Source organism: Salvelinus alpinus, chromosome 30, assembly GCF_045679555.1.
Source record: "Salvelinus alpinus chromosome 30, SLU_Salpinus.1, whole genome shotgun sequence".
Classification (NCBI taxonomy): Eukaryota; Metazoa; Chordata; class Actinopteri; order Salmoniformes; family Salmonidae; genus Salvelinus; species Salvelinus alpinus.
The window spans coordinates 32,973,313-33,261,670 of NC_092115.1; the positions used below are offsets into that span (position 1 = coordinate 32,973,313).

Here is a 288,358-nt window from a genome sequence, read left to right on the forward strand (position 1 = left end):
CTAACTTCCGCAACGCATACAAAGTACTCCCTCGCCCTTCTTTTGGCAAATCTGACCACGACTCCATTTTGTTGCTCCCAGCCTGTAGACAGAAACTAAAATAGTAAATGCCCAATGCTCAGGTCTGTTTAACGCTGGTCTGACCAATCTGATTCCACGCTTCAAGATTGCTTTGATCACGTGGACTGGGATATGTTCCGGATAGCCTCAAACAACAACATTGATGTATACGTTGATTTGGTGAGCGAGTTTATTAGCAAGTGCTTTGGTGATGTTGTACCCACGGTGACTATTAAAACATTCCCCAACTAGAAACCGTGGATTGATGGCAGCATTCGCACAAAACTGAAAGCGCGAACCACTGCTTTTAATCATGGCAAGGTGACCAGAAACATGACCGAATACAAACAGTGTAGCTATTCCCTCCGCAAGGCAATCAATCAAGCTAAGCGTCAGTATAGAGACAAGGTAGAGTTGCAATTCAACGGCTTGGACAAGAGACGTATGTGACAGAGTCTACAGTCAGTCACGGATTACAAAAAGAAAACCAGCCCCGTTGCGGACACAGACGTCTTGCTCCCAGATAAACTAAGCAACTTCTTTGCTCGCTTTGAGGACAATACAGTGCCACTGACACGGCCCGCTACCAAAAACTGCGGGCTCTGCCTCTCCTTCACAGCAGCCAATGTGAGAAAAACATTTAAACGTGTTAACCCTCACAAGGCATCCCTAGCCGCTTCCTCAGAGCATGCGCAGACCAGCTGGCTGGTGTGTTTACGGACATATTCAATCAATCCCTATCCCAGTCTGCTGTTCCCACATGCTTAAAGAGGGCCACCATTGTTCCTGTTCCCAAGAAAGCTAAGGTAACTGAGCTAAACGACTATCGCCCCGTAGCACTCACTTCTGTCATCATGAAGTGCTTTGAGAGACTAGTCAAGGATCATATCACCTCCACCCTACCTGATACTCAAGACCCACTACAATTTGCTTACCGCCCCAATAGGTCCACAGACGACGCAATCGCAATCACACTGCCCTAACCCATCTGGACAAGAGGAATACCTATGTAAGAATGCTGTTCATCGATTACAGCTCAGCATTTAACACCATAGTACCCTCCAAACTCGTCATTAAGCTCGAGACCCTGGGTCTCGACCCAGCCCTGTGCAACTGGGTCCTGGACTTTCTGATGGGCCGCCCCCAGGTGGTGAGGGTAGGAAACAACATCTCCACCCCGCTGATCCTCAACACTGGGGCCCCACAAGGGTGCGTTCTGTACTCTCTGTTCACCCATGACTGCGTGGCCCTGCACGCCTCCAACTCAATCATCAAGTTTGCAGACAACACTACAGTGGTAGGTTTGATTACCAACAACAACGAGACGGCCTACAGGGAGGAGGTGAGGGCCCTCGGAGTGTGGTGTCAGGAAAATAGAGGGGCAACTCCGGACTGAAAGGCAGCTCCGGACAGAGAGACAGCTCTGGACTGAGGGGCAGTTCTGGGTAAATAGCCGCTCTGGGCTAAGGGACAGCTCATGACTGGCTGACGACTCTGGACGCTCATGGCTGGCTGACGGCTCTGGACGCTCATGGCTGGCTGACGGCTCTGGACGCTCATGGCTGGCTGACGGCTCTGGACGCTCATGGCTGGCTGACGGCTCTGGACGCTCATGGCTCACTAACGGCTCTGGACGCTCATGGCTCACTGACGGCTCTGGACGCTCATGGCTGGCTGACGGCTCTGGACGCTCATGGCTGGCTGACGGCTCTGGACACTCATGGCTGGCTGACGGCTCTGGACGCTCATGGCTGGCTGACGGCTCTGGACGCTCATGTCTGGCGGAAGGCTCTGGCTGATCCGGTCTGGCGGAAGGCTCTGGCTGATCCGGTCTGGCGGAAGGCTCTGGCTGATCCGGTCTGGCGGAAGGCTCTGGCTGATCCGGTCTGGCGGAAGGCTCTGGCTGATCCGGTCTGGCGGAAGGCTCTGGCTGATCCGGTCTGGCGGAAGGCTCTGGCTGATCCGGTCTGGCGGAAGGCTCTGGCTGATCCGGTCTGGCGGAAGGCTCTGGCTGATCCGGTCTGGCGGAAGGTTCTGGCTGATCCGGTCTGGCGGAAGGCTCTAGCGGCTCCTGTCTGGCGGACGGCTCTAGCGGCTCATGGCAGACGGGCGGCTCTGTAGGCTCATGGCAGACGGGCGGCTTTGCAGGCTCATGGCAGACGGGCGGCTTTGCAGGCTCATGGCAGACGGACAGTTCAGACGGCGTATGGCAGACGGGCAGTTCAGGCGCTGCTGGGCAGACGGGCAGTTCAGGCGCCGCTGGGCAGACGGGCAGTTCAGGCGCCGCTGGGTAGACGGGCAGTTCAGGCGCCGCTGGGCAGACGGGCAGTTCAGGCGCCGCTGGGCAGACGGGCAGTTCAGGCGCCGCTGGGCAGACGGCAGACTCTGGCCGGCTGAGACGCACTATAGGCCTGGTGCGTGGTACCGGAACAGGAGGTACCGGGCTAAGGACACGCACCTTCAGGCTAGTGCGGGGAGCAGGGACAGGGCACACTGGACTCTCAAAGCATGCTATATTCCTGGTGCGTGGTACCGGCACTGGTGGCACCGGGCTGAGTGCACGCACATCAGGACGAGTACGGGGAGAAGGAACAGTGTGTACAGGGCTCTGGAGACGCACAGAAGGCTTAGTGCGTGTTGTCGGAACTGGAGGCACCGAACTGGATACACGCACCATAGGAAAAGTGCGTGGAGGAGGAACAGGGCTCTGGAAACGCACTGGAAGCCTGGTGCGTGGTGTAGGCACTGGTGGTACTGGGCTGGGGCGGGGAGGTAGCGCCGGAAATACCGGACCGTGCAGGCGTACTGGCTCTCTTGAGCATTGAGCCTGCCCAACCTTACCTGGTTGAATGCTCCCGGTCGCCCGACCAGTGCGGGGAGGTGGAATAACCCGCACCGGGCTATGTAGGCGAACCGGGGAAACCATGCGTAAGGCAGGTGCCATGTATGCCGGCCCGAGGAGACGCACTGGAGACCAGACGCGTTGAGCCGGCCTCATGACACCTGGCTCAATGCCCAATCTAGCCCTACCAGTGCGGGGAGGTGGAATAACCCGCACCGGGCTATGCACACGTACAGGAGACACCGTGCGCTCTACTGCGTAACACGGTGTCTGCCCGTACTCCCGCTCTCCACGGTTAGCCTGGGAAGTGGGCGCAGGTCTCCTACCTGCCCTTGGCCCACTACCTCTTAGCCTCCCCCCAAGAAATTTTTGGGTGTTACTCACGGGCTTTTCGGGCTTCCGTGCTAGACGCGTCCCCTCATAACTCCGGTTCTTCACTCCGGTAGCCTCTGCTCTCCTCAGTGCCTCCAGCTGTTCCCATGGGAGGCGATCCCTTCCAGCCAGGATCTCCTCCCATGTGTAGCAACCTTTACTGTCCAATACATCGTCCCAAGTCCATTCCTCCTTCTTGCGATGTCCCTTACTCCGTTTACACCGCTGCTTGATTCTGGATTGGTGGGTGGTTCTGTAAAGGTGGTCCTCCTCCTCTTCAATCGAAAAGGAGGAGTAGTGATGGAACCAAGGCGCAGCGGGTTGTGAACACATAATTTATTAAAGAAAACACGAAAACACGAACTTGACTAAAACTAACAAAACAACAAACGGTGTAGACAGACCTGGACGACGAACTCACATAAACACGAAGAACGCACGAACAGGGAAAATAGCCTACACATAAATGACGATGAACAAACAAACCGAACAGTCCCGTATGGTGCGACAAAACACTGACACGGAAGACAACCACCCACAACGAACACTGTGAAACAACCTACCTAAATATGACTCTCAATTAGAGGAACGCCAAACACCTGCCTCTAATTGAGAGCCATACCAGGCAACCCTTAAACCAACATAGAAACAGACAACATAGAATGCCCACCCAAACTCACGTCCTGACCAACTAACACATACAACAAACTAACAGAAATAGGTCAGGAACGTGACAGTTCACTTGGTAACATACATTTTTGTCTTCTTCTAATGCCTCTTAAAGGGAAAATAATCGAAAAGTAACTGAATGAAATTAGATTACGTTACTGAGTTTGGGTAATCCAAAAGTTACGTTACTGATTACAGTTTTGGACAGGTAACTCGTAACTGTAACAGATTACATTTAGAAAGTAACCTACCCAACCCTGACTGTCATCTATATCTTAGCTTCCCCATTTTTTCCTGTGTGTGCATTACTTCCTTAGCACTTTGTCATCAATTTCCCTTTTTTGTAGTCAGGTGCAAAGTGTAATCTCTGCCATATAGCCCACTGATACACTGTTTACTTTTGGAGGATGTTGTTATTTACTATAAATATTCTGGAGATTTCTTTGCTCTTCGTAATTGATAGAACATTTCATTTCTATCTCAGAATCTGCCAATATGACATGTCAGGTGTAGGTAGGATGGATTTATCTTGCAAACATTTAGCTTTGACATTGAGAACATTCGCATCATAGCAACCTGCCAATACAATCTAGGTTACAATCTGGATATCCTGTCTTCCTGTCCAGTATGCCAGTTGATGGTGGGCCTAGCCCTTAGCCTAGGCTCTGTGTGTCTGTCCAGTATGCCAGTTTGTGATGGGCAGAGCCCTTAGCCAAGCCAGTGTTTGTCGCTTTGCTAGAATCAGGCCAGTTGGACCGTGAAAGGGTTGAAAGGGAGGTGGCGGTAGAGGTGGTGGTGGGGTGCTTTACTGCTGCTCTGTGGACGGAGCAAAGGTATGGAGGATAGACCCTCAGTGTTTGTGGAGGGACGCCGGCCAGCCAGCTCTGCTTTGGGGAGGTGAGGCTGGGGGCTCTACGGGGCTCGGTAAGGGAGGGAGTTAGGGGAGGGAGGGGAGGGAGGGGAGAGGGCTATAGCCCAGAGACTGTAACTCATTGTAGCCTGACTCCGCTGGCTTGTGTGGCAAAGATCGTGAAGTCCTGGACATTCATCAATGAGGGCCGCCTGACTGGAGCCAGGGCCTGTTTTCTTCCCCCCTTCCTCTCCTTTCCTCCCTCTCGCTCCCGCTCTCTCTTCCCCCTTCCTCCCCTCTCTCGCTCCCTCCTTCCCTTTCCCTCACTCTGTGTCAATGTGATCCAATGCAACTGTGCCGGCCGAGGCTAGCCGCCTGGCCCTGAGGAGACAGACCTGGGTCAGTGCAAAAAATCAGGTCTCTGACGCCTTGGCTCGTTACTGGCAGGGAGAGGGTGGAGGGGGATACCCAGCGGGCTGCAGAGCATAGGGGATCCCACAGGAAACGCAGGACAGGGCTCTCCCAGTGGTAGCCTGTCAGCCAGGGGACGAGAAGGTTAAGATGTGGCTGGGCCGACTGGCCATCCACGCTAGGAAAAACAAGCACACATCAGAAGAACTCCAGAGCAGGAATCCTCCCTAACCCTAAACTATCATTACAGTAAGGATGTAGCTAAAATGTACATTTACAGCTTACCCACATCTAGAGGTGACTTATGTGATAGTTTACTTTATAATACATCTAAGAAGATTTTATCAGCCATTTTTTCATGGCTGATCTCTGATATAAAAAAAAAATCCTTGATTGAAAAATCCAACGAAAAGATCAAAGCTTGTAGACTAGTACTGAGTAAAGCTGGCTCTAACGTCAGTTTTGGCTTCACACTGTAAGTCATCAGTGGCTTGTTTCCTATGACATGGTCTCAGTTATAGCCTAACCGTGCTGAGTCAGGCCCTTTGCAGTAAGCATGGGAAAATCCGTAGGCTTGGAATGTGTGGGGGAAAGTCTGTCTGAACTGAAGACACTCCAGAGTCTGCTCAGAATCCTTTTATAAATCAGAGCTCATCTCTCTTTTTGTATGACTTTTAGTTTTTAAGGGCTTTCACAATAATGTTTCAAGGGATGTCGCATCATCATCACCGCTCTTTAGATTAGTTGATATTAGCACCAATTATCAGTCGGTATTAATTGCAGTGGATAATAAGGTCAACTATGCATTTGATAAGTTGAGTTTTATTTCATATGAGTTGAGTTTTACTTCAGTATACATGGCAGCTAAAAGCTGAATTTGTCACACCCTGATCAGTTTCACCTGTTCTCATCATTGTCTCCACCCCCTCCAGGTGTTGCTTGTTTTCCCCAGTGTATTTATCCCTGTGTTTCCTGTTTCTCTGTGCCATTTCATCTTGTATGTTAGTCAAGCCGACCAGCGTGTTTTTCCGTACTCCTTTTGCTATTCTCTTTTTGCCAGTCCTCCCGGTTTTGACCCCTGCCTGACTCTGAACTTCTTTCCCGCCTGTCTGATCATCCTGCCTGGCCTGACCTTGATTCTGCCTGCCCTTCGGTACCTTTTGGACTCTGAACTGGTTTTGACCTTTTTGCCTGTCCACGACCATTCTCTTGCCTTCCCCTATTGGATTCATAAATATTGTAGGACTCCAACCATCTGCCTCCTGTGTCTGCATCTTGGTCTCGCCTTGTGTCATGATAGAATTACATATACAGGAAATTCAAGATAGTAAATTGGGCTATTTCAACTGCAAAAAATATTGTTTTTGTTTCAATTGTATTTACTGCTTGTCAGATCATTGTGGCAGTGAGCCAACATACTCATATAATGTTATTTGGCTTTCTTGGGAGGGAGGCCAATGAGATTGAGTATCATGTTATGTGTTTTATTGTGTTTGAAAGCTGAATTGATTTAAAGCATGTTACAAATGGTCCAACAAAGCTCCACTTCCGCAGCTTCACTTTACAGTTCAATAATGAATCAATTTGCCTGTGAAATCCGTCACTGTATTGGCTTCTCCTTCGTCGGCCTAATTTTTCTACTATTTTAACACTGTGAGAGCGAGCCAATGGATATCATCTCACCCCCCTTGTAAAATAATTTCCTGACATTTTGTAGCAGCAACTATTGTAGAATGTTCACAATCCCATGTCCCTCGGTGATCATCAGGTTCTTCTCAGATTGGATTTCTTCTCACATCCCTCCCTCCCTCCCCTCCCCCGACACACCTCCCCCGACACACCTCCCCCAAGCCTCATGGGACCTCGGCAGTACAAATTTCCATTTATGCCAGTGGCTGGGGCTGACGACACCGCAGCGCTCTATCCCACAGATTGACGAGGCCTCAGATGCCGATTTACTGTACATGGCAGCCACTCTGGAGCCGCCGCACATCTGGAGTGGAGTACGCTTACCGAAAAACAGGGGCCAGCCTTGGCTCGAGCAAGTGTAGCAGAGCACAACCGATGAAAGCCCCCCCCCCCCTCCTACCGGCTCCTAACTCACCAAGCTCTCTCTCCTCACTCTAGTCTCAAGCCATTACAAAGACACTGGGAGGACTTAGTTCTGTAAGCAAAAATTTGAGAGCTAAACATTTTAGAAAGCAGGCTGCAAGCTAATGATGTGATTGTGCTGCTGGGAATGTCTTCAGAGGGCTTGCTGCTGCTACAGTCTTAACTGTAAACTTGTGTATGTGTGTGTGTCATGGTAAATGCTATCCAGGATTGCAACAGCAGACTCACATCTATGAAAAAAAACTTCTCAGCAGCAAATATTTTAACTTGACAACTTGAAATATTAATAGAGGTCGAATGTAGTCCACTGAATATATTCTAATCATGTATTTAAAAAATCTGACTACATATCCTCTGCATTAAAATCGTATAATAACTCTAAAACATGGATAAGTAAATATGTTTAGAGATTTGATTGAGAAAGCTGATGTCCAAGAAGATGTCCAATAATTTTATCAGAAGAATAGCAAAGTAGTGTTGAAACGTAGATTAGGTTCCCAAAAACTCTAGGTGTTTCTGTATCTGGCTTTCTGATATGAAAGATACAATTATATTTAGTTGATAACTTAATATCTGGCTTTCTGATATGAAAGATACAATTATATTTAGTTGATAACTTAAATGATAAAGTTAATTAAAATGTGATTAGTTTAACTCAGTTGGGCTTCTCATTTGGTCCTTATGCATGATTCAATTATTGAAGTATTTTAAAATCACGAGTTAAAGGTATAATCCATTGGTTGATAGTCAGTTGGTTGCAACTTCATCATGGAAATACACATTGACACACTCTAATATATACTGCATTTAGAGTGAAAGGTCTTCAATCAGAATTAGCTAAATTGGTTTTAGAAGGATATGCATTAAATGTCTGATCTATGCTTTCATGTTTTAAAAGCCGTCTGGACAAAATCTCCTCTGAGCTGCTCTTCATTCCTCAATTTAAAGTTCACTGTAAATCCTACCAGTGTTAGTGTTAGTTCTGGTTGTCGATGAGAAGAAGGAAAAAAAGAGGGAGAGAAGGCGTCAGTGTTCATTAAGTGTGTCAAATGTGTGTGTTGGTTGGAGAGAGAGAGTGTGAATAAGTACGCTTGCTTAGTGTGTGTATGTGTGTGCATGAGGAGGTAAACAGTGTCAAGGAATTCATTGACTGTCCTCCACCTGTTATTATTCTGGTCCCAATCAACCTGCTAGCCAGTCTGGAGCCAGTGGCCATCTGGAAACACTGCTCTGTTTATAAACTTGGCAAGGATCAGCACTCCGGGACCCTGACCTCCCACACAAATCTGGAAACAATTAGAGCAAGACAGTCTGGCTGATTACTGCAAACGGGCCCAGTGTGGATCTCACTGACGGCTATGGGGACCACAGGATCTTGTTAGAGAAAACGCTAACTCAGTTTTTGTTACATACACAGATTACACACATACACATATTATTCACACACACACACACACACACACTAGAAGTTAGAGCGTTGGGTCAGTAACCGAAAGGTCACTGGTTCGAATACATCTGCCGTTGTGCCCTTTGCTCTAGGGGCACCGTATTACTATGGCTGACCCTGTAAAACAACAGTTCACCATCATCTACCACCCTCTGACCAGCTCCATCCGTTCAAGCCATGAACTGACCCTCTCTCTGCTGCAGTTTTCTATTTCCATTTAATATACATTTTATTAGTCTCTAACCAACCAATCATTATTCATGGGAGATTTTTATTTTATTTTTATAATGTCAAAAATGCTCATGTTGACTATTTAAAGAAGCAGACCCTTATAACCTCTATCCACACGATGAATCACACTAGACTCATTGCCTAGTGCCTACATGCCACACATCCTACAGTCTACATTTAGGAACTTAGGAAAATTCTTGAATTTTTTCCATAAATTAGTTGGAATAATCCTTTCCATGTATTGAATCGGTATACAATACATACACAGTAATATGACTTACTCTGAACAGAGCTTTTGAACATATTTCAGTTACGTCACACATCACACCTCCGTGGCCTTGTCACCATCTGTTTAATAGCAATATTTTGGATCCAGTACTTGGGAGAGTTTCAGAAGAGAACACATACAGTGGGGAGAACAAGTATTTGATACACTGCCGATTTTGCAGGTTTTCCTACTTACAAAGCATGTAGAGGTCTGTAATTTTTATCATAGGTACACTTCAACTGTGAGAGACGGAATCTAAAACAAAAATCCAGAAAATCACATTGTATGATTTTTAAATAATTAATTTGCATTTTATTGCATGACATAAGTATTTGATCACCTACCAACCAGTAAGAATTCCAGCTCTCACAGACCTGTTAGTTTTTGTTTAAGAAGCCCTCCTGTTCTCCACTCATTACCTGTATTAACTGCACCTGTTTGAACTCGTTACCTGTATAAAATACACCTGTCCACACACTCAATCAAACAGATTCCAACCTCTCCACAATGGCCAAGACCAGAGAGCTGTGTAAGGACATCAGGGATAAAATTGTAGACCTGCACAAGGCTGGGATGGGCTACAGGACAATAGGCAAGCAGCTTGGTGAGAAGGAAACAACTGTTGGCGCAATTATTAGAAAATGGAAGAAGTTCAAGATGACGGTCAATCACCCTCGGTCTGGGGCTCCATGCAAGATTTCACCTCGTGGGGCATCAATGATCATGAGGAAGGTGAGGGATCAGCCCAGAACTACACGGCAGGACCTGGTCAATGACCTGAAGAGAGCTGGGACCACAGTCTCAAAGAAAACCATTAGTAACACACTACGCCGTCATGGATTAAAATCCTGCAGCGCACGCAAGGTCCCCCTGCTTAAGCCAGTGCATGTCCAGGCCTGTCTGAAGTTTGCCAATGACCATCTGGATGATCCAGAGGAGGAATGGGAGAAGGTCATGTGGTCTGATGAGACAAAAATAGAGCTTTTTGGTCTAACTCCACTCGCCGTGTTTGGAGGAAGAAGAAGTATGAGTACAACCCCAAGAACACCATCCCAACCGTGAAGCATGGAGGTGGAAACATCATTCTTTGGGGATGCTTTTCTGCAAAGGGGACAGGACGACTGCACCGTATTGAGGGGAGGATGGATGGGGCCATGTATCGCGAGATCTTGGCCAACAACCTCCTTCCCTCAGTAAGAGCATTGAAGATGGGTCGTGGCTGGGTCTTCCAGCATGACAACGACACGAAGCACACAGCCATGGCAACTAAGGAGTGGCTCCGTAAGAAGCATCTCAAGGTCCTGGAGTGGCCTAGCCAGTCTCCAGACCTGAACCCAATAGAAAATCTTTGGAGGGAGCTGAAACTCCGTATTGCCCAGCGACAGCCCCGAAACCTGAAGGATCTGGAGAAGATCTGTAGGGAGGAGTGGGCCAAAATCCCTGCTGCAGTGTGTGCAAACCTAGTCAAGAACTACAGGAAACGTATGATCTCTGTAATTGCAAACAAAGGTTTCTGTACCAAATATTAAGTTCTGCTTTTCTGATGTATCAAATACTTATGTCATGCAATAAAATGCAAATTAATTACTTAAAAATCATACAATGTGATTTTCTGGATTTTTGTTTTAGATTCCGTCTCTCATAGTTGAAGTGTACCTATGATAAAAATTACAGACCTCTACATGCTTTGTAAGTAGGAAAACCTGCAAAATCGGCAGTGTATCAAATACTTGTTCTCCCCACTGTAGGTGAACACTTCCATGGAGCAGAGTTAAAGGGATCTTTGAGAAGGGTTTTCCCCTCATGACTGAGCAGCCAGAGAGGTGTATGAAGGGAATTTAGCTTCCCAATCAGTAATTACAGTAATCCCGTTATCTAACTGGCCTGCCTGGCTGCCTGCTCTCTGGATTTTGAGAAGTTCCTACTGAGATTATGTGATTAATACTTGGCCAAAAGTCATCAGGAGTTCAATCAACCATTTGATTAATTTGTGATTTACACGGGTTTCATTTAATGTGTTTAATTTTCAGTGTAATTTGTGGGTCTTAATTATAAAATAATTCAACGTTTATGGCTAACAGAAATAACACAAACTATTGAAAACATTTTTCTCAAAGCCAAATTATTCCCAAACACTGCTATAATGAATGGGTCTGACTGTGCTCTGATCCATTTACTAAATCAATGCCCATATCCCGAGGAATGAATACACTAGGCATCTCTGGTGGCGCTTGTTTCTCATGGAGCAATGAGACTGATCCTAACCCATCAGAAAACCCATTTCATCAACCTGGATTGAGTAACAATATGATTGTTATGATTAATAATATACCCATATAATACTGCCGAATATGGACATATGCAGTGTCTTCTGTGCCACACCCCTCGACTTTTTCCACATTTTGTTGTTTTTCAGCCTGCATTTGAAATGGATTAAATTGACATTTTCTGTCACTAGCCTACACACAATACCCCATAATGTCAAAGTGTTTACAGAAATGTTTACAAATAATACAAAATTAAAAGCTGAAATGTCGTGAGACTAAGTGTTCAAACCCTTTGTTATGGCAAGCCTAAAAAACTTCAAGAATAAAGATTTGCTTAACAAGTCACAAATTGCATTGACTCACTCTGTGTGCAATGGTGTTTAACATGATTTTTTGAACGACTACTTAATCTCTGTACCCTACACATACAAACACAGATTCTACCACAAAGACCAAGGAGGTTTTTTGCAGAGGTAGATGGGTAAAAAAAAAAAAGCAGACATTGAATATCCCTTTGAGCATGGTGAAGTTATTAATTACACTTTGGATAAATCACTACAAAGATACAGGTGTCCTTCCTAACTCAGTTGCCGGAGAGGAAGGAAACCGCTCAGTCATTTCACCATGAGGCCAATGGTGACTTTAAAACAGTTACAGAGTTTAATGGCCATGATAGGAGAAAACTGATGATGGATCAACAATATTGTAGTTACTCTACAGTACTAACCTAATTGACAGAGGGAAAAGGAGATCTGAACAGAATAAAAATATTCCAAAACATTCATCCTGTTTGCAACAAGCCACTAAAGTAATACTGCAAAAAATATGGCAAAGCAATTAACTTTTTGTCCTGAATACAAAGTGTTATGTTTGGTGCAAATCCAATACAACACATGACTGAGTACCACTCTCCATATTTGCAAGCATAGTGGTGGCTGTATCATGTTATGGGTATGCTTGTTAAGGACTGGGGAGTTTTTTTAGGATAAAAAAGAAACCGAATGGAGCTAAGCACAGGCAAATTCCTGGTGGGAAACCTGGTTCAGTCTACTTTCCACTAGACACTAGGAAATGAATTCACCTGTCAGCAGGACAATAACCTAAAACAAAGGCCAAATCTACATTGGAGTTTCTTACCAAGAAGACAGTGAATGTTCCTGAGTGGCCGAGTTACAGTTGATTTAAATCTGCTAGAAAATCTATGGCAAGACATGAAAATGATCAACAACCAATTTGACAGAGCTTGAAGAATTTTGAATAGAATAATGAGCAAACATTGCACATTCCAGGTGTGGGAAGCTCTTAAGCCTTGTTCCTACTGCAGACCTTAATGTTCAAATAATTTTTGTTTTTCAAATCTGTTTTGAAATACTGACTGTCTAAACAGCAAGTTACAAATGACAAAATCAAAATTGTGTTGTTGCGTTTACGCACTGAAGGTAGGTGAGGAGTCAAACGCAGGAGAGCAGAGATGTCAGTGTAGCGTATATTTTAATAAGTGCAAGTCCAAAAACACGGTACAGTACAATACCCCAAAACAACGCCCAAGACAATGGGAACTAACAGTACTCCCGTAAGGCGCAAAAACACAACGCACCTTACTATAATAACATTTACATTTACATTTAAGTCATTTAGCAGACGCTCTTATCCAGAGCGACTTACAAATTGGTGCATTCACCTTATGATATCCAGTGGAACAACCACTTTACAATAGTGCATCTAACTCTTTTAAGGGGGGGGGGGGGGTTAGAAGGATTACTTTATCCTATCCTAGGTATTCCTTAAAGAGGTGGGGTTTCAGGTGTCTCCGGAAGGTGGTGATTGACTCCGCTGACCTGGCGTCGTGAGGGAGTTTGTTCCACCATTGGGGTGCCAGAGCAGCGAACAGTTTTGACTGGGCTGAGCGGGAACTGTACTTCCTCAGAGGTAGGGAGGCGAGCAGGCCAGAGGTGGATGAACGCAGTGCCCTTGTTTGGGTGTAGGGCCTGATCAGAGCCTGAAGGTACGGAGGTGCCGTTCCCCTCACAGCTCCGTAGGCAAGCACCATGGTCTTGTAGCGGATGCGAGCTTCAACTGGAAGCCAGTGGAGAGAGCGGAGGAGCGGGGTGACGTGAGAGAACTTGGGAAAGTTGAACACCAGACGGGCTGCGGCGTTCTGGATGAGTTGTAGGGGTTTAATGGCACAGGCAGGGAGCCCAGCCAACAGCGAGTTGCAGTAATCCAGACGGGAGATGACAAGTGCCTGGATTAGGACCTGCGCCGCTTCCTGCGTGAGGCAGGGTCGTACTCTGCGAATGTTGTAGAGCATGAACCTACAGGAACGGGTCACCGCCTTGATGTTAGTTGAGAACGACAGGGTGTTGTCCAGGATCACGCCAAGGTTCTTAGCACTCTGGGAGGAGGACACAATGGAGTTGTCAACCGTGATGGCGAGATCATGGAACGGGCAGTCCTTCCCCGGGAGGAAGAGCAGCTCCGTCTTGCCGAGGTTCAGCTTGAGGTGGTGATCCGTCATCCACACTGATATGTCTGCCAGACATGCAGAGATGCGATTCACCACCTGGTTATCAGAGGGGGGAAAGGAGAAGATTAATTGTGTGTCGTCTGCATAGCAATGATAGGAGAGACCATGTGAGGATATGACAGAGCCAAGTGACTTGGTGTATAGCGAGAATAGGAGAGGGCCTAGAACAGAGCCCTGGGGGACACCAGTGGTGAGAGCACGTGGTGCGGAGACAGATTCTCGCCACGCCACCTGGTAGGAGCGACCTGTCAGGTAGGACGCAATCCAAGCGTGGGCCGCGCCGGAGATGCCCAGCTCGGAGAGGGTGGAGAGGAGGATCTGATGGTTCACAGTATCAAAGGCAGCCGATAGGTCTAGAAGGATGAGAGCAGAGGAGAGAGAGTTAGCTTTAGCAGTGCGGAGCGCCTCCGTGACACAGAGAAGAGCAGTCTCAGTTGAATGACTAGTCTTGAAACCTGACTGATTTGGATCAAGAAGGTCATTCTGAGAGAGATAGCAGGAGAGCTGGCCAAGGACGGCACGTTCAAGAGTTTTGGAGAGAAAAGAAAGAAGGGATACTGGTCTGTAGTTGTTGACATCGGAGGGATCGAGTGTAGGTTTTTTCAGAAGGGGTGCAATAACCACACACGAAATACACTGAGGAAAGCCTCCACAAGCAACAAGAAAAATAATCCCGCACAAACCTAAGCGGGGAAACGGGTAAATATACACACAGAAATTAAAGCAAATGAAAACCAGGTGTGAATGAACCAAAGACAAAACAAACAGAAAAGGAAACATGGATCGGTGATGGCTAGTAGGCCGGCGACGCCGACTGCCGAGCACCGCCCGAACAGGGAGAGGAACCACCTTCGGTGGAAGTCGTGACGTGTGTATTCAGACAACAGTCATTCGCTAACATGGCTACGCTATGTTAGCCATGTTGGGCTTGTGCACGGTGGTGTAGGCTGATTGGTGGTGGTGCTCGTGGTTCCTATCACTCAGAAGTTATGTAGCAAGCTAAGGTGACAAAAATGACTGCCTTGGACATTTTCCAGTTGCTTTGAATGTTCAAAATCATAGTGGAAAAACACTTTTAAAGGCTCAAAGGATAAGATGATCCCACTTTCAAAATGAGTCCTTTTTGGCTAGCCACAGCAGTCAACTAGCTAGCTAGGTAGCTGTTTATCTTTCTAGTACATTCACTAATGTGTTTGTAAACAATTGACAAGCCAGTTAGCTACCACATGTTCTTGTCAAACTGTCAACAGAGTAGCTAGCAAGCAACAATATATGCCAAATAACAGTCAAAAACCACTTCAGGGCAGGTAAATCAGATTTGACTGTTCAGACACACGTCACATGGCCAGGAATCAGATTTGTATCTGACTTCAAAGCACCTATAAAGGTTGTGAAATGTGGCTTGAAATATCCGATTCCATGTGCTGTTCAGACTGCAGGAAAAATACCAGATTCTAATCAGATAACGAAAAAAATTGGATTTGAGTAATTTCAAACTGTCAATGCGAACAAGGCTTTAGAGACTTACCAAGAAAGACTCACAGCTGTAATCGCTGCCAAAGGTGATTCTAACATGTATTGGCTCAGGGGCTTGAATACTTACAGTATCTAATGAAGATACAACAATAACATGTGTAAAAAGTCAAGGGGTGTGAATACTTTTTGAAGGCACTATCAATGAAATATTTTTGTATTTCATTTTCAATAAATTTGCAAACATTTCTAAAAACATGTTCTCACTGTCATTATGGAGTATTGTGTGTAGATGGGTGAGAGAAAACATATATTTAATACATTTTGAATGCAGGCTGTAACACAACAACATGTGGAATAAGTCAATGGGTGTGTATAATTTCTGAAGGCACTGTATCTTGTCGATTGCAATATTATACACCCAACCTGTAAATGGAAAGTACAGTACAGTAACATGGTAAACAACATGATGGTTTGTGAATATCCAATTCCTTGGCTGTGTATCCTGTAAGCCTACAACTACTACATTAAATATTTATATTATGATTATTACATACATCATTACAACTTGGCTACTGCTGAACAACCACTGCTACCTTACTGCTACTTTTTACAACACATACAGTGCCTTCAGAAAGTATTCAGACCCCTTGACTTTTTACACATTTTGTTAAGTTACAGCCTTATTCTAAAAATTATTAAATCGTTTTTTCCCCTCATCAATCTACACACAATACCCCATAATGACAAAGCAAAAACAGGTTTTCAGAAAATAAATGAAATATCACATGTACATAAGTATTCAGACCCTTTACTCAGTACTTTGTTGAACCACCTTTGGCAGTGATTACAGCCCCGAGTCTATGACGCTACAAGCTTGGCACACCTGTATTTGGGGAGTTTCTCCCATTCTTCTCTGCAAATCCTCTCAAGCTCTGTCAGGTTGGATGGGGAGTGTTGCTGCACAGCTATTTTCAGGTCTCTCCAGAGATGTTCGATCGGGTTCAAGTCCGGGCTCTGGCTGGGCCACTCAAGGCCATTCAGACACTTTTCTCGAAGCCACTCCTGCGTTGTCTTGGCTGTGTGCTTAGGGTCGTTGTCCTATTGGAAGGTGTGCTCTGGAGCAGGTTTTCATCAAGGATCTCTCTTTACTTTGTTTCGTTCATATTTGCCTCGATTCTGACTAGTCTCCCAGTCCCTGCCACTGAAAAACATCCTCACAGCATGATTCTGCCACCACCATGCTTCACCGTAGGGATGGTGCCAGGTTTCCTCCAGACGTGACACTTGGCATTCAGGCCAAAGTGTTCAATCTTGGTTTCATCACCCAAGAGAGTCTTTAAGTGCCTTTTGGCAAACTCCAAGTGGGCTGTCATGTGCCTTTTACTGAGGAGTGGCTTCCGTCTGGTCACTCTACCGTAAAATATCACGTTTCAGGAGAAAACCCAGATGCAGACAGTGTCGAAGTAACAAAAGTTTATTACTAGAACAGGGGCAGGCAAAACAACAGGTCAAGGGCAGACAGAGGTCAGTAATCCAGATCAGAGTCCATAAGGTACAGAGCGGCAGGCAGTCTGGGGGTCAGGGCAGGCAGAGGTCAATAATCCATGGTGGGATAACAAGGTACAGAACGGCAGGCAGGCTCAGGGTCAGGGCAGGCAGAAATGGTCAAAACTTGAAAATTAGAAAACAGGAACTAGAAAAAGACAGGAGCAAGGGGAAAAACGTTGGTAGGCTTGACGAACAAAACGAACTGGCAACAGACAGAGAACGCAGGTATAAATACACTGGGGATAATGGGCGACACCTGGAGGGGGGTGGAGACAAGCATAAAGACAGGTGAAACAGATCAGGGTGTGACAATAAAGGCCTGATTGGTGGAGTACTGCAGAGATGGTTTTCCTTCTGGAAGGTTCCACAGAGGCACTCTAGAGCTCTGTCAGAGTGACCATCGGGTTCTTGGTCACCTCCCTGACCAAGACCCTTCTCCCCCGATTGCTCAGTTTGGCTGGGCAGTCAGCTGTAGGAAAAGTCTTGGTGGTTCCAAACTTCACTGTGTTCTTGGGGACCTTCAATAATGCAGAAATGTTTTGGTACCCTTCCCCAGATCTGTGCCTTTCATAGCAAAGGGTCTGAATACTTATGTAAATAAGGTATTTCTGTTTTTTTCTTTGTAAAAAATTTGCAAAAATGTAAAAAGAAAAAAGTGTTTTCGCTTTGTCGCATTATCGGCTATTGTGTGTAGATTGCGAAGGATTTGTTTTATTTAATCCATTTTAGAATAAGGCCGTAACGTAAGAAAATGTGGAAAAAGTAAAGGGGTCTGAATACTTTCTGAAGGCAATGTACTTATCCCAATGCTTCTAATGCTAAACTACTATCATTAGAAAATGTTAAGATTGCATCAGGACCATAATAAGGATGATTTCTTTTGTTTGTACCAACTATTATAGTCTCCCTTATATAAGGCCTTGTGGTGCGTTGTGCAATGCATGTGAATGACTGAGGATGGGCTGTTTTTAATAAGCAAAGATTGTAGGAAATGGAACCAAAGCCCAATAGAACATTTCCAGCTGGAAGTCCGTCCGCCCAGCTCAAAGTAGAGCAGAAAACCAGCTCATAGGGCTCAGCCCAAGAGAGAGTGTTACTGCATTCACTCAAGATATACTGTATCATACTGGGGACTTTCCCCCAATGCTACATTGCAGCCTGGCCATATAGACCAGACGTAACATATTAAACATACATTTATGCCCCTCAAATTAGTATGATATGTTACATTTTGTATGGTTACATAGGACAGTAGGTTACTTAAGCCAAAAACGAAAGTAGGGAGGTTGGTCGCGGAGGATCGGTGGGCGTATAACATGGGGAGAATGGGTGGCGTATAACACGAGGAGGATACGTGGGTGTATAACACTACCATATAGCAACCCAAAGGTTGCGTGTTTGAATCACATCACTGACAATTTTTACAACTTTGCAACTACCTACTACTTTTTAACTACTTTTTAACTACTTACCATGTTAGCTAACCCTTCCTAAGTTCAGGTTGTGCATTTCTACAGAAACATAAAGTGGTGCATAACATATAAATTCTTATTGCTATCTGAGAGTGCACAGATTATTCTGCTTTTTCATAAAATGGTGTATCAAATCAAACCAAATGTTATTAGTCACATGTGTCGAATACAACAGGTGTAGACCTTACAGTGAAATATGCGTACTTATGAGCCCCTAACCAACAATTCAGTTTGAAAAATAAGAATAAGAGATAAAAGTAACAAGTAATTAAAGAGCAACAGTAAAAAATAACAATATATACAGGGGGGTGCCGGTACAGAGTCAATGTGTGGGGCACCGGTTAGTTGAGGTAATATGTACATGTAGGTAGAGTTATTAAAGAGACTACGCATAGATGACAACAGAGTGGCAGTGGTGTGGAGAGGGGAGGGGTGGCAATGCAAATAGTCTGGGTAGCCATTTGACTACATGTTCAAGAGTCTTATGGCTTGGGGGTAGAAGCTGTTTAGAAGCCTCATGGACCTAGACTTGGCGTGCCGGCACCACTTGCCATGCGGTAGCAGAGAGAACAGTCTATGACTAGGGTGGCTGGAGTCTTTGACAAGTTTTAGGGCCTTCCTCTGACAATGCCTGGTATAGAGGTCCTGGATGGCAAAAAGCTTGGCCCCCATGATGTACTGGGCCATTCACACTACCCTCTGTAGTGCCTTGCGGTTGGAGGCCGAGCAGTTGCCATACCAGGCAGTGATGCAAGTAGGCAGGATGCTCTCGATGGTGCAGCTGTAGAACCTTTTGCGGATCTGAGGACCTATGCCAAATCTTTTCAGTCTCCTGAGGGGGAATAGGTTTTGTCGTGCCCACTTCACGACTGTCTTGGTGTGCTTGGACCATGTTAGTTTGTTGGTGATGTGGACACCAAGGAACTTGAAGCTCTCTCCACTGCAGCCCCATCGATGAGAACGGGGGCGTGCTCGGTCCTCTTTTTCCTGTAGTCCAAAATCATCTCCTTTGTCTTGATCACGTTGAGGGAGAGGTTGTTGTCCTGGCACCTCCCTATAGGCTGTCTCCTTGTTGTCGGTGATCAGGCCTACCACTGTTGTGTCATCGGCAAATTTAATGATGGTGTTGGAGTCGTGCCTGGCCGTGCAGTTATGAGTGAACAAGGAGTACAGGAGGGGGCTGAGCACGCATCCCTGAGGGGCCCCTGTGTTCAGGATCAGCGTGGCGGATGTGTTGTTACCTCCCCTTACCACCTGGGGGCGGCCATCAGGAAGTACAGGATCCAGTTGCAGAGGGAGGTGTTTAGTCCCAGGGTTCTTAGCTTATTGATGAGCTTTGAGGGATCTATGGTGTTGAACGCTGAGCTGTAGTCAATGAATAGCATTCTCACATAGGTGTTCCTTTTGTCCAGGTGTGAAAGGGCAGTGTGGAGTGCAATAGAGATTTTATCATCTGTGGATCTGTTTGGGCGGTATGCAAATTGGAGTGGGTCTAGGGTTTCTGGGATGATGGCGTTGATGTGAGCCATGACCAGCCTTTGAAAGCACTTCATGGCTACAGGCGTGAGTGCTACGGGTCGGTAGTCATTTAGGCTGGTTACCTTAATGTTCTTGGGCACAGTCACTATGGTGGTCTGCTTGAAACATGTTGGTATTACAGACTCGGACAGGGAAAGGTTGAAAATATCAGTGAAGACACTTGCTAGTCGGTCAGCGCATGCTTGCAGTACACGTCCTGGTAATCCGTCTGGCCCTGCGGCCTTGTGAACGTTGACCTGTCTAAAGGTCTTTCTCACATTGGCTGCGGAGAGCATGATCACACATTCTTCCGGTGCAGCTGGTGCTCTCAAGGATGTTTCAGTGTTATTTGCCTCGAGGCGAGCATACAAGTAGTTTAACTCTCTGGTAGGTTTGTGTCACTGGGCAACTCTCGGCTGTGCTTCCCTTTGTAGTCTGTAATGGTTTGCAAGCCCTGCCACATCCGACGAGCGTCAGAGCCGGTGTAGTACGACTCGATCTTTGTCCTGTATTGATGCTTTGCCTGTTTGATGGTTCGTCGGAGGGCATAGCGGGATTTCTTATAAGCTTCCGGGTTAGAGTCCCGCTCCTTGAATGCGGGAGCTCTAGTCTTTAGCTTAGTGCGGATTCTGCCTGTAATCCATGGCTTCTGGTTGGGGTATGTACATACGGTCACTGTGGAGACCATGTCATCGATGCATTCATTGATGAAGCCAATGACAGATGTGGTGTACTACTCAATGCCATTGGTGGAATCCCGGAACATATTCCTGTCTGTGCTAGCAAAACAGTCCTGCAGCTTAGCATCTGCTTCATCTGATCACTTTTTTTATTGATCTACTCACTGGTGCTTCCTGCTTTAATTTTTGCTTTGTAGCAGGAATCAGGAGGATTGAATTATGGTCAGATTTTCCAAATGGAGGGCGAGGGAGAGCTTTGTATGTGTCTCTGTGTGTGGAGTACAGGTGGTCCAGAGTTCTTTTCCCTCTGGTTGCACATTTAACATGCTGGGAGAAATTTTGTCAAACTGATTTAAGTTTCCCTTCACTAAAGTCCCCGGCTACTAGGAGCGCCGCCTCTGGGTGAGCGTTTTCTTGTTTGCTTATGGAGGAATACAACTCACTCAATGCTATCTTAGTGCCAACCTCTGACTGAGGTGGTACAGTTGAAGTCGGAAGTTTACATACACTTAGGTTGGAGTCATCAAAACTTGTTTTTCAAACACTCCACAAATTTCTTGTTAACAAACTATAGTTTTGGCAAGTCGGTTAGGACATTTACTTTGTGCATGACACAGTAATTTTTCCAACAATTGTTTACAGACAGATTATTTCACTTACAATTCACTGTATCACAATTCCAGTGGGTCAGAAGTTTGCATACGCTAAATTGACTGTGCCGTTAAACAGCTTGGATAATTTAATAAAATGATGTCATGGCTTTAGAAGCTTCTGATAGGCTAATTGACATCATTTGAGTCAATTGGAGGTGTACCTGTGGATGTGTTTCAAGGCCTACCTTCAAACTCAGTGCCTCTTTGCTTGACATCATGGGAAAATCAAAAGAAATCAGCCAAGACCTCAGAAAAATAATTGTAGACCTCCACAAGTCTGGTTCATCCTTGGGAGCAATTTCCAAACGCCTGAAGGTACCACTTTCATCTGTACAAACAATAGTACGCAAGTATAAACACCATGGGACCACGCAGCCGTCATACCGCTCAGGAAGGAGACGCGTTCTGTCTCCTAGAGATGAACGTACTTTGGTGCGAAAAGTGCAAATCAACCCCAGAACAACAGCAAAGGACCGTGTGAAGATGCTGGAGGAAACAGGTACAAAAGTATCTATATCCAGAGTAAAACGAGTCCTATTTCCTAGATCATACTTTTTGGAGAAATGTCCTCTGGTCTGATGAAACAAAAATATAACTGTTTGGCCATAATGACCATCATTATGTTTGGAGGAAAAAGGGGAGGCTTGCAAGCCGAAGAATACCATCCCAACCGTGAAGCACGGGGGTGGCAGCATCATGCTGTGGGGGTGCTTTGCTGCAGGAGGGACTGGTGCACTTCACAAAATAGATGGCATCATCAGAAGGAAAATTATGTGGATTTATTGAAGCAACATCTCAAGACATCAGTCAGGAAGTTAAAGCTTGGTCGCAAATGGGTCTTCCAAATGTACAATGAACCCAAGCATACTTCCAAAGTTGTGGCAAAATGGCTTAAGGACAACAAAGTCAAGGTATTGGAGTGGCCATCACAAAGCCCTGACCTCAATCCCATAGGAAATTTGTGGGCAGAACTGAAAAAGTGTGTGCGAGCAAGTCGGCCTACAAACCTGACTCAGTTACACAGCTCGTTCAGAAGGAATGGGCCAAAATTCACCCAACTTTGTGTGGGACGCTTGTGGAAGGTTACCCGAAACGATTGACCCAAGTCAAACAATTTAAAGGCAATGCTACCAAATACTAATTGAGTGTATGTAAACTTCTGACCCACTGGGAATGTGATGAAAGAAATGAAAGCTGAAATAATAATTCTCTCTACTATTAATCTGACATTTCACATTCTTAAAGTAAAGTGGTGATCCTAACTGACCTAAGACAGGGAATTTTTACTAGGATTAAATGTCAGGAATTGTGTAAAACTGAGTTTAACGTATTTGGCTAAGGTGTATGTAAACTTCCGACTTCAACTGTATGTAAACAGCTTTGAAGAATACAGATGAGAACTCTCTCGGTAGGTAGTGTGGTCTACAGCTTATCATGGTATACTCAACCTCAGGTGAGCAATAGCTCGAGACTTCCTTAGACATAATGCACCAGCTTTTATTTACAAAAATACGTAGACTGCCGCCCCTTGTCATACCAGACGCCGCTGTTCTATCCTGCCGGTACATCGTATATCCAGCCAGCTGTATGTTGATATTGTCGTCGTTCAGCCACGACTCCGTGAAGCATAAGATGTTACAGTTTTAGTGTCCCGTTGGTAGTTTAATCTTCCCCGTAACTCGTCGATTTTATTGTCCAAAGATTGCACGTTTGCTAGCAGAATTGAGGGAAGTGGGGGTTTATTCGTTCGCCTTCGAATTCTCAGAAGGCAGCCCGCTCTCCGGCCTCTCTTTCTCCGCCTCCTCTTCACTCAGATCACAGGGGTCGGGTACTGTTCCCAAGGGAGCTGTATATCCTCCGCCTCGGGCTCTTCAGAGTCGTGAAAGAAGAAAAAGGATTCTGCTAGTGAGTAATTGCAGTCCTGATGTCTAGAAGTTATTTTTGGTCATAAGAGACGGTAGCGGCAACATTATGTACAAAATGAGTAAAAAAATAAGTTACAAACAACGCAGATAAACAAACAAAATAACACTATCGGTTGGGGGCACGTAAATCTTCTGCCTTCTGCTCCGGCGCCATCTTGGTAGACCTGTGTTCAAATAGTATTTGTTGTCTCTCATTACTTTCAGTGTTTGAGCCTGCCTGAAGTCCAAGATGAACGGGGCTGGCACTTTTCGGACTATTCTATTTGTCTAATCAATGGGTACTCGCTCCAAAACTGTATTTCTATACCACACAGTTATTACAGGTACTATATTACCTTGAGTTATCCCTAAAGGCCTTGCAGTGGTCTCACAAGATGCCCTTGCCTGAGTTATGACGAGATAGCTATCACTGATTCCAATTACACTGGAAAGACGTCGCGAAAGGTACTGATCGTTGAGTCAAGTGACTTGATGACACGTGACTTTGATGCAGCATGCGTACATACTGCAGCTATTGAAGTTTAATGTTACTGGTAGGAGATGAAACCTGGGTTGATAAACTGTGAACAACATGATTATTACTTTACACTCAGAAAATAACAATAAAATCTCATGTTGTTGCTAACTATGAAAACATAACAAGAAACATGTTACACAAACAACTGAAACCATGTCATTGGTTATAGACATTATCGTGTAGTAGTCATATTTGTAATGAAATACTTCAATCCATTCCATAATGTTCCACACCAGTCTTTCAGAGTTGCGCAAACCAACCTACATGGAACAGCCAGTGACAGAGAGTGAAAACAGGATCTTGTTCAGAACAGAGTACTTTTTAAAAAGCTGCTGCCTGGTGTGCAAGGCAAGGCTGATGTATTTTTGAAGTGGCAGCAGAGGAAGAGCATAGGGCAGTGTCTTTCCTGGTTCCTGGCTTGCTTCCTGTTGGGTCGTGTGAGTCCCTGATGTGGAATTTTATTCAAACAAAGGCACTTGTTACGATTCATGCTCCTGCCTCATGTATTCAATGCCTTCTATGCCATTGTTTCAACTGCTCATTGATCTTTATCTTCGTCTGACTTGACAACCCAACCCTGTTGACTAACTTAGGGGCTTAGTCCTCCCTAGAGATGTGTTACTAACAACCAAGTGAATCACTGGCATCTACTGTAGCATGCCCCCCAGCCTCCCCACTCCGCACCCCCTCTGTGTAACACCCCCCTCAGAGTTACACCTGCTTGACTCCCAGTAACATAGGAAACACTCCTCAGTCAATCCATTACACATAGCATGAGTAGGCTAGGCTGCCATGACCAATATCCTGTAGGCCTGAGTAAAAGGAAAACCCAGACAATAAGTCAATGTTCTCTGAAGGATTTTGACACAGGCACATATGTTAGAGTCCGCTATTTTGAACTTTTAGTGTGTACTTTGTGAGACAGCGTTTTCCAGTGTACTGTTAGTAATAAGTAATACATATAGGGTGACCTCTGAGAGATATCCCACACAACCATCTAATAGAGTGTAAACAACAAAGGTCCCTAAAATAAGAACCATGATGGAGTTCTCTTTTCTCATTCAGAAAGTCCTTCAACACATATTCTCCTCAGGTGAAAAGTGTACTACAGCACAGCTCCAGGTGGTGGCAATAAGACCTTATCTATCCAGGTACATCCCACACCCCCCACCTAATCCCTGGGGAGCTCTCTTGTTGGTCGTCTTAGTTTACTGACTAGTTGTTGTTTTGACCGGGTTTGAGCACTGTTTGGTGGAGTTAATAACATGCTAAATATATTTTCTTAACTTCCCCATACGGAAAACGCAAGTATTATAATATTAGGAACAACTGGTCTTTCCATGACATTCTGTAGAATGACCAGGTGAATCCAGGTGAAAGCTATGATTGCTTATTGATATCACCTGTTAAATTGACTTTAATCAACGTAGATGAAGGGGAGGGGACAGGTTAAGGAAGTATTTTTAAGCCTTGAGACAATTGAGACATGGATTGTGTATGTGTACCATTCAGACGGTGAATGGGCAAGACAAACCTTTGTGTCAAGAACTGCAACGCTGCTGGGTTTTTCAAGCTCAACAGCTTCCCGTATGTATCAAGAATGGTCCACGACCCAAAGGACATCCAGCCAACTTCACACAATTGTGGGAAGCATTGGAGTCAACATGGGCCAGCATCCCTGTGGAACGCTTTCGACACCTTGTAGAGTCCATGCCCCGACGAATTGAGGCTGTTCTGAGGGAAAAAGGTGGGCGCAACTCAATATTAGGAAAGTGTTCCAAATGTTTTGTTCACTCAGTGTATGTACATGTATGCGGGTGTAAGGGTCCTGTGTATAGCTGGTGTAGAGAGTCAGGCGCAGGACGGCAAATATGAGTAATCAAGGTGCTTTTACTCAAAATGACAAATGTACAAAGTAACATCACAAGCCCACAATGCCGGACTGAAAATATAATAAACAATCACTCACAAATACAACATGGGGAACAGAGGGTTCCCTGTTTTCAAACTAGAAAACAGGGAACTAGAGCGAAAACAAGAGTACGGGAAAACCGCTGGTAGGCTTGACAAGACAAACTGGCAACCAGCGGTTTTCCCGTACTCTTGTTTTCGCTCTAGTTCCCTGTTTTCTAGTTTTCCAGGTTTTGAGCATTCTGCATGCCCTGACCCTGAGCCTGCCTGCCGTTCTGTACCTTGTGCCACTGCCCTGGATTACTGATCTCTGCCTGCCCTGACCCTGAGCATGCCTGCCGTTCTGTACCTTTCAGACTCTGCTCTGGATTACTGACCTCTGCCTGCCCTTGAACTGTCGTTTGCCTGCCCCTTGTTTTTGTAATAAACTTTTGTTACTTCGAACTGTCTTTATCTGGGTCTTATTCTGAGGTCTGATAGTACAAACTGGCCATGACTGACCCAGCAGACTTGGACAAGCTCTGCAACAACATCTCCTCCCAAGTAGCCACCATTGGGAGACATGAGGAGTTACTTCAAGGTCTTCTGGATGGATTCCAGACCTTGCCAGAACGCTATGACTGTGCCTTGAATACATTGCTGGAGCAATTCCACGGATTATCTGTGAGGCAGCTGCCCACGACAGTCACATCCCAGCCCCCCAGTAACACCGCTGTCAGCAGTGCATCTCTCCAGGCCACCCCGGCTTCCCCGAGAACAACGCTTACCTCCTCTGGAACACTATGCTGGAGGGCCAGGAACCTGTCTGGTGTTTCTCTCCCAGTGTTCCCTTATCTCCGAGCTGCAGCCCTCGTCCTTCGCCTCTGACCGCTTGAGATAGCGTATCTCATAACGCTAATGTCCGGGAGCTAGGCTGTCTCCAGCCGAATGCTTACGCAGACTTAACAGCCTGAGTTGTCTGTATTGTGGAACTGTCATTATGTGTCTAGTACTCTGGTGGGCCATACAGATCATTTCTCCCCTTACTTGTACCATGACATCCTGCTCTGGGGTGACCAGTCTAAATCTCTCCGGGTTCTCATTGACTCTGGGGCCGACGAGAGTGGCAATACTACTCCTATCCACCGCCACCCTGGTGTCTGAGCTGGGCATCTCCACTCAGCCCCTCTCCAGTCCCCTGGACGTTAGAGCGCTGGATGGGAGCTCTACAAGCAGGGTCACCCACAATACTACTCCTATCCACCTACGTGTGTCTGGGAACCACAGTCTATACAGTTAATGCTCATCAAGTCTCCTCCGGTTCCCGTGGTATTGGGGTTTTCTTGGCTCCAGCGCCACAATCCCCTTATCAACTGGACTACTGGTACTATCGTGGGCTGGAACCCATTCTGCCACACCCATTGCCTGAAGTCGGCACAGCCTGCCCCGGGACGTCTTCCTGTGGGCTCAGAAGAAGCCGTTTTTGCGGAGTACCAGGATCTCTGGGAAGTTTTCAGCAAGGCCCGGGTCACTTCGCTTTGTGGAAACGTACATTGCGGACTCCCTGGATGCAAGGGGTATCCGTCCTTCTGCCTCCCCAGCCGGCGCAGGGTTCTTCCTTTGTGGAGAAAAAGGACAAAACCCTGCACCCGTGCATCGATTACCTACAACACTGCTATCGGATACTATGAAGGTATAAAATGGCGCCGGATGAAATGGCAGCAGTTTTACGGGCGCCCAACCAATTGTGCTATTATGTGTTTTTTTGCATTATTTGTAACTTATTTTGTACATAATGTTTCTGCAATCGTATCTTACGGCAAAAAAGAGCTTCTGGATATCAGGACAGTGATCACTCACCTCGGATTAGACAAAGATTTTTTCTTCAACAAGCAAGACGCACAGGACATTACCCAAACATCCGACAGGGCCAACATCCCCGTTATTTGCAAGAGGAAACGATGCAGGTACAGAGGACAAAGAGCCGGATGCCTGGTCAGGACCCGGAAAAGGCGAGTGGGAAAGCTGCCGTTTACCGTCAATACTACTCGCCAACGTGCAATCATTGGACAATAAACTAGACGAGGTACGATCACGAATATCCTACCAACGGGACATCAAAAACTGTAATATCCTATGTTTCACGGAATCGTGGCTGAATGACGACATGGATATTCAGCTAGCGGGATATACGCTGCACCGGCAAGATAGACAACAGCACACTCCGGTAAGACGAGGGGGGGCTGTCTGTGCATATTTGTAAACAACAGCTGGTGCACGAAATCTAAGGAAGTCTCTAGGTTTTGCTCGCCTGAAGTAGAGTATATTGTGATAAATTGCAGGCCACACTACTTGCCTAGAGAGTTTTCAGCTATACTTTTTATGGCTGTTTATTTACCACCACAGACAGATGCTGGCACTAAGACCGCACTCAGTCAGCTGTAAAAGGAAATAAGCAAACAGGAAACCACTCACCCAGAGGCGGCGCTCCTAGTGGCCGGAGACTTTAATGCAGGGAAACTTAAATCAGTTCTACCAAATTTCCATCAACATGTTAAATGTGCAACCAGAGGGAAAACAATTCTAGATCACCAGAGGAAGGCCCTAAGAATTGTCAAAGACCCCAGCCACCCCAGTCATAGACTGTTCTCTCTACTACCACATGGCAAGCGGTACCGGAGTGCCAAGTCTAGGACAAAAAGGCTTCTCAACAGTTTTTACCCCCAAGCCATAAGACTCCTGAACAGGTAATCAAATGGCTACTCGGACTATTTGCATTGTGTGCCCCCCTCCAACCCCTCTTTTTACGCTGCGGCTACTCTCTGTTTATCATATATGCATAGTCACTTTAACTATACATTCATGTACATACTACCTCAATTGGACCGACCAACCAGTGCTCCCGCCCATTGGCTAACCAGGCTATCTGCATTGTGTCCCACCCACCACCCGCCAACCCCTCATTTACACTACTGCTACTCTCTGTTCATCATATATGCATAGTCACTTTAACCATATCTACATGTACATACTACCTCAATCAGCCTGACTAACCGGTGTATGTATGTAGCCTCGCTACTTTTATAGCCTTGTTACTGTATATAGCCTGTCTTTTTACTGTTGTTTTATTTCTTTACCTACCTATTGCTCACCTAATACCTTTTTTGCACTATTGGTTAGAGCCTGAAGTAAGGATTTCACTGTAAGGTTTACACCTGTTGTATTCGGCGCACGTGACAAAGAAACTTTGATTTGATTTGAATACCTGGTGATGCCCTTCGGTTTGACCAATGCTTCTGCTGTGTTCCAGGCCCTGGTGAATGACGTTCTCCGGGATATGTTGAACCGGTTCGCGTTTGTCTACCTCAACGACATTCTCGTCTTTTCCCACTCGGCTCAAGAACACGTTCTCCACGTCCGACAAGTCCTCCAGGAGATGTTTTGTCAAAGCCGAAAAATGTGAGTTCCATCGCTCCACCATATACCTTGGATACATTATCCACAGGGTAACTGTCAACTTGTGAGTCTGAAAATGGACACTGGGGGTTAATAAGGAATCTGCATTGCAAGTATCAATTTGATGTTCATGAACATTTGTCATGACCTGTGCATTCAGAAAATATTCAGACCCCTTGACTTTTTACACATTTTGTTACGTTACAGCCTTTTTCTCAAAGGGATTAAATTCATGTTTTTCCTCATCAATATAAACACAATACCTAATAATGACAAAGAGAAAACAGGTTTTTAGAAATGTTTGTAAATGCATTAAAAATAAAAAACTGAAATATCACATTTACATAAGTATTCAGACCCTTTGCTAGGAGACTTGAAATTGAGCTCAGGTGCATCTTGTTTCCATTGATCATCCTTGAGATGATCCACTTGTGGTAAGTTCAATTGATTGGACATAATTTGGAAAGGCACTCACCTGTCTATATCAGGTCCCACAGTTGGCAGTGCATGTCAGAGCAAAAACCAAGCCATGAAGTCGAAGGAATTGTCAGTAGAGCTCCGAGACAGGATTGTGTCAAGGCACAGATCTGGGGAAGAGTATGAAAAAAATGTCTGCAGCATTGTAGGTCCCCAAGAACAAAGTGGCCTCCATCATTCTTAAATGGAAGAAGTTTGGAACCATCAAGACTCTTCCTAGAGCTGGCTGTCCGGCCAAACTGAGCAATTGGGGGAGAAGGGCCTTGGTCAGGGAGGTGACCAAGAACCCGATGGTCACTCAGACAGAGCTCCAGAGTTCCTCTGTGGAGATGGGAGAATCTTCCAGAAGGGCAATCAATCAAATGTATTTCTGAAGCTCTTTTTACATCTGCCGATGTCACAAAGTGCTGTACAGACTCCCAGCCTAAAACCCCAAACAGCAAGCAATGCAGATGTAGAAGCACGGTGGCTAGGAAAAACTCCATAGAAAGGCCGGAACCTAGGAAGAAACCTAGAGAGGAACCAGGCTCTGAGGGGTGGCCAGTCCTCTTCTGGCTGTGCCGGGTGGAGATTATAACAGAACATGGCCAAGATGTTCAAATGTTCATAGATGACCAGCAGGGTCAGATAATAATAATCACAGTGGTTATAGAGGGTGCAATAGGTCAGCACCTCAGGAGTAAATGTCTGTTGGCTTTTCATAGCTGATCATTCAGAGTTAGAGACAGGTGAATTGGTTTCTGGGATGATGGTGTTGATGTGAACCATGACCCGCCTTTCAAAGCACTTCATGGCTACAGACGTGAGTGCTATGGGTCGGTGGTCATTTAGGCAGGTTATCTTGGCGTTCTTGGGCACAGGGACTATGGTGGTCTGCTTGAAACATGTAGGTATTATAGACTCGGTCAGGGACAGGTTGAAAATGTCAGTGAAGACACTTGCCAGTTTGTCAGCGCATGCTCTGAGTACATGTCTTGGTAATCTGTCTGGCCCTGCGGCCTTTTGAATGTTGACCTGTTTAAAGGTCTTTCTCACATCGGCTATGGAGAGTGTGATCACACATTCGTCCGCAACAGCTGGTGCTTTCTTGCATGCTTCAGTGTTGCTTGCCTTGAAGCTTGCATTTAAATAATTTAGCTCATCTGGTTGACTCGTGTCACATGGCAGCTCGCGGCTGGGCTTCCCTTTGTAGTCCGTAATAGTTTGCAAGCCCTGCCACATCCGACGAGCGTCAGAACAAGTTTAGCAGGATTCAATCTTAGTCCTGTTTTGACGCTTTGCCTGTTTGGTGGTTCGTCGAATGGCATTGCGGGACTTCTTATAAGCTCTCCTTGATAGTGGCAGCTTTACCCTTTAGCACAGTGCGGATGTTGCCTGTAATCCATGACTTCTGGTTGGGATATGTACGTACTGTCACTGTGGGGACAACATTATTGATGCACTTATTGTTGAAGCCGGTGACTGATGTGGTATATTTCTCAATATCATCGGATGAATACCTAAACATATTCCAGTCTGTGCTAGCGAAACAGTCATGTAGCTTAGTATCCGCTTCATCTGACCACTTACATATTGAGTGAGTCACTGGTACTTCCTGCTTTAGTTTTTGCTTGTAAGCAGGAACCAGGAGGATAGAATAATAGTCATATTTGCGAAATGGAGGGCGATGGAGAGCTTTGTATGCATCTCTGTGTGTGGAGTAAAGGTGGTCTAGAGTTTTTTGACCTCTGGTTGCTCATGTTACATGCTGGTAGAAATTAGGTAAAATCTATCTAAATTTGCCTGCATTAAAGTCCCCGGACCGCCACCTCTGGATGAGCATTTTCTCGTTTGCGTATGGCCTTATGCAGTTTGTTGAGTGCGGTCTTAGTGCCAGCATCGGTTTGTGGTGGTAAATAGATGACCAAGAAACATTTAGATAAAATCTCATGGTAAATAGTGTCGTCTACAGCTTATCATGAGGTACTCTACCTCAGGCAAGCAAAATCTTGAGTTTTCTTTAATATTAGATTTTGCGCACCAGCTGTTATTAACAAATAGACACAGACCACCACCCCTCGTCTTACCGAAGGTAGCTGTACTGTTTTAATTTTTAATTTCACCTTTATTTAACCAGGTAGGCTAGTTGAGAACAAGTTCTCATTTACAGCTGCGACCTGGCCAAGATAAAGTAAAGCAGTTTGACACATACAACAACACAGAGTTACACATGGAATAAACAAACATACAATCAATAATACAGTAGAAAAAGTATATATACAGTGTGTGCAAATGAGGTAAGATAAGGGAAGTAAGGCAATAAATAGGCAGTGGTGGCAACATAATTACAATATAGCTACTAAACACTGGAGTGATAGATGTGCAGAAGATGAATGTGCAAGTAGAGGTACTAGGGGTGCAAAGGAGCAAAATAAATAAATAAATACAGTATGGGGATGAGGTAGTTGGATGATCTATTTACAGATGGGCTATGTACAGGTGCAGTGATCTGTGAGCTGCTCTGACAGCTCTGACAGTGGTGCTTAAAGATATGAGTCTCCAGCTTCAGTGATTTCTGCAGTTCGTTCCAGTCATTGGCAGCAGAGAACTGGAAGGAAAGGCGGCCAAAGGACGAATTGGCTTTGGGGGTGACCAGTGAAATATATCTGCTTGAACGTGTGCTACGGGTTGGTGCTACTATGGTGACCAGTGAGCTGAGATAAGGTGGGGCTTTACCTAGCAAAGACTTGTAGATGACCTGGAGCCAGTGGGTTTGGCAAGGGCCAGCCAACGAGGGCGTACAGGTCACAGTGGTGGGTAGTATATGGGGCTTTGGTGACAAAACCTCTGTCTTGTCGTTGCATGTATATTATCCATGTTGTCATTCAGCCACAACTTGGTGAAAGATATTACAGTTTTTAATGTCCCGTTGGTAGGATAGTATCGAACAGAGTTCATCCAGTTTATTCTCCAATGATTGCACATTGGCCAGTAGGACGGGTTACCCACTTGCCTTCAAATTCTCACAAGGCACCCGGATCTGTGTCCCTCGTATCGGCGTGGTCTCTTCATGCGATGTAGGGGATTTGGGCCTGGTCCAGTAGCAGCAGTAAATCCTTTGCGTCCGACTCATTAAAGAAAAAATCTTTGTCCAGTTCGAGGTGAGTAATTGCTGTTCTGATATCTGGAAGCTCTATTCGGTCATATGAGACGGTGGCAGAAACATTATGTACAAAATAAGTAAAAAATTACGCGAAAAAAACACACAAAATAGCACAATTGGTTCGGAGCCCGTAAAATGGCAGCCATCCCCTCCGGTGCCATTGTTTACGTATCTCAGTCCTCAGTTTCATCAGCTGTCCGGGTGGCTGGTTTCAGATGATCCTGCATATGAAAAAGCCAGATGTATTGTTCCTGGGCTGGTGTTACACCAGGTCTGCGGTTGTGAGGCTGGTTGGACGTGCTGCCAAATTCTCTAAAATGACATTGGAGGCAGCTTATGGTAGAGAAATGAACATTCAATTCTCTGGCAACAGCTCTGGTGAACATTCCAATTGCATGCTACCTCAAAACTTAAGACATCTGTGGCGTTGTGTATTTGTATTTATTATGAATCTTGCACATCTTCCTGGGGTCCAGCAAAATTAAAGCAGTTTATATAATTTAAAAAAACTTACAATACATTCACAGATTTCATAACACACTGTGTGCCCTCAGGCCCCTACTCCACCACTACCACATATCTACAATACTAAATGCATGTGTATGTGTGTGTATAGTGCGTATGTTATCGTGTGTGTGTGTATGCATGTGTCTGTGCCTATGTTTGTGTTGCTTCACAGTCCCCGCTGTTCCATATAGTGTTTTTTTAATATGTTTTTTAAGTCTAATTTTACTGCTTGCATTAGTTACTTGATGTGGAATAGAGTTCCATGTAGTCATTGCTCTATGTAGTACTGTGCTCCTCCCGTAGTCTGTTCTGGACTTGGGGACCGTGAAGAGACCTCTTGTGGCATGTCTTATGGGGTATGCATGGGTGTCCGAGCTGTGTGCCAGTAGTTTAGACAGACAGCTCGGTGCATTCAGCATGTCAATACCTCTCATAAATACAAGTAGTGATGAAGGCAATCTCTCCTCCACTTTGAGCCAGGAGAGATTGACATGCATATTATTAAAATTAGCTCTCTGTGTACATCCAAGGGCCAGCCGTGCTGTCCTCTTCTGAGCCAACTGCAATTTTCCTAAGTCCTTTTTTGTTGCACCTGACCATACAACTGAACAGTAGTCAAGGTGCGACAAAACTAGAGCCTGTAGGACCTGCCTTGTTGATAGAGTTGTTAACTTCTCTGGGATATGTGGGACGGTAGCGTCCCACTTGGCCAAAAGCCAGAAAAAATTTAGCGAGCCAAATTCAAATATATTACTATAAAAATCTATCTTTCATGAAATCTCACATGAAAGACACCAAATTAAAGCTACACATGTTGTGAATCCAGCCAACATGTCTGATTTAAAAAATGATTTACGGCGAAAGCACACCAAACGATTATGTTAGCTCAGTACATAGCCACAGAAAAACACAGCCATTTTCCCAGCAAAAGATAGTAGTCACAAAAAGCAGAAATAGAGATAAAATTAATCACTAACCTTTGATGATCTTCATCAGATGAAACTCATAGGACATCATGTTACACAATACATGTATGTTTTGTTCGATAATGTGCATATTTATATCCACAAATCTCGGTTTACATTGGCGCCATGTTCAGAAATGCCTCCAAAATATCCGGAGAAATTGCAGAGAGCAACGTCAAATAACAGAAATACTCATCATAAACTTTGATGAAAGATACATGTTTTACATAGAATTAAAGATACACTTGTTCTTAATGCAACCGCTGTGTTAGATTTCAAAAAAACTTTACGTAAAAAGCACACCATGCAATAATCTGAGACGGCGCTAAAAAATAACAACATTTCTCCGCCAAGTTGGAGTCAACAGAAATACGAAATGACATCATAAATATTCCCTTACCTTTGATCATCTTCGTCAGAATGCACTCCCAGGAATCCTAGTTCCACAATAAATTGTTGTTTTGTTCGATAATGTCCATTACTTATGTCTAAGTAGCTACTTTTGCTAGCATGTTTAGTGCACATGTCCAAACGCTCGCGCAGATGCAGGCAAACTCGGACGAAAACTTCAAAAAGTTATATAACAGGTCGAATAAACTGGTCAAACTAAGTAGAGAATCAATCTTCAGGATGTTGTTATCATATATATCCAATAAGGTTCCAACCGGAGCATTCCTTCGTGTCTGTATAAGTTATGGAACGCAAGGCGATATCATGAGGAAAGCGCATGACCAGGAACTGGCAATCTGCCAGACCACTGACTCATTCCCTGTCAGGTTTTGGCCAGGACTGTTCTGTTTGTCACTAGATGTCCCCATTGCACCTTTTTTGTACCTTTTGTTTTTCCCTTGCTCTGTTATTGTTTGCACCTGTATGTCGTTCCCTTGTTAGTATTTAATCCCTGTGTGTTCCTTAGTTCCTTGCTCAGTGTTTGTATGTTAGCACCCAGCCCCAGCCCAAGCCTTGTTGTGAACATATATTTTTCTCTTGTTGGATTTTCCAGAGGTTCTCTGGTTTTGTTCTTTTGTATTTTGGATTAGTCTTTTAGGTTTGTTTTTTCCCTTGCTGTTTTTACCACTTTGTGGATTTTCTTTGTATTTTGGAAGTTATCTATTTTTTATTAAACCACCATCTCTAGTACTGCTGTGTCTGCCTCATCTTCTGGGTTCTGCCGATTTAGTGACTGTTTCTAGCACCGGGTCCTGACAGAAACACTGAGCCATTAAAATGAACCCAGAGGCAGCCAGTACCCAGGACTTTTTTCCCATGCTGTCCCACCACGAGGGGACTGTCCAACGTCACGAAGCTGCTCTGGTTCAGCAAGAGGCCTTAATGGCTGGACATTCTCAACTTCTGTCGGAGATGATGACTTCCATAAAGCAGATTTCTGATCAACTTTCTCCTGCAACCGCTTCTGCTCCAGTTCATCAGATTCAAGTGCCCGTGGCAGTTAACCCCCTGGCTGAACCTCGTCTGCCGCCTCCCCAACGGTTCTCAGGTGATCCGAGTGGTTGTAAGGGGTTTTTCACCCAATGTTCTCTCTCCTTCGAGCTGCAACCCTCGTCATTTCCCACCGACCGGTCCAAGATAGCATATATCATCACCCTGCTGTCGGAAAAAGCCCTAGCCTGGGCTACTGCTGTGTGGGATGCCCAAAGTCCCTGCTGTGCCAGCTACTCTACCTTTGCTGAAGAATTCAAGCGAGTGTTTCAAGGTCCTACCAGCGGTCCTGACTCAGCCAAACAGCTCCTGACTCTCCGCCAAGGTCGGCGCAGCGTGACGGACTATGCCATCCAGTTCCGCACGGTGGCAGCAGCGAGTGGCTGGAATGACGAGGCGCTCACAGTGTGCTTTTTGAAGGGTCTTTCCGACACCATCCAAGATGAACTGGCCACTCGGGAACCACCGGACAACCTCGAGTCCCTGATCAAGTTGGCTTCACGCATAGACCAGCGTCTGAGAGAGAGAGAGCTCAACCGTAGATCTCTCACCCTAGCTCCTATCGGTCCCAGCTCCGAGTCTCCACCTTTATCCCCGCTGACTCCACCGGAACCCATGCAGGTTGGACGCATCTCCCAGGCTGAGAGAGACCGCCGGATGAGGGAGCGATGCTGTCTATATTGCGGCAAACCGGGCCATTTCCTCTCCACGTGTCCCGGGCTCCAGGGAAAACGCACTCTCCCGTGCAGGCCTGGGAGGACTGTAACGGGAAACATAACCTCCTCCCATCCATCCAACTCCCGCCTGCTCATTCCAGTTACCCTTTCCTGGGACAACCACGAGCTTCCCCTTCAAGCCTTGGTAGACTCTGGAGCCGCAGGTAACTTCATGGATGGTGTCTGGGCGAAGGAGAATGGCGTTCCCTCTGAACCTCTAAGTGACCCCATAAGGGTTACTACGTTGGATGGAAGCCCTTTGGGATCTGGACTTGTCACTCGTGTCACTACCCCCTTGCGTCTTTCAGTTTCCCAACACCAGGAAGTGATGAACTTTCATCTGACCTCGTGTTCCGAGTTCCCTCTCGTCCTTGGATACCCCTGGCTTCACAGCCATAACCCTCACATCGACTGGTCTGTGGGCACTATCAAGCAGTGGGGTCCTACGTGCCAAGCCACTTGTATCTTCCCAAGTTCCCCGAGTTCCCCTCCCGAGTCTCTAGAATCCATCGACCTGTCCCGAGTTCCCGAGTGTTACCATGACCTCAAACCGGTATTTAGCAAACAGAGGGCCACCAAACTACCACCCCATAGACCTTACGATTGCCCCATCGACCTGTTTCCGGGCACCTGCCCCCCCAGGGGTCGGATCTTTTCCCTATCTCCTCCCGAACGAGCTGCTATGGATACCTACATCAAGGACGCTCTGGCAGCAGGCCTCATGCGTCCATCCACCTCGCCGGCGGGAGCAGGGTTTTTCTTTGTGGCCAAAAAAGACGGGGGATTACGTCCTTGCATCGACTACCGGGGACTTAATGCCATAACCGTCCGTAACCGCTACCCGCTACCCCTTATGGCCACAGCCTTTGAGCTGCTCCAGGAAGCAGTGGTCTTCACTAAGCTTGACCTGCGGAACGCATACCATCTTGTGCGGATCAAACCCGGTGACGAGTGGAAGACCGCTTTCAACACGCCTACTGGTCACTACGAATACTTGGTGATGCCCTTCGGCCTGACCAACGCCCCGGCTGTGTTCCAAGCGCTCATAAACGATGTGCTTAGGGATATGCTTAACATTTTCGTGTTTGTTTACTTGGATGACATCCTCATCTTTTCGAGCTCCCTTCAAGAACACACTAAGCATGTCAGACAAGTGCTCAAACGCCTCCTAGACAGCCATTTGTACGTTAAGCCGGAGAAGTGTGAATTCCATTCCTCTCGAGTACAGTTCCTGGGATTTGTAGTGGAACCCGGTCGAGTCCAGATGGACCCCAAGAAGGTAGGGGCGGTAGCAGATTGGCCCACCCCCAAGTCCGTTAAGGAAGTTCAGCGTCTCCTGGGCTTCACTAACTTCTACCGCAAGTTCATCAAGAACTTCAGCTCGGTGGCAGCCCCTCTCTCAGCTTTAACCAAGGGTGGCAACACAAGGTTTCTGTGGGGAAGAGAAGCTGAGACGGCCTTCCAAGGACTCAAGCAGCGCATCCTCTCTGCTCCCATCCTGACACTACCGACGGCGGATGAACCTTTTGTGGTGGAGGTAGACGCATCAGAGGTTGGTGTTGGAGCTGTCCTGTCTCAGAGGGGTGAAGACAAGAGGCTTCATCCTTGCGCCTTCTTCTCTCACCGGCTTACCCCGGCCGAGAGGAATTACGATGTGGGGGATCGTGAACTCCTAGCGGTTAAGATGGCATTGAAGGAATGGAGACACTGGCTCGAGGGGGCTTCTCAACCGTTTCAAGTGCTTACGGACCACAAAAATCTGGAGTATATCCAGCAGGCGAAGCGGTTGAACTCCAGACAAGCTCGATGGTCTCTTTTCTTCAGCCGATTCCAGTTTATTCTCACCTATAGACCCGGGTCGAAGAATCTCAAACCGGATGCCTTGTCACGAGTCTACTCTCCTGCCATTCGAGAAGATACTGACATGACTGTTCTTCCTGCCGCTAAGATCGTGGCTCCGATCTCGTGGCAAGTGGAGGATACCGTGAAACAAGCTCAAGCCATCGAACCGGGCCCTGGAGGAGGTCCTGCTAATCGGTTGTTTGTTCCCAAAGCAGCAAGGTCCCAAGTCCTTCTGTGGGGGCACTCCTCTTGCCTCACCTGTCACCCGGGCGTAGGTCGCACCTTGGAGTTCATCCAGCGTAAGTTCTGGTGGCCCACCATAAAAGAAGACGTTGCCACTTTCGTCAAGGCCTGTTCCGTGTGCTGCCAGGGCAAATCTTCTCACCTCCGCCCTCAAGGACTCCTTCACCCTTTATCTATTCCCCACCGACCCTGGTCCCATATCTCGCTGGACTTTATTACTGGCCTTCCTCCGTCCCATGGTAATACTACGATCCTAGTCATCATCGACAGGTTTTCTAAGGTGGCCAGGTTTGTTCCCTTGACCAAATTACCTTCTGCCAAGGAAACAGCTGAGTTGGTGATTAACCATGTGTTCCGAGTCTTTGGCATCCCGCAAGATATGGTTTCCGACAGAGGTCCCCAGTTCGCCTCAAGGTTTTGGAAGGCCTTCTGCCAACTCATAGGGGCCACGGCCAGTTTATCTTCAGGGTACCATCCGGAGTCCAACGGCCAAACTGAGAGGATGAATCAGGAGCTGGAAACCACCCTCAGATGTATGGTTTCCAACAACCCATCCACATGGTCATCCTTCATTGTTTGGGCTGAGTACGCGCACAACACCTTGTGCTCCTCCTCCACTGGTATATCCCCGCACGAGTGTCAGTTTGGCTATGCTCCTCTATTGTTCCCGGACCAGGAGGCAGAAGTCAGAGTGCCTTCAGCCTCGAGGTTCATCAGACGCTGTCGGCTTACGTGGAAGAAGGCCCGTCTTAATCTTCTGCGTTCCTCTCAGCAGTACCAACGACAAGCCAACAGACGTCGCCGTCCCGGTCCTACCCTGTACCCCGGCCAGAGAGTATGGCTCTCAACAAAAAACTTACCGCTACGGGTGGAGTCTCGCAAGCTGTCCCAGAGATTCATCGGACCCTTTAAGATTGCCAGGAGAGTCAATCCCGTTACTTTTCGCCTGCACTTACCCAGATCCCTTAAAATCAATCCCACATTTCACATTTCTTTATTAAAACCTGTTGTTTTTTCTCCCCTTATTCCGGCAGGCAGACCTCCCCCTCCGCCCCGTGTCATCGGAGGCCCGTCGGCTTATACCGTCCACCGGATACTGGACTCCCGCCGGGTGCAGCGGTCCTGGCAGTATCTGGTGGACTGGGAAGGCTACGGTCCCGAGGAGCGCTCCTGGGTTCCTGCCAAGGACATACTGGACCCTGACCTCATTCGTCAGTTCAGGGCCCTCCACCCTGAGAAGGCTGGTAGGAACGTCAGGAGCCGTTCCTAGGAGGGGGATTCTGTCAGGTTTTGGCCAGGACTGTTCTGTTTTTTTGTCACTAGATGTCCCCATTGCACCTTTTTTGTACCTTTTGTTTTTCCCTTGCTCTATTATTGTTTGCACCTGTATGTCGTTCCCTTGTTAGTATTTAATCCCTGTGTGTTCCTTAGTTCCTTGCTCAGTGTTTGTATGTTAGCACCCAGCCCCAGCCCAAGCCTTGTTGTGAACATATATTTTTCTCTTGTTGGATTTTCCAGAGGTTCTCTGGTTTTGTTCTTTTGTATTTTGGATTAGTCTTTTAGGTTTGTTTTTTCCCTTGCTGTTTTTACCACTTTGTGGATTTTCTTTGTATTTTGGAAGTTATCTATTTTTTATTAAACCACCATCTCTAGTACTGCTGTGTCTGCCTCATCTTCTGGGTTCTGCCGATTTAGTGACTGTTTCTAGCACCGGGTCCTGACATTCCCCTCTCATCCGGCAAATAAAATGCAAATTAATTACTTAAAAATCATACAATGTGATTTTCTGGATTTTTGTTTTAGATTCCGTCTCTCACAGTTGAAGTGTACCTATGATAAAAATTACAGACCTCTACATGCTTTGTAAGTAGGAAAACCTGCAAAATCGGCAGTGTATCAAATACTTGTTCTCCCCACTGTACATATGAGATGAGTAATGTAGGATATGTAGACATTATTAAAGTGGCGTTATTTAAAGTGACAAGTGATACCTTTATTAATCTGGATTGGTGTCCCTTCCACGGGACGGTTGAGCTAACATAGGCTAATGCGATTAGCATGAGGTCGTAAGTAACAAGAGAATATCACAGGGCATAGACATATCTGATATTGGCAGAAAGCTTAAATTCTTGTTAATCTAACTGCACTGTCCAATTTACAGTAGCTATTACAGGGAAATAATACCATGTTATTGTTTGAGGAGAGTGCACAATGTTGAACATAAAGTTATTAATAAACAAATTAGGCATATTTGGGCAATCTTGATACAACATTTTGAACAGAAATGCAATGGTTCATTGGATCAGTCTAAAACTTTGTACATACACTGCTGCCATCTAGTGGACAACATGTATATTGCACCTGGGCTAGAATAATACATTATGGCCTTTCTCTTGCATACAAAGATGATGATACAACAAAATACAAAAGAACGGTTGGTTTTTACTTTGTATTATCTTCTACCAGAAGTGTTATATTCTCCTACATTCCCTTCACAGTTCCACAAACTTCAAAGTCTTTCCTTTCAAATGGTACCAAGAATATACATGTCCTTGTTTCAGGGCCTGAGCTACAGGCAGTTAGATTTGAGTATGTCATTTCAGGGGGGGAAAAGGGGCGGATCCTTAAGAGGATATTATCTTCTTACGGCTGAAATCTCGTTAACGGGAACGATTTGACAACAGCCAGTGAAAGTGCAGGGCGCCAAATTCAAACAACAGAAATCTCATAATTAAAATTCCTCAAACATACAAGTATTATACACCATTTTAAAGATAAACTTGTTGTTAATCCCACCACAGTGTCCAATTTCAAAAAGGCTTTACGACGAAAGCATACCATGCGATTATGTTAGGTCAGCGCCTAGTCACAAAAAACACAGCCATTTTCCAGACAAAAAGAGGAGTCACAAAAAGCAGAAATAGAGATAAAATTAATCACTAACCTTTGATGATCTTCATCAGATGGCACTCATAGGACTTCATGTTACACAATACAAGTATGTTTTGTTCGATAAAGTTCATATTTATATCCAAAAATCGGAGTTTACATTGGCGCGTTATGTTCAGTAATGTTTTGCCTCCAAAACATCCGGAAATTTTGCAGAGAGCCACATCAATTTACAGGAATACTCATCATAAATGTTGATGAAAGATACAAGTGTTATGCATAGAATTAAAGATATACTTCTCCTTAATGCAACCGCTGTGTTAGATTTCAAAAAAGCTTTACGGCAAAAGCACACCATGTGATAATCTGAGTACAGCGCTCAGCCACAAAACAGATACCCGCCATGTTGTGGAGTCAACAAGAGTCAGAAATAGCATTATAAATATTCACTTACCTTTGATGATCTTCATCGGAATGCACTCCCAGGAATCCCAGTTCCACAATAAATGTTTGTTTTGTTCGATAAAGTCCATCATTTGTGTCCAAATACCTCCTTTTTGTTCGCGCGTTTAGTCCAGTAATCCAAATGCACAAGGCGCAGGGACTAGGTCCAGACGAAAAGTCAAGAAAGTTATATTACAGTTCGTAGAAACATGTCAAACGATGTATAGAATCAATCTTTAGGATGTTTTTATCATAAATCTTCAATAATGTTTCAACCGGACAATTCCTTTGTCTTTAGAAATGAAAAGGAACAGAGCTCGTGCTCACGGCTGCGCGTGTGACTCAACTAATGGCTTTCTGCCAGAGCCCTGGTTCAAACAGCTCTTAATCGCTCCCCCTTCACAGTAGAAGCCTGAAACAAAGTTCTAAAGACTGTTGACATCTAGTGGAAGCCTTAGGAAGTGCAATCGGACCAAATTTTACACTGTATATTGGATAGGCAATCACTTGAAAAACTACAAACCTCAGATTTCCCACTTCCTGGTTGGATTTTTCTCAGGTTTTTGCCTGCCATATGAGTTCTGTTATACTCACAGACATCATTCAAACAGTTTTAGAAACTTCAGAGTGTTTTTTATCAAATCTACTAATAATATGGATATCTTAGCTTCTGGGCCTGAGTAGCAGGCTGTTTACTCTGGGCGCGCTTTTCATCCGAATGTGAAAATAGCGCCCCCAACCATAAGAAGTTAAGGGGGCTTTACTATTATTGGGTAGCGGAATTACTTTAGCTTCCCTCCAGGCCTTAGGGCACAGACTTTCTAGTAGGCTTAAATGTTTAATTTTATTTATTTTATTTCACCTTTATTTAACCAGGTAGGCCAGTTGAGAACAAGTTCTCATTTACAACTGCGACCTAGCCAAGATAAAGCAAAGCAGTGCGACAAAAACAACAACACAGAGTTACACATGGGATAAACAAAACGTACAGTCAATAACACAATATAAAATCTATGTACAGCGTGTGCAAATGTAGTAAGATCACGGAGGTAAGGCAATAAATAGGCCATAGTGGAGAAATAATTACAATTTAGCATTAACGCTGGAGTGATAGATGTGCAGATGATGATGTGCAAGTAGAGATACTAGGGGTGCAAAAAATAACAATATGGGGATGAGGTAGTTGGGTGGGCTATTTACAGATGGGCTGTGTACAGGTGCAGTGATCGGTAAGCTGCTCTGACAGCTGATGCTTAAAGTTAGTGAGGGAGATATGAGTCTCCAGCTTCAGGGATTTTTGCAATACGTTCCAGTCATTGGTAGCAGAGAACTGGAAGGAAAGGCGGCCAAAGGAGATGTTGGCTTTGGGGATGACCAGTGAAATATACCTGCTGGAGCGTGTGCTACGGGTGGGTGTTGCTATGGTGACCAGTGAGCTGTGACCAGTGAGCTGAGATACGGGCTACAGTTTTAGTACTCGTCATTACATTCTCTACCAGAAAGTTGCTTGGCCGTCTTTGATGTCACGTAGGTTGATAAATACATTGCTATATTCTGATTTATAAAGCCCTTTTGCAAAAACTCCCACTGTACCTAACATCATTAGAAAACTTCAGACATATGAGTTACCACACCCGGTTTCAGGGATGGTTAACTCTGGAAATTCCTTTGGTGTCTACTGAGTTAGGTAAATCAGCTGTTAGTTTTCTTGCACCTTATTTGTGGAACAATCTTCAGCATGTTCTTAAATGTGATGTTCTGGTGCCTCTAGGGCAATTCAGAAAGTGGATTGAGGACCTTATTACTGATTAATGTCTTTGTTTTTTATGACCATATTTTTCTATGTGCTTGCATTTTGTATTTATATTTTGAAGTGTGTATTTTCTGTAATTTAGGGCTGATCTGTAAAATAAACATTGGTCTCAGTATGACTCTCTGATAAAATAAGAACCAATAAAATATTCTACTCAACAATATATAGTCTGTCATATATAGTATAAACCTCTAGGTCAGGATTTCCCAAACTCGGTCCTTTCCCCAAGGGGTGCACGTTTGGTTTCCCCCCTTAAAATAATCATCAAGCTTTGGTAATTTGAATCAGCTGTGTAGTGTTAGGGCAAAAAACCTCCATGGATGTTTGGAATGTCCAGGCCGGAAAACATTTCCACACACAGAGAGAATTGGTCAGTATTGTGAACCATTATTCCCTGGAACTGGAAGACACGGACTGACCAATCATATGTCAGTCATCTGTCTTAATGGTGCTCTCTCTCTCTGTGAATATTACATGTCAAAAATCTAATCTGTCATTGAAATGCATGTCACAGAGAAACGGCTAGAGGAGGAGCTAAGTAAATCTAAATTGACCCTGGAAGAAGGTGGAATTGGATACATTCTTACTATGATTATTGGATATGAGTTGAGGAAATCCTTGTGGGATTAATATTCAGTTGGCCCACAGCTCAACACAGCCTTGAACAGAACAGCTGCATTGAACATGAAAAATGGAGCACAGCTTGGCAAGGGAAAGCAACTCTCAAATTGGGGAAATATTAGGAGGTATGTAAGATACTATAAACATTTATACTAGTAGGTGTTTCGCATCAGTTCAGTGGGAATGTGTAATGTTAGTTTTGGTTTGAGTCAGCTAAATATATTTTTTCTTCTTCAGCTCAGCCAGCTGACGATGGGCACCCTTGAGGAAGCAGGTGTTTTTGAATTTGAATGACAGGTGGTAACTAGTGTGCTTGCTGTGGCATGGTTGGTGTAGCTGGGCTGTCTGTAATGTCTCTGTATCCTGCCAGTCCATTTTGAAGCCAAACTTTTGAGCTAATACAGCAATAGAAGATTTAGATGATGACCTAACAGAAGGAAAACAATTATCTTTACACTATTCAAAGAACTGTTCATGTTTTCTTTGTCATTGAATCGAACTTACAATAACATAATCACCTATCCGAAAGCATAGTGCTCAAATTGAAATAGCACTAAACTGCAGCCACATTTTTGTATAACTAATAAACATAGACTTCACTTTATTAACGATGCTATGAAAGATCTTTAGCAGGTGTACCACTTTTCAATTCCCATCCCCCAATAGAAGTTGAACTGAATTAACGCTTTACACTCGTGGTAATTGGCCTATAGGGATAGGGCTAAATTGAAATGTTTCTTACAGACAAAATATGAAAAGTATATGCATAACCATGGTAGGAAATGAAAGGAAATGATGGGAAAATTATTAGGCCAAAGGTGAGGACACAAGAGTTCACCGTGACACAAGACTGAATCCATAAAAATTATAGAAGAGCCGCACACTCTAGGAGCTCAGATGCAAAATATTTATGTCCAACGTTTCGACAGACAAACTGTCTTCATCAGGGTATAATGACAAACACTGCGGGGTGACTCGTTGATATAGTGTCAAAAGACACACACAGGTGTCTGTAATCATGGCCGGGTGTGGCCTGATATCATTGGTTAATTCTCATATATTAAAATAGCATACAAAAAACATAAATGGATAGCGTACGATCATAGATACAATTTGGCTACATAAGCCCACAAATGTTTACAATAGCAAAATCACAATAATCACAAGAATGGCTTCAGATCAAAGTCTACGTTGAGACCGAAGGGAGAAGGGTCTTTAAATTAAAGACCAGGCAGCCGCTCGTGTCAACAATAAATTGTCGAGGTCACCCCCTCTCCTAGGGAGGGTGACATGTTCGATGCCAATATAACGTAGAGACAGAATTGAGTGGTTTGCTTCCAAAAAGTGGGCCGCAACTGGGTAAGTCGAGTTTTTGCACCTACTGGTGCTACGAGGCTCCGAGATTCGTACCTTTAATTTGCGTTTTGTTTTACCCACATAAGTACTGTTGTTGTTCACGCAATCCAAAAATGGTCCATTATAAATCTCAATCTGGGTCAAGTGGGCATCATTTGAAGGCTTGTTCTATTGCCAACATTACGAGCTCATTTATAAAATACGATATTACAGTGTTAGGCTTTCACAATGCAATTCAGGTAAACAGATCGTAATTTTGATGGGCATAGAAAGGAGTCATGACTACATTCAGGTGCATGCCGCGGCTCATTTTCTTCACAGTAGACAAACAGGCTCATTCTGTTCAGAACAACCCAGGGTACGACGCCATGTCATCTTGTAACTAACTGTACATCAAACATAGTGATTATAAACGTTGACACTGTACAGTGCCTTCGGAAAATATTCAGACCCCATGACTTTTTCCACATTTTGTTACGTTACAGCCTCATTCTAAAATTGATTAAATAGTTTTTTCCCCTCATCAATCTACACACAATACACCATAATAACAAGCAAAAACTTTTTTTTAAACATTTTTGCTAATAAAAAATAAATAAAAATAAAAATATCACATTTACATAAGTATTCAGACCCTTTACTCAGGACTTTGTTGAAGCACCTTTGGCAGTGATTACAGCCTTGATTCTTCTTGGGTATGATGCTACAAGCTTGGCACACATGTATTTGGGGAGTTTCTCCCACGAACATTCAGAGACTTGTCCTGAAGCCACTCCTGCATTGTCTTGGCTGTGTGCTTAGGGATGTTGTCCTATTGGAAGGTGAACCTTCGGCCCAGTTTGAGATCCTGAGCACTCTGGAGCAGGTTTTCATTGAGGATCTCTCTGTACTTTGCTCCGTTCATCTTTCCCTCGATCCTGACTAGTCTGCCAGTCCCTGCCGCTGAAAAACTTCCCCACAGCATGGTGCTGCCACCACCATGCTTCACTGTAGGGATGGTGCCAGGTTTCCTCCAGACGTGACACTTGTCATTCAGGCCAAATATTTCAATCTTGGTTTCATCAGACCAGAGAATCTTATTTCTCATGGTATGAGAGTCCTTTAGGTGCCTTTTGGCAAACTCCAAGCAGGCTGTCATGTGCTTTTTACTGAAGAGTGGCTTCCGTCTTGCCACTCTACCATAAAGACCTGATTGGTGAAGTGCTGCAGAGATGGTTGTCCTTCTGGAAGGTTCTCCCATCTCCACTGAGGAACTCTAGAGCTCTGTCAGAGTGACCATCGGGTTCTTGGTCACCTCCCTGACCAAGGTACTTCTCCCCCGATTGCTCAGTTTGGCCTGGGGTGGCCAGCTCTAGGAACAGTCTTGGTGGTTCCAAACTTCTTCCATTTAAGAATGATGGAGGCCACTGTGTGCTTGGGGACCTTCCCCAGATCTGTGCCTCAACACAATCCTGTCTCTGAGCTCTACGGACAATTCCTTTGACCTCATGGCTTATTTTTTTGCGCTGATATGCTCTGTCAACTGTGGAACCTTATATAGACAGGTGTGTTCCTTTCCAAATCATGTCCAATCAATTGAATTTACCACAGGTGGACTCCAACCAAGTTGTAGAAACATCTCAAGGATGATAAATGGAAACAGGATGCACCTGAGCTCAATTTTGAGTCTCAAAGCAAAGGATCTGAATACTTACAGTTGAAGTCGGAAGTTTACATACACCTTAGCCAAATACATTTAAACTCAGTTTTTCACAATTTCTGACATTTAATCCCAGTAAAAATTCCCTGTCTTAGGTCAGTTAGGACCACCACTTTATTTTAAGAATGTGAAATGGCATATTAATAGTAGAGAGAATTATTTATTTCAGCTTTCATTTCTTTCATCACATTCCCAGTGGGTCAGAAGTTTACATACACTCAATTAGTATTTGGTAACATTGCCTTTAAATGGTTTAACTTGGGTCAAATGTTTCAGGTAGCCTTCCACAAGCTTCCCACAATAAGTTGGGTGAATTTTGGCCCATTCCTCCTGACAGAGCTGGTGTAACTGAGTCAGGTTTGTAGGCTTCCTTGCTTGCACACGCTTTTTCAGTTCTGCCCACACATTTTCTATGTGATTGAGGTCAGGGCTTTATGCTGGCCACTCCAATACCTTGACTTTGTTGTCCTTAAGCCATTTTGCCACAACTTTGGAAGTATGCCCGTGCTTCATGGTTGGGATGGTGTTCTTCGGCTTGCAAGCCTCCCCCTTTTTCCTCCAAACATAATGATGGTCATTATGGCCAAACAGTTCTATTTTTTTTTGTCAGACCAGAGGACATTTCTCCAAAATGCACAATCTTTGTCCCCATGTGCAGATGCAAACCATAGTCTGGCTTTTTTATGGCGGTTTTGGAGCAGTGGCTTCTTCCTTGCTGAGCGGCCTTTCAGGTTATGTCAATATAAGACTCGTTTTATTGTGGATATAGATACTTTTGTACCTGTTTCCTCCATCATCTTCACAAGGTCCTTTGCTGTTGTTCTGGGATTGATTTGCACTTTTCGCACCAAAGTACGTTCATCTCTAGGAGACAGAACGCTTCTCCTTCCTGAGCGTTATGACAGCTGCGTGGTCCCATGGTGTTTATACTTGTGTACTATTGTTTGTACAGAAGAACGTGGTACCTTCAGGCGTTTGGAAATTGCTCCCAATGATGAACCAGACTTGTGGAGGTCTACAATTTTTTTTGAGGTCTTGGCTGATTTCCCCATGATGTCAAGTAAAGAGGCACTGAGTTTGAAGGTAGGCCTTGAAATACACCTCCAATAGGCTGAATGACATCATTTCAGTCAATCAGAACCTTCTAAAGCCATGACATCATTTTCTGGAATTATCCAAGCTGTTTAAACGCACAGTCAACTTAGTGTATGTAAACTTCTGACACACTGGAATTGTGACACAGTGAATTATAAGTGAAATAATCTGTCTGTAAACAATTGTTGGAAAAATTACTTGTGTCATGCACAAAGTAGATGTCCTAACCGACTTGCCAAAACTATAGTTTGTTAACAAGAAATACATTTCAAATCAAATGTATTTATAAAGCCCTTCTTACATCAGCTGATATCTCAAAGTGCTGTACAAAAACCCAGCCTTAATGACTCCAACCTAAGTGTATGTAAACTTCTGACTTCAACTGTATGTAAATAAGGTCTTTTTTTTGCAAACATCTCTAACAACCTGTTTTCGCTTTTGTAACGGCTGTCGTCGGTGGAAGAAGCTGAGGACCAAGGTGCAGCATGGTAAGTGTTCATGATATTTAATAATAATCAAAACTGAACACTGAATAACAAAACAACAAAAGAAACACCCGAAACGGTTCTATCTGGTGCAGACACACAAAGACTGAAAATAACCACCCACAACACCCAACAGAAAACAGGCTACCTAAATATGGTTCCCAATCAGGGACAACGATTGACAGCTGCCTCTGATTGAGAACCATATCAGGCCAAACACAGAAATAGAAAATCATAGAAAAACGAACATAGACAACCCACCCAACTCACGCCCTGACCATACTAAAACAAAAGACAAAACAAAGGAACTAAGGTCAGAACGTGACAGCTTTGTCATTATGGGGTATTGTGTGTAGATTGCTGAGGAATTGTATTTTTCAAATTAATTTTAAAATGAGGCTGTAACGTAAGAAAATGAATTCACAGGTGTTTGGCTCGCTTGTATGACTTCAAATCAGTATATATTATAATCCTCAACGTATAATCTTTCAAAATATATTGAGTCCTATTAATTTACTGCTTTTCCCTCACTCAGACCTCCAAAAACATGTTGTCCCGCGAGGTGCTCAAGTTCAGAACGTCTGTCAGTCAAAACCCATAAAGCGCTGTGAAGCGCAGAGCCTGATGTCTGACGTCATGTATAGCATGTTACTGTACACCCACTGCATTCCATTTAGACGTTTATCGGTGTTTACAGGGCAACAAAACTTCTGGGAAACCAAACTCACCATTGTGTCCTAAAGCAATGACTCCAGTCCCAAACACCACTAGCTGTAAAATGATTTACTAAAACAGTGATGGTGCTGTGAGCAGCGTGTTTTAACTTGCTGTGGGTGTTACTCAGATTTACAGCACACTGCCCTGGAATGTAGGGCTTTCCATCTGGTTGGAGGTGGTGCTACCTGCCTCTCCTCCTCTCCTGGCTGTCAGTCTATTATTATGACTACAGTAGTCACACAGTTAAGTGAATGAAGCACTTGGACAGATTTCCTACTCATGATGACAAAGTTACAGTAGTCTACCTCAAACCACACACCTGTGCTTACAATAAGCTCTGAGATCACCCTGTGATACAATATATGAAAAGTATTTAATCATGATAAATCAGGACTCATGATGTTTTATACTGTCAAAAGAGGTAATCAAAGCATTACAGTAATCAAAATGTGGGGGAATGTATTCTGAAGAACTGAACAAGAGCACTTTATTCTAGCAAGTCGAAAGCTGACCTCAAAAGCTGACCACATGCATGCATTTGTGTGTGATCAAGTGTGTAAAGCCTTGACATTATCATTTTGACTGAAGAGGATCTGCTTTGCGGGACGTCAGGTGAGGTGACGGGCTAGCACCATTCTTCCTCCAGGACAGGTAATCCCAGGTTCAGGTCACCACCCCTTGCTTTAAACCACTTCTCGAGAGGAGCTACCTGGCAGTTTAGACATCCTCCCATCTCTCCTTCCATTCCCCATCTAGGAAGCACTTAACATTACAGCAGGGAATAAAGTGGTAATAATATGGTAATAGTAGAGCAGTAATATAAAGTGCTAACCTCTGTATAAAGTAGGAAGACTGGAGACAGGGTGTGAGGGGATAATATACTTAATAATTCTCATAAATGGCATAAATGGCATAAGTGAATCAGAACATAGCCAGGGGTGTAGTCAGGGTACTGCAGCTAGATATGGGTTATATGGGCCTATCCATGTTATGGGGCACATTACAATATGCCCACAAGGACAAGGTACTATTCATGTCATACATACACTACCTGCCCGAATACATAGTGCCAACTGTAAAGTTTGGTGAAGGAGGAATAATGGTCTGGGGCTGTTTTTCATGGTTCGGGCTAGGCCCCTTAGTTCCAGTGAAGGGAAATCTTAACGCTACAGCATACAATGACGTTCTAGACGATGCTGTGCTTTCAACTTTGTGGCAAAAGCTTGGAGAAGGCCCTTTCCTGTTTCAGCATGACAATGTCCCCATGCACAAAGCGAGGTCCATACAGAAATGGTTTGTCGAGATCGGTGTGAAAGAACTTGACTGGCCTGCTCTTTTGGCTAAATGGAAGCAAGTACCTGCAGCAATGTTCCAGCATCTAGTGGAAAGCCTTCCCAGAAGAGTGGAGGCTGTTATAGCATCAAAGGGGGGACCAACTCCATATTAATGGCCATGAATTTGGAATGAGATGTTTCGACGAGCAGGTTTTCACATACTTTTGGTCATGTAGTGTAGTTTACAAAATTACTTCCTGTTGTTGTCTTTGTCACAAATCAAATCAAATGTATTTATATAGCCCTTCGTACATCAGCTGATATCTCAAAGTGCTGTACAGAAACCCAGCCTAAAACCCCAAACAGCAAGCAATGCAGGTGTAGAAGCACGGTGGCTAGGAAAAACTCCCTAGAAAGGCCAAAACCTAGGAAGAAACCTAGAGAGGAACCAGGCTATGAGGGGTGGCCAATCCTCTTCTGGCTGTGCCGGGTGGAGATTATAACAGAACATGGCCAAGATGTTCAAATGTCACACTGGTTGAAAAGGATTTTGAAAATAAGCCACCCTTTCTCTCTCCGCCACAGGCTTTGATTCTAAAACGCTAACGCTAGATAGCCGGAGGCTACAATGAGATGACTTGAAGATAAGAGCTGGTTCAACCTGTCTATACTCAACACTGCACAGCTTTCTACAACAGAGGACAAGACAACATTAGATAATTATTTGATCAAATAGGGTATGTAAGGCACTTGTATGGCAGTATGGCTTTGGAAAGCACCACAGTATAGCTGAGAAGAAACCATGTGCATTGAATTATTAATGGTACGCTATGCAATTGTGTTAGCTAGGCTAAGGGTTAAGGTTAGGGTTAGGATTTAGGTTAAAGGGTTAAGGTTAGGGTTAGGGGAAGGATTTAGGTTAAAGGGTTAAGGTTAGGGTTAGGGGAAGGGTCGGCTAACATGTAAAGTAGTTGCAAAGTAGCAAAAAAGCGGTAAGTAGTCGCTAATTAGCTACAATGCTAATTTTGTCCGTGAGGAGATTTGAACACGCAACCATTGGGTTGCTAGATGTTCACATTATACAGCTTGCGAATGTCTAGCAACCCAAAGGTTGCGGTATTGACTCTCATCACGGACAACGTTAGCTTTTTATCTAATTAGCATCTACTAACTACTTTTTAGCTACTGCAACTACTTAGCACCTTCGGTGTTATGTAACCATAGCAAATGTAACATATCAGTCTACTTATAGTATAGTCTATGAGACCAGGCTGTTCAAGGAAACATGCCTTTTCAATGGGGTTACAAGTTATTAGTCAGGCTAAACATGTTTGACAAATGCTTTTAAAATTGAAAGTTAATTAGACTGAATAATATGTGTATTAGTAGAGAGCAGAGCTTTTACTGCAATTGCTAATATCCTGTTTCACAAGGAAAGTGTCTTAGATTTTAATGATAAACTAAAGGGGGGTTAAATATTTCTGTTCTATGAGGGGATATGTTGCAATTACAACACACTTATAAACATCACTTCAAAATCAAAATGGCCTTTTTCCAAGAAACTTTCAAGAGATTATTTTCATTTCCAGTTAGTGGTCACAATCTCGACTGTCATAAATAATGTCATTGCTGCATTCCTGGGCCTACCACAACCTTTGAGGATTTGAGATGGCCTGGTCTGGTCTGCTGTCTCTGCACCACTGCCCTGATCTGAAGGGTAATTGATCAAATTGTGTCACGAGCTGCAGAAAAAACAGCTGCTGATAACGGATATGGGGAAGACACTGATTGATGTAGGATAAGCTGTGGCTTTAAAGCCAACAACAAGTGCCATTTGGAATGTATTAGGAGATAAGGTTAATGACTTTCTGATTAATACTCATTTAGGCCTCTTAACTGAGCCTGTTCATTTCCCTGTCTGTAACCAGGGATCATTGGAGATCTTTATCAATAAGATGTGATTTTTCTTTGACTGTGTCACTCTACACTGAGTTCAGAAGTGGAGATGATAGCTACACTAGGGCTTGTAGAACGCAGAGACACATCATCATCCCACAACAGTCGCGGTACTTGTCACAGATAACAGGAATGTTCCACTAGGATGACAGAGGGAGTGGCTGGGCAGGCCGAACACAGAAGAGGATGCACCTACGCACACACACATACACACACACATTCACCTCCTCTCCTGACTCGTCCATGCTTCTCTACTGAGTCCTTTCACTAATCCCAGGTCTGGGCTATCTTCTCTGGTCAGCCAAAACAAATGGCTGGGTTTTCTGCTGCTGCTGTTGGGGAAGCAGCAGGTGCTGTGGCTGTCAAAAGTCACTTTACACCTCCCCTCCCATCCTCTCTCTCTGCTCACACCCCGTGTGTCTATCCTAGCCACCAGCCACACTCACTGCAGGAGGGAGAGTAGAGACAGAGAAGGGGGTGGAGAGGGACTCTCCAGGCCTCTGCTTTGTTATCAGCATGCTCCAGCTTTGAAGTGAGCGAGCGGCCAGAATCTGGACTGTGTTCACTTGAAGGCAAGCATAGCAGGCAGTGAAGGCATCCTCTTGTTGTTGTGTGTGAGGTAATCATGGCAGAGTGGTAAAGTTGCCCTGGCTGTGGCTGTCTGTAGTGATGATAATGACATGCTGAGGTAGGACAGGAGAGAGAGGGGAGAGACCAGGGCCCGTATTCATAAAGTGTCACAAAATAGGAGTATTGATCTAGGACCAGTTTCATCTTTTAGGTCATAATGAATAAGATTAGCTGGGCAGCAGAGACGTGATCATAGATCAGCACTCCTACTTTGAGACACTTTGTGAATACGGGCCCTGGACCAGGCAGGGCCCTGATAAGTACTGTCTGGAGCACCTCTTACTCACTAGGATGTGGTGTAGACAGAAAGACAGTCAGGGGAGCTCACAGGGGGGAGTATTGCCTACGTGGACAGGATTGATAAAAATCATGCAAACTACAAGGTGGTGTTGTATACAGGGATCTGGGTTTTAAAAAATTATAATTATTTCACCTTTATTTAACCAGGTAGGCTAGTTGAGAACAAGTTCTCATTTGCAACTGCGACCTGGCCAAGATAAAGCATAGCAGTGTGAACAGACAACAACACAGAGTTACACATGGAGTAAACAATAAACAAGTCAATAACATAGTAGGGGGAAAAAAGAAAAAAAAAGAGAATCTATATACAATGTGTGCAAAAGGCATGAGGAGGTAGGCAATAAATAGGCCATAGGAGCGAATAATTACAATTTAGCAGGTTAACACTGGGGTGATAAATCATCAGATGATCTTGTGCAAATAGAGACACTGGTGTGCAAAAGAGCAGAAAAGTAAATAAATAAAAACAGTATGGGGATGAGGTAGGTAAATTGGGTGGGCTATATACCGATGGACTATGTACAGCTGCAGCGATCGGTTAGCTGCTCAGATAGCAGATGTTTAAAGTTGTTGAGGGAGATAAAAGTCTCCAACTTCAGAGATTTTTGCAATTCGTTCCAGTCGCAGGCAGCAGAGAACTGGAAGGAAAGGCGGCCAAATGAGGTTTTGGCTTTAGGGATGATCAGTGAGATACACCTGCTGGAGCGCGTGCTACGGGTGGGTGTTGCCATCGTGACCAGTGAACTGAGATAAGGCGGCACTTTACCTAGCATAGCCTTGTAGATGACCTGGAGCCAGTGGGTCTGACGACGAACATGCAGCGAGGGCCAGCCGACTAGAGCATACAGGTCGCAGTGGTGGGTGGTATAAGGTGCTTTAGTAACAAAACGGATGGCACTGTGATAAACTGCATCCAGTTTACTGAGTAGAGTATTGGAAGCTATTTTGTAGATGACATCGCCGAAGTCGAGGATCGGTAGGATAGTCAGTTTTACTAGGGTAAGTTTGGAGGCGTGAGTGAAGGAGGCTTTGTTGCGAAATAGAAAGCCGACTCTCGATTTGATTTTGGATTGGAGATGTTTGATATGAGTCCGGTTGTCTGGTTGATATGAGTATGTTTGATATAAGCTGCTGATTGTCTTATGATTCAAGAGTTAACGATGTACTCTAATAAGTCTTATGTGTCTAAGTCAGGGTGGACCGAATGTGGCCCGTGAGCTTATTTAATGCAGCCAAGAAATCAAACAATACTTTCACAGTACAGTAGTAGGTATTTGTCAGTCAAACATGTCATATTTACTCATCCAATAAAATATTGATAATACTCATGGTAAATAGATTTAGAATTTGTAACATTCTGTTTAATGAGGGGGATATGATCAAAATATGATTATATCCACTACATTCCAAAAGCAGAAGGCACAAGGGCCCTAGTGATGGTTTATAATGCGATTTTTCCCCCCCTCTGCTCAGCAGCCAAAATGTAGTATTTTTGTTGTCGCTTGGGGAGTGCATGAGACATGCAGCCTTGAGGCTGCAGAAAAAAATAAGTTTTAATCAAAGAATGTCAGTGCTTCATCTTTACAACATTGCAATAATTCCATTGTTATCAATAATTACAAGCTACTCACTGTTGTAACATGGAACGAGACACTTACATTTTTCGAATAGCTGCAGTTCAGACATAGTCACAGCTTGATGATGTCAGACAGCTAGTCTGAGGTTAAGGGTCAAATTTCCCATCATTCCATCCTGGTCATTAGGACTTGTGAATGCACAACCTCCCCCAGATACCAGCGCAACGCATGGACCCTGTAACCTAAAGTGATGTCATCTAGGGGTCTGGAGGTTGTTGCACTGCAAAGGCCAGATAGAACCATAGAAGCCATCCAGGCCTTGTTCACTTCAGCTGCTTCTGCAGATGTGCTGCAAGTCTTCAGCGAGTTGGGTGCCAAGAGTGAGGAGGCCGAGTTTGCCTATAGGAAGGCCTGTGTTATGTGTCTGAACTGGTGAAGCAATTCTAGATCCTGAGTGATATCTCATCTGATTGTATATTTCAGTCATTTAGGCTAACATCAAGGTTTAATTTTCCATTTGTTGATGCTGTATATATTCATGTCAGTAATTTTCGTGTTTAGTTTTTTTTGCAGTGCTGCAGTAAATAAAAGCAATCTAGTTTCACTAAGCTTTACTAACTACATTTTAATTGGCATCTAAATGCTTGAGTATTCTTATTTAGTTCTTTAGGTAATGTGCTGCAAAATAAAAAATGATGTTCATTTTATAACACACAGTAGATCATACATTTTAAATTGAAAATTAAGTACTGTCAAGACAATCTGACATTATACTTTTTTGCCATTAGGAAAAGAACAAAGGATTGGGAATTTCCTTCAAATGATGCCTGATGAAAAACAATATAACCCAGAGCTTGTAAAAGTGACAGTGAAGAGGATTTCAAAGGGAGAGCTCATCAAAGCTCTAATGTCAGTCTGATAAGACTGGTGCTGTTTTCATTTGTGAGTGCTTCTGCTTTTATCTCCCACAAATGTTAGCCTCCCTTATCACCTGCAACACATCTGGAATTCCAACAGCTGATGAATGTCTTCATTAGTAGTGATATGAGGAAAGAGTTAAACAAACAGACAGAAACGTGTGGAGTATAAAATATTTACTGCAAGAAAAGCGATGTGGGCATACACCTGTAGTTTGCTGAAGTTCGTTGAAAACGGTTAACTTAGCAGAATTTGATAATGCAGCACTTAAAAAACCAAACATTTTGATGAGTTTGTTTTTCATTACGATTTATACATTTCATAATGAAAGTAAAAGTATTAACCTATAAATAAACACAACTTTAGCGATTTGACTTTTATAGTCCGGTAAATCTCCTGTGTGTTCATGTCAAGAGAAAGTAGCTGCAGCAGAAAGACAATAGTTGACCTTGTCCTTCTCTGCTGTGGGTCTGTGGGTTTTCGTCCAGAGACAGGAACTCCCATTACAGACACGGTGTCTGCGATCAACTCCACTACACACTAGAATGCTTTGTTCCCTGCCACCAACGAAAACCTTAGACAACAAAAACACACACATTCTGGAAAAATGAAAATGTAAAAATTTGAGAAGGGCCCGTTTCTCCTCAAAAAGCGTGCTTTAGTTTGGTCTTCAGTGGTAAATATTATTCCCCCATTAGAAAGAGAAAAATGTGGGAGTTTCAGAGAAATACACTGAATATACAAACTATTAAGAACACCTTCTCTTTCCAGGACATAGACTGACCAGGTGAATCCAGGTAAAAAATATGATCCATTATGGATGTCACTTGTTAAATCCACTTCATTCAGTGTAGATGAACGGGAGGAGACAGTTTCAAAACGTATTTTTTAAGCCTAAAGACAATTAACACGTGGATTGTGTATGTGTGCCATTCAGAGGGTGAATGGGCAAGACAAAAGATTTAAGTGCCTTTGAATGGGGCGCACTGGTTTGTGTCAAGAACTGCAACGCTGCTGGGTTTTTCACGCTCAACAGTTTCCTGTGTATATCAAGAATGGTCCACCACCCAAAGAACATTCAGCCAACTTGACACAACTGTGAGAAACATTGGAGTCAACATGGGCCAGCATCCCTGTGGAACGCTTTCGACACCTTGTAGAGTCCATGCCCCGACCAATTAAGCCGGGGGGTGTAACTCAATATTAGGAAGCTGTTAGGAAGGTGTTACTCAGTGTACAGTATGTCTGGAGAGGCTGCTGAGGGGAGGACGTCTCATAATAATGGCTGGAATGGAGCGAATGGAATGGCATCAAACACATGGAAACCACTCATTCCGCTCCACCCATTACCATGAGTCCGTTCTCCCCAATTAAGGTGCCACCAACCTCCTGTGCTGGAGATAACATAGGGGCTGTTGTTAAAGGTCCAATGCAGCTGTTTTTATCTCAATATCAAATCAAATCAATTACGTACCTTACTGTGATTTTTTTAAATTAAAATGGTCAAAAGGAAACAAAAATAGCTTCTTAGCAGTCATTTCTCAAACAAGAATTCTGCTATGACTGTCTGGAAGTGGTTTGAGTGTGGAGGGGAAAACTGAAAATGTGCTGTTATTGGCAGAGACGTTTGGAACTCTCTTAAACAGGCTGAAATTTCAGGTGGTCTTTGCAACTACTCTAACACTAAAAGAGCATTATCATCCTTTTCACAATTTCACAGCATGATTCCAACCTCATAGTGTGGAAATATATATTAAACACAGGACAATTACGTTTTTTGAATGCACTGGGCCTTTAAAACCCATTAATCAAGGTTCACGGCCAGGGATAATTGGTTCTGATGTCATGGCATGCCTTGAGAAAATGAAATGTTTTGGTATTGCGGAAGGATCCACCTAACCACATAGTGACCCCAGACATACAGTACCAGTCAAAAGATTGGACACACCCACTCATTCAAGGGTTTTGATTTATTTTTACCACGAGTGTACAAAGCTGTCATCAAGGCAAAGGGTGGCTACTTTGAAGAATCTCAAATATACAATATATTTGAATTTGTTTAATACTTTTTTGCTTACTACATGATTCCATATGTGTTATTTCATAGTTTTGATGTATTCACTTTTATTCTACAATGTAGAAAATAGTAAAAATATAGAAAAACCCTGGAATGAGTAGGTGTGTCCAAATTTCTGACTGGGACTGTAAGTGCTTTAACTATGGGGGTTAGCTAGCCACTGCTTGCTTGAAGAAATACCAATTGGAGACCACAACACACAGTCAAATAATAGAATGTGAGCATGTCACTAGAACAACAATTCTAAGAGAATTGTAAGAAAATTGAGAAGTAGAATTGTACAGAGGAAAATATAAAGTAAAATGTATTCAACATTTTGGAAAGGTTAATTTTGGTGTGTTGTGGAAACCAAAAAGGTGGCTGTGCAATAACCAACCAACAAAATAAATGTGTTATCCAATCATGTGTGTTGATGCTGTGCCTGTTTCCTGTTAAGCAGAGACATTGCTCATGATCTTTTTTGTCAATAGCAATGAATTTTTCATCCGCTCAAGCTAAACAAAATCTCCTCAAACTCCACCCTATTCTCAATGACAGGGTGAGTCACTCTAGCCTAGACACACTAGTTTACAAAAAAAAGATGTTATGAAGTCACCCCCTTCGCAAGTGTCACCTGCACTGATTTCAGCATTAACATGTCTTCTCTGAGTTTGCATAACGAGTTGATTGGGGCGATTAAATAGAGTTGGTTTATGAATCATCTGGCACTACCTCCCTCCCTACCTCCCCACCCGTGTCTAAGAGCAGTTATCTCCTCCAGCAGCAAGCTGCCACGCGTCTCCTGCACCTGATTGTCTCATCGGCGCATTCCAGACGAGAGGGCCAAACAAGCCGAAACCAAGCACCTACAGACAGTGATACACTTGTTCAGTCAGCCATCCGCAGGTGTAGCTGCCCTCCTTTCTCTGACTCTATCCTAGAGGTAGGCGACTGGGCGCGGCATCGTAGAGTCGAGGAGCACTATGGCTAATCACAGAGAAGAAAGGAGAGAAATAAAGAAGTCCGTGACAAATGGCCTTTCCGCCTCAAGGAGCAATGTGGAAAAGAACAGCCAGAGGAGATTATAATTTTTTTTGCTTCTATGTTAATGACTTTTTTCCCCCCATTTGTTTTTCATCACAGGAGTGCTCATTCAAGATGTATATTGTATCCGTGGTACACAGTGCGTTGAGCATTGTGGTTAAGCTACATTGGAGTCTGCCATCCTATCACATTTTAAGTGAATCCACAATTGCCCTATACACTAGTATGCAGTCTCACTTCCCTGGTTAGGGCTTTCAAGTCAAAATGTTAAATGCATACCACAATACAGTGCCTGCACATATATACAGTGTGTAAGACTGACATATATTTGAAGTCTCCAATGGGATTTTGAGGACAGGCATGAAAGTATACAATATGTGTCATTTTAAAAGGGAACGTTTTACCCAATCCCTTGTATAGATCTGGCTTTAATTTAATCAACTTCCTCCCAAGCGAAATAATGTTCTCTCGCTGGCTCAGATGACTAGTAGATGAGAAAAAAGAAGGGCCGATAACTTCCAGGCAGAAATCTGCCTCTCTTCATTTTTTTTGCTTAGTTCATTCATACATCATACACCTCCTCCTCCATTTCTGCCTCAATAGATTCAAGAATTTCCTCGCCATGCTGTGTACTCAGCCATTGAAGGAGGAAATCGCAGGAACTGGAGCATTTTGATGACGTAATTGGCAGCAGATGGAGAGAAAGATGGAGATAAAGGAAAAGGAATGCAAAATATATATCTGTTTGCGCATGTACCGTGGGGCTGTCAGGGCAGGAGCGGCAAGGGGACTCTTCTCTGACTTCCGTCTCTAAAATTCACTACCCAAAAAATGTATACAATATATTACACAGTGGCCTAGGGTGTGTTGTGGAAATGAAAGTAACTCGGTTCTAGTATGGAGGCTGGCTATAAAAAATAAATTATGTTTTTTTGAGAAAGATTTATCTCCACCTGATCGTGGCTCACACAAGGTATTTAGAAAAGAAGAGTTTCATTCTGAAACGCTATATATCCATTTGAAGAAATGTTGGTAAATTAGCTTTCATTGTTTAAAGAAATTATGAAAAGAATCGGTGTGCTTTTTCACTATCTAATCATGGCATGGGGTTGTTCAATGACAGATATGTATTTGTTTAAAATCTATCACTGGTTTCATTTCAGAGAGACAAATCATATTTTTGTTGGTTGCAAAATGCTATATATTCGCCTCACTCTCTGAGAAATATGTAGTACTGCTAGGTTTTACAACGTTGAATGTAACAAATAACTACATTTTTATAAAGAACTGTACAAATGATACATTTGAAATGTCAATCTTTTTTTTAAATGAACAAATAATTAAATACAGTAATATGAGATCTGATCTTACATTTGAGTCATTTACCAGATGCTCTAATCCAGAGTGATTTAAGTGCATTCATCTTAAGATAGCTAGGTGAGACAACCTATCAGGTATGCAGGTAAGACCCAGATGCAGACAACGTCAAATTGACAATGGTTTAATAATCCAACAGGGGCAGGCAATAGACAGGTCAGGGTAGGCAGGGGTCAGTAAACCAGAGGTGGGGCAACGGTACCGGACGGCAGGCAGGCTCAGGGTCAGGGTAGGCAGAGGTCAATAATCCAGAGGTGGGGCAAAGGTACCGGACGGCAGGCAGGCAGGGTCAGGGCAGGCAGGGGTCAGTAAACCAGAGGTGGGGCAACGGTACCGGACGGCAGGCAGGCAGGGTCAGGGTAGGCAGAGGTCAATAATCCAGAGGTGGGGCAAAGGTACAGGTACAAAGGTACAAGACAAACAGCAGTGGGGCTAATGACTCTAGAGATGGGGAACGGGCCGATGAAACGTTTATGGGACTCCACCCGGAGGATGTAAAAAATTGGTAGGTATAGTGTTTTGGAAATAAACTCTTTAAACGCTACTACAGCAGAACCACTATGTACTGGTCATAGACTGCATTATCTGCCATATTTAATTCACTCTGTAGCACCAGCTGAGATACGAGAATAACTTCTCAACCAACCGAGTCCTCCTGGAAAAGCTCCATGTCTTCCAGTCCAGGGGCAATCTACATATTCCCCTGAAAGCTATTGCAATACCATATAAACGCTCCCAAAAGAGGGTCAAGTAGGCTCTTTTCTATACCCTAGCCTGTTGACAATGGGACATTCAAGGAACAATAAGTAAGAGGATGGAATGACTGAGGATGCAGGCTGAGACCTGTACCGGCATTAAGTTATGCCTTTGTAAAGGCTAAGGCACTTGCCTGTGGCAGGTGCAGGGAGCAGACGTGATGAAGCTGAGGCGCTGAGCTGTTCCTATTAAGAGGTACCCAACCTGTCGAATTGTCAGGACAAGTTAGAGACTGCAACCACCCTGTTAAAAAAAGGCCATAGATTCAGCACATTGTGACATGTACTTTCAAGCTTCAGCAATAAGAATGGGAAAACACTAGGTCGTTTAACTTCACCTTGAAGATTTTTCTTATTTGATATTCGTCATGTAATGTGAATAAATAACACATTATAATAGTAATTACATTGTCTGAAAATGCTTTTATAATGAGCTCCTCAACAGTGAGGAAAAGCCAACATACACGCCCACTAGAAAGTAACATCTTACTTATTTTGTGTCATGTACTCATTTGGCTCAATTAACAGTCCTATGATACAACTTTTGGATACAAAACTAATTAACAGGAGACAAAAGTCCAACAGGAAAGCCGAAAGAGCATCTTAGACGTCCTCCGGGGATTCTTGAACTTGTCCTGTTGAAAGTGATATGCCAAATATAAATACAGTAGAGTACACACAATAAAGGGTGAAAATATATACAGTATGTTTTCGGAAAAATAGGGTTCTTAGACACCACTGCAAACTTCAAGGAGTAGGGTATTCAAGGAGTAGGGTATTCAAGGAGTAGGGTATTCAAGGAGTAGGGTATTCAAGGAGTAGGGTATTCAAGGAGTAGGATATTCAAGGAGAACAAAAGAGGAAAGGCCAACCTCCAAACATGTGCCATGTCACGAGGTTACCTGGACCACCTATTGAGATGTGCCTTTTGTTAAGTAAATCAGATGTTAAATGAGGTGAAAAGGAGACGAGTAGGACTTTAATGACCTTCACTGATCCAGTTCACAAAAGGGCCATTGCAGCTAAGTTGGTCCACTGTATCTCAAACCACATGTTGTTACCAGTGGTCACATACAGTACAGTATATCCATTATATTTTCGTTAATCTAATATATTCATTCAGCTTTGAATACCCAACATATAATAAAGAAATTATTAAAATAATGCTGCCATCTCTGACTGTGGTTACTGTGCTTTGAAAGGCAGGCACCTGTACCTGTTGGGACGCGGGCAGTGCACTAAACCTCACAGCTATGTAAGCAAGCATGTCCCGTCATGTTGGGAGGGATTCCTGTAGTCACAGTCTGACAGTAATGATCTGTATGGAGCTGACTCTCTGAGGGGGGAAACAAAGTGAAAAGGTTAAACGAGGAATGTTTGTAATCTTTTTGAAGAAGCAAGGATGTGATTCATAAGGTGTTACTGTACACTCACAGCTCATAATACTGTCTTATTTTATATGAGCTGTGGGATGGTCTTTGGGTTATGAAGCTATTGTCGACCAGTTTTTGCCAGGCACGTAGGCTAGTTATTTTTGGTTTAGGGTTAGGTTTAGGGTTATGTCTAGGGTTGAGCCGAAGTCAGGGCATGAAGCTACAGTTATGGTGGAACTTTCTTTTTTTATTTTAATGGAAAGTCATCAATGTCGTGACTAATATTTATTTTTCGAAATGTGTTTTAACTTTGTTACAAATACTTTGTTGGCAGTTTTGATTCAGTTCAAACTTCCTCTAGTCTGTTTGCACAGGTAGTTTCCAGCTGTCAAAGTGCTTCAGTCATTCGTACATGTGCTTCAGTTCTTCAGTCATCCGTACACGTCCTGAGAGACTGAGTGACATCTCCTGCTTTTAACAGTGATTTATTTTGTGAAGCCCGGGAGATGGACCGTGCTGCTAATCTGTTCTGACTACATAATGTTGGTGGATCTAATTTTCATTGAGCCTAAGTCAACAGAACAGACGAAGGGAAGAAGGGAAGGGAAGGGAAGGGAAGGGAAGCGAAGGGAAGGGAAGGGAAGGGAAGGGAAGGGAAGGGAAGGGAAGGGAGAGTAGTGGGCACTGGCTTCAGTCTTTAAGATTCCTTTTCTTTTGGAGTCTTTATTTAACAACAAGTTTACATTTACAGTATGTGTGAACTTTTTTTTAGCTATTTCAGTTTTTTAAGAATAGGGCTGTAAGACAACAATGATAGGTCTACTAATTAAATCCAACAAGTTCTCCACAGGTGCCCCGAGGGAAGAGAAAATAATGTGGCTTAAAAGTTCATTTATATTCATGTGATTTCATGTCGGTTGGTTTTCACTTTATCTTTGAATTTCAAAACCAGCATGCGGGTTAGAAATCTCCCAGTTAATCTCTCAGGTCTTATCATCACATGCTCAAACAAAAAATGTACCATCGTACTCTTTATCCACACTAGAACCCTGCATGGGCATGCATTTAAAGCACTACCCATGCCCGCAACGTTCAGGCCCTACCCTACTCTACCCAGGCATGATTGCTCCTGCCAAATTTAAGGCCCCGCCCTGCCAAACCCGAAATCAGAAATAAATTCCTCCTTTAGTATAAATTAGCTGCTCATCTGTCTGTCCGTCGCTCCCTGCGCTGCTCTGTGCATGGCTCTGCTTGTGTGAATATCCATAGCAACGCCTCTGCTTGCTGTTCAGCTCAATGACGAGACAGAGAGCAGTTAGCTATAAACTAGTTACTTTTTGTCACTTTAAACTCTGACAAAACTCAAAGAACATTATTATTTTCAGTAAAATAATCTCTCCTGTGGACTCGGACAATGTTCTGATCTTATTTTTGGAGGGTCAGCGTGGATGATTGTGTTGTTGCCTTCCCTCACTATCTGGGGACGGCCTGTCAGGAAGTCCAGAATCCAGTTGCAGCGGGAGGTGTTCAGTCCCTTAGTTATGAGCTTCAAGAGCACTATGGTGTTGAACGCTGTGCTGTAGTCAATGAACAGCATTCGCTCGTAGGTGTTCCTTTGTCCACGTGTGAAAGGGCAGTGTGGAGTGCAATAAAGATTGCGTCATCTGTGGATCTGTTGGGGTGGTATGCAAATTGCAGTGGGTCCAGGGTGTCTGGGATGATGCTGTTGATGTGAGCCGTGACCAGTTTTTCAAGGCATTTCAAATCAAATCAAATTGTATTTGTCACATGTGCCGAATACAACAAGTGTAGACCTTACAGTGAAATACTTACTTACAAGCCCTTAACCAACAATGCAGTTTTAAGAAAATACCCCCAAAAAGTAAGAGATAAGAATAACAAATGATTAATGAGCAGCAGTAAATAACAGTAGCGGGGCTATATACAGGGGGTACCGTTACAGAGTCAATGTGCGGAGGCTTGCAGTGCAGTAGCAGGGAGAACAGTCCATGACTAGCTGGAGTCTTTGACAATTTTTAGGGCCTTCCTCTAACACCGCCTGGAATAGAGGTCCTGGATGGCAGGAAGCTTGGCCCCGGTGATGTACTGGGCCGTACGCACTACGCGCTGTCGTGCCTTGCGGTTGGAGGCCGAGCAGTTGCCATACCAACTGCTCGGCCTCATCGTAGGCTGTCTCATCGTTGTCGGTGATCGTTGTCGGTGACCACTGTTGTGTCATCAGCAAACTTAATGATGGTGTTGGAGTCTTGCAGGCTGTGCAGTCATGAGTGAACAGGGAGTAGAGGAGGGGACTGACAACGCACCCCTGAGGGGCGCCATGTTGAGGATCAGCGTGGCGGATGTATTGTTACCTACCCTTACAACCTGGGGGCAACCTGTCAGGAAGTCCAGGACCCAGTTGCAGAGGGAGGTGTTTAGTCCCAGGGTCCTTAGTTTAGTGATGAGCTTTGAGGGCACAATGGTGTTGAACGCTGAGCTGTAGCCAATGAATAGCATTCTCACATAGGTGTTCCTTTTGTCCAGGTGTGAAAGGGCAGTGTGGAGTGCAATAGAGATTGCATCATCTGTGGATCTGTTGATGCGGTATGCAAATTGGAGTGGGTCTAGGGTTTCTGGGATAATGGTGTTGATGTGAGCCATGACCAGCCTTTCAAAGCATTTCATGGCTACAGACGTGAGTGCTACGGGTCGGTGGTCATTTAGGCAGGTCATCTTAGTGTTCTTGGGCACAGCAACTATGGTGGTCTGCTTGAAACATGCTGGTATTACAGACTCAGACAGGGAGAGGTTGAAAATGTCAGTGAAGACACTTGCCAGCTGCACAGCGCATGCTCGGAGTACACATCCTGGTAATCCATCTGGCCCTGCGGCCTTGTGAATGTTGACCTGTTTAAAGGTCTTACTCACATCGGCTGCGGAGAGCGTGATCACACAGTCGTCCGGAACAGCTGATGCTCTCATGCACGTTTCAGTGTAACTTGCCTCGAAGCGAGCATAGAAGTTATTTAGCTCGTCTGGTAGGCTCGTGTCACTGGGCAGCTCTCGGCTGTGCTTCCCTTTGTAGTCTTTAATAGTTTGCAGGCCCTGCCACATCCGACGAGCGTCGGAGCCGGTGTAGTACGTTTCAATCTTAGTCGTGTACTGAAGCCTTGCCTTATTGATGGTTCGATGGAGGGCGTTGCGGGATTAACCCGCTTTCAAGTAGCAGGTTAGTGTCCCGCTCCTTGAAAGCAGCAGCTCTATCCTTAAGCTCACTGCGGATGTTGCCTGTAATCAATGGCTTCTGGTTGGGATTTGTACAGTACGTATGGTCACTGTGGGACGACGTCGTCAATGCACTTATTAATTAAGCTGGTGACTGATTTGGTAAACTCCTCAATGTCATCGGATGAATAGTGATACCCAAACCCTACCCGTACCCTACTTATTGATGAAAAAACAGGCCCTACCCTGCCCTGACTCGATGTATAATGTTGGGGCGCATCGGACTCGAGTCGGGTAGCAGAGCTCTAGTTCTGCACATGTGCCCTAAAAGTTACCAAACAGTACCATGTGAAATCATATGTGTACCTCTGAAGGTACATTGTGTATTTTTATATTTTTGTATCCAAAGGAACAATACTGTACCTTTATTTCTAATAGTGTAGCTTTAACCTTAATCTTAATAAACTCTAGCCCTAACCCTAACACTAACCCTAACACTTAGTCACCTAGCTAACATTATCCACAAAATATTGGAATTTGTAACATATCATACGTATCGCAAATATGTAACATGTACGAATTGCAATTCTTAACATATCATTTGAGTTGTAATTCATAACATATCATACGAAATGGATGATGGACATACCATACAAAACATAACATACCATACAAAACCTAACATATCATACTAAATGGAGGGAGACAGATTTACAGAGGGAGACAGATTGACATTTACTGTTTCGTCTACCTCTGGTTGCCTTGAATGTGGAAACACACAGGTGCTACAATTAATGCTATACTATGTGCACTATCCTATAGCATCGAAGCATACAGTATAGATATTACTGTCCTAATTACAATGGCCATGAATGTTTGATGATATACATTACTTGTGACTTAGTTGTTCCTGAAGAAGCATGGGCATCTGGTTCATGGTGCATGAGTCCTGCTATGCCAAGCCCTACTAGAGGCATCTCCTCTGAAGGTCTCTGTCCTGTTGGGGCTTGTCTGCTCAACACAATACCCAGAGTCTGTATAATGTGGCCGGGAGCTAGTTTATTCAAGCACCTTTTGTTTGCTCACCCAAATCACGTTTTCCCTCCGACATGGCGACACCACTGATGATCAGATAACCACTGAACAGACAGACTGACAAACTGGGGAAAAATCAATTTAAGACAAAAGCCAGGCTATAGGACAGGTTCTATCTCAGACAGGTCCTAGGCCAGGTCGTAACTGTTAGTGGACAGACAGACAGACAGACAGACAGACAGACAGACAGACAGACAGACAGACAGACAGACAGACAGACAGACAGACAGACAGACAGACAGACAGACAGACAGACAGACAGACAGACAGACAGACAGACAGACAGACAGACAGGAGGGGGGAAATACCAATAATAATAAAAAATCCATGTTATAGGACAGGTCAGGTACGTGCACAGATAGGGCTCTACTTGTGCAGAGCGCAAGGCCCTTTGCCCTTCCGGTCTCATTTGGTCCAGTTTTGCCTGTCAAAAACAGAGTATGTCTACGTTTATCGTCCTTATAAAACACAGTTTAGCAATCTACTACTGACTCATCTTTGACAGAACAATAGGCTATCTGACGATTTGATTGATCATTTTCATATTTCAGATAGGCCTAGGGTGGCTACTGGCAACATGTCAAAATATATGCAGCTGTAACATCGCACTGAGTTTAATATTATGGGAAGAAGATGTAACATAGTCTGGCAAATTTATTACAATATTTGTCAGGAAGAACAGGGCTACCAAGCTGGCAACGAGCACTCTGCAGGCAGGCTGCACTCCAAAGTGATGGCTCAGTGCAGAGAAAACATGCTTTCCTTCCGACTGTATGATTTTGCTTGGTCTGGACTCCAGAAAAGTGACATGGTATACAGTACATTCGGAAAGTTTTCAGAACCCTTCATTTTTTCCACATTTTGTTACGTTACAGCCTTATTCTAAAATGGATTTGGTCCTAAGAAGTTGTTTAAATCGTTTTTTACACTCATCAATATACACACAATACCGCATAATGACAAAGAAATGTTTACAAATGTATTTAAAAAAATAATAAATAATAAAAATAAAGAACTGAAATATGACATTTACATACTGTAAGTATTCAGACCCTTTACTCAGTATTTTGTTGAAGCACCTTTGGCAGCGATTACAGCCTCGAGTCTTCTTGGGTATGACGCTACAAGCTTGACACACCTGTATTTGGGAAGCTTCTCCCATCCTTCTCTGCAGATCCACTCAAGCTCTGTCAGGTTGGATGAGGAGCATCGCTGTCCTCGTGCTCATAGACCTTAGTGGTGCTTTTGACACCATCGATCACCACATTCTTTTGGTGAGATTGGAAACTCTAATTGGTCTACATGGAAAAGTTCTGGCCTGGTTTAGATCTTATCTGTTGGAAAGATATCAGTTTTTCTCTGTGGATGGTTTGTCCTCTGACAAATGAATTGTAAATTTTGAGTGTTCCTCAAGGTTCCGTTTTAGGACCCCTATTGTTTTCACTATATATTTTACCTCTTGGTGATGTCATTGGAAACATAATGTTAACTTTCACTGCTATGCGGATGATACACAGCTGTACATTTCAATGAAACATGGTGAAGCCCTAAAATTGCCCTCCCTGGAAGCCTGTGTTTCAGACATAAGGAAGTGGATGGCAGCAAATGTTTTACTTTTAAACTCGGACAAAACAGAGACACTTGTTCTAAGTCTCAACAAATAATGAGATCTTCTGTTGGATCTGACAATTAATCTTGATGGTTGTACAGTCGTCTCAAATAAAACTGTCAAGGACCTCGGCGTTACTCTGGACCATGATCTCTCTTTTGACGAACATATCAAGAATATTTCAAGGACAGCTTTCTTCTTAACATTGCAAAAATCTGAAACTTTTTGACCAAAAATGATGCAGAAAGCTAATCCATGCTTTTGTCACTTCTAGATTAGACTACTGCAATGTTCTACTTTCCGGCTACCCGGATAAAGCACTAAATAAACGTTAGTTAGTGCTAAACACGGCTGCTAAAATCTGTGATCCTATTGCTCCAGTGCTAGCCTCTCTACACTGGCTTTCTGTTAAGGCTAGGGCGGATTTCAATGTTTTACTGCTAACTTACAAAGCATTACATGGGCTTGCTCCTTCCTATCGCTCCGATTTGGCATACCTACACGTACGCTACGGTCACAAGATGCAGGCCTCCTTATTGGCCCTAGAATTTCTAAGCAAACAGCTGGAGGCAGGGCTTTCTCCTATAGAGCTCCATTTTTATGGTAAGGTCTGCCGATACATGTCCACTGTCTCGACCTTTAAGTCTTTATTGAAGACATCTTTTCAGTAGGTCCTATGATTGAGTGTAGTCTGGCCCAGGGGTTTGAAGGTGAACGGAAAAGCATTGGAGCGACGAACCACCCTTGCTGTCTCTGCCTGGCCGGTTCTTCCTCTCCATCCCCTCCTGGAGGACCTGAGCCCAAGGATCATGCCTCAGGAGTGCCTGGCCTGATGACTCCTTGCTGTCCCCAGTCCACCTGGTCGTGCTGCTGCTCCAGTTTCAACTGTTTTGCCTGCAGCAGTGGAACCCTGACCTGTTCACCGGACGTGCTACCTTGTCCTGGACCTGCTGTTTTTGACTCTCTCTCTACCGCACCTGCTGTCTCGAACTCTGAATGCTCTGCTATGAAAAGCCAACTGACATTTATCCCTGAGGTGCTGACCTGTTGCAACCTCTACAACCACTGTGATTATTATTATTTGACCCTGCTGGTCATCTATGAACGTTTGAACATATTGGACATAACTATTCACCCCCGCAAAGTCAACACTTTGTAGAGCCATCTTTTGCAGCAATTACAGCTGCAAGTCTCTTCGGTTATGTCTCTATAAGCTTGGCACATCTAGCCACTGGGATTTTTGTCCATTCTTCAAGGCAAAACTGCTCAAGCTCCTTCAAGTTGGATGGGTTCCGCTGGTGTACAGCAATCTTTAAGTCATACCACAGATTCTCAATTGGATTGCGGTCTGGGCTTTGAAAAGGCCATTCCAAGACATTTAAATGTTTCCCCTTGAACCACTTGAGTGTTGCTTTAGCAGTATGCTTAGGGTCATTGTCCTGCTGGAAGGTGAACCTCCGTCCCAGTCTCAAATCTCTGGAAGACTGAAACACGTTTCCCTCAAGAATTTCCCTGTATTTAGCACCATCATTCCTTCAATTCTGACCCGTTTCCCAGTCCCTGCCAATGAAAAACATCCCCACAGCATGATGCTGCCACCACCATGCTTCACTGGGGGGATGGTGTCTCGGGGTGATGAGAGATGTTGGGTTTGCGCCAGACATAGCATTTTCCTTGATTGTCAAAAAGCTCAATTTTAGTCTCATCTGACCAGAGTACCTTCTTCCATATGCTTGGGGAGTCTCCCACATGCCTTATGGCGAACACCAAACGTGTTTTCTTATTTCTTTCTTAAGCAATGGCTTTTTCTGGCCACTCTTCCGCAATGCCCAGCTCTGTGGAGTGTACGGCTTAAGGTGGTCCTATGGACAGATACTCCAATCTCTACTGTGGAGCTTTGCAGCTCCTTCAGGGTTATCTTTGGTCTCCTTGTTGCCTCTCTGATTAATGCCCTCCTTGCATTAAGTTTTGGTGGGCGGCCCTCTCTTAGCAGGTTTGCTGTGGTGCCATATTCTTTCCATTTTTTAATAATGGATTTAATGGTGCTCCGTGGGATGTCCAAAGTTTCTGATATTTTTTATAACCCAACCCTGATCTGTACTTCTCCACAACTTTTTCCCTGACCTGTTTGGAGAGCTCCTTGGTCTTCATGGTGCCGCTTGCTTGGTGGTGTCCCTTGCTTAGTAGTGTTGCAGACTCTGAGGCCTTTCAGAACATGTGTATATATACTGAGATCATGTGACAGATCATGTGACACTTAGATTGCACACAGGTGGACTTTATTTAACTAATAATGTGACTTCTGGAGGTAATTGGTTGCACCAGATCTTATTTAGGGGCTTCATAGCAAAGGGGGTGAATATACAGTATATGCACATACCACTTTTCCGTTTTTTATTTTTTTAAACAAGTTATTTTTTTCATTCCACTTCACCAATATGGACTATTTTGTGTACGTCGATTACATGAAATCCAAATAAAAATCCATTTAAATTACAGGTTGTAATGCAACAAAATAGGAAAAACGCCAACGGGGATGAGAACTTTTGCAAGAAACTGCTTTTATAATCTTTACCTGGTACAGCCAGAAGAGGACTGGCCACTCCTCAGAGCCTGGCTCCTCTCTAGGTTTCTTCCTGCCTTTCTAGGGAGTTTTTCCTAGCTACCATGCTTCTACATCTGCATTGCTTGCTGTTTAGGGTTTTAGGCTGGGTTTCTGTAGAGCACTTTGTGACATCGGCTGATTTAAAAAGGGATATATAAATAAGTATGATTGATCGATTGAATAAAGACCCATACATTTAGCTAGATGTGTCTGGGGGTGGTTTGATTTGATTTGATATATAGTGTGTTTACCAGAGACAATGTGAAGAACTCCAAGCAGGCTGTCATGTGCCTTTTACTAAGGAGTGGCTTCCGTCTGGCCACTCTACCATAAAGGCCTGATTGGTGGTGTGCTGCAAAGATGGGTGTCCTTCTGGAAGGCTCTCCCCTCTCCACAGAGGAACTCTGAAGCTCTGTCAGAGTGACCAATGGGTTCTTGGTCACCTCCCTGACCAAGGCCCTTCTCCCCCGATTGCTTAGTTTGGCCGGGTGGCCAAGTGCAGCATTTATTCCAGTTCAAAATAGTTTTCTAAAATACTTTTGTTGTCAGATTGTTCTGCTTTCCCCTCTACATGTAATAATTGCTCAAGGAGCACCCTTTTTTTTGTAAGACTATAAAGGTCTGTGCACGGCCCTGGGACAGGTGAATGTAGACCGTTTGACTGGACATTTACAGTCCATGACCAGACATAATCTCTTCTAGGAAACTCACATGTCCAGCTAACAAAATGGACAGCCAAGATAACTTCATAAATGGTCAATGTGAAACAACCAATGTTAAAAACATCCAGGAACATGCATGATTTTTTTATCTAAAAAATATGCTATGTAAGAATCACAATCCAAAGCTCTTGGCACCTGATACAATTCTGAGGTCCAATGATTTCATGCTGGTCTCCAGGGCTGGCGATTCTCGAGCTCCCACACTATTCTGTTTCACTATTTACCCATTAAGTCAAGAGAGGTTATGCTGTAACATGTGTGTCTCTGAACAGCTGTTCTTTGATGTTGGTACCTGGGACTTGGCCGGGGAGCCGGGGACTGGGACCTATCCCCAGGGGACCTCCACAGGGTTTTGATCCTGCTATTTCTATAGAATAGCAAGAGTCACTCTGCATTTACATTTCATCCATATCCACATTTATACTTAAACAATGATAAATTGCCTACCGCCCATATGCTATGTTGTGTTTGGAAAGCTTTAGTAACTGTTTAGCCTACGTCTGATAGGCTATGACATTCATACACCTTTTTAAAATGAATATCTCTAGGTATCTCTAGGTAACATTAGCTCATTGTGAATCTAAATCTAAACACATTCCCAGCTGCCCAATGTTTTGCTGTAGTGTAGCTGTGCATGCTGTTGCCGTGGAATGGAGTGGAGCACCACTTATCAAGTGGTTAGTGGCCAGGCAGCAAGGCAGTCAGGCATTCAGGCAGTTCTCCCTAGCCCTGATTCATCATAATTAGGTCACTGGCTTGGCCTCCCTCCCCTCCCTCCCTAGGGAAGCTCTCACATACTCCACAGTGCCCCAGCCCCACCCCTATGCCCCTGAAAATGTACGGTCAGGTTTGTGTTCAAGCAGTTACCCACATAATCACCGCTTGAAAATAATGATGATGGACCCAGAGACGTGCTCAGAAATCATGTCTATTGCTTCATCGCAGCAGCAGACGGATGTAAACACCTCAAGAATAATTTGTTTCACAAAATGACCTGACATATTTTCCTGGGAAACAGCCGAACTACTCTATAAACAACAGAACTACTCTATAAACAACATAGCAGATGTATTGAGAGTAAGACTGTCTATTTCTCACAATTAGTTTTCATTTTACATTTGGAAATGAGCTGATGCAATTATAGTGGTAAAAGTCACAACAGCTGGTGGTGTCGTCCCCTGTGGGTACTGAACTAGCATACATACATACATTTAGCAGGCATACTGTATCACCTACCTGTGGAGAATACATCATTGTGAAGCAACATTTACTCTAGCCTGTCTAATGGCTCTGTTGGTCAGTATTTAAATAGTGTATAGGCATACTGTGGAATGGCCTACCAAAAACATTGATTGGAGTTGGAGGAAGTTCACCTTGGAAGATCCCAGAATAAAATTTATTGTGTGCCCTTTGATCTAAAAGTTAACTTTATCAACTAAACACAATGAATACTACTGAATCAGCTGCTCTTGGGTATTTTGTGCAATTCAGGATTTACCATTGAGAGGGGATGGTATATCCTACAGGAGAAGATACTGGGGGAATATCAATTGCATACTCCTCGCATCCTCTCTCCTCGCCTCCTTCTCTGAGAGGAGAGAGGAAACGAGGCGTATGCAATTGAGAGAATCCCGTGTCATTCTGATGATATTAATTCTAATTGATTGAGCGGCATGTGATTCAGGTTGTCACAGTCACATGATCACATGATGATCAGACCAATTTGGCAAGGCTGGGGGGGGGGGGGGGGGGGGGGGTTACGGATGTTTTGCAAGTCTGTCTCACTGTAAAATATCCGACTGGGCACAGAAACACTGCAGTTTACAGACGGAAGAGATAAGAACTTTTGTCACAACCAAACATTTTAACAGTATTGTCAGATACCTTATCGTCATCACACTGACCCTTTTATTACCCTTTATACAGCCCAACATTTGCTTATGAATTATTTCTGAATAATCTATACAGGTCTCATAAAGGGGTTTATGAAGGCTTCATTAAGCCTTAGTAGTTGTAATTTGTCATTCGACCCATTTAACATTTAGAACCTAAAATAGATATGAGAATCCATCGCACAAGATCCTCATCGAAACACCACTACCCATATAATCTATAGCTATAACATTGAAGAATAAGTGTTGGTTAACTTAGGGCATGTTTCAGCTCTGTCAAATACTCCAAGGTCACAAAGGGACATGTTGTTTACTGAAATGTTGTCTTATCTTGCTGTAGTCATGAGATGTTACGAGGAAATACAATCAACTAGCTAAGTATGATCACAAGATCTTTTGACAGCTGACCTCTGTTCGACTCAACTGCAACTTGGAAATACCAGAGTAGACGACCATTGATTTGAACAGCCTTGCTTTTCATCGCTTCCAAGTGTTCCCTTAGCGCTTCTCTAATGACATGTTGACCCAAATTATTCCTTGACCTGGTTGTAAGGTGCATCACTCTCCTTTCACAATCAGGGATGTGCACATGCAGGTCAAATTAGTTTGTCCTTTTGTTTCTTAAGTGTTTATACACCCAAAAAATACATGGCTAATACAGCCAAAATACAGAATGTTTCAAAATGTTCACCTATTTCACAGCGCTAACTTGATGTGTATGTCCACATTGAATCAAACTCATGACCACCTAGCCTACTACATTTCTGGTGGTCGAACAGTCTAAGGAACCAAGACATGTGGACCACTTTAAGCAGAAAGAACTCAAATGTAGCACAACAAGTCATCCATCCAGTCATTTGGAGAAGATAGTGGAATTTGAAACGACAGAGGGGGGGGGGGGGGTTGAGAATCATCTTTAACAAGATGTGTGAGGTCTATAAACAGGCCAGGGAGGCATCCCTGCAGGCGGTCATAGGGATCCGAGGAAACACAATCAGGCCATTCTCCTGAGCCAGGGTTTGGAGAGGAGCTGGTAGATCACGCTGTGGCTGGCGGGACAATCAGGCCTCAGAGGACACCCTTAACTCTATTTGTTCCACTTGACAGTCATAGAGGAACCATACTCCCCATTCACTGTTAAGTCAGCAGGTTTCAAAGAATGTGCCCCCTCACATCTACATGTATTTGACTATCCCCAGCAGTCAGTGCTCTACATTATGTGTATGTCCGTGGCAATACTAAAGACAGTGAATACAGTTTCTAGTTCTTGTGTGGTGTCAGATATTTTGTGTTTTTTGTGTACAATAAGTGTTATGTTTAAGAAAATGACATTCATTTTTTATTGTATAACCTACCTACCAGAACAAACAAATAATATACCGTAGATGGATGTCCAAACTAACAATATTTTAATTACTTGAATGTTAGTTCAGAAGTTATTTAGAAAACACCTAATATCAAATGGATTCAAACTTATCATTCAGAGAGCATGAATAGTCAATTTTCTTCACTATTGTCTGTTAGAAAAGATACATAAAGCACTCCTGCCTTTTACATCTTCAGGTTTGGTAATTATACACAACGGGATAACGATTAACAGTTGCCACCTCACACAAATATTTGATTTCACAAGTTCCCATAATACAGTAGCCATATGAAGCCAAACAAAGGAGACACCTCTTCTTCTCCTCCTCTTACTACCACCATCACTGCTAAATAAAATATTCATGCCAGGATGAAAATCATTGCATGTTCTTTTCAAATCGGATAAATCAGCCAGGCTTTTAATAATCATTGTAATAAAAATAAATGGAAGGCACTATTTCACAAGAGAAGGAGATGGCAAGTTATGGAAATTCAACATTGGCATTGCGTTAAGTAGAAAGAAACCTCATGAATCTCTGAAAGAAACGAACAATGTTCTTATCTTATGGGTGCATTTCGAGTATAACCAAAAGCAGCTGATTCATGAAAATTCCTTGGGGACACACCTTCCTCCAAACCTTTCATATACAGTACATTAGTGATATTTTAACATGAAATCATGACTATATGGTTCACATAGTTATAAGAGAGTCACATGTGGTTTATGTATGTGCCTGCACCTGCCTCTCTCATGGTGAGGTCTGACAGAAAAAGCCTGGAGCCACCTGGTCCAATCAGAAGTCCAGGAGAGAGCACCTGGAATAGCTTGACGATGACTCATATGTACGGATCAAGAATCTACCTACAGGGAAGATCAGCTCAGGAGCCCTTCAGAATGAGCCAGGAAGGAACACAAGTGTCTGTTTGTCAAGTCAGATCACTCAGGTCAGCAGCTTTTGGGCATTACGGAATATTCTCTCTAGTCTAGATTATACCACACTGGCGTCTGTCTGTTTTTTAGAAATAGTTTGCCTTCTACTGTATCCTTTTAGGCATTGCACTTTTTGGAGTGATTTAAAAAACAACATTTAAGCCTATTGTACAACATACTATAAAAGACTACAAGATGTAGCCTGAGGAAGTCAGTTTTAATTCTTGATGGCACACATCCCAGAATCCTTGCAGGTTGTCAAAGCAATGCAAATCCGGGGATTGGGTGGAAACATATTAGAGGGTAGAACTATAACTTATTCCAGTGCCTCTGCAGTGATTGCTGTGAATTAACCATTCAGTATCAGACCTCAACTTATGCATTAGAAGGAAGACAGATTGAATCAGTTTACTGCCTAGAAGCATTCACCACACGTACAGAAGCCCTGTTTATACCTGCCATTAACATGCATCCTTCATCCTGATCTTGTCCTGCTCTTGCACTTCTAAGATCTGATCAAAATCGGTTCACAATGTGTATTTTAATCATCTACACCTGTCTAAAAATGTGGGCATAATCAGAATTGTGGACAAGATATGGATGAAGGACGCATGTTAGAACCAGGTATAAACAGGGCTAGAGAGAAAGACAGACAGACCTCTGAGGGATTGGTCGATTAGGATTACAATAGATAGCTGTCCACAAGAAATAAGCTCTTCCATTTCAAAAGTAAGATTGGCTGCAGGCAGGCAAATAAAGGGCTGTGCTCCCTCAAAGGGTGTAACAAGTGAGTGCTGATCAATATAGCCAGCATGTGTTAAATTTCAAGTTTGTTTGATGTCTGGACAGGTTCACAAGGAGCAGGTTCAGCCTTGAGTTTGGGTTGAGTCATCCTTCATTCTTTCTACACCTCTACCATGGAATGAAAGCAAGAAAGCGGACTGGAGCAGGAACCTGACTTCTGCTGTGTTGTATGTTTAACTTTGAAGCAATTTGAAAGTTACTATATGAAGTTGACAGACTACAACTCCACAGACAGGTTGTTATCATAGTAATGTCAGGCAAGTAGTTTCAAGAGAAAGTAGTAAAAACATTGCAGCTTGTATAATGATACATGTAAAGTCTGCACATGATACATGATGTGATGGATTTTAGTATATTTATTGGATTACTAATCTCATAAAGTTGAATTAAGAAGATGTTTCATGACACCTTTTCTAGAGTACCCAGCGTACGTACGTCATCATGCCATACCCTGATATTCACAGTCCTTGCACAGAAAAATGAAGTCAAGCATTTTACAAACATTTTATGAATCTTTATTTTAAAAGCATCTCAAAAATATTAAAATCATTTATTCAGTATCACAATTCACACTGTCAAAAATACAATCATCTCAGTCACACTTACATTCAAATATATAAAAATATAAATGAAAACAATTGTTTTAGAAAAATAGTTAATTGCCAAGTCAAAGTGAGGCACTTGGTAAAAGTATTGTTATCTGCTGGCAAAACAGTTACTGTGTGATTGAGTTGTAATACTGTCACCCTAAAAATTGTCTTTCCACTTGTTCCTTAAGTTATGATGGCTTTAAATATTCCATTGACTGTGCACAGTCCGTCTCTATCGTTTGTTACCATACACCATGTGGAATACCTATGTGGTTTCTTAGAAAAAAGAAAAATATTATGACATAACCGGAAATATATCCTCTGAGAGAGATTGGTCAGAACATCAAAATGTTTGAGAAGGCACATTATTTCAAATCTCTCCACTTCTCAAAAGTACATGAAAAGCAATGACTGTAAGGTACATGGTATAACAAACATAAAGTTCAACACTGGTTGCAATGGCAGAAAGATACTGCTTAAAATGAAAAGCACATGACAGACAGAGCATTTGTTTTTACACTGAAATGAAATGGATTGTTGGTCAGTCAGTAAAAGAGTGTCTTGCATATTTGGTTACAAAGCCTCAGTATGCAATATCCCCTGAACAGTTCTTGAGGACTGGAAAGTACCAGAGGTCTCTGGTGGTGGCACTGTATCCCAGCCCAGCAGTCTCAATGTACTACACAACAACCAGATTCCTCATGCTTGTGCAGAAGAGACATTCTGGAGAAGGTTTTGGAACAGTTCTTGCATTGGTATTTTTTCACATCCGAATGGGTTTGTAGGTGAGCCCTGAGGTTGGACCTGTCCGCAAAAGCCCTACTGCAATGGGGGCAGGAGAAGGGCTTTTCTCCTGTAAGAGGGGAAAGGGAAAGAAATGTGTCAGTATTCACAGGCGGATAAAAGATACAAACTGACATAGGCCTAATAATGTAGGGCTATTTGCTCCATAATCAACTGTAATAACTTAACTAGCGCATGGACTGATAGTTACTCTTATGTTGCACTGTAAAGGTTAGGAAACACTAGAGCCAAAATCGTTCTTCCCTGACATTATGTCAAGCATGAGATATGGCTTGACATAAAAGTCCAAATCTTTTACTTTTGTGAAAAGTTTAAACCAGAACATAGAATGTTGTACATCATGGAACTTCACAGTCTGAAAACCACACCTTTAACATAAGTTACCACATAACATATAACTGTTTTACACAGGCATTGCAATGCACTTTGCAATATGTATATGATACATACATTTAATAAAAACAGTTCAAACCAGTTATCATAAATGATATATTCCATAAACTGTTGCACATAGTTATCCTAAAACGAAATAGCTGCATGGTGGGCTATCTTCAATATTTCCAAGTAGACTACTGTACAGTAACGGCACTCCAAACCTTTATAGCTACTCACCAGTGTGCGTTCTGATGTGTCCCTGAAGCAACCACGGTCTTGAGAAAGCTTTGCCACATATTTTACAGACACAAGGCAAAGTGTGAGTTCTGATGTGCATTTTTAGTGCTCCAAGACTGACGTACTCCTTTTCGCAATATTTACAACTGAAAGATTTCCTCGTCTGAGCGTCGCAGTGCAGTTGCTTATGCTTCAGCAGTCCAGAATACGTGGAATAGGATTTGTTACACAAACTACATTGGAATTTTTCTGCCTCCACTCCATGAGGATCTGTAAGTTTGGTAAGCATCCGGTCGTCTTCATCGCTCCTGGGGCTCTCGGAGCCGCTGTGGTCTTTGGATGAGGTGTCAGAGAGCGACGAGGGGTATCCAGAAATGGGAGAGAGGTCACTTGGAAGCGGAGATAACGGAAAACTGCTTGTAGTCCATACTGTGATAGGGTTGTATGCGACCGAGCTAAGGATCTCCGGTTGAGGAATGACAGGCAATGGGAGGCCTTTGTAAAGATACGGTGAAATAAATACTGAAAATAGAAACAAAATCATACATTTAGGTGATTAAAAATAACTTCACCGTATAGTAATAATAGGCCTATATATGTCCATGTATTATTTATTTTAAAAAGAGCTGAATAACATCCCCTCATTGAAGAGCACAGATTAGAAAGTTACAAAGTAGCAATAACTTTGACATGGAGATGCAATGAAAGTATGAATCCGGATACATTTCAACTATGTATTCGGAAAATAGCCTGGCCGCTGTCAATTTGTAAACTTGTAACAATTTAGTTGCATGTCAGTGTAATCCACGCATCTGTTGAGCGATGGATTTAGAAAACGTATTTGCTTTACCTGTAGGGCTTTCCAGCTCGCTATAATTTGGCTTCTTAGAGGAGTTAATATGTTTCTTGACAAGAAACGATCGTGGCATCTTGGAAAATAAATGTGACTGAAACTTTGGTATAAAACTTTTTTGGTAAATATAACGGTCCCCTCAGGGCGCGACAAATCACTGCAGAGACGGAAATCCTTAGTGCATACGCCAGTGAAGTGTCATTGTAGTGCAGAGAGCCCTGTTGTAACAGTACAGCAGGCAGCAGTAAAGAGCTGTAAATACTCCCTATCAGGTGCATGGGAGGAGTCTCCCAAGACTCCTTTACATGTCAGGCGTCTTCAAACCAATTAAAACCACGTACATTTGTAATGGGCGGAGTCAAGACCCACCCTCTTGGTAGACAGGTGTATTTGTGTGTGGAGTGGGGAGTGGGGAGATTTGTGGACTAGTGGTGGTGGTGGTGATGGTGTTTGGGCTTGTAGCTGGAGACAGCTGTGATATAAGGATACATACCAGTGCAATCGTCGGAATGTGCAGGTTGTTGGTAATGAGCGTTGTGTGTTGCATAGCTCAGAAGGCATGACAATCGATAGCCTGTTCAATGGCATGGAGGACTAATTTAATGAGGGATATAATTGTAAAAACACATCTGCATGGTATTAAATGATATTACTTCCTATGTGCTACACAGCATACACACATGTTTGATTATTTATTGATGTATACCCTTTCCCCAATCCAGTGACATGTAATTTATGCACAAACAGGGGATAGTGGAAACCAACTCCATTACTGTTCACATTGTCATTGAATGGGATTGTCCTCAACGAAGCTTCCTCTGATGTCAGTGTGAATGCAGGTAGTAAATCATACATTTCCTTGTCAATAATCCAATAAAGTATTCTTCCTTCAAATGTCAATCTAACTAGTTGGCTTTCAAGGTCAGTCTGAACAGCATAATTACATTTACCTCTGTCTGCTGAGCCTGCTGAGCGGAGCCTGCAAAGGAGAAGGAAATGTATCACTCTACGCCCCCTTGTGTCCAGTTAACTCTTTGCAATGGCATTATTTGGCCATATGAATGAAACAAAGGATGAATTTGAATAGTTCCCATATCAAATAAGATTGGCAAATTCAGCAATTTTTTTGAATCTTATTGCGTTGCTAACTTAAAGTTAATTGTGAACTGGTTATCTTATCTTCAAAACCTAATTGGAGACAATAAATAATGTCCTTCTTTCCTGGCTAAATTATAAGGGTAGGAGGGGTTATCTGTGTATAATTAGTTGGATGGCTCCATTTTTGATGGGTGAGACCTAATAAACTGTCTTGACTGACCATGTGTGTATTTGTCTGACAACACACTGTGAAATGGATGTGCAGCTCATATTGTTTGTTAATATTTGTATTTTTGCATGTTTGAATGTTAGTGTTGTGTTGTACTTTCTGTTATATTGGTTTTTCGAAATAAACAAAAAAACACAAAGTAAATGTGCGTAAGTTTTCCATGGTGAGAAGGCATCAATGTTTCACAAAGATAGTCTGTGTGCACTAACTGAAATTTTGGATGAGCTATACCGCACTTAAAACACAACTTTATTGTGAAAACACAAGTCAATACTGCAGCTTTCCGCATCTAAATCAACATGGATACCCAATATATAGGGGTTACTCACAAGGTACAGTGCCTTGCAAAACGATTCATCCCCCTTTGGCGTTAATTCCACGTTGTAAGGCAGCAGAATAGGAAAAATGCCAAGGGGGTGAATACTTTCACAAGCCACTGTAGTACTGTATAGGGATTTGATGCTAAAACAGATGGGTGTGCATCGTCTTCAATCTAATCAGGTCATGTCCAGGGCAGCAAAGTGTTAATTTGATGAAATGTTCTATAAATAAGATCAACAATCATTAGAAAATCACCTGAAACGACAATAACTAATTTTTTAAAAGAGAATAAAATGCCTGTGAGATGAATTCATGACTAAGAAACCTTATGTGGTGCAAGTGATAATAGCATTCAAGTTCAATTTTTTTTTTTAATTTAATTTTGTTATTTAACCTTTATTTAACTCTTTTATAAAGGCCATTTTATCTCTCAGGTCTATGATGCTCAAATTGGTCTCACTTTAATCAACTGTGTATAAAATTGGTAGTTAAGATGGTAATTCAATGCACTTACAAAGGGGAACGCAATTATTAAAGTCCTATGTAACAACCTAATGTTATTACAATGTCATGACAGAGTTATTACACAGGTATAAGAGCAACTCCATGTAAAGTGTTAGACTTTGGGACAGTGTGTTGTGTAGAAAAAAACAGAGACACTATTGCAATCATATACATATGTAGACCTACTCTCTTTATGGCTATACATAGCTCTGATTGCAATACATCTGCAACTGTAAAACCTGCACAGCTGCTCACCCAATAAGGGCTGCAGGGTAGAGGATCTTACGGCACTGAACCCAGCTGTCTGTTAATGTATTGAGGAGTTGAAACTTAGTTTCCTGATCTGATGTGAGATACACATTGAATTGGCTCCTTTGTATCTGCTTTTGCGGTAATTTTCTTCAGGACGCATTCCCTAACCAAACCATACCGCAGTGGTCGCCGATAATTGCCTTTTAAAGCGCTCCTTGGACCGGAGACATTTTGCTTGTACTTATCTTAGGCTATGTGCATAATTGATTTTCTTAATCAACGGTGAACGTACATTCACAGTAATTTCCTCATTGGGAGAAATGTGAGTGGTCCGTGAGTAAAATTAACAACTGAGGCGATTGACGTGAGTTTAAACAAATCGCATATGATTTTTAGCCAGTCATTTTGGCACCAGGGCGCACGGCAAGGGGAAATGTGAAACTGTATCTATCCCATGCCTTGCTGGCGTCGACTGTCGAAGGAAAGGATGCCCTGTCTCGTTTCTGCTGGAGAAATATGGAGAGAAAAATTACACGTTTCTCGTGTAGCCTAGGCTAAGTGTGGGATGCTTAACGGTTTCGCACACTGCCTCAGTGTGTGGATATCGTGGGCGACGGTGGCACAAGGATAGGTAGGCTATGATTTCACATATATTTAGAATCTGCAGCCTTGACTGAATAAATAAAGACATTTCAGCAGGGATTGATGTAAGGGGCCGACTGGATCCAATATCATCACCACCTGTTACCAGAAAATCAGGTAAGCTATATATAAATATTCCAAGTCAACTTCTCGATTTATATTGTATAATACAATGTAATTTGCATTTAAGATGGTAATTCACTGTAGTGGGATATAGCCCACTAGTATATGAGACAATATAATGTATTAATTGTACCTTTAAAAACGTTCACTTTTATTTATACGCCATTTGTAGACTATCACTTTCATAAAGCCTAATTCAGAAGCCAGTAGGCTATGCTCTTCATGATCTATCTAATATCTAATAAGTAGCCTAACAATCTATAATCATTGGCTCTCACATATGCGTAATGTAGCCTACGAAAGGGAACAGTTCATTCAGATTATGATAGAGAACCCATTAAGTGTAAAATATGAAAGGAATTTAGGTTGCAACATGCAGTAGCCTCTTTTGCCGTCTGACGTGTCCAAATGTATAGGCACACGCAGTTCCTTCAGCTAGTGCCGTGTCAGTCCTCTTTCTATCCACAATGATGTAAAACAAGGTTGAAGTGCAAGGCAATACACTGCCCATATTATCGACATGGTCATTTTTGTATGATATAGACTTGTAGATGATGGAATTCTGCTGCCACGGTAAGGCAGTTGCTGGTATTAATCGTATTCCAGTTATTTACATGGTTGTACAGCCTACTGATTGTTAGTCTTCTGGAGCTAATAATGTGGAATACATGCAATACCAGCCTGGCCTAATACAGTGGGGAGAACAAGTATTTGATACACTGCCGATTTTGCAGGTTTTCCTACTTACAAAGCATGTAGAGGTCTGTCATTTTTATCATAGGTACACTTCAACTGTGAGAGACGGAATCTAAAACAAAAATCCAGAAAATCACATTGTATGATTTTTAAGTAATTAATTTGCATTTTATTGCATGACATAAGTATTTGATCACCTACCAACCAGTAAGAATTCCGGCTCTCACAGACCTGTTAGTTTTTCTTTAAGAAGCCCTCCTGTTCTCCACTCATTACCTGTATTAACTGCACCTGTTTGAACTCGTTACCTGTATAAAAGACACCTGTCCACACACTCAATCAAACAGACTCCAACCTCTCCACAATGGCCAAGACCAGAGAGCTGTGTAAGGACATCAGGGATAAATTGTAGACCTGTACAAGGCTGGGATGGGCTACAGGACAATAGCCAAGCAGCTTGGTGAGAAGGCAACAACTGTTGGCACAATTATTAGAAAATGGAAGAAGTTCAAGATGACGGTCAATCACCCTCGGTCTGGGGCTCCATGCAAGATCTCACCTCGTGGGGCATCAATGATCATGAGGAATGTGAGGGATCAGCCCAGAACTACACGGCAGGACCTGGTCAATGACCTGAAGAGAGCTGGGACCACAGTCTCAAAGAAAACCATTAGTAACACACTACGCCGTCATGGATTAAAATCCTGCAGCGCACGCAAGGTCCCCCTGCTCAAGCCAGCGCATGTCCAGGCCCGTCTGAAGTTTGCCAATGACCATCTGGATGATCCAGAGGAGGAATGGGAGAAGGTCATGTGGTCTGATGAGACAAAAATAGAGCTTTTTGCTCTAAACTCCACTCGCCGTGTTTGGAGGAATAGAAGGATGAGTACAACCCCAAGAACACCATCCCAACCGTGAAGCATGGAGGTGGAAACATCATTCTTTGGGGATGCTTTTCTGCAAAGGGGACAGGACGACTGCACCGTATTGAGGGGAGGATGGATGGGGCCATGTATCGCGAGATCTTGACCAACAACCTCCTTCCCTCAGTAAGAGCATTGAAGATGGGTCGTGGCTGGGTCTTCCAGCATGACAACGACCTGAAACACACAGCCAGGGCAACTAAGGAGTGGCTCCGTAAGAAGCATCTCAAGGTCCTGGAGTGGCCTAGCCAGTCTCCAGACCTGAACCCAATAGAAAATCTTTGGAGGGAGCCGAAAGTCCGTATTACCCAGCGACAGCCCCGAAACCTGAAGGATCTGGAGAAGGTCTGTATGGAGGAGTGGGCCAAAATCCCTGCTGCAGTGTGTGCAAACCTGGTCAAGAACTACAGGAAACGTATGATCTCTGTAATTGCAAACTAAGGTTTCTGTACCAAATATTCAGTTCTGCTTTTCTGATGTATCAAATACTTATGTCATGCAATAAAATGCAAATTAATTACTTAAAAATCATACAATGTGATTTTCTGGATTTTTGTTTTAGATTCCGTCTCTCACAGTTGAAGTGTACCTATGATAAAAATTACAGACCTCTACATGCTTTGTAAGTAGGAAAACCTGCAAAATTGTCAGTGTATCAAATACTTGTTCTCCCCACTGTATATCACCAGCCCCATGGCAACCAAACTATAGTCTCTATTCTGGTTTTAATACCTTTTAGGAAGGTATATAGATTTACTTGAAAGCCCCTCCTGAATATTTATGATCTATTATGAATATATATTTAACATTTCCACACTTCTTACAGTAATGTTTGTTAAAGTAAAGACAAATCAACTCAATAACTTGAGGGGTCAGTTGGTGTATATCTTATAATCATTTGGTGGGTGCTTATATTTGTGCTATTTCACACATGTAGAAGTGCCTATGAATACATACAGCATGTGTGAATGAGAAATGTATTATTCATTCTCTTTGAGACACCCTCAGAAAGTGGGGTAACAGCCAGGGATAGCCATTATCAACAGTGATCCTGGAGCAATTAGGGTTAAGTGCCTTGCTTATCTACAGATTTTTCACCTTGTCAGCTCAGGGATTTGAACTAGTGACCTTTTGGCTACTGGCCCAAAACTCTAACTGCTAGGCTACCCGATGCCCATTGTGCTACCATCCATTGGCTTTAAGATGGAGGTTAAAACCTAGCTAGATTTGATGGACACACTCTTAATTTGTATTCAATGTAAGCTGCTTGCTGAGCTCAATGAAACCATAGGATAGGCTATACCTGTTAGGTCTGTATCATGGCCTTATCATCAATATGCTGTAATTCTTACAAATTCTTCAGAAAGGATTACTGAGCAGTGTAGGTCAATGGTCAAAGGTAGCAATTTGGTTGATGTACAGTATAGTGACAGATCCTAGTTCCTATGGAATGAAAAGGTAGTGACATGTCATTGACATGTTTATGTTCCGACTATACCCCCTCTCCCCATACAGCTCATACTATAAATCAAAGATCTCTGTCAAGAACATCAGGCTTGAGGGAAATTGGCCAATAGGGTACTGTGACCAGGTGTCAACCAGGCATGACTCTCCTATCTACAGTGTCACATTGTAATGCCATTAAGTACACTCGTAGAAAAATAGATGCCAAATAGAACCCAATAGGGTTCTTCAGCTTGTCCCCATAGGGGAAGCCTTTTTGGTGCTAGGTAGAACCCTCTGTAAGTGGTTCTTCATAGAATCCTCAAAGAACGGTTCTATACCTAGAACCCTCCATGAATGGTTCTAATGTGCTATAACACTTTTATCAGATGTTGTTATCTTTCAAATTAAACTATTTTTGACAATACATAACGTATATCATAAAGCATTTCTTTGAGAGCCTAGTTATACCCTAACACTGTGGTCTGAAACTCCTGGTTTACTGGCCACATCAGGCCTGCAAGTCACATTATGCTTGCTTGCAAAGTGATGTGTAATTCCTATTGGAATCCAGACAAAGTAAGGATATCTAACAATTGTAACGTTTAGTCAACTGCAACCTGCATTCAGAATGACTGCCAGGGTAGGGAAAATTAATTCATTAAAGAGACTACATAAATCATATAAACCGGAACAACCATCTCAGTAACAGGTGCAATAAATCAAACTATTAACTAATTTAAATTATTTATCTTTGTGTAGCATAATCAACCAATCAAAAAGTACCTTCAGAAAGTATTCACACCCGAGGCCTCCCGAGTGGCACTGCATCGCAGTGCTTGAGGCATCACAACATACCTGGGTTCAATCGCTGGCTGTGACTGGGACACCCATGAGGCGGTGCACAATGGTTAGGGGAGGGTTTGTCCTGCTGGGATTTCCTTGTCCCATTGTGCTCTTCAGCTGGATGGTGCGGCTGGCTTCCAGGTTGTGTGGTTTGGCAGGGTCGTGTTTTGGTGTAAACATGACCTTTGCCTCTCCTGAGTCCGTAGGACAAGACTGTAACTACCAATTGGATATCACCAAAAAGTTTTTTTCCCACATTTTGTTGTGTTACAGCCTGATTTTAATATTGATTAAATGGAGATTTATTTTATCACTAGCCCACATTTGTATTTGGTCTTGACTCGGTCTCGGAGAGTGAGGACTCATAATTTCTTCCCGACACCAGCGGAGTACAAAAGTCATAATTATCCGTTTCCATTCAGCCAGCCCACAAAACCGCTTAGCAAGGCCAAATATATACACTCCTATCTTGAAACATGAATATCTTAACAGCCTTTATAACTATTATACACATGTTTGCACAGTGGTGAACCTATAGGTCTTCAGTGTGTGACAGGTTGGTGATTCTGAAAGGACAGCCACCGTAATACCAGCGCAATCATGTAGGAGAGTGCACCTTTTGTAAAACACAAAGGGCCAGTTGTGTAGTGTAGGGTATACGCAGGTAAGCCATATACCCCCCAAAATATTCAGTGGGCATTGCTTACACTCACTTCTTAATCCCTACTGATGCATATCAAAGTAGTCTAGTGGAGGTATACGACTTATCAATTAATAGAGAAATCATGCACAAAGTAGCCTACACAATCGCAAAGCACGTGAAATATATGCACATGCGTGCCACACACATAGTCTAGTTTCAGCGGGCAGCAAGAGTGTGCAGTTCTCAACTGGTTTTGGCATGGAGTAGCTCACAGAAGAATGACATCGGTAGCCGGTAGGGTAGGAAAGACATTTCAACAGTAAATGATAACTAAGGCAACAATGGGTATGCAAACCAGGTATTGAAAAAGTTTAGTCCGAAGTGTTGGTTAGTCGGCTATTGTGATGCACAATTGTCATCATATGTTGTTTGCATCAGGGGCATAGACATGGATGGGCCTGGGTGGACAGAGGCCCACCCACCGGGGAGCCAATCAGATTGATGTGGTTTAAGCATTGTTGTGGACTTAAGACCATCACATTGTATTCTATAAAAAAAGGGTGATTTGAGAGTGAAAATCTGAAACATTTCTAGGAAAACAGATTTTTCACACAGGGAGCCTTTCCTTCGCTGGGCGAGCTGTTTGGGAACTTTTGGGCAAAATTAGAGTATACCCACTTCTCCAGCCACCACTACACCACTGTATAGGGCCCATGGAAAGACAGCAGTCACACACAGCATGATGTTAAAGGATAAGCAGTTCATCAACTCTGACATAATAATCCAGTAAGTAGGTCCTAATCATAAGAATACAAAAACAGAACCATTAAGTATTACCCAGACTAAATGTACAAATATTACTTCCCATTGTAAAAAAACATTTCACGTTTAGCACACAAAGTAAACGGTGACCTAAAGTTTAAAGTGGAACTGACAGCGTTTTAACTACTTTGCCACCACAAACCGATGCTGGCACTAAGACTGCACTTAATGCTCAATGAGCTGTATTGATCAGCTATGAAAAGCCAACTGACATTTACTCCTGAGGTGCTGACCTGTTGCACCCTCTACAACCACTGTGAATATTATTATTTGACCCTGCTGGTCATCTTTGAACGTTTGAACATCTTGGCCATGTACTGTTATAATCTCCACCCAGTACAGCCAGAAGAGGACTGGCCACCCTTCAGAGCCTGGTCCCGCTCTAGGTTTCTTCCTAGGTTCTGGCCTTTCTATGGAGTTTTTCCTAGCCACTGTGCTTCTACATCTGCATTGCTTGCTGTTTGGGGTTGTAGGCTGGGTTTCTGTACAGCACTTTGTGACATCAGCTGAGGTAAAAAGGGCTTTATAAATAAATTTGATTGATATAAGGCCATAAGCAAACAGGAAAATGCTCATCCAGAGGCAGTGCTCCTAGTGGCTGGGGACTTTAATGTAGGGAAACTTAAATCCGTTTTACCTCATTTCTACCAGCATGTTAATTCTAGACCACCTTTACTCCACACACAGAGACGCGTACAAAGCTCTCCCTCGCCCTCCATTTGGCATATCTGACCATAATTCTATCCTCCTGATTCCTGCTTACGAGCAAAAACTAAAGCAGGTAGCACCAGTGACTTGCTCAATACAGAAGTGGTCAGATGACGCAGATGCTAAGCTACAGGACTGTTTTGCTAGCACAGACTGGAATATGTTCTGGGACTCTTCCGATGGCATTGAGGAGTACACCACATCAGTCATTGGCTTCATCCATAAGTTCATCGATGACGTCGTCCTGACAGTGACCGTACATACATACCCCAACGAGAAGCCATGGATTACAGGCAACATCCGCACTGAGCTAAAGGGTAGAGGTGCCACTTTCAAGGAGCGGGACTCTAACCCGGACGCTTATAAGAACTCCCGCTATGCCCTCAGATGAACCAACAAACAGGCAAAGTGTCAATACAGTACTAAGATTGAATCGTACTACACTGGCTCCGATGCTCATCGGATGTGGCAGGGCTTGCAAACTATTAAAGACTACAAAGGGAAGCACAGCCGCGAGCTGCCCAGTGACACAAGCCTACCAGACGAGCTTAAATACTTCTATGCTCGTTTTGAGGCAAGCAACACTGAAGCACATGAGAGCATCAGCTGTTCCGGACGACTGTGTGATCACGCTCTCCGTAGCCGATGTGAGTAAGACCTTTAAACAGGTCAATATTCACAAGGCCGCAGGGCCAGACGGATTACCAGGACATGTACTCCGAGCATGAACTGACCAACTGGCAAGTGTCTTCACTGACATTTTCAACCTGTTCCTGACTGAGTGTGTAATACCAACATGTTTCAAGCAGAGCACCATAGTCCCTGTGCCCAAGAACACTAAGGTAACCTGCCTAAATGACCACCGACCCATAGCACTCACGTCTGTAGCCATGAAGTGCTTTGAAAGGCTGGTCATAGCTCACATCAAAACCATTATCCTAGAAACCCTAGACCCACTCCAATTTGCATACCGCCCCAACAGATCCACAGATGATGCCATCTCTTTTGCACTCTACACTGCCCTTTCCCACCTGGACAAAAGGAACACCTATGTGAGAATGCTATTCATTGACGACAGCTCAGCGTTCAACACCATAGTGCCCTCTAAGCTCATCACTAAGCTAAGGACCCTGGGACTAAACACCTCCCTCTGCAACTGGATCCTAGACTTCCTGACGGACCATCCCCAGGTGGTAAGGGGAGGTAACAACACATCTGCACGCTTATCCTCAACACAGGGGCCCCTAAGGGGTGCGTGCCTTGTCCCCTCCTGTACTCTCTGTTCACCCATGACTGCATGGCCAGGAACAACTCCAGCACCATCATTAAGTTTGTCGACGACACAATAATAGTATGCCTGATCACCGACAACAGCCTATAGGGCCGTGTGGTGCCAGGATAACAACCTCTCCCTCAACGTGATCAAGAAAAAGGAGATGATTGTGGACTACAGGAATAGGAGGACCAAGAACGCCCCCATTCTCATCGTCAGGGCTGTAGTGGAGCAAGTTAAGAACTTCAAGTTCCTTGGCGTCCACATCACCAACAAACTATCATGGTCCAAACACACCAAGACAGTCGTGAAGAGGGCACGACAAAGCCTATTCCACCTCAGGAGACGGAAAAGATTTGGCATGGGTTCTCAGATCCTCAAAAAGTTCTACAGCTGCACCATCGAGAGCATCCTGACTGGTTGCATCACTGCCTGTTATGGCAACTGCTCGTCCTCTGACCGCAAGGCACTACAGAGGGTAGTGTGTACAGTCCGGTACATCACAGGGGCCAAGCTTCCTGCCATCCAGGACCTCTATACCAGGCGGTGTCAGAGGAAGGCCCTAAAAATTGTTAAAGACTCCAGCCACCCTAGTCATAGACTGTTCTCTCTGCTACCACACGGCAAGCGGACATGGAGCGCCAAGTCTAGGTCCAAAAGGCTTCTTATCAGCCTCTACCCCCAAGCTATAAGACTCCTGAACAGCTAATCAAATGGCTACCCAGACTATTTACATTGCCCCCCCACCCCCTATTTTATGCTGCTGCTACTCTGTTTGTTATCTATGCATAGTCACTTTACCTCTACCTACCTGTACATATTACCTCAATTACCTCGTCCAGCCTGTGCCCCCACACATTGCCTCTGTACCAACAGTGCACTTTGCACTTGCAATTTGATGAATGGAAAGAGACATCTGTTACAAAACACCTATGTGTAGTGTAATGAAATTCTGAGATTGTCATTAGGCCTACAGTTAGCCTGAATTGATGCATCATCCACTGTTGTCCACGTGCGCCTCGATCTCAGCAACTTATCTCCGCCTTGTCGCAAGCGTCTCAGCTACTCAATATGTAAGTGTTCTCCTTAAACCACAACGCAATTTGGAGTGTATACCACCCGTTTTCCAGTCAATTCACAAATTGTTAGTGTGTCTGATATGCAGTAATGTTAACTAATAGGGTACTAGCATATAGTTTTTTTTGGGCATGTTGTATTAATTGTGATAGGCTCATGTTTTACTGGTAAGGTGTACCCCCACTATTTATTTTACTGGGACGATGTACCGGACCATACTGCCTTACTACTACTAGTAGTAGGCCTAGTAGTAGTAGTAGTAGTAGTAGTAATAGCTTACCTGTTGATTAACTGGGAAGTTTCTGTTTATCTTCTTCACCTGTAAAATCAAACATTAAACTAATTGCAACATAATACACAAAGATTACATTTGGTAGCAATTGATTTTATAGTCCAGAGACTATTATTTATGTTGCGTATTTATTACTACGGAAATAATAAGTTATTACTCACTGGTTTGTGTCACTGAAACACCATTTGTTGGCTGTATAACATTTCATTAAGTATCATCATACCAGTATAATATGCTCCTCTTTGAGAAGCACACACACTCAGTCTAGCATGGGCCCACCAAAACCAAACGGCTAACTCTCTATTTACAACATTCTTATGTTATCCCCACAGACATAAAAGAACACTGTTGAAGTGAAACTACTTAATGTATTCAATGTATGTAAATTGCTAAATGGATAGAGTCATTTCTGCAAGGACCTGAAGCTGTTCCAAAAAATTCTGTCCGTCCGTCCGTCCGTCCGTCCGTCCGTCCGTCCGTCCGTGCGTGCGTGTGTGTGTGTGTGTGTGTGTGTGTGTGTGTGTGTGTGTGTGTGTGTGTGTGTGTACGGTCGCTTTGCACTTCACACTTGTTTTAGAGAGTTGTCCACCAGTTGGTCCCACATCTCTTTAAGATTCAATTAATACGTTTGTTTTCGATTTCGTTTTGATGCAACAATGTAACCGTTGAAAGTTTGAGAAAAAAAGTCTGTAGAGCTAGAAAGCTAATAATTGATGTGGGGAAGAGGATACCTCGTCAGTTGCACAAATTAATGCATTTAACCAAACCCCTATGACTCAAAGTGGTGCAGGTGGCTGCCTTAATGGATATCATCTGTGCCTGGGGAACAATTGTTAGGGGTTAACTTCCTTGCTCAAGAGCAGAATGGCAAATTGTTCCACTTTACTGGCTCGGGGGATTTGAAGCGGCAACCTTTCAGTTACTGGCCCAATGCTCTTAACTGCTAGGCTACAATGTGGACATAGCGTTGGAGAAAATGCATGACTTTGTAGACCAAGATTATTTGATAATGTCAAATATTTATTCATGCTGATTTGCAAACTACTGATGTTTTCATGTCTGCTAAATTGTGCCAAATGAAAGCCAATTCCACTGTGAAAAGACAAATGAGAAGCACTGATCCTGATGTTGCCCTTTAGCTATGGCTGCTGCGCTGCCTCTGAAGGAAAGCTGAAGAGGGTATAGAAAGGCTGGATGTCATGGTTGTGGCTATGGACATCTTCATCCCAATTTATTGTAGTCCCAGAGCTGAGCGGGGGAAAGAGGAAGACTATATCACACCTCATATTTCTGTACACTCTGGAGAGGGACTGTTTGGTCGTCCATCCATCTGTATGAATTGTCCCAGATGTTGACTGGATTTCACTGTGGAGGTATGCTATAAGGGTTTGTGTGATGAGTACACAGTAGCGCAAAGAGATTTTACTGTAGATGCTTCAGTCAATCATTCAGTCAGTGTACCTCAGAGTGTTATCTCTCTGTTTTCTGCAGAGTCACTGTTGTGCAAAAATAAAATATAGTTGCTGTAGTCCTCTGGCCCAGGCAGTGCAGAGCGATGAGTAATCAAGTCAATCCTCACCAACTCTCATAACACAAAACACACAACACTCATTTAATATGCTTAACTGATGTAGTGGTCTCTGACTCAGAATAATCTGGAAGAAATTATACTATTGTTGTTGATTCTGAGTCATCTAAAATGTCAGTACCATGGCTGGTCTAAGGGCTGGGCGGTATACCGTATTTTACTATATACTGTTCCCCTAGGAAACACCCACCAAGACTTTGGTTCCTACCAAGTCAAAATAACTCCTCCCTGGCATTTTCATGTCAAACACTGTATTCAAGGTGCCCACTACTGTATTCTAACTATAGAATTCGAATAATCATTCTATTTCCATGATTCCAACATGGAAGTCAATTGCTAGTCAAATCGCAATTGTAACATTTGGTTAAAAATAAGGCCTAGATTTTTTTGCCCATATTGTGCAGCCCTACGTGGCAGTGTGTAAATAATCTCAAATGAGTGCAGGAAATGCAGAAATTGATGAAAATGTAGAAAATGTTTTGGGGTTGAAGTTTAATTCAACAGTATAAAACAATCAGTTAGATGGAGAAAGACCAATGAAGAAAGACCCATTGAAATCAGTTCGAATTTATGTGTTGCCACCCTAGGGTCACGCACTAGTTCTAATGCAAATGTAGAATTTGTAATATTCAAATACATAAAATAACGTAAATTACCATACTGTCAAAAAAAGTTAAATAATATATTTTGGCCATATTGCCAAGCCCTAGCAGGTTTGCAATCTCTCTGTCAACCCTCTCATTGGCTAGAGTGGTCCCACCTGATCTTGCCTCCTCCTGACTGCTTTCCATTTTTAAGACATTCATTTTCATTGTTAGAGCGGCCACTGGAGTATTTGGTCAATATAATGGATCATCTGTGATCACACACGATAACTGAAATTTGTTAGTCACACACAATATCTCAATTGGCCCAAGCGGGGTCGCTGCATCATTCGTGGGGGACAAAATGTTTACCGTTGTCCCTCATGATGAAGTTGGGGAGGGTACTGTGGATCTGTCTTGGTCTGTATGTTTGTTTGTATGTTAGTCACATGCTATATGGGCTCCCGAGTGGAGCAGCGGTCTAAGGCACGCATCTCAGTGCTAAAGGCCTCACTATAGACACCCTGGTTTGAATCCAGGCTGTAAACCAGCCGTGATTAGGAGTCCCATAGGGCGGCGCACAATTGGCCCAGCGTCGTCCGGGTTTGGCCTGTGTAGGCCATCATTGTTAATAAGAATTTGTTCTTAACTGACTTTCATAGTTAAATAAAAAATATATATCTTAGAACTGGCCCAATTTTGACGAAACTTGGGTGAATGATGCGTCTTGCCATAGAGTTCCGGAATTTACAAACAAGAGATTGAAAATGAAAACTTTGAAAGGTCATGCCCCTCACCCCGTTTGACCTAAAGTCATGAAATCTGGTACACAGGTCCCTCTCCTCACAAGGAACACATTTCCCTCAAGGACGCATAAGGTTTCCCATGATTAATTTTCTGTAATTTTGAATTTTGTGAAAAACATTTAAAAGGCTACTCTTCTGGCACCGAATGACCGATCTGCTCCAAACTTGATAAGTGGCATTTATGGACAATGGTTTCTCAACACAATATTTTCCAGACTAGCACCTAAAACATGGCTGCACTGACCAATAAACATTGACCAATAAACATTCAGGTAGGCGTGGTCTGGCACATAAATGCATATAAATCAGTAAAGGATATTCGTATTCTATTGCAATTTGGTACACATGTTGCAAACTGTGTCAAGACTCAACATATGCAAGAACATTCATATCAACCACACAGTGGTGCTATAATGGGCACATGTTTATATCTCTTGATCTGTTTGAAATTTGGCACACATGCTCAGGGATATGAGTCTAACTAACCCACGCGATATCTCAGACACCACTGCCCTGATTTTGACTAAACTTTGGTGAATGATGTGTCTTGCCATAGAGATCCGGCATGTACAACATTACACGGATTGGCCTAAGGAGGCCACTATAGTAATCAACTGTACGTACGTTAGTCACACGCAATATATCAGACACAGCTAGCCCGATTTTGACGAAACTTGGGTGAATGCATCATTGGCATAGAGATCCGTCATTTACAAAATGACACTGATTGGCCCAAAGGGGGCGATGCATCATTTGTTGGTGACGACATGTTTACTCTTGTCTTGTTTCTTAATGACTTTTGTGCTGTATTGCAACTTAAAAATATAAATAGATTTCAGCTGTGTTTTGTCAATGTGGGAATGAGTTAAAATGCACAATGTTTGGTTAGAGCATGTACAGCACATTGGCTCAAATTGGTCATTTATTTTAGACAATACAAGTTCTAATGTTTGCTTATTACAGACAGTAAGTAATGACTTTATAATTTGCCTTAGAAGGGCAATTTTGTCAGTTATATATTAGACGCCAGGTAAATGCCATACAGGGTCTTGAATCATTGTTTGGTGACTGTTAATTGCTGCAGATGTGAAATATGTTTTCCAATTTGTCATGAAATTGCAAAATCTCTAGGAGTAGCCAACTATTTAGGAACAACTCCACATAATTACACAATTAATCTGGTATAAATGTACAAAAGGAGAGCTCTGTCAGATTTTTCTCAAACTGAAGTGAGGAGTTTCTTACTTTCTCCTTTGACGTACATGAAATGAAGGCTAAATACTATTATTTATTGTAATATATATATTATTTTGGTGCATTATTTCTGGTGCTATTTATCCTTCAGACACTATACCACCAGTCTTCGAATTGCTTTACAGTACAACCATTACCCTTAGCATTTCAAGTCTTTTGATGATTTCACCCTCCCCCCCATAAATACAGTCTGTTTTAGAAAAATAATAGGCAATGTCCTCTGACAGTGGAAAGCTGTTTCTATCAGGTCGATGCTTACTGCAATACACTTGGGTTATTTATCTTTCATGTCTGTGTATCCTCACAGCATGGTATTATATCCACCCCCCAAAGCTCCCTCCTGTAGGACTAGCTTGTTACACTGCTAAATATGACTGCTACTTGATTCTTATGTTGTACTTCATGTTATTTTTCTCAGAAATTAACAATTCATTATACGAGGCACTGTAATGTACATGGATAACTATGAGTTAAATGAATGCATTAATGCTAATTGAGACAACCATGTCCGATTATCTGCTTCACTTCACTCAAGCCATTAACTTAATAATTGGTATATTATCCTCTGTTCTTAATAGAACACAATCAATTCATTTCAATTAAGAAACTCACTGGAGAAAAAAATATGAAACCCACCAGGGGGTGAACAGTTGACCTCTAAACAATCAGTTACACCTCTTTAAAACCACAATCCAGAGTTAGTGTTTAAGTCCAGCCACTTGGTTAGGTATAAATCTGAGGATTGGGGCTGGGGAAACGTAAGCAGAACTCTCAAATTCATTAACAGAGCCATGGACGCAAGGACCGACAGTCCATGAGTTTGTCATAAAAGCTTTTAAAAACATGTTGAAGCTATACATTGTATGTTTACACAACTGTATATCCCCACAACACAATATTTGGTCATAATGAACAATTCCTGGATATTCCGTGCTTTAATGGGGCGGCACCAGTTTGTGAAATGCTCCTGTTGGACTTAAGTTGACACCCACCGGATAGTTCTAGGCTGTGCCATGCCAAATACCATTCATCACAATCAAGAAGGTCAGGAAGCGGGTCCATAAATGTGTCCGTCACTAATTTACCTCTGCTCCCTCACTCTTACTGTTGAATGGACCTGGCCTGAATGGACCAGGTATAAATGGTACAGTGAAATGCTTACTTGCAAGCTTTCCTTAACAATGCAGTACAAATATCAATATCAATAATATTCGAAGTCAAATAAAGAATATAACAAGTAATTAAAAAATTGTATATATAGTTGTATACACAATATAGTATACACGTAGTAGTATACACAATAGGATATACAGTATAAAGTATGAAGTTATAAAGTCAATAGTGTCTTGGTTGAGCAGTTGAATAAAAAGTATATAAATTGTACAGCAGCGTTGACTGTGTGTGTGTGTGTGTGTGTGTGTGTGTGTGTGTGTGTGTGTGTGTGTGTGTGTGTGTGTGTGTGTGTGTGTGTAATGTAGGCTTGAATGTGTGGAGAGTCAATGCCAATAGTCTCTAAGGTGCAGGTCTGAGCAGTCATTTAAAAACAATTTTTTTCATTTAGCAGACGATCTAATCCAGAGCGATTTACAGTAAAATCAGATGATGTGAGAGAATGTGTTCAACTCACAATCACTCAGCATCAACATGGAAAAAGGGCCAGCACTCACACAGACTGTTGTGGCTCAGGTATTAGCTAACTTCTAATCTCAAGAAGTAATGACAATGTCTTCCTCTTTCCTATCCACTCCTTATAAGATTGACAGAATAAGGAAAGCTACCGGGGTTAATGCTGGGAGAGGTTTGACAGTCCCTTTTTACAAATGACAAGAACTCAGGACCTAGCAGAATATACAAAACCACCACACACTCACAGCCAAGCATAGACCTACTGTAAGTAGTATTTGAAAACAGTATACAAATTAAGATGCTCTTGAATCTGAGAGCTTCTCTGTAAATACTGAGCAAATGATTAGTTGCTTCCCGAGGTTAGCCTTTGGAAATCAGTGCGAAGATCAAGCGCTGTTTTTCTTAGAGAATGAATGTGTAGAAATCGAGCCCGTACAAGATAAGAACATTACTGTTTATTATAATCAAACTGCATGGTAAGGGCTATGCAATGAGATAGACTTCAACTGTTTAATTTGAGAGATTCAACTCACTGCTGTATCATAAGACTGCTCATGCTTATTTGGTCACCAATTAATTTAGATTGATTTCTCTAAACAAACCAAGTTTGTGCATTTGGTTATTATTCCATTTACCTGATGACTGTGTAGGTTTGGCCATGAGGCTATACAATAGCCATGGTTTAGACTATGAAAATACTGTAGTTACTTTGGTTTGAATATGGCCTCTGGCCGGTTTGGCTCCTGGTCAAAGACTGAGGTAGATAAGAACCCATAGAGATAGATCTGGTAGTTTCATATCATATATCTCAATGGAAGAATCCACCCGGAGAGAGGAAGGAATGGAGATGGGCGGTGGGGAAGGTGGGATGCAGAAATCAGCCAGCAGACCATTGTGACATTTGTCGCTGTTTATATAACGTGTAGGTGGAAGGGTAGGCAGGGTTGAAAATGTTTTGTCATCTGATTGAGTGAAGCTTTTTTACTGAACCTACAGTGAGCTACAAAAGTATTGGGACAGTGACAATTTTTAAAAACTTTCTCACTCATCATTATTCACGGTTCATTCAGAACTATCTGTGATCATGGTAGCATCCACATTAATGTAGCAGTGTTTGGAAACATATTCTATTCTTATTTACAATAAAAATGACTCCAAAATGACACAATTCATTATTTACCATTCATTTCTATTGGGTACAACATAATCTGAAACACAACCAAAACAAACAGTAAATGCATCCAACAAGTTTGGAGAGTCACAAGCTTGGTGTAGTCATTGCGTGCTAGGAATATGGGACCAAATACTAAACGTTTGACTACTTTAATACACATCTAAGTTAATTTGTTCCAATACATTTTGTCCCCTTAAATGGGGGGGACTATGTACAAAAAGTGTTGTAATTTCTAAACGGTTCACCCGATATGGATGAAAATACCATCAAATGAAAGCTGACAGTCTGCACTTTAACCTCATAGTCATTTTATTATTTCCATACAGAGCCAAAACAAGCGAAAACGTGTCACTGTCCCAATACTTTTGGAGCCTACTGTATTTGTTAATTTCAACTAATGAGCGAGAATGGATCTCTCACCTGGGTCATTAGTGTGTTGTATCCAAAACAGAGCTGTACTTGCTAAAAGCTTTAATCTCACATGTCAGATTTGACAGATATGTCTAAATAAACAGTATGTCAGAATATATGCCATATCCAGAGACATACTTGTCTGCTTCCATAAGACTACTAAAGCTTAAGCCTACAGCTATTATATCCACCTCCCTTAGATTCAGGTCACTTCACCAATGTAGCCAGTAGACTAAATGGCTGCTCTATTCCTCGAGGAGCGACACCGGCTGTCTTCAGGTCCTAGGCAAGGCGATGTCTCCATCAGCCAACACCTTCCAAGCGAATTAAGCGTTTTAACTCCTCTCTACTCTATGCAAACTTTCCCCTGCTATTGTTTCAAAGCCAAGAGTGCTATTCGAGAGAAACACTGTGCAATAAATTGGTTTCGGGGGAAATATCTGATAGCGTGCCTGTGAGATGCGCTGACTCAACTTAAATTGTACAAAAGGTTCAGCTCAGTGTATCTTACTCGGATTCATGCAGTGAAGTCAACTGCTTGCCCTTGTCAGTATGTTCTTGAGGGCACCTGCTGGAAGCAGGCCTGCATTTGTCTTCAAACATACAATACATACCGTATGTAAAACAATTCCTATTTTAGATGAACATTTTAGGACTTACAAGGTCAGATGTGGACATTCATTGTTAAAGACGATCTAAAATGGTGTCAGTAGACATCACTCAATGTGTTGGCAGGCTCCAGATGAAATGCCACAGTATTGAGAGACATTCCAAAGTCTATGTTTTAAATAAAGGTTTTTAAATGGTTCATTTAGGATAGTCTTGGATGCAGAGGGAAAAGATTTACATAACATGATGAGGTATAGTTTCAAATGTGAATGAAAAGCGAGTGAAAAAGTCTTAAAACAATGATCACAGAGGCAGCTTGCCACCACAGCTCAGTGATATCGTGTCAAGAAAGGCACGCTAATGAGCAGAATTTCTCCTGAGGTTTCGATTGCAACACAACAAAACACCTCTGCAGAAATGTTTGTGCTTGGCATACAAATGACAAGGACACAGAAGAACATGAATTAATGAATGGGACTTGCAAAGCAAGTATATCATGTTGTCGTTTCTACTGTAGGCGCATAAAGTATGTATAGTTGAAGTCGAAGTTTACATACAGTTAGGTTGTAATTTCTTGTTAACAAACTATAGTTTTGGCAAGTCGGTTAGGACGTCTACTTTGTGCATGACACAAGTAATTTTTCCAATAATTGTTTACAGACAGATTATTTCACTTACAATTCACTGTATCACAATTCCAGTTGGTCAGAAGTTAACATACACTAAGTTCACTGTGCCTTTAAAGAGCTTTGGAAATGCCAGAAAATTATGTCATGGCTTTAGAAGCTTCTGATAGGCTAATTGACATAATTTGAGTCAATTGGAGGTGTACCTGTGGATGTGTTTCAAGGTCTACCTTCAAACTCTTTGCCTCTTTGCTTGACATCATGGGAAAATCTAAAGAAATCAGCCAAGACCTCAGAAAAAATTTGTAGCCCTCCACAAGTCTGGTTCATCCTTCCAAACGACTGAAGGTACCACATTCATCTGTACAAACAATAGTACGCAAGTATAAATACCATGGGACCACGCAGCCATCATACCGCTCAGGGAGGAGACGCGTTCTGTCTGCTAGAGATGAACGTACTTTGGTGCGAAAAGTGCAAATCAATCCCAGAACAACAGCAAAGGACCTTGTGAAGATGCTGGAGGAAACAGGTACAAAAGTATCTATATCCACAGTAAAACGAGTCCTATATCGACATAACCTGAAAGGCCGCTCAGCAAGGAAGAAGCCACTGCTCCAAAACCGCCATAAAAAAGCCAGACTACGGTTTGCAACTGCACATGGGGACAACGATCGTACTTCTTGGAGAAATGTCCTCTGGTCTGATGAAACAAAAATAGAACTGTTTGGCCATAATGACCATCGTTATGTTTGGAGGAAAAAGGGGAAGGCTTGGAAGCCGAAGAACACCATCCCAACCGATTATCCCAATTATCCCAATTATGTGGATATATTGAAGCAACATCTCAAGACATCAGTCAGGAAGTTAAAGCTTGGGCGCAAATGGGTCTTCCAAATGGGCAATGACCCCAAGCATACTTCCAAAGTTGTGTCAAAATGGCTTAAGGACAAAAACGTCAAGGTATTGGAGTAGCCATCACAAAGCCCTGACCTCAATCCCATAGAAAATTTGTGGGCAGAACTGAAAAAGCGTGTGCAAGCAAGGAGGCCTACAAACCTGACTCGGTTACACCAGCTCTGTCAGGAGGAATGGGCCAAAATTCACCCAACTTATTGTGGGAAGCTTGTGGAAGGCTACCTGAAACGTTTGACCCAAGTTAAACAATTTAAAAGGCAATGCTACCAAATACTTATTGAGTGTATGTAAACTTCTGACCCACTGGGAATGTGATGAAAGAAATAAAAGCTGAAATAAATCATTCTCTCTACTATTATTCTGCCATTTCACATTCTTAAAATAAAGTGGTGATCCTAACTGACCTAAGACAGGGAATTTTTTTAAATGTCAGGAATTGTGAAAAAATTTGTTTAATCTATTTGGCTAAGGTGTATGTAAACTTCCGACTTCAACTGTATACGTATGCATGTATGTATGGAGCATAATGTATTTACATTTTTTTTCACGTTTTCAATTACTGTTGACAAATAATGCATTCCGATTATTGCATATATTGTAATGGACACCTATGATGTTTGTAAAATACTTTTTTGAAGGTTGTACTGATTATAATGAGTTAAGCTATTTGCCAGCTACGTGTGGCGCCATGTTTGTTGACATTATACAATGTATTCTGGGTGTCACATAATCTGCCAGACCAAAGATGTTATAATGAGGTGAATGAATGGTTCACTCCTCTTTCGGGTAAACTTTCGGAAGTGATGGAAGTGAAGTGGATGATCGTAGACGACACCCCCCCCCTTCAACATGCAAACTATAAACAGACCAAACTCATCTTGTCTCCTCTTATTATCTTTGGTTGACGCGGGGAAAAAAACAATCATGGCGGCGCGCACAAACTACCCATCGTTGTATTACAGCTGCGATTTCTAGAAAGTGTTTTACTCAATTAATGTGATTAATTATAACTAGTAATTGCTATCAGCTAATTAATATAGTCGTTTATGTCAGCCGGGAGTTATAAAAGTATGACCGCTTGTGTTATGTCGATCTTTCCTCAGTTAGCGCTAGGACAAATGTATTCTACATTTTCCGGATTGGATGATTGTGTTATGCTGTAGCTACTTCTGTGAACATCTGAACATTGCATCCAAAAATAAACTGCTCACATTCTGGACATAACTTTGTAAGGACTGTGTTTGTGCAAAATGTTTCTGAAAAATCAGTGTGGCCAGCCCAAATGCTGATTGTTGCATCATTCGAAACTGAACGTCCTAAATACTCGTTCTAATCACACCGGTTTGATCGTACACTACAGGGACCACTGTAGAATGATCACACCTGGTGTGTTGGTACGTGTGAAAATGTTAAACCGATTTCAGAAATATGCCAAAAAGGAAAGCAAATCAACTAAATCAACTGTTTGCCCTAGTTAATCATAAGACAGTTATATGTATTTTCCTTCAACTTTCTTGAAACAGCACAGGAATGTGTGTGTGTGAGTGTAATTGGTGCGTATGTCTACACTTTGTGTAGCTGTTAGGGATTATGCTAATGGTGACCTTCTGGTAGAGATTCAAAGGCTTTCCACCCCCCAAAATGTAAGCTATGCCTACCTGGCAGAATGATATCATGATTATTTGCATCAATCCAGTGGCCACTTGTTTTGCAAACTCTGCAACCACATGAGCTCTACAGAAACATTGCTAAACAAACAATGGTCTCTTGCTGGTGCACACTTGCATTAAAGGGTAACTACACCATAAATCCACATGTCTTCTATTTTTCACAGACCTCGAGAGTGGTCTCCTGATGTGGTTTAACCATTTACACTTGTAGTGGCCTGTACGTTATAGTGCTAGATGAAAATGTTTCTTACAGAAGAAATGTTAAAAACATATGCATAACCATGGTAGCAATTGAAAGGGAACAGTTTGGATATGATTGTAAATTGATTAGACCAAAGTGAGGACACAACACTTCACTGTCACACAAGACTGAATCCAAACATTACACTATGTCGTTCATGTGCATTTTACATTTATTGTACTTTTCGCTGCATTTCTTGATAACAAAATCTGAATAAACTCAGGATACATTCAGTAACATGATAAGAATATTCCTGGAAAATGTGTTGTAGTTGCAACATAAGACAAAAAAAGACTGAGGGGACTAACTGTTGTCTCCAAAGTGTGCACAGTTCCTAAGTAATTTCAATGCACTTTTATGACAAAAAAAAAAGTCTTCAACTATAAGGTGCTTTTTTGAGCTCTCCTAGATGTGCCATTGAGGAACTAGAGCGAGCACACTTGTAGTTGTTTTGTTTGGAACACAACCAACGGCGGTCGCTGATTGACTGAATACCCGGGGCGCGAGGTGGTTGGAGATGTCAACAAAGCAGCATGACAGAAATATGATGGCAAGTTTTTGAACTACCCATGGTTTCTTTGAGAAGATATATAAACCGATCTGTGCATTTGAACAACAGCGTAAATACACCTCAAATCAAATTGTAGTGGTCACATACACACGGTTAGCAGATGTTATTGGAGTGTAGAGAAATGCTTGTGCTTCTAGTTCCGACAGTGCAGCAATATTTAACAATTCCACAAAAACTACCTAATACAAACAAATCTAAATAAATTAATGGAATAAGAATGTATACACTACCGTTCAAAAGTTTGGGGTCACTTAGAAATGTCCTTGTTTTTGAAAGAAAAGCAATTTTTTTGTCCATTAAAATAACATCAAATTGATCCGAAATACAGTGTAGACATTCTTAATGTTGTAAATGACCATTGTAGCTGGAAATGTCTGTTATTTTATTGCAAAGTTTCCTAGGGACTGTAAGCGAGGCAGCCCTCTCTGTCGGAGCCATCTCATTTGCTTTACCACCTATTTTACTTTTCATGTCAAAAACCAAATGACCACTGCTGCACACGCTGCCACTGTTCTTGTCAGATTAGATTGTACTATTTAGAATGAGTAGCCAGCTCACGAAAGAACTAGTGCATAGCTAGCTAACATAATGTCACAAAGCACGATACGCTAGCCAGTTAACTTTCATTCTGAAATAGCTTCATATTTCCGAGTTAGTCAGATATTAGTTTAGAAACACTTTGGCATGGTAGCTAACTAGCTAGCTGCTTATCAAAGGTAGACAGCTAACTTATTAATCTGATCAAATAAATCTACAGACCACATATGTAGGTTACTGTACACTATATCATTAAAAATCAAAAGCTATTTCCATGTGACAATGTTATGGGATTTGCTCCATTGGCTTTGTTGGTAGGCCATTCTGATAGGCCTACATTATGCTCAAATAGACACAATAGCCTATTGGCTACAGTCTAAAACTGTTAATGTGAGCTGGAAGTTGCACAGAATTCTCACAATGTTCAAGTTTCTGCTCACAAGACCTGAAATTTGCTCAGTGTCCAAATAAATTTGAGGGGATATTGGTTGAATCCCAGACTAAACTTTAACGTTCTTATAGCTTTAACGAAAAGACAATATACAGTATCCCATTGAGCCCTTTTCAGCCATTGCCGAGATGTGTTGGACAGGTCTTTACAAACATTTCCGTGGTCAAAACATTAACAGGAAAAAACGACAGTGACAAGAAAGAGTATGAAAGAGTCGCAGGAGTAAAATGAAAGCAATCAATCCAGGGAGATTTAAGTGACAATTGGATTTTGCACACCTCAAACACAGGAAATAGATGGTTGAAAAAGACAGACCCTCAGGTGGGAGGGGCATGCATGTTGCTAGCTCTATTGCCAACATGACTAGCTAAGTTATAAAATACGATGCAATTCAGGGAAGCAATTCAGGGAAACAGATCATCATTTTGGTGCGCATAGAAAGGAGTCATGAGTGCATTCAGGGACATGTGCTGCCGTGAATTTTCTTCACAGTTGACAAACACATGCTCATTCTGTTCAGAAAAACCCAGGGTATGAAGCCAAAGTGAGCTTTATGATATGGAAATGTGAAGTGCACATTTGGACTCACAAGTGTGTGGCTTGCTTGTATGACATCAAAGCTGTATTTACAATAATCTTCAACGTCTCATCTATAGAAATACATAGAGTCCTTTTCATTTACAGCATTTCCCTCACTCGGTCAATAAAAATGTGCAAAAGTTGCCCAATTAATGGGAGGGATGGGGCCAACTTCTCAGGTTCAGAACAACTGTAAGTTAAAATCCATATAGTTTAGCGCTGTGAAGCGCAGAGCCTAAGGTCTGAAGTCCTATAGCATGTTATTGTACAGCCACTGCGTTCCAATTTAGGTTTTTATCAGTGTCTAAATCTGCCATTTTCAACCCGTATATGTAACAGTTTAACTTTAAACCGTCCCCTCGCCCTGACCTCGGGCGCGAACCAGGGACCCTCTGCACACATCAACAACTGACACCCACGAAGCGTCGTTACCCATCGCTCCACAAAAGCCAGGGCCCTTGCAGAGCAAGGGGAAACCCTACTTCAGGTCTCAGAGCAAGTGACGTAACCGATTGAAATGCTATTAGCGCGTACCCGCTAACTAGCTAGCCATTTCACAACCGTTACATATACATGTAAGGGTGATTTTGACTGCTAAAACCTGAGAAAACAGGGGCAAACTGAAACATGTAAAAACAAAAAGGGCTATTGTGTGTAGATGTCACGATCGTCTTGCGGTGAGAGAGAGGACCAATGCGCAGCGTGTGAAAAATACATCTCCTTTTATTTAGAGAAGAGAAAAACACGAAACGAACACTATAACAAAAACGAAACAAAACAACAAACGACCGTGAAGCTACAAACGTAAGTGCACAACAAAAGCTACAAACGTTATACATAGACAATTACCCACAAAACCCAAATGCCTATGGCTGCCTTAAATATGGCTCTCAATCAGAGACAATAAACCACAGCTGCCTCTAATTGAGAACCAATCTAGGCAGCCATAGACATACAAACACCTAGACAAGACTCTGACCCATTAAACGTACAAACCCCTAGACAAACCAAAACACATACCTTCCCCATGTCACACCCTGACCTAACTAAAATAATAATGAAAACAAAGATAACTAAGGCCAGGGTGTGACAGTACCCCCCCCAAAGGTGCGGACTCCGACCGCACAACCTGACATTGAAGGGGAGGGTCCGGGGTGGGCCTTATTACGGCGGCGGCTCGGGTGCGGGACGTGGCCCCCACTCCACCATTGTCAATACCCGCTTTGGTGGCTCTGGTAGATCCTGGCTGACTGGCGGCTTTGGAAGATCCTGGCTGGCTGGCGACTCTGGCTGCTCATGGCTGGCTGGCGACTCTGGCTGCTCATGGCTGGCTGGCGACTCTGGCTGCTCATGGCTGGCTGGCGACTCTGGCTGCTCATGGCTGGCTGGCGACTCTGGCTGCTCGTGGCTGGCGGGCGACTCTGGCTGCTCATGGCTGGCGGACGGCTCTGGCTGCTCATGGCTGGCGGACGGCTCTGGCTGCTCATGGCAGGCGGACGGCTCTGGCTGATCCTGTCTGGCGGACGGCTCGGGCTGATCCTGTCTGGCGGACGGCTCGGGCTGATCCTGTCTGGCGGACGGCTCGGGCTGATCCTGTCTGGCGGACGGCTCGGGCTGATCCTGTCTGGCGGACGGCTCTGGCTGATCCTGTCTGGCGGACGGCTCTGGCTGATCCTGTCTGGCGGACGGCTCTGGCTGATCTTGTCTGGCGAACGGCTCTAGCGGCTCGGGACAGACGGGTGGCTCTAGCGGCTCGGGACAGACGGGCAGCTCTGACGGCTCGGGACAGACGGGCAGCTCTGACGGTGCTTGGCAGACGGGCAGCTCAGACGGTGCTTGGCAGACGGGCAGCTCAGACGGTGCTTGGCAGACGGGCAGCTCAGACGGTGCTTGGCAGACGGGCAGCTCAGACGGTGCTTGGCAGACGGGCAGCTCAGACGGTGCTTGGCAGACGGGCAGCTCAGACGGTGCTTGGCAGACGGGCAGCTCTGACGGTGCTTGGCAGACGGGCAGCTCTGACGGTGCTTGGCAGACGGGCAGCTCTGACGGTGCTTGGCAGACGGGCAGCTCTGGCCGGCTGAGGCACACTGTATGCCTGGTGCCTGGTGCCGGAACTGGTGGTACCGGGCTAAGGACACGCACCTTCAGGCTAGTGCGGGGAGAAGGAACAGGGCATACTGGACCCTGGAGACGCACATTAGGCCTAGTGCGTGGTGCCGGCACTGGTGGTACCGGGCTGGGGACACGCATCTCAGGGCTAGTGCGGGGAGAAGGAACAGGGCATACTGGACCCTGGAGACGCACATTAGGCCTAGTGCGTGGTGCCGGCACTGGTGGTACCGGGCTGGGGACACGCATCTCAGGGCTAGTGCGGGGAGCAGCAACAGGACGCACAGGACTCTGGGGACACACAGGAGGCTTGGTGCGTGGTGTAGGCACTGGTGGTAATGGGCTGGAGACACGCACCATAGGGCTAGTGCGTGGAGGAGGAACAGGGCTCTGGAGACGCATAGGAAGCTTGGTGCGTGGTGCCGGAACTGGTGGTACCGGGCTGGAGACACGCACCACAGGGTTAGGGCGTGGAGGAGGAACAGGGCTCTAGAGACGCACAGGAAGCCTGGTGCGTGGTGTAGGCACTGGTGGTACTGGGCTGGGGCGGGGAGGTGGCGCCGGAAATACCGGACCGTGCAGGCGTACTGGCTCCCTTGAGCACTGAGCCTGCCCAACCTTACCTGGTTGTATGCTCCCCGTCGCCCGACCAGTGCGGGGAGGTGGAATAACCCGCACCGGGCTATGTAGGCGAACCGGGGACACCATGCGTAAGGCTGGTGCCATGTATGCCGGCCCGAGGAGACGCACTGGAGACCAGACGCATTGAGCCGGCTTCATGGCACCTGGCTCAATGCCCAATCTAGCCCTGCCAGTGCGGGGAGGTGGAATAACCCGCACCGGGCTATGAACACGTACAGGAGACACCATGCGCTCTACTGCGTAACACGGTGTCTGCCCGTACTCTCGCTCTCCACGGTAAGTACAGGGAGTAGGCGCAGGTCTCCTACCTGACTTCGCCACACTCCCTTTTAGCCCCCCCCCAAGAAATTTTTGGGGCTGACTCACAGGCTTCCTACCGCGTCGTCGTGCTGCCTCCATTCGCCGGTATCCCTCCTCGCACTGCGCCAGAGAATCCCAGGCGGGCTCCGGCATTCTCCCTGGGTCTATCGCCCACCTGTCGATCTCCTCCCACGTAGTGTAGTCCTGTCTTTGCTCCTGTTTCCCTGCTACCTCCTCATACCGCCGCCTCTCGGCTTTAGCTGCCTCCAGCTCTTCACGAGGGCGGCGATATTCTCCAGGTTGAGCCCAAGGTCCCTTTCCATCCAATATCTCCTCCCATGTCCATGAATCCTTTATGCGCTGCTCCCGTTGCTGCTTTACACGCTGCTTGGTCCCGTTATGGTGGGTAATTCTGTCACGATCGTCTTGCGGTGAGAGAGAGGACCAAGGCGCAGCGTGTTAAAAATACATCTCCTTTTATTTAGAGAAGAGAAAAACACGAAACGAACACTATAACAAAAACGAAACAAAACAACAAACGACCGTGAAGCTACAAACGTAAGTGCACAACAAAAGCTACAAACGTTATACATAGACAATTACCCACAAAACCCAAATGCCTATGACTGCCTTAAATATGGCTCTCAATCAGAGACAATAAACCACAGCTGCCTCTAATTGAGAACCAATCTAGGCAGCCATAGACATACAAACACCTAGACAAGACTCTGACCCATTAAACGTACAAACCCCTAGACAAACCAAAACACATACCTTCCCCATGTCACACCCTGACCTAACTAAAATAATAATGAAAACAAAGATAACTAAGGCCAGGGTGTGACAGTAGATTGATGAGGATTTTTTTTATTTATTCCATTTTAGAATAAGGCTGTAACGTAACAAAATGTGGAAAATGTCAAGGGGTCTGAATACTTTTGAATGCACCGTATGCTATGCTCAGTTAACTTGTGTGTCTCACCTTGGGGCAGACGTGCTCCGAGGGAAGGAGTTCCCCCTTTCTGGTCAGTGGGTCCCTCTTCCCACGGATCCCCCTCAAGAGGACTTCATGAACACCCCGCTGTCATCCAAATACGTTGTGAAAAACTATTTCATTTATTTAAAACTTTGACAATGCATATGCTGTGGTATTCTAGTAGGAGAGTGTATAACAGTGTAGTAGTCCGAGTGTTGTTATTTCTGATGAAATGTGTGATCTAACTGCCCCACAATCCAAAGTAATAAGGTTGATATAGTAGTATATCAAAGTAATCTGACCAATTATTTAATTACATTTAACTTTGACTATATTTTTGACTGCTTTAAGTTTTTCTTTTACTTTGACTGCTTAAAAAAAAAAAAATGTCCTTCTTCAACTACCACAAAAATCATTTTAAACAGGTAAAGCAAGTCCCACAATTTTACTTCATGTAAAATTGCCATCTAGTTGCTGCAAGGTATTTATATTAGACCCACAGGTGCCTACAACCTGCAGTAGTTGAGACTTCTCACCGCTTTGTAGCGAACTGTTTTCTGAAATTCAACCTCTGCGCTTGTCAAACAAATTCTCTCTGTGATTTCTTACCCCTTACCCATGAACTGGTATGGAATACAAATCATTAGATCACATTGAGAATTTGTCGTCATCAGTATTTTTGCGCTGTAAAGTGTTTTTGTGCCATGATTGGGGGCTCTCTAAATATGAAATATAACTTTTATTTGTATTTATTATGGATCCCCATTCCTGGGGTCCAGTAGAATTAATCCAGTTATACAATTTTAAAAACATTACAATACATTCATTACAGAATTCACAACAGACTAAGTGTGTTCCCTCGGGCCCATACTCCACTACCACATACCTACAACGCAAAATCCATGTGTCCGTACGTGTACAATGTGTATGTTATCATGTGTTTGTATGCCTATGTTTGTGTTACTTCACAGTCCCCTTTGTTCCATAAGGTGTATTTTTACCTGCTTTTTAAATCTGATTCTACTGCTTGCATCAGTTACCTGATGTGGAACAACGTTCCATGTAGTACTGTGCGCCTCCCATAGTCTGTTCTGGACTTGGCGACTATGAAGAGACCTCTGGTGCCATGTCTTGTGGGGTATGCATGGGTGTCCGTTCAGCATGTCAACACCTCTTACAAAAACAAGTAATGAGGAAGTCAATCTCTCTTCCACGTTGAGCCATGAGAGATTGCCATGCATGCGTGAACTTTTAAGGGCCAGCCGTGCTGCCCTGTTCTGAGGCAACTGCAATTTTCCCAAGTCCCTCTTTGTGGCACCTGATCATACGACTGAACAGTAGTCTAGGTGCGACAAAACCAAGGCCTGTAGTACCTGCCTTGTTGATAGTGCTGTTAAGAAGGTAGAAAACAGGGCCTGTAGTACCTGCCTTGTTGATAGTGCTGTTAAGAAGGTAGAAACCAGGGCCTGTAGTACCTGCCTTGTTGATAGTGCTGTTAAGAAGGTAGAAACCAGGGCCTGTAGTACCTGCCTTGTTGATAGTGTTGTTAAGAAGGTAGAAACCAGGGCCTGTAGTACCTGCCTTGTTGATAGTGTTGTTAAGAAGGTAGAAACCAGGGCCTGTAGTACCTGCCTTGTTGATAGTGCTGTTAAGAAGGTAGAGCTTTATTATGGACAGACTTCTCCCCATTTTAGCTACTATCAATATGTTTTGACCATGATAGTTTACAATCCAGGGTTATTCCAAGTAGTTTAGTCACCTCAACTTGCTAAATTTCCACATTATTCATTACAAGATGTAGTTGAGGTTTAGGGTTTAGTGAATGATTTGTCTCAAATACAATGCTTTTACTTATATTTAGGTCTAACTTATTCCTTGCTACCTATTCCGAAACTAACTGCAACTCTTTGTTAAGTGTTTCAGTCATTTCAGTTGCTGTAGTAGCTGACGTGTATAGTGTTGAGTCATCCGCATACATAGACACACTGGCCTTACTCAAAGCCAGTGGCATGTCGTTAGTAAATATTGAGGCGCCTAAACAGATACCCTGGGGAATTCCTGCTTCTACCTGGATTATGTTTGAGAGGCTTCCATTAAAGAACACCATCTGTGTTGCACCAGGCACAAACCATATGGGTTATTACTGTGATATACTTTTGGGGGATTAGCCATTTATAGCCTCATGGTCTAGTTTCCCACTACTTCGCAGACTGACTCAAATGTTATGTCTTTTTCTAATCTCAGCTCTTGTGGTCCTTTGAGTCTGGATCTGAGTGGAACTGCTCCTGAGTCCGCCATCAGACACCCTCCCTAACCACCATAAGGATTGGGACAGCACCTTGGCCACAACAACCTGGCCATAACAACAGCCCATACACCAGGCCAGCCAGTGGCCAGAGTGGTCCAAAACCAAGCCCACCGTAGGCCAGGCTCCACCACCAGCTCCAAGTGAGAGCCTGCGTCACCCCACGGCCATGCCCAGGGAAGCTCCTCTGCCACAGGTAGAATCAGTGCTCACCTGCCTGATTCATGGCTAGACCTCTACAGACAAAGAGCCGGGGGCCTTTCTACTGAGGTGAGACTAAAAGCACAAGCACAATGTTGTTTTAGTATAATTCATTCATTTTCAAGGACAGCAGTTTGTTTACTACAAGGTTGAGGACAAGGGAAGCATATGTTTATATTTATCCTCATCCCAAACCATAGCCATTTATTTATGGCTCTGTCTCAAACCACCTCTATTACTACTAAAGAACAGAACTGTACTACGCCTTCATCTGTGACTTGTCTTCAACAGCTTCAGCTGTAGCATGTTTTAATACTGCAGTACTACTGGGCTACTCCAGAGACATGTGTCCATCAGCTTTGGTTGTTGCGTGTCTCACTGTTTTAATTATTAGTCCTGCTGTAACACAGTAACAGATATGGTAACACAGTCAGTCAGGAGCAATGGATTCCATATTAAAACATTAATCATGGTACAGATTAAGATCTTAATTTGAGCCAGTTTTCTACAGCAGGAAAATAATCATGCAGCAGCAGGAAATGTGAATTATTATGTGGATTATAATGAATGGATTTTTTTTTGGCAGTTGATACATTGTTCCTAAGGGGAAATCAAGTCTGAAATGTCAAATTACAAACTTCAGAAGACTTTTTAAACCTCAAATACATAACATTTCTTGTGTTGATGGACAGTTCTCCTGCAACAGGGTAATCAAATTAAGATTTTACATCTGTAGATACTTAGGTTCTCACCTTCAGCTTATGAATTATTCATAGACATTTAATGGTCTTTGGTTTCCTCCCTGATTAATCCATGGGGTTCTGCACAGGATTCTGCTAGAAAGAAGTGAAATTGCAATGCAAATCTATTACTCTGGATTCAAATTGTTCAATCCTATGACATGACAGTAATGAAAATAGGCAGACCATGCCGGTGGGTTTTGTGTTTATATTAAGTGTAAAGGAATACACCATCACGAAGAGCTTGATCAATCTGTGTTATTACTAGAAATGAGAAGAACCATGTCCCTAACTAACTGCTAGGTATTTTGTTCAGGAAGCTAATTCAATTTCCTTTCCTCTTCTTTCTTTTCTCCAGGGCAGATTCCCTCACTGTGCCGTAGCACATGGATTTCAAGACTTCAAATGAAGAGGTAGCTACATTTTGAGTTGAATAGCTTTCAATCCCTCAGCATTTTGCAAAGATAATTGGAGCAAATTGGTCTGCCATGGCGACTAGTGTTATGTATTTTTTCTTGACATCTTACTCAACTGATGACACGTGTTGACCTTTGGAACACAACAAGTGTCATTGAGTTATCATATCACAATGCATCTCTGGCTTAGGTAGATGCAAATGTGACTGTCCTTGTTGCATGTCTGGTGCCTGGTGCCTACCGCCTGCAGTGTAAATTGTAAATGTACACAGACGACAGCATCTGATTGGAGTTGATGATGTAGATAATGGTGGACAGGATTAGGATGGGAGGGCAATGATGACACACAAGATGGGATCAGAGATAAGGGTAATTACTGTACATACATGCTGTACAGCAGCCCAAACAATGCTCAGCCGAGCAACGCAGAGAGAGGCTCCTGACCTACCCAGCGATACAGCAGCATCACAGCACTGATTCAGCTAGGCTAATGAGAATGACTCTGCCTCCAACACATACATACCTCTCTCTCGCTCTCTCTCTCTCTCGCTCTCTCTCTCGCTCTCTCTCTCGCTCTCTCTCGCTCTCTCTCGCTCTCTCTCGCTCTCTCTCTCTAATTCAAGGGGCTTTATTGGCATGGGTAACATATAACATTTCCAAAACAAGTGAAGTAGATAATATACAAAAGTGAAATAAACAATACAAATGAACAGTAAACATTACACTCACTGAAGTTCCAAAAGAATAAAGACATTACAAATGTCATATTATGTATATATACAGTGTTGTAACGATGTGCAAATGGTTAAAGTACAAAAGGGAAAATAAATAAACATAAATATGGGTTGTATTTACAATGGTGTTTGTTCTTCACTGGTTGCCCTTTTCTTGTGGCAACAGGTCACAAATCTTGCTGCTGTGAAGGCACACTGTGGTATTTCACCCAGTAGATGGGAGTTTATCAAATCGGGTTTCTTTTCAAATTCTTTGTGGATCTGTGTAATCTGAGGGAAATATGTGTCTCTAATATGGTCATACATTTGGCAGGAGGTTAGGAAGTGCAGCTCAGTTTCCACCTGTTTTTGTGGGCAGTGTACACATAGCCTGTCTTCTCTTGAGAGCCAGGTTTGCCTACGGCGGCGTTTCTCAATTGCAAGGCAATGCTCACTGAGTCTGTACATAGTCAAAGCTTTCCTTAAGTTTGGGCGCTGATGTTTAGGTCAAGGTATGTATAGTCCAGTGGGTTCTGGTAGTCTTTAATAGTTGATTCTAAGATTTGTATTCGATCATGTATATGTTTTTGCTCTTTGCTCTTTGTTATACAGTAATCCCTCGTTTATCGCGGGGGTTTACGTTCCGAAAATGACCCGCGATAAGTGAAATCCGCGAAATAGAAAACTTTTTTTTTTTTTACAATTAGCAACTATTACATGTATACAAATACAGTGACTCACGTGTAGGCCGTTTCGTCGACATTATGGGTTTAGGAGATGTTCGAAATTACAAGATAATTTGGCCAACTTAATGTAAATTTGCCAAGCTGTTTTATGTACGTACACATAACTGCACGAGACGACAAAATGATAGCACAATTCGTAGCATGTTTTGATACAAGAAGCGGGAGTGAGTTTTTAGCGAATCAGAATGCAGAGCACAATGCACCAAAAAAAAAAAAAAAATGCATTATGAAAATCCGCGAAATAGCGAATCCGCGATAAGTGAACCGCGAAGTGGCGAGGGATCACTTGTAGAGCCAAAAAGATTAGAGAAGTGGTTTACCCATACATCTCCATTTTGGATAGATAATTATTTGTGTTGTTGTTTGTTTAGTGTTTTCCAATTTTCCCAGAAGTGGTTAGAGTATATGGATTCTTCAGTTACATTGAGCTGATTTCTGACATGCTGTTCCTTCTTTTTCCATAGTGTATTTCTGTATTGTTTTAGTGATGAACCATAGTGAAGGTGTAGACTCAGGTTTTCTGGGTCTCTATGTTTTTGGTTGGACAGGTTTCTCAATTTCTTTCTTAGGTATTTGCATTCTTCATCAAACCATTTGTCATTGTTGTTGATTTTCTTCGGTTTTCTGTTTGAAATATTTAGATTTGATAGGGAAGCTGAGAGGTCAAATATACTGTTAAGATTTTCTACTGCCAAGTTTACACCTTCACTATTACAGTGGAACGTTTTGTCCAGGAAGTTGTCTAAAAGGGATTGAATTTGTTGTTGCCTAATTGTTTTTTGGTAGGTTTCTACACTACATTCCTTCCATCTATAGCATTTCTTAATACTACTCAGTTCCTTTGGCTTTGATGCCTCGTAATTGAATATTTCTCTGTTCAAGTAGACTGTGATTTTGCTGTGATCTGATAGGGGTGTCAGTGGGCTGACTGTGAATGCTCTGGGAGACTCTTGGTTGAGGTCAGTGATAAAGTAGTCTACAGTGCTACTGCCAAGAGATGAGCTATATGTGTACCTACCATAGGAGTCCCCTCGAAGCCTACCATTGACTATGTACAGTCGTGGCCAAAAGTTTTGAGAATGACACAAATATACATTTTCACAAAGTCTGCTGCCTCAGTTTGTATGATGGCAATTTGCATATACTCCAGAATGTTATGAAGAGTGATCAGATGAATTGCATTTAATTGCAAAGTTCCTCTTTGCCATGCAAATGAACTGAATCCCCAAAAAACATTTCCACTGCATTTCAGCCCTGCCACAAAAGCACCAGCTGACATCATGTCAGTGATTCTCTCGTTAACACAGGTGTGAGTGTTGACGAGGACAAGGCTGGAGATCACTCTGCCATCATTGCTTTGCACAAAAAGGGCTTCACAGGCAAGGATATTGCTGCCAGTAAGATTGCACCTAAATCCACCATTTAGCGGATCATCAAGAACTTCAAGGAGAGGGGTTCAATTGTTGTGAAGAAGGCTTCAGGGCGAAAGTCCAGCAAGCGCCAGGACCGTCTCCTAAAGTTGATTCAGCTGCGTGATCGGGGCACCACCAGTACAGAGCTTGCTCAGGAATGGCAGCAAGCAGGTGTGAGTGCATCTGCACGCACAGTGAGGCGAATACTTTTGGAGGATGGCCTGGTGTCAAGAAGGGCAGCAAAGAAGCCACTTCTCTCCAGGAAAAACATCAGGGACAGACTGATATTCTGCAAAAGGTACAGAGATTGGACTGCTGGGGACTGGGGTAAAGTCATTTTCTCTGATGAATCCCCTTTCCGATTGTTTGGGGCATCTGGTAAAAAGCTTGTCCTGTGAAGACAAGGTGAGCGCTACCATCAGTCCTGTGTCATGCCAACAGTAAAGCATCCTGAGACCATTCATGTGTGGGGTTGCTTCTCAGCCAAGGGAGTGGGCTCACTCACAATTTTGCCTAAGAACACAGCTATGAATAAAGAATGGTACCAACACATCCTCCGAGAGCAACTTCTCCCAACCATCCAGGAACAGTTTGGTGACGAACAATGCCTTTTCCATCATGATGGAGCACCTTGCCATAAGGCAAAAGTGATAACTAAGTGGCTCGGGGAACAAAACATCGATATTTTGGGTCCATGGCCAGGAAACTCCCCAGACCTTAATCCCATTGAGAACTTGTGGTCAATCTTAGAGGCGGGTGGACAAACAAACACCCACAAAATCTGACAAACTCCAAGCATTGATTATGCAAGAATGGGCTGCCATCAGTTAGGATGTTAATTGACAGCATGCCAGGGCGGATTGCAGAGGTCTTGAAAAAGAAGGGTAAACACTGCAAATATTGACTCTTTGCATCAACCTCATGTAATTGTCAATAAACGCATTTGACACTTATGAAATGCTTGTAATTATAATTCAGTATTCCATAGTAACATCTGACAAAAATATCTAAAGTCACTGAAGCAGCAAACTTTGTGTAAATTTATATTTGTATCATTCTCAAAACCTTTGGCCATGACTGTACATACCCAGCGTGTGACAGAGCTGCAGAAGATGTGACCCGTTTTTGTTGGTTATGTTGTCATAGTTGTGCCTAGGGGGGCATATGAGGGAGGGAATGCTGTCACCTCCAGGCAGGTGTTTGTCCCCCTGTGTGCTGAGGGTGTCAGGTTCTTGTCCGGTTCTGGCATTTAGGTCGCCACAGATTAGTACATGTCCCTGGGCCTGGAAATGATTGATTTCCCCCTCCAGGATGGAGAAGCTGTCTTCATTAAAGTATGGTGATTCTAGTGGGGGGATATAGGTAGCACACAGGAGGACATTTTTCTTTGTTAATATCATTTCCTTTTGAATGTTCCTGTTTTGATTAATTTCATGGGGTGAGTTAGGTCTGCTCTATACCAAATTAGCATACCCCCTGAGTCCCTTCCCTGTTACACATCTGGTAGTTTGGTGGATGGAACTACCAGCTCTCTGTAACCCAGAGGGCAACCAGTGGGTCCATCTCCTCTATACTATGTTTCTTGTAGGATGACAATGTCTGTATTTACAATTTCTTTGATGAAATCCAGGTTCCTGCTCTTTAGGCCAATGACAGATGACCTCAGGCCTTGGATATTCCAGGATGAGATAGTGAAGGCTTTGTGTTCCATAAAGTGTCCAATGTTGTTGGTCATGTGGTTTGAACTCAGGCCAGTCAGTGTGAGCAGAGCCTGCTGAGCATCTTTTGTTTTATTTATCTTTTTCACCTTTATTTAACCAGGTAGGCTAGTTGAGAACAAGTTCTCATTTACAACTGCGACCTGGCCAAGATAAAGCAAAGCAGTGCGACAGAAACAACAACACAGAGTTACACATGGAATAAACAAGCGTAGAGTCAATAACACAATAGAAAAAAAAGAAAGTCTATATACAGTGTGTGCAAATGGCATGAGGAGGTAAGGCAATAAATAGGCCATAGTATCAAAGTAATTACAATTTAGCAGATTAACACTGGAGTGATAGATGAGCAGATGATGATGAGCAGATGATGGTGTGTAAGTAGTGATACTGGTGTGCAAAAGAGCAGCAAAGTCAATAAAAACAATATGGGGATGAGGTAGGTAGATTGGGTGGGCTATTTACAGATGGACTATGTACAGCTGCAGCGATCGGTTAGCTGCTCAGATAGCTGATGTTTAAAGTTAGTGAGGGAAATGTAAGTCTCCAGCGATTTTTGCAATTCGTTCCAGTCACTGGCAGCAGAGAACTGGAGGGAAAGGCGGCCAAAGGAGATGTTGGCTTAGGGAATGACCAGTGAGATATACCTGCTGGAGCACGTGCTACGGGTGGGTCTTGTTATCGTGACCAGTGAGCTGAGATAAGGCGGAGCTTTACCTAGCACAGACTTATAGATGACCTGGAGCGAGTGGGTCTGGCGACGAATAGGTAGCGAGGGCCAGCCGACTAGAGCATACAGGTCGCAGTGGTGGGTGGTATATGGGGCTTTGGTGACAAAACGGATGGCTGTGATAGACTGCATCCAGTTTTCTGAGTAGAGTGTTGGAGGCTATTTTGTAAATGACATCGCCGAAGTCGAGGATCGGTAGGATAGTCAGTTTTACTAGGGTAAGTTTGGCGGCGTGAGTGAAGGAGGCTTTGTTGCGAAATAGAAAGCGGATTCTAGATTTGATTTTGGATTGGGGATGTTTTATATGAGTCTGGAAGGAGAGTTTACGCTCTAGCCAGACACCTAGGTATTTGTAGTTGTCTACGTATTCTAGGTCAGAACCGTCCAGAGTAGTGATGCTAGTCGGGCAGGCAGGTGCAGGCAGCAAACGGTTGAAAAGCATGCATTTGGTTTTGCTAGTGTTTAAGAGCAGTTGGAGGCCACGGAAGGAGTGTTGAAGCTCGTTTGGAGGTTAGTTAACACAGTGTCCAAAAAAGGGCCAGATGTATACAGAATGGCGTCGTCTGCGTAGAGGTGGATCAGGGAATCACCCGCAGCAAGAGCGACATCGTTGATATATACAGAGAAAAGAGTCGGCCCGAGAATTGAACCCTGTGGTACCCCCATAGAGACTGCCAGAGGTCCGGACAACAGGCCCTCCGATTTGACACACTGAACTCTGTCTGCGAAGTAGTTGGTGAACCAGGCGAGGCAGTCATTCGAGAAACCAAGACTGTTGAGTCTGCCGATAAGAATACGGTGATTGACAGAGTCGAAAGCCTTGGCCAGGTCGATGAAGACGGCTGCACAGTACTGTCTTTTATCGATGGCGGTGCCTTGAGCATGGCTGAGGTGCACCCATGACCAGCTCGGAAACCGGATTGCACAGCGGAGAAGTTACGGTGGGATTCGAAATGGTCAGTGATCTGTTTATTAACTTGACTTCCAAAGACTTTAGCTTGGGCTAGTGTAAGAGTGGGGTTTGGGCCTGTTTGCCTGCTCACAGTCTGGGCGAATGTGTGACTTCCGTGTTGAGGTCCTCTTTGCGGGGGTGGGGTGCATTGGGTGGGCAGGAGGGGCATAGGTCTGATCTGAGGGGGCCTAAATGGGTGTGGGCATGGTTGACTTGGGGGGGGATGGTGTTGATTGGTTGGGGTGGTGGTGTGGTCTGGATGTAGGTCCTCTCGGCCTGGGTCCTCTATGTGTAGGTCCGGGGGGGAGGGTCCTTTAGGGTCCAGGCGAAGGTGGGCAATGCTGCCTTGTATAGGTGGACCTGATCATGAAGGCTGTTCAAGTCCATGGTGGAGTGGTGGGCCAGGTAAACATTTGGTTTTGAGGCACAGTCACAGGAAATACTTGAGTTTACCTGCTGTGTGGATATAACCACTTGTGCATTGGGGAAAGTAGAAGAAGCTCTCTCTCTCTCTCTCTCTCTCTCTCTCTCTCTCTCTCTCTCTCTCTCTCTCTCTCTCTCTCTCTCTCTCTCTCTCTCTCTCTCTCTCTCTCTCTCTCTCTCTCTCTCTCTCTCTCTCTCTCTCTCTCTCGCTCTCTCTCTCTCTCTCTCTCTCTCTCTCTCTCTCTCTCTCTCTCTCTCTCTCTCTCTCTCTCTCTCTCTCTCTCTCTCTCTCTCTCTCTCTCTCTCTCTCTCTCTCTCTCTCTCTCTCTCTCTCTCTCTCTCTCTCTCTCTCTCTCTCTTACGTGTGAGTGAGACATACACACCATAAATGCCTCTGTGTATTTTAATTGTGAGTTTGAACTAGTTGTGGATATGGTGTCCAAGGCAACACACTGTAAAAACACGTTCACATTGAAATGCTGCTGTTGATATTAATAATACTCACACAGGCTGTGTACAGCACAAGTAAATGTCATTCTATGAGTTGCCATACCTGCAGTTGAGCTGCCATGATTTCTTTACACAGAGCTAGATACAGTACATGTAAATATCATTATTTGAGATGCCTTACCTGTAATCGAGCTGCCATTTCTGACTAAAAATACTGGTGACTAATGTGACTAATGCAAACTGGTGACTAATGTGTCCTTCGGTGACACTACTGCGTGTGTTGTCAAGGATGCTCAGTCACATTGGCCCACTTGTCTTTACATTAGTAATCATGTCAGGTGAAGGTGCTTCTGTTATTTAGATATTTAGACTTAACCATAGTCTCAAGGACAGGACAGGCATTCCAAATAGCTGGTGGGGAATTGGCTATGCAGAATACAAATGTATGCAGATCATCATGTTTAAAATGGATCACGGGATATGATGATGATTTCTCTCATCCATTTCTTTTGCGCAACACTGAGAAATGCATATCTGGTGACTGAGCATTATTCTAGAATCTTAGATGGATAGACGAAATGATGCTGAATTATTTCATTGGAGCTTTATTAAATTAGACGATTGTAACTAATTGTTTCCTTTGTCTGTTATTAAGAGGCATATCATTGCAGTTACCTGGTTTAATTTTCAGGGCCTAGACGACAATATATTTAGCTGAGATTAATGTTATAGAACAGTGCATAAAACATTTATGCAATTTACACTAATTAGTGAAACTGAATCCAGGCCTAAAATAAAGTTCAACACTAACCTTAATCAGTGAGTCTATATTTATCCTGTCTTCTTTTAACGGAATTGCAACATAATATGGAAGATGTATGCAGAACATTAGTGAGTAAAAAAAGATTTCCCTGAATTGATCATGAATTATGATAGATCTTTTCCTAACCCATTGTAAAATGTCCATAGGGCATTCTCTGTGTTACTCTGCCAAAAGTCTCTACAATGTCTTTCCAATGTCTTTCCAATTCGATGACATTTATTTCATTTCATTTCATGGCCAGTTAATTCGGACATAGAATAATGAGAAATAATTTTTCCACTGATTTACTTTGCAGACGAAGACTGGGGTTTATCTGCTGCAAGATGGTAATGAGGAGCCTTTCAATATTCGACTGCACTTGGCTAAAGACATTCTGACAATTCAAGAGCAAGATGTCATCTGCGTGTCAGGAGAACCATTTTATTCGAGTGTAAGTAACCTGCTGTGCCTGTCACATAAAATACCACGCATTGACATCATACGGCTCTTTTACAGACACTCCAAAAGGCTAGGGCCGGCATTGACTGCATGTGTGGGTATGGATGTGGATACGCAGACCTGTGAGGCTCTGCAGCCCCTCATGATGAGTTCAGATTTTTTTGTGGCCCCCACCCCTATCAAAGTTGCCCATACCCTCTGTAGATGGTGACACACACACACACACACACACACACACACACACACACACACACACACACACACACACACACACACACACACACACACACACACACACACACACACACACACACACACACACACACACACACACACACTATATCTGGGGTAACAATATAAAGATATTGACAATGTACTGACTGAATGACCATATGCGCATGGAAGAGATACTTCAGTCAATTGTAAAACCATAAATCAATATTCATATTAAAGGGTGTTTCAATTACAAGAAGAACATGTCATGTCATGCAAGAATTACTGTATATTTGGAACCATGAGAGTGAGGTGTGAGCATGACTGATGAGATCATACAATAAACAGGACGAGCCAGATACTCAACCTCATTGGTCCATGCCTAAGCATGTCTCAACCTCCTTGGTCCAGCATACACACCCTGTACCTGGTTGTACTCAAACATGCTCTGGCCCTTACAGTAATTTGATGTACTTACATTAAGTGTGTAATAAGTGTGTAGTGATACGTACTGTATGCACAGAAACAGGAGAGACACCCATGTCTCATATCAAGCACCATTTAAAAGGGACCTTTCCGTTATTACTTTCCTTCTATATCAGTCAGCTCTGTTATTCTTTCATTTGCATCTACGGTAAAACTTAAACTCTAAGTAAAGTAAAATAAAACTCTAAGTATCTCCATAATAAACACGGTCTCTTTAATCTATCTGATTCCTTGCAGGAGAGAACTGTAACAATCAGAAGACAGACGATTGGAGGTTTTGGCTTGAGCATCAAGGTAATTTAGATTGCCATTGATTAGTTGTTTTCTGCCATTGATTAGTTGTTTTCTCCCTATTCTATCTTTTAATTTACTTTCACCTAATGCAATTGATCTTTTACAACCACAATTGATTCATATCAACAGTAGACTATTGGAGTAGCCTATTGGAGTAGCCTATTGGAATAGACTATTGGAGTAGCCTATTGGAGTAGCCTATTAGAGTAGCCTATTGGAATAGACTATTGGAGTAGCCTATTGGAGTAGACTATTGGAGTAGCCTATTGGAGTAGACTATTGGAGTAGCCTATTGGAGTAGCCTATTGGAGGAGACTATTGGAGTAGCCTTTTGGAGTAGACTATTGGAGTAGCCTATTGGAGGAGACTATTGGAGTAGACTATTGGAGTAGCCTATTGGAGTAGCCTATTGGAGTAGCCTATTGGAGTAGCCTATTGGAGTAGACTATTGGAGTAGCCTATTGGAGTAGCCTATTGGAGGAGACTATTGGAGTAGACTATTGGAGTAGCCTATTGGAGGAGACTATTGGAGTAGGCTATTGGAGTAAACTATTGGAGGAGACTATTGGAGTAGACTATTGGAGTAGCCTATTGGAGTAGCCTATTGGAGGAGTCTATTGGAGTAGACCATTGGAGTAGCCTATTGGAGGAGACTATTGGAGTAGACTATTGGAGTAGCCTATTGGAGTAGACTATTGGAGTAGACTATTGGAGTAGCCTATTGGAGTAGCCTATTGGAGGAGACTATTGGAGTAGCCTATTGGAGTAGCCTATTGGAGGAGACTATTGGAGGAGACTATTGGAGGAGACTATGCGGGAAGACACAATAGTTTCTCTCTTTTTTCCTCTGTTTCTTTCTTTTCCGCTATTTGTTTGTGCAACAAACTACATAACTATGTAATCACCCCCCTAGGGAGGCGCAGAACACAAAATCCCTGTTGTGATATCAAAAATATCAAAAGAGCAAAAAGGTAAGCTCTTTTTTAGTTCTTTGTATCCATTTCATTATGCCTTACGAATTATTATTTCTTCACCCAAACATAATATATAATATATTGTCTGCAGCTGAACTGTCTGGGTTGCTGTTTATCGGAGATGGAATCCTCCAGGTAAGCGATGATGATGAGTATTGTGACAGTTTCTTCTGCCTGGTGTCGTTCAGTGTTTGTACTACAGGTCTGGTTGAATTCCAACCCCTTCAAACTCTGCTGATGGATCACTATGCGGTATATGAGTGCACTGAGCTATGTGTTGGCATGGCCAGGAAGAACGTAGTGTACAATTGCAATCGAGATCTTCGTTGCAACTGTCACTGTCAGCGTTCATTGTTTTGCAGCAATGCTATTTTTGAGCACGGACGACAGAAATATATAACGCACTTGATTGCTGTTTTACGAATCAAGGACCACGTTTTCAAACACACTTCAATGATGTAAAATAAAGCATATTATGCTTATCATCAGTTTAATGGATCTGATATCATTGTTACTAACCATAAGACTGTTTGTTTTTAGATAAATGGAATAAATGTTCGAAGCTATCGCCACGAGGAAGTGGTAAGAAGCTGACAACTTAATGTCTCATATTTCACTGAAGCTGCAACACTTGCAACGCCACCTTATCTAGTTTCACTTATTCGACCTTATCTGTGGGACCCGTAAGATCTGTTTTACACCTTTTTCCAATTTGTATGTTTCAACCTCCCAAAATGCGTGAGGCCGCATAAATCTCCCAGGTTTTCAGCCAATATCTAATCTACTTGTTCTAAGAAGGGAATTTGCACTACATCCATCATCCAAGTACGTGGTTGAAATGAGTTTAAGACTTAGAAGTCCAATGGCAGTATTGACAATTCTCCTAATTTTCCTTTCCAGGTGCAGGTTTTGCGAAATGCCGGAGAGGATGTCACTCTGACTGTTTCTTTCTTGAAGAAGACACCAGCTTTTCTGAAACTGCCCCTCTGTGAAGACTGCACATGTACGCGCGCGTATCTTAGAAAGCTCCAGAGAAATATCAGAGCTGAAATTGTGTTATTTTCACCAAGGATATGATGAGAGGAAATAAGAACAAGATTAGAGAAATAACCTTCTCCATCTACACATAGAGCTGGAAATAAAAGTTGTTTTGAATATTGTTATTACCTGAAATAAAGCAAGATGGAAAAGTTCCAGTGAATATTGTACCAAGGCTGAAGAAGCGATAATATGACTTTTTTTTAAATAACTTCTGAATGTCATTCTACTCCCAGGTGTTCCAAGTGATCAGAGCAGTGGAACGTCCTCCCCTCTATGCGACAGTGGCTTACACTTGAACTACCATCCTAACAACACGGTACAGTTCAACATTCTCATTTCTATATAACTTTCAGCCATATCTCTTCTCTCTGCAACTCCTGAAACATGGCCAGTAGGCTGTTATTCCATAGTGGTATTCACAGGCAGACGGTGACAGTCCGGGTGCTCTAACTCTTTCTCACTCTTTCTCTGGGCCAGAGGAAAAAAACACATTATTCAGTAGTTCCACAATGGCTTGTACTTATACAGCCTCTGCTGCAGCTACGTCTACCCGTATGAATCATGAACAGGCCTGGGCTGTTGACATCTTAGTGTGCCATGGGAGATACTATATGAAGTGCCAAACGATGAGTTGTTCCATTCTCTGTGTGTATAAACTCCTGCAGGACACACTGTCCTGCTCATCTTGGCCCACGTCCCCTGGGCTCCGATGGGAGAAGAGATGGGTGGACCTGCGCCTTATTCCTCTCCTCCACTCTCGTCTGTCACAGCACGTCCCCGGCTCTGACGTCTGCAGGTACAGTAAGCTGAGTGCTGTGCTGCAGCAGGGGGACCGGAGACCGCTCGTTGTCAAAATGCAGTCATGGGCCATTTTCTGGCACACTGTCACTGCTGCTGAAGGTTCAGTGACCCCGGTGCCTCTGCTATTTGAGAGGGGTCCCCTGGTAAGGGACTTTGGTGACTTTGTGTTAAAATGACTTGTCTCCTGTAAATACCTTGAGATGATTCAAATGAAGAAGTCAGTCACTGGCAGTTTTGCTGCAAAGCTTGCTTGACTGTTACTTATTTCTCTTGAATGTACAGTAATAGAATTGTGAGTTCATGGGTCATCATAATATACGGACAGATAAAAAACGATATTGGGATATACCTCGCTCATATTGATATTGATGTCAATATCACATTGAATTTGTTCCAACCAGTGCTAAATACTACATTGTCTGATTCTGATTTCTATAGGAAAAATGCATTTCACGTCATAGCTGTGGATGGGGTTTGCAGCGGGGTTATCACGTGCCCCGCTGCTGAAGACTGCCTAGATTGGCTCCAAGCAATCGCAACTAACATATCAGCTCTCACCAAGCACAATGTGAGTATAATCAAACTGAAGGCAAAAACATGAGTAAGATAGGTAGATTTTCCATAGCCTTCAATATCCACAGGTTTGGTTTTGAAAAATACAATAGAGCACTGTATTACTACAGTAATATAGGTTGCATGTGGCTGTAAAAGTGATTTAGTGGTCATGTTTCAAAGGATGCATGACTCGACCTTCACTTCTCCCGAGCGTGTTGGGGAGTTGCAGCAATGAGATAAGATTGTAATTGGGGAAAAACAGCTAACTGTATCAATAAATGTGTCAGATGTATCATATAAGTCACATACTCTATATATGAATGTCTTTTCATGCTATGAAACATCCACTTATTTTTAGAGCCGTAGGTCACAATATCAGAGTTGGCTCTTGGAGACAGCTACGGCATACACTTATAACCCCAAGCTAACTAGGCATTTGTATCATCTATAATTCAGAATGATGCATTATGCAATAATAATAATGCCGAGAGGTGGCAAGCAAATTAAAAAGAACTCCGGAGATGGCAACTGTGTCCTATGCTCCATTTCTCTGTTTGAACATCTTGGAAAAAGCTTTCTCTCGCTGGGTGTGTGGGGAACAAGTTAGTGCTTTGTTTTACTTCCAGATGGATAGTGCTCAACAAACAGGGTCAGGAAAGTGTGTGTACCACTCAGCTCTGTATCTTCGTGGTTGGACCGTCCTCACTTTGTATCCAACTGACAGAAAGCAAATTAGAGGTTTTATTTTTTAGTGTTGCTATCTCTGAGCACCAAAGTAGATTTTTCCAAATTAATACCATGTCGTCCATTACTGTTTAATGAGTAAGTGGACCTGGTAAAGATCAGGCGAGGAAGTACAAAACTACAGAGTTTATTTTCTTTCCATTCGCTCTCGAAGATGCTTCTTTGAAGATAGGCTAGCCAGCCGTGTCGATGGTTCCAAGTGGTGTGATGAGAGTCGCGTAATACGATGGTTTGAGCAGAGTAGTAGAATGGCCCCACTTAAATTAGCTTTTGAAGATACTTTACTTGGGACAGCTAATCAGCCGTACCAGTGATTGTCCGTGAGGTGAGTTTATCGTCTCTACCTCGTATTGAGATTCACTGTTCAAACCACTTAAAACGTGCAGCTGCAGTTTGACACTTTTGTGGTCTAGTATGTCAATTTCTTAACCCATCATGTTATACATGTTGTTCGAAATGGACAGTTCCATCAGGCTGACACGCTCTCTGAACTCACTCAGGGGCGGTGACTACTTACTCTGCACAGTTATAACAAACATATATCTCAAATCACATCCCTTTCTTAACAAAACACTTTCACAATTGTTCATATTACATGCACAACGCATAGTATGGAAACTTCGTACATGTAGTTTATATACTTTCTAAGTTACAGTATTTCATTTTTAACATTTTTAATGACATCACAAAATAACAAATAAAATTACATTAGTTTTCTATAGATCACCTCTGACCATTCCCCACGTTCTATGTTAGAAATATTGTTTCAGTAGTTGCTTTTGAACGTGTTAGAGTTTCAGCAGGAAAAAGGTCTGTTGAGACAAAGCACATTCTTTTGGTGAATTTGGAGAGGGATACCTGCATCTTCTCCCCTTGATTTACAACAAGACATGAGTTGTCAGTCACCATTAGTTCTTTCCTCCCCCCTCTGCAGGTGAGAGGGGGTCTGATTGAAGTTATTCATTGCAAACCTGATCTGATCTATTTGGATTCTTGTGGACAGTCCTGACACTGGCTAATGCTAACTCCCACTCAGATAAAATCCTCATTCTGGCCTGGGTGGATGGTTGGAGTACTGCTGAGAGTGTGGTTCGGAATGTAGTAAAGAGCATCTCAACACCTAGCATAGTATTAGCAACCTCTAAGAAATGTAATTATAATGTAGCCTAGGGGCAGTGTTAGGGAGAATAAAGCCTCTAGGGGGCTAATGGGGAATGGGCTAATGTGGAGTGGACTAAGTGAGGGGTCACACTGAGCATAATACTGAGGAGTCACTGTCACTAATGTACAGTGTGGAACAGAGGGTTTTCTGGCTGCCACCAATTTGCTCCCCACCCACTTCTTACTGTACCAAGATGCATGGAAGAGGTTGTCACCTGGATATGATTATATCAGTCTCTCTAAAAATGGAAGCTTGGTTGGTAAGTGAGAAATGAAGAATTATTTACAGTGGCTGATCTGCTCATTGTGTGCAACACTAACAGAATAGTTAGGAGACATATCTATGGCAGACTTCCAACGCCTTTCTAAGGCACTGGACAGGTCTAGTACTGCATCTCTCCATAACATTGAAAAATAAACATTGGCTCCTCTCCTGGATCACTGTAGAAATGTACCATTTTGGAAATGAGATGTTGTAAAAATGTAATAGCTACCCTCCTCCATAGGAAGACTTTGTGGGGAGGCCGGCAAGGTATAATTTGGTGCTCTCTCTGTTCCTGCGAGAGGGTTCTATTGATAGCGTGGCGTGGATTAGGAGATACTTGGGTTCAAATACTATTTGACATCATTACAAATACTTCTGTGCTTTATTGAGCTTGCCTGGTTTAAAGGACCAATAGAATAGTCCCAAAATGGGCACTCTAGGTATGCTAGAGAAAACACTGAAAGTATTGGAAAGATTTTAGATAGTATTTGAACCCCAGTCAGAGCTGCTAATACCGTTATCTAACAGAATGTTTTTATTTCTCTCTCTATTTCTCTCTCTCTCTGTAGCTCCCTAGCTTTTACTTCTCACAGACGGCGAGAGCGAGAAAGAAAGAAAGAAAGAAAGAGAGAGAGAGAGAGAAAGAAAGGGAGCAAGGGGGAGAAGGAGAAGGAGAGGGAGAGAAAGAAAGAGGGAGCGAGAGGGAGAGGGAGAGGGAGAGGGAGAGAATTTTTTGGAACAGCTTCAGGTCCTTGTTGAAATGACTCTATCCATTTAGCAATTTACATACATTGAATACATTAAGTAGTTTCACTTCAACAGTGTTCTTTTATGTCTGTGGGGATAACATAAGAATGTTGTAAATAGAGAGTTAGCCGTTTGGTTTTGGTGGGCCCATGCTAGACTGAGTGTGTGTGCTTCTCAAAGAGGAGCATATTATACTGGTATGATGATACTTAATGAAATGTTATACAACCAACAAATGGTGTTTCAGTGACACAAACCAGTGAGTAATAACTTATTATTTCCGTAGTAATAAATACGCAACATAAATAATAGTCTCTGGACTATAAAATCAAGTGCTACCAAATGTAATCTTTGTGTATTATGTTGCAATTAGTTTAATGTTTGATTTTACAGGTGAAGAAGATAAACAGAAACTTCCCAGTTAATCAACAGGTAAGCTATTACTACTACTACTACTACTACTACTAGGCCTACTACTAGTAGTAGTAAGGCAGTATGGTCCGTTACATCGGCCCAGTAAAATAAATAGTGGGGGTACACCTTACCAGTAAAACATGAGCCTATCACAATTGCCCCAAAAAACTATAGGCTAGTACCCTATTAGTTAACATTACTGCATATCAGACACACTAACAATGTGTGAATTGACTGGAAAACGGGTGGTATACACTCCAAATTGCGTTGTGGTTTAAGGAGAACACTTACATATTGAGTGGCTGAGACGCTTGCGACAAGGCGGAGATAAGTTGCTGAGATCGAGGCGCACGTGGACAACAGTGGATGATGCATCAATTCAGGCTAAGTGTAGGCCTAATGACAATCTCAGAATTTCATTACACTACACATAGGTGTTTTGTAACAGATGTCTCTTTCCATTCATCAAATTGCAAGTGCAAAGTGCATTGTTGGGTTTTGGATGCTGTAATTATTTTGTGAGTGAACGAATGTGCACGGGTAGCTTACATGAGTGCCTTTGTTAAGTGACTGGCTATGTTTAAGCCACGTTAAAAGGCATACAGTAGGCGTTGTGTCCATAAGGCTAGGGGAAGCTAAGCTTTAAATTAAATTGCCCAAATTGTATAGCCTAATTAGCTTACTCCTTTCTATACAGAAATTAATATCACATTATTCAAAATGGGCAACTATACCAGAAAGCATGATTTTGCCACAGAGAATCATTCGCTTAAAAAAAAGAAAAAAGAGCTGTTGATTGTTTTAAATCGCATAGCCTACAGTTGGAAGGGCCCACAATTTGGCCAAGTGTGCACTTCAGTGAAGAGCAGAGAGACCCAGCCAGGAATATTGCAATATTTAAAAATACAATTGCGGAACAACTGTTTGGAAAGCAAATGGCTATTGCTATAAAGAGATCCAATCTGTCTTTTAGTTATCAAAATTAATTTAATTGAGCAAACAGTAGCCTATCTTACTGGCACCAGAGGAGAACATCGGCCATATCCTCCAGAGTAGGCTACCCTGTAATTTTTGTGGTACACTTGGGTGTTCCGTACCGGTAAGAAATTAAATATACTTTCACCCCTGCTACTAATACTACTATGTATACCTTACAAAAAAATCCTCACCATTGATATGAAATTGTCATGACATGGTCTTTTATTCAATGGATTCTTTTAAAGCACAGTTCCAAGGTTTAAAAAAATGACAGACTATGCCCAAAAGATGCTTCATCCACTCTACACGGTTTAATGTACTAGAACGCTCTCTGAATGTCAATCCAACCTGAATGCACAGGGCACTGGAAGAATTATCACTTCGTAAGTAATGTTTGTCAATTAATCCAGTAAGGTATCGGTTGCCAACTGGCGATTTGACATGAAAATAAAATGTCATTCATTCATTCCAACCAGGTTTAATAGTCCACAGAAAGGCCATGGTTGACTGGCAGTGCCAGTGGCAACTATTGCAGACGGAGGGAGAACGATTTGCATCATAAAGTCAAAGCAAAGAGAAATCATCAGTAAGAGAGGACAACACAAGTTCCCTTGGTCCTCACTTCAGCAACAATCCCTCCATCAGCCTAGACATGGATAGTGAATTAACTGTTTTTATAATTAATCCATCTACAGCCCCAAAATGACAAAAGCATGAAATCATTCAACATCCCGTATCGTCATGGCAATTAAAGTACATTAGAAGAGACCGACTGCTCATGCTGCTCCTGAATCTTTCACTCAGTGTTTTCATCCATCAAGATGTCCATAGAGAGAGGGAAATGCAAGCAAACATTTCCACTGTGGCTCGCTGCAATCCTCCTGACTGAGATGAGTGCAGAAAGACTTGATGCCTGCTGCCTTCCATTTTCTCTAAAAAGTGTTTTTCTCCCTCTCCCTCTCCATTTCCATTTCTTCCACTCCTTCTCTCTCTTTCTCTCCCTCTCTCTCTCTTTCTCCCCTCTATATCCCCCCCTCTCTCTCTGATAGATTATCTACATGGGCTGGGTAGATGAGAAGGAGCAGGACTCTGTTCAGGACCGAATGTATTCATCACAGTTCCTTGCCTTGAGGGGTTCCTCACTCTTCAAGTTCTCAGCACCTCCTGTACGTTTTATATCCTAAATTCCCTTTAGTAGCAACGGTAACACTTTATTTTACAGTCTGTTTTAAGCTGGTACTTACCAGTGGCGTAAAGTAACGCTTTATTTTACAGTCTGTTTTAAGCTGGTACTTACTTACCAGTGGCGTAAAGTAACGCTTTATTTTACAGTCTGTTTTAAGCTGGTACTTACCAGTGGTGTAAAGTACTTAAGTAAAAATACTTTAAAGTACTACTTAAGTCATTTTTTTAGGTATCTGTTCTTTACTATTGATATTTTTGACAACTTCACTACATTCCAAAAGAAAATAATGTACTTGTTACTTCATACATTTTCCCTGATACCCAAAAGTACCAAAAGTTATATTTTGGATGCTTAGCAGGACAAGAAAATAGTCCCATTCAGGCCCTTATCAAGAGAACATCCCTGTTCATCCCTACGTCCTCTGATCTGGCGAACTCACTAAACACAATTGCTTTGTTTGTAAATGATGTCTGAGTGTTGGAGTGTGACCTTGGCTATCCATAAATTTAAAAAACAAGAACATCTTGCCATCTGGTTTGCTTAATATAAGAAGTTTGAAATTATTTATACTTTTACATTAAACCTTAATTTAACTAGGCAAGTCAGTTAAGAACAAATTCTTATTTATAATGATGGCCTAGGAACAGTGGGTTAACTGCCTTGTTCAGTGGCAGAATGACAGATTTTTACCTTGTCAGCTCGGGGATTCGATCTAGCAACTTTTCAGTTATTGGCTCAACTCTCTAACCACTAGGCTACCTGCCGCACTTTTGATACTTAAGTATATTTCAAACAAAATACTTTTAGACTTTTACTCAAGTGGTATTTTATTCAGTGACGTTCTCTTTTACTTGAGTCATTTTTTATTAAGGTATCTTTACTTTTACTCAAGTAGGACAATTGGTATTTTTTCCACCACTGGTACTTACCTGATATTTCATTAAGAAACTATGTGTCAACAATGGATACTTTCTGGTACTTACAGTACCTGCTAAATACCAGGCTGTAAAGAAAAGGTTACCACATAAATGTATCGAAACTAGTTTCTGAAAATATGTGACAAATGTTTTTGAAAATGTGTACATTGTTGTCCAGCCTATAATGAGTCCTACACACATTTTCCACCTTTGTTATTTTCTATTAAACCATACATGTATACAGCTGGACGACAATTATAATACCACACCTGATTGATGACCGTCTGTGGCCCATCGCTTTTCATTTGATTGATCATTATTACCACATCAGTATTATTATGTTATGCCAACCATATCAGTACTTGTGTTTATATCCACAACTCAGAATATTAGTTATTATGACAATTGTTTTGCTGCTATTAAACTAAAATATAAAGCGAGATTGATGTTAGATGTAGGTTTATCCCGGAGGAGCCTCCAGCTACGCCTTACTTCAGCTGAGGTGCAATTTCTAGCTCAACCACATTAGTGAGTTTAGGGTTTTCCCTAATTTTGTTTTGTTCCATATTCTGTTTGTGCTCCCTATAATAAGTTGTTGTTTAGTTTGTCTTTTCGGAGGCAAACCTAGTGGGCAACGTTCCTTATCATTTTCTTGGGCATTGAGCGAATTTCAGGTCGGCTGAGCGCAAACTTGAAAGTTGTGAAAATTCTGTGCAACCTCCAGCCTGTACCTGCTTTAAGTTACAGTTTTAACAGTGGATAGTGTGGCTATTTGATCATAATGTACAGTGCATTCGGAAAGTATTCAGACCCCTTGACTTTTTCCACAATTTGTTACATTACAGCTTTATTCTAAAATGGATGAAATAGTTTTTTTCCCCTCATCAATCTACACACAATACCCCATAATGACAAAGCAAAAAACTGAAATATCACATTTACATAAGTATTCAGACTCTTTACTCAGCACTTTGTTGAAGCACCTTTGGCAGCAATTACAGCCTTGAGTCTTCTTCGGTATGACGGTACAAGCTTGTATTTGGGGAGTTTCTCCCATTCTTCTCTACAGATCCTCTCAAACTCTGTCAGGTTGGATGAGGAGCGTCGCTGCACAGCAATTTTCAGGTCTCTCCAGAGATGTTCAATCGAGTTCAAGTCCGGGCTCTTGCTGGACCACTCAAGGACATTCAGAGACTTGTCCTGAAGCCACTACTATGTTGTGTTGGCTGTGTGCTTAGGGTCATTGTCCTGTTGGAAGGTGAACCTTCACCCCAGTCTGAGGTCCTGAGCGCTCTGGAGCAGAATTTCATCAAGAATCTCTCTGTACTTTGCTCCGTTCATCTTTCCATCGATCCTGACTATTCTCCCAGTCCCTGTCACTGAAAAACATCCCCACAGCATGATGCTGCCACTAGCATGCTTCACCGTAGGGGTGGTGCCAGTTTAGCTCCAGATGTGATGCTTGGAATTCAGGCCAAAGAGTTCAATCTTGGTTTCATCAGACCAAAGAATATTGTTTATCATGGTCTGAGTCCTTTAGGTGCCTTTTGGCAAACTCCAAGCGAGCTGTCATGTGCCTTTTACTGAGTGGCTTCCGTCTGGCTACTCTACCATAAAGGCCTGATTGGTGGAGTGCTGAAGAGATGGTTGTCCTTCTGGAAGGTTCTCCCATCTCCACAGAGGACCTCTGGAGCTCTGTCAGAGTGAACATCGGGTTATTGGTCACCTCCCTGACCAAGGCCCTTCTCCCCCGATTGCTCAGTTTGACTGGGCGGCCAGTTCTATGAAGAGTTTTGGTTGTTCCAAACTTCTTTCATTTAAGAATGATGGAAACCACTGTGTTCTTGGGGACCTTCAATGCTGCAGACATTTTTTGGTTCCCTTCTCCAGATCTCTCCCTCTACGCAATCCTGTCTCGGAGCTCTACGGACAATTCCTTGTTTTTTGCTCCGACATGCATTGTCAACCTTATATAGACAGGCGTGTGCCTTTCCAAATCATGTCCAATCAATTCAATTTACAACAGGTGGACTCCCATCAAGTTGTAGAAACATCTCAAGGATGATCAATGGAAACAGGATGCACCTGAGCTCAATTTCGAGTCTCATACAAAGGGTCTGAATAAAAAAAGAAAACCAGTGACTGTGAAAGACCTAACTTGGGAAATACAATATAACTGTACAAAGGCGAATCTGATCATCATTGCAAAGCATTATGACATCAGTGTATTATCTGTCCATCCAAAAGTAGTGGTCGAAAATTTACTCAATGCTGCTTTGGTCCTGAAGGAAATACTCTCAGAGAGGCTGATGAAAAGGGTGATACGGGTGGTAGAATAAACCCTGAAGACGTGCCATTGTGGGAGTTAGAACTAAATGCAAAACTAGAGCAACAGAAATGTAAGTTTGAGTACAAGAAAAGGGAACTTGAGTTAGAATACAGAAAAGAAGAAAAGCGTGCAGCCAGACTTTTTATCAGTTGTGTATGAACCTTTTGTTTCTGATGGGTTTGTGTCTCTTCAGAGTGGTGATGATGTTAAGCAGCCGTTAAATACTGCGAGACACTGTGGCAGCCCAGTCCTTCAGTTTGGAGGGTGTTTTGCCTTTGTCTGATACTTCAGCAACTCGTGACAGTGTGTTAGTTCAAGGCGTGGAGCTGGGCTGCATCAAAGTTTCTTTGTATGTTGTTGAACTCAAGTCTGATCTTGTTTCTAATCCTGTGGTCATTGGAGTGAGGCCTAACCTACCTCATTCATTTTGGGCAGCAATCTGACTTGAGGGAAAGTGCCAAATCCAGTGTGCCAAATCCAGTTTTTTTGTGGGCAGAGTAGAGGAACTTGATGGGTTATCAGACAAATACCCTAGAGTGTTCCCAGTTTTTGCTGTTACACGTGCTATGTTTAAGAAGATTGCAGAGAGCAAGTATAGTGTTGAGGAGAATGTCAGCGATCCCACCATGTTTAATCTGTCTGAGACCTTTGTGTGGTCCTGATTTCAGTAAACCTCCTGAGTTGACCTCTCCTTTGAAAACCCCAAAGGTGAGCGAGTTGGTAGGACCGCTGAAAGAAGAGAGGTTCCCTACAGTTGAATTAGGAAGCAGCTAATTGCTGAACAGAGAAAATATGCTTCCCTCTCCCCTCTTTTTGTTGAGATACGTCCAGAGGAAGAGTTTGATGAAGTTCTCATGGGTCACTTTGACAGAGATGGTGTTCTGATGAAGAAATGGCGTTCTCAAGCCACTTCTGGTCCAAATGATAGGCCCAGTGTATCTCAAATTGTCGTTCCAGTTACACTCTGACAAGAGATACAGAGGTTGGCTCACGATGGAAGTATGGTAGACCATCTTGGGGTGAACAAGATTTGTGATTATATCCTGCGTAACTTCTTCTGGCCTGGTCTGAAACATGATGTTGTGGTTTACTGTAAATCCTGTAGCATTTGCCAGCTGACTGGTAAACCGAACAAAACTGTGCCAGTGGCACCTTTGTAGCCTATACCGGCTTTTGTGGTGGACTGTGTTGGTCCTTTGCCCAAAGCAAAGAGTAGTAACCATTTTCTCTTAACCATCATGTGTGCTGCCACTCGTTTCCCCAAGGCCATTCCACTGAGAAACATCATGGCTCCCAGTATTGTTCAGGGCCTTGTGAAATCCTTTTCAACGTTTATATCCGCAGATAGTGCAGTCTGACTAAGGTTAAAATGTAATGTCAAAGATCTTCCAGCAAGTGCTACAGAAGTTGGGTGTTACCCATTGCCCCTCTAGTGCATATGTAACAGTATAACCGTCCCCTCGCCCCGACACGGGCGCGAACCAGGGACCTTCTGCACACATCAACAACGGTCGCCCACGAAGCATCGTTACCCATCGCTCCACAAAGGCCACGGCCCTTGCAGAGCAAGGTGCAACATTACTTCTAGGTTTCAGAGCAAGTGACGTAACTGATTGAAACGCTAGTAGCGCGTACCCGCTAACTAGCTAGCCATTTCACATCCGTTACACTTATCACTCAGTCACAAGGCGCTCTTGAGAGATTTCATCAGACTTTGCAGTCTATGTTGAGAGCTTACTACTTTGAGTTCGAGAAAGACTGGGATGAAGGGATGCCTGTAGTGCTATTTGCAGCACAGGAGGTTGTTCAGGAGTCTCTCGGTTTCAGTCCGAACAAGCTAGTGTTTGGACATTATGTGAGAAGCAGTGAGGCTCCTTAGAGTAGGAAGGGGAGGACCATCCTCCTCATTAAATTTCATAAAAATAAAAATGCAGCTAGCTTCCGTCCTCCTCCGTGTACATCGACTTCAATACACAACCTAGGAGGCTCATGGTTCTCACCCCCTTCCATAGACTTACACAGTAATTATGACAACTTCCGGAGGACGTCCTCCAACATACCAGAGCTGTTTCAGCATGAACTGGCATGCTGTCCACCCAATCAAAGGATCAGATAATGAATCTAGGACTGAAAGCATAAGCTACAGCTAGTTAGCACTGCGGTGCATAAAATATAGTGAGTAGTTGAGATTTTTTTGCTGTTAAATTAAAGCTTAAATCCTGCAATTCTATGCATTCTTCCATGTCTTATGTGTGTTTATATGATACCAGGGGTCGAAGCCTGAACTAGTTTTTTGGGGGGACCCGCTGTCCGCATTGACCCCGTTCTGCGTCTGGATCTGGTCTGCGGTCCACCAGTATGGGGGGCTAGGTAGTAGCAACCTCATGATGGGTATAGGGAAAATTAGAGAATCATGTAGTAGCCTAAACCTATCGCTGTTACATTTAACTGGGTGAATGGACTATGAATGACAGTCATCCAATATGTTGTAATAGAAATAAGGCCAAGCTCATGAAAAACTTTATAATAATCGTCCTCCCTCATCTTAAACGGCACTGACCGCCACTGGTCAGAGGTCCATTGAGCTTGCTGAGAGAGAGGTTTTTGGAGGACAACACCTCAAACATGAAAACAAATCTGTTGGAGCACATAAGCGCTTTTCAATACAGATTGCAGCTATACCGCACCTGTGAGTTTGCCAGTGAGAATATGGAGAATATGGGTCACTGTTGCAAGCTCACTTTTCAGGCCCTTACACCATGGAGAAAAACATTTGTAAAATGGATGACCTCATCACCACACCGGTGCACTGAAAGAAAAACCCACACCAACTTAGGATAGGGAGTAAAGAGAATATAGAGCAAAACAAACAGGGGAAACATCAAAACTCAGGCTTCTTTCTTAACTAAAGTGGTTGAGCTGGAAATCTTACCTCAGCTGCCATGAGGTTTAGCTCTCCCAACATCTCCTTTCCCCTGATGCACTGGGCCAGCAGCACAGGTGCCTAACGAGGTGACTCCTATCAGTGCGCACCTCAGCTATCGTGCTAACATGCTAACCAACGTCGAAGTGGAGAGAAAAAACAAACCCGTAACAAGTGTGAACATGGGAACACAGAGTGTGCAAGTAGGATATAAAATATTAAAGTGAAGGAAACTGAAACAGACCAATGTAATTACACTTCAAAAAGATTTCAAAGGGATCCATCTGAATAGAAGACTAAAGGGTATTTAATGTGTAATGTTGCAGGTGACTACATGGGACTGGACGAGGGCGGAGAAAAGCTACACTGTGTACGAGATCATGTGTAAAGTTTTAAAGGTATGTCAACAACTTTTACGCCTGAGGTACTGTATTTAGAAACTGCTGAGTAGCAAATCTCAGGGTCTGTGTTTGAAAGGTGACATGAAAAAGAGAAGAGATCTGTGCTATGTGTCCTTTTTATTTTATTTTATTTTTTATTTCACCTTTATTTAACCAGGTAGGCTAGTTGAGAACAAGTTCTCATTTGCAACTGCGACCTGGCCAAGATAAAGCATAGCAGTGTGAACAGACAACACAGAGTTACACATGGAGTAAACAATAAACAAGTCAATAACATGGTAGAAAAAAAGAGAATCTATATACAATGTGTGCAAAAGGCATGAGGTAGGCAATAAATCGAATAATTACAATTTAGCAGATTAACACTGGAGTGATAAATCATCAGATGATCATGTGCAAGAAGAGATACTGGTGTGCAAAAGAGCAGAAAAGTAAATAAATAAAAGCAGTATGGGGGGTGAGGTAGGTAAATTGGGTGGGTAGTTTACAGATGGACTATGTACAGCTGCAGCGATCGGTTAGCTGCTCGGATAGCAGATTTTTAAAGTTGTTGAGGGAGATAAAAGTCTCCAACTTCAGAGATTTTTGCAATTCGTTCCAGTCGCAGGCAGCAGAGAACTGGAAGGAAAGGCGTCCAAATGAGGTTTTGGCTTTAGGGATGATCAGTGAGATACACCTGCTGGAGCGCGTGTTGCGGGTGGGTGTAGCCATCGTGACCAGTGAACTGAGATAAGGCGGCACTTTACCTAGCATAGCCTTGTAGATGACCTGGAGCCAGTGGGTCTGACGACGAACATGTAGCGAGGGCCAGCCGACTAGGGCATACAGGTCGCAGTGGTGGGTCGTATAAGGTGCTTTAGTAACAAAACGAATGGCACTGTGATAAACTGCATCCAGTTTGCTGAGTAGAGTATTGGAAGCTATTTTGTAGATGACATCGCCGAAGTCGAGGATCGGTAGGATAGTCAGTTTTACTAGGGTAAGTTTGGCGGCGTGAGTGAAGGAGGCTTTGTTGCGGAATAGAAAGCCGATTCTTGCTTTGATTTTGGATTGGAGATGTTTGATATGAGTCTGGAAGGAGAGTTTGCAGTCTAGCCAGACACCTAGGTACTTATAGATGTCCACATATTCTAGGTCGGAACCGTCCAGGGTGGTGATGCTAGTCGGGCGTGCGGGTGCAGGCAGCGAACGGTTGAAAAGCATGCATTTGGTTTTACTAGCGTTTAAGAGCAGTTGGAGGCCACGGAAGGAGTGTTGTATGGCATTGAAGCTCGTTTGGAGGTTAGATAGCACAGTGTCCAAGGAAGGGCCGGAAGTATATAGAATGGTGTCGTCTGCGTAGAGGTGGATCAGGGAATCGCCCGCAGCAAGAGCAACATCATTGATGTATACAGAGAAAAGAGTCGGCCCGAGAATTGAACCCTGTGGTACCCCCATAGAGACTGCCAGAGGACCGGACAACATGCCCTCCGATTTGACACACTGAACTCTGTCTGCAAAGTAGTTGGTGAACCAGGCAAGGCAGTCATTAGAAAAACCGAGGCTACTGAGTCTGCCGATAAGAATATGGTGATTGACAGAGTCGAAAGCCTTGGCCAGGTCGATGAAGACGGCTGCACAGTAATGTCTTTTATCGATGGCGTTTCATTTTAATGGAAAGAGTTGTGACATAGAATGTGTGGATATTGCACAATTTCTACGCACATTGCGTCTTTGCAAGGCTAGAGTTGATCAATTTCTTGACCACTGGTTTCGCTTTCATATGACAGTGCAAAACAGTAAAACTCAAAATGCTGCTATTGGAAGCAGTTATACTTTTTTGAAACCCTGGCAGGTATCATTGAATTTTTCTGCAATGCTCTTTCACGAGTGCATTTGTTATGCACAGCAGCATGTCTCGGCTGGGACGAGGGAGTTGACACTTGATTTTGAAATCCTCACAGCAGCAACAGCAGCTCCGCTTATTCATTTCTCACTCAGCCAGGTTCGTCGTCACATACTGAGTGAGCTGGTCATTCGTGCCGTGCACATAACTGGTTATTTCTATATGTACTGTCAACTATGTCCCTCCACCCATAACACATTGAATTACACATGTGAAACAGCATTTCTCAACATGTGAAACAGATTTTCTGAAATACTAAAATGCATGGTGATTGAATTCCAGCCAATGTCTGTCACATCCCCTTAAGTGTATCACTGGATTTCTAATCTGCATACAGTACAGTATACAGTGCCTTTCAAAACTATTCATCCCCCTTGATATTTTTCCTATTTTGAATGCATTACAACCTGTCATTTAAATTGATTTTCATTTGGATTGCATGTAATGGACATACACAAAATAGTCCAAATTGGTGAAGTGAAATGAAAAAAATTACTTGTTTAAAAAATGTATAAAAAATGTAAAACGGAAAAGTGGTGCGTGCATATGTATTCACCCCCTTTGCTATGAATCCTCTAAATAAGATCTGGTGCAACCAATTACCTACAGAAGTCACATAATTAGTTAAATAAAATCCACCTGTGTGCAATCTAAGTGTCACATGATCTCAGTATATATACACCTGTTCTGAAAGGCCCCAGAGTCTGCAACACCACCAAGCAAGCGGCACCATGAAGACCAAGGAGCTCTCCAAACAGGTCAGGGACAAAGTTGTGGAGAAGTACAGATCAGGGTTGGGTTATAAAAAAAATATCAGAAACTTTGAACATCCCACGGAGCACCATTAAATCCATTATTAAAAAATGGAAAGAATATGGCACCACAACAAACCTGCCAAGAGAGGGCCGCCCACCAAAACTCACAGACCAGGCAAGGAGTGAATTAATCAGAGGCAACAAAGAGACCAAAGATAACTCCAAAGGAGCTGCCAAGCTCCACAGCGGATATTGGAGTATCTGTCCATAGGATCCCTTTAAGCCGTACACTCCACAGAGCTGGGCTTTACAGAAGAGTGGCCAGAAAAAAGCCATTGCTGAGAGAAAGAAATAAGCAAAAACATTTGGTGTTCGCCAAAGGGCATGTGGGAGACTCTCCAAACATATGGAAGAAGGTACTCTGGTCAGAGGAGACTAAAATTTAGCTTTTTGGCCATCAAGGAAAATTCTATGTCTGGCGCAAACTCAACACCTCTCATCACCCCGAGAACATCATCCCCCCCCAGTGAAGCATTGTGGTGGCAGCATCATGCTGTGGGGATGTTTTAAATCGGCAGGGACTGGGTGGGAAACTGGTCAGAATTGAAGGAATGATGGATGGTGCTATATACAGGGAAATTCTTGAGGGAAACCTGTTTCAGTCTTCCAGAGATTTGAGACTGGGATGGAAGTTCACCTTCCAGCAGGACAATGACCCTAAGCATACTGCTAAAGCAACACTTGAGTGGTTTAAGGGGAAACATTTAAATGTCTTGGAATAGCCTTTTCAAAGCCCAGACCTCAATCCAATTGAGAATCTGTGGTATGACCTAAAGATTTCTGTACACCAGCGGAACCCATCCAACTTGAAGGAGCTGGAGCAGTTTTGCCTTGAAGAATGGGCAAAAATCCCAGTGGCTAGATGTTCCAAGCTTATAGAGACATACCACAAGAGACTTGCAGCTGTAATTGCTGCAAAAGATGGCTCTACAAAGTATTGCCTTTGGGGGGGTGAATGGTTAAGCACGCTCAAGTTTTCAGTTTTTTTGTTTTATGTCTTGTTTGTTTCACACAAATATTTTGGATCTGTAAAGTGGTGAGCATGTTGTGTAAATCAAATGATACAACCCCCCCCCCCCCCAAAAAAAATACATTTTAATTCCAGGTTGTAAGGCAACAAAATAGGAAAAATGCCAAAGGGGGTGAATACTTTCGCACGCCACTGTATGAGTCACTCACTGTCCCTTGTGCACATTATCTGCATGATAGCAAGACATGGGTTCAAATAATATTTGAAACATTTAAAATACTGTACTTGATTATGATTGAGCCTGTCAGGAGCAACGGAACCAATAGAATTGTCCCAAATGTGCAAACCCCGCCCATCTGGCATTCCAGGCAGGCTCAATGAAACCACTCAAAGCATTTAAAAGAAAACAAATACCAATTGAACCCAGGTGTGATGGCAGGCATGACTAACGTGTTTCTCTCAGGACAGTGACCTCTTGGACAAGCGGAAGCACTGCTTCAGTGTCCAAACGGAGTGTGGGGAGGACATGTTCTACAGCGTAGAGCTGGAGTGTGAGCTGCTCATTTGGGAGAAGGCCTTTCAGATGGCTACCTTCCTGGAGGTGGAGAGAATACAGGTACACAATAGATGAGAGGCAGAACTTTTTCATAAATCAATTTCCAGGCAGGTTTCAACGCCCCCCAAAGCAACATCCAAGCTCTCTGTCATCAAAATTGTCACTTGAAACCAATCAAAACCAAACTCTTTTAGGTAGGGGTGGGGAGTGAGGCAGAGCTATGTGTGAGGGCTCATCCTGCTTAAACAATGGTAGGAGATAAACTGATAAGTGATAAAGAGAAGCAGTGGCATACTCTACTATACAGGCCAAGCTTGCTCATCCTCTCACAACAACTGATATATGTGCGTTTAGCTGTGGAAGATTATGCTGTCTATTATATATGCCTCTAGTGACTAGCATCATGCACTGTTTCCCCTCCACAGTGTAAAACATACGCTTGCATCATGGAGAGCCACCTGATGGGACTGACCGTAGACTTCAGTATGGGCTTTGTCTGTTTCGATGCTGCTTCAAAGGTAAGTTATATTACTGGTACATCAACTTTGGACATTTACCAAGTCTGAGAGCCACCAGAACTATTCCACTAGAATACATAATGTGGACAAACAGGACACATCGACAGCTACATTGTTCTCTGTGTTTTTTGGGCCTAATTCTGACACAGCGAGGCATATTTCTTTCTCCCCAGAGAGTCTTGCAGTAGCCTAGCCTACTGCTGATAGGCAGGGTATTGTTTATCAAAACAAGCATGAAATTACAATTCGTATTTAAACGGCAATTGTAAAACTATACACATGGTGGGGAATGTTTAATAATTTAATCAGATTGGAGATCGGCCTTGTTCTGCACTCCCAGGATTCAGATCTGTGTGGAGCCCCTAGGGGGGAAAGTGTTGCTTCCTATTGTTTTGTACACGTATATCTTGTTTTGTATGGAATGTGAATAAATTAATTTGCATATATTACTTGTGTAAATTCCTTACCACGGGCAAATAAATGTACATTCTATTCAAAAGACAGACAGTGATACAGAGGGAGAGCTCGAACTCTATTGACACAAATTAAAACCGACCTACCCAATGTTGAAAACTCAGGCTACTGGTTTAGAACAAGGTGACGTGGACGCTTTCACGTTCTCTAGACGGGCCCAACAAAATGGTTGACAATTAGGAGGAAGTTTATCATCACTCTGTAGTAGATTCCAATCGTCATTCACAACAGGATGTCATCTTCCAGGTGACTCTACAATCCACACTGAGTTTCCTGCTGAAGTTATGACTTATTATTATAAGTGCACTGTCTGGTACATTTTCAAATATTAGGTGGAAAAACATGATAGGATTCATTTAGCTCTGTAATTCAGTTATATGATACTTATAGGTAGATAATTTAAGAGGACTAATCAGGATCAAATGGATAGATAAACAGCTAGTTTACTGTAACGCTTGACTCCATCTCAGTTAGAGAAGATAAGCTTCTTTATAAACCATCTCCAACCACATTTACTTCCTTCCCCTATATAGGCAGTGCTATGGAGATACAAGTTTTCCCAACTGAAAGGGTCCTCTGATGATGGGAAGAGCAAGATCAAATTTCTGTTCCAAAATCAGGACAATAAAGCTATTGAAGCCAAGGTAACAAACCTCTCTGACTCTGTGAAATCCTCTCTGTGAAATCAGCCAATACAGATATCATATTTGTATCATATTTTCTTAGCCATTATCATCTGATAGCAATGTGAACAACGATGTACTGTATTGTGCATTCATACAATTTTTTTGTATTATTATACCAAAACATGAAATACTTACTGTCTATCTTTTGTTTCCCAGGAGCTGGAATTTTCTAACCTCTTTGCCGTGCTTCACTGTATCCATGCGTTCTTCGCTGCCAAAGTTGCTTGCCTGGATCCAATGTTTCTGGAGAGCCAAGGTGCTGCGACGACCACTGGGGGGGTTCCCACTCTCACCTGTAATACACAGACATCCAAAATCAAATACTCTACCTGACAGAGCCTGTTCACCCCCTCTCCTTCCCTTCCCCTGAGTACTCCCTCTCGACACTGCACTTTCACTACATCATGGACCAGAGAGAAGGAGACAAAACAAACGAGTATGTTGTACTGTCATCCAATGAACAAAGACAGGTGAATCCAACATGTAAATGGACTATTATTGGCAGACCTATTTTTTTCTTCCAGAAAGACACATTTTATATTTTATCAGAGAAAGGGATGATAACTGTGTGAACTTTTGGACCTGTACATTGCACTGTACTTCAAACAACTTTCTAATATGGAGGAGTGAACGCAGAACCAATGAATGGAGAATGGATGACAAAACAATTCTGAATTTAGTTTTTTGTCTTTGGGTAGGTCCTCAGACATAATTCACAATGATTCACATGTGTTGTTCACACTGCTGATAAACATAACACAACTTTATTTCCATGGTGAAAATGGAGACAAACTGTTTTCTACAATATTGTATCATTTTCTTGAAGGTTCAAGTGTATTTTTTTGAACAGGTACATACACTGAGGACTATGAACAAATTGCTATCTTCTTCCTGACAAAAGAAGATTTCAAGACAATTTGAATTCTGATGATTATAATTTTAAGGACAGTCACTAAGTTAATATTGCCAACATTTATCACTGGAAGTGTTAATTAGTCATACAGAAATGTTAGTAATTTTTTTCATCAATTAAACCGATTGATTTCCTAATAATCGTGAATAATTATTAGATTCATGAATATTGAAAAGATGGGAACGTAAACTGCAGTGTTACATAGCTTAGTATTTTTTCTTGTGTGGTTGTATAACGAAGTTGAAAGCACTTAGTTTTCTCCAATCTATGTTATTTGATTTGATTTATCTGGAAACATCCTTTAATTCAACAAATAAACGGTGAAATGTGTGTGCATTATGGATTATACACACATGTATACACTAATCAACCCTATGGCACCAGATTATTTTTGTTGCCCCTGAGGTAGTTCCGATATGCTATAAATATAAATCACATCATGTCAAATGATATACAATTTCCTTTCAACAGAACAGAAATGAATGGGGAGTTGCAGAGAAGAAATGGCTCAGGTTTTGGATGTAAGCACAGCTTTTTTATTGATGTGGAGGAGAGGACAGGATGAGTGCTGCTATGCTGAGTCTGTCAGGAAGAGGGGCAGTCGAGAGGTGTTTTTTAATCAAGGTTTTCAGCGAAGAGTAATCTCTCACACACCCAACCTGGTCAGGACTCGTTTTAAGGGCGGATTCACAATCATTAAGTCAATTGAATCATTGAGAAGGATTCAGACTAAGTGCTAGCTACAGCCAACACAGTCAGACAGATTCAGAACATGTGGTTGTGTGAAAATGTCTTTACCTATACTCACTGGAAGATATTGCTCTAAATACAACCTGCAACAATTGAATAAACCCTTTCGGGAATGTTATTTTTCTTTCTTTATCTTTCCTTAAGATGTAAATAAAGGTTGACATCCAAATGAATAAAAGGAAAATAAGGAATATGTATAATATTACTTGAGGATTACTTGAAAGGATTAAGACATTTATTAATTGGATGTCTTCAACAGAGACGAAATAGTTGACACCCTTATGCTCTCTTTACCAAGTTCAATGATGATGACCCATGGTGAATTTTGAATATATATTTTCTATAATATACTGAACATGTAGTGTTGGTAACATGTTTCATGAGCTAAAATAAAAGTTCCCAGAAATCTTCCATATGCGCAAAAAGCGTATTTCTTTCAAATTTTGTGCACACATTTGTTTACATCCCTGTTAGTGAACATTTCTCCTTTGACAATATAATCCATCCACCTAACAGGTGTGGCATATCAAGAAGCTGATTAAACAGCATGATCATTACACACTTGCACCTTGTGCTGGGGACAATAAAAGGCCACTCTAAAATGTGCAGTTTTGTCACTCAACACAATGCCACAGATGTCTCAAGTTTTGAGGGAGCGTGCAATTGGCATGCTGACTGCAGGAATGTCCACCAGAGCTGTTGCAAGAAAATCTGTTAATATTTCTACCATAAGCTGCCTCCAACGTTGTTTTATAGAATTTGGCAGTACGTCCAACCGGCCTCACAACCGCAGACCACGTGTAACCACGCCAGCCCAGGACCTCCACACCCGGCTTCTTTACCTGCGGGATCGTCTGAGACCAGCCACCCAGATAGCTGATGAAACTGTTTGTTTGCACAACCAAAGTATTTCTGCACAAACTGTCACAAACCGTCTCAGGGAAGCTCATCTGCGTGCTCGTCGTCCTCACCAGGGTCTTGACCTGACTGCAGTTCGGCGTCGTAACTTATCTCTTTCACATACCCTTTGGCTTGGAACACTTCAAAACAAGAGATTGAAGGGGTGGCTATTTATTTTTTATTTTTTATAAATAAAACATTTTATAACATGTGGCCGACTTATGAATAACATTTTGATCCTAACTTGAGCTAATAGACACATTGTTTGACAGTAAAGCCAAAGATGTAAAGCCACATACTTGTGAATAATTTATTTTATGACCACAATTTACTATTTTTTGGGTTACAGTCAGTGCTGGGCTAGTGCCGGGTTAAGGCTATTGCTATGCTACTTCTGTAGACAGAAATTAGACAAAGATTAAACCACGACTCACTGAGTCCTTGGCAAAGAGGAAGAATTGAAACTGAAATACTTGGGTGAGAAAAGCATGGCGCTACAATAAGTAGCTGTGGGACTCTATGACAGTGGGAAGGCATTAATGATTTAAACAGAGGCAAAATATGAAGTCTGTGACCTTTATTTTGTGTATGTACAGAGGGAACAACTGACACCATTTCAACAATGAACTGCCATCACACTGAGATATCAACAAGAGCCTGATAAGAAAAAAAACAGAACAATAGTTCTGCCTTTCTACAAATTAATTGAAGGCAAGACCATAACATAGGCTTGGAATTGGGTCTTTACTGTGGGGACCATTTGGGGAACCAAACAATTCTATCCAGTATTACTGTACATATGATAACGCATCACCTCTGGTACATGGGGTAATATGACTCCTGAATTATGTCCACCATAACTTTGCCGTTGTACCAATTGTAAATAATGATTTCAACAGTTTCATGTGTACATAATTTAGCATCTCTGCATTTTTCAGAGATTTGATTATTCAAAATGACTGTAAAAATGTGTTGTTTTTGCCAATTAGAGCCATACGGTTCTGCTGCTTCTTTTTTGTAGTTAAAGTAATTTATGTATTATTGCTTACAATTCAAACGTTTTCCTGGCAATGCGAACACTGCTCAGGTCATGATGGAAAAAGGTCTACAGGATCTTCACAATATACAATAACCAATATATAGAAATCAACTAACCCCATGTTAAACCCAAATAGTATACACTACACCAGAACAAGATGGAAGGCTTTGAGCACATGCCTGTTTAGCCATAGAACTAACACAAGTGGAGTATGGATCTACATACAAGAAGACTTCACAGTGCCTTGTGACAGCAAGAGGGCGCTACAACAACAAATCAAACCTAATCCAAATGATTTTATAACCAAACGTATCATAACCAGCTACTGTACTGTTGTCATGTTCATACAAAATGTAACCTCAATAATATATCAACAACTATCATTTCAGCTATTAAAATGTAACAATTCTTTCAAAGCAAGATCAATCAGGAATTTCCAAGTATGTGACGCAACTGTCAAATATGAACACAAACGTGACATCTACCAATGGGTATTGAGCATGCTATTCTTTTTCAAGCATTTCTGGAATGTACTGTAGAAGCACCCCATCATTCTTAGACTTCACTGTGGTCAGAATGTCCCCTTTCACTTTGCCATAAAACAAGAATCACTTGAGAAGGAGCGGATGTGATGGCATTTTAAAAGCCATCTCTTAAACTGGGAGTCTCACAATAAAATGATAATTGATACACGTACAGCTACCTGACTCAAATACCATGCGTCTTGTCATTTGCTCCCGTCCACAGTAAAAACACATACATCAACCCAAGGATGACAACTCTCTTTTCATGATTTAGGACAACAGAATAAGGTGCTTGCTATGTTGAATACACCAACAGTACAGAGAAAGGATTCCAAAAATCTCCCATCATTGTGATTTTGCGCTGCTGCAAATAGAAAATACAGTACAAAACAACGTACTGTGAGTTTTTGTGCCATGACCCGCCTCGGGTCATTCTTTGTGGTTTAAAAACACACCACCTCTTTTCATATACAAAGTAATAGTATATCTTTGATCATGTAGGACATCACCTCCAAATGATCATGAGTGGATGTCTTGTGGGCCAAAGATGACAAACATGACCTTTAAGAGAATCCATACCACTTATCACTACACAATATTATTATTATATGACTCAAATACCCCTGTGAGTCCATAGCGGGTTTTCTTGTTTGTTCTGAAGTACTGTAAGTGTTAAGGTCCTCATGATAAAGAACTAGAGATGCTGTGCCGGGGGAAAAATAGATTCTCGGATCAAGACATTTATGAGAAGGCCATTTTCATTCACCATTAGAAAAATGTTCATTAATTAGATTCCCCAGTAGCCTAACCACTGGCATGATGATTATAAACCCTTCTGCAAGTCAGCAAAAAAGATGGGAAAAGAAGTCTGCTAGACAAATCACTCAAGGCCATAAAAATGTATCACCAAATTAAAATGCCTATTCATATAAAAGCTTAATGTATGTTACTTAAGAGCTAAGTGAGATAAAATATGAGGATATAACCATTCTGATAACACTCCTGATAGATTAACGAACTCCCTCTAGCTGAAATTACAAAGCAATCTAGTCCGAGTCCCACTGATCTCTCATCGTCACGCAGCATTATAAATCACTCTACTCAAACATAACAGTGTGAGGAAAGAACAATGAAAGAACTGCCCCTTCAAAGATTCACGAGAAAAATGTTTCATAAAATGTTCCATAATAGTCTTTGATTCAAATAATATGAGGTGTACATGCATTTGTCTCTGGTTCTTCCATTCAGCAATTGTACATCTTTATTCCGTAATAAGTTCTTTAAAGCTTCTAGAAAAAGTTGCAGTAAAATTATGGATCTTTTCATTATTATATTCTTAACAAATATAGTTAGCATTTTTTTTATTTTATACAATTTCATTTAGTGACAATTTGCTGGAATATTAACATCTACATACTCAAAATATCTTTGAAAATGATTTTCCATTCAGTAGGCTTTTAAATAAAGCTTTGATATACAAATCCAAAACAATAGACAACATTAAAAAAAAAAAGATCATAGTATCCAAGACAACCAGGAAGTCTCTCAGTCTCCATTCCAGGTTCACCTTTAAGAGAAATTAAAAATAATGCTACATCTTTCTGCACTGAAAAAAGAAGACAGGAAAGTGAGGATGCAAGCAGGCATTGCATCCATTAGAACGGATGCCAGCAGGTTGAGCCATCAGTCATTTTTCTCGGTAGTGTAACAGATAGGCCTTCAGCGATTCAGGCAGAGGTAAAGTCATGATTTTATCTCGCAGTAGATTTACTGCCTTCAGTATCTCAATGCTGCCAATGTCTCTCTCCCCCTCCTTCTCCTGCGTCTCCTGCTCCTCCTTGTGCTGCTCCTCCTCGATCCGTTCGTCCTCCTCGCTCTCCACGGCTTGGGGGATCAGCTGGTTGCCCACAAAGACGTAAGTGTTAATACGTCGCCGCCGGCAACGCCTGCGCTTGCGTTTCTGGGGCGCCCTCTTCACCAGGCCGTTGTCAGGGCTCTCCTCGTTGGTCAGATCTCGGAGTGTGCGGCGGATGTAGATGCGAGACAGGTCCTGAAGGCTCCTGACAGACACCGGGGCTGAGGAGGAGAGAGACAAAGATGGAAGGTCAATTCACATTCTCTATTAAGATTCAGCACACAAGAGCTCCAAATATTGTCCGGTCATTTGGGGACAATACTTATTTAACCTTTATTTCGACAGGGAATCATGGTGAGACCAAAGTCTCGTTCTCAAGAGCCTTGCATTCACAACAATAAATACCAAAAAACAAATATAAACATCAATAATACACATCAATATACAAACTTCATCTTCATTTATAGAAAAATAAAATGCTTGAAATATTTTGTATTATGTATCCACCCTGCAGGGCAGCAAGGCCTCTACAGTCAAAGCAAAGTTATTATTAATATTTATTTATTTATTGAAACGTCCATCTTTTAACTTTAAATAAATCCTTTGACTTAAAAAGTGTGGCTTACTTTACACTTCAAAAGATAGATAGAAAAACTAAACAAAAGGGGGAATTGTGCTAATGTGGCTTTTTACAGAGAACAGAACAGAAAATAACAGGTTCATATTCACTAATGCACACCGTAGCAAAATGTGGCAAAGGGAAAATGAAAACAAGTATTTTTCAGGGGACGAATAACAGGTACTCTGTCCCTGTTTCAGTTCTCTTCCTTTTGATGCCTAGTGAATAAGACCCAGGGGATAGAGTAGAGAACGGGGGATAGAGTAGAGAACGGGGGATAGAGTAGAGAACGGGGGATAGAGTAGAGAACGGGGGATAGAGTAGAGAACGGGGGATAGAGTAGAGAACGGGGGATAGAGTAGAGAACGGGGGATAGAGAGGACTCACGCAGTTCTACTGTATCCGGCTTGCTTCCCTCAGCTCTGTTCTGCTGGACCAGAGGAGCGAACGACACAGCCAGGATATTCTTACTCTCCCAGGAACACTGACCAGTCCTGGTGATCTGGGTCAGCTGCAACAAGAGACAAAAGAGTGACAGTTACTGTATAGCGACCACGATAACAACAGCATCAGGCCATTGAGACAACGGAGAACATATACCAACCATGTTAACACCACCAAATCCACTAGACACATACCAACCACAACACCACCACCATTCCACTAGCTAATGGAGAATATATACCAGCCATGATAACAACACAGTCAATAACCATGACAACAGAGCGACAACATCACGTGTATTATATGCATTTTTAGTTCCACACCAGAAAGGGACATTGGTGCTTTCAAATCAAATATCTACTTGACAAAAAGCTGGTTTTGGCCGTGATGTAGAGGCGTTGATCCAGAGGAACTGTGGTGTACCTAAGCTTCTTAAGCTGCCACAGCCCTTTGGCCTCAATTTCTCCTCATCAAAACCTTGTATCTCCTTATTGCGCAACCAAACCAACCTGGCAACGTAGGAGTCTCAACCGTTTTCAGAAAAACAACATAAGCAGCTAGACTTTCCATTTCACAGGATGAAGGACTGTGTGGGCTTCTGCAAGCCCTTAAAAACATGTTTTGGGTTCCCTTCCCTGCTTGAGTGCCACACAATGTCATTCTTTTTCAAGTGTTGTTGCTATTTACCAATTTCTCGGAGGACAAAAATAGAGAAGACTGATGGTGTAAGTCCTCGTTCAGGGGCTTCTGATGCACAATAACAACGGCTGGGAATCATAACATCATTGGTCATTGCAGGCCACGGCTATTTCACGTCATCTGCATCCGAAATGGCACTCTAGTCCCAAATAGTGCACTTCTTTTGAACAGGGCTCTGGTCAAAAATAGTACACTACAGTGAATAAGTTGCCATTTCGGATGCAGCCTCTGTGATTCCCGATGGTCACGGCATCATCGTGAATAACGATGATGTTTATGTTTTCTGCAATATTCAGAGGCGTTCTCTACCGCTTACCTGATCTTCTATAGGCATCACTAGAATACCCCCCACTTTGAGCAGGATTTTCATGTAATTTTCATGATCCTTCTGCACCCCCGCACCACAGTAGATACGGTCGTATTGGTGGCTGTCTGACGAGATCTCCAGACAGTTGCCCACCATGAAGATGGGTTCACAGAACTCAAACCTGACAAAAACAAAATAAAAAGTAATACAAGTAAGCCAATTCGTTTTTCTATCAGTCTGAGAAGAAACGTAAAAATAAACAAACAGATTTGAACACATTCAAATGTATTCCATTTGCAAGACACAATCTTAAGGCGGCAATTTCCATGTCTGGGAGTTGGCAGGCACATAAATACTAACTGAACTGCAGCTAGTTATTTGACTAGAGTTTCACTGCATGCACCATTACACCCTACATAACATTTGTAACACTTTGATTAAGCATCCAACTCACTTATCAAAGCTGTCACTATTCTTGATGAAGTCATCCAGTTTCTCCTTGGCGTAATCCACCACATCCCTGTGGAGCTCAACTCCATGGTTCACTCCAAATGGACCTGCAAATGTTTTTTTTAACATTTCATTATCAGTGATTACACATCATTTATGAAAGAAGATGCGAGTCTGTGTTTGACTTCATATGCTGTCCATGTGTGTTATTTAAGCATAGGTTAACTCATTAGGGCTAGAGCATCAATGTATATCATCACTACATAATAATCAAATCAAGATTTCCCTGAAAGCATAGGTTAAATTGAAGAAAAAAAACAGCAGCATCATTACCTATGATGAGTCCCACCATGGTGCTGAGGTACCCAGTCCCACTGCCCAGGTTGAGGAAGGACAGTCCCTGCTGCAGCTTCAGCGCCTCCATCACCTCAGAGTAGATACAGGGGGCAGACAGGTGAATGTTGCCATGCTTCCAAGCCAGGTCCTTGTAGGCATTGTCCCTGCAGTATTGATAAAGTGTTAGCTTCAGGAACATCTTTACTAAGGGGCAAATCGTAACTTCCACTTAGTCTTCAATGTACATCAATGCAAGTTAGGATTCTCCCCCAAGACAAAACTGAATATGCTGTGCAGAGCATTATGGGTACTGTAGTACCTGTAGCCAACCAGGTAGTAGTCCCCGCGGTCGATGGCCCTGAAGGCCTGCTCAACGTGGTCCGTACGGATGTACTGCGCCTCCTTCAGGTTGTCAATCAGATCATCGTTGTCCTCCCCGGCACTCACCGCACCCCCCATGGCGAGAAAGAAACAGTAGAACAAAAAGCGGGTGCAAAACTCTTCTTTCCAAAAGTGGAGCGCTGTGTTGTTGTCTTAATGTGGCATGGAAAGATGAAGAGGACACCTGAGGGACTGAGTGGTTGTGTTCTTCTTCTTCCCTCGGGGCCACTTCACACCATTGTCATATCAAGACAGGCTAACTCTAGGGAATTGAGAGAGAGGGAGACAATGTTGAGAGATGTAAGATTAGAAGTATAGCAGGGCACGTCAGTCTGTGGATAGACCCAGAAGGAATTATCCATGTAGTTACAGATGGAGACTACGTAGAGAAATGCATAGGCATCCTATTCAACTGGTCAATACCCGGAAGAAACAATCCACACACTTACTTCCTTTTTAAATGCACTTTTGGGACAGAACCATATGTGCATAGAGATTTATCCAAGCAATATCAAAGCTCTTTTGCTAAATGTTGATGTGGAGTGGTCCCTTTTACTATTGAGACTGGTCGATACACAAACATTCCTCTAGATAAATGTGTCTGTACTTTCTGTGACAATGCATCCATTTTAACTTTAGAAGTGGAGGGAGAGAGAGAGAGACACAGCTGCATGTGAGCTCTCACATTTTTCAATATGTTTTTTACAAAAAGATAGATTTGGAGTTAGATAAACTTGGATTTTTCAGCAGGGATATATACAGGATGCTACCCTCCACAGCATAACCTTCACTCCAGGTCAAACCTACAACTTAATTTTGGACAAAATTACCTGGAAGGATTAATACACCATCCAACCTGGAACTGAGACAGACCGGACAGACCAAATACAACTTAAATGTGGAAGCCTTTGAGCCCAACAAATGGCAGGCTACCCCACCCAAATCCGGAGGCCTTGAAACCCCCTCCTGCTGTTCAGAGATCTACTGAAATAAAAGCTTCTCCCAAGTGGGTGTGACACCTACTCCCATTGCCTGCTGCACTGCTGCTTGGATTCCACCTGGCGATCTGTTCACCGTCTGCCCTGCTTGTCTCCCCCTGTCTGGTACAGGTACCCCCACCACACTCCCTCCTCTCTCCCAAGCACACAGGCACTGTTGGGGCGAGTGACTCTGAACTTACAATTGCTAGCCCCAAGTCGTTATATTTTTTTTCTTGTGCATTTTGCCTCATGATTCCTGCATGCTTTGTTGACTATGACCTTTCTTGTTTACCCAACCCGTGGGACAGACTGTTTGTTCCCACACTCGGGATTCTGATTCTCTATTGGTTACACTGACTTTTGGCCTCCCATCCTATTCTAACCACCTCTCGCCGGCATGTTACCGGATGAAATTGCTGTATAATAATATGATCTTGTTGCCATCTAATGCACATTCAAATGTTATAAATCAACACAGCAGAGCTCTCCCTGTCCTCTGCCGTGCCTTGATTGTATTACTGTTGATATCTGGAAATGTGCATGTACACCCTGGCCCATCTACTGCTGCTAGCCCCAATTCTGACTTGTGCTCCGATATCGGTTTCACGGATTTCTGCTCTCGTAAAAGCCTGGGTTTTCTGCACGTTAACACGAGAAGCTTATTATCTAAAATGGATCAATTGAACGTGTGGGTTCACAGCTCCAATCCAGATTAGTTGGTCATTATTGAGACATGGTTAAGAAAGAGTGTTTTGAATACTGATGTTAACCTTTCTGGTTATAACCTTTTTCGGCAAGACAGATCTTCCAAAGGTGGGAAGGTGGCAATCTTTTCCAAGGATCACCTTCAGTGCTCGGTTGTCTCCACCAAGTCTGTCCCCAAACAATTTGATTTGCTGGTTTTAAGAATTAAACTTTCAAATAGCTCTTTGTTGACTGTTGCTGGGTGTTATTGTCCTCCATCAGCACCGGCCTGTACCCTACCTGCCCTAAGCTCTCTCCTGGCCCCTTACACTAAGTCTGAATTTGTCCTGCTAGGTGACCTAAACTGGGACATGCTTAAACCAACTGCTTAAACCAACCTAAAGCAATGTGACTCCCTAAATCTTTCTCAGATTATTACCAATCCCACAAGGTATGACTCCAAATACCCAGAAAAGGCTACTCCTCCTCGATGTTATCCTCACAAATAATCCTGGTAGGAATCAGTCTGGTGTTTTCTGTAATGATCTTAGTGATCACTTTTTTCCATCCTGTGTTTGTAATGGCTGCTCAGTGAAACAACCTGTCCTGATTTGTCATAGACACTTGCTAAAAAACTTTAATGAGCAAGCCTTCCTTCATGACCTGGCCTCTGAATTGGTATAGAATCAGCTTGATCCCCCTCTGTCAAAGACACTTGGACCTTTTTTTTTTTTTTTCAGTGATATTGTTAACAAACACGCCCCCATAAATAAAATGAGAATTTTAAAAAGCAGGTTAAGCACCTGGTTCGACTGTGATCTTGCAGAGTTACTCCACCTCAATAATTGCATTTGGCGAAAGGCTCGGCACACGCATACTCAGGCTGATTAGCTCTCGTTCGGTCAAATGAGAAACAAGTACTCTGGCTATCTGGAAGGCCAAAGTTAGTTACTTTAAGGAGCAGTTCTCTCTCTGTGGGTCTAACCCCAAGAAGTTCTGGAAAATGGTTAAAGACCTGGAGAAAACCCTCCTCCTCACAGCTGCCCATGTCCCTTAAAGTTGATGTGGTTGTTACTGACAAGAAGCACATGGCTGAGATTTTTAAATCACCACTTCATTAAGTCAGGATTCCTATTGACTCAGCCATGCCTCCTTGCCCGTCCAACATTTCCTCATCTCCCACCCCTTCTAATGCCACTAGCCCCGATGCTCCTCCCTCTTTTTCCTCTGCCCCGCTACAAAGTTTCTCCCTGCAGGCAGACACTGAGTCCGAGGCGCTAAAGGAGCTCCTTAAACTTGACCCCCCAAAAACATCTAGGTCAGATGGTTTAGACCCTTTCTTCTTTAAGGTGCTGCCCCTATAAATCGCCAAGCCTGTCTCTCCGGGGAGGTTCCCATTGTTTGGAAGGCAGCCACGGTTTGTCCTTTATTTAAAAAGGGAGAGATCAAGCTGATCCTAACTATTAAAAGGCCTATTTCTATTTAGCCTTTTTTATCAAAAGTGTTGGAAAAACGTGTCAATAATCAACTGACTGGCTTTCTTGACGTCTATAGTATTCTCTCTGGTACGCAATCTGGTCTCCGCTCAGGTTATGGATGTGTCACTGCAACCTTAAAAAGGTCCTTAATGATGTCACCATTGCCCTTGATTCTAAGCAATGTTGTGCTGCTATTTTTATTGACTTGGCCAAAGCTTTTGATACGGTAGACCATTCCATTCTTGTGGGCCGGATAAGGAGTATTGGTGTCGGAGGGGTCTTTGGCCTGGTTTGCTAACTACCTCTCTCAAAGAGTGCAGTGTATAAAGTCAGAACATCTGCTGTCTCAGCCACTGCCTGTCACCAAGGGTGCACCCCAAGGCTCGAACGTACGCACCACGCTCCTCTCAATTTACATCAACAACATAGCACAGGCAGTAGGAAGCTCTCTCATCCATTTATATGCAGAGGATACAGTCTTATACTCAGCTGGCCCCTCCCCGTATTTTGTGTTAAACGCTCTACAATAAAGCTTTCTTAGGGTGTCCAACAAGATTTCTCTACCCTTAACCTTGTTCTGAACACCTCCAAAACAAAGGTCATGTGGTTTGGTAAGAAGAATGCCCCTCTCCCCACAGGTGTGATTACTACCTCTGAGGGTTTAGAGCTTGAGGTAGTCACCTCATACAAGTACTTGAGAGTATGGCTAGACGGTACACTGTCCTCACAGCACATATCAAAGCCGCAGGCTACAGTTAAATCTAGAATTGGTTTCCTCTAACGTAATCGGTCCTCTTTCACCCCAGCAACCAAAATAACCCTGATTCACATGACCATCCTACCCATGCCAGATTACGGAGACGTAATTTATAGATCAGCAGGTAAGGGTGCTCTCGAGCGGCTAGATGTTCTTTACCATTCGGCCATCAGATTTGCCACCAATGCTCCTTATACGACACATCAATGCACTCTATACACCTCTGTAAACTGGTCATCTCTGTATACCTGTCGCAAGACCCACTGGTTGACGCTTATTTATAAAACCCTCTTAGGCCTCACTCCCCCCTATCTGAGATATCTACTGCAGCCCTCATCCTTCACATACAACACCCGTTCTGCCAGTGACATTATGTTAAAGGTCCCCAAAGCACACACATCCCTGGGTCGCTTGTCTTTTCAGTTTGCTGCTGCTAGCGACTGGAACGAGCTGCAACAAAACACTCAAACTGGACAGTTTAATCTCAATCTCTTCATTCAAAGACTCAATCATGGAACACTCTTACTGACAGTTGTGGCTGCTTTACGTGATGTATTGTTGTCACTACCTTCTTGTGCGGTTGTCTGTGCCCAATAATGTTTGTACCTTGATTTGTGCTGCTGCCATGTGTTGTCGTCTTAGGTCTCTCTTTATGTAGTGTTGTCTCTCTTGTCATGTGTGTTTTGTCCTATATTTTTATTAAAATGTATTTTTAACCCAACCCCCGTCCCCACAGGAGGACTTTCGCCTTTTGATAGGCCATCATTGTAAATAAGAATTAACTGACTTGCCTAGTAAAATAAAATGATAAATAAAATGAATTAGAAGCCCATGCCTTGCTTTACTAGCTTATACAATGACATTAGGGAAAATATTTTTCATCAGCTGTCCAGCCAAAACAATAATTTTAACAGTCTAGATTAAAATAAAGTGCGGCATATCATCAGGTAACAATACCCTTTCTTTTTTAAAGTGCCTAAATATCTTTTCATCTACTGTACTTTGCTTATACATACTGTACTTTGTTTATGCATACATGTGCATTGATGTGTGTATTATAGATGATGCCAAAGGAAATACAGTACCATGTTTGACAGATTTTTTTGTGTGTTTCAAAACTCTATTTGAGTGGTCCACAATGTGTGTGTTAACTGTATTTTGTATTGTCAATTATTGTGGAGTGACACTTAAATACGTTTTTCGAACTCTACTACAATTCAGATATCGTCAGTTACGTCCCTTTGGTGCTCAGTCCTTGATATCTAGTGAACTACCTCGTAAGCATATTAAACGTTAGAGGCAAAATGTATCCAAATTCCTCAAGAGTTCATGCATGTTAACCACAATGAGATATTCATTCATAATACCGGAAAAGTTAAGTATAGTATTTTATGATGAAGCATGAAAATCACTGCAGGACAGGTAGCAACTAATAATTGAAGATATAATGCCCATTTCTGAGAGATGCAGCAGAGGAAGAAGACATGTCTTGAATTCTCTATCTGCTTTCTCAGCATCTCCACCTGACATATCCCGAGTCAGCTAATAAAGATTACATTCGGAGGTGACATTGTAGAAGTAGCAGCTGGCAGGCTAGGCCTTGTGGGGAGGTCATTTTCCATTGGCTGTTCGTTCACACACTGGCAAAATAAATAATTGCTTAATTCTCACCAACGTGTGCTAGTACCGTACGGTGTTACAGAAGCAGATTTTTGTCCTTGCTCTTTAAACCCTCCCTGAAATGCATAGCCATGCAGGGTGCACCACAAAGAGTAAGAGTGGCGCTGCGCTACGCCACCTTGTGGACTGGCTGCGGCACTAAGTAAAAATCCAGCAGGGCACAAAGTTGTGGACTGTAACAGGTAGAATAAGTTAATAGTCAGCTCTATTAAAATACATTTTTATCGGCAAAACTCTAACATTTGCCTACATAACATGACCCAGATTTAATGACAAATCATGATAATTTGACATGGTTAAACAGAATGTGTGCCTGAGTTGACCTAATGGGCTTATAGTGAAGTCAAGAGAGCCAGTGGCATCATTAGGCCTGGGTTTCAGCCCCAGATGTTTTTTAATTCAGCCTTGAACCTTTAGATATATAGATATATCATACATATGATAGAGATATCTCTAAGTATGTGGACATCACTTCAAATGAGTGGATTTGGCTATTTCAGCCACACCGGTTGCTGACAGGTGTATAAAATAAAGCACACAGCCATGCAAATCTCCATAGACAAACATTGGCAGTAGAATGGCCTTACTGAAGAGCTCAGTGGCTTTCAACATGGGACCGTTACAGGATGCCACCTTTCCAACAAGTCAGTTTGTCAAATTTCCTCCCTGCTAGTGTAGGGCTGGGCGATATGGCCAAAATATCATATCATGGTATTTTTCAAATTTGGTCTTAAGTTTTGATTAATAAAAGTTCTACATTTGCTTTATGAGTAGTGCGTGACCCTAGGGTGGCAACACATACATTCTAAACTATTTCAATGGGTCTTTCTCCATTCTGATTGTTTTATACTGTTCAATTCAACCTAAAATAATTTCCTGCATTTCCATCAATTTCTGCATTTCCTGCACTCATTTCAGATCATTTCCACACTGCCACGATATGGGCAAAAATACTAGGACATATTATTTTTAACCAAATGTTGCAATTGCGATTTAGATCAAAACACTTGGGTGAACTTTTGGAATCATGGAAATAGAATGTTTATTCCGATTCTATACTTAGAATGTAAATAATAGTGGGCACTTTGAATAGTGTTGAACAACGAATGACGAGTTATTGTGACAGGGTAAGAACCAAAGTGATGTTCAGTGTTTCCTATGGGACCCTATAATCTTTGGCTACATTAACTAGCCAGCTAACTAGTGATTAGCATTAGTGGCTAACACGATTTAGCTTAACTTGCTAAGAAAATACAAACTAGCTGTTTGCAGATGTAAGAAACACAAACTAATATTGTAATTATAGAACGCTAGAACAGATTTATATTAAGATCAAAGTGGAAACAACATCGTTGTCATCAACATTGCTGCATGTGCTGCATTGACCATGCAGACTGAACGGAAGTGTCTCGTGGTCAAGCAACAACAAATGCGCTCCTTGAGAGACAGGGGGTGGGACTAGGTCTGTGTGGAAAGCAGCATGGAGAGAGAGAGCGGAGAGGGATGAGTCAAGTAGCGGAGTAAACTATAAAAATGGACGTTACACACGGCGAATAACATTTAACAAATCAAACATTAAAATACCGTTATAGAAGGTAAAGTAAAAACCCAAACCGGTCCGTGCATAAATACCGGTATATAGTAAAATACGGTATACCGCCCAGCCCTATGCTAGAGCTGCCTTGGTCAACTGTAAGCGTTGTTATTGTGAAGTGGAAACATCTAGGAGCAACAATGGCTCAGCCACGAAGTGGTAGGCCACACTAGAACACAGAACGGGACCACCGAGTGCTGAAGTGCGTAGCGTGTAAAATCGTCTGTCCTCGGTTCCAACACTCAATACAGAGTTCCAAACTGCCTCTGGAAGCAACGTCAGCACAAGAACTGTTCATCTGGAGCTTCATGAAATGGGTGTCCATGGCCGAGCAGTCGCACACAAGCGTAACATGCTGACTAGACCGGGCGAGCATGTGGACTTTGTTCACCCACACCAGACGCGATCAGGACACGCAGGTTGAAATATCAAAACGAACTCTGAACCAGCCATATATTTTTATTTTATTTAACTAGGCAAGTCAGTTAAGAACAAATTCTTATTTACAATGACGGCCTAGGAACAGTGGGTTAACTGCCTTGTTTAGGGGACAGGTCAAAAAGCATTAAACATTTATGGCAATTTAGCTAGCTAACTAGCTTGCCGTTGCTAGCTAATTTGTCCTGGAGATATAAACATTGGGTTGTTATTTCACCTGAAATGCACAAGGTCCTCTACTCCGACAATTAATCCACAGATAGGAGGGTAAATGTTTGTTTTCTAGTAATCTCTCATCCTTCAGGCTTATTCTTCTTTGGACTTTATATGGCAGTTGGCAACAACTTTAAAAGGTGTATTACCACAACCGACTGGAGTGTGGACCTCAGTTCATCTTTCAAATCACCCACGTGAGTATATGCTCCTAAAAACCAATGAAGAGAAGGGAGAAGCAGGCCTTGCAGAACCAAGATCTATTTTAGCGCCTGGCTACTCAGATGCTTGTTGACACGTGCGAGCAGTGTGGGTGCAATGATTTAATAACATGTATGTGTAAAAAAAAAAAAATGCAACACACGAAAGTGGTGTGGTCAGCATGTAAGATCACCATGTGCAATACCAAGCTTCAGCTGGAGAGTTGTAAAGCCATTGTACTCCAGAGCAGTGGAAACGCGTTCTCTGGAGTGATGAATCACGCTTCACCTGCTGGTAGTCTGACAGACGAATCTGGGTTTGGCGGATGCCAGGAGAACACTACCTGCCCCATTGCATAGTGCCAACTGTAAAGTTTGGTGGAGAAGGAATACTGGTCTGGGGCTGTTTTTCATGGTTCGGGCTAGGCCCCTTAGTTCCAGTGAAGGGAAATCTTAATGCTACAGCATACAATTACATTCTAGACGATTTTATGCTTCCAACTTTGTGACAAGAGCTTGGAGAAGGCCTTTTCCTGTTTCAGCATGACAATGTCCCTGTGAGCAAAGCAAGGTCCATACAGAAATGGTTTGGTGAGATTGGTGTGGAAGAACTTGACTGGCCTGCACAGAGCCCTGACCTCAACCCCATCGAATACCTTTGGGATAAATTGGAATGCCAAACGGCTAGCCAGACCTAATCACCCAACATCAGTGCCCAACCTCACTAATGCTCTTGTGGCTGAATGGAAGCAAGTCCCCCAAGCAACATTCCAACATCTAGTGGAAAGCCTTCCCAGAAGAGTGCAGGCTGTTATAGCAGCAAAGGGGGACCAACTCCATATGAATGCCCATGATTTTGGAATGAGATGTTCTATGAGCAGGTGTCCACATGCACTACATGACCAAAAGTATCTTCTGACAGTGCCACTGTGCCCCCCTGTGGACTGAAGCTGAACTTTACCATACACACACACACAATATTTAACCCAGTTTAAAATTAGCTATGTTGAGGTGGTAGAACTGACAAAATTAAATGAATCATAACCTATTCCATTCTACAGGTAAACATGCTTGGCTCATGTCTGATATTTTTTTGACATAGGCTATGTAACTACTTGAGTGTTTATTTTTATTACTCTTTATTCACTTACATGTTCTATTGTTTTGCATTGTTGAGAGGTTAACCTGCAAGTAAACATTTCACTGCACTATATACTCCATGTATATATAACAAATACACGTTGAACTTAGAAGGGAAGGGGGAGGGCAGCCAGAAAGAGAGGGGGGAAGATGGCCAGCTTTGTGGTTAGATTGTAGGAGAACAAAACATTGAAAATGCATAGTCCCTAAGAGGGGCAATCAGCAGGTGCTACGTCCATTTTTGGACTTATAAATTAATGATATGTACCCATTGATTCTTGAAGAATAGAACTCCTCATGAGCTTAGATGAACACTGTTGCACCCCATCAGAACCTAAAATATAAGCTTGTTTTACCACAATGTTTGTAAACAAAGTAAATGTAAACAAACACTATATAGCATTTAAAAACACGCTTAAAACTCTAATTTTTATAGTATGGTTGGTCAGTCCTTGCATCCATAGCTGTCTATAATTTGAAAGAGGTAACATTTCTCCAGCCCCATCCCTCAGCTTTTTACAGAAACAGGGTCAGGGAGTACGTTTTGTTATTGTTTCAACTGCTGATTGCCACTGTGTCCTCAAAATGTTACGTAATCTAAAAATCTCACATTCATTTAGTCAGTTTTACCAGCTAATCATAGAGGTCTTATAACTTATTTCATTCTACATGTAAAAAATGTGCTCATGGCTATATGAATATAAATAGACTAGGGCAGGGGTATTCAACTTCAACCCTACGAGGTCCAGAGCCTGCTGGTTTTCTGTTCTACCTGATCATTAATTAAACACACCTGGTGTCTGAGCTCTAAATCAGTCCCTGATTAGAGGAGAACAATGAAAATATGCAGCGGAACTAGACTGGGGCCCAGAGTTGAGTTTGAGAGGCCTAGGGGCTATGTAGCTTCTTGTCGGTCATGTTTGGAATTGTGTTGCGGACACTTGCATTTTTACAGTTAGAACACACAGTAAGGCTGGGCGATATATGAAGAAAATCGCATATCACGATATTTGATGTTGTATTTTGGGATAATAAAAGTTCTAAATATGCTTTATGAGTAGTTCATGACCCTAGGGTAGCAACACAAAGTATATGTGATTTCAATTGGGCTTTCTCCATTTATACTGTTAAATCTAACCCCACCCCACAAAAATATATTTAAAAAATATATACATAAAAAACTAAAATCTGCATTCATCAATTTATGCACTTTTATTAAAATTGTAACACTGTGCCACGCAGCGGGCCCCAAAAAATATAGCCTTAGTTAATTAGTGAACTGTTGGAATCATGGAAATAATGATTATTCTAATTCTAGAGTTGGAATATAGCGGGCAGCACCTTGAATACATTGTTGTTTTGACATGACAACGAAGGAATAAACCAGGGAGGAATTATTAACAGGGTAGGAACCAAAGTGTTGGTCAGTGTTTCCAGGTGACACTAATTAGATGCTACATTACTTTTTAGTTATTTATTTTTACTTAATGTAGCTAGCTAGCCAACATGTTCATACTTCGCCTATTCCTCTCTGATAAGATACCGTTGCTCAAACATGCGTATCTAGGCCTACACTAGCACTGGTACCAGGCAGAATTAGCTAGCTACGTTTGCTCTGACTCTTAGCACATTTAGCAAGCTAGCCAACTAGCGATTAGCAGCTAACACAAATTATTTTAAATCAAATTTTAATTGTCACATGCGCCAAATAAAAAACAGGTGAAATGCTTACAAGCCCTTAACCAACAACGCAGTTAAGAAAATACCAACAAAACAAAAAAAGATAAGAATAACAAACAATGAAAGAGCAGCAGTAATCAACAATTACGGGGCTATATACAGGTGGTACTGGTAGAAAGTCAATGTGCGGGGGCACCGGTGTTGAGGTAATATGTACAGGTAGGTCGAGGTAAAGTGACTATGCATAGATTACAAACAGAGAGTAGCAGCAGCGTAAAAGAGGGGGTGGGGGGGCAATGTAAATAGTCTGGGTAGCCATTTGATTAGCTGTTCAGGAGTCTTATAGCTTGGGGGTAGAGGCTGATAAGAAGCCTTTTGGACCTAGACTTGGCGCTCCATGTCCGCTTGCCGTGTGGTAGCAGAGAGAACAGTCTATGACTAGGGTGGCTGGAGTCTTTAACAATTTTTAGGGCCTTCCTCTGATACCGCCTGGTATAGAGGTCCTGGATGGCAGGAAGCTTGGCCCCAGTGATGTACCGGGCTGTACGCACTACCCTCTGTAGTGCCTTGCGGTCAGAGGACGAGCAATTGCCATACCAGGCAGTGATGCAACCAGTCAGGATGCTCTTGATGGTGCAGCTGTAGAACTTTGAGGATCTGAGGACCCATGCCAAATCTTTTCCATCTCCTGAGGTGGAATAGGCTTTGTCGTGCCCTCTACACGACTGTCTTGGTGTGTTTGGACCATGATAGTTTGTTGGTGATGTGGACGCCAAGGAACTTGAAGTTCTTAACTTGCAGCCCTGACGATGAGAATGGGGGCGTTCTTGGAAGTTCTTAACTTACAGCCCTGACGATGAGAATGGGGGCGTTCTTGGTCCTCCTATTCCTGTAGTCCACAATCATCTCCTTTGTCTTGATCACGTTGAGGGAGAGGTTGTTATCCTGGCACCACACGGCCCTATAGGCTGTCTCATCGTTGTCGGTGATCAGACATACTACTATTGTGTCGTCGACAAACTTAATGATGGTGTTGGAGTCGTTCCTGGCCATGCAGTCATGGGTGAACAGAGAGTACAGGAGGGGACAAGGCACGCACCCCTTAGGGGGCCCTGTGTTGAGGATAAGCGTGCAGATGTGTTGTTACCTCCCCTTACCACCTGGGGACGGTCCGTCAGGAAGTCTAGGATCCAGTTGCAGAGGAAGGTGTTTAGTCCCAGGGTTCTTAGCTTAGTGATGAGCTTAGAGGGCACTATGGTGTTGAACGCTGAGCTGTCGTCAATGAATAGCATTCTCATATAGGTGGGAATGACAGATGGGAAAGGGCAGTGTAGAGTGCAAAAGAGATTGCATCATCTGTGGATCTGTTGGGGCGGTATGCAAATTGGAGTGGGTCTAGGGTTTCTAGGATAATGGTTTTGATATGAGCTATGACCAGCCTTTCAAAGCACATCATGGCTACAGACGTGAGTGCTATGGGTCGGTGGTCATTTAGGCAGGTTACCTTAGTGTTCTTGGGCACAGGGACTATGGTGGTCTACTTGAAACATGTTGGTATTACACACTCAGTCAGGAACAGATTGAAAATGTCAGTGAAGACACTTGCCAGTTGGTCAGTGCATGCTCGCAGTACACGTCCTGGTAATCTGTCTGGCCATGCGGCCTTGTAAATGTTGACCTCTTTAAAGGTCTTACATCAGCTGCGGAGAGCGTGATCACACAGTTGTCCGGAACAGCTGATACGCTCATGCATGTTTCAATGTTACTTGCCTCGAAGCGAGCATAGAAGTTATTTTGCTCGTCTGGTAGGCTCGTGTCACTGGGCAGCTCTCGGCTGTGCTTCCCTTTGTAGTCAGTAATAGTTTGCAAGCCATGCCACATCCGACGAGCGTCGGATCCGGTGTAGTATGATTCGATCTTAGTCCTGTGTTGACGCTTTGCCTGTTTGATGGTTCTTCGGAGGGCATAGTGGGATTTCTCATAAGCTTCTGGGTTAGAGTCCCGCTCCTTGAAAGCGGCAGCTCTACCCTTTAGCTTAGTCCGAATGTTGCCTGTAATCCATGGCTTCTGGTTGGGGTATGTACGTACAGTCACTGTGGGGACGACGTCCTCGATGCACTTATTGATAAAGTGCACTCCTCAATGCCATCGGAAGAATCCCAGAACATATTCCAGTCTGTGCTAGCAATCGCTCATTGAGTGCGGTTTTAGTTTCAGCATCGGTCTGAGGTGGTATGTAGACTGCTACAAAAAAATACAGATAAACTCTCTAGGTAGATAGTGTGGTCTCCAATTTATCATGAGATACTCTACCTCAGGCGAGCAAAACCTTGAGACTTCCTTATAGATATAGTGCACCAGCTGTTGTTTACATATATGCATAGGCCCCTGCCCCGTGTCTTACCAGAGGCTGCTGTTCTATCCTGCCGATAGAGTGTATAACCCGCCAGCTGTATGTTCTTAATATTGTCATTCAGCCACGACTCGGTGAAACATAAGACATTACAGTTTATTTTTTTATAAATTTTATCCCCTTTTCTCCCCAATTTTCGTGGTATCCAATCGCTAGTAATTACTATCTTGTCTCATCGCTACAACTCCCGTACGGGCTCGGGAGAGACGAAGGTCGAAAGCCACGCGTCCTCCGAAGCACAACCCAACCAAGCCGCACTGCTTCTTAACACAGCGCGCCTCCAACCCGGAAGTCAGCCGCACCAATGTGTCGGAGGAAACACCGTGCACCTGGCCCCCTTGGTTAGCGCGCACTGCGCCCGGCCCGCCACAGGAGTCGCTGGAGCGCGATGAGACAAGGATATCCCTACCGGCCAAACCCTCCCTAACCCGGACGACGCAAGCCCAATTGTGCGTCGCCCCACGGACCTCCCGGTCGCGGCCGGCTGCGACAGAGCCTGGGCGCGAACCCAGAGACTCTGGTGGCGCAGCTAGCACTGCGATGCAGTGCCCTAGACCACTGCGCCACCCGGGAGGCAGACATTACAGTTTTGAATGTCCCGTTGGGAGGATATAAGTGCTTTCAGTTCGTCCCATTTATCTTCCAGCGATTGAACGTTAGCTAGCAGGACGGAAGGCAAAGGCAGATTAGCCACTCGTCACCTGATCCTCTCAAGGCACCCTGATCTTTTTCCGCAAAACCTCTGTTTCCTTCCCCAGCGAGGATCTGGCCCCAGTCGGGTGTCTGTAGTATATCTCTCCCGTCCGACTCATTGAAGAAAAACTCTTTGTCTAACCTGAGATGAGTAATCGCAGTTCTGATGTCCAGAAGCTCTTTTCGGTCATAAGAGACGGTAGCAGAAATATTATGTACAAAACAAGTTACGAACAATGCGAAAAAACAAACAAAATAGCATGGTTGCTTGGAAAATAAACTAGCAGATAATTTGCAGACTGTTCTATACATTATTAGTTTGTGTATCTTACACTTGTGAAATAATGCAGGTCACCAAAATTGTTGCATCCATCTGACCATGCAAGGTTAAAGGCAAGAAAGTACTCGCAACTGCTCTCTCCTTGAGTGACAGGGGGCTGGGCTTGGTGTGGTTAGCTGCATGCAGCAGCAGGAGGGCGAGCGAAAGATGACTCAAGTAGAAAACGGAGTGAACTATAAAAACAGTCATTATAAGAGACAGCAACAGACAGAGAATGCGATGGAGATAGTCAGAGGAGAGAGTATCACCTAAGCTGCTCTATGGATTCTAATTACTGCACAGAGAGAGAGACTCATTGGACAGGTCAGAGTCTGTTTGAAGTTGAAGGGTTTTGGGCAATACACTGTAGATGTACAGCGCATTCGGAACTTTTTCCACATTTTGTTACGTTAATGCCTTATTATAAAATGTATTAAATTGTTTTTTTCCCTCATAAATCTATACACAAGACCCCATAATGACTTGAACCCGATTAGAAATTTTAGCAAATTTATAGCACCTTTGGCAGCGATTACAGCCTCAAGTCTTCTTGGGTATGACGCTACAAGCTTGGCACACCTGTATTTGGGGAGTTTCTACCATTCTTCTCTGCAGATCCTCTCAAGCTCTGTCAGGTTGGATGGGGAGCGTCGCTGCACAGCTATTTTCAGGTCTCTCCAGAGATGTTTGATCGGGTTCAAATCCAGGCTCTGGCTGTGCCACTCAAGGACATTCCGAGACTTAGACGAAGCCACTCTTGTGTTGTCTTGGCTGTGTGCTTAAGGTCGTTGTCCTGTTGGAAGGTCATCCTTCGCCCCAGTCTGAGGTCCTTAGCGCTCTGGAGCAGGTTTTCATCAAGGATCTCTCTGCACTTTGCTCTGTTAATCTTTCCCTTGATCCTGAGTAGTCTCCCAGTCCTTTACGTGCCTTTTGGCAAACTTCAAGCAGGCTGTCATGTGCCTTTTACTGAGGAGTGGCTTCCGCCTGGCCACGCTACCACAAAGGCCAGATTGGTGTTCTGCAAAGATGGTTGTCCTTCTGGAAGTTTTTCCCATCTCCACAGAGGAACTTTGGAGCTCTGTTATCGGATTCTTGGTCACCTCCCTGATCAAGGCCCTTCTACCCCGATTGCTCAGTTTGGCCAGCTCTAGGAAGAGTCTTGGTGGTTCCAAACTTCTTCCATTTAAGAATGATGGAGGCCACGGTCTTCTTGGGGACCTTCAATGCTGCAGAATGTTTTTGGTACCCTTCCCTAGATCTGTGCCTCAACGCAATCCTGTCTCGGAGCTCTATGGACAATCCTTCGACATCATGGCTTGGTTTTTGCTCTGACATGCACTGTTCTAAAAACCTATTTTCGCTTTGTCATTATGGGGTATTGTGTATAGATTAATGAGAGCTAAAATTGATTATTTTTTAAATGTTTTATAAGAAGGCTGTAACGTAACAAATTGTGTAAAAAGTCAAGGGGTCTGAATACTTTCCGAATGCACTGTATGTGTTCCAAAGTAGAGAGTGTTCCAGAGTCTCACAGTTGCTACTGTAATTGAGTATTGGCAGTGTCTGCTTTGGGAGGAGGGAAGATCTAATCTCTCAATGTTCATCTCCAAGTGCCCTAAATTCATGTATTTAGCTGTTGAAATTAATTTTTTCCCTGGGGGAGAATGCCCCCAGACCCCCCTACTGACTTTGGGCTAAGCCCCAAATGTCTTCAAATCCTAGAACCACCCCTGGAGAGAGCATGCAGTGACATGTCATGCGCCTTTCTAAGAACAAGACAAGGACAACCGGCTGGGCAGGGTGATGAAACATGTAACCGATCCTGGGACAACCCAATAACATGCTCAGTGAAACTATCTATACACAATGCCATGCTCTATCTGGATGGGGCCAAGATGTAGGCTAGGCCGCTAGGTTGTACAGTGTTACTTAAAGTGCGGATGGGGGTAAATAAATTATGATTCACAGTTAATTCTGGGGTCATTCAGGGACAGTAGAAATTTAAATCTACTTTTATTTCCCCTGGTACTACAGAGTGATTTGTTAATGAACACTTGATAGTAGGCTGTCCACTAGCCTAATGTTAGTTTGTTCACTTAGCTCTCCAAACTAGCTATGGATTTTGCTAAAACGAATATGCCTAGCTACATCTAGAGGGGGGGGAAACATTACAATTTAGCCTCTGTAGGCAGCTAATGTAGTCTGATGATACAATGTATTAATTGGCTAGTTCTCATCCACGACTGACATAACTATTTGAAACCAATCAGCCGCTTTCTAGTACAGACACAGGGTGTACGTTTTCTAGCCAATCATCTTACGAGTGTACCATGTTAGCTATATCTGCACTGTGTGTGATGGGAAAAAAACAATAACAGGAAATGGGCAGGATATAATTTTTTATGGTTTAATAACTATCAAATTGATAACACTGAAATAATGTAGCTTCATAATGTAGCCCGCTGATTATCTAAGTTGCATCTGCTAACGACGCGTTACCCAACGTTAGGTTAAAACCTACTGTACGTGTTGTTGTGATGCGTTATTTTAATCATGCATTAAAGACACAACACATTTTAGTTACCCTAACTAACATTTCAGGTTAGTACTACTAGCTAGTGTTGTTATGTAAGCAAAGCGTGACAAAACACATTTCACACAACGTTAGGGCCATAGCTAATATCTACCAGCATTGCAGGTTAACGTTAAATAATGTGGACCAAATAGCATGTCACATCTTGAACGTTGCCAACTGTAGCTAGCTAGCTTGCTCGATGGCTGCTTTTCAGTCGAATGATCGCCATGATCAACTAACTTAGTTAACTAAAATAGCTAGCTAAGTATTGACGAAATAATAGGCAAAAATTACATTGCGATTCATGGTGAAAGGGTTGTTTAAGTCGAGTTGACAGTTAGGCATTGTTGTAAAAAAGATGTCAACAGTCTCTTGAAATTAGGTTTAGCACATTGCTAATTATGCGGGCCCAAACAAAGTCTGTGCGTCACCAACTCAGACAAAGCAATGGTAGCTAACGAGCTATAGCTGGTCAGCTACCATTAGCGAGTAACCACTTTCTAACAACATACAAAATGTCGACATTGCACTTTAGTTTGGAAAATACTCACAGCGCCGAGTCAAATGAATCAATTCAGTCCCAGGGGTGGATGCACTTCAAAGGAAAAAACCAAGGTCAGCTAGTTTAACGAGCTGTAGTTTGTGAAGTGGTGACTAGCCTGCCAGTCGGTTCTTCACTCCGAAAGAACACAGCTGAGAGGATGTAAACACATGTCACGTGCTGTTGGCAGACGTAGGCAGACAGGCGTGTGTTTTGCGCTGCCACAGAAACAGCCTAATGATTGCCTCAAGGGAAAACTTTGAACCAGGGTAAAAAATCTAATACATATCCCCCTGAGACCCTATGGCAATACATTGTTGTCCTCTCTAGTGGACATTAGTTATTGGTCTTTATCTCTGAGGACATACAAGCCGCTGTATGAAGTCCTGTTGTCCCTTTGAGAGGACATTCTGGGCTTTTCAATTATACTGAACAAAAATATAAACGCAACATGTAGTTGGTCCCATGTTTCATGAGCTGAAATTAAATATCCCAGAAAGCTTATTTCTCTCAAATTTTGTACACACATTTTTTACATCCCTGTTAGTGAACATTTCTTGTTTGCCAAGATAATCCATCCACCTGACAGGTGTGGCATATCAAGAAGGTGATTAAACAGCATGATACATACACAGGTCCACCTTGTGCTGGGGATAATATAAAGCCACTCTAAAATGTTATTTTTTTTCACACAACATAATGCCACAGATGTCTCAAGTTTTGAGGGAGCGTGCAATTAGCATGCTGACTGCAGGAATGTTCACCAGAGCTGTTGCCAGAGAATTTAATGTTAATTTCTCTACTATAAGCCAACAACTTTTAGAGAATTTGACAGTACGTCCAACCGGCCTCAAAACCGCATACCACGTGTAACCACGCCAGCCCTGGACCTCTACATCCAGCTTCTTCACCTGTCGGATGTTCTGAGACGAGCCACTCAGACAACTGATGAAACTGTGGGTTTGCACAACCTCTCTGTCTCTGTCTCTGTCTCTCTCTCTCTCTCTCTCTCTCTTTCTTTTTTTCTTTCTCGGGAAGCCAAAGTCATTCCACTACCAAAGAGTTGTAAACAGGCCTTTACTGTTTATATGTTACTATGCTTCTCTCTCTCTCTCTCTCTCTATGCATGTGTGTCCATGTATACTGATGATTCAACCTTTATTATTTCCCCATAACCCTACCATCCCCCACCTTTCTATTCTCATAGTTTCTACTGATTGTAAATAAAAAAATATACATTTTTGCTAAGAGTATTATTAGATTATTGATCGATTGACTATGACTTCTCCAATTACCCAGCAGTGCTATTTGAAGAGTTGGCTCCAAGTAAATGTTGGAATTTGCCAAAAACAAGCTATATATGGGCAATACCAAAACAAGTGATCTAATGATTCTGTCTCTTCGCAGCACAATCTGCAGAGCTGGGATGGTGGTATCCCCCATATATACATACAGTTGAAGTCAGAAGTTTACATACACCGCCAAATAGATTTAAACTCAGTTTTTCACAATTCCTGACATTTAATCCTAGTAAAAATTCCCTGTCTTAGGTCAGTTAGGATCACCACTTTATTTTAAGAATGTGAAATGTCAGAATAATAGTAGAGAGAATGATTTATTTCAGTTTTTATTTCTTTCATCACATTCCCAGTGGGTCAGAAGTTTACATACACTCAATTAGTATTTGGTAGCATTGCTTTTAAATTGCTTAACTTGGGTCAAATGTTTCGGGTAGCCTTCCACAAGCTTCCCACAATAAGTTGGGTGAATTTTGGCCCATTCCTCCTGACAGAGCTGGTGTTACTGAGTCAGGGTTGTAGGCCTCCTTGCTCGCACACACTTTTTCAGTTCTGCCCACATATTTTCCATAGGATTGAGGTCAGGGCTTTGTGATGGCCACTCCAATACCTTGACTTTGTTGTCCTTAAGCCATTTTGCCACAACTTTGGAAGTATGCTTGGGGTCATTGTCCATTTGGAAGACCCATTTACGACCAAGCTTTAACTTCCTGACTGATCTCTTGAGATGTTGCTTCAATATATCCACATAATTTTTCCTGCCTCATGATGCCATCTATTTTGTGAAGTGCACCAGTCCCTCCTGCAGCAAAGCACCCCCACAACATGATACTGCCACCCCTGTGATTCACGGTTGGGATAGTGTTCTTCGGCTTGCAAGCATCCCCCTTTTTCCTCCAAACATAACGATGGTCATTATGGCCAAACAGCTCTATTTGTGTTTCATCAGACCAGAGGACATTTCTCCAAAAAAGTACGATCTTTGTCCCCATATGCAGTTGCAAACCGTAGTCTTTCTTTTTTATGGTGGTTTTGGAGCAGTGGCTTCTTCCTTGCTGAGCGGCCTTTCAGGTTATGTCGATATAGGACTGGTTTTACTGTGGATATAGATACTTTTGTACCTGTTTTCTCCAGCATCTTCACAAGGTCCTTGCTGTTGTTCTGGGATTGATTTGCAATTTTCACACCAAAGTACATTCATCTCTAGGAGTGGTATGACGGCTGCGTGCTTCCATGGTGTTTATACTTGCGTACTATTGTTTGTACAGATGAACGTAGTACCTTCAGGCGTTTTGAAAATTGCTCCCAAAGATGAACCAGACTTGTGGAGGTCTACAATTTTTTGTCTGAAGTCTTGGCTGATCTTTATTTATTTTCCCATGATGTCAAGCAAAGAAGCACTGAGTTTGAAGGTAGGCCTTCCAATACATCCAGAGGTACACCTCCAATTGACTCAAATTATGTCAATTAGCCTATCAGAAGCTTCTGAAGCCATGACATAATTTTCTGGAATTTTCCAAGCTGTTTAAAGGCACAGTCAACTTAGTGTATGTAAACTTCTGACCCACTGGAATTGTGATACAGTGAATTATAAGTGAAATAATCTGTCTGTAAACAATTGTTGGAAAAATTACTTGTGTCATGCACAAAGTAGATGTCCTAACCAACTTGCCAAAACTATAGTTTGTCAACAAGAAATTTGTGGAGTGGTTGAAAAACGAGTTTTAATGACTCCAACCTAAGTGTATGTAAACTTCCGACTTCAACTCTATATATACAACATCCTATTGGTTGCACGAATTGTATAATCATTTAAATTGAAACGTTTTTGAATCTGGGTGTCATTTTGTGTATCAGTTCATAAACCATGTGCCATGGAATCAGTATATCGAAAATCTCCTCCCAACTATTTTGCAACCTGTATGGTGGCATTGTCCATTTTTTGGGCCTTAAATGAAACTGGTATACTTTTTTATTTATCACAATTTTCTTTAGACAATTTTGGTTTTAATGCAAGGCCGACAGACGTTCCTTACCTTCTCCCCCTTCCACGTTGCCTCCTCTATTTTTGCGGTAATGCTGCAGTCAGTTTGTTGTAATTTTGGATAGGGAGCACACATTTCCATATATTTTTGTTAACTGCATTTGTGACATAACTCCACCAGTCCAATTTATGATATAATTTTCAACGGTTATACAATTTATAAAATATTTTTTCCAAAAATAATGATTTAAAAAAAATCAATTACTATATTTGAGTTTAACCATAATATTTGTTGTAATATTTGTTCTGGCTTTTCTGCTGGATTAATGTGAAATTGCAAACAGCTGTCTATGGCTTGTTTTAAAAAGCAATATTTTGGAGATTATTTCATTTTCAAATAACCGAAAGTGAGAGGTTGTAATCTGAATGAAGGGAAAAAAGACATTCTTGAACACGGGGTGAGACATCCTTCCTAATGTGCTAGAGAACCAGTTCGGATTTAAGTATAGTTTTTGTATGATTGAAGCCTTAGGTGAGAGGTCCAATGCTTTCATATTTAATCATTTCTGCCCTTCAAATTCATATTTATTATATAAATAGGTGTGTTTAGTTTAATTTTGTCTAGCTTGCTGTTCCAAATGAAGTGGAATATTTGTTGCTCATAAAATTAAAAAAACAAGTTGTTAAGTATAGCAAGGGCCATAAGTAAATAGGTAAACTGGGATATGACTAAATACTGAATCAGGGGGATTATTCCACAAATAGACAGGTGTTGTCCTTTCCATGGTAGCAAGATCTTATCTAATTTGGCTGACTTTCTATTAAAATGTATTGTAGTGAGAGTATGTACAGCGTATGTCCACTTCACCGTCAGACCATTTTATTGGTAAACTACACGGTAATGTAAAAGTTGAATTTTTTAGCTATCCAATACGTAATATACTGCACTTATCATCATTTGGTTGTAATCCAGAGAGGTTAGATACATTATCTAGATAATCTATGAGGCTGTGCAGGGATCCAAATTGCAGATTTAAAAGAAAACATCAGCGTACAATGACACCTTTGTCCTGGATTTCTAGCCCCTTGATATTATTGTTGGATCTAATTGTAATAGCTAACATTTCAATGGTCATAATAAATAGATATGCCGATAGCGGACAACCTTGTTTTACTCCTCTTGACAATTTAATACTTTCTGAGAAGTAGCCATTATTTACTATTTTACACCTGGGGTTACTGTACATAACTTTAACCCATTCTCCTAAATTAAAATAGTCCATGCATTTATGTATAAATTCCAGTTGTACTTTATCAAAGGCCTTTTCAAAGTCAGCCATGAATACCAGGCCTGGTTTCCCATATTTTTCATAGTGTTCTATTGCTTCCAGTACATGTCTTATATTATCTCCAATGTATTGTTCATTAAAAAAAAAACTGTCTGATTAGGATGAAAAATATCCGACAATACCTTTTTTAAATTCTATACGCTATGTATTTTGCTAGAATAATGGCTCATAACACTGAAGTGTAAGGGGTATCCAGTTTTTCAGGTGGACTGGAACTTTATATTTACCACCTGGGTCCTGTTTCAGTAATAGTGAAATCAGATATTCTTGCTGAGTATCTGATAGTCTACCATATTTATAGGAGATGTTAAAATATGTTAATAACCGAAAGTGAGAGGTTTGAGGACCTTTGAGTACATCGAAAATATTTGATATACCTCAACTGGTATGCCATACAGCCCTGGAGTTTTCCTGGACTTGAAGGCCTTAATTGCATCTAGAAGTTCCTCCTCTGTAATTAGGCCTTCCCATTAGTATTTCTGTACAGCTGTTCATTTTACACCATTAACAGAAAAATCCTTACAATTCACTTGTTAGTGGGGATGGATGAGACTGAAATTTAAAAAAATGTGCTTAAGGTATTTTGTTTCCTCTTTCAAAATATTGTTTTGGATTACTGTTATTTGTAACAAGTTTCTGTAAAAGAAATTGGTAGCATTTCTATGTTGAAGATTAAAAAATAATGTAGTGCATTTTGCCCCATACTCCTTCCAGTTCGCTTTATTTTTATAATTTATTACACTTTTATAATAAATTCCTCTTCCTTTTGTTTTTCCTCTAACGTATTCTGTGCCTCTATGTTACAGTTTGTATTGATATCTATCTGTACTGTTAGTTACTCTATTTCCTTTGTTAAAATGAACTCTATTGACCTAAATTGTTTTTGTTTTAAAGTTGAGTATTGAATTGCATGGCCTCTAAAGGCGCATTTAAAAGTGTCCCATACAAGTAGAGGATCTGCTGTACCTATGTTATGTAGGAAAAGATCAGTTATAAATTCTTGGTTAAAAACAAGTTGTCATCCAGTACGCTTTGATTACATTTTCAATATCCTCGCCCTCACGGAAATTCTGTAAGAGTAATGTGTATACCAATTATTTGATGGTCCGACCACATCCTGTCCCCTATCAACACTCCTCTAACTTTTGGTGCCAACAAAAATGACATAAGAAAGTAGTCAAGCCGGCTAGCTTGATTGAGCCTTGATTGAGCCTCCGCCATGAATACTTATGTAAATGTAATATTTCCGGGATTTATTTTGTTATAAATTAGCAGACATTTCTAAAAACCTGTTGTTGATTTGTCATTATGGGGCATTGTGTGTAGAAAATGTGGAAAAAGTCAAGGTGTCTGAATAATTTCAGAATGCACTGTACATTAGGATCAAATAGCCACAGTAACCTACTTGGCCACTGGTAAAACTATAACTTAAAGCTGGTACAGCCTCAGTGTAAACAGTAGACAAGCGCTGGAAGTTGCACAGAACATTCACAATTTTCAAGTTTTCGCTCAACAGACCTGAAATTCTCCCAGTGCCAAAATAAATTAGAGGGAACATTTCCCACTAGGTTTGCCTCCAAAAAGACAAACTAAAAGAAAAACCCACACCAACTTATGATAGAGAAGCAAAAAGAATATGGAGCAAAACAAAACTGGGGAAACACCAAAACTCAGGCTTCTTTCATACTAAAGTGGTTGAGCTGGAAATCGCACGTCAGCTGAAATTAGGTGTAGCTGGGGGCTGATGTTATCCAGGGATAAACTTACATCTATCTCAACATCTAAAGGATATGTGTAAAGCCAGTGATAAGTCTAGAACTCTGTTCTAGGCCCTCTCCTATTCTCGCTATACACCAAGTCACTTGGCTCTGTCATATCCTCACATGGTCTCTCCTATCATTGCTATGCAGACGACACACAATTAATCTTCTCCTTTCCCCCCTCTGATAACCAGGTGGTGAATCGCATCTCTGCATGTCTGGCAGACATATCAGTGTGGATGACGGATCACCACCTCAAGCTGAACCTCGGCAAGACGGAGCTGCTCTTCCTCCCGGGGAAGGACTGCCCGTTCCATGATCTCGCCATCACGGTTGACAACTCCATTGTGTCCTCCTCCCAGAGTGCTAAGAACCTTGGCGTGATCCTGGACAACACCCTGTCGTTCTCAACTAACATCAAGGCGGTGACCCGTTCCTGTAGGTTCATGCTCTACAACATTCGCAGAGTACGACCCTGCCTCACGCAGGAAGCGGCGCAGGTCCTAATCCAGGCACTTGTCATCTCCCGTCTGGATTACTGCAACTCGCTGTTGGCTGGGCTCCCTGCCTGTGCCATTAAACCCCTACAACTCATCCAGAACGCCGCAGCCCGTCTGGTGTTCAACTTTCCCAAGTTCTCTCACGTCACCCCGCTCCTCCGCTCTCTCCACTGGCTTCCAGTTGAAGCTCGCATCCGCTACAAGACCATGGTGCTTGCCTACGGAGCTGTGAGGGGAACGGCACCTCCGTACCTTCAGGCTCTGATCAGGCCCTACACCCAAACAAAGGCACTGCGTTCATCCACCTCTGGCCTGCTCGCCTCCCTACCTCTGAGGAAGTACAGTTCCCGCTCAGCCCAGTCAAAACTGTTCGCTGCTCTGGCACCCCAATGGTGGAACAAACTCCCTCACGACGCCAGGTCAGCGGAGTCAATCACCACCTTCCGGAGACACCTGAAACCCCACCTCTTTAAGGAATACCTAGGATAGGATAAAGTAATCCTTCTAACCCTCCCCCCCTTAAAAGAGTTAGATGCACTATTGTAAAGTGGTTGTTCCACTGGATATCATAAGGTGAATGCACCAATTTGTAAGTCGCTCTGGATAAGAGCGTCTGCTAAATGACTTAAATGTAATGTAATAAGTGTAAAGAAAATATTAAGTGCAATGTCTTAAACATAAAATTATGACACAGTTGAGGCAGTTTGAACTAGAACTAGAACTCTATATTTTAGTTTAATAGCAGCAAAACAATTGTCATAATAACTAATATTCTGAGTTGTGGATATAAACACAATTACTGATATGGTTGGCATAACATAATAATACTGATATGATAATAATGTTAATCTCATGGATGATCCTTGGAAACCTGATGCACCTGAGCTCAATTTCGAGTCTCAAAGCAAAAGGTCTGAATACTTATGTAAATAAGGTATTTCTGTTTTTTATTTTTAATACATTTGCAAACATTTCTAAAAACCTGTTTTCACTTTGGCATTATGGGTTATTGTGTGTAGATTGATGAGGATTTTTTTTAAATTTAATACATTTTAGAATAAGGCTCTAATGTAACAAACATTTTAAAAAGTGAAGGGGTCTGAATACTTTCCAAAGGCACTGTAAAGTGCTTTCATTTCCAAACGGTAAAACAGATATGTTTGAAAATACCCTGAAATAAAAGCTGACATTATGTACTGTTGCCTAATATGATTTTTTAAATCTCAAATCAATCAAAATTCTGGAGTATAGAGATGATGAAAACTGCTTATCTGCTAACTGTATCTGGATGTCATGTAGTTTTAGCTAGTAAGCAACCTCATCATGAGGTGACAAGTTCAGATGGGTTGATTTGTAGTGCTGTCTGCTCTTGTACTGTCTCTTTGAAAGCTATCACTGTTGTAGTCCCCCAGCTGCTTGGCAAGGCCTGCTCACTCACTTTATTTAATCTCTGGCTTCATTCTGAATGAACATACTGATACACTTGTACAATTCTATGAGGATTGTGAATTGATTGAATGGGGTTCAATTAATATACATATCAGCAACCAAATTGTCAGCAATGAACAAAGAATAGGCCTATATACCTGTATTTGCCTACTTTCTCATCTGAGATGTCTTGTCTTATTTCTACTCACCACCAGGTGGCACAGACTTGTCATCCTCAGGTATTGACTTCATGAAGCTACAGTGACAGTATGGGGAGGAAAGTGATCCAATGCACCAATATGGCAACATCAACATACTGTACTACATTACATCTGAGAATCACACACAACCATTTAAAAAGTTTTATTTCTACCATACACAAACTGTACAACACAGCGCATATCTGCTTATGAAATAGCAAAAGTAATACTTTCGATTTACAAACTACTTGAACTGAAAAAGCATAACATTTGAATGAAAAAGGAAAGAAAATACATTACAGTTTCATCATACTAATATAATTCCACAAAAATCCAGTTCACATGACAAAACATCAAATACTAACAGGGAAAATAAATATTCTTCACAAAACTTCCTGAGCAAACAATGTGTGGTATATGAATTAAATATTACGAATTATAAATAAATTAACACAATTATTAAGTTAAACAAAATGTTAAATGATTACATTTTTCAAGATTACAATTCTTTACAATGTGTTGACTATTTGAATAAAAGAAAGTATTTTTCTCAACAAGTGTCCTTAATTTGGCTATGTTTTGCAGATATGCACTTCTTCGAATTCTTCCTCAGGACATGTGTAGTAGGCCTAGTCAAACTCAATTTATTGTAACTTGATAGGACTATCAACCCATGCAAACTTCAAAATAATAACATTGTACTGTGACATCAAGAGCAATGCTCACAAACAAAGAAAGCGTCATCTTTCTCTGGAACCCCAGGGCAATAGAACTCAACTGAAATACAACAGAAAAAAAGTGAAAGTGCAACTGATTCACAACTCAATTTAAGAATAAATAAAACATAACAATTGAAAACAAACAGTTAAGAACTAGCAATATCATTGTTTGTTTGTCCCTTTTTGCTTCAGGTAATAGTGATGAACTGAAAATCTAAATTATTGACAGTTTACAAAATGATTGACAGGTTGAAAATACATGCTGGCCCTAAAGAACCGGCAGTGATATTTACGCCACCAAGTGCCTTTTGGGGGATATTTTGAAATTGGTGTGACTACTGAAACCGAAATGCCACCGACCATCATTAAGTAATAATGAGCATACATTTTAAAAGGTGTCATAATAGTTGAACTCAGAGTAAATGTTTGTATGGTGGTGGTTCATTTCTTCTAATACCTTCCTCGCCATTTTTTTCCATGCTGAAAATAAGTAAAAAGTTTTAAAAAGCACTAACACTTCTTAACCTGTGATACTTCAAGACCTGACTTTGAGATTACAGCTACTGAGACGATGCTTAAATATTTGAAATGGCATATAAACAGTCATTAAGAACATTTTCTCCTTTGAAAATAAGTGTACTGTATAATAAATTACACACCATCCACATAATACTGTCCTACCACAAAACAGAAAACTGTATATTTTATGTATTCATTTACATGTAGGCACATATATGCACACACAGTGTGTGCACAGAAGGCAGTTTAATATCTATATAATTTAAGAAAAAGAAAGACAATATCTTGTCAAAGTGGATTTATCAATTGTCTTAGTGCTGTCAGTTGCTCTATTCTAGCAACACACTCAAAGTTGAATTTGACATTCAGTTAATTGAATGAAATAAAACAATGTTGCATTTTGCTAAGAGCCAAACGCAACTCCCCAATTGCAGTCAACTTTTTAACATATTGTTCAATTATGAGTGTACAGTACAGTAGCATTGCATTTTTGAGTCTTCATTTTGTCTTACCATACATTCAGGGTTGAATATTAAATAGAAATCGAAAGCAACAATTAAAACAAAATTTGATTCTGGATTATTCTAGTAGAGTTCTCTACCTTCATGGGAGATCCAAATTGTTTTATTAGAATCTGATCTGACATATAAATAAACCACCACTAGACGGCAAAAGAGAGCTATGATTAAAACTGGAATGTGCATCAATGTAATATACAATTAGTCAAAGGATTTCAAATATTTAGCATTTTACAATCATAGAAATACAATTTAAAAAATGTTTAAATAAATACATTGATGAATAAAGATGATAAATAGCAATAACATAACAATGACAAAAAATAACAAATACAGATTTAAATCAAGCAAACCATACAAAATAATTAAGTGCATGGGGGGTAGAAATCTCACCAGAAGTAACATGTCAAGTGAATACAGAAGCGTTAAAAAACATGAAAAATTATTTTCAGCTGGTAATTGTCTCAGTGCAATGTATTCAACTGTGAAATGTTGACACATTTCCCAAAGCTTTGTCTTATACATGCAACTAAGCCAGCACTGCACTCTCCAGGAAAAACACAGTCATCCAATACCATTATCCCAACTCAAAGATACCTCCTCTTGGTGGCTTGACAGCTTAAACGTGGATTCCCTTTATAGCCTGTTTGATATTATCCAAGAGAGCCTTACACTCGGGAGAGTAGTCGTGCTCCGAGTTGTTGTACATATCTGTTAATGTGTTCACATAGGCTTCGAAATTATGCTCACTTATGGGCCCCTGGAACACAAACATGTTCTAATATTAGTTCACAAACTGAAGCATATAGTGAGAATAGGAATTTAATATCACTATAGCAGGGTTTACCAAACTCGGTCTTCTGGACCCCAAGGGGTGCACGTTTTGGGTTTTTGTCTAGCATTACACAGCTAATTCAAAACTGTGTAGTGTTCGGGCAAAAACCAAAACGTGCACCCCTCCCAAGGACAGAGTTTGGAAAATGCTGCACTATAGATAGAAATATGGTTAAAAAATGCAAGTGGGGAGGTTCGGATGAGGCCTACTGTACCATTTGAGGCAGTTGGATGTCTGTGAGACTGTTGATGAGAGCCTGGCTGAGGCGAGCTAACTCCTTCAGAAGGCTGTCGTTGTGCTGTTCAATCATCTTGTTCTCCTCCTCAATTGTCTTCAGGTTACATTCCATTGACGAAATCTGCTTTCAGGAAAGAGGAAAACTTGTCAAACTGAATTAGGCCTGAGTCCTTTGAAAACCATCATATCATCACAGATGTGGATATTTACCTGGGTCTGCAGTTGCATCATGTCAGCTTCTATTTTCAGGTTGGATTCATTCAGTTCCTTGATTTCATGATCCAAGTGTTGCATGTCATCGTCGTTGTCGACTCCTGTTTGAAAATGGAGAATACTCTTATGAAGTTCAAACTAAACCTGCTACTGTGCTTCAGTGAATCAACTAGGAGGGGGTCTACACATACTTTGGTGGTACTAAGATGAACATTTCCATAAAATATATTATCCTGCCAAAGCATATACTGTATGTACAGTACACCACCAAGACTTACCACTGCTGGCTTTCAGTTTAATAGTCACCATCTCCTCTCCTGACATCTTCTTCTTGATACTTTGAGCATTAAGTGGGCATCCAGACAAACTATTTAGAAATCAAATTCAAATTACAAAAATATTACCAACTCACAAATGTCAATCTCAAAGCTATTTAGTTGTTCAAGGAGTGCGCCTTTAATTACGGGTCAGTGGTCAAGGATAGTAGTATCAATAGAAATTATAAACATTTCACTGGAATCGTACGGGACAAAATTGACGCAATGCAACCTCACCTTCTATGGGTGACAAACACGTTATTGGCGTGTCCAAGGCCATTGCAGCCGGGCAAGGGACAGTGGGGCAGTTCCTGTTTGCAGGCCTTATTCCAGGGGAAGGGGAGGCCATTGATGGATGACTCGTTCTGCCTCTTAGCAGTGAGGGGGCAGCTCCCTGCACTGCGGTGAGATGTGTACTTCCCTGATGTGTGGCCCTGCCCATCACAACCTATCACTGGACACCTAGTAGGGAGACAAACAAGGGGTCTGTTCAGGAGGATTTTACGTTACAAAACATTCAGCTAGAAATGCATCGCATAGAACAGATAAGATTATCTGTAAAATAGAATATGCAACTGTGTCAGGTCTATTAATTATATATCTACAACGTTCAGAATACACCCAGGAGTCTGTTACTATCTGATGTCCTCCCCTAATACTGCTAGTGGAGAGATTCATGTTGTCACACAGACTGTTGACAATGTACAGAGTGCCGCTGTGAGAGACGTCTATTCTCATTCCGATGAGGCAGAGGAGAAAGATTATTGTCACCAGTAAGCTGTTTTTCCCTCAAAATAGTTTGGCAGTTCAGGCCATTTGATATGACAGATGTAGTAAATACAGTATGATCTGAGATATGTAAATCTATCGCTGTGTACAGTTTAGGTACAATGGAAGTGTAAGTAGATCAAAATGCTGTCAACTGAGTTGCGACGACTTTACTTAACCTGTTAAACCACACATAATACATACATACATACTCAAACAAATCATTTGCACAGTTCATAAATATCCCTCACTAACTAGACCGGAAGAGTTGTCAAACCATTACGTTGATTAATCCAGTCAAATGCTGATTAAAAATGTAGTCATCGAAACTGACAACAGGCTCAAATAATCGTATCAGCCAAGTTGCTAATCCACAAAAACGTTGGAATAATAAACACATACAGATTGATATAGCCTACATATACAGTACTAGGTAGGTTATTTGTGTTTGTAATCGAAAAACATAAGCACAAGTCTTGTTGAATATTATTAAGAGTTATAAGGGTAATTACATTTTTCCTGCTCTGTTTTCTACAGGTCAGTAATGGAGTGACATGAATTACACATAATTGTCATGTATCCCGTCATGTGAAAGAATGTAATTTTGAGGGTTGCTGAACTCTTCCCTTATTGGTAAAGGTGAAAGGCAGGCTGAGATGGTACAAATGGAACACATAGCTAGCGTACAAACAGAGTACTACTGTAACGAAGCTTGTTGTTGCACTTCGTTGTTCAGAGTACGGCTAGCACTTATGGGACAAAACAACCCCATTACTTCCATCCATCCACACACCACAGATGTAAGGCACCAGGACAATAGAAGCATGCCATATGGCCTACAATTTACAATCATCTAGTAACATTACAGATGCACTACATGTGGGTAGATTCGAACTAGCAACCTTTCGGTTATTGGTCCAATGTTCTTACCGCTAGGCTACCTGTCGCTCCCCCGCCCTCTCTTAATGTGTATGCGATTTATTCCAGTCTAATTCCTAAACTCTTGGCCCTGCATTAGTAATTAAAAAGATTGGGAAATCTGTGTCTGTCCAGATGTAGAAGTAAACAAGGTCTCATACATCGGACTTTGGATTTAAGCAGCAGCAATCAATTACATTTTTTATTTAAGACCAATATCAGTTTTTCCAGAGACAACTGCATCTAGAATAATTCAGCTTTACATCAGTGAATCAACGCTTTGTACCCATACAGTAGTATGGGGGACCTGTAATAAACAATACACGATGATAAGGAAAACACTCACAAGAGAGTGATAAGCCAGATATTCTATTAAGACAACTCAAAAATATTACAGTGTTTGAAACATGTATTATACATACACATGTTGTTAATCTTTGAAATATGATCTACTAATGATGGGCAGAAAAACAATTTCATTTTCATTTTTCTGGTATAATGACCTCTTAACAACCGGATACAAGTATTTTCATTCATTGAGACAGCAATGATGTAGTCATGCCAGTAAAAAAATGAAAAACAACAATCATAAGAATAATCTCTTACTTCATTTCTTGGTCGTCTTTTTCATCTTTGTTTGGTGTAAGCCTCAAGCCTCCCTTTCTGGCACGTGGACATCCTGACAAACTACAAATGTTTAGAGACGATACGGTTTAACAATAATGAACACTAATTTAGGGCTAAAATCAAGCAAACTCTTCCATCAGTGATTCTCACAAAGCATGTCATTGAAAACAACATTCTAAACAACAAAATCAGTTTTCAAGAATCAGTCAGGTGTCGTCAGAATCGTATCTTCTTGGATATACAACAGTTTACCAAAAGTCAAAGATGAATAAATTCATAAAAATAAACAACAAGATTCAAACACATTTCTATTAATCAATTCAGTCATTCGTGTCATCCAGTCTAGACTACCTTCTGTGTGAAGCATAATTCCCGGTCACGTGTCCAGATCCATCACATCCAAGTGTTGGGCACCTGCAGGTGGAAAGACAGACAAAACAGGTGAAACTCTGGAACAATTATATAATATTTAAATGCATTAAAAAAAATGGAAGCCAAAGGGCCTTTATGAGGTCAGGAGATATACAGTACATTGCATTATGTACACTGAGTGTACAAAACATTAGGAACACAGGCTCTTTACATGACATAGACTGAACAGGTGAAAGCTATAATCCCTTATTGATGTCACCTGTTAAATCCATTTCAATCCGAATAGATGAAGGGGAGGAGACAGGTTAAAGAAGGATTTTTAAGCCATTCAGAGGGTGAATGGGCAAGACAAAAGATTTAAGTGCCTTTGAACAGAGTATGGTAGTTGGTACCAGGCGCACCGGTTCGAGTGTGTCAAGAACTGCAACGCTGCTAGGTTTTTCATGCTAAACAATTTCCCATGTGTATCTAGAATGGTCCACCACCCAATGGACATCCAGCCAACGTGACACAACTGTGGAAAGAATTGAAGACAACATCCCTGTGGAACGCTTTTGACACCTTGTAGAGTCCATGCCACAACGAATTGAGGCTGTTCTGAGGGCAAAAGGGGCTGCAACTCAATATTAGGAAGGTGTTCTTAATGTTTTGTACACACAGTGTAAACAGCCTGATCACACAACGTGGATAAAAGTCCAAATTCAATATAGTCAATGTATTATATGACTAAAACAGCATGAGACCAGGTAGAATGTATAATGTAATCCAATAAAATAGCACAAAATTGAATGAGTGGACACAAACAGGTGAACTACTGGCTAGAAACAGTTGATGATGACTGAAAGGACAACGCGTACTTTAGTTCCTGAGAGTTGGCTGCCATCAGTGATTTGAGAGTCTTGTCAGCCAGGGGACACCCAGATACACTACAGACAGAGGATCCACACCAGAGAGTTATTACAATGAACCCTTTGATCATAGTTCAATTCAATTGAAGTCTGACAGTGATTGATATACTATACAGTGCAATGTGGCAGAGAGGTCATCCTCTCCAAAACCATATGATAACCATTTGCATTATCATCTTAAGTTTGTACAGTTGTTTTCTGTCCAATGTTTCAATACAATTACAAGTCAGTTTTAAATTACTTAAATTCCACAGCGACAATAAGGTTGCAAAAAAAATGTATAGTTTCATTTTCAGCAGCATATAATGCTGATCAACATGAAACAATCAACATAGTTCCTCTGAACCAAGCCTTACAGTATTTACTAGCTGGTGTTAACGAGTGTGTAATTACCTTCGATGTGACGCATAATTTCCTGTTACATGGCCACTACCGTCACAGCCGGGGGTAGGACAGCTGCAGAGAACACAACACTTAGTTAGACCATACTCTAGAATACATGGACTTTCAATACAGTGTATTAACCTTCGTAACATGACATTGAATTGTTATTAGTGGAATTGGAAGTGTGAAGTGTTAGTGCAGCAGGAAATTTAGTAGAACATATTTTACTCCCGAACACATTCACTACAACAACGTCTCTGAAGGTGTTTATTTGGAGTGGCAGAAAGTTGTTCATTAAAAGGTGCTCACTTGGAAGATCTAATTGTTTTCTGTAAATGACTCAATAGTATCTAACCATAAAGTGAATCAAATCCCCAGAGCCAAACTCAAGAGAACATACAGAGTCTAACTACAAAGTCAAGAGTGGTAAGCTGAGGACATACGGACATGTAAAAACTCACTTTTAACAAGATACATTTCCTCTCCACATGAACCTGCAGACATACCAGTCACAACGATATGTAATATATAATAGGTAACAATATAAGAGCTAATAATAGGATAGATCATGTCCAGTGCATTTCACTGAGCGTGTATTCAGTCACCCCACTTATAATATACTGCCCCATTTAAAAGGTCTGGTCGGGAATTACACTTTTGTTATTAATACTGACCATCTGTCAGCTGACCTTTTTAGAGGGAAATGCACATTATACACAGATGACTGAGCAAAGAAGCCTCAATATGTCAATTTCTCCCCTCATTGGACCCCCAGAATGAGCAGACCCGACATGTTTAACATGATATACCTCATCAGCTCTTTCTTAGCATCTCTTAAGAGCATCTTGGTCTTGGGGCTTAACATGCTCGCGTCTCCGGAGTAGCTCTGGTTCTCCAGAGAAGCGTCGTCAAAATCCTCCTGCTGAGAGACGTATGTACGTTTGAAATGGACCCTTTTCACTATATAGTGCAATACTTTTGACCAGAGCCATGGACCCTGGTCAAAAGTAGTGCACTACAGAAGAAATAGGGTGCCTTTTCGGATGCAGTCTTAATAATAAAGTGTCTTTAAAAATCTGCTTAACCTCCTGACTTCCTGTCTCAGTCTTGAGTTTTGAACATTTTCAATGAAAACATCCCACTTATTACTCTTAAAACACAAGCCTAGGGGTTAGGCGGTAAGGCTGAGGTATTACGCTGAAGGATACTTACAGTAAACCATACATCCATTTAAAGTCACATTTAATCCACACGGACAGTATTTATGACGTATATACTTGTGATGTAAAACATTTGGATTTACTTCCTCAAAGATTATGTGTTCAGCACCAGATGTTGTCGTCGGTGAGTTAATAACAGTACAAATGTCATGGCCTTTTAAATCAACAACAACCAGGAATACCAGCTGTGAGGAACACTCTCTTTAACAAGAGCTTTTACCTCTCTGTCGTGCATCATTTGTTGTGCTTTGCTGAAGTTGAGAGGTGTGTCCCAGGCGTCTCTCTCACACAGGGAATGGTAGAAGGCAGGGCTGATGTGCACACTGCCGGCCTGCTTGAGAGTGGACTCAGGAGGGGACAGGGCAACGTCTCCCAAAGGCACCTTGGGTGGGGCATTCACCTCCCGACTTTTCTTCATACTCAGGTCCAGGGTGCCGTTCTCATCCACTTCTATGGGCATGTCCTAAATGAGAAGAAGTTCACAAGTCAGACTCTGTAACAGTCAGCAGGTAATTAACTTTTTTGAAATAGTCAACTGTCTTTAATAAAAACATACAGGTATGCCAGTTTCATGGGAAATAAAAATATGTGGGTTATGAAGTTATGAAGATTGAAATGCATATATTTCCATGACATGCCTTAGCACAAACTACAATGCTTTAAGTGTGCGCCACTCTGAAAATGACAACTATAATTCCTGTGAGAAATAACTTGAATTGCACCTCAAATACACATTTACATGAAAATAAGACGCTGAGTGATTATCTAACACCGGGGTAAAGTGTGGTGTTAAGCCAGCATTAATTCTGTTGAACAAAATAATAATCGTTGCTTGGTGTGTAGTTTTTTTGCGACAGCTGTGTAATCTATCTGTTTTCTAGGACACACAACCAAGATGGCAGCTGGGGGTGCTGGTTTTAGGTCATCACCATTAAAACAAAAATGAAAAAGCTTAATGCAGCATACGTTTTCTCACTGACAGATGTGTTACTCATTCTGTGTTATGTGAAATGCTGGGCTGTGTGCTTCAGCTTTATAGGTTTTATAGTATTAAAAGTTTTACCTCATTAAATGCCGAAATACGGCCTATAAATGAAACCAATTATTCAACGCATATGTCCCATTAAACCTATCCCCCATTATTTTTGTAACAAAAGAGAGCCTTTCAAATTAATTAAAGGGGATAATTTTCATGGACATTGCATGCGTGTGTGGCTGTCCATTTTAATTATGTCTGTGATGGTGACATGTCTGTAGCTAATCTCAATAGCATGAACTTTTCACATTGAGTTGTGATGCATTTTTGTTGCATTTTCTACCTACAGAGATACAACAAACATATGAGTTGCATGGCCCCATACAGTGTACTGTATGCTACATAAGTCCAATGCAGAAGAGCACGAATGATTAAGTTGCTAACACTGTTTTATTCATTCAGTGGGTTGACACCTGGTACAAGACCACATTCTCAGCTCACCAAGCTGGGTTCTGTACTGTGTAGGTGTTGGAAACCTTGAATCATTTATCTATCAATATTCTGTCATAAATTACATAATGTAGAGAGGCCTTGTTTGGGTTTTGAGACATTCGTCGTTATGCTCAAACGTAATGCATAGGAAGGCCAAGTTTCAGTTCAGTTGAGAGTATCATGGTTTTCCACGTAGTGGACAGGGCAGTTGGGGTTTTTTCCCTCTAGAGATTATTCAGGACGTGCACAAATGGGTCAAGTTTTAAACTAAACTGGTGCACATTTAATAAATCACTGAGATTTTGGTTTTGTGTGAATAAAAGATTTCAGCTAATGAGTCCTTCAGCTGATTGGTTTAATCCACTGAACTAGTTTTATAGGCCATCTGATAGAGAAAGAGCTTATCCTGGATAATATATTACTAAGCAAAATATATTCCGCCATCTGCAGCATGCAAGACACACTTTCATACAGTTAATAATTTTTCCCTTTTCTTTTTTGTCTATTAATAAAATCATATGCATGACCACATGTTTTACATAAACTACAGAGTCTAATTGTAATTGAGAAATAAGGGTGTTTGTAACAGTTAGGAAGAGTTTGTGCATATGTTATGACGTCATTTTGTGACGGTAAGGTTTTTGTTGGTTGTTCAGGCACACAAAATTGTTTCTTGAGGCAAGCCGAAGTCAGTAACCGAAGTCTACGCCCCTTCGTCAGTGATTGGTCAACAGTAGGGATTCTTCAGTAAAGTCTTTGTTGTCATTCAACGAGAGACGACTCATTTTCATGCACATTTTTTTATTTAGAAATACTGCACCAAACATCTTAGTTAGAGGTAAAAATTGAACGACTAAGATCTCATCGGCAAAAAACATCAAAATGAATGACAGATTTCTTCAGTTATCTTTGATTAATTGTGACTATTACCATAAAAGTAGAAACTACAGTCTAATTGTAATTGACAAATAAGGTTGATAGTATTTTTTTCTTTTGATGTGATTTTATAAATTTTATTTTGTGTACATTAAAGCTTTATGGAGGGGAACCTCTTGTTTCCCTGCCACCAGAGACACGATCTCTTTGCCAAAAACAGTCCTTTTGATGTTTCTCCCTTTTTATACACAAATCAGAGTTGCTTTAAAATGACCCCATTAAATACCTTTCCAAGTGGTCTAATTTGATTACCTTTGTGGAGGATGCCAGGGGCCGGCCAGAGATGGAGATGGCCTCCATGTTGCTTCGGTAGCGGGTTGAGAGGTTGAGGATGGCGGTGGTGGCTGCGGTGTCTTGGAGCCCCTCACATCCCGGTTTGTATTGGGTGGGTGGGCTGTGCCGTCCGGGGTCAGGCGTGGGAAGGAGGTTGCCAGGGGCACCCAGGAAGTCGGTGTACTGTAGAGCTGCTAGATAACAGAACACACATTCAGCAGGAACAGCTGATTATACTCACTATACTATGGTGCATCGTGCAACCAGCTATACATTTGTTGTTACAGTGTGGTTGCAATGGCATCAGTCTGTGCTTGAATGAAGGTAGCTAGGTGGGACAACATAGACTGTGTGGATAAAACATGTATTTCTTGATAAAATGACAATTCTCTCAGGATCTGACAGATCTGTTTAAAAAAAATATATATATTTTTTTTTAAATCCTACTAGCACTGACTTTGCTGATAGCTACTTTGTGAAAAAACTAAGATACGTGGTTGTCCCACCTAGCTACCTTAAAATGAATGCACTAACTGTAAGTCGCTCTGGATGAGAGCGTCTGCTAAATGACTAAACTGTAAATGTAAGCAATATTACACAAGCATGATTGTCTTGTTTACAGGAACCTTGTGAGTGTGTTGCATACTCGTAGTTTGGATGTTGTCTGATCATGTATGGGCTGCACATTTGTGGCAGAAGATGAGCGACACTTGCACATTAAATCCGTTTAATGTGGCTTGACACATGCCCCCCCCCCCCCTGAATCAAATAAAATGTGCGAAACTCACAGTCAGGGAAGTGTGAAGGAGAGATTTTTTGGTCCTGGTTGGGTGCCATCAGAGGTTGTTTGCCGAAGACCTGTGCATCAAAGCTGGCGTAATCAAAGCGGATCTTGCTGTACTTGTCCATGTCCTTGGTGAGGTTGGCTTGCAAGGCGGCGGTGACAGGATGGTGATGGGCGAACCTGTAGCTGTACTGGTTGAACTCCAACTTCTTCATGAGGGGGCCGAGAGGTCTGGTTGGAGAAGAATCCAAGAAGACGAGGTGTTGTTGTTGGATTTGATGAGGAAAGTGGCTACTGTAGGTGTCAAATAAAGTCCATGTAAGGAACAGGAAATTGACACATACAGTGGCAAGAAAAAGTATGTGAACCCTTTGGAATTACCTGGACTTCTGCATAAATTGGTCATAAAATGTAATCTGATCTTCATCTAAGTCACAACAATAGACAATCACAGTCTGCTTAAAATAATAACACACAAACAATTATACATTTTCATGTCTTTATTGAACATTCCGTGTAAACATTCACAGTGCAGGTTGGAAAAAAGCATGTGAACCCTTGGATGTAATAACTGGTTGACCCTCCTTTGGCAGCAATAACCTCAACCAAACATTTTCTGTAGTTGCGGATCAGACCTGCACAACGGTCAGGAGGAATTTTGGACCATTCTTCTTTACAAAACTGTTTCAGTTCAGCAATATTCTTGGGATGTCTGGTGTGAACCTCTCTCTTGAGGTCATGCCACAGCATCTCAATCGGGTTGAGGTCAGGACTGACTGGGCCACACCAGAAGGAGTATTTTCTTCTGTTGAAGCCATTCTGTTGTTGATTTACTTCTATCTTTTGGGTTGTTGTCCTGTTGCATCACTCAACTTCTGTTGAGCTTCAATTGGCGGACAGATAGCCTTACATTCTCCTGCAAAATGTCTTGATAAACTTGGGAATTCATTTTTGTCGATGATAGCAAGCTGTCCAGGCCCTGAGGCAGCAAAGCAGCTCCAAACCATGATGCTCTCTTCACCATACTTTACAGTTGAGATGAGGTTTTGATGTTGGTGTGCTGTGCCTTTTTTTTCTCCACACATAGTGTTGTGTGTTCCTTCCAAACAACCCAACTTTAGTTTCATCTGTCCACAGAATATTTTGCCAGTAGCGCTGTGGAACATCCAGATGCTCTTTTGTGAACTTCAAACATGCAGCAATGTTTTTTTTGGACAGCAGTGGCTTCTTCCGTGGTGTCCTCCCATGAACATCATTCTTGTTTAGTGTTTTAAGTATCGTAGACTCGTCAACAGAGATGTTAGCATGTTCCAAAGCTTTCTGTAAGTCTTTAGCTGACACTCTAGGATTCTTCTTAACCTCATTGAGCATTCTGCGCTGTGCTCTTGCAGTCATCTTTGCAGGACGGCCACTTCTAGGGAGAGTAGCAACAGTGCTGAACTTTTTCCATTTATAGACAATTTGTCTTACCGTGGACTGATGAACATCGAGGCTTTTAGAGATACTTTTGTAACCCTTTCCAGCTTTATGCAAGCCCACAATTCTTAAACTTGGGTCTTCTGAGATCTCTGTTGTTTGAGGCATGGTTCACATCAGGCAATGCTTCTTGTGAATAGCAAACTCAAATGTTGCTGAGTGTTTTTTTTATACGGCACGGCAGCTCTAACCAACATCTCCAATCTCGTCTCAATGATTGTACTCCAGGTTAGCTGACTCCTGACTCCAATTAGCTTTTGGAGAAGTCATTAGCCTAGGGTTTCACATACTTTTCCCAACCTACACTGTGAATGTTTAAATTATGTTTTTAATATAGACAAGAAAATGCAATAATTTGTGTGTTATTAGTTTAAGCAGACTGTGCTTGTCTGTTGTTGTGACTTAGATGAAGATCCGATCTAATTTCATGACCAATTTATGCAGAAATCCAGATCATTCCAAAGGGTTCACATACTTTTCTTGTCACTGTACATACACATTATGCACAACATGCTGTGGAAGAGGTGGTGGTGATTGTGGAAGTAATAGAACATTGAATAATATCGATACGAGGTGGTTGTGAAGGAATGGACACGGTGTCGTTTGAATCATATAATAATATCAACGTCCTCCTCCTGGATTGTGGGATCTGATCTGTATTGTACGTTCACACACAGGCATGTTGCCCAACTAATTCCTTTTGTATGAGTAGGCAGTCTGCCTGTCATTTCTCTTCAGGGAACAAAGAGTTCTTATGGTCTGTGTCCCTAATAGGGAGAATCTCATGGGACCTTAACCCATTGCTTAAGTACAAATGATACTGAGAAACCATATCTGTGATGCTTTGCTAGGCTATATATTGTCATTCCTTTTACATTACACTGACTGGGTAAACTGGACACGAAACTGTAAATGTTAACCAACATAGCTCCTGATTTTATATGATATTGATAGTCAACGAGCACAAACACTGTTTTATATCAAAGGGACTATGCTCTCAGAATAAATGTTTTATAGTATAGTTTTCAATTGGTTTACTGTCATCATAATGTGTGTCCACATGCGCTTCAATAATCGTCAACAGTCAGAGTGACAATACTGCAATATTACAGCTTTAGCATGTGTTATAACATACATTCTCAGTCCATGTGATTTACCTGGACAATCGTTCTGGTGCTTGTCTGCATTTGGGGCTCTCCTCTTGAGGTTTGGAGACTTTCACTGCAGCAGCAATGGGGCAGCCTGAGAGACTGGAGGAGGAATAGAAGGAAATCAAACCCATTAGTCCGACATTGAACCTGTCTATGTACAGTTTGTCATTTTTAATAGGTTAGTCCTGCAGGCTGTACCTCCGGTGGGTGCTACGATTGCTGTTTACATGGCCTCTTCCTGTGCACCCGGGAGTAGGACACTTGAGGACGTTTTCATGCATGGCCAGGACTGGGGACAGACAGGAGAGGAGAGGGCCAGTAGGTGAAACAGTAGGGTTAGTAGAAGGAGAGCTGTACTGTACATCAGTGGTGAATATACTGCATCAGTGGTGACATCATTTAGAGTAGGCATAGGAGTCATAGGAGTGCCAAGAGTTAACATAATTAACAGACATGAGAAGACAGGAAAATAATCAAGTTGAAAACTATACGCATACATTCTGCTTGTTCATTTCTTGATAATTTTATTCAATTAACACATTGCTTATGTACTGACATCAGAAAGAAACCATGGTTATAGTGCACAGATCCTTTGAAGACACAAGCATCTCTAACTAGCACTGTTCCCATTGTCAGTGGACTGTGTGTTGGTTGCATAATATAAATACCTTAGTGGAAATAAGACTATAACAAAAAAGCGCAGATATTTTTTCATAAAACATTGTCATTGTTGGAGTTCCACTCGGTATCCTTGGAAACTTTTATTTTCTGTACATATTTTCCAATTAGTTTGCAGGTTTTGTCTATTTATTTTTTGAATACAGAGTTAGTAACCCCTTTGATTTGCAAACACTGCCTCTGGTCTAAGAGCAAATGCTTTCATATTGAACAAAATGTAATTGCTTTTTATGTTCCTTTTGTAACATCAGTGTTTAATGTTGGATGTTTATTATGTTACATTGAAATGACTAAATCACAGCCAATAAAAAAAGCCTTTTCAATATTCAGAAATTAGAAGTAAACTCCAAGTTCCTATGTGACAACAAGTATTATTTTTCTATTTGCATGATTCTATAAATGGAAAATGTAGAGATGCCCTTCAATCAAAGAGTTTCTGCACCTACAGATCTTAATTTGACCACCTTGTTGCAGGAAATGTTAAACTTGCAGTGCATTTGAGGTTCAAAAATGCATCTGTAATTTCCACTTTCAAATTTCAGACTTGATTTTCCCTTACGAAAAATGCATCAACCCCTACAAACATGGCCTTCATTATAATCCACATAATAATCCACATGTCCTGTTGTTCCAGGATTATTGTCCTGCTGTAGCAAACTGGCTCAAATTAAGATCCTACATCTGTATTTGATAACTTCATGATTTCCTTCGAACATCAGAACTTATTTCATGATTGATAACAACATCTCATTCTATTTTATTCTATATGTGTACATGCTTGTGTATGTATGATGTATACAGCAGGTGTCTATGTGAGTGACTTACTCTCTGGGGGAACTCTGACTTTGTGGGGACAGCCAGACAGACTCCGGTGGTGGGGGTACAAACCAGTGACATGGCCAGTTCCGTCACACCCAGGGGTGGGACACCTAATATCCTTCTTGTCTGGCCGTGGAGAGTCTGGGAGGAGACAAACAGCAGGAAATCTTTGATTTATACGTAAACATTCACATATGTCACACATACTGTACATAGGCATACATAACGACACCTTTAAGAATGTTGCAGTATCATTCTTAACATGCTTTATAACCTTCCTTACCACACAAACAAAGAGTAGAACAAAGGTAATAGTTAATTAAAAAGTATTTTGGAAATATTGTCTTAGCTAATGAACCTAATTTAATTTGATTCAACTTGTAGAGGTTTTCTTGCATGAATGTTCCTCGAAAATGTATTTTAAGTGAGATTCTGGGAATTGCTAAGTGGAAACGCACTTAAATACTGAAGCTACAGTGCTATAGATATACAGTAGCTACATAGAAACATACAGATTGCAGGACAGTATCATGCAAAGAGCTAGACACTTTTTGCAAAATGCTTCTTTTAATCTGTAATTTTAGTTAAGGCTTCCAGTTCAACACAGGGCATTCATTTCTTAATGCCCATCCATGGAAAGATTACATCTGGGATTACACATTAGGCTTCAGTCATTTGAAGAATCAGTGGAAAACATGAGGGGTACTTTGGGTGGATTTAAGAGTTATGGTCATGGTTAAATATCCAGTTGATTCCTATCAAAATCCAATTTTCTGAGTAGTAGCAATTCCATCAAAAGATTTTTTTTTTCTTTTTTTTCCCGTCTGTTTTGTCTATTACTTCATTTGTTGCCAAAATGTTTTTAGTACTTAAGAGGATTTTTACCCTCCTCCTCCCTCCGATTTCACCCTCGGAATATGGTTATTTTATTATTTTTATGTTTCGAAGAGCCTCATTATTAAAATCACAAGAGGTCTGATACGTACTAGATAAACATGCATAATCATGTCTGCTGCGTACTTATTTTATGCCCACAACTCTTCATTTCAATAAGTGCAATATTCACTGCATGTAGTTCTATTGTGCTCAAGTTTCCGAAATAGTACCCAAACAAAAACAGAGAAAGGGCTTAAAGAAAAGGGTCTTCTCTGTCTTCACGTTGATAAAACCTGTTGTGAAAAAAACATAAACCTGATAAAATAGCAAAAAATCTTGAATTGACAAAGAAATAAGACATATTCAAATCTATTATCCATACCTTTGCATCCATGATAGCTCACCCTGGAGTTTACATCCAGTAGCCTTTGGTGCCTCCTCTCATTGGTCATCTGCTCCAGTAGGAACCTGTCCATCTCCCTGTAGGCATTGTGGATGACATGCCTCTGCTCTGACTGCAGGACCATGGCCTGCTCCAGGAGGCTCAGGTTCACCCTCCCTCTGTCCCTGTCTCTGTCTCCTCTGTCTCGGTCCATCTCCAGGCCCAGCGGTCTCTCCATCTCTTGCAGGCCCAGCGCCCAGGCCTCCAGCTGGGGAGGCCTCTCCACCTCTGGCTCCCCCTCACTGTCCTCCTCACTGGGGTAGAGCCGCAGGGCCCCTGCCTGGAAGGGGCCTACTCTGCACATGTTGTACGCCCTCAGGTCCGAGTCAGGATTTTTGTCTCTCATGTGTTGGTGGCCGTTCCTGCCCAATGGGTGTCCTTCTCCGGTGGTGGCTTTAGAGGGGCTGTTGATGCAGCCGTTGGTGCCATTCACCCTAGCAGAATGAGACAGGGCCAGAGACTCCCACTCGGCTTTCCGGCTGTCCCCGTATGGGCTTTTACGTGGCGAGGAACTGCAAGTCATACTCATCCTGTCCTGACTTTGGTCTTCTTCTTCCTCTTCTTCTTGGTTTCGTTCCTCCACCTCTTCATCTTCCAGAGTTTCCGAGGCGGCAACCTCCTCATGGAGAGAGTCATCAGTCACCACTTCAGACCATCCAAAGGAATCATGGGGTTTTGTTATTGAGTCCTGGCAGCCATTTATGTTGGGCACTTCATTAAGCGTACCTTGGCAACCATCTAAGAAACAAAGTAGGAGCAAAGAGAATAAAAAATTATGCTGTCAGTTTTGAATCAATTGTTCATGTTAAGGCCATGCTTTTCTGAGAACATTTGGCTGGGCAGAGAGAGTAACAATTTGTATGTCCCCATTTGAGCTTAGTTCGAATGTTTAGCAGAGACATTGAACGCACATTTCATGACAGTTTCCATATCTTGAAAACGCATGTCTTGTAGTTTTAAATGACTGTTAAGAGGATTGACAAATCAAATATGTAATGAAAATAATAATAGTATGGACAGGACAGCAACTGCAAGATTATGCTGCAATTCCTCAAGTACGTCAGAGATAATACATGAGACACTTATTTTGGCTAGTTGAACATGAAACCTAGAGATAAAGAAAAAGATTGTCTTCATCTTCTTTAAAATCTCCAATCAGAATACAACAACTTGATATGGATTAAGACGGACCAGATTATGACAGAGATTTAGCCTACATCGCTTATGACACTGAACATCAGTTTTAAGTAGTTATTAAGGTGTAAGCTAAGCAGGGCTTTATGATTTTTAGATATTAACATGTAGTCGTTCGCATACAACTAATTTAAGAAACCATATTCATATGTAAGCATAAAAACCAAGAAAGTGGCGAAAATGTCAGTAAAAAAATATAAAATAAACATTCCATTGGTTTCCTCTTCCTTTCCTTTCTTTAATTTTTTTTTTTTTCAATATGTCATTATGTGGAGTGCACCTAGTAATTTATTTTTATATTGATTCTTTACTAAACATTTTTAAAAGAAAGCTTTTAAATTGTTTATCAGTGGACATTTTTATTGACATATCAAAATGTTTAATGTATCCCAAGACTGTGAGTAATGGTAAAATATTTGACAATTCATTTTCTGGTTTCCAGCTTAGTGAATTTAAGTGGAACTGACAGGAAAGCTAGGCCTCTTAGTTCCCCAAAATGCATTTTAAATGACACTTTATTTTAGTAACACCCATGATTATATCAATATTAACTCATGGTCAATGATTAACAATGGCAAGCTATCATCTAGATTGATTCAATAAAATCTCTTTTGATCCTCCAAATCATTTAAACTTATATTCTGTGCTAAAGCTCTTTGGTGAGGCCATACGGGTTTTTACTTCATAAATCATAAGTAGGCTGTACTGTACTGAGTAGATCTATCCTCTTAAGTGGCTAGACGTCATGGACCAAACTAAAAGTAGCCCACGGAGAATGGAATGAGAGGGATCCAATAGGTTGATGATAGATTTGGGAATCATTGAGGATGCATATAGGCTACGTAGACTTGTAAGTGGATTCCGCTGAGGATAATATAGACATGATCAAACAGATACAACTCGTCATTATAGTCAGGCCACAGTACAAAACATAATCCCACAAAAAAGAAAAGCTGCTAAATGCAGGAAGTGTTATCTGGAAACGGACCTCTGGCAAAAAAAAAGAAACTGGCTTTTGTTTTGAAGCATATGATTTTAGGTTGTGCAAATGTAGGTAAATGTTCTGAATATAATACAGGACAGGTCAAAACATACCAGCTGCAGAGCAAGAAGTTGAATGAAATAGACTTGATGAAACTCCTTTTTAGATGCAACCCCACAAAATATCAAACTGGATTTTGCAACGCAAAACGTGGCTAATAATCTCTTTGTTGTTAGAGACATTTCCTTCTAAACAGAGGCATACAAATAGCAGCCTGGCCAAAGAGTAAAAGTCAGTTATGCTTAGCTACAATTAGCAGAGCAGACAAAAAAAATGACTTCTTTTTGTCCAGATGGATGACACACAGTGAGAGAAGTGCAGTAGAAAAGAGACTGCACTTGGATCCCTCCTGTGGTTTGTGTATTGGAACAGGTGAACAGTTTGTACTCCAGAATAGCCATTACCGGCGCTCTGCAGCAGGGTTGGAGCTTGGCTGGAGTTGAACGCAATGCGGCTCGACCAAATGAGAGGCTTATTTTTCCCTCTTTTCGTTATGAAATGCAGATATGAACAGTATCCCACTGTTACATTCTTATTGCTTGTTCTATCCACTTGAACTGTCACAATCCTTTCACATAAAATAGCCCCAGACCAGATTGTGACAAAATTATATTTACAAATGTATGTAGATCTATGTTAACCACCCAATGTGCAGTCATTTGTTTGTGTTGCCTGACTTTTGATACATGTTCACTGTATTTTATAGGGCTTGCTGTTGGCAAGGGCCCCATTTTGATTTTAAAAAATATACACTTTTCTTGATTAAAGGTTATAATGCAGTAGGAAAGTAGTAGTGACTGAATACAGACACATAAAAGCTCTGCTTGAAACGCAAACAGACCATGAGAGGGAGGTATATGAACAAAGAAAGTTATCAGAGGGGGGAAAAAACGGATGGCAAAGCTAGTGCAAAAAGGGTTACGATAATTGTAATGTTATATGAACCCCAGAAACAAATAAATTCCATTTCCAATGAATCTGCACAATTCATTGAGCTACTCTCTTGGTCCATTTAACTACCCACATGTGTACTATAATGAGCTGTAGACATTATGCCTAATTATGTATATTTGGACTGTGTTAGAGGGCCTAACAAAAGCTTTCGAAGGGGACAATTACGTTTGTTGCTTAGTTACATCGTTAAAAATATACCAAATAAGTGCAGATTATAGTGGGTGAGAATGCATGTGTAAACCATGGATATTGTGGCCAAAATGCTCAAAATTCAATTCATTAGGAAGTAGAAATGTTTTGCTTTTGGAGGGGGACAATGTTTTTAAATGAAATAAACACAAATATTTCCTTATGTCATTGAGTACGTAGCTTGGTCTTAGTATCTCCTGACAAATGAGCACCAATGTATTCTATTGTATTGTATCAGTGACATTGGTTTTATAAGAACATGTTTAGGCAATGCCAATGTCCTCCTTCAGAAGGGGAGCTGGTTCTAAGATGAAACATCAGCTTGTGTTAATAATCAATCAATGAAGTGTGTATTCTACACTCAACTAAACTAACTTTACAAACAGCAACAGATGAGATTCAAAACAGAAGGGCCTCAAGCAAACACGATCATAATGTTCCAATTCTCAGTGTTTTCAACCTATTTTTTAATGGCTTTTCCCGAAAAACCAAACACATCAGACAAAAAGAAAATGAGAAGTCCGAAATCTGGCCTCATCAAAAAAGTGGGGAAAAGCCATGCCAAAAAAATCATGAAAGATAAACTTCAATCTGAGGCTGTGAGACAGACACAACTTATGTAGACCCAGCAGTGTCGTCTTTCACTTCCAGTACATAATGACTATGGGGTCTGGCTGATGCCGGGCCCTAAAAGGCAATAGAGAGGGACGGAAATATGAATGCAACAGATGGGATTTTAAAATTCAGCGTCAATTGTTCATCAAAACAGACAAAACAACAGGACATCTGTCTACCTGCTGGAGTGTCAATGTTCCTCAGCTCTTCTTTGTCCTGTGCCTGTGCCAGGTCCTCGTTCTCCTCCTCGCAGCACGCCTCGCTGGGGCTGTAGTGGCGGGGCCTCATCAGGAGAGACTTTCTCTTGTTGACGGGGGCGCCCTGCACCCCTTCCTGGGCGAGTCTTTTCCTAGCAGCCATAGACCCATATGGGCTGTTGTGGGGGGATGGATGAATAAAAAGAGCAACGGGGTCAACAAAGTGCCATAGCCATTACTGGAGTTCATCTGAAAACTTTGAACTGAAAGTGAACCTAAAATGTAACATTGTCAGTTTATTCACCAATTGTATTTTCGCGGGACTCAGAAAGTACAAGTGTCATTTGTAGCTAGAGTGAAAAAAAGGTCAACATTAGGTTGAAGAAACTGTATTTAGCTGAGATGATGAACGAACCACCCAAAAATACCATTAAAAAATGATGTACGTAGAAGCAGTGAAGAGCTATGGGGACAAATGTAATTATAACCATTATTATCAAGATAAGAGCATGGCCAGCATCCCACATCTACTAACAAAGGATGCCTATTTCACTCTGTATGTAAGGACATAGAAACCCGGGGTGAGTTAGAGGATATCTGTAAGAGTTTATTTTCAAATAGAGGTCATGAACCCTTACCCGGGAGCCTGGGTGATGCATTCAACTGGAACTGGAAACAGAAGCAGAAGCAGAGGTATGTCAGGTAAATAGTCATGTTCACATTTCCTCGATGGAGTGACTCAGGCTCTGCATCTGTCTACTTGGGAAACAAAATCCTGATCAAGGCTACTGATCTAGTAGCTCCACCTTTTGGATAACCAGTCGGGAAGCAACACTCTGGCCTACTACTGTACACTCTTGGTAGTGGGGTGTTCGCCTAGCATGAATTTGGAGCGTACTCTAGCAGATTATCTATAAAAAAGAGTTAGTGTTACTTGTCAAAACATGTGTTGCTATATTTAAATGTTTTACTATTTTATTTTTTAAAAAGCTTTCTAATATGAACAAAATTATCGCAAAGATTCCCTTTATATTGATAACAAATCCACTCCCCCAATCCACTGTAGATCATCCTCCTGTCAGCTTTGACAACATGATCTGAAAAGGCAAATCAATTTTCCCAGAGGGCCATGCAGCAAAGATGCAAATCTCATTCAGAGGTCCACCGTATTCCCATGAAGCACAACTCCATAATACATTTTCCAGATGTAGTAATGGCTCTGGTGCCACCAACCAGACTTCAGAGGCTTGGAAAACTAGCATAATGGCATCGCCTGTCTAGAGGTTTTCAATCACACTATATATATGCACTCCTTAACTAATTTGAGCCACTGTTCCAATTTGGTGAAGTAATTCTCCATCTGAGTAATGTAATGGCAATGCAGTGCTCTTCAAATTGGTAAGATCATTCGTAAAATTGACAGTTGTAAAGTTGGATTGTTGAACTGATATCCCCCTAGACCCCAGAGCTATATAAGTGGAATATGTGTGAATAGCTGAAGCGCTCGGTTACTGCTATTGATGTGCTTCCCTGAACATGGTAAGAGTTGTTGAAGCTACTCACCTTTGCCACCGTTGCATGTTTGAAGTGTGTTATCCTCTCCTTCTGAATCCATCTGTAAATAAAGAACACACTATGTATCATTATGCATGTAACGCTCATTTCTATCAAAATACAGATTCTGTAAATATTGACAACTAGGACTGAAATAATGATGTTAACATTTTATCTACAGATGCTGGATCCATTTAATGTTTGAGAGCCCTTGACGTCAGTGGTTGAAGTTTCTTTGAAATGAATTTGACCGTTCCTATCAACAAAAGCCTATATTTCCCAGAACATTGATGTAGTTACGTGCAAATTATCTGTGGCATTTAATCGGTGTAGAGTCACGAAAACACATGTAGCATGTAAAAGCAAAATACCAAGCTAAGGTGAAGTTAAAACAAAACAAAAAAACTTTGAGGTGTGAAAAATGTAATAATGCAAAATAATGACATTAAAGTGCAGGTGGTAGCATACAGACAGACAGTAGTGTGTTTAGACCAAAATAGTTGTTAAAATCCATCCACTCTCCCTCGCCACCATACGTGTGGATCCCAAATAAAACCTATTAAACGTAATTATTCCTGGCTGATGGCGGTGTATAGTGGTCACAGGCCAGTGAAATCTGTGAGTCACAGGATACGCTGTTACTTTTCCTGGTAATGGGAAACATGACTCCTCTCTCTGGTTTGCTGTTGTGATTGAAGGCACTGACCTGTCATACATTTATAATAGGGGAGCAGGTGTGGCAGTGATGAACCTTAATTTCCTTTAATAAACCTTTTATGTGCCACACTCTTAATACCACGCCGGGCCCTCGGAGGACCTGCTCATAATAGGTTCATTACTTTTGATTACTAGGGGCCCTATTGAAACAAACAACTACCCAAACACTATAGATGACATTCTGTAACAACTAATGTACCTGATTAGTTCATTACACTTTTTCCAAACAGACACACACATGCAGACAGACAACTCACTCGTTTTGTAAGCATTTATAGATGCTGTATATGTGCTACAGTGTCTACAGTAATACAAATACATTTCAAATTCAGATAGCGTAATTGCTGTATTCATTTCACAGGTTGACAAATATTTACAAATGATGCACCTCTGTATTATCGAGAAGCAACACTCACATCGTGTAAATCGACTTGTTTTAAACAATATTTCATAATTTAAGCTCTTGTACAAGAACATTTGATACCTTATTTATGCTCTGTACATGAAACATTTGGATTCCTCTTTCTTACAAGTCAAGCCACAATATCATGTTTTATGAAAACACTAAAAGCGTTATGGTAACAAGTATTGAATATACTAATGCTCCTATCTACATTAGATCCCCGATGACCTTGGTTCTGACACTGAGGAGTACATACAGAATTTCACTGATCATTTGTCAGTAGATCATTCTTTTACAAATGCAGTCAATATGTTTGTGAGAGTGTTCAATGATGTACTGTACTCCTTCAAATGTGTCTATTAAACGAACTGTATTATCTGAGGGGAGACGAAGGAACCGATCGAACCTTTTATGTTCAAGCATTATAGTTTCTGCTTCATGAGCAGCACAAAGGTTCTGAGAGGGTATATAGAGGATGTGCTTTTGGCACCCATTTGACAACAGCTATCCTTGGTCCTTAAACTCAAAGCTGTATAGCTGTATCTAATTCTGCAGAGGAGGAATCGGAGTAGAAAACTCGTGCAGACAGGGAGAGAACACATGACGTTCAAAGAGAATTTACATGGGCAGTACAAATAGATACACGCTACTCAAATAAGGCCTTGTTTGTATTTAATATTTACTACACTCTCATGCTGTGATTTGTTTGTGTCATATATTCCTGACATGCCACAAAACTGTATGACATTATAAATGATGATGGCTCTTTGGTGGTCATTGGTCAATACAAAATATGTCCCGTTTCTTCACTGTTGACAGTGTGATCAAAGTATTTTTAAAGAGACTATCCTTCAACAAAGCTGTCCGGACATTGTTATGGTTGCAGCTAGCCAATTTGGACTCGTAAACTGGGAGGCATGGTAACCTTCAGCCTACCTTAAACCTTAAGTAAGATACATTACTTATTAGTTAAGTGCTGTGGTATAACAACAAAGCAGCACACTCAGCGAAGCTAGCTACACGTCCCTGCATATGTAAAACAATATCTGAGTCTGTGATTTCACAGGGGTCAAAAGGGCGTTGACATGACACTGCAAAACATGCTGCTCATTCCAAAACATCCTGGCTACCACTTCCAATAGCCTTAGAAATACACAACTATATCCGTTCACAGGTAAAGTGAATTGGTAAAATATAATGTTTTTTCTTTTTTCAGGACATCCACGAGCAGCATGCTATAATATCCAAATGTATGTTACCTGAACCTATTACTAGAAAATATATACTGAATAAAATGTAAACGCAACATGTAAAGTGTTGGGCCCATGTTTCATGAGCTGAAATAAAAAAATCCCAGAAATGTTCAATACGCACAAAAAGCTTATTTTTCTCAAATGTTGTGCACACATTTGTTTACATCCCTGTTATCTTGGCATTATCTTTGCCAAGATAATCCATCCACCTGACAGGCGTGGCATATCAAGAAGCTGATTAAAAAGCATGATCATTACACATGTGCACCTTGTGCTGGGGACAATAAAAGTCCACTTTTGTCACACAACACAATGCCACAGATGTCTCAAGTTTTGAGGGAGCGTGCAATTGGCATGCTGACTGCAGGAATGTCCACCAGAGCTGTTGCCAGATAATTTAATCTTCATTTCTCTACCATAAGCTGCCTCCAACGTCGTTTTGGAGAATTTTGCAGTAAGTCCAACCGACCATGTATAACCATGCCAGCCCAGGACCTCCACATCCAGCTTCATCACCTGCAGGATCATCTAGGAGTGGGCGGGGAGTATTTCTGTCTGTAACAAAACCCTTTTGTGGGGAAAACCTCATTTTGATTGGGCTAAGCCCTCTCAGAACCACCAAAGACTGTGCCCCTGCCCAGTCATGTGAAATCCATAGATTAGCACCTAATTCATTTATTTCAATTGACTGATTTCCTTACATGAACTGTAACTCAGTAAAATCTTTGAAATTGTTGCATGTTGCAATTATATTTTTGTTCAGTATATATACAAATATATTATTAGGCCTACCTTTGTTTGCAGTTTTCTGGGAAATATATATGACGTGCTGCAAGGTCCACGCAGTCCACCTTGGTTGATGTGTGCACAATTGTTGACTTGTTTCAGGATGTGAGTGAGAAATTCATTCTCTGTAAAAACAAATATATATATATTTAAGCAACAAGGCATGAGGGGGTGTGGTATATGACCAATATACCACGGCTAAGGGCTGTTCTTAGGCACGATGCAAAGCGGAGCATTCAGGGCTCAAACCACCCAGTTTATAAATATATATATATAAATGTATATCTTTCATGCTAAATAAATAAATAAAAGGATAAAACAAAAAGTGGAGTGGAAAGATACAACTTTAGAACTGTTGTGAGTTATCTCACCGAAATGCAATATTTTCAATTTTGTTTAGTATCAACTTACCATAGTATATTTAAGCAATAAGGGATGAGGGGTGTGGTGTAAGGCCAATTTACCATGACTAAGGGCTGTTCTTATGCACGACGCAACACAGAGTGCCTGGATACAGCCCTTAGTAGTGGTATATTGGCCATATATCACAAACCCCCGAGGTGCCTTATTGCTATTATAAACTGGTTAAAAAAGTAATTAGAGCAGTAAATATAAGTGTTTTGTCATACGTGTGATATACAGTCTGATATACCACGGATGTCAGCCAATCAGTATTCAGGGCTCAAACCACCCAGTTTATAATGGATAATGAATTACCGATAATGATCATACTATTCCAAGCCTCACTGCTAGCTAAAGGTTTCTGGTCATGATAGACATATATGGTGAGTAACGTGCAGTCAGTCTGAGATGGTGGGGAGCAGGAAACATGATAATACCTCACATTGTGGAATGAAGGAACAAGATGCAAATTGATTGCTTGACAGAGATTGAGCACAGTCTAATTAATACAAAACATCCAAGAGGGAAAACAAGGATGAACACAATGAGTACATTAAGCCTCTTCACTTCACAGATCTTATTACCAGAATTATTTATTTCTGTTAGCTTTGAAAAAAAGAAGGAAAAACAGAAAACATCATCTTAATTAAGGCACTCAGAGCATTTCCCCTCTGGAAAACAAAAGGGGGGACTCTGGGAGACATTAGCATAAGAAAAAAGAGACTCACTACTATTTGAGGCAGGTCGGTGGGTTTGTCATCTTCTGAGTCATATTCCTGCCCCTCCCAACAAAAATAGACAAATAACGTCTTGCTCTCGGAGGACTATTTGCCCATGTGTGGGGCAGATTTCTCTGGGGATACTGAGTTGCCTAATGCCTGATGCTCAGGGTTTCTATGTGATTCTCTATGTGCTAATCTGGCTGCTTTGCTTGCTGTCCTTGGGCCCAGCCCAATCCCCATCCTAACCCCATCTGCTACCTTTCCCACCACAGAGGAGAGGAGAGAATGGGACTGACTGACTGGGACTGGGACTGGGAGAGGAGAGGGCTTCTCAGTCCAAGCAGTCATGAATAACCATGGCCTCATCCACTGTTTGGAGAGGAGTTGAATGGGGACCGCTTATCCATTGGATATGTTACTTAGGATCCAACTGTGGTTTCCCCCTGCTCTAATCAAAGGGAGGTGAATAATATATCATAAATGCAATCAAGCCTATATTGTTCATAATTATTGTTCACCATTGCTGTACATACTACAAGTGGGAAATATACATATGATTACAGATATGAGGTTATTTGCTTGAATTCAACTTCAAAAGGTTAGCCATTGACAGGGCAATGCAGTTTTTCACATATTGTTGATATTGAAGGAACCACCACTGTTGCCACTTATGCTACTATCTACAATGACTACTACTACTTACTACGACTAGGATTACTACTATTGTGGTTGATTACTAAGACACTAATGGTACACCTGTACGTCGCCTACACAAGTGGTGTTGTTACTATTTTGGCCCATCCCAACAACTGCTGTACTGCTACTGATCCAACTAATAGGGATATTCATGAGTACAATAATCATCATCATTGACCTTGAGTCATTGAAATGTCCCCTTGTTCCCAGCTTATCCCTGCACTTGGGACACCCTCGTGTAATTAACATAGGCACTATTGTGATAAAGTAAAACTAAGTCAATGACACTGGCGGCAAATCATTTAAAAACCAATACAACCTTACAGTTGTGCAAGTAATATTTCAAAGACCATGAAAATTAATTACATTGTTTACATTTTCTTCAGATTGGGGCAGAGGCAAGATGATAGCTAGGCAAATGAGATTACACCGAATAAGATGTTTAAAATGTCAGCTCCCTAACACTCACCCAACCAACTGTTATGATTAGATTACACTTTTAACATAATTACTGTCTAAAGCTGTGTGTGGAGACAATGCATAAATAACGAAAGAGAGCTCTATCTGAACCGATACCTATCCTTTTTTTCCTCGCTGAGCCTTTTCTCTTAACCTTTCCTCAGCAGTATCATTTTGAATTATGGGGATGGGTAGATGCTCTGCACAAGGTCACTGTCTGTTCAGTCCCCCCCCCTCCCTCCCTCCTGTTTTTGTTTCCTCTTCCAGAGGCAGACTATACGAACGAAGGGTTAAAACTGGAATGGATTTAATTATGGAATGAATGGAATTATAATGCGCCTGCAGCAAGTTTTCCTCCTTATTTATTAAAGCAGCTGATGGGCCAGGTTTGATGAGCCACTTCTGGCATAATTGAGTCATCACACAAAGAGGGTTCATCGCATTCAGAGTGGTTTTATCAGCAGCAAACAGACCTGATTACTGGCAATTACACTCTGATCTATGGGAAGGAGAAAAAAAGGCGAAATGTGCGGTGTAACTTCTGTGATTATAGTTTATCCCAGGAAAAAATGTCACATTCATTTTACATGCTAAGTGTTTTCTTTTTCTGCATAATAAAGAGCAAACGGCAAGAGATATCACAATTTACTTTAATATTTCCTTGTAATGAATGTCTACGTGTATATGGCAAACTGATCATAATTGTACATGTAACATGGGTTTTTGTTATCCTCCACTGTGCTTTGAATCAGCAATATGTAAAGTGTTTTTTTTAACAGAAAAAAGGTACGCTTTACAATAATGGTGGTCGCTTGTGTGCAGACAGTGATATAAACCTTGTCAGTGGAGAGCCAAATTGAAACGTTATATGATGGTAAGGAACACAGAACTCCTTTCACCACCTTTCATTGACATGCAAATGAATTCATAGTGAGTTAATCAAGCCCTGCTCAGAGACTATTTTGATAAACAAGTTTTTGAAAAAATGATTTTCTATTTGCAGTGCTGTGACCAGGCAGCCATCAGATGCCCTCTGCCTAAAAAGCTAGCAGCTGGACATTAGAATAATAGCTAAGAGACGTTTTAGGAGGGGGAGGGTGAAAGAGAGGAAGGGGGGGGTCTCTGATTTTCCTATTCATATCAAAGCCGGCCTTTAGAATGATAGAGACATTCTCTTTTAGATTTCATACAGATGCATTTTATAAACTCTTGAGAAAAATAGGGTAATGTTTCTATAAAATGCGGTATCTCATATTCGTTCCATATTAACAGACGGGTTCCGAGATGTTTAATTATTGGTGACTTTCATATGATTCAGAACCAATAAAGATATGATTGATCTAAAAACAAATGACCTCGTGAGAAACAGCTCTGTGACAACACCTGCAATTTTACTGAAAATTGTCTTAAGGACTATAGAAGTTCAAAGTATCATACACAGTAGTAGTCTTTGTAACGCTCCAAACTCATCCCATCAAAAAATCCTCACAGTATACCTCTTCCATTGAAAGATTGTATATTCAATACCATGACAAGATGACAGAAGAATGTAGAAAGTAGAAAAAGTCAAAACAGTAGAGAAAACTGTGGACAGTGACAGCAAATAGGATAAAGAAGCTAAGCCAGGTACATGTAAGGTACAAATGCAGGATATTCATTTCAGCCAGTTTGCTCTAGCAGGAAAATAATCCTGCAGCAACAGGAAATGTGAATTATTTCCTAATACACAACAAGTTAGCATTTTCTGCTGTGGGGGACAATTCTCAGCAATAAAAGAGCAGTCAAATGCAGATCCTACATCTTTATGGAAGAAGCCATACCTGACTTGCCTAATTCCCCACTATTTCACTATTGATAATGTAATATACATTCAATGAGAGAGAGAGAGAGAGAGAGAGAGAGAGAGAGAGAGAGAGAGAGAGAGAGAGAGAGAGAGAGAGAGAGAGAGAGAGAGAGAGAGAGAGAGAGAGAGAGAGAGAGAGAGAGAGAGAGAGAGAGAGAGAGAGAGAGAGAGAGAGAGAGAGAGAGAGAGAGAGAGAAGAAGAGAAACCGTATGAACAATCGCCAAATTGTAGAACACCAATCCATTCACATAAATAAAGTAAAAGGGAGACAGAATATCTTCTGATCAGTGGACTTTCACTTTTTACACATCTATTTCCTCATAGAGGGGCGCTTCCAGACTTCTAAAAGACACTGAGACAAAATCTTGAAGACAACTGTGATTTCAGACATAACAGTCTCTCATGCAACCATCTTGGCCGCTAAGCAAAGTGTTTGTGTCTAATGCCAAATTAGTACTTTTATACAAAATTGGCTTCTTTCTTATCACTTCCCCAAGACTGAGAAGCTTCAATAAAGAGAGTGAGGCTCCCCAGAATTTTTAACAGACAATTAGGAGCCTGGCTGGCCGGCCACTATTGCTTCAATGATTTGTTATGATGGCATAACTACAGGGGAAACTCGTTATTGGAGCCAGCTAGCAAGACACCCCATAAAAGAGTCAGACGGTGACACCTGCGCTGAGGTGATTTATAAATCTTGTAATCACTTTCCAAAGTCATCCCAAAGCCTTCCCTTTTCAATTGAGCTAATCTGGACCAGGACCACACAGTCATCGTGGCACAAAGTTCAGATTGGTTCTTCTTCTTCCGCCATCAGAGAGCCAATTTCAGGTGTTTTTTTTTTTTACTACATTTGGGGCACCTTTGTAGTTATATTATTCTATGAAATATGGCTTTTTAGATGATTTGCAATTATCAAATATCAATCTGAATCAGAACAGAAATTTGGAAAATTCAAAAACAGCAGATTGCTTTGTTTTGTGGAATGGTTGGCTACCATGCTAGCTATAACTACCAAGATAAATAATACTCCAAATGAAATGTAGCCTACATTACAGGATTGTACCCATTTCGTTTCTTTTCCAAGGCACAATGCATTTTTGAAATCATCAGTGAAGATAGATTTTTCAAAACACTAACACAGACTAATTCATTGACAGGTGTTTTGGGGGAAAGAAGTTCCAGCCCGGGTGTCTGTCATCACTACAAAGTAATCCTGGCCATTGTTCCTGCCCAAGGAGACCCTTTTCACGCAGGAGGGTTGCCTGAATGCTACCAGGTGGTCGGCAATTTGGAGAAATGTAGTAACCGTTCAAGCTAATCCCCTTGCCACAAAAGGCAGGTCTCCCATGTCTAGAGGCCTTAGGGTTTAAGGGAAAAGTTTACATAGTACACACACACACACACACACAGACACACACACACACACATGCAGCCTATACACACATGCATCCACACCATACACAAACACACACACTGTACACAGTGTTTGTGTGTCTGAAAGGAGCCAGGCAGTGCTGTAGCCTGATTCCTAATCAGATTGCGCTGAAGTGAACAGCTCGCATGGCAGCTGTAGTTTTCCCAGGGTTAATTACCTTTCACTGCTCTCTCTAAATGAGTCAGCTGTTCCTGTCATTAAACAACTCCACTCTATCTCTGCTCCTCTGTCCTGCCCTGTCCTGTCCTCCACACATACACAATCACACACACATATACTCAAAACACATGTATACGCGAATAGACACACACACACACACACACACACACACACACACACACACACACACACACACACACACACACACACACACACACACACACACACACACACACACACACACACACACACACACACACACACAACAACAGAAACTCTATCCATGTCTTCTCTTCCTGCACTGCCACTCACATCCAACAATGTTCTGGATATGGAGCCCAAAAAAGACTTGGTCACTTTACTAATGAAGAGGTGGAGTCAACGGCTGTTAAAATAGAGTCCATTATCCTTTACTTTCAGCTCCAAACATGTATTTATGTTCATGCAGATGGGATGCTGAATTGGGATGCTGAATTGGGATGCTGAATACTAACCCCTCACCCTGTCAAAGGGGGATAATACCAATCTGTCAAGGTCTCATGTTATCTGGCTCCAACTCTTACTAAGTGAGTATATACATTTATAAAGTAAATTATCCCAATAAACACAGACACAACCCACATACACATGGGCAGGTGGACAGACGCACACACATACACACACACAGTTTGTGTGTGTTCAGCTCTACTCTCTGATATAGCTGTGCTGTCATCAATTCTGAAAAATCTCCCAGCTCACTGAGCTCCATGGCTCAGGATGTTGGGGGAGTTTTAAGTGATTTTTGCCACTGTGTGATCCCCTGGCCACCTGGATTACAAACTCTAGTCCTTTAACTCATGCCAGTATAATTCCGTGTTAACTCGGATTTACCTCTGGCATATGAATTCTCAGTCTGCATAAGCTTTGTTTGGAATGAGTAGTAAGTTAAAAGTATTGTATGCCTTATGGAGATGCCTTATTGTAAAATTCTTATTTTGCTAGAAAAAATGCAATAATGCTTATAAAAGCAATTTAGTTATTCTAATGGAGAAAATGAATACAATAGTTTCCATTGACCATTTCACAAATATTGTTCAAAACCAGGAATTACTACAATACCTTCATCCAGTTAAATGCCCGTAACTATGTCAATGTACACATCCGGTGTGTGGTGCAGTCAAAGTATACAAGTTGGTAATGTGTACTGTTAGCCAGGCTGTTTTTGAAGTTTATCATGCTTAATATCATGGTTATCGAAGCGATCGTGATATAAAAAATATGTCTGGAGCAGCCCTAGAGGATCTGAATGAAGTATTATCCAACATCTATACAATCTCCTCAAACACACACACACACACACACACACACACACACACACACACACACACACACACACACACACACACACACACACACACACACACACACACACACACACACACACACACACACACACACACACACACACACACACACACACACACACACACACACACACACACACACACACACACACACACACACACACACACACACAAGAAGAGTTAAGCCCTGACTATAGTATTTTGTACTTAAAAGGTTAGCAGGGCTGTTTTAGAGTTTGGACCAAGCTTGCCAGATCAGCAGATGGTCCATGATTATGATTATATGCATCAATAAAATGAATAATCTTTAACAAATGTAAATTTGACTTAACTCCAGGGTTTAAAAAAAAAGATGGACTTTAACCCACTTTGCAGTCTGCCGGCCATGCATGATATTTTGATACACTTAAATGATGTAGGATACATAATATACTGACATACTGTATATGTTAACCAACCTAAAACTGTAGAGAATACTACTGCTACTGTCCCGTGAGCATAGGACAAAGTCTAAGCCAGAAATAAGTTTAAGTCAGAAAAAAAAACTTTATGGACATGAACTGAATACATAGAAAGATATTTAGTAACTTTGTAATATTAAGAAATAGCCAAAAAGAATGCACTGAAATACACTACCATGTCCCCTTTAAAACAACCTATAAAACTTTTATTTTCAGCACTTGGACAGCGCTCTAAAAGACTGAAAGCACACTTGAGTTTGACCAGAGGAGTCACGAAGAAACTACCATGATGTAATGGATGGGGTTCCTAGCGTGTCAAGTCACAGTAAGGAAGCAAGCAAGGAGAGGAAACGGTCTCAACTTAATGTGGTAGCTGGGTCTCGTCCTCTATCACATCAGCCAATATGTCTGGAAGTGAAAGTCTCCTTAGAAGCTACGCTAACCTTTCATGAATCTACTAATCTGTTGAGAGCATTATTTACTCTGAAACTGAAAGCTCTGCATTCACAAAACAGACACAGATATACTCACTCACTCACTCACACTCTCACACGTAGATACACAGACACACAGACACGAACATTTCCGACAGGACATAATTGTTAGCCTGACTTACCATGCCCCTTTTAGCCTTTGTTTTGCCTTTCATAGTAACATCAAGGAGGTGATGGTATTGAAGGAAATCGGAGTGGGGTGGGTGGGTAGCCAGGCTAGTCCAGTGTGACGCTGCCGCGTGGTGTGTGTGTGTGTGTGTGTGCGGGGACACTGTGATATTCAACGGAGCAGCTAAGCTTTTTTTGTAGCCTTTGTGTCATTCACTTAACAACCAATCTCATTAGCTGGCAGGCTACAATGGGCTGAATTATTTTCTGTGTAAATACACCACATGGTGACCCTCAAGGTAAGACCTCTGAAGGTCTTTTTAATCACATAAAAGATGGAATCCCCCCCAAAAATCAATGACCAAAAGAATGAACAGATTGCCCCTAAAAAAAAAACTGAATAAAACATTGTGTGGAAGATATTCAGTTTTAGGTGTGAGGTAGACAATTTCTGGTTTAAACGATCATATCATGACATGGTTTTATGTATTTAGACACATATGGTTATAATTATATGTTCATGAAGTTCAGCATATTTAAGTATGTACAGTATGTATGTGTGTATGTACTGTATGTATCTATGAATCTATGTGTATCTATGTATAGATCTGTGTATGTATCTATTGATTTATGTAGCTATCTATATACACGATCTATGTATGTATCCATGTATGTAATGTATCTTTGTATCTGTGCTGTAGTTTTTTTAAAGTTTTTTTTTAAACATTGCACTTTATATAATGACTGTATAAGCTGTTACAACATTCAATTTTGATTCAAATTTAAATTGAGTCCAAAACTTTTAATTCTCAAGTAGCTTACAAATCATTGACATTTCTTTTTAAAGAAATATGAAGTGAAACCATAAGACAATAAATTGTCAAAAAGACAAAAAGGCTGGACATTTTTGATAATGTTCTACACATTTTGCTTTTCTTTTAGCGATTTCACTGATGCTGTGTTTCTAGAGCAGCAGACCTATAATTCCTTGCAAAATGAATTATTGTAAGTACTTGCAGTCATGACAGCTGTCTATAAGCATCAGGGACGTGTCTATTGGCCAACTTGACCCTTGTTAGAAAACAAAACAAAACACAAAAAGAGAATAGTGCCTGGGACTGCCGTGCAGGGTCACTGGAGATTTTCCAGACAAACACAGAACAGGGGAGGGGAGGGGGTAAGAATAAAAAGGACAGGCTCAGAATCTCATTTTAACAGACCGCACACAATCTGGGCTCCCACAGAACTATCTCTGCCTGACCGCTTTCTATTTATCCCTTATCAGTGTTTACCAACCGCTAGTTTTCTTTCATTCACACTGTGAGGCAGTTCTCTTACTATCAGTCAACAGCTGACACCGTGGAACAGCCTCAAAGGCAAGAGGAAGGGATCAAAACTAAACCAAAGCTGTTTAAACAATACAACAGAGGAAATAAATTCATAAATCCTAATTCTTCCCAACCCACAAGGGTACAAGCAGATCCTTTATAGTTAGGCCAACAAACAAAACCGCAGCCAATGAGGTAACATTACAATCAAGGTAATGTTAAAATATATTTTGAATAAAAAAGAGCGGAAACAAATCCCATGTAATTTTAATTAGGGACATCGCTTATAGCTCCAACATGTCAAGCATACAAAACCAATCACTAAAAATGATACATTTTACATTTATTCTCTTTTAAAAATAATACTACCTGTTCACTTTTCAGTTAATTTATTTATAGATAGATCATATATGAATATATCAAATGATCTGAGTTAGGTTATACAACATTTATAATATCAAAGTTTTATATAGTATTTCAATATTTCGTATTTATCACTAAATACTTATCTCATAGTCCGCATCAGGAAATATCTAGCAACTGCTACTTCACAGCCAGGAATAAATGTATAGTCTATCCCACTCAGATCCACAAGAGCATTTTAAACATATATAGCCTTAAGTACATTGATCTTCAGAGGATTAGTGCTTTATCATTATACAGAATCCATTATATATACTTAAACCATTGTGGGTTTTATATTAATTTGATATAGCCAAAGCACAAATATGGGTTACTAAACATCATATTGGCTGAAATCCTATACATATAGATCTATAAGAAGACCTACATGACAATAAAACAGAGGCAGTGCCTTCAAAAAGTATACACACCCATTTACTTTTTCCACATTTTGTTGTGTTACAGCCTGAATTTAAAAGGGATTAATTTGAGATGTTGTGGCACTGACCTACACACAATACCCCATAATGTCAAAATGGAATTATGTTTTTAGAAATGTTTAACAGTTCATAAAAATGTGAAAGCTGAAATGTCATGAGTCAATAAGTATTCAACCCCTTTCTTATGGAAAGCCTAAATAAGTTCAGGAGGAAAATGTTCTTAACAAGTAATTAAGTTGTATGGACTTGCTCTGTGTGCAATGATAGTGTTTAACATGATTTATGAATGACTACCTCATCTCTGTACCCCACACATACAATTATCTGTTAGGTCCTTCAGTCAAGCAGTGAATTTCAAACACAGATTCAACCACAAAGACCAAGGAGGCTTTCCAGTGCCTCGCAAAGGGCACCTACAGTATTGGTAAATGGGTCAAAAATAAAAAAGCAGACATTGAATATCCCTTTGAGCATGGTGAAGTTATTAATTCAACTTTGGATTGTGCATCAATACACCCAGTCACTACAAAGATACAGGCATCCTTCCTAACTCAGTTGCCGGAGAGAAGGGAAACCGCTCAGAGATTTCACCATGAAGCCAATGGTGACTTTGAAACAGTTACAGAGTTGAATGGCTGTGATAGGAGAAAACTGAGGATGGATCAACAACATTGTAGTTACTCCACAATACTCACCTAAATGAAAGAGTGAAAAGAACGAAACCTGTACAGAATAAAAATATTCCAAAACATGCATCCTGTTTGCAATTAGGCACTAAAGTAAAACTGGAAAAAATGTGGCAAAGATATGAGCTTTATGTCCTGAATACAAAGCGTTATGTTTGGGGCAAATCCAACACATCACCTCACTGAGTACCACTCTTTATATTTTCAAGCATGGTGGTGACTGCATCATGTTAGGAGTATGCTTGTCATCTGCAAGGACTAGGGAGTTTTTTGGGGATAAAATAAACGGAATAGAGCCAAGCACAGGCAAAATCCTAGAGGAAAACCAGGTTAAGTCTGCTTTCCAACAGATATTGGGAGACTAATTCTCCTTTCAGCAGGATAATAACCTAAAAGGCCAAATATACACTTGAGTTACTTACCAAGATGACATTGAATGTTGCAGGGTGGCCTGGTAACAGTTTTGACTTAAATCGGCTTTCAAATCTATGGCAAGACTTGAAAATGGCTGTCTAGCAATGATCAACAACCAACTTGATAGAGCTTGAATAATTTAAAAATAATAATGTGCAAATATTGTATAATCCAGGTGTGCAAAGCACTTAGAGACTTACCCAGAAAGATTCACAGCTGTAATCGCTGCCAAAGGTGATTCTAACATGTATTGACTCAGGCGTGTGAATACTTATGTAAATTAGAGATTTCTGTATTTCATTTTCAATACATTTGCAAAAATGTCTAAAAACAGGTTTTCACTTTTTCATTATGGTGTATTGTGTGTAGATGGGTGTGAAAAATAATCTATTTAATCAATTTTGAATTCAGGCTGTAAGAAAACAAAATGTGGAATAAGTCAAGGGGTATGAATACTTTCTGAAAGCTGAAAAATACAATTTTGGTGTGAATATCAGTTTGGCCCAAAACCAACCACATGCAGCAAAAAGGTTAATTCAGCATTGTTATAACAAATACATACTGCTGTTGTACATTTGGGATTTCAAATTCATTCCCAATCATACACGAATAGAACAGTTTTTGTGGAATTCTGTTCAAAAGTTAAGTAATTAATTACATTTATCCTTTCACCAGCTGCTCAACAGCAGATGGAACATTTCTGAAACCTTGCTGAATTAAATCCACATAATTCATTTTCATGGATTAACTAAGTGAAGTTTGAGTGTGGAAAAACAGGTAACAAAATATATGTTGGATGGACACTGAACGCTGAGCATTTTCTGCAATTATTTTATACTGTAACTATTTTCTGCCTGCAGTGTTTCACAGTGCTCAACAGTTACTTTCTCTATATTTGACTTGCTCTTCAATCTAATTTTTGAAAGGTAAAGTGTGCTCTTGTCTTGAATAACTATTTGAATCTATTTGTTGAGTTATGGAGAGATTTGTCGAGTGCAAAGTGACAAAGTTAACAAGTCACAGGAGGGCACTTGATATCCCATAGAACAATCAATGTACCGTCATAGAACTCAACTTAGCAAGCTTTTCACAAAGAAAAAAACATATGCAGCAGTGGAGTTTGTCATTTCACCTCCCCCTCTAGACAACAAAGTCGTTACTCTCTAGGTACCATGGACAGCTCCTGTTGTCATACAGGAGTGCGGGCAGATCTAACATTACCCTATTATGTAGCAACTGATTTGCTTGGAGCAGGAAGGGGGCTTCATAAAGTACAGCAAGAGTGTAGAGGGGAGATTACTGTTTACACTACAATACCATATTATCCGGAATCTTTGTGTTGTTGTAGCTGTGGTATTGCAAGAGCATGTAAAGAGACTATATGATCATGGTCTCAGTGGTTTGTCTCAGTTATTACATGTCTCTAACTAGTTTTATTGGACATACCTAACTTGAAAATAATTATTATATATGACATGGCGTAATGGTCTGTATACCTCATTGCCTTTTTAAAATATCACAGGTCAAATGGGATTCAGGGATTTGAAGTTGATAAATAGATCATTTTGTTGTTTGTTTTATTTAGTATGGTTTTTCAATAACAGGATACAAAATGTAATATTTGAGAGGTCTGTTCTAAACTGTTCCAACAGGAACATGTTGTTTAAATGACAAGCTGGAATGTTTTTTTTATTCTGCATGCTTACTTAAGCTTAACAAAACAACGTAAGGTGCAAATAGAAAACTACACAAACAAATATACACATTTTTACATCTTAAAAAAGAAGCTGACGCAAATTTACTGACTACTTTAAGGATTTTAATCCAATTAAAGTCTTCTAACCCGCACAACACGTTACGCCTGTATGTTAATTTAATCATGTGTACTAAGCAAAGGCCTGGAAAAAATCCTGAGCTGCACTAGTTGTGTGTTTCTCAATACACAACGCACTTATCAACCCACCACTTGTCTTGATAAAATCCCTACCTACAGTATGTTATGAAAAATGCATTAATTTTCTTCCAAATTATCCCTTAAAATATTCTCCTAGCTTTGCCCTTCCAAGGCACAGTTCTAAGTCTATTGATAGTTACCGGTAAATGATCAACTTTGCAACATCCATCCTTCCTACTAAATCAACAGTTTCCCTGGAGACCTTGGAGTACTGTGTCTCTTCAGAGTTTGTTCAAGTGTAAGGTATGGACCATGTATGCCACCGCAAAGTCTCAATGAACACGTATCACCGACTATAATACAACATTTAGAATACAACAGGATTCCAACAAACATTCATTCAACTTTTGTCTTAGGTTACCGTCGTATAAAGTCCTGCTGTACATAAGCTGAGTCTAAAGCCTAAATAAAATGTAAGAAACGGTTTCAACAACAAACTCCCATGTTACCGGAAGGCTAAGTCAAAGTTGAAGTGCATTACGGCTCGATAGTCGTGTGTACAGCTGTCACTGCGAAAGCCGTCCAGCACAACCTGACAATGCTTTGTCTCTACACACATTACTAACATGCGTTCTTCTAAGACCGTAGCTTATACTCTAGCTAAATTAAACACACAGCATTTGTGTAGACAGCATCTAATTTTATCTGGATGATAAAAAATAGGTCATACTTCTTAAAAACCAGTTTGAGCCATATAATCTCCCCTCTAACAGTCGGAGACCTGAGCAGAAGCTGTTTTCCACTAGGTTTTCTAAGAACACAGAACCATCCTGTGTTTAGCAGAAAAATACTTTCTTGAAGTGCACAATGTATATTATTTGTGTATTCATATCGTAAAACTAGTCATAGCAAACTCATTTAACACATTAGTAGTCATCTGTCAAATAGCTTTAAGCATGTGCATTAACTGTAAAACAGTCATAGACGGTATATAGCCCTAACAGCTTTTGATGAAGTCATATGACAGCGTCAAACATCAAGAGGGTAAAAACGCTCGTCTTTCACATGCACTCACAGTCTACGATTGATGTCAATGACAAAAACAACTGACCACCAACACCAGCATAACCACTACATTATTATTATGGAAAATAATTTGACACAAACCTACTTCTATGATCCAGAAAGTTTGATTTCCCCCCAGTCGCTTGATGGCCGAGCTGGTGCTGTGTCTTTGAAAGGTAGTCCCCAGGAATATGACATACTGTGCCTTTGACAGCCTGGAGATAAGCACCTGCGTTCGGGTCCCTTTTTACGTCACACCTCCCCATTCACAGCCCTTCAATATGATGCACATTTGCACATCAACAGCAGACAACCCCCTCCTCATTCTACTCCCACATCCGCAAACACACAAACAGGCGCACCAAGGAGGCAGATGCAGGCGTTAGCCCTCCACACACACAGTACACTACACACAATCACACACACACACACACACTGATTTATCTTCATATTTTTTTTCTCCTTTTTAATTTCCACCCCTTATATTAATGCTTCTAAAACTTTCACTTGCTTTGTCATAGGACTGAGTGGGGCATATGCTCTCCCAAGCTTCCCATATATCACTCATCATGCAAATGAGCGGGAATGTCACTCCTCGGCAGCAGATGGCCAGGGATGATAACAATGGCTCAACAGACGAGTTTCAATGTCTGCGACTTTATCGCTACGGCAACAACAACCAAAGTATGTCATGAAAGCCTTGTCTGTTAATTTGATTTTTTTCCCCCCTTCTGTATCTTAGTACCTGTCTGTCTTTTTTTTTCTTCTCCTATTTGAATGAATGAATACCCCTTTTGTCCTAGACCTTTTCTGTTACCGGAGAGGACTAGCTATCAGTAAAAGGCAGGGACCTGGAAGTGATGTTTGGTGACTAAGGAAGGAAGGCTAGCTGCTGCATAGCAGATATTTAAGTAATTCGGTGTAATTCCTCCCTGTAGGCCATGTCAGCCTCCTGAGTTAGCTCATGCATTAGACAGGCCTGGATAGAGAGAGAGAAGGGGGAATAAAGAGAGAGAACAAACACAGTTCTTACAAAAGCCCCCCAGCCCCAGCGCCAGTGATGTCACCCGCGTCCTGCTGACTCCTGTTAATACAAGCCCCCATAGCAGAGAGTAAACAGTGGAAGCGTTTAGCAAACAGGGCCAGATTACAATGACAAAAGGAAGCCACACTTCTGGGTGGAGCCTGGGGCGGGAGGGGAGGGGCAGGAAGCAGGGCGGGGGGAGGGGGGTTAGTATGGGGGTACGGGGCCGTAGCTTAGCCTTTCAAATAAGTGATACCCGTAAGGGGCCTCTTAGAGATGCAAGCATCCCCTTCCCCAGCTGACAACAGGGGCCACCCAAACACGCTTATCTCTAGGTTGTGCCGCTCCAGTCTCTGGGGAGAGACGTGTGAACACCATGTGTAATAATAATGAATTTTCTGTGCTTTTTTGTCATCTGCGAATTTTGGTTATGCAAGGCTGGGGACTTGAGGATGGCTGGGGTATATCATTACTTAAGGTTTGGCAGTTGATCATCAACTTGTTTAATACCTCATTTGAAAGTCTAATTTTGTAACTGTATTTCAAGCGCCATTGGTACATGCTGAAAAGAGGGACTGCCAGAGTACAGTCGTGTTCCTTTTGTTCTTTCTTTTGCATCATTCCTGTGAGATGGTGGTTTAGAAAATATGAAAGCATAGAGCCATCACTTTAAAAATCATATCAAATAATAAAAGCATGTTCCTTTCTTTCCTTAGCCTGATGCAGACAATCATAGTGAAAGAACATCATAAGCATTTGTCCAAGAAAGTACCGATTACTTCATGTCCTGAACTACTGTAAGACTGTTGTAATGTGAGAATAACACATCGATCAAATAAAACCCTAAAAAGGATCAACTTGTCAACAACAATCCTGACAAAATGAAAACCATTACAGAGGACAGTGTAGTAAGACCTGCAGTTCGGTTTTTCACAAATTCAGTGGAAGTCTAACGCAAACACGCAAAAAATATGCTTTGTCCCTGATTAATCTGCAAAAAGGTTTATCCCAAAGCCTACAACATGACCCGTTAACCAGCCTATAGTGTTTTCAAAACTATTTCATCAACAGGAAATATGCACAAAACTGGGGGGGAGTTAGTGGAGAAATGAAAAGAGGAGTGGGTTGGAGGAAATTATATGTCAGAGAAGGGTTCACATTTCAAAAGTCCTGTTCGTGTTTATAGAAAGTGTTTGATTGCATTCAGAAAAGTATTACAATTGGTCACATCTGTGTCTAAAAGCTTTTCTGCATTCTGCTGCAAATTATGTTAGCAAAGAAGTGAAATGTCAAAGCACCCTATTGTTTTTGAGCACCATACAGGCTTTGTGTAAAACCTACAAATACACTATATATACAAAAGTATTTGGACACCTCTTCAAATTAGTGGATTCGGCTATTTCAGCCACACCGGTTGCTGACAAGTGTATAAAATCGAGCAAACAGCCATGCAATCTCCATAGACAAACATTGGCAGTAGAATGGCCTTACTGAAGAGCTCAGTGACTTTCAATGTGGCACCGTCATAGGATGCCGCCTTTCCAACAAGTCAGTTCGTCAAATTTCTGCCCTGCAAGAGCTCAGCCGTGAAGTGGTAGGCCACACATGCTCACAGAATGGGACCATCCGAATGCTGAAGCACGTAGCGAGTAAAAATCGTCTGTCTTTGGTTACAACACTCACTACCGAGTTCTAAACTGCCTCTGGAAGCAACGTCAGCACAAGAACTGTTCGTCGGAAGCTTCATGAAATGGGTTTCCATGACTTGAGCTGCCGCACACAAGCCTAAGATCACCATGCGCAAGGCCAAGCGTCGGCTGGAGTGGTGTAAAGCTCGCTGCCATTGGACTCTGGAGCAGTGGAAACTCGTTATCTGGAGTGATGAATCACGCTTCACCATCTGGCAGTCCAACGGACGAATCTGGGTTTGGCGGATGCCAGAAGAACGCTACCTGCCCGAAGGCAGTTATAGCAGCAAAGGGGGGACCAACTCCATATTAATGCCCATGATTTTGGAATGACGAGCAGGTGTCCACATACTTTAGGTCATGTATTGTATAATGTTTTCCATTGTTTATTTATTTCATGGTAAGAACCATAAATTACCTTTATGAGGTCAACCAACCTTTTCACATTTTATCTCAATTCAAATACAGTCAACTACATGGCAAAACAGAGCTCTAGTTTTCACTCAATACAACAAAGTAGGCATTAATATTCTCCAGTCATTAACCGGATATGTTAATATCATTATATTCTAAAATAAAGTGAGGTTAATTTAAGATAAAATGCTTCATAATTGTCCTCAAATAAGATGAATAGCCAATCACCACCTCCTGGTTTATAGTGTGAACCCTGTAAACTCATCCGTCTGCCATTGTGCAACCACTTGATGCCTTGTTCATCACAGAAAGAGTCACATAAAAAGACTGGTACATTAAATAAATAAAATTTGCATATGCAAATATGGTGCAACAAAACATAAGTGCATGTTGTTGACATAGCTCCAGGATGTGTAACTATCTTTATGTTGATGTCAACAGGCAGGGAAGGTTTCTTTGAAAATAAACGACATTTTCCACGGGCATCATTATCTTCACTGCATGTCACTACATCGCAGTTAAAGAAACGATTAGTACTACCCGACAGCACCCTTGGGGAGAACTAGTGTATAACTGTGGGCGACCTTACACTATATTTTAAAGACGCACACCCAATGCTTAATCGAAGCCTCGTTATATTATGTCGAAGTTACTGCAGTACTGCAAAAGCTACATAGAATAACTGAGGGATCTGCTGTGATGGTGAAAAAGCCTGATTGCAGACTTTTCCCGTACTTTTCATGTCTTTCTTTAAGTTGGTGTACCATGGCCTACAGAAGCTCTGTAACAACTAACTGACACTTAAACGGGCCGATTCCTTATCAGACTAATATCATGGTCCTGATATTGAGACCACTAAGGACCACATTGGTCTGGGTGTCAGTGCCCAAAATGTCTGGATCTGTGAATCGGCACCCAATGTTCTGCTGTGGGTCTGGACTAATGGTTCTGGACAAGATGGTTTTAGTAGTATCTAAGTTCATGGTTAAAATATATCGCCCAATACCTCCTCTGACCAGAGTTATGTGGCCAAGAAGGAATGATTAAACACACAAGTGCCAGGGCGCCTTGCTTCCCTAATGTGTGAGCCTGTTGGGCATGAATGGATAATGTTTAGGAATAATATGCCTTTTCTTGCTGACTTTTTACAGTGATCTTGGTCTGGATCGCATTTCAACATTTTAAATGGTCTTGAGCTTGCCACAGTTTTAAAACACTGGGTCTTGTTCTGGGTCTGAGTATAAAGAGGCTGGGTCTTGTTCTGGGTCTGAGTATAAAGAGGCTGGGTCTTGTTCTGGGTCTGAGTATAAAGAGGCTGGGTCTTGTTCTGGGTCTGAGTATAAAGAGGCTGGGTCTTGTTCTGTGTCTGAGTATAAAGAGGCTGGGTCTTGTTCTGGGTCTGAGTATAAAGAGGATGGGTCTTGTTCTGGGTCTGAGTATAAAGAGGATGGGTCTTGTTCTGTGTCTGAGTATAAAGAGGCTGGGTCTTGTTCTGGGTCTGAGTATAAAGAGGCTGGGTCTTGTTCTGGGTCTGAGTATAAAGAGGCTGGGTCTTGTTCTGGGTTTGAGTATAAAGAGGCTGGGTCTTGTTCTGGGTCTGAGTATAAAGAGGCTGGGTCTTGTTCTGTGTCTGAGTATAAAGAGGCTGGGTCTTGTTCTGGGTCTGAGTATAAAGAGGCTGGGTCTTGTTCTGTGTCTGAGTATAAAGAGGCTGGGTCTTGTTCTGGGTCTGAGTATAAAGAGGCTGGGTCTTGTTCTGGGTCTGAGTATAAAGAGGATGGGTCTTGTTCTGGGTCTGAGTATAAAGAGGCTGGGTCTTGTTCTGGGTCTGAGTATAAAGAGGCTGGGTCTTGTTCTGGGTCTGAGTATAAAGAGGCTGGGTCTTGTTCTGGGTCTGAGTATAAAGAGGCTGGTTCTTGTTCTGGGTCTGAGTATAAAGAGGCTGGGTCTTGTTCTGGGTCTGAGTATAAAGAGACTGAGTCTTGTTCTGGGTCTGAGTATAAAGAGGCTGGGTCTTGTTCTGGGTCTGAGTATAAATATACTGAGTCTTGTTCTGGGTCTGAGTATAAAGAGGCTGGGTCTTGTTCTGGGCCTGAGTATAAAGAGGCTGGGTCTTGTTCTGGGTCTGAGTATAAAGAGGCTGGGTCTTGTTCTGTGTCTGAGTATAAAGAGGCTGGGTCTTGTTCTGGGTCTGAGTATAAAGAGACTGGGTCTTGTTCTGGGTCTGAGTATAAAGAGGTTGGGTCTTGGTCTGAGTCTCAATGGGTCTTCCACAGATCTTAACTCCATGTCTGATAAGCAGACAAACAGACCCGCCTACAAAGGCCAGGGGAGCAGTGGTTCCCCTGGGATGGCCAGGCAAAAGGATGACCACGAACAATGGCAACAGGTGTGTCTAATGGCTTCTGTAACGATGACGCTGATGAGCAGTAGACTGTCTTGATATGAGTAATAATAAGTAGCATCCGGCAATGCATAGCTTACAAATTCGCCTCAATTTTATAACCTATGATCTTTAGCAGAATCTCTGCAGACAGAGTTGGATTGCTTGTACTTGTGCTCGAAGGTCAGTATTATCAATGCCAAAATCATAAGTCTTAATTAATTAAACACAAGAGTCTGGCACAATGTTTCACCTTGATAATTGTTGTTGACAAATCAACACTGACCCTTATTAGTAGTGCAGGGGTCCGTGTTAATAACAGCCGTTTACAGCAGTTTGTAAGACAGCCACAGCTTTTCATGATGCCTACACAGAGAGAGATACACTTGAAAATACAAAAATACTCCCATTAATGTGGTTTACAATGTTTTGATTGCGCCCAATACAGGAAGCTTGCTGACGTGAATCAGAATGCAAATGCCCTTTTGAGCAAAACAAAGAAATTGATTATCAAGTAAGTTTCTTCAGCACAAGTAGCTTGCTTTGAGTGATTAATGGGCTCGGCCATTGATTTCCTTTTGTTTAGATCATTGTTAACTTTCTAGAGGCACAATTATAATTTGTTTCCAACAATAAACCCAATCTAGCTGGAGCAAATTAAATCTTCCAACAGGCTCTTCCCAGTTATTTTACATATTTTCAACTGGATAGTTATTATCACAAGGCACTTTTCAGTTTTTATTAATTAAATTCTTGATTACATTTTGATTTCTACAAAATATTAGACGTGAGCCTTGTGAGATTGGGAAGGGTTGTTGTTTATAGAATTATGGAAGACTTGACATGTAAGGTTCCCCCATTGTGCCAGTGGTTAAATCTTCATATGCTCAGTACAAAAAGCTGTATATCACATGGTAGAACATTGAGTTATCTACCTAGCACATATTTCAGATTGCTGTGAATGAGAGAAAGATTTCTTTATATTTGTTCAAGGAACAGCCATTGTCTAGTTTTTTGAATAACATCACAAAAGGTATTTGATACGTTCTGAGTTCTCTCAGTACAATGTACTATCGATATTTGCAAGTCAAATGCTACTGTTCAGAGTACTTCATCAAAGGGCTTTCGCCTTATTCTTTAAGATTTAGCACTTTGAAAACTTCCACAGATCCAGACATTTATACTTCCTGATTTCTCGCATCATCTCTCCAAGATAGTGATAATACGATTTCTGTGTTTTTCGCTGTTGAGAAACAAACTGGATTATGAACAGATCACTACATAAACAGCTTTCTAAAAGGAGGCAGCTATTTTAAAAGAGGCTGAAGAAATGCAAAGAGGGATTTAAATTTTAATTTGAATTTATTCCAGCAAGTGAAAGGTTCTTTTGAGAGGGGATTTCAGCAAAGATGATGGTATTTAAAAGTGATAAACAAGCATCTAAACCTCCAGTGAAAAACAGTCATTTTGCTTCTTTCTAGTGTAGGGGAGGAATTGAGCTTTCTATGGTTACATCCCCAAAAAAATGAAAAATAAGTAATAGTAGTAATTAAAATGTAAATAAGTAGGATACGTGGAGATATTTCAACTGATTTGTAATTGAGTGATTAAAGAAAGGCCTTGATACATCTTTGTATTCTAGTCTCTGTAGAACACCAGGTGTACAGTACATGTGTGGGCCATGTATACGTTGTACAAGATACTGCATTCTTTGGTTTATTTCAGTGTCATACAGTATATTATGTGTATACATGGTGACAAACTACCTTGCGTCCATAGGAAGGCCTTAGAGAAGGACATCAACAAGACGTGTGTGCTTGCAAAAAAGGGCAACGCCATTAATAATAACTAATAAGTGTTATTCAGTAGGTGTATACTTTGATTGAGATTGATGGAGTGTGTGTTACTATGGGAGATTGCTTCCATGGATGGTTGCCCAAGGGCAAGGGTATCTCACTCTCAGCAGGTCTCTATGACCCGGTCGTTTAAAATGGCGTGTTTTGGAGACGGACGCTTTACAATCAATTCATGTCCAATGGTAAACTACAGAAGAGACATAATCTTTTCATATACTGTATATTATATAGTGCTACTTGTCTTATGGCTGAACTGCATGTTGGCTCTGTAACATCCCTGTCTACATTTTGAGCTGACCACTAAACTCATGCAGAGGAAAACCTATGCCACACAAGAAAGACAAAGAGTTACATCATTTTGTTGTACAGTTAATCCGATCATGGGCAGTGTTTGTGCATTTGCTATCTTCGGAAAATGCCAGCAAAGGCACTAAGTAAACCCATTTTACAAGACTCCCTCACAAGGATGCAGTGCCAGTATCGGGATACAATTTCACAGAGCAACTGTGGCTCAGTCACATAACCTAAGCAGGCTTAGGAAAATAGAGCACCACCAAGTGTTGCACTTTCTCCCTTTCCCTCTTTATGATGTATGTTTATCGGCAGACATATGGCTGATTTCAGGTTTCAACATTTCAACAAGGAATAGAGAGAGAAATCTAAACTGATTACTGCTGAATGAAGTAGCAGCACAATCCCTTAGAGGTTAGGGTACTTCCTGTAGGCTGTGTAGATACGGCTCTGTGAGTTAGTGGGAATGGGAGACACTGCTAGTGTGCACCTGGCATTCTGCATTATAGCCTGGCAACAACCCTCCTTTATAATTACACTGAACACACAGTAATTCAGGGTTGGGGCTGGAATAGGAAAACTGTATGTCCCCTGAGACTGCCTGTTGTAGTGGTCGGTTATGCAGAAAAGATGCTAGAGGTGCAAGTGACAATGCTGCCTTTGATGCTATTTACGGAGTTTACACTAGAAGGGATGAACATTTGTGTAGTACAGTGGAGCCATATTGCCCTTTTTCAGGAACTGAACTTGGAAAAGACAGATATGCACAGATACGTAAACGATTGAACTACATTAAACAAAAATATAAACGCAACATGTAAAGTGTTGGTCCAATGTTTCATGAGCTGAAATAAAAGATCCCAGAAATGTTCCATATGCACAAAAAGCTTATTTCTCTCAAATTGTATGCATACATTTGTTTACATCCCTGTTAGTGAGCATTTCTCTTTGCCAAGATGATCCAGCCACCTGACAGGTGTGGCATATCAAGAAGCTGATTAAACGGCATGATCATTACACAGGTGCACCTTGTGCTGGGGACAATAAAAGGTCAATCTAAAATGTGCAGTTTTGTCACACAACATAATGCCACAGATGTCTCAAGTTTTGAGGGAGTGGGCAATTGGCATGCTGACTGCAGGAATGTCCACCAGAGCTGTTGCCAGATAACTGAATGTTCATTTCACTACCATTAGACGCCTTCAACGTCGTTTTAGAGAATTTGCCAGTACGTCCAACCGGGCTCACAACAGCAGACCACATTTAACCACGCCAGCCCAGGACCTCCACATCCGGCTTCTTCACCTGCGGGATTGTCTGAGACCAGCCACCCGGACAGCTGATGAAACTGGGGGTTTGTACACCAGGGTCTTGACCTGACTGCAGCTTGGCATCGTAACCGACATCAGTGAGCAAATGTTTACCTTTGATGGCCACTGGTACGCTGGAGAAGTGTGCTCTTCACGGATGAATTCCGGTTTCAACTGTACCAGGCAGATGGCCTCGTGTGGGCAAGCAGTTTGCTAATGTCAACGTGTGTCCCATGATGGAGGTGGGGTTATGGCATGGGCAGGCATAAGCTATGAACAATGAACACAATTGCATTTTATCGATGACAATTTGAATGCACAGAGATAGCGTAACGAGATCTTGAGGCCCATTGTCGTGCCATTCATCCGCCGCCATCACCTCATGTTTCAGCATGATAATGCACGGCCCCATGCCGCAAGGATCTGTACACAATTACTGGAAGCTGAAAATGTCCCAGTTCTTCCATGACCTGTATACTCCCCAGACATGTCACCCATTGAGCATGTTTGGGAGGCTCTGGATCGACATGTACGACAGCGTGTTCCAGTTCCCGCCAATATCCAGCAACTTCGCACAGCCATTGAAGAGGAGTGGGACAACATTGATCAACTCTATACGAAGGAGGTGTTACGCTGCGTGAGGCAAATCATGGTCACACCAGATACTGACTGGTTTTTGATCCACACCCCTACCTTTTTTAAAGTACTGTATCTGTGACCAACAGATGCATAGCTGTATTCCCAGTCAGGTGAAATCCATAGATTAGGGCCTAATGAATTTATTTAAATTAACTGATTTCCTTATATGAACTGTAACTCAGTTAAATCTTTGAAATTGTTGCATGTTGAGTTTATATTTTTTGTTCAGCGTAAGATGATAGATTATGATACATTTTAAAGGTAGCTATTTACTGTAAGGTTGGTGTTATGAGAGGGTAACAAGATGGATAATTGATCAATTGGACAGAATTGCGGGTCCATTAGCCAAGATGGGCTAAATGACCTGTTCGTATCATCCACATACTCCACAGTGTTTCCTCTGTCCTCATATTGGTGCATGTGTACAGAACGTGGAGCGTATCTGCCCTTTCCGGATATTTGATGCAAACTGTGTATGCTGATAAGACAAACACATGTTAATGTAAGTGTGGAAGTAAATAGGGGTACATCAAATAGGAGTGGAAAGTCAGACCTTACTTTCAGAGAGTACCACTAAAAGGCCTGTTAATCTCCATGTCACACTGGATTGTCGTTCTTTCACCACCTGCAGCGGTTTAATACCGCATACTAATTAATGTTCAATGCATATCATAAATGATTACGTTGAATGCATGCAAGGTATCAAAATGCTTCTGTAGGTATTGAAAGGAAAGAATGAATGTAGACTCAAAGTAAAGTTTCTGCCGCATAGAGAGAGAAGTCAGATTGGAGCTACATTAGCATGTGAAAAGAATAAACAGGAGCATTCTCAGTTACACACTCCACCTGGCTGCTCACCAATGTCCTTGTCAGAAGTCCACCCACCGCACTGGCTTACACTGAAAGACCTCCTAGGGACTGCAGTGACCATTCACTGGGTTCTCTCTCAGTCCCATGCACCTGTGACTGTTTTTGTGTTTGCTATTTTTTGCTTTGTCTTTTTCCTGGCAACGCGGTATCATTGGAGACACTTTCGCTCAAAAGGAATTCTCCTGCCCAACAATGTGGTTTGTTTGTTCACTGGCTGGATAGAGCAGGCTAGCTAGAGAGTGTCAAATTGAAAACAATGCTGCTAGTAATAATTAAAATGGCCACAAGAAAAATAAGCTGAGAGAAATAGGCCTATGACTATTTTAAATAAGGAAATGAGGTACTTTTCCTCCATCGGTTGTTGGTTTCTTGCCTTTTCGTGGGGACTCACAGGTGTAGCTGGAAAGGTCCTCCTCCTTGCTTTCTTCAGACGGCTCATCCGGCTTCTCCATGGTCCTGGACCTTTGAGAGCTGCTTTTCCATATTCCAAAGGACTTTGCCACAATCGCTTTGTCCGCTCCTTTCATTGTTTTCTGTAAAACACATTTACAGCATGACTTCCCAGGTTTATCCCGCTTGTGAGCCATCTGCCCTCTTTTCTGGCTCTCAATAAACCTGTGCTCATCTTCCCAAAGCCCAAAGTAAGAGAGAATTAGGGCATTGTGTGCATAAGCATTCTCTTTCCAGAAAATGTGCTGATTGCCCTGACGTATTTTATTTTAGAGCGCTTGGACATTGTTTCTTTGCTTGACATTTTGCATCCATGTGTGTTGAGAGCAGAGCAGCATTGCCCGAATAAAACTGCTAAATAAAACAATACTTCAAAAAGTAAATAGTAGACATGCAAAAACTGCAAAACACATTTTCTCATTTAATCCAACTTAAAGGAAATAAAAATAGCACATTATGCCCTAATTGAGTGCTGTACAGTCCACAAATACTATTAGAAGGCCGATCAGGATTAGCGGTGGAACATACCTAGTTATCTATCCCTGGCTGCCAAGACTGCTAGCAGTGGGCAACTAAATTTCAAAAGCTGGCAAATCCAGTTGTCTCCTAAATACAGAAAGTACTTAAATCCAGAGCTAACACAAGAAAAAGACGGATAAAGGGTGCTCTGCATATCACGGCAAAAGCGTGTGCACTTTTCAGAATCACTGGCTAGGTTAAACAAATATGCTAAGTAGAGATCAAACCAATCCTTTGATCTGCAGCCTAGTTTCCAGAGGAATGGTTTGGCTGTTGTTGTAAATAACTTGTAGAAATCTGTACCATTTGCCTTCAGGTAACATAAAAAGTGCCAGGGATTCATAGTCAAATATCCTGTGGTTAGAAAATAGATCAGATTCAAAAAAGTATATAAATATTTGAGCTACATAGCCTATACTCACTGTACCATCATTTATTATATTCTGAAGTTTTATGATGATTGTAGGCTACTGTACAGTACTGTAGTCTATAGATTTGAGAAGTAGCTGACTATTGAATTACAGTCTAGCCTGTTCTATTTTGTATTTGGGGGGTAAAAAATGATCTCTTACCTCCAGCATCCCAGTCACGTCAAACACAGTGTGAAACTTTATGTCCAAACTTCATACAAAAGAGGCTTGAAGAATTAGAATGCAGATAGCTATGCAACTTGCTGACTAACTTTGCCCCTCTGTTTTGATCCAGCACACAAAGAAAAACGCTGTCCATTCAAAGCAGACAGCATAACTCTTTTCAGAGATGGGGGACCGTGAACAAACGAGGCCATGTCCTGAGCCGTGGCCAGCCACCAGCCACTCTCCCTCCCGTCAGCAGAGCAGAGCCCGGTGAGGGCCACTGGGCCTGGGACCAGCTGACACCACACCACCACACTCAACAGGCCAACAGTGCAACTTTTGTTGCAAACTATCTTCTGGAGAGAAAAAAAAATCTTCCCTCCCAACTTGAACAGACAGTGAGCTTTTCTGTTTAGCAGCTGGCGTTGACCCTTCACCTCTACTACTCCTTGTTCTTCTTTTAGGGGACACAGCCATGTTTGTACTGTAGTCTCTCTATGAGTTGTGGCAGTTGGGAAATAACAAACAAAAATAGGATGAATTATATCAGCTCATTGATTTCCATAGCTACCTCTAGTTGTGTTCAGAAGCATTCTTATTCTGAAGTTGCATGTAGTTAGTTTTGCAAGCTTGTAATGTCACAAAAACATTTAAGGCTCTAAATGCATAATTTATATATTTTCACTTCTTATAGTTTAGCTTCACAAATCGTGGACAGGTGGACCACACACATTTGTAATTTTGATCTTATAAGCTAGCTACCATGTCAGCACAACAACCAACATGTTCATTGTAAGTTGCTTCATGTTTTGCTTAAGTTTTTGACTTTATACAATTCATACATTACTTTTGATGTCACTCCCCTACGTCTTAGAAAGGTATGCTGTATCAAGGATGGTGGATCTCTACTGGATTTCTAATGGGGCGCAATTCCAACTGAGACTTAACCTACAGTGTTGCCAGTGTTTATGTGAATTTATAAACTGGGTGGTTCCAGCCCAGAATGCTGATAGGCTGACAGCCGTGGTATATCAGACCGTAGACCACGGGTATGACAAAACATTTATTTGTACTACTCTAATTACATTGGTGACCAGTTTATAATAGCAATAAGGCACCTCGGGGGTTGGTGGTATATGGCCAATATAAGCGATCCGCGATGCGTTGTGAGTAAGAACAGCCCTTAGCTGTGGTCTATTGGCCATATACCACACCCCATTGGGCCTTATTGCTTAAGTAAGCTCTAGTGTAATTCTTTTTCCGGAACTGTTTCCATCAGGAGTGTGACACTAGAATCAAGACTTGAGGCAAACAGAATCAACAACCTCCGCATCGTCAAGACAGTTGCTTTATGAGAAGGTGCTTTGTAATGTGTTAACCGTAGAAGGTGCTAAAGGTAGACTCAGCAATAGGATGTAGATGCTGAAAGTAAACGGCATATTGGGTCAAATTCCGCAAACAACTAAGAGCGTTGAAGCGCTAGCCTCAACTTCTCCCCCGTTTTGGTGCCCTGGCTACCATACTGTGAACAGTGTGAAGCGAACCCATGCACATGCACAAATACTGTGTGTGTGTCTGTGAGAGCGAAGTCTAGCATCTCGCTCATCTCAATACTGTATCTGCGGTGCTGCTCGTGTCAACTTCATTTAGCGGAGTCTACCTTTAACCCACAGTTAGTCCACAGTCAGCCATTGTTATGTAAATGCCAGCTGAAAGGTACCAGTGGCCTGGCCTTGGCCCCAAGTCAGAGCAGATCCACTGAGGCATTTGCCCACTGGGACACTGAAGCCATGCCATGGAGCTGGGAAACACAAGCCACAATGTGTTTCAACCTCATAAGCCTTTTTGGTAAATCTCTGGTGGAAATTCGTCATAATAGTCTCCGCCTACTACTGTGACTGGTTGGAGGGAACTTCCTCTGACCTTTGATACCTCCATCATAGAACACTCTGCAATCCTTGTAGTTTATAGTTATGCCTGTTCAAGACATGCTCTGAAACTTTGGCGACTACGTAGTATTTTTTAAACCTGCCACTTTGGGCTGGATGTGTCAATGTGTCGTTCATAAATACCTCATCTATGAGCAGAATTACTGTTTTACCTCAATTAGACACAAAATCAGTAGTTTGAAAGCCACAGTTTCTCTGGAAGCTGTCCTGCAGCATTTTCCCTACATTTATCCCACGTGGGCCAGCCTCTTAGCAATTCGAATTCTAATCAATGAGCTTCAGTCCCTCGCCATTTGAGTGACAGCTAGCAAGATGCACACACAGAAGAGCAAGAGAGAGCAATGACATGGTGCATACACAGTATAGCATTTGCACATCTGAATCTCTTTAAGGAATTAAGAGGTTATTATAAGTGCATGTGAAGAGGTTTCAGCCATTGGAAAGGCACTGTTGTTACTTGTTAGGCAGTGTTTGAGGAAAAGGCCTAGTACTTATATTGACATCAGATGTATAGTCTACAATAAATCTTCTGTAGAAATCTTACCATAGATGACTGGTGGGCTACATCATGATTCTAAATCCCAGAATGGATTGACAACCTCCAGTTTCAGACTCTTGCTGTTATTAGCTAAAACCTGGAACTGAATCACGTCCCTCTGTATTCATTTGTGAGATGGCAGTGGTTGTTGTGAAGTGAGTGGTGGTGAGAGCCACATACGCATTATAGGAGGAAATTATGAAGCCACATCTAGATTCCGGGTGTGATACAGTACATGTGGGAATGACTAACTAATTGCATCAGGCTGTTAGCTTTTGAAAAAAATAAAAATAATAACATCTAAGTGTTATACTTTATCTTGTCAATCAGATGCCTGGAGAGGGAGAGGTGACCGATAACTTGAATCAATCATTAATCAATATTGTACATGTTCATTAATTAATGGTAATTAATGCCTCTTAAGATATCATGACAAGGACAATATTAAAATGATCAAACTGCTTAATTACTGTCATAGTAAGCTATAATGGGTAATGTGTTTTATGGGCATGGAGAAGCTGATCACTCATGTTATTGTGGGAATCAATGGGATACTTCCATAGCTTTAGATGTGATGTGACATAGTGCCACTGATTAACCTGCCTACTTTGTCTAGAACGTAGAGTGCACATTTTCAATAATTTCATACAAAAGCATTCTAAACCATTTGGCAAATCTCAAATCTCCCTCCTGGATGAAAACGCAAACGAGGAGAGAGGGAAAAAACATCTCTCTGACGACGAGAACAGAAACAGCAAGAAGTTCTAACAAGGGAAAGCCTGCCAGGTGGCGAACTGGCTGCACCAGCAGAACGCACAATCTGTCTGGCTTCTCCTTCCAAACCATTGACAGCTGCCGTCACCAGCCTCGTACACTCACACTCAGTAGCTCCTCAGCCTCTCTACCCATCCCTCTTTAGTGTTTCCTGCTAACCCCAGAGACAGGGTCACCTGGCCCTCATGGATGGCCGTCTGGGGGCCCTGCTGGCCCCCTGGAGACCTGCCTGTGGATGGGTGTGGGGCCCAATGTTGGGGCCATGACTCACAGAGGGCCTGGTCCTGCATGCCCATGTTATTATATATACAAAGCAAAAGGAGGCCTTTGATCTGCAAACATAGCTTCTTCTCTAAAATTAAACACCTACAGACCAAATGAGATGCATGGTATAGAATAGATTGTTTGGCTGAATCCATGATTTAATTCAATTTCATCATGAAAACTGAATCCACAATTATCATAAATGTCGCTTTTTGTTTGTCCATTTTGTAAAAATGATAGAAACCCCCCAATATAGAGCCCCAATATAGAGTGCAAGCTTAGCCATAGAGAGCAGAGGCAAAAAAATATACCGTTTTCCAGAAAGCTAGCATTGCAACTGGGCCTAAAAATAAAACCTTGGCAAAGTTATTCTGATCCCTTATTGGTCCCATAGTTTGATTTCACATTTAGCATTTTGCATTCCCCTCCGCGTAAACATTTCATTCTTCTCCTCCTGTGGTACAATGAGACTTGAGTGACTTTGGCAGCAGATTTTGGATCGGTGCTCCTGAATCCACCAGTGTATGTTATCAGCAGGTAAACAAGCTTTCGAACAAAGCCATAATGGAACTGCAAGCGGCATAAAGAGGCTCATCTCAAAAGCTATACAACCCATCAAAGCTGGTGTCATTTCCTCAACACTGCCACTGCAGCTGGAAAACGCATGGCTGTTAGTTACAGTTTAAATGACTATCTATTTTCAGACACTCCAAAACTATTTGTATAGATTTTTTACTTGTCAGTTACTAAGCAGCCAGATTACCCCAATAAAACAACAGATATTTAATGTTTACTGGCTTCTTTGCTGTTTTGTTTCGGGGAGGAGGAAATGGAAAAATGGTGTCATGCACTGAAATCAATGGGATTTAGTGTTGTGTGTGGTATTTGAATAATTATTTTCATTTGCAACTGGAATAGTTCACTCTATATTTGAGAGGATTACATACGATTCTGAACTGAATGTGAAAATTACTTAAAGAGCACGTCAAATGCATATAGTACACTTTTTTATACTTTCTGTTGCACTCAAGATAAGAAAGAAATCTTGTTAACCACACGTTAGAATGTTACTTACCAAACTTTGCCTCATATTTGCCTTTAGGGCACAGCACAGCTACTCAACTATAAACCTACGCACTGTCTCTTCCTAGTGAGTGCACGAGCCCCAAAACCTCAGCTTTCCTATGGTGAGTTATCTCTACGGTAGTAATTACATACAAAACTATGCCATCAGAAGTACATTTGCAGTAACAACACAGTAAATAGCAGTGTTGAATGACAAAATATCCATATTTATGTGAATATGTGTTACTAATAGTGACAGTGTTTTTTCTTCATATGTGGTGGGTAGAAAATGTAAGATCCAGATATTGCTGCTTACTCCCTCATATTTCTCGCTCATTTCATCAGGTATTAAATCTGCACCTGTCTGGGTTTGTGCCTGTAGTCGAATGAAAGAAGGGACAATAAAGGAGAAGATAGGAGACATGCCTGTTTGATGATCATTCTGTTCAGGTGAAGTTCTCTGCTTGGTCTCCCCAGTCTCTGACAGCAGATGTATAACCTAATCTCTTTCCCTAACCCCATTCTTATTTCATGAATAGGGGAAAATTTTATGGCATTAAGTCTATTTACTCCTTGGTTTGCAGTTCCAGCCTTCGCGATGCCACTGGTTCTTCTCCAACAGACCCGTTTCATTTAGATTTGGAAAAAATAAGATTGCTATAATGCATTCCCATTCATTTTCATTTACCCATTTTGAGTTCATGCATATATTTACTCAGTGAATAATACTTGTTTATTTGCTGCCCCTCTATCTAATTTATAGTGTCAAAGACGCAAGAAAATCACATTCAACTTATGTATGATCTTGAAATAGAGAGATGAGTAACAAAGGGTAGAATCTAACAGTCTAAATATGACATTCATTGTGCGTGCTCTCTTTCACTTCATCTTTTTGATATGTCACTATAACTCTACAACATTAGAGTGTTTGAATCGCATCTGATGACAAGTACATAAAAGCCGGGAGGAAATAATTCTTCGTATATGCCATTTCAAAGCAGGGGTAGTTGGTTATCCCTTGCATTTTACAGTTTGGAGTATCTTTGATGCTTATTATTGGTCTTTCATACATGAGCCGAGTCAAGAGGAGATGCTTCTTTCAAATCAACTTGTTGCGCTGATGGTATTAAAGAGACCAATTCCATATGACAAGCTGCTACTATGTTATGCATAGGTAACATTCAGGGTATGATGCACGTAGCTATCCAATCTCTAAAATGACGTTTTAAAATGTTTTTTTTCTTGTATGTTTCTGGAAAAACAGGTTGTACATTTACTGCAGTTGTATAGTTTTACAAATAACTCTCAAAGTTCCTGCATTGCAGTCATTTTCTCTTCATTCATATTGCTGTGGGCGACTAAATACTATAGTAGAAACCAAGGTCTCCTTCCTGCCTTCAAATGCCTCTCCACATACAGAGAACAATCTGGTTTTCAGACAGACAACACTTTCTTCCCTGCTAGCTACTTTGAGCTCCTCATTCACCTTACACAACTACTTGTGAGTTGTTGAATATTTTGTATGGTATAGCTCTATTCTGATGCATTTGGAGAAGCACAAGGCCTATTGACTTGAATAACGGATAGGCCTATTTGGGGTAATAGTTTAGCTGATGTGTTGAGACACATTTGAGGGAGGAATCAGTCAAACTGATACTGATGGAACTACACTGAACAAAAAACTAAACACAACATGTAAAGTGTTGGTCCCATGTTTCATGAGCTGAAATAAAAGATCGCAGAATTTAAAAATATATATTTATATTTTAAATTCTCTCAAATTTGTTTACATCCCTGTTGTTGAGCATTTCTCCTTTGCCAAGATAATTCATCCACTTGACAGGTCTGGCATATCAAGAAGCTGATTAAACAGCATGATCATTACACAGGTGCACCTTGTGCTGGGGACAGTAAAAGGCCACTCTAAAATGTGCAGATTTGTCATACAACACAATGCCACAGATGTCTCAAGTTTTGAGGGAGTGTGCAATTGGCATGCCGACTGCAGGAATGTCCACCAGAGCTGTTGCCAGAGAATGTCGTTTGACAGAATTTGGCAGTACGTCCCACCGGCCTCACAACCTCCACATCAGGCTCCTTCACCTGCAGGGATCGTCTGAGACCAGCCACTCGGACAGCCGATGAAACTGTGGGCTTGCACAACCGAAGAATTTCTGCATAAATTGTCAGAAACCGTCTCGGGGAAGCACATCTGCGTGCTCGTCGTCCTCACCAGGGTCTTGACCTGACTGCAGTTCGGCGTTGTACCCTACTTTAGTGGGCAAATGCTCACCTTTGATGGACACTGGCACGCTGTGATTCTACTGCACTGTTGGAGCTAGGAACACAAGCATTTCACTACACCCGCTATAACATCTGCTAAACATGTGTATGTGACCAATTAGAAATGGCGGTTTTCTGATCTCAACATTGTGAACAGAGTGCCCCATGGTGGCGGTGGGGTTATGGTATTAGCAGGAATAAGCTACGTACAACACAATTGCATTTTATTCGATGGTAATTTGAATGCACAGAGATACCGTGACGAGAACCTAAGGCCAATTGTCGTGCCATTCATCCACCAGCATCATCTCATGTTTCAGCATGATAATGCACGGCCCCATGTCGCAAGGATCTGTACACAATTCCTGGAAGCTGAAAACGGCCCAGTTCTTCCATGGCCTGCATACTCAGACATGTCACCCATTGAGCATGTTTGGGATGCTCTGGATCGACGTGTACGACAGCGTGTTCCAGTTCCCACCAATATCCAGCCACTTCGCACAGACTTTGAAGAGGAGTGGGACAACATTCCACAGGCCACAACCAACAGCCTGACCAACTCTATACGAAGGAGATGTGTTACGCAGCATGAGGCAAATGGTCACACCAGATACTGACTGGTTTGTGATCCACACGCCTACTTTTTTTTTTTTTTAAAGGTAGTATCTATAACCAACAGATGCATATCTGTATTCCCAGTCATGTGAAATCCATAGATTAGGGCCTAATGCATTTATTTCAATTGACTGATTTCTTTACATGAACTGTAACTCAGTAAAATCTTTGAAGTTGTTGCATGTTGCATTCATATTTTTGTTTTTGTTCAGTGTAGTTTGAGTACAATCCTAAACCGCTGACTGTTAACATGGCAATGCTAAAATACAATTGAGCCTGATGAGAGCGACTCCAGGCAGCTCCATGCTCAGAGGGGGGTCGTAAACATTTACACTAAGAGCCTATCCAGTGCACATGGTTGGTGTGTGCCAGGCCACCTCGGTATCATCGAATTCTGTGTGTAGTCGCATATTTTCTCATTCAAGCCCGTCCTGAAAAAAAATTGTAGGAATCACACCATCAATTTATGAAGAAGCCGTCCAAATGTGACAACAGGCTTATGCTTAATGGAGAAAATAGAGCTAAACATTGTTAAAACACCCCTAGACCCACATGGTTAGGGAGAGCTGCGATGCACCCTACTGTGATCTGGGAAAGTGATGTTGGTGTGCTTCCTCCTCCATGAGGGCCGCACCGTTCTTCCTGATTTGAAGCCTTTTTGAAGTCTGTTTCCTGCCATAGCATGCCAACACTACAACCACATTAGCTAATGCTTTCCACAAAAGGAAGAAATTCGAAATCAAATAAGAATTATTTCTTTATAGCTTGTGCGAACTTACATGGATTTCCAAACCAACGATTTCGGAAACAACTGCTATTATCAAATGTTACATATTTTCTTTTGTCTATTTGTACATTTTCAATTGAGCATAATGGGGGGGGGGGGGGGGGGACTACACCATTCCATTAAAATAAATCAATAGCAATAAAGAGCTTTTTTCTTTGGTCTCTTAACGTTCAATGTTTTTGGTATAGTACAATGAAAATCTCTAATTAAATGTTCTTAGATAGTGAGCATAGATATTGGCCTACTATATTTCTTAAGGAGCCAACAAGTCTGGTTTTTAAACAGGCAGGTGGTCACGGAGTGTATTGAATGACTTGATTGTCCTTGAACTACAGACGCAGCATTTCCTCCTATGTCCTTAATTAACAGCATTCCAAAGGCAGGCTCGGCTCAGTGACATGATTTACATAAATTAGTGTCCACTGAAATCCCCATATGCAGGTCATTGAGGTATATTCGATATATGATACTCTCTCCAATGCTGCACTTCGAGGTGTTGCATTGGAAACATCTTCTTAAACTATTTTCCATATCTGTCCTGTCTTTACATCTTATGTGTGTATATTTTGTAATGGGCAAGTATGTTAGTTGTGTAACTGCTATGTTGAAATAACTAAGTGCAGTAAAGTTATTTGGGATCAATCCTTTATTGTTTCAAAACTCTAAATTATTTTACAATACAGTCCTTTATTGTTACTTCCGTGATTTGAATGATGGTTAATGTACAATGTCATCCAATAATGAAACACGGTCAAACAAAGTATTCCTTTCTACATATCAATATTCTATGATAGCGGGAAGTTTAGCGCTGTTAGTTTTTTCTGTATTTATTTTATTTAATAGCACAATTCCTTCCCTTTTGAATGAACAAAAAGCATTGTTTTTGGAAAGTGCATTGTCAATGATTGCAATGATGACTGCTTTCGTCAGTCAGCCAAAATGTACATTTTAGTATTAACTGAGGGCCATACTGTGTCATGAGTAACAAACAGCATTGACTACACTTCCAACTACAACATCTATCTGGATAAGTCAAATCAAAGAAAACATATCAATATGCATGCCGTGAACATTCATCCATAAACATTTACAATAAATGTATATTTTCATTTGAATTATATTGCTGATAATGATGAAGTATTTTCCACAAAGAGGACAAATGCTGATAATGAATGAGAACTAAATATATAAACATTCAAATAGTTTTTGTTCAATTAACACACGGGTATTAATGCTTTCTGCCAGTGTTTAGGGCCATGCCCTGATAAAGAAATAGCGTTTGGTCCACAACAACAAATACTCTAGATTAAAAAGAAAGAGGGGGTTGACGAGATATTGAACTGAAGGCCAAAATAATACCACGATTATGATTGGTCTTTTCATTTTCAAGTTGATAAGAGATCTATAAATGATGTATGATGTGAGAGTGTTTAAAACTTTATGCAATATAAATATACATTTCAGCTCATAACTTGGCTGTACTATACTTTCTTGTTCCACGGAACAGCTTTCACCCTGTAGAACTTGGTGCCCAAAGGAACTTTGAACCTGTTTTGAGCCTAAGATGGGAAACATACACAACATACATGCTCTTAGAAAGTCACCCTTTGATTGTTCATCATTTTATTTTAATTATTGATTATTTGACCTCCTTTAATGACCATCTATATTAAGAAAAGCTACTGTGCTCTACTACTAGACTATTACAATTCATTACCTATATACTACTATACTTTACCTTTTTCGCCTGGCAATATTCTTTCTCCATAACTTTTCCAAGAACCCACGGCCGTCTTGAGGCTCCTGATGCTGAAGTAAACATAGGATCTGTCAGTGATCGACACAATAAAACCAATGCTCAGTACACAAACTTTGACACGGGTTACTCAAAAATCACTTATCTGTCCAAGTTAATAAATTCAACAGTATTTACAGCTTGTAAAGAGATACCTGCTTGTTTTTGCACATAACTTGCTCTACAAAACCGCATTACACAATAACTTAGTATAATTGTCTATTATATACAACAAAAGTGAAATTGTACATTTTTGTATATTATAACTTTATTCTATAATAACTTAATGGTTTTTAAGAATTGAGGCCTACAATTAAAAGGCGATGGTGATTTTCTGACCTGGTTTGAGGTCCAGTGCCGTGAGGGACTCAGAGTGGAGAAAGTACAGGGTGGGACCCACGGTGAATAGAACATAGTTGTCATGCCTTTCATCTAGGATGATCAGAACCAAGTCGCCAACCTGGAAACTGAAACAGACACAGCGGTCAACCTTCACACAAAATGGTGCTAGATTCTATATACAACAACAAAATGAACCAGATATTAAGAGAGAAAGATGAAATACAAATAAAATACTTTGATTTGCTAGAGAAAACGTACATCCACGGAGTCTATATACACTATACATCAGCACTTTTGTGTGTCAATCTTCGTATGCTTACTCTCTGATGGCAATTTTCTCAGAATGCCGTGATGACACCGAGGACATGCTTTGAGACATCTACAAAGAGAGAACGGTAATGGTTGTTAAGAGTGAGATGATAATCTTCTTGACACTGCTGGTCATGGATGCGTTCCTGGCCAAAATGTATACCGACTGATCTTTGCATAGCAGCCATCAATAGTACCGTATGTTGTGCGGCGTGAAATGTACTTGCTGGAACGGATACATTTTGGCATGCATTGTTCTGCTTTTGTTTAGGTATGTGAGCAATAGTGCTGCAATATGTCAAACTGCCTGTATGATTGTTTTGATTCCCCTTTATCAGAAGGCTTTTGATAGAGGAAGTTACTGTTGCAGCTCAGAAAGCTCCTAGGTCTGCTGAACAGAGATTGAAGCATTGATGCTATTGCCATCTAGTGGTGGTGGTAAAATAGCTTGGGGTACACTAACAAAGCCTGTCAAACGCTAAATGAATTATATCGGCCTATACGCCGAGTGTATAAAACATTAGGAACGCCTTCCGAATATTGAGTTGCACCGGATTTAGCCCTCAGAACAGCCTTGATTCGTCAGGGCATGGACTCTACAAGGCTTCGAAAGAGTTCCACTGGGATACTGGCACATGTTGACTCCAATGCTTCCCACAGTTGTGTCAAGTTGGCTGGTAGTGGAGCTCTAATCCAAATAGCTTGTTCCATCTCCTCCCACAGATACACAACTGAATTGAAATCTGGTGACTGGGCAGGCCACTGCAGTAAGCTGAATTCACTTTCATGTTCGCAGAACCATACCTGTACAATCCTAGCGTTATGGCATGGGGCATTATCCTGTTACAAAATAAAACATTTGCAGATGGATTCACTGCTGTCATGAAGGGATGCACATGATTAGCAATGATGTTCAGACTTCCTGTGGCTTTCAAACTTTTATCAAGGTGCCCAATGTGTGCCATGAAATCACACCCCCACCACCAGTCTGCAACGTTGACACGCGGTATGACGGATGCATGTACTCGTGGTTTTCTCCGTACCCTAGTCCCCCAATCAGCATGAAACAGCAGGAACAGGGACTCATCAGACCATGTTTTCTCAATTCTCCAGTGTCCTGTGTTTTCGTTCCTTGTTTTTGTTCAGCCCACTGCAAATGCAGTTTTTAGTTTTTTTGCTGAAAGAAGTGGAACTGTGTAAGGTCATCAGCTGCCATACCCCATTCATGTCAAGGCATGACGAGTTATGAATTATTTTATGGGTCTTTGTTCACCAATGTTGTACTGGACTGTCAGTTGACTAACTGTAGCCAGTCTGTTGCTCTGCACATTTCGTGTCAGCCTCCTTTGTCCTCTTCCATCAATGACGGCTGGATGTCCTTTGGGTGGTGGACCATTCTTGATACACACAGAAAACTGTTGAGCGTGAAAAACCCAGCAGCATTGCAGTTCGTGACACACTTAAACCGGTGCGCCTGGCACCTACTATCATACCCCGTTCAAAGGCACTTAAATATTCTGTCTTGCCCATTCCCCCTCTGAATGGCACACAAACACAATCCATGTCTCAAGGCCTAAAAATCCTGATTTAAAAATCGATCTCCTCTTCAACTACACTGATCACTGATTGAAGTGGATTTAACAGGTGACCTCAATAAGGGTTCATAGCTTTCACCTGGATTCGCCTGGTCAGTCTGTCATGGAAAGAGCAGGTGTTCCTAATGTTTTATACACTCAGTGTATATCTAGAAGTAAACAATACACACGGTAACCATGTGAAAAATGAATGTAAAAAAACATGTACATTTGGGGGGGGGGGGGGGCTAGAATGGTTGGCTTAAACAATCACATGATATTAAAATCAACATTTCCTCCTCCCCTAATCAGCCATCAAAGTTAATAAAACCTACCAGTCTTTGACTGAGGCGCTTGTTTTCTTCTTCCTTCATATGTAAAGTCTGAAATATGACAGAAGATGTTAAAGCTCAAGTCAAATTCTATAACAATCCAACCCCAACTTCATCAGGTTCCATTTAGATGTCTACTCACCCTCTCAAGTAACAGTATCCGCTGTTTCTCCTCCGACATCATCAGGATGTTATCGCTAATAAAGAGACAAAGGGCCAATAATCAGACCAATTTGGCGACAGCTTTTAACACATTTGACAATCATTCAAACAAATAGTTGCTCTGAAATAAAACAAAAGATTCAACAAGCATGAATATGAATTTAAAGTGACTTTTGTTTGAGATGGCAATGATGATTGCTAGCCTGCGTAACTGTAGTTAACAGAAAAAAACACATTATAACTTACATTTCCCAATCCTAGCCTCCCTCGCTCTCTGTTATTTGTCCTCACTTTGTTTGTCCATCCTTGTCTGGCCATCTCAAACAAGCACTTTTAACATCCTTTTTAATCTTTTACACATTAAAACTGACAACATTCTTTGAAAGATTACAACTTATATTCATAATTTATCTTCATTATCCAATAAGGAGCACCTTCAAAGTCCTCACTGTCCTCAGTTCCACCAAATATGTCTCCATACTATATATGTTTAAACAATATTTTGCCAAAGTATATCTGTCAAAGCTTATTTCTATAAAATGACAGATTCATTGTGATGGGAGGGGGTTCTTCTGAATCACTGTTTATTGGATGTTATTTTATGTTTGGGGGATGCTTACTGCACAGTCACCATGCTGGCCTCCACAGCCGAGTCCACTCTGTCGTCCTCTCTGGTGGCAGCCACAGAGGCCAGTCTGTCTGGGTCAGGGAAGAGCTCCGAGGAGCAGGCTCCAGCCCCAACCTCAGTCCCAGGTCCAGGACATGCTCCAGATCCAAGTCTAGCCCCGGCTCCAGTGGGCTCTAGAGCTAAGGGGTTAGGGCTGTAGTAGGCTGAGGACACCAGGGCGGTGCTGCGCAGCCGGTTCAGATCCTCCTCCAACTGCTTCTTCTCCTGCATGACGATGGCCCGGTCCTCAGACAGCATCTCTATCAGACCTGAAGACACACAATGAACATATGATGATCATTTTTTAATTTTACCTTTATTTAACTAGGCAAGTCAGTTAAGAACAAATTCTTATTTTCAATGACGGCCTAGGAACAGTGGGTTAACTGCCTTGTTCAGGGGCAGAACGACAGATTTCTTACCTTGTCAGCTTGCGGATTCGATCTTGCAATCTTTCGGTTACTAGTCCAACGCTCTAACCACTAGGCTACCTGCCGCCCCTTATGAATGAACTGCAGCACGACTTACTTTCAATACAATCAACAAAATACCCTCTGAAACCAATAACAGCATAGAAAATCCTATCTAGTTCCAGCACATCCAGCCCATTAAGAGTTCAAAAGTTAGAAATCATTCTGTTCTCTCATAGTGTCCTAGCTGTACGTGACTGTCGTGTACCTTTGTCCTTCTCCTGCTGCTGGGTAACCTTCCGCAGCTCCTCTGTCAGCTCACTGATGATCTGTTCCTTTTTCAGCTTCTCTCTCATCAGAACAGTGTTGAAGTTAGTCTGGGGAGGGAGGAAGGGGACATGAAGGCTTTCAGACACCTCCCAGGCAATAGAGCAGCAGTAAAACACAACGAGGCAGTCACAGAGGACAAAGAACTACCAGACAGGGGACATGTGAGGCTGAGTGAGTCAATTGAGGGTTGAGTCACGGCTCAGAACCTCAGACCTCAATCAAGCCTGCTCGCTTTACCATAAGATCTTAGGCTTGGAGGACCACAGGGTTTTAGGCTGGTAGCATAACCTATGATAATCCCAATTTATAGAAAAAGTAAAATTTCGTAGTAAATGTTTATATGTGTGGTGCAGTTTTCAATTTCAGAGGCAAAACATTGTGTTCTAACGAATGCTTACCCCCAACAACGTGGTTTAACCACATTCCTCTAGAGGGCCACATAGCCACCTGTATCATATTCCCATTTGGACTGCTCACTAGCAAGACGAGGTCATGAGAACACTGTGTGCTATAAGTATGACACACACAGTGCCTCACAGACCTGCTTTCATTTAGGGGCTGACTAAGGCTACCTCATGGGCACATAGTGGTAGTAGTGAGGTAATGGAGTATTTTTAGCATTTCAGGTGTTGGTCACTTGTAGTCAGTTTTTTGCAGTTGCCAGTGAATCAAAATTAGACCTCCTCAGAAGAAAGGTAATGGGACAAAGGTAATGGGACAAACATTTAGCTAAACACTTAGCTAAAAGCTAAAATAAAAATTTAGGAAAACTATCTACAGTACAAAGTATAGGAAGTACATTGTAGTGTATCTCATTATGGTGCTGCTACTAGATTCAGTGCTGGTCAATATTGACAGAAGAACCCTCTGAATAGGATGTGAGGACTATCCCAACACTGACCTGTTGTTCTGCGATGAGGGAGGTCTTGAGGTTCTGCATCTCCTCGTCCTTCCTCCTCTCCAGGAGCTCCAGCTGGGTGTGCAGGGAGGCTGTCTCCTGCTGCAGACGCTCCTGCAAGGCAGAGTCCAGGGAGAGAGGAGCTCCTGCTTCGGATCCCCGACCCTCTGTCTGCACCTTCAACAACCCTGCATCTCTGTAGCACACACACAGAGATAGAAAGAGACATAAGTAACAGAGACAAGTCACACACAGTAGACAACAGGTCAAATTAAATACTCTTCACAAGTTAGTTTAGGTATGATTCTTTGGCTAAGAAAGTTCCTAGTGAGTTTTTGTCTCGTCTCAGTGCCCATCATTTTATGTTCCCTTTAAATATCCGAAAGCATGCAGTACATGTTATGGTTTCCTTAAGTGTTCACCTCTGGGCCTTTTTCAGGATGTAAACCCTAAATACAGCTATGTAATGGAAGAAAATAGCTATTTTCAGTGTATACTAAAGCTAATTGAAGTCTACACAAGTTTGTGTAATCTTAACTGTCGGGGTCTCAACTTACGGTTGAGTTAGAATACACAAGGGAACATTTCTAAATTTGATTGTGTATCAGTTTTTCCTCTTATGTTAGTCTCTAGCTAGGTCTCCATCCAATTGGCAACCAATTTTAATGCAAATATTCTAAAATCTAGTGGGCAAAATCTAATTTGCAACTGGGCTGGAATAATACAGTATGGCCTCTCTCTTGCACTTCAAAGATGGTACAAAATAAAATACAAAATAAGTTGTTTTTCTTTGTATTATCTTTTACCAGATCTATTGTGTTATATTCTCCTGCATTCCATTCACATTTCCACAAACTTCAAAGTGTTTTATTTCAAATGGTACCAAGAATATGCATATCCTTGCTTCAGGGCCTGAGTTACAGGCAGTTAGATTTGGGTATGTCCTTTTAGGCAAAAAAAAGGGGTAAAAATGGATCCTAAAGAGGTTAAGTTTGAAGTACCGAATAAAAATCTAAAAGTTAAATGTGTTTCCATCGCATTTTAAACTCTACCCGACAGTTTTGTCACAAAAACTTTTGCGTTAAATAGCAAATGTGCCTACTCTGGTCGCAGATGCTGTGCGGGTAGGCTAGTCTACATGATGAGTTTATTATGGATATTTTTATTTGACAAATGGCAGGCGATCATCATGTCATCAGAATAAGACCCTCGATATTTATTTAAAAAAAGGATCATCAAGTTCATCACCATACACTTTCACCACCCTGTGAAGTTCGTCATAACTTATTTCATCTGTAGCCTAATAAACTGCATTTCCCAAGTCGTAGTGGGAGGATCACACACCATGTCATAGACCCTCCAAGTTGACCTCGATATGATGGTTATTATATCAATATTTGCACATAAAGGCGTTTCCACTGCCATTTCTTGCATAATTAATTTTACAGACAAATAGATCCCACCACGTCGAACAAATAAATTATCTGTTGGCATTTATAAAATTGTACTGAAACTTCCTGTTTCCATCACAGCTGTTGTGATTTTTATTTATTTATATACAGTATGACTTTACTCGCATAAAAACTGTGGATGAAAACATGGTTAGTGACAGTCACTCAATTAGCCCATGTCAGCTAACATTTTGTAGATTGGTAAATTAGTCTAGCCAGCTATCTAAACTTGTAGTAATCATGGACGAATTATCGACCGGCGTCCCCCATTGATGTGTTAGTCACTCTCATTCAGATATCCTATAAAAAAAAAAATGTTAACATTTCTCTCCACCCTATGGCAAAATGTGTAGAATTACTGGAAATTAGCTGTAAAACAGCAAATTTTTCACTCCAGCGTATGGGAAAAGGTGTAGAATTGACTGAAATTATCTATACATTTGCTAAATCATCTCTCTCAGCCCAATGGCAAAATGTGTAGAATTTCAGCAAACTTGCAGAATTGTAGGGAATGAACTCTAAAACTAGGCATCTTGTTCATTACAAGGCTGATTAAATGTTTATTACAAATCACAGTTATCTGTTACCTGGTAACAGTGGTACATGCTTCTCTCTTACCTTTCTGAGGATTGTCTTTCCTGAAGCTCATTTTCAAGTTGTCCAATTTTCTCTAGAAGTCTTTTCTCCATCTCCTTCTTTTGTTGCTCAAAGTCTTTGAAGGCATCTGGTACTGCAGCCTTCAAGGACTCCTCTTTCTCCAAACGTTCCTGGGCTGCTTGGGTGTCCTGCTCTAATCTTTTGGTGAGCATATCATTTTCTGTCTGCAAATCGCAGATAACAGTCCTCAAGTGTTGCTCCTGCTCCTCAAAACTCCTCTGCTGCACTTCCTTATCGTTGCGCAGTGCTGCCGTCTGCAGGTCGAGGTCTAGTTGGAGGTTCTGCAGCTGTTCTGCATGGCTCCTTCCTGCGTCCTGGGCCTGCTGCTGCAAGGCAGTCAGCTCGCTGTGGTGCTGGTTCCTCTCTTCCTCGTGCCTGCCCACCAGCTCCGAGATGCACTGGTCTTTCTCCATGCGCATCAGCATCCGGAGCTCGGCCAGGCCCTTCTCGTACTCTTCGTTCTTAGCATGCAGCTGCCCGTTGACCTGAACTAGCTGTTCGTTGAGGGACTGGGTCTCTGCCTCAACAGTGGCCTTCCTCACGTTGGCTTCCTGCTGCCCCTGCTTGGCCTCCTCGTAGAGAAGCCTCACAACCTCCATCTCTGACTCCTTCAGGGCCAGCTCCACCTCCAGCTTGCAGCGTAGGTCAGCCAGCTCGGTTGCCCGGGCCTCCAGGTCCCTCAGCTGGCCGTCCCTCTCTGTCAGAGAGGCGGCGTGGCGGTCTGCGACCTCACTCAGCTCGACCCTGTTCACCGTTGCCAGGCACTCCATGGCCTCCTGGTTCTCCCGGGCCAGGGTGTCTAGCTGGGCCTGGTGCTGCTGCCTCATCCTCTCCTCCAGTTCCTGCAGGTGGAACTGCTCGGCCCCCTCCAGCTCCTGGCGGATCTTCTGCTGGCCGCGCTCGATCTCAATGTGGAGTGTCTCCAACTGGCTGTACAGGGAGTCTCTGGAGGCAGCCACAGTCAGCACCTCTTGGGCCTGATCGCTGATTTTCTGCTCCAGGACCCTGAGCCTCTGAGTGTGTCCGCTCTCCGCCTCGGTCCAGCACTGCCTCTCAGCCTCGAGCTGGGTCAGCTCCTTCTCCTTGCGCTCCAGCAGCCCCTCCAGCTCCAGCATGGCCCGCTGCACGTCTTTCACGATGTTCCGGTTGACCCGGTTCTCCTCCGTCAGGGTCTGAAGTTGCTTCTCGTGGTCCTGCTGCACAGAGAGGAGCTCGGCCTGGTGCTGCTCCCTCAGCTCCTCCTCCTCCCTCTTACGGATGGTGTCCACCATGTTGCGCACCTCAATGGTCATGGTCTTCAGGGCGAAGCCAAAGTCTCGCTGCTCCTTCAGCACCAGGCCTCTGAAGCAGTACAGGTCATCCTTGACGCTCCGCAAGTTGGCCTGGGACTCCTCGGCAGCACAGCGGTACTTCTCGATGCTCAGCTTCAGCGTAGCCACCTTGAAGTTTTCCCTCTCTAAGGTGGTGGTGTCATGCATGCGCTTGCTGTCGATGGCGTTGATGACCGACGAGTACAGCGACTCCACCATCATCTCTGGGCTGGTGGGGTCGCTGATGGGGGTGGGCGAGTTTTCGATCACAAACTCGTTGACCGCCGACAAGAAGTCTGACTCGGGGCTCTCAGCCAGTGAGTCCAGGTCCAGGGAGCCAGCCTGCTGCAGGACGGGGTCCATGTTGGGGTGGCCAATTGTCTCGAAGTCAAAAGTTTGGGCATCGATGCTGTCCGGGGACAGGTCCTCCAGGGCGATGGGGCCAAGGAGGGGCTGGCAGGGGGGCCCCGGGAGACTGAGAGAGGAGGGGGTCTTGGGGGAGGAAGTCCCTGGGGTGCTGTCGGACCGTGGGGTCACCGCTGCCGTGGATCTCTGAGCACTCTGGGTGCACGACCCCTGGAGGAACAGAAATAAGGGGAGTGAGTGGAGAATATGCAATAAAGGGACCGTGTTTAATGTGCTTTAAGATCGCTGCCATTCCATATTCCACTGTAATTTGTCATTACCCTTTGTTCGCTCAGTAAATCGGTGATAGTTTGAGACATCTCATCCACACTTGCAGCTTGAGAAGCAAGGACCAACTGTTGAAGCATCTCCACATGCAGATGCAAAGGCTCAAAATCACACAGTGTTGGAACCCTGGGGGAAAGAAACATGGGACTAACTTTACTCCAATATGAAATGGACAGTCTCCAAGGGCTATTGCACTGAATATTGCAACAGAGAATACAGCCAAGTGTTCACAAGTCAACTAATCATACAGGTAGTAGGCCTGTAACAAGTAGGGATGCACACTGGAAATGATTATATTACTCAAATAATATCCAGAATTTTTTTCAGATATCCGGATAGTAGAAATTCGAGAAAAACAATTTTTGGGCTATTGACTCTCATAACGAAGCAAATACACATGGCAGAGGTAAACAGTGGACATTATGCCTTTCTCAGGTAGTTTGGCTAACAGCGAAAGATAAGTTTGATTTTCATCACGATATAACGGATTCTCCTCCAAAAAGGTTTTCTGTTGAGTGTTTCTCATTGATCTATGTCAGGTATTGTGGAAACTCAATTAGGTGAGCGCCTGTAATTGCTGTTTGAAGTGTGGAAAAAAGCATACCGATGTCAGGGCAGCCTTGAGGGCAGTAACTCAACGCACCGCAATAGAAACTACATTAACCCTTTACACACCTTGAAATTGGCCTATATGGATAGGGCTAACATTAAAAATGTTTCTTACATTAGAAATATGAAAAGCATATGATTGTGGGAAAATTATTAGACCAAAGGTGAGGACAAGAGTTCACCTGACAAGACTGAATGCAAACGTAACACTGTTGATTTTATGTGAATTTCACATTTATGTAAGTTTCACCGCATTTGTAGATAACGAAATCTGAAAATACTATGGATATATCCCACAGCAGGTTGGTGGCACCTTAATTGGCGAGGACGGGCTCGTGGTAATGGCTGAAGCGGATGAAGTGGTATGGTATAAACTACATCAAACATGTCTTCCATGTGCTTAATGCCATTCCATTTATCATGTTCCATTCAGTAACATGATAAAAATGTTCCTGGAAAATGTGAGGTAGGTGCAACATAAGACAAAAAAATGACACGGGTTTGAGTGAGAGGACTAACCGGTGTCTCCAAGTGGCCACACTCCTCTCCAAGTGGCCACACTCCTCTCCAAAGTGGACAGTTCCTAAGTCATTTCAAATCCCTTTTATGACTAAAAAGAGTCTTCAAATGTAAGGTGCTCTTTTGAGCTCTCCTAGATGTGCCATTGAGGAACTAGAGCAAGCACACTTGGTTGTTTGGTTTGGAACACAACCCTGCATCCCAGCCTTCACACAATTACTGTTGCTGTTGTTTACACAATGCAAAAACGGTCCATTATAAATTGCAATCTGGGTCAGGTGGGCATAATTTGAAAGCCTGTTCTACTGCCAACATAGCTAAGTTATAGAAAGGAGTGATGAGTGCATAGAGGTGTGTGTGCAGGAGAGAATTTTCTTCACAATAGACAAACAGGCTCATTCTGTTCAGAACAACCAAGGGTACGACGCCATGTCATCTTGTAACTGTACATCAAACAGTGATCATAAACGTTGACAATGTACATGACATGAGTTTTTGATATGGAAATACCAAGTGCACATTTGGACTCAGTGTTTGGCTTGCTTGTATGACATCAAAGCAGTATTTACTATAATCCTCAACGTCTCATCTTTAAAAATACATAGTCCTCTTCATTTACAGCATTTCCAGAACCAGACAACAAAACATTTGCTAAAGTTGCCCAATTAACGGGAGGGATGGAGGCAACTTCTTGTCTCGCGAGGTGCTCAAGTTCAGAACGGCTGTCAGTCAAAGTCCATACAGCGCTATGAAGTGCAGAGCTCTGACATCATGTAACTGTACAGCCACTGAGTTCCAATTTAGGCGTTTATCAAAGCACAAATCTGCCATTATCAATATGTACAGGGGTACGAGTGTAAAGGTTTAAAAGAAGTTTGTTTTATTAAATATACAATTTAAATTGTCATGGTATATAATATAATGTTTACATACCCTACATTACTCATCTCATATGTATATACTGTACTCTATACCATCTACTGCATCTTGCCTATGCCGTTCTGTACCATCACTCATTCATATATCTTTATGTACATATTCTTTATCCCTTTACACTTGTGTGTATAAGGTAGTAGTTGTGGAATTGTTAGGTTAGATTACTTGTTGGTTATTACTGCATTGTCGGAACTAGAAGCACAAGCATTTCGCTACACTCGCATTAACATCTGCTAACCATGTGTATGTGACAAATAAAATTTGATTTGATTTGATTATATCCTTGTAGGTAAAAATGTCACACGGATTATTTTTTCGATGTTATAATAGGGCTACAGTTGTTTTTCTCCAAAAAAGAACACTCGCTCAAGTAATTGAATACCAACATCCGTTAGGATATTCGATTAACTGTACCAAGTTACAAGACATGGTTATTTCTTTACTATGCACATGAGGGAAACCATGGCCTACCTGAGGAAAAGCTGCACCTCTGTAGGACAACAGGTCTTTAAGTACTGCAGGTCACCAAGGGAAATATCTGGAAGCTCAAAGTCAAACCTTCTGGGCTTTCTTGTCTACACAATAAAAGAGACAACAAAAACAAGAGAGAAATGGGTTGGATTATAATATTTTGGAAATGGAAATAGACGTTCATAGAACACAGTAAGTGACTGACTACTTACGCAAAATGAAGTGGGGGGCCATGAGTCAAGTCCTCTAAACAAACGATTTCGGAGAAAAGATTTCCCTGCAAAGAGGATCACAAAGCTCAGCTGTTGGGTTTGAATTAATGGATGTTCATTTCAAAATCACCAAATAGGACTTTTTAAAATGGAACTTACTGAACAACTTGCCAAACGTTTCCCTTTTATACTTCTCAGTCTCATAGAGATGCTTTCCATCCTTCACGAGAGCACAGGCCCACTGAGAAGAGAGATAACAGAAGAGCACAATTTACACCGTTTTTCATCCAATTGTTTGAGTTCCTTGCATATCTGTAGGCCTGGCTGGAGGTTGAGGCTTGTGTTACAGTAGGTCTGCATGTAGTGACTGAAGAGAGACGTGGGTTGGCCTTGGGTTTTGAAAAGGGGTCATGAGTGGGTGCTGTGCTCTGACTGACCTCTCGGTAGTGGCCGATGAAGAGCTTCCTGCGGACCACCTCAACCACAGCCAGGCAGTACATCTGAGGCACGGTGCTGAGGGCGTCCACCACCCGGACTCTCTCCATCAGCTCGGTCAGCAGCCTCAGCAGGGCCTGCAGCTTCTCCCCATCCTGGTCCGCGTGCAGCATCACGTAGCAGCACCATCTACATTCACAGTGGTTAGGGTCAGTGTTAGCTTAGCTTGCATATATAGAAAAGTGATTTACATGGCTTGCACATGACCACTTATGGTGAATTTATTGGAGTGATTTTGGTTTGCTGCATTGCTCAAAAGGAATACAGATGCACCAAAAGAGACACAGAAAAAAGAAATGAGAGGAATTAACAGATGCCTTACTTGAGACGAACTTGTAGGTTGTTCGCCAGCTCCTGTTTGGCAGTGGTGCACTTCTGTTTGATGTCCAGCAGCTTCCTGTGGTTGGTCAGCATGATCATCAGCTGATTGGCGTGACTAAGACACAGGTCAGGCAGCACGGACGTATCCTTCAGGTTCTCAGCACGCTTCTGATTGGCTAGAAATCCCTAACAGCCAACAGATAGACAAGTGAGTTTAGTTTTATATTTCATTCACACATTTTCAGCTGGATTGCATTATACAGTACATCATACAGTATGTGAATGAATAGGCACATTTTATACAGTGTGTTATTCACCATTGATTTTACATAATGTAGATCACACCTTATTTTACCTACCTGAGCAAGTTCCTTCTGTTCATTGACCAACTTTTTACAGCTCGCTATCATTTGGTCTAGAGCGTATAACCTGTCCTCAAGTCCTTTGATGGCTTTCATGTTCTGATTATCCAATTTGGCAATCGTGTCTCGACATTCCGCTAAGAATGGTTGAATGACCCGTGGGTCGAGCTGAAATAGAAAGGAGATTCACATTATGGTTCCATTTTGTCTGTGTTTCTTTGCATTTTACAACCAAGACATATCACTGAATAGACTCTCATAAATTAATTTACACCCAATGTTGATTCATTTAGTAATCATGGCAAGGCCACTCCACTGACAGAGACCAATTCAGCCACACAGAAACAAAGAGACAAACATAACAGAAAAGACAGACAGAAACATACAACAGCGACTCACCCTATTGATGGAGTCAAAGCATTTCCTCACGACTGATTCCACGTCATTGGGCCTGTCTTGAACGTTGATCCAGTCCAGCAGTGTGACGTTGAAGGACAGGGGGTTGGCCCTCTCTGGAGAGTCTGCCTCTTGCAGGGCTGCCCTCAGCCCACTACTGTCCGTCATCTCACTGCTTTCCTGGGCTTCGGCGGTGTCGGGCGAGCCCCCCGCCCCCGGAGCGGAGAACGATGCAGGTAGCTTGGTGGGGGTGGGGCAGATCACCGAGTCGGTGGACTTCTCCTCCTCGGTCTCGTCAGAGTCCTTGTTTGGAGTGGAGCAGGACTTCTCTATGCATTCTTTGTAGCTGTGGCGGGTCAGACACTCCAGCAGGGGGATCTTGGCCATGACTGAAACTGCTGTCCCCAGTCTAAAAAAGTACATGTCAAATGTCAGTTCACACCCATAGAATTTAGATCTTTGGATACAGCTCACATGTGGCACGGTCTTTGGATACAGATTAATTAAGGCAAGTGTGGCACAGCGGAGAGAAAGATAGGAAACATAATTAGCTGATGATTCCACACGTGCCAGTGTGGTACGCCACACACCTGCAAAAATCTCTAACCTGAAAAGGCACATTATCTGCGAGAAATATGTATTTAACCTGAATAATTAATTGAAATGTAACCTATTGACTATACTGTCACAGCAAGACAATCCTTCCATATATTTGTTTCATTCATACCCCACACACCCCTTTCAAATTGCATTGAACTTAATATTTATGCAGGGGGTCACTTACTTTGTCAGTTTCAATTTGATATCCTCAAAGTCTTGTTGATAATTAATGTATGCCGTGTCAAATTTCCACAATAGCTTCTGATAAGACAGGGTGCAGTCATCCAGGTTTGCCATGATAGCAGCCCAACCTTGGTGTTGGAGATGTTCATCATGAACCAGGCGTTCGCAGAAAGAGCAAAGTTTCTTGGCGACTTCAAACATTTCCTGGAGAAGCAAAAGAAAGGTATTCACTAGGTACACACTAGAAATGACAAAACAATCATAAGTTCCATTAGCTTTCCTTACTCGAATACCGAGAAGACTACATTTTCATATCCGATTTTAATGTTGTAGCATGGTGAAACAAGGTACAGCAACATTGATGGCGTATTTTGAGAAAGTAGTATCTGCACCAGAACAAACAAAACATTTACCACAGCAAGCTGTGTTCGCGAGGCAACGGTGTGAAAGACTGCTGGCATCATTAGTGACTCCTCCACCTTGAGCTCCATCTCATTCTCAATAGAGAAGGTGGTTTTAGGGATCGTCGGAGCCCGGTCACACAAAATCATCTCTTTGTTGAACAGGAATATGGGGTTGGTGTCCTGGGCAAAAAAAAGCACAATCTGTCAAGACACTTGAACTGAACACGTCTGGAATAATAACATTTCTTTTTTTCAACATCTTGCACAGTGGCTTCAGAAAACGGTCACCAAATTTAGTTTATGTCAAAACCAGCTCCTTTATGCAACATAATTGTTATAAAAAACAAACAATGATTCCAAATGGTGCAAACTTACAGTGCCGGCACTGTAGCTGCAGACTCTCCTCTCTGCAACCATACACTCCCCTCCATTGACAACCAGAACTTGATGCTGGGTTGCAATCTTGTATTTGACCTGGATGGCATGTTTGAGGTCCAACACTCTGCAAGACATGTAGGCTATATGATCAAATTCAGACAACCTTTTGATTTAAGCATAAATTACATTTTCTGTTGAGACTGAGATAAATTGAAAATGGATGTAGGTAATCTGAAAGATTAAATAAATGGCTCTTACGTTTGGACAGCAAGCTCTGTGTCAAATGCCAGAGTGCTTCCATTGTTGACCTGGAACACATACAACTTCATGTCGAATCCTCCAGCTATCTTCACACTCCTTTATCTTGATCATTTAGTCATTCAACACCACCCTGTGTAAGACAAAAAAGGTACAATAAGTATTGACTTTTGGTTGCGACTGTATACTATTCCCTACTGGAAGCTACAAGGCCCATCAAATACATTTATTGACACATAAACCACATCATCTAATGTTAATTGGCCTGTATCACATAAGGCTTATCCAAAACATATAAATGAAATACAAACAATCAAACATACCGGTTACAAAAGACTTTGGAATAATTTGCCATTTACCTAACTAACATGTAACTTCTAGCTACATAAGATTGTATACACGTGTTTCAGCAATGTATTTCAATATTTTCAAAGGTGAGAACTGAAAAGCAGCCACACACGTGGGGCTTCTAGCCTAAACTAGTTACTTGAACTCAACCATATACGTTTTGCTCCAATTTTAGAGCAGCTGGCTAGTTGTAACATTAATATATAGACATTGCTGCTTTGCCCAGCAAAACTATTCTCAGGAGAAATGTAAATGGACACACTCACTATATTATATAGGCAGTCAAGTGCTGTAGCTAACGTTACAGGCTGAGTCATGTTGGCTATTAAATTAGCTAGGTTAGGTAACAAGCTAGCAAAAGCTAACATCGGTGAACTAGCATTCTAAGTTAGCTGTTCACGTTGTAAACAAGAGAACGCCGGTCTCACCTTGAAACTTGGCTAGACACTATCACAAACAATGGCTAGTTGACAGCTAAATTAGATCATTTCATGGCATTATGCTGTGGTTTGGTCGGTCCCAACACAACACACGTAAAAGTATTGGGGAAATACGCCCTGGAATGCGCTGTAGCAATCTAACGTTCGTTGGCTAGTTACCGAATGTGGCAAGCACCAGCGGGGAAAGCTAACGTTAGCTAAATGGTAAGTCTACATTTGAAACTCTCCGACGATCAGCTACGAGGCCTTGCTTGACACTGTCGGTGGCTAGAAAGCGTTAGTTCGTTAGTACTATATGCGCTTGCGTGACTTAACATTAGACCATTAGCTAGCTAGTAGCCAACGTTAGCTAGATGGACAAAGGAAAGACGACAAAGGGACATGCAAATATAACATACATTGATTACTATCGACATAACTAGCTGGTTAACGAATTAACTAATACATGTCTAGTTTAAATCATTTCGTTTCCTCTGACGGTTTTAATAGCTGGCTAGACTAACGCAGTTTCTCATCAACTTAGGTAACGTTAGCTAGTTTAGCTAACATTGGCTAACTAGCCATATCGTTCTTTTAAGTTTACACCCATGACAGTGAAGTGGTCGGTATTTGCAAAAATGTAATTCCATATGACTGACATGTCTAGCAATGAGAAACCTATTCTTACCGTTGTTGTTTACTCCAATCCTTTGCCCCGCCTTGGCGAGCTAGCTGGCTAACTTGGTTTAGCTTGAATGGCATAGCGCTAACGCTAGCTAGTTTTAGAAAACTAGCCGAAAATGTTGTTAGTTAGCTATGAGGTATGATTATCTAGTCTTTAATGTAGCTGACTCAATCTTAGTTTTTACGGTCGATTCATATTGCTATCTACACATTTTTATGGTTTCTCATTTAGCTTGTCACTGATCTATTTTCTTCGCCATGGGTTGTGTAACACCAGCTAATGTTTATTTCAAGTAGCTAGCAAGCTAACACCCTATTCTGCAGCTAGCTGTGTTTTGTTGTTGTGCTCATCGTCACTGCACAGCGAGGTGCATTCTGGGAGAAGAAGAAGTAATGGCTGTGTTTTGGTGCAACATGAAAGGGGTGTGGTTTGTCCAAATGCAGTAGAGAAGGGCCCATAATAGTACAAAGGATACAATAGTATATTTTTAAATAAATTATTTATTAATTAACACACCAAATTGATCATCCAACGACAAACATTTCGCTAGACCCACAATAACATCTGCTAAATGTGTAGGTGACCAATACAATTGGATTTGATTTGAACACATATGGCATTGAATGTAGAGAGAGATTGACGCACTCACTCTCTACCTCTACTTGAAACCAGACATCCATGCAGCATTAGCATGTATGAAAAAAATGCATCACTGGAGTATAATTGCAATCAACATTTCAAGTAGTAAAGCATTGGCTTTCAAAATCAGAATTACCTTCATTCACCAATGGGCCTATGTACCAAGAATTTGACCTGGTGAAATGATGCTGACCACAACAATTATAATTTACTGACAGAATATATAGACAAAGAATTTTCACAAAATACACATACACATACTAAAGATACAGAAAAATCTGAAGAAGTGCACACAATTTTAAAGAAATATAAAAAATAAATTAACTCATCCTCTTCGCATGTATGGCGTCGTGTGGGCGAGCGGTTTGCTGATGTCAACGTTGTGAACAGAGCGCCCCATGGTGACGGGGGGGTTATGGTATGGGCAGGCATAAGCGATGGACAACGAACACAATTGTATTATATCAATGGCAATTTGAATGCGCAGAGATACCGTGACGAGATCCTCAGGCCCATTGTTGTGCCATTCATCCGCCGCCATCACCTCATATTTCAGCATGATAATGCACGGCCCCATGTTGCAAGGATCTGTCCACAATTTCTGTAAGCTGAAAATGTCCTAGTTCTTCCATGGCCTGCATACTCGGTAGACATGTTTGGGATGCTCTGGATCGACGTGTACGACAGTGTGTTCCAGTTCCCGCCAATATCCAGCAACTTCACACAACCATTGAAGAGGGGTGGGACAACATTCCACAGGCCACAATCAATAGCCTGATCAACTTTATGCGAAGGAGATGTGTCACACTGCGTGAGGCAAATGGTGGCCACACCAGATACTGACTGGTTTTCAGATCCATGCCCCTACCTTTTTTGAAAAGGTGTCTGTGACCAACAAATGCATATCTGTATGTTCCAAATGCACAAAAAACTTAAAATTTGTTTACGCCCCTGTTAGTGACCATTTCTCCTTTGCCAAAGTAATCCATCCACATGACAGGTGTGTCATATCATGAATCTGATTAAACAGTATGATCAAATCAAATGTTATTGGTCACATACACGTGATTAGCAGATGTTATTGCGGGTGTAGCGAAATGCTTGTGCTTCTAGCTCCGACAGTGCAATAATATCTAACAAGTAATATCTAACAAATAACACAACATATACCCAATATACACAAATCTAAGTAGGAATGAATTAAGACTATATACATATGGATGAGAGATGTCAGAGTGGAACAGACTAATATACAGTAGAATAGTATAGAAAAACAGTACATACATATGAGATGAGTATTGCAAGATATGTAAACATTATTAAGTGACTAAGATTCTGTAGAATAGTATAGAATACAGTATTGTATTCTATTTGGCAGTACGTCCAACTGGCCTCACAACAGCAAACCACGTGTAACCATGCCAGCCCAGGCTTCTTCACCTGCGGGATCGTATGAGACCAGCCACCCGGACAGCTGATGAAACTGAGGAGTGTCTGTAATAAAGCTCTTTTGTGGGGAAAAACGTATTCTGATTGGCTGGGCCTAGCTCCCCAGTGGGTGGGCCTGGCTGCCCCTGCCCAGTCATGTGAAATCCATATTTCAATTGACTGATTTCCTTATATGAACTGTAACTCAGTAAATCGTTGAAATTGTTACATGTTGCATTTATATTTTTGTTCAGTATACATAGGGGCAATACTAGAATAAATGGTTCTGCCTCTTCGCAGAAAAATCTGAGAAGAAATCTGAGATTGTTGTATGCCCAATATATATAACATTCTATTGGTGGCAAGAATTTTGCATTATAATTTAAATTGAAAAACTTGAAGTGTTGAATCAAGTGTTGTTTTTTGCATCAGGTCATATACCATGTGCCACTGAATCGGTACATTGAGAAAATCTCTTCCCAGCTATTTTTGCAGCCTGTATGGCACAGCTGTCAAAAATGGTCCTCATATGAATCTGGTATATTTGTCTATTTATGGCCATCTTTTTCAGCAAATTTTTGTCTTTAATATATGGCAGGGCAAATAAGTTCCCTACCTTCTCCCTCTTCCACTTGCCTCTTCCATTTTTGTGGTAATGTTGCAATCAGTTGGTTGTAACTTTGAATTGAACAAACATTCCCATATATTGTAGATAGATGCATATGTGACATAACTCCACCATTCCTATTCATAATATAATTAATACAAACAATACAACATTATAAACCTTTTTTCTGTCACGACATCCGCCGAAGTTGGCTCCCCTGCCTGTTCGGGCGGTGCTCGGCGGTCGTCGTCAACGTCCTACTAGCCGCCACCGATCCCTTTTTCGTTTGTCTGTTTGTTTTGTCTAATTAGTTTCACATGTGTTTCTGTTGTTTGGTTTAATGAGCTTCCCTATTTTTAGTAGGTGGACCCGCCCTTGTTTTGTGCGGGATTGTCTTTATGTTACGTGTGTGCGGTTTAGGTTTAGGTTTAGGTTTAGGTTTAGGTAGAGGTGGATTTATTTTCTATTTTACTTGGCACCCTGTGTTTTTGGGTTGTCACGTTGTTGTCTGCGCCCTGTATGTTTGGGCTTCTCATTTTTGTGTGCATAAGTAAAAAGCACTTTTCCCCAGTGGAACTCTCTGCGTCTGATTCCTTCACCTACCTAGTCCCGCGTGACATTTTCATTTTTTTCAGTTAGTATATTCGAGTTTAACAATAATATTTGTTGTAATATTTGTTCTGCCTTTTCTGGAGGATAACATTTGAATTGTTAACAGCTTTGTATGGCTTGTTTAAAAAAAAAAAGCGATATTTTGAACGAAGTTTCATTTTCAATTAATCGGAAATGAGAATTTGTAATCAGTATATAGACAAAAAGGCAATTTTTGAACAAAGGATGAGCCTTTCTTAATAATCTACTGGAGAACCAGTTCGGGTTTAAATATAACTTATATATTTTATATATTATATATTTATATATTATATATTTTATAATTTCAGCCCCCCAAACTCATATTGATTATATAAATAGGCATGTTTAATTTTCTCTGGTTTAGTATTTCAAATAAAGTGAAATATTTTTTGCTCATATGATTTTTAAAAACGAGCCGTCTGGAGTAGGCAACGCCATAAGTAAGTAAGTAAACTGTGATAAGAACAAAGAGTGAATCAATGGGATTTTTTACATAAATAGACAGATATTTACTTCACTATCACTGCATTTTATTGGTAACCTACAAGGTAGTGTAAAAATTGTGTCTTTTAACGATCTGATACTTAATATGGTACACTTACCATAATTGGATTTAAGCCCAGAGAGGCTAGAAAAGTGATCTAGATCTTCAATGAGACCGTGCAGGGATCCAGATTGTGGACTTAAGAAGAAAATTGTGTCATTGGCATACATTGACACTTTTGTTTTATCCCCTGGATTTCTAACCCCTTCATGTTCTTGTTGGATCTGATTTTAATAGCTAGCATTTCAATGGCTATAATAAATAGATAGGGAGACAACGAACAGCCCTGTTTTACTCCTCTTGACAGCTCAATACTTTCTGAGAAGTCGACTATCTAGAGCGTGTAACCATTATTTATTTTACACCTGGGGTTGCTGTACATAACTTTAACCCATTGTATACAGTAAGAGATTCACCAAAATTAAAATAGTGTAATTCTAGTCGTACTTTATCAAAAGCCTTTTCAAAATCTGCTATGAAGCCCAGGCCTGGTTTCTTTGATGTTTCATAATGTTCAATTGTTTCAAGTAGTTGTTGTATATTATCTCCAATATATTGTCCCTGTAAAAATGCATTTCGCCAGGATATTCACACCACAACATGTAAGAAGCCTCCAGATTTTTCATTGGACTGGATCTTTATACCTACCACCTGGGTCCTGTTTCAATAGTAATGGAATCAGACCTTCTTGCTGAGTACCTGATAGTCTACCATTTTTATAGGTGTAGTTAAAACATGCCAATAATGGATCTTTCAGTACCTCAAAAAAGGTCTTATATACCTCTACTGGTATACCATCAAGCCCTGGGTGTTTTTCACTTGATACTGAGTGTTTTTCACTTGATACTGAAGATTCAAGAAAAATGTAATGCATTTTTCACAATTTTCCTTCCAGTTCGCTTTATTTTTGTAATAAATTCTTGAATAAATTCCTACAAATCTTTTAGTTTTTCCTTGAACTTATTTTGTGCCTCTAAAGTACAGTTTTTATTGCTATCTACCTGTGCTGTTATTTCCTATATTTCCTTTATTAGTCGAATCTCTTAACTGAAACTGCTTTTGTTTTCATGATTATTGTATTGAATGGCCTCTAAAAGTATATTGGAAAGTGTCCAATACAATAAGGGGATCTGCTGTACCTATGTTGTGCAGAAAAAGTAAATTATTAATGATTTTGTCTTAGTTAAAATCTCTCAAGGATTCGCCCCTTTTTTTCAAATTTCGCCTGAAATGACATACACAAATCTAACTGCCTGTAGCTCAGGCCCTGAAGCAAGGATATGCATATTCTTGGCAACATTTGAAAGGAAACACTTTGAAGTGTGTGTAAATGTGAAAGGAATGTAGGAGAATATAACACAATAGATCTGGTAAAAGATAATACAAAGAAAAAACCAACCTTTCTTTTGTATTTTTTCATCTTTGAAAGGCAAGAGAAAGGCCATAGGGTATTATTCCAGCCCAGGTGCAATATACATTTTGGCCACTAGATGGCAGCAGTGTATGTGCAAAGTTTTATACTGATCCAATGAACCATTGCAGTTCTGTTCAAAATGTTGTATCAAACTGCCCAACATGCCTAATTTGTTTATTAATAACTTTTTATGTTCAAAATTGTGCACTCTCCTCAAACAGTAGCATGGTATTCTTTCACTGTAATAGCTACTGTTAATTGGACAGTGAAGTTAGATTAACAAGAATTTTAACTTTCTGCCAATATCAGATATGTTTATGACCTGGTAAATGTTGTTGTTACTTACAACCTCATGCTAATCGCATTAGCCTACGTTAGCTCAACCGTTCCGTGGAAGGGACACGATTCCAAAGAAGTTTTTAAGAACAAATTGTCATCCAGTAGGTTTGATAAAATTTCCGGTAAACAATTTACTTGACATAACCAAGTCATAATATGTCATAACAGCTGACATAACTTGTCATAACCTGTCATAATATGGTCATAACACTGCCATGACTAATATATTTAGACCTGTTGTTAATATGTTGCATTTTTTTAAGACTGGTTATTACACCTACATAAGAGTGTCAAAACCCACAAAACCTACCACACAAGGCAAAACATTAAATTACACCATAGCTTATTTGTCAACAGTATGTTATATAGTATAACATTTCCTTAAATTGATCATATTGATGACAGACATTTACGTACCTATTCCAATGCTCTGTTTCTGATTACTTGGATGAATGTAGGTGTAACATCCTGATCTGTTTCACCTGTCTTTGCACTTGTCTCCATCCCCCTTCAGGTGTCGCCAATCTTCCCCTTTATCCCCAGTGTATTTATACCTGTGTTCTCTGTTTGTCTGTTGCCAGTTCGTTTTGTTTCGTGAAACCTGCCAGCGGTTTTTCCCTTGCCCCTGTCTGTTCTAGTTTTCCCCGTTTTGACCATTCTCCCAACCCTGAGCCTGCCTGCCATTCTGTACCTTGCCACACCACATTGGATTATTGACCCCTGCCTGCTCTGACCCTGAGACTGCCTGCCGTTCTGGACCTATCTGGATTACTGACCTCTGCCTGCCCTTGACCTATCGTTTTGCCTGCCCCTGTACCTGCCCCTGTACTAGTAATACACTTTTGTTATTTCAAGACTGTCTGCATCTGGGTCTTACCTGAAACGGGATAGTAGGAGCAGATCTCAGGAGCAGGACACCCTCTTTTTGACCGATGACTGATATAAGGGCTTGTACATGATAGGCTTATCTGGCTTTTATGATTATGATGGTCATAATGCTTCTTGACAGTGTCATAAAGAGTATTTTCTTAGTCCAAGTAAAGTGATACATGATGGTCATAATGCTTATTGACAGTGTCATAAAGTGCCTTTTATTAGTCCAAGTAAAGTAACACAGGATGGACATAATGGTTTATGACAGCCATAATGTATTTTCTACAAGTTATTTAAAATATGATGAAAAAAGCATGACTGTGAAGAAGTCATTGCAATAACATCAAAGTACTTACGAATCAAACTTTCAAACTAAAGGAAACTTCTTGGCAGGGAAAAACCTTTTTGAATAAATGTGGGTTTTGACACTTTGATTGGTCACATTATTGCGAGTGTAGCGAAATAGTTGTGCTTCTAGTTCCAACAGTGCAATCTCCATAGACAAACATTGACAGTAGAATGGCCTTACTCATTGACTTTCAATGTGGCGCCGTCATAGGACCTTTCCAACCAGTCAGTTTGGCAAATATCTGCCTTGCTAGAGCTGCTCCGGTCAACTGTAAGTGCTGTTATTGTGAAGTGGAAACGTCTAGGTGCAACAACGGCTCAGCCGCGAAGTGGTAGGCCACACAAGCTCACAAAACGGGAGTGCTAAAGCAAGTAGCACGTAAAAATCGTCTGTCCTCGGTTGCAAAACTCACTACCGAGTTCCAAACTGACTCTGGAACCAACATCAGCACAAAAACTGTTTGTGGGGAGCTTAATGAAATGGGTTTCCATGGCCGAGCAGCTGTACACACGCCTAAGATCACCATGCACAATGCCAAGGGTCGGCTGGAGTGGCGTAAAGCTCGCTGCCATTGGACTCTGGAGCAGTGGAAACGCGTACTCTGGATTGAAGAATCACACTTCACCATCTGGCAGTCCGACGCATGAATCTGGGCCAGAAGAACGCTACCTGCCCCAATGCATAGTGCCAACTGTAAAGTTTAGTGGAGCTAGAATAATGGTCTGGGGCTGTTTTTCATGATTCGGACAAGGCCCCTTAGTTCCAGTGAAGGGAAATCTTAACGGTATAGCATGCCATGACATTCTAGATGATTCCGTGCTTTCAACTTTGTGGTAACAGTTTGGTGAACAAAGCGAGGTCCATACAGAAGGTCCATACAGAAATGGTTTGTCGAGATCGGTGTGGAAGAACTTGACTGGCCTGCACAGAGCCCCCACATCAAGTCCATCTAACACCTTTGGGATGAATTGGAACGCTGACTGCGAGCCAGGCCTGATCGCCCAACATCAGTGCCTGACCTCACTAATGCTCTCGTGGCTGAATGGCGCAGCAATGTTCCAATATCTAGTCGAAAGCCTTCCCAGAAGATTTTGGAATGGGATGTTCGACGAGAAGGTGTCCATATACTTTTGATCATGTAGTGTATGTTACAACAGGTGTAAATATATGGGTCATGACAGTGTTATGACCATATTATGACAGGTTATGACTTATGTCAGTCGTTATGACATATTTAACGTGTTACTGTATGACACTGGGTGTCAAGTAAAGTGTTACCAAATGTCCAATATCCATGCCCATGCGTAAATTCTGTAAGAGTTATGTGGAGTTAGACCCTTCCCGGTACACGCCCTAGATAGTCGACCATTAGGGTCCGGGCTAATTAGGGAGGCCACCATCTCCTTGGCCATGGTTATGCAGGGGAATCATGAGGAGAGAATCAGTCTCTTTCTCATTGACTCACCTGCATTTCCTGTGGTACTAGGCCTTCCCTGGTTGGCTCTGCATAACCCCCCTATTTCCTGGCAACAGAGGGCTCTCACGGGGTGGTCGCGAGAGTGCTCAGGGAGGTGTGTAGGGGTTTCCATTGGTGCTACCATGGTGGAAAGTCCAGATCAGGTCTCCACCGTGCACATCCCCCCAGAATATGCCGATTTGGCTCTCGCCTTCTGTAAAAAGAAGGCGACTCAATTACCACCTCATCGACGGGGGGGATTGTGCGATAATGCCCTGTGGTGGTCATCCGGGGATCGGTCGGACGGTGCACTGTCTGACTGGGAAGTACTGGTGGCCCACTTTGGCAAAGGACGTGAGGGTTTATGTTTCCTCCTGCTCTGTGTGTGCCCAGTGTAAGGCTCCGAGACACCTGCCCAGATTACACCTGCCCACTTACCTGTTCCACAACGACCTTGGTCACATCTGTCACTCGATTTCTTAACAGATCTTCCTCTCTCACAGGGAAATACCACGATCCTGGTCATTGTGGATCGTTTTTCTAAGTCCTGTCGTCTCCTCCCTCTGCCTGGTCTCCCTACGGCCCTACAGACTGCGGAGGCCCTGTTTACACACGTCTTCCGGCACTACGGGGTGCCTGAGGATATAGTGTCGGATCGGGGTCCACAGTTCAAGTCGAGAGTTTGGAGGGCGTTCATGGAACGTCTGGGGCTCTGGATCAGCCTTACCTCAGGTTTTCACCCCGAGAGTAATGAGCAGGTAGAGTCAACCAGGATGTGGGCAGGTTTCTGTGGTCCTATTGCCAGGACCGGCCAGGGGAGTGGGCAGTGTTTGTGCCCTGGGCAGAGATGGCACAGAACTCGCTTCGCCACTCCTCCACTAACCTCTCCCCCTTTCAGTGTGTATTGGGGTACCAGCTGCTTCTGGCACCGTGGTATCAGGGTCAGACCGATACTCCTGCGGTGGACGACTGGTTTAGGCGCGCGGAGGAGACATGGGAGGCCGCTCGAGTCCATCTCCAGCGAGCTGCGCGTCGTCAAAAACCAGTGCGGACAATCACCGCAGTGAGACCCCTGTGTTCGCACCGGGGGACCGGTCTGGCTCTCGACCTGTAACCTGCCCCTCCGCCTGCCCTGCCGGAAGCTGGGTCCGTGGTTTGTGGGGCCATTTAAAGTCCTGAGGAGGGTGAACGAGGTATGTTACAGATTACAACTTCCCTCTGATTATGGTATTAACCCCTCGTTCCATGTGTCTCTCCTCAGGCCAGTGATGGCTGGTCCGCTCCAGGAATCTGAGGTGCGGGAGGTCCCTCCGCACCCTTTGGACATCGAGGGGGCCCCGGCATACATCGTTCGTTCCATCCTGGATTCAAGGCGTCGGGTAGGGGGCCTTCAGTACCTTGTGGAGTGGGAGGGGTACGGACCGGAGGAGAGGTGCTGGGTTCCGGTTGCAGATATTTTGGATCCTGAACTGCTGCGGGAGTTTCACCGTCGCCGGCCGGATCGCCCTGCGCCTCGTCCTCCGGGTCGTCCTCGAGGCCGGTGTCAGCGTGCCGCTGGAGCCGCACGTCAAGGGGGGGGGGGGGTACTGTCGGCTCCTCTCCTTGTTCGGCAGCGTTCGGCGATCGACGTCACCAGCTTTCTAGCCATCGCCGCTCCATTTTCTTGTTGGAGAAAATTGTTTTCATACACACCTGGTTTTCATTTCCCCAATCAATCTACTTGTATTTAACCCTCTCTTTCACATCATGTTTTGTGTGTAATTATTTTCATGTTATGTTGTGGTTGTGTAACGGCAGCCTTCCCTCTCTTCACTAGAAGAGGGGGTGTAACAGGGATCAGACCAACACGCAGCGTAGCCAGTGCTCAACATGTTTAATTAAACGAATAAACAGTGAACACTTACAAATACAAAATAACAAAATGTGGCAAACCGATACAGCCCTATCTGGTGCAGAGAAAACACAGAGACAGGAAACAACCACCCACAAAATCCCAACACAAAACAAGCCACCTATATATGATTCCCAATCAGGGACAACGATTGACAGCTGCCTCTGATTGAGAACCATATTAGGCCGAACACAGAAACAGACAAACTAGACACACAACATAGAATGCCCACCCAGCTCACGTCCTGACCAACACTAAAACAAGCAAAACACATAAGAACTATGGTCAGGACGTGACAGGTTGTTAAGCGCTTTACTTTATTGTTCGCGTTTGTTTTTGTTTTGCTCCCGGTTTGGAACTATAATAAAGTGCGCTTTATTTAATCACTCTGCTCTCCTGCACCTGACTTCGCCTTCATACACAGCCTGACAACCCAAGACAAACATATATTTCTCCCTCCCAGTCCTTTTTCCACACAACCTCATCTATAGTTGTAAAGTGAGTTTCCCTGGAAAATATATATATTATATTCTTTATCTTTTGCCAGGTAAAAATGTATATTCTTTTTTATGATCTGCTAAGCCATTACAATTGTAACTGACTATACTTATTTCCCCACTAGTTTCAGTTATACTTACCACAATCAATGTTTGTAAACTTACCATCAAAAAGCACCATGATGATTGAGTACAAGTACACACCTAGTGAAGGTCCAGGCAGAAGCTGCTCTTGACAAATTCCACCCAGCCTACATGTAGTCCTACTGTTTGCCATCTGACTATACAATTCAGGATGGTTTATTTACAATAAAACATTTGAACAAATAACTAGAGGGGCTTTTACAAGGCTTAAAAGATTGGGAAAGTAGTAGTCATAATAGCATTTACTGGTAGCTAGCAGTCATATACTGAGTTGTAGATCATATTAACAATCATTTCAATCAACAATAAAAATCTACAAAGGGTGAGAAGCCTTGAAAATAAACAGACAAGAAGGCTTATACTGGCAAATATGGTCAGTTCTGTGGTGCAGCCAGACTGTGGATGGACGGTGATGTCAGAGACTGTGTTGCTTTGATGACCCAGGAGATGTAAAGCACAGGTGTTGCTGCGGTTGATTAGGCAGGCTGGGAGAGAACATTTGAATGTATTTAATTTGCCTTCCAGCAATTTGAGCTCATTATAACGTATCTTTGCAGCCGTCCACTGGTAATGAGCAGTATCTGTCCAACGTGAAATATACTATTAAACTATTCAAATATATACATATACTATTTTGCATGATGGCACATGGATTTGATATTATTTGTTATCGGACTTATATCAATGTGATAGGCGTACTTGATACATTACTGTAATGACAAATGTAGCTGTTTTTTTCAACGCATATTTGTTTAGTACATCTATCGATGTAAAGGATTTTGTGGATTAACATGCCTCAATATTTAATCTGGTTTTCATCTCTTTATATAGTATTTGTAGCATTAGGGATTAAATATGATGACACATAATTGATTGCGTAGATAATGTGAAACGATAGAAACTTTTGTTTTGGTCAATGTTTCTGAGAAGTCCCTGATTATGGAGGCACAGCTGAGAAAGTATAAAACCATGCCCCTTACCCCTGCCCAGGTGAGAGTGTTTTTTATCCTGGAGGTGTGTCGAGGCTCTGTGGTGTTGTTGCTGTGCTGTGTCTGTTTGACTATTTTAAGGGCCATGCAGTCTTTTAGAAGAAATTTTTGGGGTGTGGTCGAATGTGATGAGAAGGTATGTGTTGAATTTTGTTATCACTGTTTCTGTATTTACATTATACAATAATTCAAGATTTTAAGGCCTATTGTTTGAACGCTATGCCACTGCAATAATGTATTTTGTTTGCAGTTTATTCAAGTACTAATGAACCCATCGTCAAGTAAACTAAGGTGATTGTTTTACATTTTCTATACCTAGATTTAAATGAATTTAAATGCAATATTTACTGTTTATTTCTAAATCTATTTTATTTGATCAGAAGTAATGATTTGTTCATGTTTACACAGTAGTCTGAGATTTTGATCAGTTTATTAGTGTACTGGGTCAGAAACCACTATTGCACTGTTGTGAGGTAACCCTCCAGCAGAAGCAGAACTGAGAACATCATGAGTAGCCTATTCCATCTTGTCTATGCTTTCTACAGTTACCTATTACTACATGCAAACTTAAACCCCAGTCCTTTAATAAACTTTGCTTGTATTTGTATAGCTGCTTCAGACTGTTGCAATGTACATAGCCTAGAACTTGTTGTTAGTTCTATACTGAACAATAATGAATCAGTTATAGAGTACTACTATTTTCTTTGGATTGGATTGTAGGCCGCACAGTATTCATTCTACAATAGCTTCTCAGAGCAGGGTGTAATTATCAGAATATCCAGCAGATAGAGCTCATGTATAAAAACATTTACACCAAAAAAGCAGATTGTTAGTTATAATTTACCTACCTATGTAATAACTAGATTTCTTAGCCACTTAATGTAAAGTGTGACTAAATATTGGACCCTGGTCTATGTATGTTGCACCATTGCCTCATGCAAATTCATAGAAGTCAGTTGGGAACTTCTCCCACCCGTTCTATCCCATTCAACTGGGGTACACAGAATAGAGCTCCTTTAGGCTTTACAGGTGCCGCCATAAATTAGAGTTTCCCACTGAATTAATAAAAGGTTCCAATTCATACTTCATATTAATGGCTGGGAAATGGGAGAACAGATTAAACATTTAACACTCAAGTTTGGACACTTGAAGACCTTTTAAACAGGGACTAAAGTTCTCTTGAATTTTAATAATTAGTCTCCATTCCTACAGAGGGAACAATGAAGATCAATAATTCAGAGAGGTTTCATACAGTATATATTGCCTCAGCAGGCCTTTTTGTTCTGTGCCAATTAACCCCTGCTGATGATTCTGTATTCACGTCAGCTCTCAGTGTCCTGGAGCATGCTCCCGGAGGCTCCCCTGGAAAGACCGGGAGGAAGGGGAAGGAGTATAACAGACACTCTTCATCTACTGAGACCATAAATACCATGGTAGGTGGAAATGGGAGCAAACTCATAGTCTATAAATATATTGATGCACGTGTTTGTGTTCGTACACGCCTACGTGTGTGTGTGCATGTATGTTTTTCTGTAAGTAAGCTACATATACTATATGTGCTCGGCAAAAATGCCAAGCACATACAGTATATGTACAGAAAATGCGTAACACTGGCTTAACCATAGAGTAATTTTCAGTAAAATCTGTTAATACGTGGCCTAAATATAAAATCAGAGATAATGGAATATGATGTATTGAATATACATACATACAGTAACATACATACACACCATATCACCATGCTACCAGATCTCGCCCTCAGTCAGAGAGCGGGTGGGTGGAAGGAAGTTAGTTTTGGACTGTTGTAGTCCTGACAGCTGGTTATGGAAGTTGGCCAATGCCAGAGAGGAAAACCCTGCCGACTAGCTACTCATATCCCTCATTGGTTGGATGAGATTGCACTCCATAATAGTCATGCCAATAAAGCCATCTGCCATCAGGATATAAATGGGTATAAGAGGAATGGGCTGCATGGTTTCTATGTGATACTGATATGTACAGAATGTACAGAAATATGCTGATTAGGGTTGTGCCGATTACTTGATAAGTATTTTTAATACAGGCATGTCACACACACAGTTTATAGACTAGATGCACTGCATAACGTTTTATTTCACTTTTGAGAGTCATATTCTTGAAAATGGGGTTAAGGAGAAGATAAAAAAATCTCTCTATATATCCACTCATATCCTCTACAATTTAGTCATCCCCTCTCTTCCCTCCTCATGCCACATTGACCGAACAACCAGTCAGATCAGACTATACGGCTAACACAATTGTATCCCAAACATGTGAGTGTAAGGATGTGTTTAGATTAGAATGTGGTTGAGAGAGTTCCAGATTTAGTCACCAGATGGTGGCAGAAGTCTGTGACTAACCCATAGTTTGGCTCTACTTTTGGCTCTACCACGGCTATGATGGGTTTTGCACAACTTCTGTCATTTTTACAAATATCAATGAAAAAGTATGTCTGTTATCCTCATACACTAACCTTACTCTAACCTTTAGTGGTAACTAGAATAATGGTGAGCATTATTCAATCAAACATAACCAGGTCTCCTAACTGAAAAATCTATAATGAATGTGTGAATTTATACACATTCGGACCCCAAAAAATGTATAATGCTTTCAGCGTTTGCTTTTCAGGGCACGAATACCTCGCTGTCGCATTCGCGCTTGCCCTAGCTCCCGAACTTTCAGCAAATGTGTAGAGGCAGCTCTCACACCCCTCAGAAACAAGGGGCGGAGAGTCTCTGCCTACATAGATGATTACCTGCTATGCTCCCCATCCCAGGAGCAAACGGTATGAGACACAGCTTCCCTTCTAACCCACCTCTCAGAGCTGGGGTTATAGATCAATCAGATAAAGAGCTGTTTGGTGCAAACACACAGAATAGAATACCTCTGCGTAATTCCGGATTCTCTCTTTTTTCAGGCAACACTCTTGGACGACCACACCGTGTAGTTCAGACAGTGTCTCTCCCTGATCCACAGGGGTTGCTCGGTCAGGTTCAGGACATGCCTCAGAGTCCATCTCAGTAATACCTCTTCGCCTACTGAGCAGTGGCGACCCGTTATTCAGGGCTCTGCCCCACCTGTTTTGACCCCCACATTTTTTGCAAAAAATAAATAAATGATATATAATTTTTTTTTATCTGGGCTTGCCTGTTTTGCATGTTATTTTGGCATTAATACGAGCCACATATCAGTTTGCAAACAATGTACAAAGTATATACAGTGGGGAGAACAAGTATTTGATACACTGACAATTTTGCAGGTTTTCCTACTTACAAAGCATGTAGAGGTCTGTAATTTTTATCATAGGTACACTTCAACTGTGAGAGAAGGAATCTAAAACAAAAATCCAGAAAATCACATTGTATGATTTTTAAGTAATTAATTTGCATTTTATTGCATGACATAAGTATTTGATACATCAGAAAAGCAGAACTGAATATTTGGTACAGAAACCTTAGTTTGCAATTACAGAGATCATACGTTTCCTGTAGTTCTTGACCAGGTTTGCACACACTGCAGCAGGGATTTTGGCCCACTCCTCCATACAGACCTTCTCCAGATCCTTCAGGTTTCGGGGCTGTCGCTGGGCAATACGGACTTTCGGCTCCCTCCAAAGATTTTCTATTGGGTTCAGGTCTGGAGACTGGCTAGGCCACTCCAGGACCTTGAGATGCTTCTTACGGAGCCACTCCTTAGTTGCCCTGGCTGTGTGTTTCGGGTCGTTGTCATGCTGGAAGACCCAGCCACGACCCATCTTCAATGCTCTTACTGAGGGAAGGAGGTTGTTGGTCAAGATCTCGCAATACATGGCCCCATCCATCCTCCCCTCAATACGGTGCAGTCGTCCTGTCCCCTTTGCAGAAAAGCATCCCCAAAGAATGATGTTTCCACCTCCATGCTTCACGGTTGGGATGGTGTTCTTGGGGTTGTACTCATCCTTCTATTCCTCCAAACACGGCGAGTGGAGTTTAGAGCAAAAAGCTCTATTTTTGTCTCATCAGACCACATGACCTTCTCCCATTCCTCCTCTGGATCATCCAGATGGTCATTGGCAAACTTCAGACGGGCCTGGACATGCGCTGGCTTGAGCAGGGGGACCTTGCGTGCGCTGCAGGATTTTAATCCATGACGGCGTAGTGTGTTACTAATGGTTTTCTTTGAGACTGTGGTCCCAGCTCTCTTCAGGTCATTGACCAGGTCCTGCCGTGTAGTTCTGGGCTGATCCCTCACATTCCTCATGATCATTGATGCCCCACGAGGTGAGATCTTGCATGGAGCCCCAGACCGAGGGTGATTGACCGTCATCTTGAACTTCTTCCATTTTCTAATAATTGTGCCAACAGTTGTTGCCTTCTCACCAAGCTGCTTGGCTATTGTCCTGTAGCCCATCCCAGCCTTGTACAGGTCTACAATTTATCCCTGATGTCCTTACACAGCTCTCTGGTCTTGGCCATTGTGGAGAGGTTGGAGTCTGTTTGATTGAGTGTGTGGACAGGTGTCTTTTATACAGGTAACGAGTTCAAACAGGTGCAGTTAATACAGGTAATGAGTGGAGAACAGGAGGGCTTCTTAAAGAAAAACTAACAGGTCTGTGAGAGCCGGAATTCTTACTGGTTGGTAGGTGATCAAATACTTATGTCATGCAATAAAATGCAAATTAATTACTTAAAAATCATACAATGTGATTTTCTGGATTTTTGTTTTAGATTCCGTCTCTCACAGTTGAAGTGTACCTATGATAAAAATGACAGACCTCTACATGCTTTGTAAGTAGGAAAACCTGCAAAATCGGCAGTGTATCAAATACTTGTTCTCCCCACTGTATATCATTGAGTTAATAAAGCCGCATACAAACATGGTCTCTTTTTTGTTTTTTTGAGTAAGGCAGCTCCAAAATGTTGGAAATTGGAAATTCAGCCTCGCTCAATGCTTTCTGCGGTGGTGGGGCAAGCCAGCAGAAAATAGGAGCATTGCGCTGTGATTGGCTCAGTGTTGTGTCACTCATGGGGACAATACGTCACCGCCAAGTGTAAGTCCTTAGTAAGGGTAGACATAAACAATTCAAGGCCTTTGGGTCCTGCCATAGAGTTACATTATTACTGCCCTTCCAAGAAGGCTTAATGTCACACCCTGACCTTAAAGAGCCTTTTTATGTCTCTATTTGGTTTGGTCAGGGTGTGATTTGGGGTGGGCATTCTATGTTTTTGTTTTCTATGATTTTGTATTTCTATGTTTTGGCCGGGTATGGTTCTCGATCAGGGACAGCTGTCTATCGTTGTCTCTGATTGGGAACCATACTTAGGCAGCCCTTTTTCCCACATGTCTTTGTGGGTAGTTGTCTTTGTTAGTGGCACTATAGCCGAAGTTAAGCTTCACGGTCGTTTCCTTGTTTTCTTGTTTTGTTGGCGACATTTCTATAAATAAAAAGGAAAATGTACGCTCACCACGCTGCACCTTGGTCCACTTCCAGCAACGTCCGTGACACTTAAGGTCATTGGCCACGGACAAAATGACGTCAAATCACGTAATATGTACAGTAGCTTTGACTGACATGTCAAAATCTTACCTTCAAAATCTTAGCTAGCAGGCATCATCATGAATCAAGTCGACAGTCTATTGGAAAATCCTTTTTAAACCTTGTCATATGAAGAGAAATAATGAAGAGAAATTATAGATAAGACGTTTCAGTGCTCATCGGCCATTGGACTGAAACATTACACAACAAGTTGGAAATCGACAATTCAACAATGAGTGATTTGGAAGGAATCGGTGACAATGCAGCTAACTGCAAGCATTGCAACTGGGAAGTCAGGAATAAGCAAGCTCAGACTGGGAAAATATGTTTTGAATGATCATCCAACTTGGAATTGTAAATCCGGCCTCTTTTTCTTTGATGACAAAATATGTATACTGTAACTGAGAAAGTAATACTAAGTGTATGTTGTGCAGTAACCTGCCCATGTGCTTCACCCTAATAATATGGTCTATTTTCACCTCTTAATTTCGCCTACTGTTTTGACTCGGTGGTGCACATGCAGCCTTCAACCTTTTTTTGAGAAATGTAATCATTGAATATTGTAAGAGCTTTCATTGTCTGCTTACATGCCCCCTTTATTTATCCTACGGTTCTGACTTGCTGTACAGGGAGAATGCTGTAAGGACGGCCCATGTTCTGATTTCTGTCGCTGTACATTTCAAAAGTGCTGAACAAATAGTTATACTGTCTACGTCTGTCCTGGCTCGCTCATTAATGTCTTAATCGAAATTGCAGATTGCCTCTTATCTGCTTGTCGTCCCCTTATGCCATAGTTTGTACATCTCAACAGCCATATCAGCTATGTATTTTTAAAAGGCAGTAAATGAGGCTGAAGGAACTGTTTCGCTGCCAGATAAGGCTGCCAGATAGCTAGGTGTAGCGGTGGTAAGGTGTTGGGACTGCTGTTGGGACAGCTTTATGTAGACCCTAACAGTTTCTGGGAACCGTTTGTCACCGTTATAGTGCAATTAATGTATTGTTTAGTGTTGTGTTGTGTAGTGTAGTGGCTTTGCTGGCATGCATCCCACAAGATTTAAATGCTAAAATCCCACTGCTACTGAGGATAAGAGACTTCCAGCACTGGGTGTCTGCCCATTGTCTGTGTACATGGCGTCACCTCAATCGTCAGAAAATGTGACCTCTGCTTGTCCCTCGGCTCTTTGTCACTGGAAGAGTCTCTTGATCTTCATTTCTGGCAGTCCCATACGGGTAGTGGCAATGAGGAAGGTGGTGATGACAGATGCATCACTCACAGGCTGTGGCGCAGTTCACGAGGGGAATGCAATAAACGGAGCGGAGACCCCACAACTCCACATTACTCACATAAATTACCTCAAATTGTTGACAGTGTTTCTTTCGCTGAGACACTTTCGACCCTCCCTTCGGAATTGTTATGTCTTGATCAGAACGGACAATACGACTGTGGTGGCTTACATCAACCGCCGGGGTGGCACTCGCTCCCTGCGCTTACACAGACTATCCGTAAGGATTATTCTGTTGAGCAGAGCATACCTACTTTCACTACATGCAACTCATGTCCCAGGCATACTAAACGTAGGAGCGGACTTATTGTCCAGAGGGAATCCCCATCACCAGGAATGGAGACTCCATCCCCAAGTGCTGAAACACTTCTTCTCCTCTAAGCCTCATACTCCCCACTTTAGTCTGAGTGAGTGAGCTGCATGCAGTCGTGTGAAGTACTTAAGTAAAAATACTTAAGTAGTTTTTTACTAGTACTTCACTAGTACTTTACTATTTATATTTTTGACAACTTTTACTTTTACTCCACTACATTCCTAAAGAAAATAATGTGAAAATACTCGTTACATTTTGAATGCTTAGCAGGAGAGGAAAATGGTCTAATTCACGCACTTAAAGAGAAAATCCCTGGTCGTCCCTACTGCATCTGATCTGGCGGTCTCATTAAACACAAATGCTTCGTTTGTAAATTATGTCTGAGTGTTGGAGTGTGCCCCTGGCTATCCGTAAATATAAATAACAAGAAAATCGCAGCATCTGGTTTTCTGGATATAAGGAATTTGAAACGATTTATACTTTTACCTTTACTTTTGATGCTTAAGTATAATTTAGCAATTACATTTACTTTTGATACTTAAGTATATTTAAAACCAAATACTTTTTTACTTAAGTAGGATTTTAGTGGGTGACTTTCACTTATACTTGAGTAATTTTCTATAAAGGTATCTTTACTTTTACTCAAGTATGAAAATTGGGCACTTTTTCCACTACTTGCTGCATGCACTGTCAATTCACCATTTCTGCCTACAGTTTTCCCGGGGTTTTTCCAAAGTTTTCTTGTTGCCCAACCCGCCTTTATTCTTAAGGTCAGAGGTAATGACAATTGTCTCGGCTTGGAGCTTGTGGCTTTCCACCTGTTGACCTTTCCCTTATTTGGAAGAAGAGCGTCTCTACCGTTTCTGTCCAGTACACGCATTGCACATTTACTATGATAGAACGAGAGCTTTGCCGAACAGCGACCAACTCTTTGTGTGCTGGTCACCGCCCTGCAATGTTATCACATTGGATTGTGGAAGCTATTATACTGAACAAAAATATAAACGCAACATGTAAAGTCTTGGTTTCATGAGCTGAAATAAAAGATCCCCAAAATGTTCCATACACACAAAAAGCTTATTTCTCTCGAAGTTTGTGCACACATTTCTTTACATCCCTGTTAGTGAGCATTTCTCCTTTGCCAAGAAAATCCTTCCACCTGACAGGTATGGCATATCAAGAAGCTGATTAAACAGCAAGATCATTACACATGTGCACCTTGTGCAGGGAACAATAAAAGGACACTCCAAAATGTGCAGTTTTGACAAAATGTCTCAAGTTTTGAGGAAGTTTGCAATTGGCATGCTCACTGCAGGAATGTCCACTAGAGCTGTTGCCAGATAATTGAATGTTCATGTCTCTACCATAAGCCGCCTCCAACGTCGTTTTAAAGAATTTGGCAGTACGTCCAACCCGCCTCACAACCGCAGACCACATGTAATCACTCCAGCCCAGGACCTCCACATCCAGCTTCTTCACCTGCCAGGATCGTCTGAGACCAGCCACCCAGACAGCTGATGAAACTGTGGGTTTGCACAACCAAAGAATTTCTGCACAAACTGTCAGAAACCATCTCACGGAAGTTCATCTGCATGCTCGTCGTCCTCATCCGGGTCTTGACCTGACTGCAGTTCGGCGTCGTAACCGACTTCAGTGGGCAAATGCTCACCTTCGATGGCCACTGGCATGCTGGAGAAGTGTGCTCTTCACAGATCAATCTCGGTTTCAACTGTATGTCAGGTATGGCATCTTGTGGTCGAGCTGTTTGCTGATGTCATAGTTGTGAACAGAGTGCCCCAAGGTGTCAGTGGAGTTATGATATGGGCAGGCGTAAGCAACGGACACTGAACACAGTTGCATTTTATTGATTTTATTGCAATTTGAATGCACAGAGATACCGTGACGAGATCCAGAGGTCCGTTGTCGTGCCATTCATCCACCGCCATCACATCATGTTTCAGCAGCTGAAAATGTCCCAGTTCTTCCATGGCCTGCATACAGGCTCGTGCGGTGGAGGAAATCTTCGTGGGCTATACTCAGCCTTGTCTCAGGGTAGTAAGTTGGTGGTCTGTTGACCCCTCTAGTGGTATGGGGGCTGTGCTTTGGCAAAGTGGGTGGGGTTATATCCTGCCTGGCTGGCCCTGTCCGGGGGTATCGTCTGACGGGGTCACAGTGTCCCCCGACACGCCCCTATCTCAGCATCCAGTATCTATGATGCAATAGTCTATGTGCCAGGGGGCTAGGGTCAGTCTGTTATATCTGGTGTAATTCTCCTGTCTTATCTGGTGTCCTGTATGTTAAGTATGCTCCCTCTAATTCTATATCTCCCTTTCACCCTAAGCCCTAGGACCATGCCTCAGGACTACCTGGAATGATGGCTCCTGGCTATCCCGAGTCCACCTGGTCGTACTGCTGCTTCAGTTTCAACTGTTCTGCCACCGGCTGTGGAACCCTAACGTGTTCAGCGGACGTGCTACCTTGTCCCGGTCCTGCTGTTTTCAACTCTCTCTCTCTCTCTCTCTCTCTCTCTCTCTCTCTCTCTCTCTCTCTCTCTCTCTCTCTCTCTCTCTCTCTCTCTCTCTCTCTCTCTCTCTCTCTCTCTCTCTCTCTCTCTCTCTCTCTCTCTCTCTCTCTCTCTCTCTCTCTCTCTCTCTCTCTCTCTCTCTCTCTCTCTCTCTCTCTCTCTCTCTCTCTCTCTCTCTCTCTCTCTCTCTCTCTCTCTCAATTCAATTCAATTCAATTCAATTCAATTCAATTCAAGGGGCTTTATTGGCATGGGAAACATGTGTTAACATTGCCAAAGCAAGTGAGGTAGGTAATATACAAAAGTCAAATAAACAATAAAAATGAACAGTAAACATTACACATACAGAAGTTTCAAAACAATAAAGACATTACAAATGTCATATTATATATATGCAGTGTTGTAACAATGTACAAATGGTTAAAGCACACAAGTTAAAATAAATAAACATAAATATGGGTTGTATTTACAGTGGTGTTTGTTCTTCACTGGTTGCCCTTTTCTTGTGGCAACAGGTCACAAATCTTGCTGCTGTGATGGCACACTGTGGAATTTCACCCAGTAGATATGGGAGTTTTCCAAAATTGGATTTGTTTTCGAATTCTTTGTGGATCTGTGTAATCTGAGGGAAATATGTCTCTCTAATATGGTCATACATTGGGCAGGAGGTTAGGAAGTGCAGCTCAGTTTCCACCTCATTTTGTGGGCAGTGTGCACATAGCCTGTCTTCTCTTGAGAGCCATGTCTGCCTACGGCGGCCTTTCTCAATAGCAAGGCTATGCTCACTGAGTCTGTACATAGTCAAAGCTTTCCTTAAGTTTGGGTCAGTCACAGTGGTCAGGTATTCTGCCACTGTGTACTCTCTGTTTAGGGCCAAATAGCATTCTAGTTTGCTCTGTTTTTTTTGTTAATTCTTTCCAATGTGTCAAGTAATTATCTTTTTGTTTTCTCATGATTTGGTTGGGTCTAATTGTGCTGTTGTCCTGGGGCTCTGTGGGGTCTCTCTCTCTCTCTCTCTCTCTCTCTCTCTCTCTCTCTCTCTCTCTCTCTCTCTCTCTCTCTCTCTCTCTCTCTCTCTCTCTCTCTCTCTCTCTCTCTCTCTCTCTCTCTCTCTCTCTCTCTCTCTCTCTCTCTCTCTCTCTCTCTCTCTCTCTCTCTCTCTCTCTCTCTCTCCCTCTCTCCCTCTCTCCCTCTCTCCCTCTCTCCCTCTCCCTCTCTCCCTCCCCCTCTCTCCCTCCCCCTCAACTTCTGAATGCTCGGCTATGAAAAGCCATCTGACATTTAGTCCTGAGGTACTGACCTGTTGCACCTTCTGCAACCACTGTGATTATTATTCGACCCTGCTGGTCATCTATTAACTTTGACCATCTTGAAGAAAAGTCTGGCCTTAATGGCCATGTACTCTTATAATCTCCACCCAACTCAGCCAGAAGAGGACTGGCCTCCCCTCGGAGCCTGGCTCCTCTCTAGGTTTCTTCCTAGGTTCCCTAGGAGTTTTTCCTAGCCATGCTTCTACATCTGCATTGCTTGCTGTATGGGGTTTTAGGTTGGGTTTCTGTATAGCACTTTGTGACATCTGCTGATGTAACAAGGGCTTTATAAATACATTTGATTGATTAATTGATGTCACTGTCACGACTTCCGCCGAAGTCGGCTCCTCTCCTTGTTCGGCAGCGTTCGGCGATCGACGTCAACGGCTTTCTAGCCATCGCCGCTCCATTTTTCATATATCCATTTGTCTTGTCTTGTTTCCATACACACCTGGTTTTCATTTCCCCAATCAATCTACTTGTATTTAACCCTCTGTTTCCCATCATGTTTTGTGTGTAATTGTTTCATGTTATGTGGTGTTAGTTTACACGCTTTACTTTTATGTTCCGTTTTTTGAGCACGTTTGATTTATGTAGTGCTCTCGTTTTTGGAACTATAATAAAAGTGCGCCTGTTCATTATACTCTGCTCTCCTGCACCTGACTTCGCCTCCAATACACCATTGACAGTCACCCATTGAGTATGTTTGTGATGCTCTGGATTGATGTGTATGACAGCGTGTTCCAGTTCCCGCCAATATCCAGCAACTTTGCACAGCCATTGAAGAGGAGTGGTCAACATTCCACAGGCCACATTCAACAGCCTAATCAACTCTATGCTGAGGATAGTGGTCTCATCAGATACTGACTGGTTTTCTGATCGACACGCCTACCTTTGTATGTGTGACCAACAGATGCATATCTGTATTCCCAGTCATACGAAATCCATAGATTAGGACCTCATGAATTTATTTAAATTGACTGATTTCCTTATATGAACTGTGACTCAGTAAAATCTGTTGCATCTTGCATTTATCTTTTTGTGTAGTAGCAAGGGGTTACACCCTCCGGAGGGCCTTAGGGTCTGTGGGCTCACTCCACCAGTGGTATGGCTAACTCTTGGGCACTGTTCAAGGGCATCTCTTTACAAGAGATTTGCGGTGCGGCTTGTTGGTCATTCCCTCATACTTTTATGAAGTTCTACCAGCTAGACGTCACTGCACCTTCTTTGGCACATACTGACTTCAGTGTCAGGCCTCTGAGGGTTGACACGTTGAGACTAGCTGGCTTCGGAGGTCCGTATAATAAAGATTTCTCTCACTTGATTACAATTTCCCCAACAATATGCACATTCTATAGATACTGTATATATATGTACCATTTTCTACATTTACTACAAATCAGCCCTAATTACATTTTCTATTCTGTTTCTAAAGGCAAAAAATGTGCTTCTCTTCGGAATTGATGTGAAAAAGTTGCCTTGATCATCTGAATGCTCAGTTTTACATTGTGCCATTGAAATTCACTCTTAAGGCAACGCAAAATGTATAAAACACCTGACTCAAAGTAGTAATCTTATGCATGGCTAACCTAGATGAAATAACATTGTTTCATTACACACCATTCACTATTCATGTATGTACAGTGCATTCGGAAAGTATTCAGACCCCTTAACTTTTTCCACATTTTGTTACGTTACAGCCTTATTCTAAACTGGATTAAATTGTTGTTGTTTTTCCTCATCAATCTACACACAATACCCCATAATGACAAAGCAAAAACTGTTTTTTAGAAACTTTTGCAGATTCATAAAAAAAATAACAATAATAAAATTAATTATCACATTTACATAAGTATTCAGACTCTTTACTCAGTACTTTGTTGAAGCACCTTTGGCAGTGATTACAGCTTCGAGTCTTCTTGGTATGACGCTACAAGCTTGGCACACCTGTACGTGGGGAGGTCCTTCCATTCTTCTCTGCAGATCCTCAAGTTCTGTCAGGTTGGATGGAAAGTGTCGCTGCACAACTATTTTCAGGTCTCTCCAGAGATGTTTGATCGGGTTCAAGTCCGGGCTGTGACTGGGCCACTCAAGGAAATTTAGAGACTTGTCCCTAAGCCACTCCTGCGTTGTCTCGGCTGTGTTCTTAGGGTCCTGTTGGAAGGTGAACCTTTGCCCCAGTCTGAGGTTCTGAGCGCGCTGGAGCAGGTTTTCATCAAGGATCTCTCTGTACTTTGCTCCGTTTATCCTTTCCTCAATCCTGACTTGTCTGCCAGTCCCTGTCGCTGAAAAACATTGACCACAGGATGATACTGCCACCACCATGCTTCACCGTAGGGATTGTGCCAGGTTTCCTCCAGACGTGACGCTTGGCATTCAGTCCAAAGAGTTCAATCTTGGTTTCATCAGACCAGAGAGTCTTGTTTCTCATGGTCTGAGAGTCCTTTAGGTGCATTTTGGCAAACTCCAAGCATGTTGTCATATGCCTTTTACTGAGAAGTGGCTTCTGTCTGGACACTCTACCATAAAGTCCTGATTGGTGGAGTGCTACAGAGATGGTTGACTTTCTGGAAGTATCTCCCATCTCCACAGAGGAACTCTGGAACTCTGGAGTGACCATTGGGTTCATGGTAACCTCCCTGACCAAGGCCTTTCTCCCCCGATTGCTCAGTTTGGCTGGGCGGCCAGCTCTAGGAAGAGTCTTGGTGATTCCAAACTTCTTCCATTTAAGAATGAGGGAGGCCACTGTGTTATTGGGGACCTTCCATGCTGCAGACATGTTTTGGTGCCCTTCCCCAGATCTGTGCCTCAACACAATCATGTCTCGGATCTCTATGGACAATTCCTTCAACCTCATGGCTTGGTTTTTGCTCTGACATGCACTGTCAACTGTGGGACCTTATAAAGACAGGTGTGTGCCTTTCCAAATCATGTCCAATCAATTGAATTTACCACAGCTGGACTCCTAGCAACATCTCAAGGATGATCAATGGAAACAGGATGCACCCGAGCTCAATTTCGAGGTATCATAGCAAAGGGTCTGAATACTTATGTTTTTATTTTTAATAAATTTGTAGATCTGCAGAGAAGAATGGGAGAAACTCCCTAAGTACAGATGTGCCAAGCTTGTAGTGTCATACCCAAGAAGACCCGAAGCTGTAATAGCTGTCAAAGGTGCTTCAAGTACTGAGTAAAGGGTCTGAATACTTATGTAAATGTGATATTTCAGCTTTTTTTTTTTACACATTTGCAAAAATGTCTATAAACCAGTTTTTGCTCTGTCATTATGGGGTATTGTGTGTAAATTGATGAGGAAAAACAACAATTGAATCCATTTTAGAATAAGGCTGTAACGTTACAAAATGTGGAAAAAGTCAAGGGGTCTGACTACTTTCCGAATACACTGTATGTCTGAGCTGGACATCCAGAATAAGCAAATTGCGACATTGCAGCGTATCTTGGAAGGGTCGCACTCTAAGACCTTTTCCTTTTCCACTCCTCAGCCTGGTCGTCGTGCCACTGCCTCGCCACTTCTTCGCCACTGCCTCGCCATTGTGTCGACACTCTCTGACTGACTGGCCAGGGCAGCCCTGCAATTACCCCTCCTAGCGAAGCCACGTTTCCCCTCCCATCTCACCCGCCCTTCCCATCCAGCTCTACAGAGATGATGGAATCCACCCCAACCATCTAGGAGCCTGGACCCTCTCTTCATATTTTAAGGCTGAGTTAAGATATTGACTCAGAGACTGACCAAGCCTCCCTCAGGTAATACCTCCCATCCATTCTAAGCCTTGTTGTCGTACTGTTGTCTATACTGCCAGAGGTGTTGTCACTTGTAATCTTGTACCCATTTGTTTGAACTCCACTCTTAGATCTGCTATTGTTAGCTCAAAAGAGGAGAACACTGTGGTCTGCTTACCCAGTACTATTAGTTCAAATTAGAATTTTATAAACTTGAATAACCCCTTGGTTTTCAAATTACGTAGGGGGCTTGGGCTGTTGCACAAAAGCAACCAAAGCCCATGTAAGTCAGTTTATGACATTTCATCATTGGTTACTCTGAGAGTTCCTCATACTGACATTGGTTGCGGCTTCAGGCCCTTTGGTGCCATCCTTGGAAAAGTAATTCAAAATTATACTCTCTCCTCTATTACAAATAGGGATAGAACAAATAGTGCAGTTCTATGCAATCTTATAGCCATACCAACTATATCAATATCAACCATTAGACAAGGCCTGCAACCACCTATTCAACATAGCTTGTTTGAGTTGGCGACTCCATGTGACTTTAAATATCATAAAGGACTTGGGTAGATGCATCTGAACATTGGGAGCTTAGTTCCTTAATTGGATTACATCAAGATCTGGGCTATGCAGACAAATCCGGACATTTTGGTATTGACTGAAACTTGGTTTTCTGGGGGCATTCTGGACTCTGGTATTAATATTGAGGGTTATAATGTGTTCAGAGCTGACAGACAGGGTAGAGGTGGTTGAGTGGCCATTCTTATGAAAAATAATTAACTGAATTCCATTTACCTTGCCAAAATGTTTTTATACTGTATTTAAGTCTGTCTGTTATAGGGGTCTTAGTGCACTCAAGAAGTTAACTAGTTTGTTGTCTTATTTTACTAAATCAGAAGTTATTATCCTGGGTGACCTAAATTATGGTTGTGAAATGCAGGCTTCAGACAATCTAAAAGACATGTGTAATGATCTAAACCTAACCCAGCTGCTTACTAAGCCTACACGGCCCAACCTTACAGATCCTTCAAACTCAACTCTGATAGATCCTATTCTAACGAGTACACCAGAGAAATATGGTTCTACTGGTGTCCCCGGCCATCACCATTAGTGACCATTGCCCAGTTGTTAGTGTTACAGATGTGAGCATAGAAACATCTAAGCCTTGTGCCATCACAAAGAGGAACTTTAAAAACTTCAGTGAACAGGCTTTGTTACATGATCTTTATTTTAGTGACCTTGATTGTATTTCAGCTATCCCTGAACCTGATTCAGCTTTCAGCCTCTTTTCAGATGTCTTCAATACTATTGTGAATAATCATGGTCCTTTAAAAAAAACAAAGGGTTAAAGGTAGGTCGAATGCCTGGTACACCCCCGAGTTATCAGAAGTCATTCATAAAAGAGATGATGCTTGGGTCAAGGCAAGGAACACAGGCTTAGGCCCGGACTGGCAAGCTTTTAAGCAACTGAGGAATCATTGTGTAAGACAAATTAGAAAGGCTAAATCTGATTATGTATCCTCTCTTTCGGATTGTAATGGGAACCTAGCTAAATTCTAGAATACTGTCAAATCCCTGAAGTGTTCTACTTCCTCATCTCTGCCACAACAAATTAATTCAAACACCGGACTCATTAAAGGAAATATTGTCATCATTGATGCATTTAATCACCATTTTATTTAAGCAGGCTTTCTCTTTGAAAGAACTTCTAAGCCTATTCAGAATGATACTGGGCTGGATGCTGATAGGGGAAACTTGCTGAATGATCAGAGAAATTATAGTCAAAGCTTTTCTTTTAGGCTATTTACAGAAAGAAATGAGTGGATGATTTGCTAGCAATAGACAACAAGAAATCCACAGGGGCCGACCAATTGGATCCTGGTCTGCTTAAGTGTGCAGCGCCCATCATTGTTGGCTCAATAACCCACATTTTTTAAATTTAATATTGTTATCAGAAAATATTCCAAAAGTATGGAAATCAGCTATTATCCTGCCACTCCATAAGGGTGGGGATAGTAGTGATGTTAATAATTGTCGCCCCATTACAAGGCTTCCGTGTCTAGCTAAGATTCTAGAATCCTTGGTAAATGTACAACTTTGCTCTTTTTTGATCTGAGGAATGTATTTTGAATGTAAACCAATCAGGGTTTAGGCCTGGGCATAGAACTAGTACAGCAACCACTTTAGTTGTTGATCTTGTCAATGCTTCACACACTAAAATGAAATGTGTGTCACGCAAAATGACGCTGGAGAGACGAAGCAGGTACGGGGAGTAACATTTAATAAATGACGGACATATAACGAGACAAGCACAGCGTCAGCAAACAAAAACTTAGACAAGAAACAATCAATGCAGCAGCAGGGAACAGAGCAAGGGAACAGACAAATATAGGGGAGGAAATTAACATGTAATAAGTGAGTCCAGGTGAGTCCATTAACGCTGATGCGAGTGACGAGAGAAGGCAGGTGTGGGTGATGGATGGCAGGAGCGTGTGATGCAGGGTAATCTGGCGCCCTCAAGCGCCAGGGGAAGGGAAGAGCGGGAGCAAACATGACAATGTGCTGCTTTGTTTGTGGACCTTTCAAAAGCTTTTGATAATGTTGATCATGCTATTTTATTTAATAAGTTGTCCTCGAGCTCTGACGCCTGTTGATGGTTTCATGATTATCTTAGTGACAGAACTCACGCCATCGTGATTGATGGGGTTAAATCTGATTTTGATGGGGTCCATTTCGGGACCTGTTCTGTTCACTATTTATATAAACACCATTGGTCAATCTGTAAAAAAAGATTAAACGTCATCTATATACAGATTGTCACACCCTGGCCTTAGTTATCTTTGTTTTCTTTATTATTTTAGTTAGGTCAGGGTGTGACATGGGGGATGTATGTGTTTTGTATTGTCTAGGGTTTTTTGTATGTTTATGGGTGCTGTGATTTAGTTGGTTTAAGTGTCTAGTCTAGGTGTATGCATGTCTATGGTTGCCTGGATTGGTTCTCAATTAGAGACAGCTGTCTATCGTTGTCTCTGATTGGGAACCATATTTAGGCAGCCATATTCATTAGGTAGTTTGTGGGTGATTGTCTATGTGTAAGTTGCTTGTGTCTGCACTTATTGTTTGTATAGCTTCACGGTCGTCGGTTTGTTGTTTTGTTTAGTGTGTAAAGTGTTCGTTTCGTCTTCGTCTTCAAATAAAGAAGATGTATTGCTATCAC

The 288,358-nt window shown here is 42.0% G+C and overlaps 5 protein-coding genes across 14 annotated transcripts; 1 reads left to right on the forward strand and 4 right to left on the reverse strand.

Moving 5' to 3' along the window:
- Positions 1-77,642: 77,642 nt before the first annotated feature.
- Positions 77,643-80,224, reverse strand: LOC139559965 (zinc finger protein SNAI2). The gene is made up of 3 exons (XM_071376462.1): positions 80,007-80,224; positions 79,157-79,678; positions 77,643-78,593 (listed from the first exon to the last, which is right to left on the reverse strand). Exons 1-3 carry the CDS (start codon positions 80,083-80,085, stop codon positions 78,412-78,414), a joined length of 783 nt encoding a protein of 260 aa, XP_071232563.1. The 5' UTR covers positions 80,086-80,224; the 3' UTR covers positions 77,643-78,411.
- A 2,203-nt stretch (positions 80,225-82,427) lies between these two features.
- LOC139559947 (gamma-1-syntrophin-like) lies at positions 82,428-146,047 on the forward strand. Its single transcript, XM_071376425.1, has 19 exons — positions 82,428-83,172; positions 111,818-112,148; positions 113,178-113,232; positions 121,498-121,632; positions 122,577-122,633; positions 123,547-123,604; positions 123,699-123,742; positions 124,148-124,189; positions 124,508-124,610; positions 124,882-124,964; positions 125,314-125,444; positions 125,888-126,017; positions 129,315-129,353; positions 131,363-131,479; positions 137,995-138,066; positions 142,203-142,355; positions 142,721-142,813; positions 143,821-143,931; positions 144,130-146,047. The coding sequence occupies exons 3-19, from the start codon at positions 113,206-113,208 to the stop codon at positions 144,304-144,306; spliced, it is 1,572 nt and encodes a 523-aa protein (XP_071232526.1). The 5' UTR covers positions 82,428-83,172; positions 111,818-112,148; positions 113,178-113,205; the 3' UTR covers positions 144,307-146,047.
- A 3,396-nt stretch (positions 146,048-149,443) lies between these two features.
- Positions 149,444-170,737, reverse strand: LOC139560656 (protein-L-isoaspartate O-methyltransferase domain-containing protein 1-like). The gene is made up of 7 exons (XM_071377636.1): positions 170,586-170,737; positions 153,129-153,452; positions 152,807-152,973; positions 152,478-152,580; positions 152,033-152,204; positions 150,961-151,084; positions 149,444-150,175 (listed from the first exon to the last, which is right to left on the reverse strand). Exons 2-7 carry the CDS (start codon positions 153,266-153,268, stop codon positions 149,787-149,789), a joined length of 1,095 nt encoding a protein of 364 aa, XP_071233737.1. The 5' UTR covers positions 153,269-153,452; positions 170,586-170,737; the 3' UTR covers positions 149,444-149,786.
- An 8,505-nt stretch (positions 170,738-179,242) lies between these two features.
- On the reverse strand, positions 179,243-231,999 carry LOC139559601 (suppression of tumorigenicity 18 protein-like). 8 transcript variants are annotated; one of them, XM_071375735.1, is made up of 23 exons: positions 231,828-231,999; positions 230,660-230,819; positions 205,463-205,581; positions 202,307-202,358; positions 201,382-201,412; positions 200,726-200,919; positions 196,493-197,290; positions 195,241-195,375; positions 193,936-194,026; positions 193,744-193,836; positions 191,115-191,341; positions 190,306-190,520; positions 187,870-188,112; positions 187,239-187,351; positions 186,439-186,501; positions 185,995-186,063; positions 185,117-185,179; positions 184,745-184,825; positions 182,690-182,914; positions 182,414-182,502; positions 182,133-182,236; positions 181,900-182,046; positions 179,243-181,610 (listed from the first exon to the last, which is right to left on the reverse strand). In XM_071375735.1, exons 1-23 carry the CDS (start codon positions 231,834-231,836, stop codon positions 181,470-181,472), a joined length of 3,462 nt encoding a protein of 1,153 aa, XP_071231836.1. In that variant the 5' UTR covers positions 231,837-231,999; the 3' UTR covers positions 179,243-181,469. The 8 variants fall into 8 exon arrangements, with proteins under 8 accessions (XP_071231836.1, XP_071231839.1, XP_071231835.1 ...); XM_071375738.1 differs by lacking the exon at positions 231,828-231,999 and having other exon boundaries at positions 191,115-191,404; positions 230,678-230,779; XM_071375734.1 differs by lacking the exons at positions 230,660-230,819; positions 231,828-231,999 and adding an exon at positions 219,918-220,610 and having other exon boundaries at positions 191,115-191,404.
- An 8,734-nt stretch (positions 232,000-240,733) lies between these two features.
- On the reverse strand, positions 240,734-259,012 carry LOC139560464 (RB1-inducible coiled-coil protein 1-like). 3 transcript variants are annotated; one of them, XM_071377272.1, is made up of 23 exons: positions 258,635-259,012; positions 257,180-257,312; positions 256,919-257,045; positions 256,553-256,723; positions 256,141-256,343; positions 255,360-255,765; positions 254,958-255,128; positions 254,600-254,784; positions 254,220-254,406; positions 253,942-254,023; positions 253,783-253,847; positions 253,571-253,674; positions 251,029-251,161; positions 248,994-250,918; positions 246,928-247,120; positions 245,965-246,073; positions 245,240-245,555; positions 244,600-244,654; positions 244,461-244,508; positions 242,563-242,621; positions 242,240-242,367; positions 241,844-241,914; positions 240,734-241,664 (listed from the first exon to the last, which is right to left on the reverse strand). In XM_071377272.1, the coding sequence occupies exons 2-23, from the start codon at positions 257,248-257,250 to the stop codon at positions 241,587-241,589; spliced, it is 4,887 nt and encodes a 1,628-aa protein (XP_071233373.1). In that variant the 5' UTR covers positions 257,251-257,312; positions 258,635-259,012; the 3' UTR covers positions 240,734-241,586. The 3 variants fall into 3 exon arrangements, with proteins under 3 accessions (XP_071233373.1, XP_071233370.1, XP_071233372.1); XM_071377269.1 differs by having other exon boundaries at positions 241,844-241,932; XM_071377271.1 differs by lacking the exon at positions 258,635-259,012 and adding an exon at positions 257,956-258,193 and having other exon boundaries at positions 241,844-241,932.
- Between the last annotated feature and the right edge of the window lie 29,346 nt (positions 259,013-288,358).

Coding starts and splice junctions, on each gene's coding strand:
- LOC139560656 (XM_071377636.1), bottom strand. CDS start 153,268: ATGGGGGGTGCGGTGAGTGCCGGGGAGGACAACGATGATCTGATTGAC. Junction 152,974..153,128: donor TACTACCTGGTTGGCTACAG/GTACTACAGTAC, acceptor TCAATACTGCAG/GGACAATGCCTACAAGGACC. Junction 152,581..152,806: donor CATGGTGGGACTCATCATAG/GTAATGATGCTG, acceptor AAACATTTGCAG/GTCCATTTGGAGTGAACCAT.
- LOC139559947 (XM_071376425.1), top strand. CDS start 113,206: ATGGATTTCAAGACTTCAAATGAAGAG. Junction 129,354..131,362: donor ACTTCCCAGTTAATCAACAG/GTAAGCTATTAC, acceptor TCTCTCTGATAG/ATTATCTACATGGGCTGGGT. Junction 138,067..142,202: donor TCATGTGTAAAGTTTTAAAG/GTATGTCAACAA, acceptor TGTTTCTCTCAG/GACAGTGACCTCTTGGACAA.
- LOC139559601 (XM_071375734.1), bottom strand. CDS start 220,077: ATGGGGAGGTGTGACGTAAAAAGGGACCCGAACGCAGGTGCTTATCTC. Junction 200,920..201,381: donor TGCATCACCCAGGCTCCCGG/GTAAGGGTTCAT, acceptor CCCCCACAACAG/CCCATATGGGTCTATGGCTG. Junction 182,047..182,132: donor TGATGCAACTGCAGACCCAG/GTAAATATCCAC, acceptor CTTTCCTGAAAG/CAGATTTCGTCAATGGAATG.
- LOC139560464 (XM_071377269.1), bottom strand. CDS start 257,250: ATGAAGTTGTATGTGTTCCAGGTCAACAATGGAAGCACTCTGGCATTT. Junction 254,407..254,599: donor AACCTACAAGTTCGTCTCAA/GTAAGGCATCTG, acceptor CTGTGAATGTAG/ATGGTGCTGCTACGTGATGC. Junction 245,556..245,964: donor GCAGCAGGAGAAGGACAAAG/GTACACGACAGT, acceptor GTGTGTCTTCAG/GTCTGATAGAGATGCTGTCT.
- LOC139559965 (XM_071376462.1), bottom strand. CDS start 80,085: ATGCCACGATCGTTTCTTGTCAAGAAACATATTAACTCCTCTAAGAAG. Junction 79,679..80,006: donor CGAGCTGGAAAGCCCTACAG/GTAAAGCAAATA, acceptor TTCTATTTTCAG/TATTTATTTCACCGTATCTT. Junction 78,594..79,156: donor ACACATCAGAACGCACACTG/GTGAGTAGCTAT, acceptor CCCCTCTTACAG/GAGAAAAGCCCTTCTCCTGC.